The following is a 273,393-nucleotide window of genomic DNA, read 5'->3' as shown; positions in this document are numbered from 1 at the left end:
TTGATTTTTTTGTTTCTCCAAAGATATTTTTCATGTTCTAAAATCGTTTTTGTGGTGAAAAGAAAGAAACTGAGTATCAGCTGTAAATGCTTGCAATCCCCAAATCCTATGTTCGGCATACATTTTACAACTCTAGTGAAATTCACAGTTAGATAAATAAAAACTCGTTCCAAAACAAAGAAGCATAGAGACTACGAAATATAATTAAACTACCAAAACAAAGGAGTCAAAAGCACTTAAAGTTATTAACATTATAGGTGGTTAAGAAAAAGGAGAGATTAGGAGAAAAAAGAAATGAGAGGGAACAGGGAGAGAAAAAAAGAACAGAAATTTGTGACACAAGGAAAGAGACAGTGATGCAGAGATGGGTGTGCCCTGAAAAGATGCCTAAAAAGAGAAATAACCATGACAGACTTCCAAAGCACATTTTCAGCATTACAATTCTTTAGGTCACAGTGAGGAAAAATTGTAAAAGTGGTGCCGTTTTCTTTTTCAACTCTAAGTACGAATATGGATATTATCTGTCAGAAAGTTGCCTAGGAAATGAAATTAAGTCAAAGCAGTTGTTTGCTGTTACCGGGTAAAAGGAAGCCAAATATTTACCTCATGGTTGTATGAGTGTCATCCACAATAATGAACTACAGTTAGATTAAAATTTTAAATGCAAAAATACTATAATAATGCTAAAAGGAGGCCGGGGGTGGTGGATCACAGCTATAATCCCTGCACTCTGGGAGGTCGAGGCGGACCTCCTCACCTGAGGTCAGGAGTTCAAGACCAGCCTGGCCAGCATGGTGAAACCCCATCTCTACTAAAAATACAAAAATTAGCCAGGTGTGGTGATGCGCGCCTGTAATCCCAGCTACTCAGGAAGCTGAGGCAGGCAAATTGCTTGAACCTGGGAAGCGGAGGTTGCAGTGAGCCAGGATTGTGCCACTGCACTCCAGCCTGGGCAGCAGAGTGAGACTCTGTCTCAAAATAAGTAAATAAATAAATAATTAAAATAATAATAATGCTAAAAGACAATATAGAAAGATATTCTTATAGCTTGAGTATGGAAGGCCTAGCTACATATAACATATAATCCAAAGTAAGAAAGAAAAGATGAACACAATTGATGATATAAAGAAGTAAGATTTATGTGCAGATGAAGAAATAAGGAACAAAATGAAAAGGCATGACAAAATATTTGCAATGTATATAAAATTATTAATATTCAAAACATAGAAATAATTCTTATCAATCAATACAAAATAGTTTTTAAAATGGGCAAATGATATAAATGATCAGCTTGCAGAAGAAATATTTCACAGAAGAAATATCAAACCTACAAGAGGAGTCTAATGTCACCAAAAATATATGTATATATCTTAGCTATAAAATACCATTTTTCACCATCAGATTGGCCAAATTAGAAAAGATGATAATTTACATTATTAACATGAGTGTGTGGAGAAATGAACCCTCATACAACATCAGAGGGAATGTAAATCAATACCTTTTGGGGAAAGGAATTTATCATTTCCACCAAACTTTAAAATTTGTGTCTTTTTCTCATTTGAGAAATCTATCCCACACAAATGATTGCACAGATGTTTTAAAATTCTGTTCAAGGGTCTTTGCTGTAGCATTTTTTTAAATAAAAAATTGCAAACAACTAAAATTATGGTATATTCATATTATGAAATATTGTATAACCATCAAAATAGTATAACATAGGCCTAAAAGTAAGACATGGAAAGATGCTTTTGGTAAATCACATGAAAAGAGCAAATTGCAAAACAATATCTATAGGATTAGTCCTTTTTATATATGATACTATGTTTATACTATGCTATGGGTATACCAGTATACCATATCATACTATGTTGTTATTAAGGTATGTGTTGGAAAAAAGCCTGAAAGGGTTGATGCTGAATTTTTTTACAGTGCTTGTCTTTCAGGTATTAGATTGTGAGACAACTGAAATGAAATTTTCACTTCTTACCTTTGTAAACCAAAAAGTATTTGAGACAGGTCTCAATCAATTTAGAAGTTTATTTGGTCAACGTTAAGGACAAAAAGGAACACAGAACCACAGGAAAAATCTGTGGTTTGTGCCTTTTTCTCAAGATGATTTCAAAGACTTCAGTTAAGGGGAAAAGCTGGCCAGAGGGGAAGGAGGGAGGATACAGTCACATTACTGAATCCATACGTTGCAAGAGAAAAGAAGTAGGTAGGGGAATGGTCAATTGTGTATTCTTCTCATGCTCAGTAAATTGGCACTTTCATAAGATAAGGTGAACATGGAGTAGCTACCCGTGGAGACAGCAGCTTTTTATCTGTAGCTGTCTGCTGAGGAACTCAAGGAAAGGCAGTTTCTTGCGTGACTCAACTTTCAGCTTAATTTTTCCTTTTGGCATAATGAATTGGAGTCCGGGGATTTTATTTTTCTTTCACATTTTATTTATTTCTGTGAAGTTTAAAATTTTGGAAATAAGCACCTTTTTTGGTAATAAAAAATGTCTTTTTAAGAAAGGATGCTTAGGGCACACGTATTTTTTCAAAAGCATCTGCCAACCCAGAGGAGCAGCATGGAGCTTCTTGTTTGTGAGTGGCTGACCCACCAGCGGCCATCCAACTCCAGTGTGTCAAGGCCTGGTGGAGAGAAGGTGGCGCCAGCCATCCTCTGACCCGTCTCAGCTTTTGAGGGCGCTTGCCCTCTCTACCTCTCACTTTCCTCATGGAGCATGTGAAGAGCAGATTTCTGTTCCTCTATTTGAAACATTAATTTTGCTCCTTTAAAACTAATTCAATTCTGAGTGATGAGCATGGCTTCCAGGGCAGAAACCATGAAAAAGAAAGAGATCGGTAGATCTGACTCTGTAAAATGTGAAAACATTCTATGTAAAAAGCCATAAAAAAATTAAAGACAATGTACTAAAAGGAGCAAATTACTTGCAAGATACATGACAAAGGCATAACAATTTTTTTTTTTAAATTTTAGAGACAGGGTCTCACTCTGTTGCTCAGGATGGAGTGCAGTGGCATGACCACAGCACCACAGCATACTGCAATCTTGACCTCCTGAGCTCAAGTGATCCTCCTGCTTCAGCCTCCTGAGTAGCTGGGAATACAGACATGTGGCACCATGCCTGGCTAATTTTTTTATTTTTTGTAGAGACGGGGGTGTCACTATGTTGTCCAGGCTGACCTTGAACTCCTGGGCTCAAGTGATCCTCCCACCTTGGTCTCCCAAAGTGTTGGGATGAGAGGTGTGGGCCACCGTGCCTGGCCAACATTAAACTTTTAATATTAAATTTTTCTTGTAAACATAGAAAAGATAGACACCTTAATATTAAAATGGGTCAAAGTCATAAAAGGAGCAATCCACAAAAGAAGAATTTTATTTCTATTTATTAATAAAGAAATGTCAGTTTTAACATAGATGCATTTTTCATCTTCATTTGAAAAATGAAAACATAGTGTTAATGATGGTGAAAATGGGCATTCTTGTATATGGCCAGGAGAATTGCAAATAGGTATAGTTTCTAGTGGGCAATTTGTCAGTGTGAATTAGAGTATCAAACATTTGTGGATTTCTAACAAATCCACAAGGATGATTTTATCATAAGGAAATAATGAAGGCTATGTACTAGACTTGGCTATAAATTTATACACTGCAGTATTTTAAAGCCAAAATTGGAAACAATTTAAATGTCTAAGAGAAGGAAATTGGTTAAGTAAATCATGATATAGACAAGCTGTGGAATATGACAAAAACAGGTCCCAATTGTAGGAAAGGAGAAAAGTAATCTTTTTCCTCTGCTCGTCTTAGGTTCTCTGGCTGGAGCCCTGTAAAACAGACTGGGAAAAGACAGGTTAACAAGGGAAAGGCACACTGAAGTTGATTAAGATGTGTATCCCTCATAAACATGGGAGCACCCAGTGGTGAGTAACCCAAAGGGATGTTAGAACTTGGACTTAAAGAGTATCTTAAGCTAAACAAACAAAAAGGGATCTGGGGCTTCTAGGTTGGGGAGGCAAGTTACCCAATGACCAGGAAAAGTGTGGCAAACAACAAGAGTTATTTAGTAAGGTTTGTTGTGCAGATTGAAGCCAATGCCATCTCCATTGATAAGGTTGTTAAGAGTCCTCCTCTTCCTGATACAAGAGAGGCAGATACCTTTTACAAATGGGTATTTTCTTCAGAAATTGTAAATTTTCTTTACAAAAGAAAAATATTGTGCCATGTTTTTAAAGCTTTTACTGCCTCTTCTGGTTCATGATGGCCTTTTGCTCAAAAAAAAACCATATGCTAAAAAGGCATGTTTTAGGGTGGCACTGAAGTAGGAGGCGGAACTTGACTCTGGAGGTGGGGCTTGGACACTGGACCAAATTGAGGACTAGCTAAAACAGATGAGTGGAAGCAGCTTTCCATAAGACATGCCTACCAGTGTGCCATGTCAGTTTACTGTTGCCATGGCAATAACCAACCTTTACCACCTTTTTCCATGGCAATGACCTGGTGACCCAGAAGTTACCACCCTTTTCCTAGAAATGTCTGCATAATCTGCCCTTTAATTTGCATATGATTAAAATGGGTATAAATAGGACTGCAGAACTGCCTTTAAGCTGATACTCTGGGCACACTGCCTGCGGTGTATCCCTGCTCTGCAAGGAGCAGTACCTCTGCTGCTGCTTCAATAAAAGTTGCTGTCGAACACCACCAGCTCGCCCTTGATTCTTTCCTGAGTGAAGCCAAGAAAACTCCCAGGCTAAGCCCCAATGGAGCTTACCTGTCCTACATCAGCATCTCCTGGTACCCTTCACAATCAACAATATAGTCCCATTTCATTTCTCAAAAAGTGTGTGTTGGGTGCGTCTCTTGCAGAATGTCCCCAGGGTATTGGTCCCTGTGTGGTGGGATAATAGCTACTATTCTGCCCTCCTTGCTTGCTATTCTAATATATCTAAATTGAACACATATTGTCCTTCAATTGAATTATGTTTAATTATAAGTGGACCTATCACTTCAGTAAATGTTCTGAGTGCTGAGGTAGGTGCAGTCCCTGTCTCCGAGTGTTTGCATTTCAGGGGACCATCTACTCGGTGACTCATTCCAGCTCCTCCCTTGCCACTCTTGCTGCAATGTACAGGTTGGCTCTTGCTCTATCTTCATTGATTCTTTTTCTTACCTAAACTCATACTCCCAGGGAAGTAGGCTACAGGGAAGAGAATAAGAATCAGAGAAGGAAGAAAACATTCTTGGAGGTCTTACTTTAGGTTGACCTCTTATTCCCTGATTAGTAAAATATTGATGGTTTTGACTTCTACCTCCCTTTCCCTTTGTCAAAGGAGAGCCTTAACAAGGCTCAGGTCAAGTCAGGCCGGTTAGAAATAAGTGCTCAGTGCCACAGGGAAAAACCAGCACTTAGACAGAAAATGTCTCAGCAAGGCACATTTACTTCTGCAGATGGGTGCTGCCTGTGTCCCTCTGATTGTAAGTGCACACCGAGCGGGGTAGCACAGGGGTTTTTATCCCCAATGCAGTTCCTGTTTCTGTGTCCTTTCCGCACTAGCTGGAGTCAGACCCCACAGTCTAAGCTGACCCAATTGGCTAGCATTTGAAATTGAATCAGGCCAATTAGGCAGGAAGGGAGAGGCTGTCCATTACTAACCAGGTGAAAAGGGTTGTTTACAGAGCAAGAGGTTTGCCAGTTACAGATTAAGCAGAGAAACAAGTGCTCGTTACAGATTAAGCAGAGTACTAAGTGCTCATTACAGATTAAGAAAGACCAAGGAAGCTTAGAAGAGGAACTTATTATTTTTGGCAAATTTCCCCCTCTTGACTTAATAGTTCTCCCTCTTCACATTTCCTTAACATATCCTGGCTTTGTTGCTCCTCTTGGTCATTTAGGAGTAGGAACTTACCTGAGTAGGGCAGGGGAGAATCAAGGGGTTTTCATGAGGGCTTTTTCTATAAGCCTTTGCACTAATCGACAAATACAAGGTATGATGCAGCAACCTACAAGAGTGAGTACACCTATAACAATTGCAAGGAGGGTAAAGATTGAGGTTATGAGTCTCTTCCATTTTCCAAACCGTTTTTCCATGAGACCAGAGAAAGGGTCATCTATTCCAGAATTCAGCTAATTCATTTGCTAGGGTGGTAAGGCCCTGTAAGGCTTTCGTATTGTTCCATCAGGGGCTGTGTTGTTAGGGATAAAAGTATAGCATTGGAACCCAATCATGAAACAGACCCCACCTTTCTCAGTTAATATCATGTCCAGGGCTATTCTATTTTCCCAGACCATTTGGCTGGTAGGGCCTAATTGTTCAGCTATTCCTTTAATGGTATCCCTAGCATAATTCACAAACTGCTGTTGATTATAGTAAATGTAATTTATCCAGTCTACATTTTTGTTTACATTTACCCATGAGAACAATATAGATTCAAATCCTGCAGCTATTTGATTTCGAATTTTAAATTCATTTGGCACTCCTTGTGGAACTCTGATGGCATCTATATAAATGTGAGAGTCAAAGGAACCGGTGGAGGGGCGGTGGTACTTCTTTTTTGCAGTTGTCTTTTTTGCTTTATTGATGAAATGCCAGGATAAAAGGGATGACCAATTGAATTAGGGTGCAAGTGACGATCCAGTCACTTGGCAGAGTACCTAGTAGTGGTCCACTGCAGTACTACCATACATCTCCTCAGGGATGAACAAGGGCAGACTGATTGGTTAGCTCCTGAAAAGGCTTAGGCTTACTGCATTCCGCTAAACTCGGCATGCCTTATTGCCCCAGGCTGTGGGGTTTTGGAAGAGAGCTACCATGCAGCTCATACCCTGTTGGTCGGAGGATCATCCAAGTGGAAAGGGGACAATTTGGGTCTCTGGCCTGCCCATTGCACAAGCGTAACAATTGCTTTTGTTTAGTGTGTGAATGGAATATTTAATCAGTTCTAGCCAGGCATTTGCATCTTGGTACCCCGTTTCAATAGCTAGGATTTGTTTTAAATCTTTAACTTCTACAATAGCTACTTTGGTGTTGTTATTGGGTAGGGAGGGACTAGTAGTTTGATTAGAAGGTTTAGAAGGAGAGAGAGGAGGGGATGAGGGGGTGACAAAAAGCATTTCAAAAAATCCTATAGAGTCTGCCCCTGCGACCTCTGCTCCTATACCATAGAAATGACCTAATGAAGGGGAGGAATTTGGGGAAGCTGTGATAGTAATGGAAATTTGTACTGGATTACATTGGTTTTGCTGGCAATTGGTGGGGGCTTCCTTTGGTGAAAGGAATGTATGGCTTTTGGACACACAGAGACTTGTTGGGGAGGTCCAACCCTGATTTTTGGTAGTCCATAGAATTTTGGACCAGCTACGGTAGAGAAACTCTGTTTTCAGAGGACAAGATTCCCAGTTAACAGAGTTTTCTTTATAATATCCCAAGTCTAAGGGAACTGCCCAGTTAATTGAATCTGCCCAATCTGATAATTTCCAAGAAGGGCAAAGATACTTTTCTGAAGTAGAGAGCTGCCTTTGACTTTGCAAGTCTCCACAAGGTATAACAAGACAAGCATCAAAAGTAATGATTTGGGGTGACTTTGACCTGGTTACATTAATAATGAGATGTGGGGTAGCTAAAGGAAAGAGAAGAGGAAAAAGGGACAGTCAGATTAGGCTTTTTTCTTTAACATTACTCTGGTGGGTGTTGGTCCTGGGGTGACAGTCCATGACTTTTGTTTCTTCTAAGATTTTTGCTTTAAATCCTTCTCCTTTCACTCCTGAGATCAGGAGTTCTTCTTGTGAACAAAGTACACCAGATGGAGGATAACAAACAGAGGAGCGAGCTGCCCCTGAGTCAATCAAAAAGGTAATGAGCTCGGATTTGGGTCCCACTTCTAAATTTATCAAGGGCTCTTGGTGGAACTCGAGATAAAAGAAGCAGAGCCCCTGACTTCCCTATTCTTCCTCGAAGGCCATAAGTGGGATGAGTTCCTTTTCTTTTTCCCATTCAGGACATTCCATTTCAAAGTGACCTATTCTTCCACATTTGAGACATTTGTTCTGCTCTCTTTCTCTCTTTATTTTTAAGTTCCCTTGCTTTGCTTTTTCATACACTTTATATGGCCTAGTGAGTGGGGGCTTAAGTTCTTTACAGGTTTTGGCCCCTTGGGTACTTTGTTGTAGAGTGGAGAGCTGATTTTTGCCTTTTGTTTTTGCTTTTCTTCATCCCTTCTTACATACGCTTTTTGGGCCTCCCTCAAAAGTTCCTCTATAGGCCGATCTTTCCAGTTCTCTATTTTTTTTGTAATTTCTTTGTGATATCTGGCCAACTATTAGTCACAAAATGGAGCTTTAACTTCCCCTGTCCAAGGGGATCCTCTATGTCTAAGCCTGCATATTTTCTCATCTGTTCCTTTAGTCTGTTTAAAAACTCCATGGGCCCTTCATCTTTCCCCTGCTGTATCTTAAATGCTAGTGAAATATTTGGGGTTTGAGGCACTGATTCCCAAATCCCTTTAACTATCATTTCCCTAAGGTCTTCCATGTTTTCTCGGTGGGCTGCATTATCATTATCCCATTGGGGGTCTTGGGCTGGAAATTTTTGTTCTACTGCAGGGATATTTTGACGGGGAGGATGTGCATGCTCCCAGAGTATCATAGTAGCCCTGTGGATCATGGTTATTCCCGCCCCCCACGAAAAGAGAATACTTAAGATGGACATTAGCCCAAGTGTATACTTGTGGTCCTAAAAATTGGTCAATTTGATCCACGACCCCAAAAGGATCATCTAATAGTGGTTTAAGTTCCCTCTTCAGGTTTCTGACCTCTGAACTCGTTAAGGGGGCATTTTCAAAGCCAATTCCCCTCCTCCAAGTGGTACTTCTCTTAAGGGAAAAAGGGTTGGGGCAGACTTCTTTGAGGAAGAGGGGAAAGGGAAGTTTTGAATATCCTTTTTACATTGTTCTATTTCACGTTGAAGCTTTCCTGGGGCAGGGCATTCAGACTGGGAATGGCCCCAAGAGTCAGGATTATAAGGGGAGGGAACAACGTGAGCAGGGGAAGGGTTTGGGGTGGCTACATCTGCTTGAGGGGGAGACGAAGTTGGTGGTGTTTAGCAGGGGAAGGTGGTCTAAAGGATCCCATGTGTTAATGGACTGTTTGGAGTAGGGGTCTCAACTTCTTTAGGGGAGGTAGACTCTGGTTTATTTCCTGTAGCTTTTAGCAGGTAGAGGAGGACAGGCCTCTGCCCCCAGCACAGGGCATAGTCTCTTTCCTCTTGGGAGACAGGACTTTTATCACTGACATATTCTATTAAAAGTTGACAAATCCAATCCTCATTTGACCCAAACCTTGGCGAGAAAACTGAAGATTTGAGAATAGGTTTTTTGATCTAAATAAAGCAACAATATTTGGTCCAAATAAAGCAACAATATTTATCATTTTTTGCTTCTTCTTATGTTTGGTCCTTTCATTATCCCTCCAATATTTTAACATGAGACCTAGAGGGCTATCAGAGGGAATTTTATTGTCTGTCTTGTCCTTTATATTCCCTGTCTTGCTTAGGGTATTTCCCATCCTGGAAGTTTTAGGCATTTCCCTGAGTTTCCTGACTGTGTGTGGCTCAATCTCTCTCACTAGAGATTTCTTGCACCCTTTCTCTGGAAACTTCCCCCGCAACCACTGGAAGTTTCTTGCACTCCTTTGCTTTCCCTTTGTCCTTCTTTGGCTGCTTCTGTCTTGGGAATTTAGGTCCTTCTTAGCATTGATGGGTCCGTATAAACCCCTGACAGGAAAGCCATCTTAAGCTGTATGAGGTGACCACAGAAAAGCAATTCCAGACTCCACACTTGCTTTGCACTTAATTGTGCATCTCATTCACACACTTTCAACCTCCAGGACATCCCAACTACCAAGGAAGTACTTCACCACCCCTGCGGCTTTTCTTACCTTGGTCTATGCACAGAATTACCTGGTCACTGCAGTATCTGTAGGCCTTTTCCTCCCACATTGCTGAGAGTCTGGATTTATTTGTCACGCCAAGTGGGTCTCGATCCCTCACTCCTGAGTCAGCTGCAATGAGGCAGCGGGACACGTCTCCTCACAAGAGATGATGGGAGACCCTTCCCCTGAGGAGAATGGGATCCCGGATGAGCCCCCAAATTGTTAGAAACAAGTGCTCGGTGCCACAAGGAAAACCAGCACTTAGATAGAAAATTTCTCAGCAAGGCACATTTACTTTGCAGAAGGGTGCTGCCTGTGTCCTTCCAATCACAAGAGCACACCAAGCCGGGTAGGGCAGGGATTTTTATCCCTAAAACAGTTCCTGTTTCTGTGTCCTTTCCCCATTGGCTGGAGTCAGGCCCAGTCTAAGCTGACCTGATTGGCTAGTGTTTGAAATTGAATAAGGTCAATTAGGCAGGAAAGGAGAGGCTGTCCATTACCAACTAGGTGGGAAGGGTTGTTTACAGAGTAAGAGGTTTGCTCTTTACAGATTAAGCAGAGAAACAAGTGCTCTTTACTGATGAAGAAAGACCAAGGAAGCTTTGAAGAGGAACTTATTATTTCTGGCAGGTCTATGGTCAAAATTGCCATTTCTGTACTTCATACCCAACTGAATTTTATGAGCTGTGAGATTTTGGAAGAGAAAGAAATTCCAAATAGGATTAGATCCCCTCACATTTCAGTGGAGGACTCTAAGCCCTGGGAGGTTCTGGGTTGTGCCTGTCCCCTTCCTCCACACTTTCATCATCTAATCCCTAGCCCCTTGGACCTGTGCTCCAAACTTGGAAACACTGCTTGCTTCTTCCTGAGACCCTACTGTCACTTTTTGCCTCACACACCTCACTTGTCCTTAGTTGCAGCAATCCCTGCATCCCACCTCACCTTCCTGCCTAACTTCCATCTCCCCTCTTTGGTGCCTCCACTCACACCCTCATTACACCTTCCCACAGACTCAGGGTAGAAACACAAAAAAGGAGCAAAGTGTCTAGCATTTTTTTTTTTTTTTTGAGATGGAGTCTTGCTCTTTCGCACAGGCTGGAGTGCAGTGGCGCAATCTCAGCTCACTGCAACCTCCCTCTCCTGGGTTCAAGCGATTCTCCTGCCTCAGCCTCCTGAGTGGCTGGGACTACAGGTGCGCACCACCACACCCAGCTAATTGTTGTATTTTTAGTGGAGATGGGGTTTCACCATATTGGTCAGGCTGGTCTCGAACTACTGACCTCATGATCCACCAGCCTCAGCCTTCCAAAGTGCTGGGATTACAGGCATGAGCCACCATGCCCGGCTGCATTTTTACTAAAAACCGGCATTTGAGTGCCTCCCATCCTGTCCTGGCCCCAGGTACCTGCTCAGACCCTGATGAGCTTTGGTGGCTCCAAGGCACTGCTGGGCACTGAACGGCGGCAGCAGCCTCCATTACACACTGGCCCTAAAAGACAGTACAAGCGGAAGGTGCTCGGCTGCTGGATCCTCCAGGGGGTTACACTCGTGGACGTGGATGTCCATGAGCTCCGTGTCTGCCTCACCCAGCCACTTCAGGGGCACCTGCCGCCTCGAGCACTGACTGGCTGGACACGCTGAGCAATGGGATGGGAGGGCTGAGTGGTGGCGGCAGCCACAGCACACACTGAGAAGGAGCGCTGTAGGTGCTGAAGGACTGCTTCACAGGCTACAGCGGCAAGGTGCGGCAACGGGACGTGCACAACTGCAGCCTGGAGGGTGAAGTGGTGGTGCTGCGATAGCAGCAGGCAAGCTGCACCACTGCGGGCGAGCTGTATGAACTCGAGGTCTGTGGGATGCGCCCCATGGTGCTGTGCCTGGGCATGGTGCACGGTCTGCTGCGCCTGGAGCAGGAGCACCTGCTCCAGGACTTCGCACATGTGCACCAGTGCCTCCATGACAAGGCCCAGCAGCGCAAGGAGGTCAAGGCTTGTGCTGTTGTGGCTTCTTGCAGGAGGCCGAGGCGGCAGGCGTGGAACTGCAGAAGAAGGTGCAGGCACTGCAAGAGGAGTGCAGCTACCTGTGGCACCACCATCAGGAGGAGGTGGGTGGGCTCCTCGGCCAGATGAAGGGCTGCGGCGCCTCGCAGGCACAGGCGCAGGTGCAGGCCGCGGAGGGGACTCCCTCAAGTGTGACGTGATGTCGCGGCATCTGCACTGCATGAGATCTGCGGCAGCTTGCAGGCCACGCGGTGCAGAGCACGCTGCAGTTTGAGGAGTGGTTCCAAGTGAGGCTGGACCGACTGTCTGAGGCAGCCAAGGTGAACACAGACTTCATGTGCTGAGTGCAGGAGGAGATAAGTGAGTACCAGCATCAGCTTTTGGCCGAGACCACAGAGCTGGAGGCACTGAAGAGCACCATCGACTCACTGGAGAGGCAGCACTCTGAGCTGGAGGACCATCATCAGGCCGACATTGCCTCCTACCAGGAAGCCACACAGCAGCTGGATGCTGGAACACCAAGTGAGAAATGGCGGCCCAGCTGCGAGAGTACCAGGATCTGCTCAATGTCAAGATGGCTCTGGATATCGAGATAGCCGCTTACAGAAAACTCCTGGAAGCTGAGGAATGTCAGATTGGCTTTGGCTCGATTCCTTTCTCACTTCCAGAAGGACTCCCCCAAATTCCCTCCATGTCCACTCACATAAAGGTCTAAAGCGAAGAGAAGATCAAAGTGATAGAGAAGTCTTAGAAAGAAACTGTGATTGTGGAGGAACAGACGGAGGAGACCCAAGTGACTGAAAAAGTGACTGAAGAAGAGGAGAAAGAGGCCAAAGAGGTCAAGGAGGAAGAAGGGGGTGAAGAAGAGGAGGCAAAAGGGGGAGAAGAAGAAGCAAAGTTTCCCCTAGCAGAAAAGGCCACATCCCCAGAGAAGGAAGCCAAGTCCCCAGTGAAGGAAGAAGCAAAGTCCCCTGAGAAGGCCAAGACTCTTGATGTGAAGTCTCCAGAAGCCAACACTCCAGCAAAGGAGGAAGCAAGGCCCTCTGCAGATAAATCCTGCAAAAAGGCCAAAAGCCCTGTCAAGGAGGAGGTCAAGTTCCCAGAGAAAGGGAAGTCTCCCCTGAAAGCAGATGCCAAGGCCCCCGAGAAGGAGATCCCAAAGAAGGAAGAGGTGAAGTCCCCAGTGAAGGAGGAGGAGAAGCCCCAGGAGGTGAAAGTCAAACAGCCCCCAAAGAAGGCAGAGGAAGAGAAAGCTACCGCCACACTGAAACGGAGAAGAAGGACAGCAAGAAAGAGGAGGCACCCAATAAGGAGGCTCCAAAGCCCAAGGTGGAGGAGAAGAAGGAAGCTGCCATGGAAAAGCCCAAAGAATCCAAAGTTGAAGCCAAGAAGGAAGAGGCTGAAGATAAGAAAAAAGCAGCCACCCTAGAGAAGGAGGCTCCTGCCAAGGTGGAGGTGAAGGAAGACGCTAAACCCAAAGAGAAGACAGAGGTGGCCAAGAAGGAACCAGATGATGCCAAGGCCAAGGAACCCAGAAAACCAGCAGAGAGGAAGGAGGCAGCAGCAGCACTGGAGAAAAAAGATACCAAGGAGGAGAAGCCCACTGAGGTTAAGAAGCCTGAGGAGAAACTCAAGACCCAAAGCCAAAGACAACCCTCGCAAAGGAGCTCAGCAAACCTAAGGCAGAAAAGGCTGAAAAATCCTCCAGCACAGACCAAAAAGACAGCAGGCCTCCAGAGAAGGCCACAGAAGACAAGGCTGCCAAGGGGAAGTAAGGCAGGGAGAAAGGAATGTCTGGAGCAGCCAAAGAAACTCAGAAGGGTCCCGGAGCTCAAGGATCAGAGTAATGCAATTTTTACTTTTTTTCTCTTTATGTAAGAAGAAACTGCTTAGATGACAGGGCCTCCTTCTTCAAACAGGAACTTCCGTTAGCAGTATGTTAGCAAAAGAGGGCAATCCCAGCCCCCTGCCCCCACACCCTCCCGAGGCAATGGACAATTATATTATGATAGCTTATGTAGCCGAATGTGATACATGCCAAATGCCGTATGTAAATACTTGACTATAAAAACTGCCCCCTCCTTTCCAAATAAGTGCATTTATTGCCTCTATGTGCAACTGACAGATGACTGCAATAATAAATGAGCAGTTAGAAACACATGCTTGAGATGTCTTAACCTATTCCCAAATGCCTTCTGTTTTCCAAAGGAGTGGTCAAGCCCTTGCCCAGAGACCTCTATCTGGAAGAGTGGTCCAGGTGGGTCCGGGCACTGGCCACTGAATTATGCCAGGGCGCACTTTCCACCTGTGTCCAGTTTCAATTGCTTCTGTGCAATAAAACCAAGTGCTTATAAAATGAAAAAAAGAAAAAAAAAAACTGGTATTTGCCAGGGCTTCAGTGATGATCAGAAAGGCCACACTGTGTGTCTGTGGCCAGGTCCTATTGATTTTAACTTGGTTGTGTCCAGATGATCACAGCAGAATTTCAGTATCAGTATCAGCAGCAAAATCAGATTCCACAAACATCGTCACTGCCAGGCAAAGAGGTGAGTGTTCTCACAAAAGCAGCCTAATGTAATCGGCCACCAATGCATGCACCATGGCAGCAGATGTGCTCTTTTCCAGCCAAAAAGCCTGTCTCTGAGAGCTTGTTCCTTTGTCAGGTGGTATCTCCTCCAAGGCAAAAACTGAGTTTTCTTTTCCTCTTGGGCCTCCCACCCACAAAGCAGACAGGACAGAATCGACCCACGGTGCCAGTTCCTGTGTGAAGCCTGGGTTCCGGATATGAAAGTCACTGACCTTGGAATTCCCCCAAGCGTTAAACACCTCTGAGAGAAGGGGTACATGCTTGTTGCTCGCTGTGTAATCATGTGCTTTTAGGGAAAAGAGCTTTGAGCCACCACATACTAGATACACGAATTTAGGCATGTCATTTCATGTCTTTGCATCTCAGTTTCCACATTTGTAAAAGAAGACAAGTGCTTTGTTCTCAAACCTATTGTGAGGTCAAATGAAGTGATGTGTGTCTAGGGTCTAGCATGATGCCTGGCCCCTGGGAGATGCTCAACAAATGTCAGCTTTCTTCCCAGATTGCCTCTATGTTCCTGATAATGAGGCCAACTTAAGAGAATAAAAGAAGAGACAAAATAGAGAAGTTTCACCTTTGGAAATAAGCCAGGAGAGCTCAAGCTCAGGGCTTGAAGAATTCGTAGCAAAGAAGTCGTGAACTGTAGACTGAGAAGAACTAGGAAACTTTATATGATTCCTTAGGTATGCGTTACTTTTCTCTGCTTTTTACTTTTGTTTTTGTTACCCTCCTCTTCCTAGTTATTTCTCAGGATTGCCTAAGTATAAAGCCAGCAGAGCCTGTGAGATTGTGATCTAAGAAGCTGTGATGTAGGGAGCAGGGGGAGACAGGGCCCCTTCTCAGCTGTTGGGCTTGGGATATGAGCCCCAGAACACGAAGGAGGTGGCGCCTGCTGCCCAGAGTAGAGGAAGATAGACTGAGGCCCTAGCTCTGAGCAGAAAGGGTGGGAGACATCGGCTCGCCTAGGCCAGGAGAGCAGCCACCATGGCTAAGTAGTAGGAAGTCTATGCAGCTCTCCAGCAAACTGCAAGAGCCCAAAAAGTGCTGCTTGTATGCATAACTGAACAAGCAGGTGAAAGAAGTGATGACGTAATGGAATTCAAGCTAAAAAAAAAACCCAGGCTTAAAATGCAAATTCTAACTTTTTCCTATTTAGTATCTGTGTGATCTTCAAAGTAACCTCTTTGGGCCTCAGTTTTGTCATGTCTGAAATGGTGAGGTGCAGCCGGGTGCCGTGGCTCACGCCTGTAATCCCAACACTTTGGGAAGTCAAGGCGGGTGGATCGCTTGAGGCCAGAGTTCAAGACCAGCCTGGGCAACATAGTGAGACCCTGTCTTTAAAAAAATGAAAATTAAAAAAAGAAATGATGATCTGTGGGAAGGAGTTATAATCTGGCCTGCTCACTTATACTCAAAAGTTTGTGGTGAAGACTAGATGAGGTCACCAAGAAAAAACCTACACCGAATACCGGAAATTTCAGGACAGCATCGTGATGGGGAGGGTGGCCGTAAAAAACATCTGGGGAAAATCACTCAAAGGAAGACTTCTGGGGTTTGGTTCAGCCCTGGCCAGATCCCACTCCAGGAGAGAGGGCAATCTCTTCACAGTCAGATGAGCTGATCATCTCAGGGCAACCCAAAGAATGTATCCCTTTCTGGCAGCTTCCAGGGTTGCTTTTTTCAAAGGACCGTGGGCCAAAGTCCCTGCCTGCTGCTGCCACCCTCTGGCAGCAACCTGAGCCGCACTCTTGTCAATTTCACTGGTTAGAACCTCTAACTTTTACACATTCATTTACATTTGCATAGTGTTTTTCAGTTTACACTTCTTCACCCCTCAAGAATGATATTCTTTCATCCAAACAATATCCTTGTGGCATAAACATTTTTGTAGTTGAAGAAAACAAGGCTTGGGAAAGGTAAATGGTTTGTCTAAGGAGACTTAGCAAGGAGATGAGACCAGGCTCTCTGATTCCAAGGCCTGTGTTCTTTTCACTGCCATAGGGGCATGTCAGTTAGTTCTACTGCTGTTGTTGCACTTCTCAGACTCTGACAGAATCGGATATGAACATGGAGTTCTCCAGACCTCCTCTCTCACCCCATCCTTCCAACACATCCCCAAATTCTCCAGACCCCATCTGTACCTGCAGCTGCCTATGAGTGAAGGGAGGTAAGGACTACAAATATGAACAAGGCAGAGCAGCACCTGCTCTTCTCTGGGATTCAGACAGATGAAGGAAATGAGACAGATACCCAGGGACCTCAGGACCTGGGAGAAGTGCACATGGAATTCACCAGAGGTCAGAGGGACTCCAGCTAGGTGGTACCTGAGCTGGTCCTGAAGAGACAAACAGGATGTAAGTTCACAAAGAGGTAGATGCAGGACCTTCCGGGCAGAGGCAATGGCAGAAGCCAGGCTTCAGTGCACTGAACCGGGGGATACCTGCTCCAGTTGGGCAGAGGAGGGAGGCAGGTGGTGAAGCTGGAGAGGGAAGTTGGAGGAGATCTCGGCAGGATGGAATTCATACTGTTTTCTAAAGGCAACAATAAACCAGCCATCCTGCATGTCTCCCATTTATTCACTTAACAAATATTTATTGTGATAGGCATATACTCTGTTTGTTTCTCGAGATAAAAGCAAAAGCATAACTTTGTTACAGAGTATTCATTTATTTCTGCAAAAGATATTGACTGCCTACTTTCCTTGTGCCAGGTTTTCTTCTAGGCCCTGGGGGATGTACTTCTGTGCATACTGAACATACACGCTACTGGGAAAGGCATAATAAACAACAAAAATGAGTAAAATAGAAGTATTTAGATAGTGACAAGTACTCAAGAGAAAAATAAAGTAGAAAAAGAGTCATGCAAATTGGAGACATGGGTGGGAATTTGCCCTTTTGGAGAGCATGGCCACAAAGGGCTGACGGAGGAGGTGGCTCTGAGTAAAGGCCTAAAGCAGCGGTTTCCAACCTTCTTGGCACTAGGGGCCAGTTTCGTGGAAGACAATTTTTCCATGGACCGGGTCGCTGGGGGAGGATGGCTTCAGAATGAAACCGTTCCACCTCCCATCATCAGGCATTAGACTCTCATAAGGAGCACAACCTAGATTCCTCAAACGCACAATTTACAATAGGGCTCACACTCCTAGGAGAATCTAATGCTGTGGCCCAGTTCCCAACAGGCCATGGACCGGTACCAGTCTGTGGCCGGGGCTTGGGGACCCCTGGCCTAAAGGAATTGAGGGAGACAGCCAGGCAAATATACAAAGAGGGACAGTCCAGGCAGGGGGAACTGCAGGAACAAAGGCCCTGAAGTGGGACCGTATCTGGTGTGTGTGGGGCCAAAGGAGGAGACCAGCATTTCTGGGGAGTGAGTGAGGGAAGGTAGAAGGAGAGGAGGCCAGAGAGGCCCAGGAGGGACAGGAAGTTCGAGTAGGAGGTCACAGCAGGCCTTGTTCAGAGTGGGAGCCAGTCAGTGCTGGCTGCTGTAGAGTCTGGTTCTTTCTGCAGGGTTTTAACAATGGACAAGGAGTTTTTTCTTCAGTCTGGCCCTATAGATTTGATGAGGTATGGGCGGTACAGCCAGGGGGCCTGGAAGGTCTGGTTCTTGGAATGTACCCAGGGCCCTTTTAACGCTCAGCATTCACCTGGCTGTGTGCTGTGCTTCCTCCTGCTGCAACCATCCCACACACACTCAGGGGCATGAAACGGCTGTCTTGTTACATTCACAGAACCTGTGGGCCCAGTTCTTCACTGCTCTACTGCGTCTGGAGCGATGCAGGGAAGACTTTAATGGCCAGGGTGATGCAAATGGCTGAGTGCTGGGTGGGCTGTGGCTGGGAGTGGTGCCTCCGAGAGAGTGGCCTCACTTGCATGCCTGGGGCCTGTGCCTGGAGCCTGGAGGACAGTCAACCAGAGCACCCCAAAAGGCCTCTCCAAGAGACCGGGCTCCTTGCAATATGGAAGCTTCCTGCTTAGGAGTATCCAGAAAAGGGGCCACAGCGAGCATCCCAAAATCCGCAGGTGGAGTGGGCCTGGCCCCTTCTGACCCAGCCTTGGGAGGCCATAGCGTCCTCCCACAGCACTCACTTGGTCGGAGAGGTCACAGAGCCCAGATTTTAGCAGAGGAGACATTGACCCCACCTCTTTTTTTTTTTTTGAGACGGAGTCTCCCTCTGTCGCCCAGGCTGGAGTGCAGTGGCTCAATCTTGGCTCACTGCAAGCTCTGCCTCCTGGGTTCAGGCCATTCTCCTGCCTCAGCCTCCCGAGTAGCTGGGACTATAGGCGCCCACCACCACGCCTGGCTATTTTTTGTGTTTTTAGTAGAGACGAGGTTTCACTATGTTAGCCAGGATGGTCTCGATCTCCTGACCTCGTGATCTGCCCGTCTTGGCCTCCCAGTGTGCTGGGATTACAGGCGTGAGCCACTGCGCCCGGACAACCCCACCTCTTGATGGGAGTGTGTAAAGGAATTGGTAGCCTCTTAAAAACACCACTACAAGCCGAGTTCACACCTGTAATCCTAACCCTTTGGGAGGCCAAGATGCAAGGATCACTTGAGCCCAGGAGTTTGAAACCAGCTGGGGCAATAAAGCAAGATCCCATCTCTACAAAAATAAACAATAAATAAATAAATAAATAAATATAAATAAAGTAGGAAGAAGACTTAAGCAACCTCTAATGCTGTGCCCACCTGAAGAGGTGTACTACCTGGGTGTCTCTGGGCCTCAGATAAAAAAACAAGCTCTGCAGGAGGTTCCTGGAAAGGGGGCTATATCCTCGCCCCCCTTCCACCTTATGCTATGTCTGTAAACATGTAACTAATCCCCCATGGGGGACAGGGCAGCGTTGTGTGCCACACTTGTGCCAAATATGTATTAATAAACTCTGGACCATATTGGCAGCTTTGTGGTTTTCCATAGTCTTTTGCAGCCTGCAAAACATTTTCCGATTAGAAGCCCCCGCTGTTTTATCTATTACATGTGACACTGAATAAGCCTCTGCATATCCACTGGGGGTTGGTAAGTAACATCAGAGCGTGCAGCGAGGGGAAAGGAATTAAAAACGTAGCTAATGTCATCCGTGGGGAATAGCTGAGGTAGGAAAAAACCACCCTGGAAGAGAGGGGTTGCAGAAGAATTTTTTGCAATGTATTATGACCACTCAAGGCAGGCACACACGTGTGTCTGTTGTCCCAGCCCCAACATGTAAAATGAAACTCCAAAGAATGTGATACCATGGGGTAGCTGGGAGGGTGGGGGTAAGGAGGGAGATTTTTATCTCACAAAGCAGATTTTATTTTCTGAGAGCCATATGCTTGCTTTTCTTTTTCCCAAAAAGCTCACAGTCTCATGTGGAAAAAATTTAGAATTTTATTGGCTTTCAGGGAAGAGGGAATTGGAAACGTTAGATAAGTAGATATCACATGGAACAGGATTTCATAGCACTCCCCCAGGCCTGTGGGTGAATGCCACGCTATGAAGCTGCAGAACTACGGACAGAAATGCAAAACTGAGATGTGGGCTTGGGACAAGATGTGGGCTCCAGTCCCTGCTTTGCTGCTTAACTCCACCAAACCGCTTCACTTTTCCTGAAATACGGGGGGAAGGCAATATGTGCCCTGTTAATGTTGTAAAACCAATGTAAGTATCTAAGAGGGCCCTGAATGTGGTGTCTTCGCATTCAAAAGGGACAGTCACATGTCAGGTATTGTTATCTGTGAGGATGTAACCTACAACCCAACCGAAGCTAAGGTATTCATTGATCCACTTTTTAAGCAAACATATTAATTAAATGTTGTATGAGAATACTTTGTAAGTGGCAGAAACTCAACTGAAAATACCTCACGCAAAAATAGGAAAATTATTAGCTCATGTGTTAATTCATCCAATCAGTAAGTTGACAGCACTCTGCTGAGTACCTGCCACTTGCCAGCTGCTGTTCTAGGAACTGGATATATAGCAGCAAATTAAGTAGCCCAAGGTTCTCATAGGGTGCATGTTCTAAAGGGGAGATACAGATAATAATAACCACACAGACACTGAGAAATAAAAATGGAATCCCGAGTCCCCCAATCAACTGAATGGACCCCCGCCTGGCCAAAGAGTCCTCAGAGAAACCTTAAAAACTGACTTCCCAGCCATGACATAGTGGGAAGTTGGACACATCTCCTTACACCCCCTTCTGCTAACTACTATTTGGGTTTTTTTCCCTAAGGGTTAAACAGAAACCAGCCCTGTTTCAATACAACAACTGATCAGTGTTCCTTCCTCATTAGACACCACTGACCATTGGGTGGTTTTGGCCAGTCTACAGAGGCTGCACCCAGAGGGCCTTTGTGTCCCCTGCTTCACCTTTTGACATATAGAGCCTAACTGTAATACATTTAAATGTTGAGTTTCCACCCTAGAGCAAACACGGGATGCATGTTGTACACATTAGCCTGCTATGCATGCCCACGCCTCCCCTTTGCTACTATTCACAGCTCTTCCTATAACCTGTTGATTATGTATATTTGACCACCCTCTTCAGCATAAATCCCTGTCTTATTCTTCCCACCCTTAAGTCCTTGCTTCTGGCTTCTGGCCAGAGGCTACACTTCCAGCCTGTCAGAATGGTCACCTGCAGAGAAATACAGCTCTGCTTTCCAAATTTATGAATCTTGTCATTCTTCAGTTGACAATATATAATTTTTTTCAGGTGGTTGTAAGTGCTACAAATAAGATAAAGCAAGGCAAGGGGATACAGAGTTATAAGGAAGTGCTATTTTAGGAAGGAGGGGTCAAGGATGGCTTAACTGAAAAGGTAACAATTGAGCAGCACCCTGAAAGAAAGAGAGAACAAACCATGCAGCTATCTGATGGAAGAGCATTCCAGGGAGATAGATCAGCAAGTGCAAAGGCCCTGAAGTGGGAGCTAAAATGCTAGTGAGGATGCAGTGGGCTGAGTGAGGGCTAGAGTGGTAAGAGAGGAGGATGGGGGGAGCAGCCAGGCCATGCAGGGCCTGAGAGTCATGGTGAGGATCTTGGAGTTGGATGGGGAGCTGTTAGAGGGTTCTGAGCAGAGCAGTAGTGTGATCCAACTTACGGTTTTAAAAGGATCTCCTGGGCCACTTGTGGAAGCAGTGAGACCAGTGTGAGGGCTACTGCAGTAGTCTGAGCAAAAGGACTAAGAAGGTAGCAGCAGACATAGAAGGAATTGGATTCTGAATATTCTTAAAGGCAGTGCTGGTGGGATCTGCTTATGGATTGGATGTAGAACGTGGGTGCATAACAAAGGTGTAGGAGTGGTTCAGGCACAGCTGGATCCATGCACTTGAATAATAAAATTGGGACTCTTCATCTTTCCGTATCTCTTGTCTCTGCTTTCTTCTGCATTGGCTTCATTTTCAGGTAGCCTCTTCCCATACAGTGGGAAGGATGGCTTCCAGCACCTGGCTCAACTCTGAGAGTGCTCTCAGAAGAGCAAGGAAGTTTTTCGTTCCCAAAGACTTCAATAAATGTCCTCTCTTGGCTTGAACTGGGTCATGTGCTCAGCCTGAACCAATGAGAATAACAGGGAGGTGGGGGAGTGGGGTGGAATTACACTGACTGGGTTAGGCCTAAGCCACAGCCTTCATTCCTAGAGTTCTGGGTAGTTGGCATCCCTTAAGTAAATGAGGAGATGTGGTGATGGAAAGAAAGCCAAAGGTGGTTATTGAGAAAAGGGGGCTGGGTGTAAGTTGGCCACCACAATGTCCAATGCATCCAGAGAAAGTTTAATGAAGGGCATCTAGTGTGAATGAAAAGGAGGGTACTCATAAAAATGCAATTTGGTGACCTATTACATGTGAAGGCTGAGGGAGAAAGGAGGCTGTAGATGGTTCCAGAATAATCTAGGCAATCATGTTAATAGAAATGGAGACTATAGGATCCAAAGTATGCATGGGTTGCAAAGGAGTGAGATGAGTTAAATTTTATGACGTAAGAGAGACAGACACAGAAATGATGAACCACAAGTCAGGGCAGAGCAAAATAGGCATTAAATGAGAAGAATAAGCAAAATGCTCAGGGGAAACTATAGCTGTGGTGCCTGCATGCCATAGATAGAGGGACGGACATTGGCATCTGGCTCTCAACAAATCAAAAGTGAAGTTTGAAGGTCTTGGACTAGGAGCACTTAATTATCCATGGCCCTCAACCCCTTGAGGTCCCTAGTATCTTTGCTGTTGTTTGCTTCACCTCCAGTCTGTGTACCAGAGCTGCTAACAGGAAGCCCATCTCACTGCATGGTTTCCCTTCTTCCTTCTTGCCCCAGGCACAGTCTTCTGTTCAAGCAGTGAAACAGCAAGGGAAAGAGTTACCCACCGCTGAGGGGCAAAGAGCACTTTGTCTGGCTACAGATGGAAGACTGGACAACCTGGGTGATTTGGTTTCAGGGGAGGAGCCTGTGGAAAGGAGGGGAAGCCCAGCTGAGGACATTTTTTTCTTTTTTTTTTTTTTGAGACAGAGTCTCACTCTTGCCCAGGCTGGAGTGCAGTGGAGTGATTGCAGTGCACTGCAGCCTCCACCTCTTGGGTTCAAGTGATTCTCCTGTCTCAGCCTCCCAAGTTGCTAGGACTACAGGTGTGCACCACCATGCCTGGCTAATTTTTGTATTTTTAGTACAAAATTTTGTATTTTTTGTATTTTCAGTTTCACCATGTTGGCCAGGGCTGGTCTCAAACTCTTGACCTCAAGTGATCCACCCACCTCAGCCTCCCAAAGTGCCGGGATTACAAGCGTGAGCCAGTGCGCCCAGCCCCAGCCCAGGACTCCTAAAGGAGAGGCAAAATCTAATCAGCACAACTTCTCCCAAAGACTGGTAGGAAATCTATGGAGAAAGAAATACTCTCCTGTCTGCTGAGAAAAAGGGAAAGAATTAAACAAGGATATGCTGCATCAGTTAAAGCTTCTCAGGAAAAGATAAGGGTGGCGAAAAATCAGAATTAGACCACGCCAGCCAAAGCAATTAAGGAGAATAAGATGTGCTTTTACAAATATCAGGGGGAAAGAAGATTATGGAGAGGAAATAAGACTTAATAAATGCAGAGGACCATGAAATTAATGATGACCACAAATGGCTAAAATATCCAATTCATTTTTTGTTAGCCTTTAACTAGGAAAACAAACGAAAGAAATTGAGCAATTAAGGAGTAAGGACCAAAAAAAAAGTAAGAACAACTTGAGAGAAGAGTTAAGTAGATGCTGGCAGGGAGGAGGTCTCTGGACCCTGTGGTCCTCAAACTCTGCAGGCACTTTCCTGAGACGTAACCACCATGGGCCCAGGGAACAGCCCAGCCCCGCACTGGCACTGGGCTGGTGGGCAGGATGCCTGAAATTCTGAGCGCAACCAATTGACAGAACTTCCCCACTTTCTGGGGAAAGAGAGTGAGCGAGGAGGGGAGAATGGGAAGGAGAGCCAGGCCAGGGTCTTCAGAGAATGGTGACCTTGGAGCCATCATGACTGCTCCAGGATAAACAGAGAGGCAGGTTCCACTGGGCTTCCGCATCACCCCTCCCTTCCCATTCCTTCTTTCTGCTTCTGCCTCCAGGGCTCACCACCCTGTGTTCAGTGCACATCTGTTGAGTTCTTCCCTATGAAAAGCACACCGACAAGATTGTCATCTTCATGAGAAATGGAAGGAAATGCAGAGCATGCTGAGGGAACAAAAATGGCTTGTCCTTTTTTTGCTTGAGGGGAGATCACGTTGATTTCTGTAACTTGCAACCAAAAGTCCTTACTCATACAGCCCTGTTCTATAACAGGCACTGGGGATACAAAGATGTGAGACACGGCTGGGCGCGGTGGCTCAAGCCTGTAATCCCAGCACTTTGGGAGGCCGAGGCGGGCAGATCACGAGGTCAGGAGATCGAGACCATCCTGGCTAACACGGTGAAACCCCGTCTCTACTAAAAATACAAAAAATTAGCCGGGCGTGTTGGCGGGTGCCTGTAGTCCCAGCTACTCGGGAGGCTGAGGCAGGAGAATGGCGTGAACCCGGGAGGCAGAGCTTGCAGTGAGCCGAGATCGCGCCACTGCACTCCAGCCTGGGCGACAGAGTGAGACTCCGTCTCAAAAAAGAAAAAAACAAAGATGTGAGACACAGTGTTGCTCTTAATGAACTCACAGCCCAGGAAGGAGACACACACACACACACACACACACACACACACACACCTTTGCAATATGATGCAGTGCACACAATAATGGTGGATGTATGGACAAGGTGCATTGCCAGCTCAGAGGAGTGAGCAATGCTGCTCCGGTAGGCCAGTGAAGAAGGCTTCTAAGAGTTTCTTGTGCTTGCTCCTGAAAGATGACGAGAATTTTGACAACTGGCAAAGGTGCACTCTTTAGACAGCAGGAAGCCCGTGTGCAGAGGCCAAGAGGCACCTATAGCCTATAGTATCCAGCATATAAATCATTCCTTTTTCTTTCTAAATCTTCCCAGCTAAACCCTCTGGCTGCCTAATATTCCCTCATAATTCAGATACTTCTTGCTAGAGAGAGTTGTAGGAATAGGTTCAACTTTTAGCTAACGTCAAGGATTAGGCCATTCTCACCTCCCCTAATTGCATTACAAAAGAAAACTGAAATGTGAGGACAATGCTTACCCAAAGCAATAGGTAACTGCTTGTGGCCTGACAGTGACTGGCTACAGGGGGGAGCTAGGGAAGTACACAGGCTCAGGGAAGGCAGGGCCATGGAGGCCAAGTCCTATTCTCTATCTCAGCAGCAATGGGAAGCTGCAGAGAGGTCTAAGTAGCAGGTGACAGGGTAGGTTCGAATTTTTTAAAAATCACTCAGGTTTTGATGTGTATATAAATTGAAGTGGGCCATATGATGTGAATACAGGTCCAGGTGACAGATGAGCCTGGGGCTTGGGTTAGTGCAGAGGCAGTGAAGATGGAAAAAAAAAATGGGCAGGATGTAGTGATGAGCTGAATATGATGGTGTGGAGTCAGGGTATGGAGAGGAAGGTATCAAAAGGGACACCGTGGGGTTTGGGATCATGTATCTGGATGGGGATGCACTAACCAGGATGGAAAGCCCTAGAAGAGGACCCATGGTGAGCCTTACTCAACCCTCAGCTCACCTTGTTCTTGCATGTAGACCTGCCCAAGGGCCATTGGAGGTACCAGTGCTGCCACCATCACCCTGATTGACCCAGAAACTGCTACTTTGATAATCAACAGGCCATGTCATGTCCAGCTCCCCCAATGGAGGGACATGACACTGTCAGACAATGTGGCCTTGGTGTTTTAACTTTTGTCATTCTGTATTGTGTTTGCTAACTTTTGGGGATGGGGGTGGGGAGGAGGAGAGGCTAATAATTAAGATAAAAGAACTGAAAGGAGCTTCGACTTGGCGAAAACATATTGAAGAGTTACATGATCAATCAATCATAAAGTGTTGAAATTGGAAGGAAACTTAGTAAAAAAAAATCTTTTCCAGAGCAGTTTTGACAGTAGTTCAAATACCCTCTGCTTTAGTGTTTCCAATCCTAGGAGCAAACTGTCTCTAAAAGCAGCCGATTCCATTGTCAGAGGACTCTGATAGAAGGAGATAGGGTTTTCTTGTATTGAGTTGAAATTTGTCTCTGAGCAACTTCCACTCATTTGTCTTGGCTCCATTCTCTGGAGGGAGAGTAGGTCAACGTCCCTTTTAAAATGTGGTGCCCAGAAAGCAACACAAGACTCCAAATGTGGTCTGATTTAGTTAAAGCCCTGTAGGGAATTTACAGGGGGAAGAAAAATAAAGCCACTGAGTTAACCAGCTTTAAAAAATGACAGTCATAGAAAGCTCCCATAAGTGGAACCTTAGAATCATAAACTAAAGGGAGGCTTTGAAAATACCCAGCTGGTTCGTTTCCTTGCAGAGGAAAATCACACCTAAACCTGTCTAACCCAGAGATACTGACCTATTTTTTAAGATCTCTAAAAGCAAGGGTTCCACTGATGTTTATTGCAGAGAGATTTCTTACAAATCAATCATTATAAAATATCTTCAAATCAGTGTTTTCTAGTAGACTAATTTGTTTTTACATTTTCCTCTTTCTCTTGCTATTATCTTTCCTACCACATAAATTGTCTTCCTAATGAAGCCGCTTATTGTATCATATTCTGGGAGTGCATGTTCATCTGCTCCTGTAGTGTTTCAGTTCCTACTGCATTAATTAACTGCGCTTCCTCTATTATTTTCCTCTTTTTTGCATGCGATCCATGGCATTTATCCTTATATTGTTGCATAATGCTTTGTGCGATGGATGTGTTCTCAAAATTGTGTGCAAATCTAATCTTTGTAAATTGAGTCTCTTCAATTAGAAGTGACTTCCAAATGCATTTCAAATGTTCATTATTTAAAGTCACTCTGTGGGAGGTGGCTTGGTAGAACAGGAAACACAGGACCTTTGGGTCTTCCTCTTACAAGCTGTGTGACCTTTACTGGTGACTTTATCTACCTGAGCCCTAGTTTCTAATCCATGAAATGGGGATAAAAATGCCTCCTCTCAATATGTTGTTGTGGACAATAAATAAGCTAAGAAAAAATGACTGCAACTTAAAAAATAGATGTCTTCTTGTCTTTAAAGCAAAGAGTCCTTTTTATAGACAATAATACTCTCAAAAATCTATTTTGCAAGTTCAGATGTTTTTGCATCACATGTTCTTAAAGGAGAACACAAGCGTATTTTGACTTTACTGTCTGGCTGTGGCAGCTTTCTACCAAACTTCTTGGATTCATGCCTCTAGAACCCCGTTTTGTCTGGGCTGACTTTCTCATCTGCAGAGGTGAACGTGTGCAGTGTTCATGGCCATCTTGCTGTGTTCCTGCTTTTACCACTATGCTTGAGTTCTTGAAGCTTAAATTACATCCCTTCTGTTTACGTTATCATTTAAATGTCTCTTTCTGAATATCCTAACCTGCTCATTTCCATGTTATTTGGATCCTTTTTGTTTCCCCAAGAATCACCCATCTCTTCTACCTGACTCTGAGTTCCACAGGCCAGGAGTAGTGCATGAATGAATGGCTAATGACCCTCATTGAGAAGTTCTTTCTACAGCCTGACACATGGAGCAATTCACTTCAACTCTCTGAGATTCCATTTTCTCATCTGTAATATTAGGATATACAATGATATCAGTGGTTTCCAGGAGGCTGGGGTACCTTCTCCTTGGGAGTCTACAATGATAGAAATGGAGCAATGTTTTTAAAAGCTCAAAAGAAAGTGCATGTGTTGCCAGTTAAGGCTATGTTGGCTAATATGAACACTGTCTCTTGCTCTGGTTGAATGATGTCAACTCTGCAGGTATCATAGATAAAATCATGTTGCTTAGCATGTGCGTCCATCAAGATTCTTGGCTGCATGCAATAGAAACCAAGTCTAGTTGACTTAAGCAGAAAATAATTGCTTTGGGAAAATGTCTTCCAGCTCCAGAGCAAATGAAAAGGCAGGAGGACCAGACTCTGGACACGGGCAGTAGCCAGGAAAAGCTGAGCAATGAGGAGCTCAGCCAAGGTCACACCACAGAAGCGGCATGGTTGGGATGCCACTGGACACCAGACACTGACCCACTGGAACCACCAGGACATGGGATGCCACTGCCCGGCAGACTGCATTCCAAACCATGGTTGCTGCTTTGTGTTACTTGCTCCAGATGCAAAGTCCCAGGTGAGACCATCCAGTTGGCAATTTTTTTTGTTGTTGTTTTTTGAGACAGAGTTTTGCTCTTGTTGTGCAGGCTGGAGTGCAATGGCACGATCTCGGCTCACCGCAACCTCTGCCTCCCGGTTTTGAGTGATTCTCCTGCCTCAGCCTCCAGAGTAGCTGGGATTACAGGCATGCACCACCATGCCCGGCTAATTTTTTGTATTTTTAGTAGAGACAGGGTTTCACTATGTTGGCCAGGCTGGTCTCAAATGCCTGACCTCATGATCCACCCACCTCGGCCTCCCAAAGGGCTGGTATTACAGGCGTGAGCCATCATGCCCGGCAGAGTTGGTAAATCTTAAGCCTTGTGTGCCCGTGTCCAGCTGCTGAAGGACAGGGACAGCAAGTATTAGGCCATCAGAGGCTCTATTTTATTAGGAGAATTCCCCAAATATAAGAAGGAGATCAGCTGCTGGACAGCCCACAAAATGAAACAAAGCAAAATCCACTATGGTTGCTAAATGTTTATTTTTTATTGATTGATTGATTGATTTTTTTGAGACAGGGTCTTACTCTATTGCTTAGGCTGGGGTGCAATGGTGCAATCATAGCTCACTGTAATCAAACTCCTGGGTCAAGCAATCCTCCTGACTCAGCCTCCCAAGTAGCTAGGATTAGGACTACAGGCATGCATCACCACACCCAGGTTATTAAATGTTTTTTATGACCAAAAAAACCAACAAAACTTAACTGACTGTAGAAACACATATTTTGGAACACGAGATCAATGGAAAAAAAAATAATGAACAGGTTTAACGATAAAAAAAAAAAAAAAAGACTGACTGGAACGGGTGATTTCTAATGTTGTTCACAGACTTAGACGCCCCCTGCAGGCAGGATGAAGGAATAAAGACAGCACTGATTTTCTCAAGCCCTTTCTTTCATTGAATATATGCCGTAATAACCTGGACTTGTAGAATTAATCACTCCTTAGAAATAACTAGCTCAAAGCTGCTACACATAAGAGAAAACAAAAGTAACCAATATGGTATGGAGGTACTATGGTTTGAATGTGTCCCACAAAGTTCATGTATTAGAAACTTAATCCCCAAACCAACATTATTGGGAGGTGGGACCTTTAAGAGGCTCTGCCTTCATGAATAGATTAATGCTTTTCTCGCAGGAGCGTGTTCCTGGATAAAAAGATAAGTTTGGACTGCTTCCTGGTCTCTCTCATGTCCATGCTTTCTTGCCCTTCCACCTTCCACTATGGGATGTCACAGCAAGAAGCCTTTCATCATATGAAGGGCCCTGTACCCTGTACTTCCCAGGCTTTAGAACTGTAAGAAATAAATCTCTGTTCTTTATAAATTACCCAGTATCAGGTATTCTGTTATAGCAGTACAAAACGGACCAAAACAAGTGGTTTCTTTTACAAAGAAGAAATCTGAAGGTGGGCAGGCCCAGGCTGGTACCGTGAGTTCATGGTGTCCATGAACCCAGGCCTCTTTTATTTTTGTTCTGCCGTCATTAGTAGTACAGGGCTCCCATCCTCAAAGACACTTCCTTAAGGCTGCTGGAGCTCCAGCCATCATGTCTGCATTCCAGATAGGATGTAGGAGGAAAGGTGAAGGGACAAAAGACAAGAGAGAACATATAAACTATCTGACCCCTCTTAAGACTTCCTGAAAGTCCTGAAATCTACATTTAGATTTAACAATGTCTGCTTGCATCTTATTGACCACCCTCAACTGTAAGATAGCCCGGGAGTTAAAGTCTTTTATTAGGGCACATGGTCACTCAAATATTGAGTGAGCAACTAGCAGTCTTCACCTCCCCAGGGAAGTCTCAGAGGTAGTGAGAAGTTTGGTTTAGAGGCCTTTGACTCTCCCTCTGCTCCAACTTTGTCCCTCCCCTGAGTCAACTTTATGTGATATCACTTAGGACAAGGCAAGCTTCCAGGGAAGACACCACCACTGCGGTCTTAGGACCACCTCTCTGCAATGTCTAGAGAGTGGTATGAGCCCTTTGAGGAGCTTCCTAGGAAATAACCAAACACTGAACATTTATTGAGCATTAACCTTCTGCCAGGCATTGTGTGAAGTGCTTTATCTCCACTGTTACCTCATCCTCAAAACTGCTCCTTGAGGCAGGCACAATTGTGCCCATCCTGAAAATGAGGGAGCCAAGGATAAGGGGCCATAACTTGCCTGATCACAGTTAGTGAGTAGGGACCAGGATGGAAACGTGTGTTTATCTGACTTCTAAGCCCAGGATCTTAACCAACACGCTGTAGCTGTGCTGTCCCATACAGTGTCACTGGTCACAAGTAGCTATTTACACTTAGATTTAAATTAATTAAAGCAAAATCAAATTTAAAATTCAGCTCTTCCACCATGCTGCCCACTTTTCAAGTGCTCAGTAGCCGTGTGGGGCTAGTGGTTACCATCTTGGGCAGCAAAGCTATAGAACATTTTCAACATCACAGAAAGTTCTATTGGACAATGCTGTGCCAGAGGAATTGATCATTATTGACTTTCATTCGTCATCACAAATGGGATGATGAGAAACTTTTTTCTTGCCCTAGCCTCTTTTCCTGTTTTCCAGTTACCTTGTCTTGATATATTATACAGCCCAGCCATACAAAGAGACAGAAGAAATTCTGAAAAAGCAAATACCAACCGAAGTTGAAAGTGGCCGCTTGTGATATTTCTACTGCGATGATACTTTCCACTCTGGGGCAGGGGACCATTGTGGAGGGCAGGGCAGGCTTGGAGGGGAGGACGTTCCCTGGTGTCTGCAGTCAGCTCAGCTCACAGGGTGAGCACTAGACGGCATGAATTCCTGAACACAAAACCCTCTTATTTTTAAATTCTGTTCTTTAGCTTTTCTCTCCTTTCCCTATTTTGGCACATGCCAAATGTGTTTCAGTTTAAAACTGCACTTTTAAAAGGTTGCAAAGCTCCCGCTGCTGCAAAGTCAGGTTTTTCAGAACACATTTGCATCTTTTCTCAGTTGCTGCCTTAATTACACATAATAAAGGTATTTAGTTATAGACAAATAGCTGATGAGCCTGAACTATAATGAAAAGGTCTTGCCAAAAGCCATTTCCCTTGTCAAGAGAGAACTTGCTCAAAGACAGTGGGAAGCTGTGATTCATTCTTATGCTACAAGTGTTACTACAAGAAATTCAGTTCACTGGGAGTGGCTGGCACACAAACTTCAAGCAGTGACAAAGTCCAGAGTTCTCAGCTGTTTTCTGCAGCCACCACTGATGCCTTGACTAGAAATGGGTGATGAGAGAAGACCAACACCATTTGTGATTGGTTTAACAGGAATCAGAAAACTTTGCAGCTGACCACCTGTTTTTGTTAATAAAGTTTTATTGGAACACAGTCATGCTCATTCATTTACACAGTCATGCTCATGATTTATGGCTGCTTTCATGAGACAACAGTAGAGGTGAGTAGTTGCAACAGATGCCATATGGCCTGCCAAGCCTAAAGTACTTAATAGATGACCCTTTCCAGACAAAGTTTATTGGCCCCTGGCTTAGAAGGTTGGAGTTGGACTAAATTAGAGTTCTCAGCCCTATTTCTGTAGGATGGCTGGCACTGACCTTTCCCCTCTCACCTGGCCCAGATGACCATCTCTTCCCTGCATGACAGCCCTACCTTCTTTCTGCCTACCTGTCTACCTCCTGGCCTCCTGCATTCTATTCTCCTCAGCACAGCTAGAGCGCGCCCCTTTGAAACATAAGCCATTTCATGTCACTCCCTTACCCAAAGCCCTTCAAGTGCTTCCCATTTCACAGAGAGTAAAATCCAAAGGCCTTCAAGTGGCCTGCAGGGCCCTATATCAGCTTCCCCGGCCATCCTAGCCTTCTCATTGAGCCTCAAACTGGCAGGCACTGTCTTCACTCAGAGGCAGAGGTGGCTCACTTGCCACCAAAAATGCCCATCATAGTGTGCCCTTGCTGCTGGAGGCAGCTGCCTAGCAAGATGCCTCAGCATTCAGGTGGGGCTGAGGAGTGGTTCTCCCCAGCAGAACATGATGGGAAGTGGTGCTAGTCACTTCTACTGGGGGTATGGGGAGGGGGTGTCTTAGGAACCATCTGTGCCTTCTCTACTCCCCATCTGCCCACTTACTGGGGAGGAGTTTGGGACCCTTGGAAATGCGAAAGCCACAAGATGGAAGTTGTTTGGATGTCTGGACCCAAATGAAGACTGCTGTCCATCAACCAGCAACATCATGTTGAACTGGAGCATGAGCAAGAAATAAACATTTACTGTGCTGTGCTCTTATTGTGAAGTTTGGGGGTGTGTTTGTCATGACAGTCAGTAGTATTGTAACTCACATAAGGCCTTTGTTCCTGCGGTTCCCTTTGCCTGAAATGCTCTTCTGCAAACACCCGCATGACTTTTCACTTCCTTCAGGTCTCTGTTCTGATGGCATCTTATCCGAGCAATTTCCGCAGATTACCCCAGATAAAATAGAAGCTCACCCACCCCAGCATTCCTCTCTGCCTGACCCTCTTTTCCTTTTCCTTTTAGCACACATCGCTTGGCATAGACTTTACCAGCTCGTGGCTCGGTGCCTGAGTTGTTAGCTGCCTTTCTCCCTCCACTAGAATGTAAGTTCTATGAAGGCTGCCAACTGGTCAGGGTATTTCCACATGCCCCCACCACTTAGTATGGTGGCTGTCACAGTGTGGGGGTGCCATAAATGTTTGATGGACACATAAAGAAATGAGTGAACAGACCAGCAATCTGGCTGTCTTCCTGATTATGTACACAAGGGTGAATGGGGAAAATAGCAAGGTTTGGGGTAGGCGGTAGGGAGGAGAGAAGAAAGCAGAATGACACAAGTGGGGTGAGTTTTTTTTGCAGTTTTTAATATTAGGTATTATTTGATGCCAGAGACAATACATGCACCAGCCATGGGGGGCCCCAACTGTCAAGGTGCTGCAAGTCCATGAAGGTGTGAGACTGGGAAACAGGTGGCAAACACTGGGAGCATGGCTATGGGTTCTGCAGGGATCTCTGAGGCTCAGGGATCAGCATCATGATTAGCCTGTGGGTCAGGGAAAGCTAGGCAACTCCTAGGAGGAGTCGGCGAGAAGGAGAATCCAGAAGAGGCACCCCTGGCATCAGGAAGAGCAGGTGAAGTTCCACAGCCTGGTGGGTTGGAGGAGCCCTGAGCAGTTTGATACAGCATGAACCTAGAGGAAGGTGGCGGGGAAGGGCGGGGAAGCAGACAGGCCTGTGGGGCCCAGATCATGAACAGACTTGTTTATTATACTAGGAAGTTTGAACTGTATGCTGAAAGCAATGGGAACCAAGCAAGAGAGGTTCAAGCAGGCCGATGGCATAATCAGATGTGCATTTTATGAGGCTCTTTCTGGCAGCAGCCTGTAAAAAAGATTGGCATGGAGGTGAGATTAGAGGCCAAGTGAGGCAAATACATCAAAATGTCCTAGGGGTGGTCCAGGAACCCAGCACCAAATTGCTTTGAGACAATGCAAACCACGCGGCCTAGCTTTAGCCATGGGAGCCTGGGAAGCTGTTTTCACTTTCTTTCTCCCTGTGCCAGGTGAGGGGGTGGGTGACATCTAGATCTAGTTTCATAAAACCTTGGGCTCCAGGAGAAGGCAAAGGTTTCATGCAATGACATCTTGAAACCCTGATTGGGCTTCATGTTCTGCCTTTTTTCACCATCCGGAGGGGTCCCTATAGGGATGGTGGAGCCCTGATGAACTGTTACCACAAGCCAGTGCTGAGGCATAGGCCAAGGGCCTTGAGGTCCAACTGAAAGGGAGGATATTTGGGAGGTCCAGGTACCAGGTCGATCATGTTTTAAACAAAGTGTCTAGGGCCTTAGCATCTGAGGGGTGGCCAGAGAGGGGACATTCAGGGTGTGTAGACAAGGCAGCTGCATTTCAGCTGACTGGGGTTGGCATTCTCCAGGAGAATCAGCTGAAATGCAGCTGATTGGGGTACATCCTTCCCAGGAGAGGCCAAGGCAGACAGGGGAGATGTCAGGAATGGGTATCTGTAGCTACCCAAATGTCAACAGGAGACCTTCCGAGACTCTTGGTTTGCTCCCCGATGTTTGGTAGCTTCCATGTGGCAGTGTCTTCACAGCAGCAGAACTCTTGATAATTTTCCCTGAGCTCACCCACCCATGCAGCATTTGTTGAGAATTCCAAGAACGGGAGAAAGGAGGGAGTGGGGTCTCTCAGGATATGTAAAAAATACTTGGAACTGAGCAGTGGGTGAACTCTAGGGGTCTGGCTTCCAACAATGAGTCATAAAAACTGGGAGAAGGTCAAGATTCAAGATAGCCCTTGTTTCTCATATGGTTTGTGCAAAGCTCCTGTGCTGTGAGAGAACATTCCGCATTCAAGGAGTTTACAGACGTTTAGGGTGGCTGGAGTGAGAAGTACAAGGAGGTGGGTGTATGAATGAGGTTGAGAACAGAGGCCAAGTCAAACAGAGCTTTGTAAACCATGTCAAATATTTGAACAAATGTCTGAAACAGGTGCCCATAACTGGCTTTTACAGGTTCCCTGTGGCTCTCATTATACATGAGTGGCATGGAGATTTCAGTTAGAAGCTTAGAAGGGCTGGGGTTCAATGTGATGCTTTGATATATGTATATATTGTGGAATGACTATATTAAGCTAACTAAAATATCTGTCACCTCACATACTTATCGTCTTTCATAATGAGAACATTTAAAGTCTGCTCTTTCAGCAATTTTGAAGTTTATAATATATTATTACTAACTATGGTCACCATGCTGTGCCATGCTGAGACCATCTCAAAAACATCTTCCTCTTGTATAACTGAAACTTTGTACCCTTTGATCAACACTACTTGTTCCCCACCCCACTGCACTCCTCAGCCTTTTGTAGCCACCATTCTACTCTACTTCTAGAAATTCAACTTTTTTAGATTCCACATATAAATGAAATCATGCTGTATGTGCTTTTCTGTGCCTGTTTTATTTCATTTAGCATTATATTACCCAGGTTCACCCATGTTGTAACAAATGACAGAATTTCCTTCTTTTCAAAGGCTGAATAGTATTCTATTGCGTATATTGTGTATGCATACCACATATTCTTTATCCATTCACTGGTTGATAGACACTTAGATTGATTCCATGTCTTGGTTATTGTGAATGATACTGCAATGAGAAGGAGAGTACAGCTACCTCTTCAGCAGACTGATTTCAATTTCTTTAGATATATACCCGGAAGTTGGATTACTGGGTCATCTGTTCATTCTAATTTCTGTTTCTTGAGAAAGCTCCATACTGTTTTCCATAATGGCTGTACTAATTTACATTTCCGTGGTCAGTGTACAAGGATTCCTTTTTTTCCACATCCTCACCAACATTTCTCTTTTGTCTTTCTTATAATAGCCTGTTAGAAACAGGTGTGAAGTGATAGCTCACTGTGGTTTTAATTTGCATTTCCCTGCTGTTGGCCATTTTTACGTCTTCTGTTGAGAAATTTCTATTCAGGTCCTTTTCCCACTTAAAATATTGGATTGTTTTCTTGTTATTGCGTTGTTTGAGTTCCTTATATGTTTTGGATATTAACTCCTCAACAGATGAATTGTTTGCAGATATTTTCTCCCTGTTTATGGGTTGCCTCTTTATTCTGTTAGCTGGTTCCTTTGCTGTGTAGAAACTATTTAGCTCGTATTTCTGGTGCTACAGAAATACAGAGGATCATAAGAAATGACTATGAACAATTATTTGCCAAAAAATTGGATTTTTATGAAATCCAGTCTAGATGAAATGGATAAATTTCTAGACACATACAACCTACCAAAACTGAATCATGAAGAAATAGAAAATCTGAATAGATCAATAATTAGTAAGGAGATTGAATCAGTAATAAAAAGCTCTCCATCAAAGAACAGCCTAAGACTGGATGGCTTCATAGCTGAATTCTACCTAATATTTAAAGAAGAAAAATATCAGTTCTTCTCAAACTCTTCCAAAAAATTGAAGCAGAGGGAATACTTTCAAATTCATTTCTCAAGCCTGCCTTTACACTGGTATTAAAGCCAGACAAGGACACTACAAGAAAAGAAAATTACAGGCCAATATCCCTGATGAACATAGACGAAATAATTGTCAACAAAATACTAGCAAATTGGATTCAACAGCACATAAAATGATCATGCACCGTGATCAAGTGAGATTTACCCCTAGGATGCAAAGATGGTTCAGCATACACAAATCAATAAATGTGATACACCATATTAACAGAATGAAGGGCAAAAACCATCATCTCAATACAGAAAAAAAAAATTTGATAAAATTCAACATCCTTTCATGATTAAAATTCTCAACAGAATTAATGTACCTCAGCACAATAAAGGCCATATATGACAAGGCTACAGCTAACATCATACTCAATGGTGAAAAGCTGAGAGTTTTTCTTCTAAGCTCAGAAATAAGGCAAGGATGTCACTCCTGACACTTCTGTTCAACATAGGGCTAGAAGTTCTAACCAGAGCAATTACGCAAGGAAAAGATACAAAGGCATCTAAATAGGAAAGGAAGATGTGAAAATCCTAAAGACTCTGCCAAAGATTGTTAGAATTGATAAACAAATTTTTCAAAGTTTCAAAATACAAAATCAACATACAAAAATCAGTAGTGTTTCTATACACTAACAACAAATTTTCTAAAAAAGCAATCAAGAGGGCCAGGAGCGGTGGCTAACACCTGTAATCCCAGCACTTTGAGAGGTCAAGGTGGGCAGATCACAAGGTTAAGAGTTCGAGACCAACCTGGGCAACATGGTGAAACCCCTTCTCTACTAAAAATACAAAAATTAGCCTGGCATGGTGGTGGTGCGTGCTTGTAATCCTAGCTACTCGGGAGGCTGAGGCAGGAGAATTGCTTGAACCCAGGAGGCGGGGATTGCAGTGAGCCAAGATCGTCCCACTGCTCTCCAGCCTGGGCGACAGAGCAAGACTCCGCCTCGGTGGGGGGCAGTGGGGGAGGGAAGCAATTAAGAAAATCCCGGCTCTCTGCTCCTCCCATTCAACAGACAGCTGCATCTTCTCATGCAGCGCCAGCTGCATCCTTGAGACACCATGGTGAAGGTGAAGCCTGGAGTCAACGGGCTTGGCAGTATTGGGTGCGTGGTCACCAGGGCTGCTTTTAACTCTGGTAAAGTGGATGTTGTCACCATCAATGACCACTTCAATGACCTCAACTACATGGTCTACGTGTTCCAGTATGATTCCACCCATGGCGAATTCCATGGCAACGTCAAAGCTGAGAACAGGAAGCTTGTCATCAATAGAAATCCCATCACCATCTTTTAGGAGCTAGATTCCACCAAAATCAAATGGGGTGATGCTGGCGCTGAATATGTTGTGAAGTGCACTGACATCTTCACCATCATGGAGAAGGCTGGGGCTCATTTGCCGGGAGGAGCCAAAGGGGTCATCATCTCTGCCCCCTCTGCTGATGCCCCCATGTTCGTGATGGGCTTGAACCATGAGAAGTAGGACAACAGCCCCAAGATAGTCAGCAGTGCTTCCTGTGCCATCAACTGCTTAGCACCCCAGGCCAAGATCATCCATGACAACTTTGGTACCATGGAGGCACTCATGACCACAGTCCACACCATCACTGCCACCCAGAAAACTGGATGGCCCCTCCGGGAAACTGTGTCGTGACAGTCGCAGGGCTCTCCAGAACATCATCCCTGCCTCTACTGGCACTGCCAAGCCTGTGGGCAAGGTCATCCCTGAGCTGAATGGGAAGCTCACTGGCATGGCCTTCCGAGTCCCCACTGACAATGTGTTGGTCATGAACCTGACCTGCTGTCTGGAAAAACCTGCCACATATGATGACATCAAGAAGGTGATGAAGCAGCATCAGAGGGCCCCCTCAAGGGCATCCTGGGCTACACTGAGGACCAGGCTGTCTCCTCCGACTTCAACAGTGACACCCACTCCTCCACCTTTGATACTGGGGCTGGCATTGCCCTCAACGACCACTTTGTCAAGCTTATTTCCTGGTATGACAATGAATTTGGCTACAGCAACAGGGTGGTGGACCTCATGGCCCACATGGCCTCCAAGGAATAAGACTCCCAGACCACCAGCCCCAGTGACAGCATGAGAGGAAGAGAGGCCCTCACTGGTGGGGAGTTTCTACCGCACTCAGTCCCCCATTACACTGAGAATCTCCCTTCCTCACACAGTTTCCATGCAGATCCCCTGAAGAGGGAGGGGCCTAGGAAGCCCCACGTTGTCATGTACCATCAATAAAGTCCCCTGTGCTCAGAAAAAAAAAAAAAAAATCCCATTTACAATAGCATTGAAAAAAAAAAAAAGTTCATTTCTGCTCATGTTGTCAGCAGCTGTGGCTCTGCTCTGCATGTCTTCTTGTTCCAGGATCCGGCTGTAAAGCAGACCCATTCTGAACACACTGTTTTGCGGCCGAGGGAGAAGAGGGCCCACAAACCCACATGGTGCTTCTTCAAGCCACTGCTCACCAGGCAGCACAGGTCACTTGTGCTTACACCCTGTTAGCCAAAGCAAGCCACCTGTCCAGGCCTGAGGGAGTGGGGAGAGGACCTACGCCTCTCCCATAGGCCACAAAGGGAGGGTAAGGGATAACTGGGGACAAGAATAGGATTGGCCACACTCCCTGTTTTTAAATGTTAGCAGCTGAATTAAAAGTATCATAAATGCTGGGCAGAGCCAAATAAAACACAAGAAACCATGAGCCATGGATGTACAACCTCTAATTTAAAAAGTCAGAAATGGAGTGAAAGCCTTGTTCTCTTCCTTGAAACGCACACACTACCTCAGAGTCTCCTGAGTTTAAGAGACCTCTCAAAAAGGAAAAGTGGTTACTTTGCCTTTAACGTTATGGGTGAATCTACACTAGCTCCTAGTGTAACCCAGCACCCCTGTTTTTCTGGAGGTGGTTTAATTGCTTTTTTTCTTCTCTCTCTCTTCTTTTCTCATCTCCCTGGCCCCCTTAGCCCTTCAGAAATGCAAATATAACCGTTCTCCTCCCCCTCACCCAGTTTCCCTACAGGGCAAGTTTTTCTAACTGTGTGCTCCAAGACAGATCTCTCCTTGAGAGCTGGCAGTCAATTTGCAGACCAAAGCACACCCACCAAGGAACTTTCACTTCCAGAGGTTGCCTCGGAACTTCCATCTTCCCAGGGTTGCCTCAGGACTTTCTTCCACCAGGAGGTAAAATCGAAAGCACACCCGCTTGGCCACTTTTTCAACTTACTTCTGCCCAGGAAGCGCCAACTCAACACCAAGCTAGGAGGCGGACCCCCTGCCCTTGCTCATTTCCTCCCTTACCTTATAAAAATCCCTGCTTTCTGCTCCCAAAGTGAAGCAGCACATTTTAAGGCAGGAGCCTTTGTGCCCCTTCCCCAAGCTAACTTTGGAATCAATTCGCTTTTTTTTGTATCATACCTTGCTCCTGTTAACTGGACTCCATATGCAGCAAGCAACTAACCTGCATTTTAGTTACACTGGTAATCACTACTTCCTTTTGTAGGTGCTCATAAATTCTCTTTAAACAATTTATTCATAAATATGACCAGAATCTCGGTCATTGGCCGTTCTGTAATCTCCAGAACTCAACTTCTATTTCTTGCACTTAGGACGTTTGCCTGGGTCCAGTGCTATGGCACCAGTTTTGCTCACTACAGTCCCACAAAGATTATTGATAGAACTGAGCAATACATTTGCAAGATCTCTTAGCACCCAAGGGTAAAATGTTTTTGGGCCAAGAAACTTGACACCACTTCCAATTGCATGAAGCTCTTTTACATTCCCTTAACTACTTTTTTATCCTGAACCCTATCATTGTCTTTAAGAACCATATGGGTAGAATCTGGAAGAAACTGCCATTCAAACCAGCATTACTTTTTGTTCAGAAAGAAGATGGTGAATTACTCAGGATTCTCCAGAGGGACAGAACCAATAGGATACATATACATATGTGTGTGTATATATATACACACATATATATACATGCATCCTATACATGTATATAGGATACATATACATTTGTATATATACACATATACGTATACATGTATCTTATTGGTTCTGTCCCTCTGGAGAACTCTGAGTAATTGTATATGTCTGTGTATATATATATGTGAGTTTATTAGGGAGAATTGGCTCACACAATTGCAAAGGCAAAGTCCCACAATAGGGCTTGCAAGCTGGAGAATGAGAAAAACCAGTAGCTTGTCTCAGTCCAAGCCCTAAGCCTCAAAACCAGGAAAGCTGACAGTACAGCTCCCAGTCTGAGACTGAAGGGCTGAGAGCACCCCAGAGGTCACTGGTACAAGTCCCAGAGTCCAAAAGCTGAAGAACCTGGAGTCAGATGCCCAAAGGCAGAAGGAGAAAAGGCAGCCTGCTCTAGAAGGGAGAGAGAAAGAGAAAGCCCCAGCAAGCTGCATATGCCCCTTCTGCCTGCTTTCTTCTGCCTGCTTTGTTCTGCCGTGCTGGCAGCTGACCAGACAGTGCCCATCCACAGTGAGGGCGGGTCTTCCTCTCCCAGTCCACTGACTCACATGGCAGTCTTTTCTAGAAACACCCTCACAGACACACCCAGAAAAAGTGCTTCACCAGCCATCTAGGCATCCCTCAATCCCATCAAGTTGACACCTAATATTAACCATCACAGAATTCATCTGAACAGTCAGCCCTTGGGTCACGCTTCATGGGTATTTTTGTTACACACATATGCCTGGAACAAGTGCCCAGTGTGCTGTTTGGAACAATTATAAAGTCATCATTATTCTGGATGATGATTTTAGGTTTGGATGATAAATGTTTTGTTTTGGTCGTGTATGTTTTTGAATATGGTCAAGCCTGAGCTAAGTCTCTATAATTTTCTTGCTTTCCAGGAAGGAGTGAAATATTTCTTAACTTGGTAGGAATGTAGTGAATTACAGTGTTTGCTTATCCTTGCAGACTGGAGAGTGTTTCTTGCCAGAGCGATTGTTTGCAAGAGCAGCCAGCCCAGAGGCCTACAAAAGGACATTCAGGCAGAATATTCACCTCTCCCTAGAAGAGAGCCTATAAAAGAGAACTAAGTGTGTTCAATGGACAGTTTCTGCCCTTCAAGTGGCATTATTGAAGTATAATGACCCCAGAGCCCTTGAGACTATTGTGTTCTGATGGGGCTGTTGTACTGGGTGCCACAGGATGAGATCATAGGCCTGGAGTGAGGGCTGGGTTTCCTGGGGGAATAGATGTCCCATCATTGGTCACCAGGGAGGAGCAGATGTTGGGCAGGAAATAAGTGCAGGGAGGCAGCTTGAGAATCCCTCCCCCTTTCTGGGTCTTGGGAGGGGTGGGGCTGGGATTCTAGGCAGAGCAGACCTGATTTGAGGGCACTTGCACTGTGTGCAGTTGTACTGGCTCATGCCACATGACAGGATAGGAGCCCTGTAGGAAGACAGTGCAGCTTTGTCCAACAGAGTGTGGCCAAGCTGTGCACCCAAGGGCTGCCCTTGCTGGGAGAAAGGCATGCCTTTTTCTTGACACAAAGGTATCACCTACTAACCAAACCCTTACTTGACAAGGACCTGCCCACCAAGTGGGATCTCCATCTTCTAATGTATCTGCCTGCCTTGCGGGTGGGGAGAGGGGACACATTTTTGTTTTTTTTTCAGCCTGGTGAAGCTTTTTCTGCCCACAAAGACATCTTGTGCATGCCAAGCCATCAGTCTGCTTAAGGTGGGTACATTTTCATCACTGGGCATTTCTAAATCTGAGTCTGAGGATCCTGAAATTCACAACATCTTTTAATTGTTGTTAGTTATTATCTGCCTTGTTCTTTCTTTCTTTAGCTTTTTAAAAGTTAAAATAGAGACAGCATCTCGCTATGTTGCCCAGGCTGGTCTCGAACTCCCAGGCTCGAGCAATCCAGTCACCCTGGTCTCCCAAGTGTTGGGATTACAGGCATGAGCCACCTTGCCCAGCCCTTTCTTTCACTTTTGAATGTTTATTATATACTTGTTCAGAGTCAGAGATTTACTGAGCTCCTACTGCCTACCAAAAACTGTTCCAGACCTTGGGGTTACATAAATGGGGGTGTGGGTGGGGTGCAAAAATTCCTGCGCTTGTGCAGCTTGTGTATTAGAGAGAGGATTGTGCTCTGGGGACTCAGGGAATGCTGTGTCCTGTGCTTAGAATGGAAGGCAAAGGGAAGCCCAGCATCCCTCATCCCAGGTGCTGGCAGCAGCAGAGCTGGCTAGCTATGCCCTGCAGAGGGTCCGTATCCTGAGTGTCATTAGCATCAGGGGATGATTTCGGGTGGTGAACAAGCATTTGCAGCCTGGCACCCAGGGAGAATCTCAGAAATATCTGAGGAACCCTTTGTGAGGGCTAAATTCTGCTGGGGTATTTAATGGGTGTGTGAAGTCTGCTCAGAGCAATTATATGTGGCTTTGGTTCCCTCTAACCAGCACCAATTCTGCCCTTTCCAGTCTGAAGATGGGTCTTCTTGACTGAGAATAGGGATGTAAAGTACAATTTGAGGAGTTCTGCCTGTTTTGTTTTGTTTTGTGTTTTGAGACAGAGTCTCGCTCTGTTGCCCAGGCTGGAGTGCAGTGGCACGATCTCGGCTCACTGCAACCTCCTCCTCCTGAGTTTAAGCGATTCTCCTGCCTCAGCCTCCTGAGTAGCTGGGACTACAGGCATGCATCAGCACGCCTGGCTAATTTTTTTGTATTTTTAGTAGAGACAGGATTTCTCTGTGTTGACCAGGCTGTTCTTGAACTCCTGACCTCAGGTGATCCACCTGCCTCAGCCTCCCAACATTCTGGGATTATAGGCATGAGCCACCGCACACAGCCTGAATTCTGCCTTCTTGCTATCATCTGTTAACAAAATACAGTTAGCCCCAATTAGCCTCCCTTTTCTCTTGAGCTGTCTTCTCATTGAAAGTCTCTTTTCTGAACACTTCTGAACTCTGCTTTCCGAATGGGTTCTGCCTGAGCCCCGGATACCACCAACTTTGCAAAAGCTGGCTCCTCTCAGGGTCCCTATCACTTCCACTTCTGCAGAGCACTTAGGTACAGGGTACCAGTCCCTCTCATTTCTTTCTTTAAACTATGAAAGATGAAATTGTCAGCATGAGGAGAATTTATCAGACACCCAGGGTCTAGAAGAAGATTCCCAGCTATCCCCACTCGATCTTGCCTCCGTGCCAGCGTTGTCGAATGTGTCATCAGAGGGCCTGCTCATGCCTTTGAGCCCCGAGGGCAGAGCCACCCATTTGTGGACAAGCAGGAAGAAAAGCCACAGCTCAGCAGCAGACAGCCATCTGGTGAAATTCCATGTGCAACTTTGTGTCTGCTGGCTCCTGCCCCTCCGTCCATCCACCCCAGCAGACCCCTTCTGGTTTCTAGCCTCTGTTCCTAGATCCTCCTCTACCTGTGTCTGCCCACTTTTACAACTCTCTTTCTAGATTTGACTCACCTGTGTCACTTGGTTTCTGCTCTGATTGACCTTGAACCCATATTTGTCTACTCTTGAGTCAATCCATTTTGCTTCCAGTCCCTGCGCCCAGATGTGCCCACTCCTGGAACTGCCTACCAGGGTCAGCCAGTTGCTGCTGCCTGGCTCTTGGCTTTCTATGCCTCCAGGCCCTGATTCTCCCTGCCAGTGGGCTGCATGCGGCTCTCTGCCCCAACCCAGCATGTGGACTGTGATTCGCAGGAGCGTGGCTTCCAGGCCTTACATCTGGCTGCACAACCTCATGTGCAGGCCACAGTCCCCCCTCCCTCTCTCTCCTTACCTTCTCCGTTACTCTCTCTACTCATGGTTTGTGGGTTTTCATGCAGGAGCTCTCATCATGGTCTCCTCCACTCCACTCCACTCCCTCCTAGCTCTGTCTTTTGAGAAAGGAATGCTCTTCCATTGCTGCCATCCCACCTGCCTGGGCTCAGAGAACCGGTGCAGTCACAAGGGCTTTCCTGAGCTATGATCTCATGGTCACTTGGATCAGTACCTATACTCTGTCGCCTGGGGTGCAGACATCCAAGACTGCAAAGTTTTATTCTCCCTGGTTATTTTATTTCCTGTGAATTACTGGAGATTTCCTCCATTCTTCTTGTGGTTTCTATTTCTTTTCTTTTATCAGGCTCTATAATTTTGCTGCTGTAGCCAATGCATTGTTTCATACATTCTTGGTTTTAAAAAAATGAAAGAAATTCAATTCCAATAAGCGCCAATGATAGAGAGGATTTGTGGGCTCCTGTAACCAAAACAAGAAGGGCAGAAACAGGGTTGGACATCAGTGGCCACTAGAACCAGGAGCTGGAGGCTCTCGGGACACACTCTCCTCACGCTTTTTTCCCGCTTGCTGCAGTCAGCTCTATGCTCTCTGGCTGGCTTTCCTCTCAGGCTGGAGGCATGGACGCCAGCAATTCCCATCTCACATGTTCCCAGCTTTGCGACCAACAAGGCAGGACTTGCTTCTTGGTTCAAAACACCTTTGAAAGCACCTGGTTAGGCCACGCGCGGTGGCTCACACCTGCAATCCCAGCACTTTGGGAGGGCAAGGCGGGTGGATCACCTGAGGTGGGGAGTTCAAGACCAGCCTGACCAACATGGAGAAACCCTGTCTCTACTAAAAATACAAAATTAGCCAGACTTGATGACACATGCCTGTAATCCCAGCTACTCGGGAGGCCGAGGCAGGAGAATTGCTTGAACCTGGGAGGCAGAGGTTGCAGTGAGCTGAGATTGCACCATTGCACTCCAGCCTGGGCAACAAGAGCAAAACTCCATTTCAAAAAAGAAAAAAAAAAAAAAAAAGCACTTGGTTAATATCTTGGAATATTAGGTCATCTTACAGTCCGAGGGAAAATGAGAGAAGCCCTTACAGAGCCTCATCATTGAGGGGATGTTCCTAAGTGAAAGGATGTCAGTGCCAGAAAGAAGGGGTCTTGGCAGATGATAAATGTCCACTGCAGATCAAGATTAAATACATCCTGGCTCTGACCATCTCTCCTCTCTTTCCCTCTAAGTGCTCTTACCCAACTTAGGAGAAGTCTTCTTTTCCAGAAGTCTTTCTGTTTGACAACTTGGTTATGAGAATGTGACCCCAGTACACAAAGTTTTCTGTGGGTAAAATGTGGAAGGAATATATATTGACAACAATGATGGTGAAAAGAGAGAGGGAGAGGAGGATCAGATTACACTGTAGTTTTCACATGCCGCTCAGCAAATCTAGACCAAGTCTCTAGCAACATTTTCATTGACATAAGCTAACTCAAGCCCATCTTTGGGCTTTCATTATAACTGTGAGTGGATACCTGTTATAGAGACAGGTGGTTAGCGCTAGAGCAATGGTTTTCAGAATTTCAGATGCAGCAGAACACTCTTTATTTATCACAAAGAAAATAGCATGAACTTGAATATGTAGAACAGATCAGACCAGTTATATTGTAATTGAAGTTTCCCTTCTGCTACCCTCCTCAGGAACCTGAGCTCCACAGGACTCAATGAAAAAGCAACTGTAACAGAAGAGATAGGTAAGTTATATTCTCTGTTTACTTTGTTTATGTCTGAATTTACTTTGAAACGCTTCAGCACTGGCAGTGTGATTTGCTTGTATATGTTATTTAGATGTAATCTGCACCCAAGGGTTGATAACTTGCTGTAATTGGGAATGCATACTCCAGGGATGGTCAGCTAATATTTACCAAAGCAGCAGACAACAGAGAAAATGAGAGCCAAGTGAAAGGAGAAACCCCTTATAAAATCATCAGATCTTGTGAGACTTATTTACCACCATGAGAACAGTATGGGGGAAATCACCCCCATGATTCAATTATCTCCCCCCAGGTCCCTCCTACAACATGTGGGAATTATGGGAGCTGCAATTCAAGGTGAGATTTGGGTGGGGACACAGCCAAAATGTATCACCCGATAACAAGGTTAAGAAGGGGAAGAGCCAATATCCTCACCTGCTCAAGGTTGGATCCAACTTTGGTGGGGCCTGAGACTTACATACCTTCAGGGTCTTCTTTGAAAAAGAAGTATTAAAAATTATAAATACAAAATTATCTATGAAAATGAATGTTTAGACAGAATGAGAAAAAATGACTTCAAAAAAATTTTTTTTGGGGACGGAGTCTCTCTCTGTTGCCCAGGCTGTAGTGCAGTGGCGTTATCTCAGCTCGCTGCAACCTCCACCTCCAGGGTTCAAGAGATTCTCCTGCCTCAGCCTCCCGAGTAGCTGGGATTACAGGCATGCACCACCATGCCTGGGTAATTTTTGTATTTTTAGTAGAGATGGGGTTTCACCATGTTGGCAGCTGGTCTTGAACTCCTGACCTCAGGTGATCCACCCACCTCGCCCTCCCAAAATGCTGGGATTACAGGCATGAGCCACTGTGCCTGGCTGATGACTTCAAATTTTAAAAAGTTTACAAATACCACAAAAAATCCCCCAAATAACACAGTATTTCTATTAATTAATGGTTGATATGGCTGTGTAATATATTTTCTTATGTTTGTTGCTGCTTCCTCTTTCATGGCCTCTTCATGTCACCAGCATGTTGTAATACTTTCTATAGAGAGAATAAAATAATTTGGTGCTTCCTCTAACTTGGTTGATCAAAATTTTTTCCATGTTAATTTTTAAGATTCATAAAACATGGAACTTCAATAGACAAGTTCACTCTTTGTAGTTCTTCCACAAGGTTGTGCACTATAAACAGACAAATTCTGATGAATTTAGTTTTGCATAATATCTTCACAAAAGAAAACATCATGGAGTGTTTATAATTGTATACAGTGCATATACAGCACACTCTTGACAGAATGTCCTTTATTAGAAATTGATGAGAACAGAATCCTCCACTTAGAATTGTTTATGTCTTGATAGAAAGACACTTCCAGAGATTAGTTTCTGGCTTTGCACAATTAAAACCTTGTTTCTTCCCCGCTTCCTGTGAGGATCCAGTGCTGGGTGCCATAGCATAGGTTCATGTTCATAGGTGCTCTGGTTCTGTATCTTCCTGTTACATCACTTGGTAAGTTTGCCCCGTTGATGGTAAGAATATTCCTGCGCAGGACAGCTAGGAATAAGTTAACTACACATGGAAATGTCTGCAAACCACATAAATACCTCCCACTAAACTTCAGCTAAATGTATCACCAACTCAACTTTCCTTAACTAAATCCCCAAAATGCTTACAATCACTCCCCACCACCTGAAAGGGGAGACTGGCTGAAAGAAATTCATAATGGAAAGAGAGAGTGCCTTATTCCATTGTGGTTCAAATCTGTTCTTTGCAAAATTTATAAAACTGTCTACCATGTAAACAGATGGCTGGGGACCCTCCCAGGGCCTTGGAAGTGGTCCATCACATGAGAGCTCTGATATTTAGCTTCATTTGTTTCATAATACAATGCCTCTCCACCAAACTATAGAGGGTCACCAATATTTACCTTGGGAACAGCCAGTTGAATTAGGTGGGTTTGCAACAAAGGGAATAAATGGAAGACAGGCTTTTTCTATTTATAAGCTTCTGCTTATAATCATCAGCAAAACAGTCACACATAAAATAACTGCCAAAAACTTAACAAAACTACATGGCCAAAAGTGCAATTTAATGTAGTAGAAACGAAGTACAAATTACAACAAAGGGAGGGTGAATAAAGAGGGTGGATGGTTTAATCACAGGAGGTTTTGTGGAAAAGGTGAGTTTGAAATAGCTTTTGAAAGGAGTGAGGCACAGAAAGAAAGGGGAAAATGCATTTGAGGAAGGCCTGAAAGGTCTAAATACACTGAAGAACATCAAATTATATATAGGGATCAGCTGAAAATTGACTGGAAAGGCGTGTTCATGAAACACAGCATAAAATTAAATTTTAATAAGACTGTTTATGGTCAGAACGAAGTAACTAGTGCACATCTAGTCCACCAAGTGTCAGCAACTAGAAAACTACACAAAAATATTAATATCTGAAATAGTTATTTTCAGTTATTGAACAATAGGCATTTCAGGTGTGAGATCTCAGAGAGATAAGTAACAAGTGAGGTGAGCCCTGCCATAGCCATAGCCTTTTATTTCAATGCATTTTCTGGACCAGTTGCAGGAAAGGGGAATTCAATCAGAGTATGGCAGTCTCATTGACTCAAAAAGTCAGAGACTGGAGTTCAGGAAGGCTGAGGCAGCTGGATGGAACTTGTGAGACAGTAGCAGAGTGAAAGAGCAACATAGAATAAGTTCCAGAAATCTGCAGAGGATCCTCTTGAATCTTTGGCTAAATAATAAGGTGTATATGTTTAAAGTGAAACTCCATAAACCCTGGGAAATAATAAATGATTAAGGAAAGATAAATTATGGGGAACTATAAACTGAGCAACTACCAGAACTTCCACAGGATTGGGAGATATTTAAGTTCAGGCCAGCCAGAATGGAAAGACCTCATTGGGTACTTGATGCATTCAGGTGAAATCCCAGAAAGAGTATGTCTTACTAGTAGGGCTAAACTAGTCCTAGAGCAAAGGATACTCTAGACTCTTTCTAAAAAAGCCTCAAAGGGATAAAGCTGATCTGAAATTAATTTATTGCAAGAACAAAAATCAATAATTTTTTTTTTTTTTTTTTTTGAAATGGTGTCTTGCTGCTGCCCAGGCTGGAGTGCAGTGGCACAATCTCAGCTCACTGCAGGCTCCGCCCCCCGAGGTTCACGCCATTCTCCTGCCTCAGCCTCCCGAGTAGCTGGGACTACAGGCGCCCGCCACCTCGCCCGGCTAATTTTTTGTATTTTTAGTAGAGACGGGGTTTCACCGTGTTAACCAGGATGGTCTCGATCTCCTGACCTCGTGATCCACCCGCCTCGGCCTCCCAAAGTGCTGGGATTACAGGTGTGAGCCACCGCACCCGGCCAAAAATCAATAATTTTTAAAGAAACACAAGAAAATTTAGGCCAACAATGGAATATTCACAATTGCCAGTATCCAGTCAAAATTATTAGACATGCCACGAACAAGAAGTGTAACCCATAATGAAAGGGAAAATCAGACAATAGAAGCAGATCTAGAAATGACAAAGATGCAATTAGCAAACAAGGACTTTAAAACGATTATAAATTTGTTCAAGCAATTAAGGGAAAACAGGAACATAATAAATAAGTAAATGGAAATCATTAAAAGAAACAGGCCAGGCATGGTGGCTCACGCCTGTAATCCCAGAACTTTGGACAGCCGAGGCAGGTGGATCACCTGCGATCAGGTGTTCAAGACCAGCCTGGCCAACATGGTAAAACCTGTCTCTACTAAAAATAGAAAAAATTAGCTGGGTGTGGTGGCAGGCCCCTGTAATCCCAGCTACTTGGGAGGCTGAGGCAGGAGAATTGCTTGAACATGGGAGGCAGAGGTTGCAATGAGCTGAGAGCGCACCATTGCACTTCAGCCTGAGGAACAAGAGTGAAACTCCATCTCAAAAAAAAAAAAAAAAGAAAAAGAAAACGAAACAAATCAGCCATCTAAAGCTAAAAAATACCCCAATATCTAAAAAAGCCCACTAGGCAGATTTAAAAGCAGATTCTATATTATAGAAGAAAAAAATTAATAAAAGACACATTATATAAACCCTAGAGCAAACTATTAAAAAAGTTATAGCTAATAAGACAATAGTGATAATAAAATGAAAAAATAAATTTTTTAATTCAAAAGAAGGGAGAGAGAAAGGAAAACAAAACAAAGAAAAAATGAAACCAATAAATCAATAGTTAACTGATTTAACACAGCCATATCAATAATTGTAGTAGGTAAAACTGGACCAAAATCATCTATTAAGAGGTACTATTATACTTGGTAGAAAAGTATAGTAGGATCAAAATCATCTATTAAGAGATACTATTATACTTGGTAGAAAAGCAACATCCAACTATATGTTTTCTACAAGGCTTAGTTTTTTAATACAAAGATACATACAGGTAAAAGTTAAAGAACAGAAGATATACCAGGCAAATATTAATTATAAAGCTAGAGTGGCCACTTTGAAATCAGAAAAAGTAGACTGCATGATAAGAAATATTTCCAGGCTGGGCACGGTGGCTCACGCCTGTAATCCCAGCACTTTAGGAGGCCAAGGCAGGCGGATCAGGAGGTCAGGAGATGGAGACCATCCTGGCTAACACGGTGAAACCCCATCTCTACTAAAAATACAAAAAATTAGCCAGGCGTGGTGGCGGGTGCCTGTAGTCCCAGCTACTCAGGAGGCTGAGGCAGGAGAATGGCGTGAACCCAGGAGGCAGAGCTTGCAGTGAGCCGAGATCGTGCCACTGCACTGCAGTCTGGGCGACAAAGCGAGACTCCATCTCAAAAAAAAAAAAAAGAAGAAAAAGAGAAATATTTGCAGATTAAAGGGAAATATTTCATCATAAAAAAGGGTCAATTGCTCAAGAATACTTACAATATTCAATGTATGAGCACCTAATAACAAAGTTTGAACATACACAAAGAAAAAACTGACAGAGCTGAAAGAAAAAACACACAAATACAAAAGTATAGTTTGAGATTTTTAATAACCCTCTCTCAGTAGTTGATAGAACAAAATTTAAAACAAGAAAGTAAAAACTATCTTCTGCTTTTTGTAGTCCCTCCCCAACCAAACTCCCAACACTATGTCAGTCATCAATTCCAAGCAAATGTTTGATGAATGAAAAAAATCCTCAAAATAAGCTTTGTTTTCCATTAAAGAGAAAACAACCCCTAAAAATAAAAAATGGATACTAGCAAGACAGATAAAGAAAGAAAAAGCAAAAACACAAAAATAAATATTAATAATAAAAGAAGGGACAGCATTATAAGTCTTCTAGACATTAAAAAATAAAAAGGGGATATTATGAACCACTTATGCCAACCAATTAAAAAGTTTAGTTGAAATGGATAATTCCTTTGAAAACATGAATAACTCAAATTGACACTAGAAGAAATAGAAAATTTCAACAATTCTATGTTAAGCCTAAATAAATTGGATTTATAACTTAAAATCTTCTGACAAAGTGGACTCCGGGCCTAGATAGATTAAATAATGAATTCTATCAAACATTTAAAAAGAAAATAATACCAATCTTAAGCAAAATCTTTCAGAAAATAGAGGGGGAAGAAATACTTCCCAACTCATTTTATGAAGTCACCATTATTCTAATAACAAAACCAGACAAAGACATTAAAAGAAAGTTATAGTCTAATTCCTTATGAACATAGCATAGATAAAAAATTCTTAACAAACTATTAGCAACTAGAATCCAGAAATACAATTAAAATGATAATACATCATGACTGAATGGAGTTTATTCCAGGCCTGCAAGGTTTATTTAACATTTGAAAATCAATCATTGTCATTCATCACATTAATAGAATAAAAAAGAAAAATCCTATGATCATTTACAACAATGCAGAAAAATCATCTGATGAAATTCAGTGCCTTGTTATGATTTTTAAAACTCAGTAAACTAGGAATAAAAGACAATCATCTTAACCTAATAAAGGAATCAATGAGAAACCTAAGCAAATACTGTAAATTAATATTGAAAGACTCAACATTTTCCCATTAATATTGAGATCCAGGGGAGAATGTTTTTTCTCTTCTATTCAACATTATATTGGTGTCCCACCAGTAAAATAAGACCAAAAAAAAAAAAATCTTACAGATTAGAAAAACAGAAGTTAAACTTTTTTTATTCACATAGTACACAATTTTCTTTTCTTTTCTTTTTTCTTTTCTTCTTTTAGTTAATAGAGATGAGGTCTTGCTGTGTTGCCCAGGTTGGTCTCAAACTCGTGGCCTCAAGCAATCCTCCCACCTCAGCCTCCCAAAGTGCTAAGATTATAGGCATGAGCCACCATGCCCAGCCATGTACATAATTTTCTATCTAGAAAATACTAACAAGTCTACCCTGAATGGCTACTACATTAATAAGTGAATTTAGTAAGGTTGTAGAATACAAAGTCAAACATAAAAAATCAATTGTATTTCTGTATACAAGCAACAAATAAGTGAGACATTAAAATGTAAAACATCATTTACAATAGCATCAGAAATAGATAATATTTTGGAATTAATTTAACTAAGCATGTATAGGACCTATGCTAAAAACTACAAAAAAAACTACTGAAAGAAATTAAAGACATTTTAAAAATGGAGACACATACCTGTTTGTGAATTGGAAAACTCAATATTGTTATGCTGTCCATTCTCACACATTGATATATAGATTATATGCAACCCCAATCAAAATCCCAGCAGGCATTTTTTCTTTAAGCAATTGTTATACTGAACCTAAAATTTGTAAGAAATGAAAATAGCCTATGTTAGCCACAACAATTTTGAAAAAGAAGTTCAAAACTGAAGGATTTAATTTGATTTCAAGACTTACTTTAAAGCTACAGTAATCAAGAAGTATTGACTCTGGCTGCTTCCTCATTATGATGGTAGAGTTGAGTAGTTGTAACAGGAACCATACGGCCCAGAAGGCCTAAAATCCTATCTGGCCTTTCACAGAAAGAGTTTGCTGACCTCTGTGATACACGATGCTTATATGTAAGACACTCCTATCTATAATTCCCGGTCTGCCAGGTATTTCACCAATTTCTTTGTTACTCATTATAGCATATTAAAGTGCAGATAAGAGAAAATAATTTTAGAAATAATATTTAATCCCTTCTAATTTATTTAAAACCAAAATTGTTCATAGATTTTGGCACTTTATGGTTAATGATATGTTATTTGCAATATCCCTTACAACTGTGTACAAAGCCATAGTGGAAAACCAGTCCTACCAGGATGAAGATAATTACACATTAAATTTGTATTGTATGTAAATATGTATATGAGACATTACAAGCATTATTTGACCCATTTTTTAAATGAGGAGGCTGACTGGCAAATGCATCTATCAGAGCCTGCAGAAAGTGAGGAAGGCATGGTTAGGAAAAACAGACCAATTGGACAGTGGAATTAATAGGTTCAAATTGGTGATAGATTGGACATAGGTAATGAAGACAAGAAAGTATTGGAAAATTTTGAGAGTTGTTGTGAATCTGGGTTTTTAGACAGGGTTGCCATTGACCTGGTAGGAAAATTGTGAAAAAACATTTATTTCGCCATTGAGAGCAGATTGATTATGAGTTCCATTTCTAATTGCTTAAAGTGGTGCTTTCCAAACTAATGGATTTACAAAGTACCTGGTCATCTTGTTAGAATGCAGATTCTGATTCAGCAGTTTTGGGACAAGGCCCAAGATTCTGCATTTCCAATCAGCTTCCAGGTGATTCTGATGTGACTGGTTCAGGAACCACACCTTTTTAGAAAAGCATTAAATGTGACTAAAGGAAATCCAAGTGTAGATTTCTTCTGGAAGGTAAGAGGAGGGTCCTGACAGGGAATACTGTTTATGCAGTTGGAAAGAAGCTATTTGTCTTCTCTAGAGGAAAGATACATAACTAAGGGCCTGTAATCTTGAGGAGATTCTCAGTGCAGAGAAGAGAAGGATCCAGAACAATCAAGGAGACAGAATAAGAGCTATCAGAAAAATAGAAGAACCAGGAGCATTTAGCGTCATTAAGGAATCCTACGGAATACTGAATTTCAAGGAGTCAATCAATGAATTCCAACATGCAACTCATTCATCACACCATCTTTCCTGGCCCCCTTTCTTTGCCTTCTTTGGTCTTTTTTCCAGCACTCTCTAGAATGTAGTAGATGCTTACTGGACTGTCTTTCCAAAGCTTCCCCACTCCTTTTTTTTTTTTCAGGAAAGCCTCCCATCATCAATACGACTACCATAAGAGCTGCCATGTTTTTATGTGACTCTCTGTCCTCTTCCTACAGTTGATTGATTCAGGCATGGACACCTGATCCCAGCTCAACCAATCGTAAATTTCTTCTCTGGGATTATTCAAACTAGGATTCTACAGAGACAAAAGTTGTCAGGTGCAAAACAGTCTTTACAATAGGAAAAGTCGTTAGGCACAAAATCTACTAGTCCTAATATGCAGCCATGTTAGGAGCCAGTAGAGAGAAAAAGTAAAGACAGGTGATGGAAGACAGTCCTAGCAGTGTTCCAGTTTTTGTTCCAACTGTTCCCAAGCCCAATTACTTTCGTTCCTTTCCCATGATTTGGTTATTCAATGTTCCCTTCAGTGACCCAGAAAATTCCCCCTGTTGCCTAAGTGAGTTTGAGTCACTTGCAACAGAATCCTGACTAATACATGGCAAGCCTTATCTCCACTCATTTTGTCTTATACACCATCTTCCTTTGGGCCCATGCGCCCTGTTGACTGCAGCTTTCCCAGGTTTTTCCTTAGAATGACACCAGGCCAAAACCAGCTGCTGGGCAAGGACCATAAACCCCAGTGTTGGTCTTGATGGATGTTAATGTGTCACTGAACACCAATGTACCAAATCGATGTGTTCATGGCAACAGCCGAAAAGAGCCCACAAAAGTCTAATCTTTGGCACACTGGGGGCTACACTGGCAGATTGTTAAGACCCTGGGGGCAAAACTTAATTTGCATAAGTATTTGCAATGCACAATTTCCTTTTTATTCATTTACACTAAATTAAATTCATTTTGGAATCCCCAAAGTTATTGCTGTTGACTTCTCTCCCCTTACTTCATGTTCTAGGTATATTTCCCCAAAACTGAAAGCCATTTTCATCTCTAGTTTTCTGGATGCCTCAGATCCCAGGTGAGGTTTAATCCCTCCACAGTTCTTTAAGATTAGCAAAATAAATTAACTCCTTAACTACTGGGAAATTTAAAAAACAAAAAAACTGCTGTTTTGCAAAAATGCAAATATTATTAGAACGCCCTACTCTCTTCCCTACCCCCAACACACACACACACACACACACACACACACACACACACACACACTGGCACGCACACAGGCCTGGCTGCACTCGAGAAGCCCACTCCCACCACCCCTTCTGCAGACAGAAATGCTGGCATTCGTAAGCTGTCACACTGAGGAAGACAGCAGCTGTGTTATTCCATGATTTATAGAACAGATTTGCATTTCCTTGCCTTTGAAGCTTGCCTATAATCTGCCACATAAATATTTGAAAGACAGGATGGTGGAAACAGACCTAAGCAGCTTAATCGAACACTTGGCAGGTAGAGGACTTGGGCTGGTGTTCATTTCAAACACCCCCATTGCCCTGAGGCCTCTTGGTGTGTGTGTACAAAATTGAAATTCAGTGTTCAAACCCAAACCTACAGTCGCAATTCCACTTGAAGGAAAAGTCAGAAGAATGCCCCTCTGAAAGCAGGTTTTGTTTTGTCTGGTCTCCTGAGGCAAAAGCCCAGTAGTCTTTCTTAAATTCTGCTCCAGGAAGCAGGAAGCAGGGAGCATAAGTGTCTCAGCCACTCCAGAAGCCCCAAGTGTGCTCATGCAGGGACAGGAGCTCTGCCCTGCCTCACAGAGGCCCTGAGGCCACAGAGAGGCACTTTCACCAGTGAGCAGGCACATTCCTGTCCTGGAGACCAGTCATAGCTCTGGCTGCCCCAGAGAACCAGGATTCCCTGGTAGGGGATCAGGCAAGCCTTCGATTTTCCATGCATCCACCTTCATGCAGCTTTTCCCAAAATATGGTATGGAGAACACTTTCTGAAGTTCATGTTAAATGGCCACAGTCACAGTGCTTTTTTTTTTTTTTTGAGACAGAGTCTTGCTCTGTCGCCCAGGCTGGAGTGCAGTGGCGCGATCTCAGCTCACTGCAAGCTCCACCTCCCGGGTTCATGCCATTCTCCTGCCTCAGCCTCCTGAGTAGGTGGGACTACAGGCGCTTGCTACCACGCCCGGCTAATTTTTTATATTTTTTTTAGTAGAGACGGGGTTTCACCGTGTTAGCCAGGATGGTTTCGATCTCCTGACCTGGTGATCCGCCCACCTCAGCCTCCCAAAATGGTGGGATTACAGGCGTGAGCCACCACATCCGGCCAACAGTCACAGTGCTTTTTAACCCATTATAAGCTGTAAGTCCTGCAGGAAAAACAACAGTCTAAGTTGATTTAATCTAATTATTTAAGTGGAAAATATGCACTTTTATTTTCACAGTAGTTCTATTAGTATACTATTGGAGAATTAAAAAAACGAAAATTGGCCCGGCACGGTGGCTCACACCTGTAATCCCAGCACTTTGGGAGGCCAAGGTGGGCAGATCACCTGAGGTTGGAAGTTTGAGACCAGCCTGACCAACATGGAGAAACCCATCTCTACTAAAAATACAAAATTAGCTGGGCATGGTGGCAGGCACCTGTAATCCCAGCTACTCGGGAGGCTGAGGCAGTAGAATCGGTTGAACCCAGGAGGCAGAGGTTGTGGTGAGCTGAGATTGCACCATCGCACTCCAGCCTGGGCAAAAGTAGCAAAACTCCATCTCACACACAAACAAAGGAAAATTACGCCCTAGTCTGATTCAATAAATATGTGTTGATCCCCCATATATGCTCAAGGAGGCTAGCCACAAAGGTGTCTTCACACTCAAGACAGCCCAAGAATGCCACTTACGGCCTAGGCGTCTTATCAGAAGTTCTACAAGGTAGAGGGTGGGCAGGCGAACAGAAAGAGGAGGCTCTTGAATGTAAAGGACCTTTTATAAAATTCAAAAGGGACAAGGGCAGAAGGCACAGTGAATGGAGACCCAGACTGAAAGTCAGGAGACATGGTCAGTCTAGCTCGGACAGGGAGTTGGGGATGTGGGGTGGTTAGGGACAAAACCCAAATATGGACTCCTTAAGAGAAATTTCAACCTTAAGAAGAAAGGAATCTGTCCCAGGCAGCAGCACAGTTGCAAGTCAGAGGAAGCTGCGGTTCCGGGTCTAGGGTGGTGGACTCTACTGTAATCAGCCACCCTGAAGTCGAGCAGACATCTGGGGTGTCTCACCAATCTCCCAGCCCCTAGAATGCCAAACAACCCTGCTCTGAGGCCCTATAATATTATCACACGGGGGTCAGGGAGCTACTCTCCTTCAATACTTCCAAGCAAACTGCCTAGAGCCAAACGTCCAGGAAGACTAAGCACTTTGCAGATTTGAGTGAGAAATCCGCAGGGACTTCCATAGAAACTGGGAGTCTCAGAAACACCTACCAGGTTGGTTTCCTGAGGCAGTGAGCCAGGGAAGGAGGACTGATGGTGATGTTGCCTCATTTGGATGCTCCATGAGCCTACGCAACTTTCACAAAAGCTTCAAAGGAAAACAAGATATCAAATGAATCCAGTAACAACATTCTGGGGAAAAGGCTACCTGGAAGACGGACAGAAAGGGACCAGTTTCCAGAGGAAGCCTAGGGAGGATGCCTGATGTCACTGCTGACAGAGGAAGCAGGAGGACTCAGCGATCTCTGGACTGACCAGGCTGTGATGGGTGTGGCAGGCCAGAACTGGGCAGGATCATTAAAACCCTCGGAGAGGTTTTCACTGCAAGAAAGAAGAGCTACCGGGCCTGGAGGGGAATAAGATTGGGGACCCAGGCTGCCAGTGAACTTATGCCCACCCAGAAACTCAGCTGCAGAAAAGTGGTAGGGATTATTACACCAAACTGAGAATTACAGTCTCTGCCTCCTCAGCCCCTGGCAGAGCTGCCACATGTGGCAGCAGCACTGTCCTGCCTCCAGGTGAAATAGGAGCCACTGGGATCACCCACGACGCTGCGGGAGCTATGAGGTGTACAGGAGCGTGGGGAAGGGATATCAACACACATAAAGAAAGTAGTTCCATCCTTGCCTTATATCTGTCTTTTTATACCTCCGTAGATGTGGCCAACAAAATTGCTACATAAATTGGACACTGCCCAAAGAAGTCTTTAACGCCATTCCTGGGTTCTTTGTCAAAACCATGGTGGCTTTTCCTGTCTTCACAGAGCTAAGCCCATTGTTCTGTGGTCCCTGAAGCTGTGCCTCTGACCTGGGTGGAGCTGCATGTCTAGGCAGGAGAGGCTTGGGAAGCTAGAGTTGTTGCTGGTGATCTGTTTTCAGCTTGGGGCAGGAGCCAGGCTGGGTGCCAGAAGCAACTTTTGATCAGTCATTAGGCACAGACTTTGCTCCAGCCACATAGCCACCTTGTTCCTGCCTTGGGGCCTTTGCACTTGCTGTTGGCTCTGCTTGGAGTCCTCTCTCTTGATCTGCACTGGACTTGTTGCTCCCTACTTCATCAAACGTTACCTTCTCAGAAGGACCTTCCATGTCCACCTCCAGTGCAGGCCCTGTTCACACTCCGTCCACTGCTCTGCTGATTTCCTTACGATAGTTACGGCACTCTACAAGGATCTTGTTTATTTGTTTACATGGCCACCGTCTCTTTCCCTACGGGAACGTCTGGAACATTAGCTCCACCAGGGTCATCTGAAGGCTCCCAGGGTGACCCACACAGCCCAGACCCCAGCCTGCACCCCAGGAGGCTCCTGCTCCCCACATACACAGAGCTCACCTTGGCCTTACCTCGTAGATGAGGAAGACTTTGGCGCCCACATAAATGCCCATGTGTGTCACGGTCCAGACAGCAGTGTTCATGTCTGTGAGAGGTTAGGGCAAGCCTGTCAGTCCCATGCTGAGATGCGAGGCCCTGGATGCCTACCCACCTCAGAGGGTGAAGCGGGGAGGTCTGGACACCCTCTCCATCTCAAAGGGCAGGGGGTTAGGGGAAGGCCTGGCAGGGGAGGGATCTTGTCTCTCTTGTTCACTACTGTCCACAACCTTCAGCACAATGCTGGGTATATGATAGATAGTATCCGTTGAATGAATAAATGAATAAATGCACACAGCAGCAAGCTGTGTGGCTGCTTATCCAACGTAACTGTATCCCTGCACTTCTCCCTTCCTAACATAACTTCAATCTGCTTGGCAACATGTCCTATTCATGACCACGTGTTTGCCCTAAGCTGTTCATAGTATTCTCTTTCCCTGTGCTAATAACTGGTTTTTTAAAAGGACCCATGACTTAGTTCTGACGAAAACTATGAGCAGAAGTCTACTATGTAGGTCCGGGGGTTCTGAAAGAGGTTTTCCCCTTTATAAAAAGAGAAGCAGGCACTGTCATATTATCTGGATTAGATCTGCTTAGTACAGCTGTGCCTCACTTCTCACTCTGAGGAGAGTTACTGTGAGGAAAAGTGCAACCCGACGAAGATAGCTAGGGTGCGAGCTGGAAGAAACTGGGTCTTCTATGACATTACTGAAGAACTAAATTAACCAACTCTGGAGCTTGCATACCTCTGGATTTCTTGTTATGGAGCATAATAAATTTTCTTCTTATTAAGCCATTGTGAGTTGCATCTTTTGTTACTTTACAGCCAAATGCATTTGAACGATAGAAACTATGGCATACACTGTCCCTTAGTCCTGGTGGCTGTCACCGGCCTGTAGAATAGAGCCATGGCTTTTATCCACCAGGTATACTGTAGGTAAACATGAATTAATGAATTAGTTTTTTCTTTACTTCATTCATACACCCAGCAAACTTCATTGAAAACTTATGTGTGCGGGCACTGCACTAGGAAGAGAGATCAGAAAGGCAAGCTGCCAACCCCGAAGAAGCTCAGAGTCCAGTGGGAGGAAGACTTATCAACAGAATGACAATCTAGCATGGACCCATTACAACAGAGGCATGCAGAGGTGCCACAGCAGCGGCAAAGAGCAGCAGGGACATGGCTTGAAAGAGGACAGGCAGGAGGGTAGCTAAGCTGGTTTCACAAGAGGTTGTGTCTGAGCTGAGTCTTGAATGAAAAGCAGGAGATGCCCAGGAGGACCAGCTGGCCAAGAGTCTCTCAGGCAGCAGGAACAACAATATCCCACATCGCAGAGTAGGCAAGACCACTTTTTACAACGGGCCAGGCACTGTGCTAAGTGATTACACAGACACTGCACCCTCAGATCCTTAACAATATGCACACAAGGTAAATATGGTTATCCCATTTTATAATATGGAAACGGAGGCTTCAAAGGGTCAAGGAACTTGTCCAAGTTCACACAGCCAGAAAGTGGCAGAGCCAGGCTTTGAACCTAGATCATCCAGAGCCCACATTCTGTTTACCACCCTAGCACTCCTCCTACACTAGTGGACCCTGTTAGGGAAGCACAGTCTGTACAGCAACCCAGTGTCCTGCCCATAAAAGAAAGCACATCTCCGTGGGCAGGGGAGAGAAGAGACTGAGCACACAGGTAGGAAAATGTGTACTCTGAGAGGGCTAGTGTTTAGGTGGGTGGGCAATGGAGAGAGCAGGCAGAAAAGAGAGAATGTGGGTGGCCTGAAAACACCCGTTTCTCTTCTATTCTGTTTATTTGAACTTGAATGGCTTTACTCAGGGTCACCATCTTCTAACCTTTCCCCTTCAAATCACTCTTACAGTTAAATTAGCCTGAAAATTTACCAGCCCACAAATTTTTGTTAACCAGCCTGCCACAAATATTATACAGATGGCAGAATAAATAAAATTCATCGGTAGTTGCAACTAGCCTCCCTGAAATGGTAACTGGCCCCGGGCCCACAGGAACTCAGCTTTGAGAAGACTGCCTTAAATAATGAACAGGCAGATGAAACAAACAGTCTCTGGGCACTGCATGGCACTGCAAGTTGGCACCCCAGGTCCTGCAGACACCCTCGGTTTGCAGGCTGTCTTTTTCATGAAACAAGGGGGGTATCGCAGACACCCATCATCACCATAAAATAATGGCACCAGCTAATTTCCTGAGGCTTCAAGCTCAGCAGGGAAGGATATAATATTGCAAGCCAGCAGAAGCCAAGCAAGTGGTGATACAGTAGTTCTGTTTTACATTACATTAAATGTTACTATTTCTGAAGGGAATATCTGTGGAGCACTGGTGTAACCCATAGCAACCAGCTAATAAATTGTAACTTACACTGGCTCAGCTTATTGTAGGGGTGGAGAACAGCAAGAAAAAAACGACTAAAAAAAAGGCAAATGCTGGCAAAAATGCCACATTTTTTTTCCTCTTACTACCTCCTCTACACACACACACACACATGCACACACATACACACACACACACCACAAATACAGGCTGCATCAGCATTATCTAGCAAAATTACTTAAGGTGAAGTGGGACAATCAGCGGTCAGGATTTTAGAATTCTTGCCCTTCTTGTTGATCTATGTATACAATGCCTCTTTTAAAGCTCAGAAGTTGTACTTTAAATGTTGCCGACACTGGGCCCTGCCCTCTACCAGCATGACCCTTGGCATCATTTTGCAGCCTGTATTGAGGATGACAGTCCTCTGCATCCAGCCTGCACATGGAACCAAGCCTAAGCCATTTAGTTCACCGTTTTTCCTTCTGTCTACAAATAGCTCATGCCTAATTGCCCCCCTACTTCAAATTCACAGCAGGCTGGTGAGCCTGGATCTCTGCTACATTGAGCCTACTCTTTGACCTCGACCACGATAGATTCCTTCCATCCGTTAGTTCTTGTTCCCTGAGCCATTCAGTCTTTTACACATTCAATCAGTCTCTCTGAAGTGTGGGCACTGGATGTGTATTTACAGGGAATTATTCATGGGGCACTTTGTGGCCTTCAGACAGTATGTTCATCTATTTGGGTTGGTTGAACATGCACACCCACTATCTGTCCATGTGAATAGTGCTAAACTTAATGAAAGTGCTCTGTATCCTGAAATGCCCACCACTTAGCCACCAACGGGGAAGTGACCAGCATTCAGAGCACCTGAATAAGTGTTACTGGGCATCTTCCTTCTGTCTAGCCATCTCTGAACTGTGTACAGAAGAGGAGAGCCGGGGAGTCCATCAAGACTCAGACAACAGGGGCTCTTCCTGACTCTTCCCCTAGGACACAAGTGAGGGACTTAGAATCAAGCACCCATGATCAAGAACCATCTTGGGCATTTGCTAGCTGAGTGTCATTTGGCAAAATCATTTTAATTCTGGGGCCTTCATTTCCTCACCTGCGATGTGAGAACATTGAGAGTATCAGTTAGGATGCACTTGGCTGCAGGAAACAGAAAACCCAACTCACAGTGCTTCAAAAAGGAGAGAAATAGAGTTTCTTATCTGACAGTGGATAGGGCAGGCTGGAGCCTCAGTTCCTACTTCTCTGTGCTTCTCTTTTCAGCTGGTTGCTTTCATCCCCATGTTCTCTACCCCAGAGCTTGTCTTACCATTGCGGTGACACTGTTTGGGAAGAGACTGCCTGTTGGTCTCCCCACCTAGATCTGATCCCTTCATTCATTTATGAAAGCCCTGGCTTCTGGACCAGTGGCTGGCATGTGGTCTGGATGAATGGATGGGTGAATGAACGAGTGAATGATTCTAAGCAGTCTTACTTCTTGGACAATGAAAAGGAAATTTGGGGAAAATCAAAAGCTGCAACATGTGCAAAAATGCTCTATAAACTGTAAAATGCTACTAGACATTAGGAAATGTTATGGTTATTAACGATGACAATCATGAATCTTCGTGCTGTAAGAGCAGCCTCTTGGATGCTCGTGTCAGCCATAAGCACACCATACTGGCAGTGGGGTTTTTGATGAGACAATGGAAGAAAGATGGTTTTTCCAGGAAAAGTAGATGACTTTTGCCCCCCAAAACAGTTTAAACATCCACAGTGTGACTATTAATTACAAAGGTCAAAAGGTATCTTTACAATGGAGAGATCTGATGGATATCTCCTTAACCAAATAACTGAGCATCATAAACATGAAGGGCCTCCTGATATGTGCAGCAGGAAGCACACAGTAACATCTGCAGAGTGTTCTTGCCTCAAGCATTTAGCCTAAATATCATCATGAGGAAACAATCAGCAAAATCTAGATTGTGGGATGTTCAACAAGACAACCAGTGAACTCTAATAATGCTAGTGTTGGTCAGGCGTGGTGGCTCACTCCTGTAATCCTAGCACTTTGGGAGGCTGAGGCAGGAGGATTGCTTGAGCTCAGGAGTTCAAGACCAGCCTGGGCAACATAATGAGACCCTGTCTCTAGAGAAAACAAAGAAATTAGCTGGGCATGGTGGTGTGGGCCTGCGGTCCCAGCTATTCGGGAGGCTGAGGTGGGAGAACTGCTTGAGTCCAGGAGGTCAAGGCTGCAGTGCACTCCAGCCTGAGCAACAGGGTCTCAAAATAAAAAATAAATTAAATTAAAGTACATGCCAGTATCCTTAACACAAAATAAATAGTAAATAGAGGCAGAAGATTCTTTTAGGTTGAGGGAAACTAAGAAGACATAACAATCAATTTTCAATGAGTAAAGTTGAGTGGATCCTGGATTATTAAAACACTATAAAACAGATATTTTTAGATAGCTGGACTATATATCAAAGAATGCTATTGCATCAATGCTAAATTATTTTAGTGTGATAATATTTTAGAAGTGTGTAATTTTTATTTATTTATTTATTTTGAGACAGAGTCTCAATATGTCACCCAGGCTGGAGTGCAGTGGCGTGATCTCAGCTCACTTCAACCTCCGCCTCCCAGGCTCAAGAGATTCTCCTGCCTTAGCCTCCCAAGTAGCTGGGATTACAGGCATGCGCCACCACGCCCAGCTAATTTTTGTATTTTTAGTAGAGATGGGGTTTCACCATGTTGCCCAGGCGGGTCTCGAACTCTTGACCTCAAATGATCCACCTGCCACAGCCTCCCAAAGTGCTGGGATTACAGGCGCGAGCCACCGAGACTGGCCTTGTTTTGCTTTTTGAGACAGAGTCTTGCTCTGTCTCCCAGGCTGGAGTGCAGTGGCGTGATCTTGGCTCACTGCAACCTCCACCTCCTGGGTTCAAGCAATTCTCCTGCCTCAGCCTCCTGAGTAGCTGGGATTACAGGTGCCCATTACAATGACCAGCTAGTAATTTTTGTATTTTTAGTAGACACAGGGTTCTACCATGTTGGCCAGGCTGGTCTTGAACTCCTGACCTCAAGTGATCCATCTGCCTCAGCCTCCCAAAGTCCTGGGATTACAGGTGTGAGCCACCGTGCCCAGCCTGTATTTGTTTTTTGACTTCTACCTAGGCCAAACTGGGGAGCCTAGGATAACATATCAGAGTACACATATTTGTCAGGATTGCATCATTCTTTCAAAAACATTAACTGGTCCCCTGCTGTGTGTTCCTACTGTGTCTCCTCCCTCACTCCCTTTCCTTCTCCCTCTCAGTCTTCTTTTCTCTCTTCACTATCTTCCTACCAGTGATCTCAAAGGCCCCTGCATTTAAATGACCATTGTCCCTGCTCTCCAGCCCTGCATATCCTAGATAAGAGATCCTTTGAGCAGAAAGAAGGAGAAGAAATGCCGGTTATTTCTTCCCTATCATGTGAACATCACACACACACACACACACACACACACCCCTGAGGCTTGGACAAAAAAGGACAGATTAAAGTTAAGCCTTAGTGAATCAAGTCCACATTAGAGGCAGTATTTGGGACAGGGTCCCAAGGGGCTCTGAATTATGAAAGGCTGGTTCTGGCCCTGGCTGATAAAATGCAGAGCAGACCAAGCCTGGGATGCTAGGCCATCTGGCAGAGTTTCCAGACAGGGCAGGTCCTTGCTGCTTCCTGTCCCTGGGGCTTCATGTGGCCAGCAGGGCCTACCAGCCATTGGCAAGTGGCCCTTCACCCCCTGTAGTGTCCAGTCCTGACTGTGCTCATCTCCAGATGCGCACACCTCTGTGGTATTTGGCCATCTTGTGAATTTATTCCTCAAGTATGTATTCCTCTAATATGATCCTTGCTCCCCAAGCAGGGCCAGACTTCTCCACAGGCAGAACGGGGAGGGGATTATGGTGATAAGGAAGACTTTTGGGACCCCACCCTACTGCATGCCGCCTAAAGTTTAGAACGGGCATATCTTAGGCACACAACACTTTTAGGGGTCCAGAAAAAGGTTTTACTTTGTTTTAATGTCAGAAGAAAAATAATAAACTTTTGGAGGTCAAAGATTATAGTCTTCCTTATACCAATGCAGTCATAAAATATAATCTTTGGTATTTTTTTATGGTGAAAGTCCTGCTCACTCCTCCTACTCCCCAGGACACAGTGCCTAGGGCCGAGGAAGATCATGTGACCCTAGGGACAGGTTGTTGGCTCTGCTTCTCCAAACCCAGAGTGGCTAGAACCTCAGCCTCAGGGGAAAAATGAAGACCAGATGCCTCAGGACTTCTGCCCATGTCCCTTTACTCTGCCCGTGGCACCTTCTCCAGCTTCTCTCCCTGAAACAAGACAAATAAGGACAATGTAATGTGTTCTTCACAAAACTAAATTCATACCGATTGAAGGACACTTCATTTTTGCCTGATGTTATGCCCATTTTATTTCTTTTTCTTTTTTTCTTTTTGGTTTGAAAATGTCCTTTCTTCTATAAAATTATAATAATGGTGGATGATATTCTCAATAAACATTATTTCACAAATGTAAAAGTTGATAACCTTCTCTTAGTCCTGACAACCCCGACCTCCAATTCCACAGACAATTTGCTGCTCTACGAAACCCCACACTCTTAGAAGCACTGGCTTAGATACTTTGAGTCTATCTTCCAGGCTTACCTCTAACAGGTGTGTAAAGCTAGCATGTTGGGAGGCTGACCCAGGAGGATCGCTTGAGCCCAGGAGTTTTGAGGTTACAGTGAGCTATGATCGCACTACCGCACTCTAGCCTGAGTAACAGAGTGAGACACTGCCTCTCAGAAAAAAAACTTACCTCTTATGACATCCTCTCTGAAGCCCTCTCTAACCCCAGGGCTCTGGAGGGCCCTGCATCACTTCCACCTTAATACCGACTTTCCGTTTGCTCGTTAGCATTTCTTGGCTGTCTCCCCTCCTAGACATCTCTGGAAGACAGGACTGTACCTTACTTCGTGTCTCCTCTCCTTAGCATGGTGCCTGCCACACAGTAGCTGCTCAATCAATCGTTTTTGAATGAATAAATATACTAATTCCCAGAAAAATTAAGTTAATGGATAGAGTGTCTTCAGCTTTTAGTTTTCTCTCTCTACATTTTTATTAAATCTTTGGCACCTGTTATTCCTTGTCCATTGGCCAGTGCTAGCAGATGACAGAAAGAATTAGCAAGTAACAAATGAATATTAATGGACCCAGACATCACCGACAGTGCTTAGTTTGACAGCTTTTTTCTATGGACAGGTGTTTGGGCTTACGGTTGTGGTTTTATATTATGTGTTAGTGTCTGTAAGTTTAATTAAATTTAACTTTTTTTTTTCCCCGACACGGAGTCTTGCTCTGTTGCCCAGGCTGGAGTGCAGTGGCGCAATCTCGGCTCACTGCAACCTCTGCCTCCTGGGTCCAAGCAATTCTCCTGCCTCAGCCTCCCAACTGGCTGGGATTATAGGCACGTGCCACTACGCCTGGCTAGTTTTTGCATTCTTAGTAGAGACAGGGTTTTACCATGTTGGCCAGGCTGGTCTCAAATTCTTGACCTCATGATCTGCCAGCCTCAGCCTCCCAGAGTGCTGGGATTACAGGTGTGAGCCACCGCGCCCGGCCCGAATTTAACATTTGTAGGCAACTTAAGCACAAAGTAGCTAAATATGTAATTTTGTGCTAATTCATAGGCAGTATTTTGGATTTAAATATATCAATATTTCATGGTGTTCTGCAAAGGGTACCATCACTGATTGGAGGAGTCCCACTGTATGAAAATGTTGAAGGTCTGGGTGTGGTGGTTCAGGCCTGTAATCTCAGCACTTTGGGAGGCCCAGGTGGGAGGATTGCTGGAGCCCGGGAGTTCGAGACCAGCCTGGGCAATATGGCAAGACCTTGTCTCGACCAAAAAAATAAATTAAAAGAAAATTAGCCAAGTATGGTGGAATGCATCTGTAATCCCAGATACTCGTGAGGCTGAGGTGGGAGGATCGCCTGAGCTGAGATTGAGGCTGCAGTGAGCTATGATTTGTGCCACTGCACTCCAGCATGGGCAGCAGAGCAAGACCCTGTCTCCAAAAAAAAAAAAAAAAAAAAAAACCTGTTGGAGACCAGAGAAATAGAACTACTGCCCTCGTGCAAATTTGGACTCTGGGGGAAGATTTAAATTGGAATGAGGGCTCTCTGAAGTTCCAGGGAGCCTAAATGAAGTGGGTGGGACACAGAGAAAACGGCTGAAGAGGCTTGCCTGAGGCCAAGGCAGATTCTCTGTCTTGATGCTGCCTCTCACTCCTTGGGTCTAAGAATGTAGTTCTCTCTTGTTTATTCTTGCTGAGGCTTCAGATGTGTTCATATTAAACATCTGCATATACTGAGGGTGTGGTAAATGACTCAAACAATTAGTTATTATTGGATAAAAAAGAAAATGCCTTCAGCCCCCCTGCTAAAGGTGACTCTTCCCAGACTCAGCTCTGACCATGTAACTTTCCGATTTAAAAAAAAAAAAAAAAATCTCTAGGGGCTGCCATTTCCAACCTAAGCAAACCCACATTTCTTGGCCTACCATTTAAAGCCTCTCAAATCCTGACCCAATATAACTTTCCAACATTATTTTCATTACCCCCTCCACACTCTGTAAGTCAGCCAAACCAATCTTACCACGAAGTTTTTCAGACCAGTCCATTTTCTTGCCTGTATGTTTATTATTGCTGTTCCTTCTTTTCTTTTCTTTCTTTCCTTCTTTCTTTCTTTTTTTTTTTGGAGACAGAGTCTCATTCTGTCACCTAGGCTGGAGTGCAGTGGCACGATCTCAGCTCACTGCAACCTCCACCTCCCAGATTCAAGTGACTCTCGACCTCAGCCTCCTTAATAGCTGTGATTACAGGTGTGCACCACCACATCTGGCTAATTTTTGTATTCTTAGTAGAGATGGGGTTTCACCATGTTGTCCAGGCTGGTCTCGAACTCCTGGCCTCAAGTGATTCGCCTGCCTCAGTCTCCCAAAATGCTAGGATTACAGGCACGAGCCACCTTGCCAGGCCTACTGTTCCCTATTTTCTAGTCCTTACTTCCTTGATTGACACTAACCCAGTTTCTCCAAATGGATGTTGTCACTATCTTCTTTGACTTCCTATATCTCTTTCAAGGCACTAAACATATTCTGCTTTCTAGAATAGTAATTTTGCTATTTTTATTATCCCCAGTTTACAATGCACACACATATATATTTGTCATAAGATATTCACGGTGAGGAAGTTTTATTCTTCTGTGTGTAATACTGTGCCTGGTACATTGTTCTCATTGTATCTATATTGCACTGAATTGAATTTGTGTTCTCAATGGTCCCAAGCTGAATTCTGCATCTATTTTGCTGATGATCTATGCATCACAATTCTTCCCACTCTAAATCATAGATGAACCAACAAAAAAAGGCATAATCAATAAGGAAAATATATAACAATTTTTTTTTTTTTTTTTGAGATAGAGTCTTGCTCTGCCGCCCAGGCTGGAGTGCAGTGGCACAATCTCGGCTCACTGCAAGCTCCGCCTCCCGGGTTCATGCCATTCTCCTGCCTCAGCCTCTCCGAGTAGCTGGGACTACAGGTGCCCGCCACCACGCCCGGCTAATTTTTTGTATTCTTAGTAGAGACGGGGTTTCACCATGGTCTCGATCTCCTGACCTTGTGATCCGCCCGCCTCGGCCTCCCAAAGTGCTGGGATTACAACCATGAGCCACCGCGACCGGCCTACAATATTTCACATATTAAGAAGTCTGCAGGCAGGCAGGCTCCAGGATTGAATTCAGTGGTTCAGGGACTCATTACAGAACTGCCTTCTTCAGCCTGTGGGCCACCCTTAGTCCTGTAAAACATGGCTGCTGCAGATCAGGTTTCAACACACAGAGCAAATAAAAGAAACAGAAGAAATATTCCTTCCATGATTCTCTTGTTATCAGAAAGGAAAATCTTTTCTAAGAGACTACCAGCAGATGTCCTTTCAAATATTATTGGTCAGAATTGTAACACATGTTTGTATCTAAAAGAATTGCTGGCCAAGAAAATAAAACTATCTTGATTGGCTCACACTAACCAAGATTAACAGCCTTGGTCAGGGAAAAGACTCAGATTCCCCTAAGCACATGACTACCACATGAACAAAAGAGAAAGTAAGAAATGGCTTTGTTTAGGCATAATAGTGCCAGCCAAGTTCTCTCGACATTACAGGCTAGTATCAAGCCTGGGCCCATCAGAGCAGGCGTCTTGAGCTCTTGGATGTAATGAATAAGTTGGGAGCCCTTGCCTCCTACAGGAAGATAATAACAATGGATACTGTTCATTTCCAGATGAGAATTTCTTATCTTCTTTCTCCTCAATGTTCCAACAACCCTCCCCCATCCTCAAGCTCAGCCAATGACCTTGCTGAGAAAACATAAGCAAAAAAATTTTATATTATTCTACCTACATGTGCCCACCAACTTATGTCAGTGCCCACATATTCTGCCTTTCCTCTCACATTATATAAGATTCATCCGTGCTCCCAGCTAAAGCCAATGCCTTCAACGGGTCCTATTCCCACTCATCTATTCAAGGATATCATCCAGCAAATCTTTTTTCTGTATTCTTCATCATTTGATTTTCCTCTTTCTACTAGATCTTTCATATCTATAAATAATATGCTCTTAATCTTAAAACCTGTCTCTTAACTGCAGATCCTTTTACCACTATGGAACCCATTTCCCCATTTTTCTTTATATGAGAATTCCTTAAAAGTGTTACCTATAGCCCTGGCTTTAATTCTTCTCCTCTCATTCTTTAACTCCTCCTAAGCAGGCTTCCACACTTCGGACTGTAGTAAAATTGTTTCTCTCAATGTAACCAAAGACATGCCTTGACTAAATCCAATGATTAATTCTCAGTCCTCATCTTAGTTGATTAGGTAGCAGTATCCAACACAATTGCTTCCTCGTTTCTCCCAGAAACACATTCTGTACTTGGTTTCCAGGACACCAAACATGCCTGGTTTTCCTTCTGTTGCACTGGCTCGTCCTTTTTCACTTTTAGGGATTCCTCTTCCTTTCTAAATGTTATGGTTCCCCAGGGCTCAGTCCTTAAACTTCTCTACCTTTACTCACTTCCTTGCTGTTTTTATCAGTCTCATGACTTTATCATCTATGTGCTCATAATTCCTGAACTGTGTTATCAGCCTGGACATCTTCCCTAGATTCTAGACTCAGGCATCCAACAGCCTACTTGACATCCTAATTTGAATGTGCACAAGGCATCTCAAATTTAACATGATTGTACCAGTTATATATTGGTACATAATTAAACTCTGAAGTTTAGTGGCAATTTTGGCTGAGCTCAGTGAGGTGGCTCTTCTGTTCTTGCCTTGGGTCATTCACGTAACTGAAGTCTTTTGGAGCTTTACTGGATGGTTTAAGATGTCCTTGCTTATGTGTCTGGATATTAGTTGAGGCTACCGACCAAGGCATTTTGGCCGTCCTCCATATGGTTCTTCAGTATGATTCCTTTTAAGGCCAAGGCAGGATTCTAAGAGGGCAAGCCCCAGTATATAAGGCCCAGTACATGACTCACTGGGGGCTATTAAGGTAATTATCTCTCACAATGTCCAACACATAATTCATAATCTACCACCCACTCCATCTCATCCCCACCCCCAAATTTGCTCCACTTACAGTTTTCCTCATCTTAGCAAATAGCCATTTCATCCTTTCCATTGCTCAGGCCAAAAACCTCAGAGACATTTTTGAACTCCCCTCTAGTTTTCACACTTCCTGTTGAATCTATCATCAAACTCTGACAGCTCTTCCTTAAAAATTATATCCTGAATCCAACCCCTTATCACCACCTCCTTCTCCACTACCCAGTCCAAGCCACCACCATCTTTCACCTGGCTTATTGCACTGATGTTTAACTGGTTTCCCTACTGACACTCTTGATCCCCATAGCCTATTTGCAGCACAGCAGCCAGAGCAATCCTCTTAAAACATGAATCAGATTCTATCATTCCTCTCCTTAAAACTCCCTGGAGTTTTCAATGGCTAACAAGTTCCTACATGATTGCACTCTCTGCTGCACTTCCCCTCCTGTGCACACGCACCACTGCCTTTCCTGCCCCACTTCCTACTGCTCTCCCTCCCTCACTGAGCTCCAGCGCACCAACCTCCTAGATATTTCTCAATCGTGCTGGGTGTACTCCTGGCTCAGGGCCTTGGAACTTGCAGTTCCCTCTGCCCAGAATGCTCCTTCCCTTCAACATTTGCATGCTTGGCTCCTTCACCTCCTTTGGGTATTTTTTTTTTTTTTTTTTTTGAGACGGAGTCTTGCTCTGTCACCCAGGCTGGAGTGCAGTGGCGCGATCCCGGCTCACCACAAGCTCCGCCTCCCGGGTTCACACCATTCTCCTGCCTCAGCCTCCCGAGTAGCTGGGACTACAGCCGCCCGCCAACACGCCTGGCTAATTTTTTGTATTTTTAGTAGAGATGGGGTTTCATTGTGTTAGCCAGGATGGCCTCGATCTGCTGACCTCGTGATCCGCCCGCCTCGGCCTCCCAAAGTGCTGGGATTACAGGCTTGAGCCACCGCGCCCGGCCTCCTTTAGGTCTTTAATCAAAAAATCACATTTGCCGGGAGTCTGTGCTGCTCTGTTTAAAACTGCAACCCCTTTTCTCCTAGCACTCGTTTATCCCCTTTCTGGCTTTATTTTTCTCCTTTCACTTTTCATCATCTGATGTGCTGTATATTTATTTACTTGTTTATTGTCTGTCTCCCCCTACTAGAATGTTAACTCCATGAGGGCAAGATTTTCTTCTTGTCTCTTTTGTTCACTCAGCACCTGGAATAGAGCCTGGCATGTAGTAGGTGTATAATTAACTGAGCATTTACTATGTGCTATGTATTTCACCTAGTGCATTATTCCTGTATTCCTCACACTAACCCCAATATCTACAATATGGGGAAAAAGCACTACAATATCTCCTTATATAAAGCAGGTGCTATTATCTTCATTTTGCCAATGAGGAAACCAAGGCTGGCGATGTCACCCAGGCTGGAGTGCAGTGGCACGATCATAGCTCACTGAAGCCTTGACTTCCTGGGCTCAAGCCATCTGAATAGCTAGGATGATAGGCACATGCCACTAATTTTAAATTTTGGGGAGGGATGAGTTCTCACTATGTTGCCGAGACAGGTCTTGAACTCTTGAGCTCAAGGGATTCTCTTGCCTCGGCCTCCCAAAGTGCTAGAATTACAGTCATGAGGCACCACGCCCTGCCTGAGCTCTAAACTGGTAAGCTGAACTATCATTTGTCTTTTTTATGTTATCTTTTGCCCCAGAGGCAGGGCTGGCAGCTCTGTGACCTTCTGATCAGCATCTTTGTGTGGTGTGACTTCTGACCGCCTTTCTGTGGTTCCATTGCTGACTCGAGTCAACAGTTAAGAAAGAAAAGGAGGAGAAGGAGGAGGAAAAAGAAGGGGAAGAGACAGAGAAGAAAGAACTGGAAGAGAAAGGTGGAAGAGCTGGTGGGGTGATGGGGTCAGGAACCATCAGCTGCCTCTCGTTCTATGGTACAGTACTGGACTGCACGGCCAGTACCCAGGGAAGGGGGACTCTGTGTGCCCCTCACCTTGTCCCCAGCTCACAGTGCTCCTTTCAAATCCCACAGTTATGTCTGTCCTTTTATTCTCTCTCATGCTAAAGACTGGATTCCCAGGCGGAAAACAAGCTTTTTAATAAGCAGCAGTTGCTGAACTTTTGGAAGAAATCTAACTCCATCCCAGCTCCACTCCCAGGTGACTTTGTTCCTTCCCTTCCCCCACAGCTGTCCTCAGGCAAGATTAGGCCCCACTCAGATCTGGGGTGGGGCTCAGAAAGGTCTGCAAACCCCCACCCCTACACAGGCTGAAATGGCTCTGCGGTGGGTGAGGATGAAAGGGAACCACTGACTGTCTGACATCTGGTGGCCAGAAGCAGGCTGGGGGAACCACTGCTGAATCTCACAAGTCGGCCATTGTTGCAACGGAGGCTACTTTGGTTCTGTGGCTGAAGCATACGCACACACATGTTTAAAGAAAAAAACATGTTTTTAAACAGTCTAGGACCAAGACAGATGGCTGTGGCTGATAGTTTCTGGAGAAAAATAGCAACTCCTGTGTTTGGGTTATCATATGATAGGTCACAAAGAAAAGGGGCTTTGTTCTATGATTGGTTTCTCTAGTCAATTAAATGTTTAATATTGGCCATGAGGTTCCTGCTGTTTAAGTAGAGATACTTCAGATAAATTTCACAGACGTGTGTGGATGCTTAAAGTTCTCTCTTTGTTCTTTCTTTCTCTCTTTACTTCTGTTCCTTCCTTTTTTCTACTCCCTTTATTTTTCTCTCTTCCCCTTATTCTCCTTTATTTTTTTCTTTCTCTTTTCTCTCTCTCTCCCTTGTTCTCTCTTCTCTCCTCTTTCTCTCTTCCTTCTTTCTTTTTTCCTTTCTTTCCCTTCTGGTCCTCCCTTTATTCCTTCCTTTCCCCAGTTTTTCTTCTCTGGTTCATCCTCTCTCTTCCTAGCTGTCTCATTTTTATGTTCCTCTATATTCCTTCTTCTATAAGTAGCATATTATAAGTGAGGGGAAAAGGGGGAAGATGCAGGGGTCATGGACCATAGTAGAAATGACACATGACTATGAAAGATAAGTGTTAACATTCACATGTGATAATTTGTGCTGTGAACTTAAGGTACATCTGTGGGCCCCTAAATACTGTCAGCATCACCCAAGCTAGGAGGAAATGCTGCTTCAGGGTAAGTCCCAAGGGCTGGGAATGGGATTTGTGGGTGGCACAAAAGAGGGTAATCAGTAACTAAGGCTCTTGGGTACAAGTATCTACAAAAATTTTGAACTCTTACTTTTTGTGTGAACCATCCATCTAAAGCAGCTAGAGAGAGAGGCAGATGCCATGGCCAGAGTCACCCAAATGAAAGCTCATGAAATGCCCCCAATGCTGGTTGCTATAGCTTTCCTCTAGGGGCTGGAGGTCTGCTCTGTGAGATTAAGTGTATACTCTGGTGTATTTGTTCATTTAACGACTCCTTCATCCATTCCATAAAGCTTTAGTTGAGGCTAGGTGCAATGGCTCATGCTTATAATCCCAACTCTTTGGGAGGCCTAGGTGAGAGGATTGCCTGAGCCCAGGAGTTCAAGACCATCCCTAGCAACATAGTGAGACACTATCTCTACAAAAAAATTTAAAACTTAACTGGGTTTTGTGGTGCATGCCTATAGTTGCAGCTACTTGGGAGTCTGAGGTAGGAGGATCACTTGAGCCCAGGAGGTTGAGGCTGCAGTGAGCCGAGATAGTACCCCATGTCCAATCCAATCCACTGCACTCCACTCCTGGGTAACAGAGCGAGACCCTGTCTCCAAAAAAAAAAAAAAAAAGCTTTAGTTGAGTGCCTGCTATGTGCCAGGCATAGTGTAGGGAGCAGAAGACATAGTCATATCAGGCAGCCTCTGACCTCAAGAAACTCAGTAGGTAAAACATACATTAAAAAAAAACTAAGTAAAAAATAACCTAAGCGGAAAAGTGCTACCCTAGAGGGAGGTCTATACTAAACACAGAGCTTTCATAGATGATTAACTCAATTCTGGAAGGACAGGAGGAGGGATACTTCTTAGAGAAACTTATGCTTCAGTTGTTCCTACAAGAAGGGTGGGAGTTTGCCAAGTTGATGGGCAGCAGAAGGAGGAAGGGCATACTGGCAAACTACCCAGCACATGCAAAGGCACGTCCAGGAAGCCATAGTTAACCGGTAAGAGCATGATATAGTAGGATCAAAAGCATAGGGAAAATGGAGAAAGATCAAGGGGGGTTGGAAGGCCCTTGTAACCCATTTTAAGGAGTTTGAAACTTCTTTAAGCAATTGGCAGCCCCAGAAGTGTCACCTCTACACTTTAGAAAGATGCATACTTTAGAATAACAGATGGGCAGGGACTGAGATCATCACCTGGGAGACAGGTGGGAGACTATGACGATAGTCTAGAGAGAGGTGATGAAGATTTGATCTCGGGCAGAAGCCATGAAAATAGAAACAGACAGCTTCCAAAGAAGTTAAGGAGGTAGAATTGCCAGTCCCTAGTTACCAATTGAATGTGGAAGTGAGAAGTCTAAAATTGATCCAAAGGCTTTGGCTTATATGATTGAGTGAAAAGTGGTGTCATCAACTAAGACAGGAAATTGAGGAGGAAAAAAATAGTTTAGAGGGGAAAATAATAAGCTGAGTTTGGGGCATGTTCAGTATAAGGTCTGATGACATTGAGGTGGAACATTTCAGAAGGCAGCTGGCTCTATAGATGTAAAACACAGAAAAAAGGCCTGGGCTGAAAATGCCAACTAAAGAGCTGTCTACTGATAGAGAGAAGGAAAAACCATGTGGGTTGGGGGAGAATGGGGTCATACAGAAAGTACATGGAGATGAAGAGCTGTGCCGAGCTTTTTCTCACACCCCATGTCTAGTTCAATTCACTGTATATTCCGGATTCATTTCCCACCACCTCCATCATCACTACCTTACTCTAAGCCTCCATCATCTCTCACTTGGACCATTCAATAACCTATTAATTGGTTTCCTTGCTTCTATTTTTGCTTCCTTACAGCCTATTTTCTATACAAAAGCCAAACTGACTTTTATAAAATTAAGTAAATTAAGTCATACCACTTCACTGCTCCAAGGCATCAAATGGCTTCCCTTGACACACAGACTAAAACCTAAAATCCCTTGAGACCCACATGATCTGACCTACACCTTACCTTCCTCTCGGAACTCACCTCCCACCTCTTACTCTTGCTCCCTCTGCTCCTGCCAGAGAATTTCTATCTTTTTAGCATCCCAAGCTTATTCCTGCCCCAGGGCCTTTGTACTTGCTCTCTTCTTGGCCTGGAATGTTCTTGCCCCAGATCTTAATATGATTTTGAGTTTCTGTGCAAATTTTCAAGTCTAAATTTTATTTCTTTGAAGAGGCAGTCTCTGACCTCAAGAAACAAGAAAGCCTAGTTGTTTTATTGGCTGTGTTGGATAATGTCAGTATCTCAGGGTTTTGTGGGCCTTCTTGGTTATACCTGACTACATGCTGGAAATTCCATTTAGAAATAATTTGCAGCTCAGAGTGATAGGGTTTTCCTCTTGATTCTGCCAGGTACCTGGCACTGCTTCTTGTCTAGAACCAGTTTAACCCAAGTTCTAGGCTCAAGGTCACTTGTACTATCCAGGTGACTTGAATCAAGTTACAAGTCTGAGTAAGAGCTGGTTTATTTCTGCTTCAGATTTACCCAGAAGATGCAGCTCCTAAGGGGACCCAGCTTCAAGTACAGAGTCCCCATCTTCTTCCTGGGCTTTGAGGTTTGTTCCCCTTGACTTATGACGTCAAAAGACAGCTTGGTTTTGCAGATATTTATTCCAATCCATAGATGTCCTCATGGCAACGGTGGCTTTAAGTGATGGTCCTCCCCTTCTCCTAGCTTTTGCACCACTTTAATAACTATTTTTTCACATTATTTAAATTTTGTCCAGGTATTTTAGTTGATCTCAGAGGGAACATTGGTACAAATGTCCTGGTCTGATATTAAAAGCAGGAGTCGGCCGGGTGCAGTGGCTCACGCCTGTAATCCCAGCACTTTGGGAGGCCAAGGTGGGTGGATCACAAAGTCAGGCATTTGAGAACAGCCTGGCCAACATAGTGAAACCTGTCTCTACTAAAAATACAAAAAATTAGCTGGGCATGGTGGCGGGCACCTGTAATCCTAGCTACTGGGGAGGCTGAGGCAGGAGAATCACTTGAACCTGGGAGGCAGAGGTTGCAGTGAGCCAAGATCACACCACTACACTCCAGCCTGGGCGACAGTGTGAGACTCCGTCTCAAAAAAAAAAAAAAAAAAAAAAAGCAAGACTCCTTCTTCCCTCTTCTCTCAGATCTTCCATGATTCTTTCTTCAATTCAGATCTCTGTGCAAGTATTATTTCTTCAGAGATGCCATTCTGACCACCCCATCAAAAACAGCCACCTCCAAAATTAGCCGGGTGTGGTGGTGTGAGCATAGCACAGTTACTTGGGAAGCTAAGGCAGGAGGATCACTTGAGTCCAGGAGTTCCAGGCTGCAGTGAACTATGATTGTACCACTGCATTCCAGCCTGGGCGGCAAAGCAAGACCCTAGCTTTAAAAAAACAAAAACAAAAACAAAAAACCCCAGCCACCTCCATTCCTATGATCTCTGCTTCATTTTTATTCATAGCATTTATCACATCTGCAAATGATTGCATATTTATCTGCTTACTTGTTTATTGTCTTTCCAACTAGAACTTATTCATTCAACAAATATTTGTTGATCACATCCTATGTGCTAGGAATTATTCTAGGCATTGGACCAACACCAGAGAACAAGACAGACCAGATTCCAGCCCACAGACAGCTTACATACCCAGGGGAAGATGACCATAAACAGAGAAACTAATAAAGGAATGTAAACTCATGAGGATAGGAAACTCACCTGCTTTCTTTACCACCCCCAGGGCATAGAACAGTGCTATATGTTAATGAATTTATTAAGCTTTTGTCCTGACGTTATTTTTCAGTATTATTGAATCCCTGGTATTTTGACTGTATTGTTGGTATACTGCTTTTTCCCTCTGAAGTATGTAGCATTTCAAGCATGTTAAGGGTTAAATACACTTGCATGTCAGCCTGGAAATATAATCACCATTTATTATATTACTGTTATGGGAAAATACGTTCTGAGTTCCAAATAATTAACTTCCAAGTGAACTTTTGGAAACTGACAGCCAAATTCATATATATTTGGGTGAGATTTGCCAATGTCTTTGCACTCTTTTACAGGGAGAGGCAACATGCCAGCCAGATCAGGCCAGACAGCCCTGGCGACTAGTGGGGTAACAGATGTCTCAGAAAAAAACACCCCATCTAGAAGGCTACATTCTGCTGTAATCTCATGGTTGTTTGGATTCTTAGAATCTCAGATATATGGTGACACACTTTTCCCTGTGCAAGGACAGACGCTCTGTGATCAAACTAACATCTTTTCACTGGAGAGGCCAAGCCAAATTCTTACGAGTCCTCCACCTGGACCACAGCATGGTTGAAAGTGGCAGCCAGCCCAGGCAGACAGCCCAGCTGCCCTGGGACGTTGAGAGAGAGAGATTGGGGGTCAGCCAATCTAATTCAGAAAAGCTACTCCAACGTGACAAGCGTCATGGCTTTCAGCCTACCCACAGGTTTGGGTTCTTTAAATTCTTTAGCAAAGGGAGGGAGGCCATACAGGGAAGAGCACGGGCCAAGAGCCAGAGCTGGATGTAAGGAGATGCAGATCCAAGGCTATTGAGTTAAGAAAAAAATCGGAATTTGCTGAGATTTTGGAAAAGACGAGTGGAGAGTCATTAAATGCTCAAGGTTTGGGGCTGGGAAAGATCGGGAGCCTGTTGACCACGGTGAGGACTAAGTTCAGAATGGAATACTAGTAGAAGAGATGAGCTCCTCTGATTCTTTCGATCTGGGGTCAAGCTATGTAGTTGAAGGAATTCTCAATCCCAATCAAAAATGGACTTGGACAGAGGGGATGGGTTCATGAATCTCTGAAAATCCATCATAAAATTTTGACCTGAAAGACCCCTTTTAAAAGTCTTCTTAGACTAGTCTCAGGCATATATTCAGAAATAGGATCTTCTAAATGGGGCCTGGGAATTTGCACTTTAAATGCTTTGGGAGTAACTCATGCACAGGCAGTTTGGGACTTTCTCACTAGTCCAATCAACCTCTTTTTTTTTTTTTTTGAGACAGAGTTTCGCTCTTGTCACCCAGCTGGAGTACAATGGCGCAATCTTGGCTCACTGCAACCTCCACCTCCTGTGTTCAAGTGATTTTCCTGCCTCAGCCTCCCAAGTAGCTGGGATTGCAGGTGCATGCCACCATGCTCAGCTAATTTTTTGTATTTTTAGTAGAGACACGGTTTCACCATGTTGGCCAGGCTGGTCTTGAACTCCTGACCTCAGGTGATCCACCTGTCTCAGCCTCCCAAAGTGCTGGGATTACCGGCGTGAGCCACCGTGCCTGGTCATCATCCTCATTTTACAGAAGAAACTTAGTCCAGAGAGGTCAAAACAGAGCATAAGCAGCAACCGGAAGCTAGAATTTCTGACTCCCGGTTTCCTCTCCTTAGATCATGTAAAGTACATGATTAGTGAAGAGAATGGCTAATGAACACTGATAACTAAATACCAGGCATTTTGCTAGGTTCTTGCCATATGGCAACTCATTTAATCCTTCCAGCCGCCCTTCGAGTGCAGGTGGTATTTGTTATCCCCTTTTACAAATGAGGAACCCAGAGTAAGAGAGGTTAAGTAACTTGACTAGGGAGTTAGGTGTCAATAAGTGCAGATCTGGGACACAAGCCCAGGCATTCTTCTTCAGATTCGCTCTTCACCGTCAGCCAAGAAAATAAGCTAACACAGCACAGGAGTTTTGTGAGGAAAGAAGAACTTTACATGAATACAATCTTATTTCCCCCTCTGGGATAAAGTCCTCTTCGAAGCTCCATCGGGGGCAGGGGCACAAATCCAGACCCTTCTCTAACGCTAGATGGCACGTCTCAGGTTCTGAACACCCACCTGTGGATAAAGCCTTTGGGGACTACCCACTGGCTACCCTGATCTCAAGATATCATAGTCACTTCTCTCTCTCTGTTTATTTTTTTTAAAGACAGATGGTGGGGACTGGGTGCTGTGGCTCACACCTGTAATCCCAGCACTTTGGGAGGCTGAGGTGGGTGGATCACCTGAGGTCAGGAGTTCGAGACCAGCCTGACCAACACTATGAAATCCCGTCTGTACTAAAAATACAAAAAATATTAGCCAGGCATGGTGGCGCACGCCTGTAATCCCAGCTATTCAAGAGGCTGAGGCAGGAGAATCACTTGAACCCGGGAGGTGGAGATTGCAGCAAGCCAAGATTGCGCCACTGGACTCCAGTCTGGGCGACAGAGTGGGACTCCATCTCAAAAAAAAAAAAAAAACAGATGGTGTCCTGTGTAAATTATTCCTAGTCTTCGTCGGCTCTGGGGATCCTTGCCTGTGTAGGAGGGCAATCACCCAGAAGAAAGCTAGCTCTCAGGAGAATTGTTGAGTGGGACACTTTTAGCTCCAACTTGGCTGTTTTGTGAGGTAGGGAGGCTTTGCTCTTTTCATTTGGCATTTTGAAGTACATTAAGAACAATTAACATTAGTTGCTTGTGAGTACACAGTATCAGGCTATCCTTAGACAAAATGCCTTGGCTTCAATCTTCTTTCAAGTGATGAAGGAGAACTTGGCTAACACCTTTCATTTTTTTCCCCTTAAAACATGTAACTCTATGCCATTTGTGGTTTTATATTAGCCTTTTGGTTATAGCTATTGGTAGGTCTAGAAACCTCAAACTGATATAACCACTTGGCCATATCTTATCCACGAAAAAATTTTGTGTTGGCCCCCCCACAGTGTTTAATTAGTTAATTAATTAGTTAATTTGTTTGCCCTCTCAACCCAGCTTTTCCTCACTCTAGGAAGAACTAGAAAGAGAGGGATTAATTTATTTTTGAAACACTAGTTTCCAATGAGCAAAATTAAGAATAATTTTTTTTAATGTGGATTTCCTGATTCTCTTAAAAAGTAGGAAAATCAGGCAACACCACACCTTCCTTCCCAGCAGCAACACTTTGCTGAAGCTGTGCGTGCTCTTTCAGGCTGTGCTCTGGGTGCACGGGCCCCAGTACTCCCTGGCACTGTGCTTCAGCTCAGCTTCTGCAGGCTTCTGCATTTAACTCCCTGATGGACAAGATCAAGGAGTCTTCCAAAATGTCCAAAATAAACAACTGATTCCAGGCCAGTGCAGCAGAGGTTTCAAAATTCAAATGCAGAATGTTTTGAAGCAAGCTGGAATGTTCAGTCCGAGCACCAGACATTGCTGACTGGGGACTTCGGTGCACTCCTCTCCTTTGACATCTCTCCTTCCCTTAGGATTCTTTCTTTTTTTTTTTTTTTTTTTTTTTTTTTTTTCTTTCTTTCTTTCTTTCTTTCTTTCTTTCTTTCTTTCTTTCTTTCTTTCTTTCTTTCTTTCCTTTCTTTCTTCCTTCCTTCCTTCCCTCCCTCCCTCCCTTCCTTCCTTCCTTTCTTCCTCCCTCCCTCCCTCCCTTCCTTTCTTTCTTCCTTTCTTCCTTTCTTTCTCTCTTTCTCTCTTTCTCTCTGACAGAGTTTCGCTCTTGTTGCCCAGGCTGGAGCTTGTTGCCCAGGCTGGAGTGCAATGGCACGATCTTGGCTCACTGCAACCTCTTCCTCCCGGGTTCAAGAGACTCTCCTGCCTCAGCCTCCTGAGTAGCTGGGATTACAGGCATGCACCACCGTGGCTGGCTAATTTTTTGTATTTTTAGCAGAGACAGGGTTTCTCCATGTTGGTCAGGCTGGTCTTGAACTCCCAACCTCAGGTGATCTGCCCACCTCAGCTACCCAAAGTGCTGGGATTATAGGGGTGAGCTACCTTGCCCAGCCTCCAATTCACTTCTCTGCCTGCTGATGAGCTCCTGAAGGGGCCACCATCACATCACTGTTCAGGACTTATTTCATTTAATTGTTTCTATGTCTAGAGGGCAGAGGCATTCTTTTAAATTATACTTTTGTCTCCCCGTCCAACACTTTGCACAGTTCTTTGCATATCATAGATGTGGAAATTAGGAAGAATGCCATGTTGGGAATCAGCCATAACACATCTGGGTGGTGATGGAAGTCAAGGGTTGAAAGATCATCCAGAAGGATGCAAGGGGCCAAGTAGTATGAAGAGGGGAAGGTTGAGATTGAAAGAACGAGTAATAGAGAAGGGATAATTGAGTATAGGGTTCAAGGATGAAGGCCTAGGCAGAGGCCTCAGAAAGTGCAGTCTTGGGAAGAGTTAGAGCACCTCGGTGGGGGTCAGAGAGTTCCAAAGCAGGCTGAGATGGTCCTTCTGAAAGATTCCTTGACTCTTCTCTTTCTCTCCCCCTCCATATTCAGTTCTTCAGAGAATTTCATTGACTCTGCTTTCTAAATGCTTTCAGACTCCACCCACTTCCACAACCTGCATCAGCACCACCCTAGTTTAAGCCGTGATCATCTCTCACCTGTGCAATGGAAAGAACCTCCCATTTAGTGTCCCTTGTCCATCCCTACCATCTGATGCTCTTACTCAGCAGCCAGAGTGACCCAAGCTCCTCAGGTTAGAAGGTCCTACTAGATTTGGCCTCTTTGACCTCTCTGATCACATTCTTCCTTCTCCTTCTGTTTTATGGCATTTCAGACACACTAACACACCTTTAATTTTCTGAACATGTTATGGGGCTTTGCACTTGCTGTTCCCTGCACTTGGAATGTTCTTATTCCAGAAATCTCCAGCGCTCACACACTCCCTGTAATCAGGTCTCTGCTCAGATGTCACTTCCTCTGAGGGGTCTTTTCTGACCACCTCACCTAGCAAAGAGTCCTTCTTCCCACTGGAACCCCCAAACATACACACTATTTCTTTTCTTTTCTGTTTTTTATTTGTTTGTTTGTTTGTTTTGGAGATACTCTTGCTCTGTTGCCCAGGCTGGACTGCAGTGGTGTGATCTCAGCTCGTTGCAACCTCTGCCTGCCAGGTTCAAGCGATTCTCATGCCTCGGCCTCCCAAGTAGCTGGGACCACAAGTGTGCACCACCATGGCTGGCTAATTTTTGTATTTTTTTGTAGAGACAGGGTTTTGCCATGTTGGCCAGGCCGGTCTCGAACTCCTGACCTCAAGTGATCCACCTGCCTTGGCCTCCCAAGGTGCTGGGATTACAGGCATGAGCCACTGTGCCCGCCCACACATTTCTTTACTCCACTTTTCTTCAGAACTTGTTACATTATATTATGTACTTGTTTCATTGTCTGTGTTTTCCACTAGAATGTAAGCTTCATGAGGGCAGAGACTTTTCTTGACACCTAGTAGATGCTCAATAAATAAATGAAGGATGGGTGCAGGAAATCAACATGGCACACGGATACATATGTAACAAACCTGCACATTGTGCACATGTACCCTAAAACCTAAAGTATAATAATAAAAAATAAATAAATAAATGAAGGAGTCTAGCAGATGGGAACTGAGAGCTGCCAGAGTCACAGGTGTCTCTGGGAAAGAGGTAATAATTAACACACAAGGAAAGATTCCTGGCTGGGCACAGTGGCTCATGCCTGTAATCTCCGCACTTTGGGAGGCTGAGGCGGGCAGATCACCAGGTCAGGAGTTCAACACCAGGCTGGCCAACATGGTGAAACACTGTCTCTACTAAAAGTACAAAAATTAGCCGGGTGTGGTGGTGCACGCCTGTAGTCCCAGTGACTCAGGAGGCTGAGGCGGGAGAATCACTTGAACCCCGGAGGCGGAGGTTGCAGTGAGCCAAGATTGCACCACTGCATTCCAGCCTGGGTCACAGAGTGAGAACCTGTCTCTTAAAAAAAATGAAAAATAAAACGTATATCTGATAACCATAGTCCCTTACTCAACACCTTCAGTGGCTTCCCTGTGGTCCCAACCTCTTAACACACCATACAATGCCCTCTAGGTTCTGGCACTCGATTTCTTCTCAGCTCATTTCTTGTCACTTCTCTCCTACAGTCAAGTTTGGGCCCAGCAGACCGTCCTGGTCCTCTAACTGGGCTCCTTTCTGGGCCTGCAGAGGTGCTGTTTCTTCAGTCTGCGATTCCTTACCTCCCCTCTGTCTCCTCCTCTGCTGCTGCCTTCGGGTCTTTGGCATTCAACCGAGTTTTCCTTTCCTCTGAGAAGCCTGGAACCTACCCCGACCAAAGCTCCCTCCTCCTCGCCCCTCCCCCAATAACACAGGGTTGGGGTCTCTGCATTTGCTTCCTCAACACTGTACTTTTCTTGTCATGTCTATTTTACGGTCTGTGTCCCCACTAGACTGCAAGTTGCATGAGGGGAGGGTGGTCTATTCTGCTTTGGTCGCCTCGTGACAGAGTCTACCCAGCAGGTTGTGTGTGTTGGGTAAGTAGTGAGAAAACGAAAAAGCACTTGCTTTACAGGGCGGTTGGTCATAAAATAATAATAGCTTATATTTACTGACCACTTATGATGTATCAGGCACCATTCTAAATGCTTTACAAGTATGTCACGGATTTCTCCCATAACCCTCTTAAGTAAGGGTTATTTCCTCCACATAGCAGATGGGGAAATTGAGGCACAGAGAGGTTAAGTAACTTGGCCAAGGGCCACAGCTAGGAAGTGGAGGAACCGGCGTTAGAACCCAGGCTGTTTCCAGAGTCCAAATTCTATCCAAGAGTGAAGTGCAATATGGGGTTCCACTTCATGAACAGATTCAAGTCTCCAGCAAAGGGCTTTGTTTTTGTTTCCAAGAGGAAGGACGAGCTTCTGTGCCGCCGGCTTCCCAGGTTATGGGTCGCCGGCTGGGCTTTGGGAAGGGCCTGTACATCTCGCCGGCGGCCCCGGAGTCTGGGTGTGAAACCCTGATTAACTTTCCGGGCTGCTCGGCCCACACGCCAGCACTGCTCAAGTCCTCCGGTGCCCACGTCCACCCGCATGGCCCCGCCAGGCCAGGGGCCGGGACTCGCGTCTCCAGGGGCGGGGCCGGGGGCGGGGCCGGGCCGCTCTCCGAGGCCGCCGCCCTGGCCCCACGCTCGCCTCGCCGAGTGCAGCGGGCCGGGCTGGAGCTGGAGGGGCGGGGACTCGGGAGGGGCCGCAGCGCGGCTGCTGGTGCCGTTGCGGGAGAAGAGGAAGCGGCGCGTCCCCTGAGGCGTGCGCCTGGATGGACTGACGAACTGACCGACTGACCGACGCGCGCGGAGGGAGAGGGCCAGGGGCGAGGTCAGCCTCGGCGGGGGTGCGGGCGGCGCTGGGAGGGGGCCCCGGGGAGGGAGGCGGGGAGCGGGGAGAGGGGAGCGGGCCCGCGCCGGCTCCGCTCGGGGTCGGGCCCGAGACCCCTCCCCTGGCTGGGCGGGCGCGTGGCGAGCGCGCTCCGGCAGCTGAAAGCGGAGCTGCGGACTCCCTTCTTCCCGTCTCTTTTCTCTCCAATCAGCGAGAAATAAACACCCTGGAAGGTAAAACAATAGCAGGGCCACCTGGGACGCGTCGCGCGCAGAGCTCCCACGGTTGGGGCGGGGGCCGGGACTCGCGGCCCCACCGCGGAGCCTCTTCCCGATTTGCCCTGGCGGAGGGTGGGGCTACCTGCGGCGCCCGGGCTGGGTAGGAGGTGACGGGAATTCCCAGGAGTGAAGCATTTGGTGAAAGTATTTCAGGGCTTCCCACTGTTGCCCTGCTCTGGGCAGGGAAACTGAGGCGGAGGGAAGGACAGCGACGTGCCCAAGGTCAGAATGCAGAGGTTGACTGTCCTGGTCCAGGAACCGGACCCAGGTGTCCGGACCAGCTCAGCGCTCAGCCCCAGTGAGTTTTGCAGCTTTGCCTTTGATAAAAATCTCTGTTGTGTTTGTTTTAGAAATCTGCTCGCGCTGGGGGACCGCTTCAGGGCTGCCGAACGCCAACTTGCTTCGTGTGCCCTAGGCAGGCGTGGGGCAGGTGGCGCCTCCGTGACCTACCACCATAGATGGAAACGGACTTTTTGGTGAAGAAACCCAAACGGTTGATGCCAGGCAGGGTGATTTGGCCGTCAAAGGTTTTGAGGAAACCTGCCCTGTTCTCTCTGGGGAAGCCGAATGAGGGAGATCACAGACACCTTCACTGGGAAGCGAAGGACATTTCTGTATAATCAGTGGATGAAAGGATTTTCTCAGACTCTTTTTTCCCTGCTCCTGGAGGATTAATCCACTACAGTCTGCAATTTCAGTGGAAACTGCAAGGCACACGATGTGGCAGGAGCCGGGAGCGCCTTCGGAATTGTTGTGGACCCTTCCTGTAGCATAGGGGAGTTTTCACACTTGCCTCCACTCCTCCCCTTCCCCCCCAACTCCCTCCTTCTGATTTCTTCTTTTTTATCTGTTCCCATTTTCCGAGTTAAGTTCTATTTCCAAAACTGTTCTCTGGAGCTATAAGTGGATTGCCAGAAATGAGAGATTAGGAGCTGGGAGAAGAGGAAGCGCCTTGTGTTGTGTCTCCTGGAGGCTGCCGACATGAAGTGCTTTTTCCCGGTGCTGAGCTGTCTGGCTGTGCTGGGTAAGTGGCTCTGCTTATCAGTGCAATCGATGTGAAAGTTTAACCTGCTCTTGGTTCCTGTAATTTCTTGTGGTTCTTTTTCATCAACACTAGGGTTTGGGGGACACCAGGAGGCGGTCGGTGTGTGTCACAGGTTGGAGTAGAGTACGAAGAGGCCCGTTTCTGACCCAAGAGCAACGGTGGAATATCTTTTGTTGTCTATGAGAAGGAACATTTGCTGTTCTTAAAGTGTCTGTCTTGGGCCCTGGGATGAGGTCCTGCATCTGCACATCTGTGGTTTAGGGACTTCACATGGCTGGTGGGCTGCTGTCTTGTAGCATGACAAACATGGATGCTCTGGTGTTTTCACTTCTTTGTTGGGCTGCATTGATTCCTAACTGGGAGTGGGAACATAATTCCCCTCTGTCTTGAAAGTTGGTTTGGGTGATAATGATGGTGCCTTTTTTGAGGTGGAAATGGAAGTAAGTGGGATGGGGGTTGAAGGGATGCTTTGCCTATCCGAGCGGTCTGAAGGCTAAAAATGTGAGGGCACTAGTCCTGTGTCTCCTCACCAAGGAAGCTTAGATCATAGTTCTGGGAGAAAGAGAGCCTGAAGAAAAGGAAGCTGCCTGGTAGGGGAGGTTTTAGGATTGGCTTTTGTGCTCCCACAAATCAGAATGCCTAGAGTGGGAAGAAGAAACTATGGCCCTGAGAGGTGAACCTTTGAAACCCCTCTTAAGGATCCCCACCCCAGTGAAGAGGCCCCTCTGCTCAACAATTGCCTATTCTTTTTATGCCATTGAGCACTGTCTTCAGCGTGCTATCTTAGAACACATCTCAGGTCTAGGATAAACTTCATCTCCAGGATTTGGTGCCATTCTCTTTCCCCATCTCAGACCTCATACATGAGCATACCCCCTGCCCTCTCTGTAAGGCTGGATCCTCTGCATTCAGAAGGGATTATGATTGTTGCCTACAGGGTTCACATCTCCAAATCTAGGTGTCTTGCACGTAGGGAAACTTAGGGTGATCTGTTGGCAGTGGAGATTGCTTCCATGCATTGTCTACATCCTTGCAGTAGTTAACAGGTGTGTGGGAATGGACTTTAGAATTAGAGGACCTGAGTTCCTATCCCAGCTTCACCATGACTGACATCTGAATGTCAATAAAACAGAAACAATAAAACAAGGGAAGGTGTGACAACTAAAGGATATAAGGTATCCTAAATGCCTTGACTGCCTTAAATAATGTCTGAAACTCATAATAGATTTGTTCAGTCAGTGGTTCTCAAACTCTTTCGTGTGCATGTTGGAATCACTGGGGAAGCTTTTAAAAATTCTGATTTCAGGCAACAACCCCAGATCAGTGAAACCAAACTTGTTTGGGGGGTGGGACCCAGGTCTCAGCCTTTGAGCTATCTCAGGTAATTCCATGCGTGGTTCAGTAGAGAACCAGTGGGTGCGTTCACTAGCGCCAGTGCCCTACCACCCAACGCATGCAGACACCCTGCTGGCAGTGAGTTTAGTTAGTCTTCTGTTCAGCTGTGGGCTGGGATACAGGCAGTGTCTCCATGTCACCTGTATGCTCAGGCAGAGTCAAGAAGGCAGGGAGCCCTTCATTTGCCAGTCTCTTTGTATTGGATCTGTATTTGTTGTACTGCATGTGTCATTCGCTTAGTGTCTGGGTTTAAATCAGCAATTAGTGATTCATGTGGATTCAACAGGACACAAACAAGGAAAGCCCTCGGGGAGGTTTGGATATGGGGTGGGGTGTGTGGCTAAGGCGGGAAAGAGGGCTGAGTGGCAGGGTGGGGCCCAGGGCAGGAGAAGTAACCATCAGTGGGAAAACAAGGCAATGTGACATTTGTGCCTTTTGTTTCTTCTGGCTGCTCAAGTAATGTAAGGCTGCATGCTGGTCCCCCTGCTGTTCACTCTCTGGGCCACTCTGTGGAGTAGAGCTCAGGTCCTGGCACCTGGCAGGTGCTGTCATTTTCCCTCCACCCTCATCTTCTTATGTAAACAGGTGCCATGGAGGAAAGTGAGCATCAAGGTGGCTTTACAGGGGCACAGTGGCAGACACCCAGATGCAGGCTGAAGTGGGAAGGTTTGGAACTGTAGGCATGCATGTGGATCTCTGCCTGATTTGGAGCCCCACTGGTGGAACCTCATCTTTCTCTTCACCTGATGGCTCTCAGTATGGCAAGAAGGAGGCCTGGCTACTACTTTCCTAATCTGGGAGAGGTAGAAGGCATTTGGGGAGGGAGCAAAACCCATGTTGGGGTCTTATTTCCTGCTTGTCTTCTGATGTGGTCTGGTTCATGTGTCAGCATTCTTGCTGCGTAATGTGAATTAATGTGTAGTATGAATTTAAAACAGCGAAGAATCCCAAGGTTTTAAGCCCATGTAGGTCACATGCCTGGAATAAAATTTTGTTTATAAAAGTTGGATAAGGCTAAGTGCTCTGCAAGTGAGACCGATGCAGGTACCAGCCTCTAGAAATGGCAATTTTAGTTAGAAAACCCTGGACAGTATGTGAGGGGTACACAGGGTAAATCTTGGAGACACTTTCATCTCCCTCAACATCACAGACCTGTGCTTTTCTGCACCTGTCCTTTGCCAGTGTCTGGGATTGGAATCAGATTCCTCTTTTTCTGTCTGTTGGGATGCTGATTCCTGCTTATGTCTTTGTCCTACGCTTTGTCTTTGTACCTGCCCCTTTGACCTCTATGCGTTGTTTCCTTCTGTCCTAACCCTAGGTGCCTCACCCAATAAGGGTGCATGGCTCTGCCACCACAACCCTTGGTTCCAATTACAAAGCCACTTAAGCCTGGCCCTGGTTGAGCCATGAGGGTAGTAAAGTCTCTACTTGAGGATAGATGTAGCCAGAGGGGCAGAAGATTAGAGAGAGAATAGAGGCTGGTACAGTGGTAGGAAGGGAAGGGTGACTGGAAATGTGCCTCTGTCTGGGAGCAGCCTGCATGAGTGGCAATGACATGGGAAGATGACAGCAATGTGGGAAAGAGAGCATAGGATTTGTGTCTGTAAGAACAGGAAGGGAATTCTCAGGAAAGATGAATATAAGCTTTAGACACATACAGCACATTTTGATTTTGCATAGCCGGGAAGAGTTATATACCTCCCAGACCAGTGCTGATGTTGCAAACAAGATTAAATAGCTTTAAAGGTGTTAGCAATGAAAAATGTAGGAGATTGGGACATCTGAGAACCTGTAGATGGCAAATGATCATCTGTGTTCTGCTCCAGAGGGAGAGAAGTTCATTTGTAGAGTTTGGGAAGTCTCTTTGAATACGTTAAGGCTGAGGAAGCCATCTCTTACTTCCCAGTTAGTTAGAAAAGGCTTCTGAAAGGGATTGAAAGAAACTTTGAAGTACTGATGGGTGTGACCTCAGAGGCAGGGTTGGAGTGTTCAAAGGCAGAAGAGAAAGAGGAGGCAGAGAAAAGTGAGATGGTTTGGAGCAATCAGGAGAAGGGTTCTGAAAGAAGGGGATGAAGACTGTGATTTATGGATGAACAAACACCACTGTCCTAATAGTTGTCCCAGAGGTAGTGCACTTCCTTTTCCTGGGGACCATTTGACAAGGGTGCAGGAGAAGGAAATTCTTGTCAGGAGGACTTGGACTACTAGGATGCCTTTCAGCTGTGAGAATCATTGAGCTACCTCCAGGTACCCAGGGCTGTGTTAAGATGTTGCCATCTTCTACAGTTTTCATGGCAGCAAGACTGCTGGTACTTCCATAATGGCAGTAATACCAGCTCTCCTAACTCTAGCCCTTACTGTGACCCAACTATATCATTCAGTCCAGCCTGGGCGACAGAGCAAGACTCCGTCTCAAAAAAAAAAAAAAAACAACCCTGTAAGATAGATACCTTGCATTATCACATTTTTATAGATGGGGAGATTGAAGCTTAGGGAGGTTAAGTAACTTGCCTAAGCTGGGCATGGTGGCTCATGCTTGTAATCCCAGCACTTTGGGAGGCTGAGGCGGGTGGATCACCTGAGGTCAGGAGTTTGAGACCAGCCTGGCCAACATGGTGAAACCCCGTCTCTACTAAAAATACAAAAATTAGCCGGGCATGGTGGCGTATTCCTGTAATCCCAGCTACTCGGGAGGCTGAGGCGGGAGAATCGTTTGAACCCAGGAGGCAGAGGTTGCAGTGAGCCGAGATCGCACCGTTGCACTCCAGCCTGGGCAACAAGAGCAAAACTCTGTCTCAAAAAAAAAAAAAAAAGTCACTTGCCTAAGATAGATTGCTGACAGTGTTAGGGCTCCAAGCTCCTGCTGTCTTGCTCCATGTGCATGCTCTGTATTCCCAAGATGATTTCATGGTCCAAGATGACTCTTCTAGCCCCAGCCATCAGGAAGGAAGAAAAGGCTAGTGAAGGGTAGGACCTCTTAATGTAAGGATACTTCCTGGAAGTTATATACATCACTTCCACTAACATTCTCATTGGCTAGAACCTGGTCATGTGACCATACTTAGCTGCAAAGGCGGCTGGAAAATACGCTTATCCTGAGGGTCCATGTGTCCTGAGAAAAACTTGGGATTCTGTGACTGTAGGGAAAGGAGAGAACAGATTTTGGGGGACAGCTGCCCATCTCTGCCACAGTCACAAAGCTAAAAAGTGGCAGAGTAGGGTTTTGAAGCCAGGACCATTTGGTTCCAAATCCTGTGTTCTTTCATCTAATAAGCTATTCCCTTTGACTCTGAAGCCAAGCCTCTGGCCTCTAAGAAGGCTTGTTAGGAAGGCATGAGTTAGATGAACCAACGTTTGTTTCGTAGGAAGCAACCTAAATCAGCATATAATTAAACACTACATGTTGTGGTTTTATCAGTGAGTATTGAAGTGTTTATAGAGTGGTTATGTGCCAGTCACTGTGCTGAACACTTTACATAGCATGACCTTCTGTATAAAGTTCTTAAAGACCATCTCTGTCATGTTTGTTACTGTAGTCCCAGAACTCAGCCTTGTGCCTTGCAAAGTAAACAGGTGTTCAGATATTTTATTTTTTATTTTTTTGAGATGGAGTCTCACACTGTTGCCCAGGCTGGAGTGCAGTGGCACGATCTTGGCTCATAGTAACCTCCACCTCCTGGATTCACACGATTCTCCTGCCTCAGCCTCCCGAGTAGCTGGGGTTACAGGCACACACCACCACACCTGGCTAATTTTTTGTATTTTTAGTACAGATGGGGCTTCACTATGTTGGCCAGACTGGTCTCAAACTCCTGACCTCGTGATCCGCCTGCCTTGGCCTCCCAAAATGCTGGGATTACAGGCGTGAGCCACCACACCTGGCCCAGTTAATTTTCTGGTGAGTGAATGGTTTCACAACGTAGGTGTTGTTTCTGTGTTGGCTTCCTTGGTCAAGATAAGGAAATTCATGACACTTTTCCCTTGAACACAATTATGTTCAAAGGAAAAGAGCTGGAATTTGGCAGAATCTGAATTTGAATTCACATTTGTCTGATTGTAGAGCTTCTTAACCCTTTTTTTGTCATGGATCCTTTTGGCAGTCTGGTGAAGCCTATAGACCCCTTCTGAGCATAACATTTTAAAATGCATACATGGCCAGGTGTGGTGGCTTATGCCTGTAATCCCAGCACTTTGGGAGGCCAAGGTGGGTGGATCACCTGAGGTCAGGAGTTTGAGACCAGCCTGGCCAATTAGCTGGGCATGGTGGTGCGTGCCTGTAATCCCAGCTCCTCGGAAGGCTGAGGCAGGAAAATCTCTTGAACCTGGAGGTTGCCATGAGCTGAGATTGCGCCACTTTACTGCAGACTGGGCCACAGAGCAAGACTCTGTCTCAAAAAAAAAAAAAAAAAAAAAAAAAGCATACATAGGCCAGGTGTGGTGGCTCACTCCTGTAATCCTAGCACTTTGGGAGGCAGAAGCAGGGAGATCACTTGAGCTCAGGAGTTCAAGACCAGCTAGGCAGCATAGTGAGACCCCCCCCCATCTCTATCTACAGTCTTCTACAGAGATCAAAGTAAAGTTCAGTGTAGGTGGTTGTTGTTGGGGAAGACACTCAGGAAGAGGACATGGGCTGAGTGTTCAGAAATGGTCAGGATTTGGATGGGGAGGGCATTCTACTCCCAATTAAGTCCTGATAATGCAAAGGCCTCAGCAGGCCTTTTACAGATTGGAGAAATGACTGTCAGTGGTTTTAAGGACCAGTTTAGGTGGGATGATGCTGGACACAGAAAATCGGTTTAAATTATAATGAGTTTGGGATTTAGGCTTAAAGTAAGTCCCCAGAGCCCAGGCCACTGCTGCTGAGCCCAGGCCTGGGAACTGGAGGAAGCAGTCCCAGTTGCTGACCTCTCGTGGTCCCTGGCTTCAGGTGTGCAGTGCAGCCTTAGTTATGACTCCTTGATTAATATTTTTAGCTTCTGGTCGGGCATGGTGGCTCATGCCAATAATCCTAGCACTTTGGGAGGCTGAGGCAGGAGGATCACTTGAGCTCAGGAGTTTGAGACCAGCCTGGGCAATATAACAAGACCTCATCTTACTAAAAGTCAAAAACATTAGCCGGGCATGGTGGTACACACCTGGAGTCTCAGCTGCTTCAGAAGTTGAGGTGGGAAGAATTGGTTGAGCCCAGAAGGTTAAGGCTGCAGTGAACTGTAATTGCACTACTGCACTCTAGCCTGGGTGGCCCCCATCTCACACACACAAAAAAAGAGCGAGACCCTGTCTCAAAAAAAAAAAAAAGGGGAGTTCCCCATTTGCCATGAGTGGACACCTGCTTCTTTGCTGCTTCAAAGTGAACACAGCTATTCCTTGTAAAGGGTTGGTTTTTACTTTTAAGGAAATTTAGAACACCTGTGTGTGAATGCCCCCCTGATTTTCAAAGAAATGATTGGTTGCATCAAAATCAAGCTTATATTTGTGGAAAATCACATGTTGCCAAATTCTCTCATCAAGAACCCTTTATTAACTGACTAATTGTGGGCCATGGTGGCAGGCACTTAACAAAGACCATGGCAGCAGACCTCCCTTAACTGGAACCCTCAGTTAAGTGGGCTTTTGTTTTTATTTTTGAACTCCACCTTCAGAAGGGCAAAAATCACAAGATGTGGTAGCAAGGGTTTGTTCTAGAAATTAGCTTCCAAGCAGTCGTCAGCCCAGTCTGTATGTCTTCCTCATCTATAATTACAGTAGCAGAAGAGAATGGTGAGCCTGGGGCACTGCAAGATCCTAAATCAAAGATTAAGTCATATTAACTCTACCCTGGCTGGAAAGTGGTCAGATGTATTTTAAAAAGCTTTATAATAGGCTTTCTAATAACGAGAGTTGAAGCAAAGTTTCCACCTAACCCTGTAATTAAATTCACCAGAAGACCCCCTTTCCCATTATCCAGACGACCAAGGCTTTGCCGAACACCACCCGTCCCTGCCCTCTACGAGAGGTCATCCAAGGCCAGCAATGAAACAGTCAATCAATTTGCAAATAGACAGGAGGACACTGACAGGATGTGTTCACTGAGGGTAGGTGTCTACTCGGGGAGAGAGAGGCCAGGCAAGTCTGTTCTTGTTTTCAGTTTAGCAGGAGGAGTGAAGGGGAGGCCAGAGTAACTCCTGAGTGGTCAATCTGGAAAGGCCTTTTGGAAGGGCTGGAATTTTAGGCCTTTTTCTTAAGAGGAGAGTGACGTCCTGTTGGAATCGTGGGGTAGAGGATATTCTGGGCACTTCTAAAGGGGTGGAGAAACCTGAATGTCCTTGGATGGGAACCCTAAGGGTGTAGATTTGTAAAAATTGGTGCAGTCAGTTGCCATGAGGACTGGGTATTTGGGCTAGAGACAGGTGGGCGACATCAGAAAGCTGTGAGTGGATATCCTGGAAGACCACTGAGAGGAGGAGCCAGGAATGGCACCGGACATTTCTGAAGGTGGAGGGCCCAGAGGTCGAAGTGAAGGGGGGGCCTGTTTCTGTACCAAAGCAAGAGCTTCTGTGTATCCATCAAAACATAATCAGGCCAGGCGTGGTGGCTCACGCCTGTAATTCCAGCACTTTGGGAGGCTGAGGCGGGTGGATCGCTTGAGGTCAAGAGTTCAAGACCAGCCTGACCGACATGGTGAAACCCCATCTCTACTAAAAACACAAAAAATTAGCCAGACGTGGTAGTGGGTGCCTGTAATCCTAGCTACTTGGGAGGCTGAGGCAGGAGAATCTCTTGAACCTGGGAGGCAGAGTTTGTGGTGAGCCGAGATTGCACCATTGCACTCCAGCCAGGGCAACAAAAGCAAACAAAACAAAAACTCCATCTCAAAAAAAAAAAAAAAAAAAAAACATAATCAGAGCAAAGACATTCTAACAAAACTGTGAACTCAGAGAAATTAGTGATGCCTGCTTCCTGTCAGCTTTCAGATGTCCAGGCCTTCTCTTTATTAAAACAGAAAAAAAAAATCTGATACCAGTTGTGTGTTCTTTCTTTGATGTAGTGCAGTTTGCCCAGGCTTGCCTTAAGTTGGTGCTATTTTTGTGTATTTAATTCTGTTTTTGCATGTGACCCATTGTCTGATGCTTCAGAATGCAGTCTGCTGCCTCATTTTTGATAGCAACTCTGAGAACACCGTCTCTGCTCTCGGCAGGGCACTGGGTACACCTGTGGCATCGCTGGTGCCATGGCATGAGTCAGGCTTCCAACTTCACTTCTCAAGGACCCATTTTATTAACTCTCCTTCCCCCAGGAGCTCCGTATTTTGAAATCTTTTGTTTCCCAGACAATTAGGGAGTAATTAAACCTTTTTTCCCACATGATAACCAGTATGATCATTCACACTTGATATAGTCCAGTTCTAAAGCAAAATTAGTCTAGTGGTCTGGGTTGCGGATGACCAAAGCACACATATGTTTGACCCATTAGGTCGCTTAGCCCTGTGGTTAGGGAAAGTGGGGTTATTGTTAGGTGATTTTGAAATCTCTAAGGTCATCAGCTTCCCAACCCCATGTGCTGCTTTGGGCCTTAGGAACCTTGGATAATCTGGGTGGTGTTTGCCCACTACTTCTTTGCATTGGTGACCTCGATTGACCTTGCTAGGTGGCACTTTTCAGCAGGGAGAGGAAAGGAGATGCAGAATTGAGCAGCCATCATTTGCTGCAGGTCAGATCACACCTACCCTATCCCAGCCAGATACAATCTATTCCTTTTTAAAAAGACTTTCAGAGAATGAAATTTTACAGTCTTTTTTGTATAATGCCCCCAAAAGGAAATCTTGATTTTCACTTAAGATTTGATTTGAAGTAAGTCATGATTTAGAACAGCAGATAAAATGCATTAGGGTAAAGTATTATGTAAATGTAAGGTGAAGAGATACTGGTTTCTACTTCAGGAGGTAGCTTATATTTGTTTGCTTTAATTAATTAATTATTTATTTATTTTTGAGATGGAGTCTCCCTCTGTTACCCAGGCTGGAGTGCAGTGGCACAATCTTGGCTCACTGCAACCTCTGCCTCCCGGGTTTAAGTGATTCTCCTGCCTTAGCCTCCCGAGTAGCTGGGATTACAGGCGCCCTCCACCACGCCCGGCTAATTTTTGCATTTTTAGTAGAGATGGGGTTTCACCATTTTGGCCAGTCAGGCTGCTCTCAAACTCCTGACCTCAGGTGAGCTGCTGCTCCAGACTCCCAAAGTGCTGGGATTACAGGCGTGAGCCACTGTGCCTGGCCTAATTTTTGAATTTTAATTTTTTGATGGAGGTAACAGTGACTATAATTCTGTTACAAGAATGTAGAAAGTCACGCGTGTGATCCCAACACTTTGGGAGGCTGAGGCGGGCAGATCACAAAGTCAGGAGATCGAGACCATCCCGGCTAACACAGTGAAACCCCAAATACAAAAAAATTAGCTGGGCGTGGTGGCGGGTGCCTGTAGTCCCAGCTACTCCAGAGGCTGAGGCAGGAGCATGGTGTGAACCCGGGAGGTGGAGCTTGCAGTAAGCCGCGATCACGCCACTGCACTCCAGCCTGGGCCACAGAGCGAGACTCTGTCTCCAAAAAAAAACAAAAAACAGAAAGAAAGAAAGAATGTAGAAAGTAAAATGTGAAAGTTCCCCTCCTTGTCTATGCCCCTTATTGACTTTGCTATAGATTCTTTATAGTTTGGTATATATTCTTCCAGACCCTTTTCTATGTATATACTCACACAAATATATTTTTTCTGACATAAATGGAATCATGCAGAACATATTGTTCAACAACTTGATTTTAAAGGGATGATTTACTTCACTATTTTTTCAGGCTTAATTTTATGGCTATATCAGAACTGATTTGGTTATTTTATAGCTGGTTGAAGCTGTAATTTGTGAAATCATTGGGGAGTAGTGAGCCTCCTTCAGTAACTATATAACAATAAATTTTGCTATATCAGGAGAGCAAGTCATAATAAAAATATTACCCTTAAATTTTAATGTATTTAGTGAGAATAATTGACTTGTTTATTCTGCATATTTTCTTCAAAAAACACATAAATTCATCAAATTTGAAACCTGTTAAGATGACAACCATAAATACTTAGTTTTGTGTCTAATTCAGTTAAGTGTTCTTGTTTGTTCATGGACCAGAAAAAAAGTTTTCTTGTGTTTTCAATTCCCAAGTGACTCCTCCAGATAGAATGAACTGGACCCGAGTAGCCTTTAAGGTTGCTGGCTACGGGCTCAGCATTTAAGACTTTAACCCAAAGGAAGAGAACTTTTTTTTCTCAAGCCCTGCAGCAACAGTTATTGCTGTAAAAAGATTATCATTTCAAAGTGTTGGGTTACTTCTCACGTTCACGGGAATGACTTTCTTTAAAACCTCTGGGAGCAAGAACAGTTTCTTGGATGGCTCACCTTTAGACCTGATTTTTAAAATAGTTGTTCTTTTGGAGAGATGGCTGTGGGATTCATGTGTCATAGTCATCCCTTCTTAAACATCAGTGTTTGACTTTCTACCCCTTGTCCTGAGACCTCTGGGGGTAGCCCCTGTTCTAGTAGAATCTACTTCTAATACTTTCCTAAGAAGGCTTTCCCAAGAAGTTCATTCAACTAATAACTGAGTGCCTGCTACAAGCACTCATTGTTCTGTTATCTCTGGTGCCACAGAATTCAAAGTTAAAATCATGACTAACATTTTAAGTAGTCACCTGATATGTATTTTTAATCTTTAATAAATAGAAGGATTAATTAAATACACTGTGACATTGGGGAACTCTTTTTTATTCCTAAGGTACATCTTTTTTCTTGCCATTACTTAACCTCTTTTCTTCCTGTTTTGTTCTCAGCTCTCCTTTACAGCCATGAGTTACCAATGCCCTGTGCCACCATGGAGGGGGGTATCTTTAGGAGTAAGGTGATGAATAGCAGTGATGAGGGGAGAGTGAGGAGAAGGGAGGGGGCTTTGAGGAGGCTAAAGGGCAAACTTTTTTTCTTGAAAATACACAAATATCCCAAGTCCTGGGTGTGTGGAACATCCTTATTACTGCTGGGGATGTTGCCTGTCTGTGGGAATTGGGAATTTCACACCTAGCTCTGAATTTCTAGGAAGCCCGAACAAAAGAGAAATAGAAATAGAGAAATCACATACTTCCCACCAGAGAGGAGACACCATATGGGGGGTGGTGAGGATAAGGCCGATCCATCTTCCCCATCTCATACTCTGCCTCCAGCAGTGTGGCCTCCCTGAGGGCGCCCTGGCAAGGGAGGGTGTGGGGCCCTCATAAGTATGGCTCTTACAAATTCCCAGAAGTTGCTGTAGCAGCTCAATGAGGGGCAGGCTCTTCCAGATCTGTTCCTTGCCAGATGCCCTCTCCCAACCTGGGGTTAACCCTAAGCAGGCATTGATCTGCACTTTTCTCAGAGTCACTGGTGACCTCCCGGGTAGCAAGAGCTTCCGCCTTCTCCGTGAGCCCTCTGAGACTGCAGGTCCCAGACGGTTGTAAATTCTGCCTGGTGGAAATTGCCAAGGCTCCAAAGCAGGAGCCTGCTGCCCTCAGGAGCCTCTGTGCAGGGCCATTCTTCTCCCTACAAGCAGCATTTCTCGGAGACCTTTCTGGTTTTCCTCTTCAGCTTTGTTTGGCGGTGTTTTGGTGTTGGTTTGGAGATGGTGGTGTGTTGGGAATTCTGTTTCACATACATGGACACGTTTGTTAGCGTGAGGAATGATGGTGCAGATATTCATTCTGGGCTTACCCCAAACTAGGTAACCCTTTATGACATTGTTTAGAGATGATTTGCTGAACAATTTCATAATGCCTTCTGATGTTTCAGTACAAAAAATAGCTTGCTGAACAATGTTACAATCTGTCTTCTGATATTTCATTACAAAGAAGCAAGAACACATTCTGAGCGCCCTGCCCAGTGCTTTCGCCTTCTCTCTGTTGGAGCAGGTGATTGGCTCCAGCTCTGCATTTCGGCACCTCTGTGGCTGGGCGTCCCTCTGAACTGTGCATTTCTAGAAGGGAGCAACAAGATAGAGAACTAATATGTCTCTAGGCCTGAGTTCATTTTGGAAGAATCTTTGTAGATTTCATGCCCAATCCTCTTATTTTAAAGGTGAATTGTCCTAGAGGGAAGAAAAAGACCATGGTGACCTGGGTGGGTAGAGGGTGGAAGGAGTACTGGAAAACGCCCCTAACAGGAGATGAGAAAGACTCTGGAGCACGTCATCTTTGTTTTAATTAAAATATTATGCAATACAAACATTCGCCTTCCCACTCTTCCCCCTACCACAGAGGAGCTGTAATTTCCCATATTTGGAATTTGGGGAGAGCTGGGCCTCATTTGAAGATAGGGCCAGATTCAGTCTCTGATTTGGGGGGAAGTAAGTAACTGAGAGAGCCTTGAGGACTGTGGTATTTATGGTGAATATATCAGAACTATATGTGCCTCCTTGTCATCATTTATTCAACACCCCGATGTCCTAGAGCTGGTGTTATGCCCATCAGTAATCTGACTCTTGTTTTCTTCTGCATATTTTCCCTTTTGCAAATGTATAGGCATTCAGCTTTAATCAAGTAGGCTTTTTACTCTGTGATCTGTAACGGGGATGACTGAAGTCATGTGGAGGATTTTAAGTAACTAATCTCTTAAGACATTCAGAGCATAATCTTCCCTAGCCCGTGATCATCCTGCCTGCATCCGAGAGATTTGTGAGGCTCTGCAAAGGAGGCTGGATGGGGACTTTGGCATCCTTTGGAGAGACCGGGTGTCTTCCTTGCTGGTAACAGGTTTTTGTTTGCTTTTGGCATGGGGACAGGGCCTGCTGTTCATTTACCACGTCAAGAGAGTTCAAGATGCCCCATGAATGTGACCAGAGTGTTACTAAATCTCCATACTGGTACAGAGAACAATGGCAGGCCATACACACATGAAGACACTGTCTAGGCTCATTGATGTTTGTGCAGTTTATGTCCAGGGCTGGTTCTCAAGGAGAAAAATAGATAAGATCTGCAAAATAGATAAGAGAGGACTGCTGGTCAGTGGTGTTCTTTGACGTTTTTCCCTGAATGATACCAGGTTAATCAAAAGATAAGGATCTAAAATTTTTTTGTGCTCTGCTTATAATTTTAATGTGACTTCATATTTGTGTCATCTGTTGGACTAAATTGGATTGCAGTTGCTCTTCAAATTGTCATTCCCTTATTTTCTATTTCTACCTACCTCCTGATGTTAGCTCAGGTTCCTGCTACGAAGGTGTCTTGCAAAAGAATTTGGTGACTATTACTCTAAGTGAAGCCTTTGATACTTTCTCTTAATATGATGGTTAAACCTCTAACAATGTAGACTAATGAGGAAGATTAGTTTGAATTAGTAAAATGTCTGAATTACCAAATATTTTTCAAGAACTTCACTGTTATTACTTTTAAGTAAATACCGTAACTCAAACTAGGCTAATAGAATGCCTAATAAAGATCCTTAGGGGATCCTGCTTTAGGAGAGAAATAAGAATGATTTGCAATTAGCGTACCAATTGTTTATGTAAATGGAATTTCTGAAATACTAGACTGAGCTTGAAAACCGTTTGTTCTCTTAAGTATTTTAAATAGTCCCTATGAAACCCCTGTGCATGCTGGTAGTTGTTTATATGCTGTATAGAGACCTGTTTCATGAAGACCTAACTCAACCTTATCATCAGTATCAGAAATTCCAAGTTAGTGACGTCCAGGATCCTCACTTTCCAAGATTAGATTAGATCTCTCTGCCAAATGCTTCCATAGCACATGCAATTGTCTGTTGTAACACTAATCAATACATTTAACAAATATATGATGTATTCTGCTGTATGCTTGGCCAGTGTGTGAAATGGAGGAGACATCACCCTCATCTTTGTGTAGTTTATAGGCTAGCAAAGAAGTCAGGCAGTAAACAAATAAATGCATTTATAATTAATTACAATCCTGAAGTTAGATTGTACTTTTGTGAGTAATGGTTTAATAAACTGGATATTAAGTTCCATTAAGATAGGCGTTACTTCTGTGTTGTTTGTCATGGTGTCCCAAATCCTTCCTTAGCCTACTGCTTGGCATAGAGTAAATATTAAGTTGAGCTTTATTGCCATTTTGATAGGTCAGAAGCAGTCGAATGTCAATAACGTCATATAGTTCAACCTAATAGTTGCTCAGTCAATATGTATTGAATGTTGAATGCATGTTGTAATCAATGGTCCTATGGTAGGCTGCATTTAACACAGTTTTCTCTAGCCAAAGAAATGCTAGCTATGGTATTTGAAAAGGAATTCTAAAACTTCAAACAGCTAAAACTGGTTATCTGTGATGTAGACTGTGGGACTGGATATCTGTGAGACTGGAGTGCCTTTTGTCCAGTATATTTTCTATGCAGTTCTTGGTACATTTCCCAGCCTCAGATGGGAGCATGTGTATTTGGGTCTGGAGTGCTTGTCAGTAGCCCAAAGAACCTGGGAAGAGTATGCTGGAAAGCTAAGATGGAAGGCAGGGATAGGAGCTGTTTGGCCTGAAGAAGAAAGAGGCAGGAAAGAGATATTGGCATAGCCAAAGAAGCCTTCCCTTTAAGCCCTAGTGTAGGGAGACTTTTCCAGACCAGAGCTCATGAGATCATATACTCATTCCACAGATTTGTGTGAGTCTGTGATGTGCTCAGTTATGGCTAGGCATGGGCATTCCTTATTGTGAGCTTCCTTTTTGTGCCTGGAACTTCTGTCTGAAGGGTTGTGGGCTGGACTGTAGACCACTGGTCCTCAGAGGCAAGGGTTGAACTAAGGAGAAGGCACCAGCTGGATCCTGCTGGGAGAAGCCCAGCACTCTGGCCTGAGGCCTGCTCCCTATCTGTGGAACTGGGAGTAGGGCCCAGGCTAGGGCTTAGATCAGAGCTTCCCAAACCTTCTGTGTTAAGAACGTTTTTGCATCTGTTTGGATTTCATGGCTCTTTTTCCATTTTCTGTGCACACATGTCCAATTGTACCACCCTATTATAATGCACACTCTTTTCTCACACCCACAGGATAATTTGTAGTTCCACAGCTATTTGTTGAGCATCCTTATCTGCCAGCATAGGATGGGGGTGGCAAGTGAGGGGAAACACAGATATGTGGTATTGGTCCCTGCCTGTGGTAGACGTGATTGGTTACCTACAGCGGCTCTTCTTTTCTCTTCCTCCTGGCAGGACCCAGTTGGGTTGGATGCCACACCTCTCCCACATGCCACTCAAGGAAAGGTGACCCTGCCTCCAGCTCTAGGGTACGTGCTGATTGAGCTGAGCCCATCCTGGAGGCCTGTAGTTTAGACATAGGCGTGTGACATGGTTTTGGCCACTGAGGTATGAGAAGTCTGCTGGGAGATTCTGGGAAAGATGTTTTTCATTGTAAAAGGAAATGCAGAAGGGACAGCTTCTTTCACTAGATTCCTGGACATGAAGCAGCCGTCTTGTTGCAGTGAGGAAAGCAGGTTTGTTGAGGCCAGCAGACGGGAGGAGATGGGAAAAACCCTGAGGGCCAAGCCCCTGAAGACTGAACAGTCCAACCACCATATATTTTGTCCTCACTGTTGAAGCCAGTTGAGTTGGAATTTTCTACTACTTATAGTTGAAGGCAACCTATATTAGACACTCCCTCAAAGGAGCATGAAATAGGATTTCTTCTTGTACCATTCAGATTATCATCAAAAAGCACATTATTCAGAGGCAGAGCTTAGCCTTGTGGTAAGGCAGAAAGGAGAGAAGAAAGCAAGTTGGTAGGAAAGAGTTGAGTGAGGAGATAGTATTTTAAGTGGATCCTGAGGTAGGATTAGGATTTGTGTGGGAGGAGCAGAAGGGCATTCTGGGGAAAGGAATGGCGGCATGAGCAAACCTGTGAAGACAGGAATGCATGTGGCACTGCCAAAAAACAGGGAGATTATGTCCGACTAATTCCACAGACAGATTCTAGAGCACCTCACATTGTGAGTTTATATGGTGACACGTGACTTATGCAGTGGGAAAAGTATTGCAGGCTCATGAACAGGGGAGAAAGGAATGAAAGTGGGCCTTGGGAAGAAGGATAAGGATTAAGTAGCTGGGTACCAGGTTCATTGGAAGGGGAAGAAATAAAAGGCCAGTGACGAGTTCAAGCTACTGGAATAACTCACATTTGAGTTGATAGCAGTGTGGGGAGGGAGTGAAGCTGTCAAAGGAAGACTGTAAATGAATAAATTAACTGGCGAAGAAGGATAAGATGGATATCTAGGAGAGGAAGATGGAAGAGGAAGATTTTAGGAAGATGCTGTTTGCTTTTTGCCACTGTGGCTTTGAGGTAATGAGGAAAGATCTAAGTGATGAGGCATTGAATTCATTTGAAAATAGGGCTAGACTTTGCGAATGAGAGGCCGAGGGTTAAGAGGATGAGGTAGAGGCAACTCACTAGACATGCACATACTCCAAATTTTCCAGCCTCCTTCACAGTTCAGTTGGGGCCACATGACTAGTGTTAGTCAATGAAGTGGGAGAAGAAGGAACCAGGGAAGAGCCATATATTCCTCCATTGATTCCTCCCATGCCACAGCAGCCTTGGGCTAGGGCCAGAAAGTGTGGCTGCCAAGACGGGGAGGGCTGTCTTTCCAGGACCAGACTTTGACAGTTCTTGCTCAGCTGAGAAATCCTGGTAGAAGCGAGATCTGAAGCTGTAACGGGTGGCAGTGCTGACAGCTATTTGTGTTTGGTCTGGGTGGTATGTGGTCTTCAGGGTACAGTTGTCCACCTTCTCCTGACTTGATTTGCTCAGGGGTCTGCAGTGAATGGGCTGGAGCTTGCTGGCCGACTCATTCTACCTTTAGGACTCTCAATGTCTGTGGGGGCAGGTTTACATCTTGGCTGTCCAGGGAAGGGGATCCTTGTTCATGAGCTGTGCTAGTGAGATGGCTGCTCTCTCTACAGGCACCAGAATGCCAAGTGCCTTGTGGAGGAGAATGTTTGGGTGGCTGGTGTCCAGTGGTGGCCAGGTGGAGTGTCTCAATTATCTGGCTAAACATGGAGCTTCAGGAAGAAGTTCCACATCTCCAGACCTGAATAGGAATAAGGTGCAAATCCCATCTTTCAAATCTTTCCCACTCAGAAGAGTCAAAATGTGCCTTTTCTGCAAGGCTTAGCAGTCTGGAGCTAGGCACTTTGCACACGCTTTGGTACCGTGTTGTATCAATCTCGCCTGGCTGAATCATGGTGTTTTCCTAAGGGCAAAGGGCCCCATGAGTGCTGGGAGGCCTTTGGCATCTGGTTTTCGTCAGGTAGCAGGTAAAAGCGCAGATGGCGGGTCTGATCGTGCTTTTAACAAAGCAGAGTTAGACACGTGGGAAAGGCATTTGAGAAGCACCTCTTGCTCTGTGTGTGATCTCTCGTGCATCCTGTTTCTCCTCTAGCTGAACACCTCAACTCCTAATACCCAGAGGAAAACACTTCAGACTTGGGAGACAGCCGGCATTGCTGGCACTGGCCTCTCTGGAGCTTTTCTTGATGAGTTTGAAAATTTAAAGATAGTAGTGGCACTGTTTCTCTGTTGAATGGGGAGTTGACATTTTCATTTTTCCTTCCTCTTCTGCAAAACTGGGGTATCATCAGTGTTTGCTGCTGCTGTTGGATTCTTGGGTAGCCACTCTTTTTTTTTTTTTTTTTTTGAGAAGGAGTCTTGCTCTGTCGCCCAGGCTGGAGTGCAGTGGCCCGATCTCAGCTCATCGCAACCTCTGTCTCCCAGGTTCAAGCGATTCTCCTGCCTCAGCCTCCCAAGTAACTAGGATTACAGGCATGTGCCATCACACCCGGCTAATTTTTGTATTTGTAGTAGAGACGGAGTTTCATCATGTTGGCCAGGCTGGTCTTGAACTCCTGACCTCAGGTGATCCGCCCACCTTGGCCTCCCAAAGTGCTTGGATTACAGGCGTGAGCCACCATGCCCAGTCAGCTGCTCTTATTTTACACACTGCTTCTGGCTGATAGGCCTACAAAGTCTAAGCTTAATCCCAGGAAAAGTGCTACCCAAGTGGTCTGTCAGTCGGCCTTTCGTTTGTTTGTCTCATTCTGGTCATCCTTGCCTCTGTCCACCCAGACAACATTCAATCAACATTTGTTATGGAGCCAGGAGTATGATTTTGCAAGTTACTTTTGTAAGCTCTCATTTCCTCATCTGTAAAATAATAGGAAATACTCATTAGAGTGAGTCTAAGAGTTAAATGGAAACATCTAAGGAAAGCACTTAGCATTGGTCTGGCACATAGTAAGTGTTCAGTAAATGGTGGTTGTCATTATTGTTGAGCAGAGCCAGGGGTTGCCACCCCAGTCAGCTGATTGGCTGTAGACATGGTGTGACCATTTGGAGCTGGGATTCCGGCCACACTCAGCACATAGTTGCGAGCCATAAAAGCACGACCTTTGGACCCCATTGTCACCTCCCTTGGAACATCTTGGTGTTCTTGTTTCAGTCTGATAAGGCCATTGTAGCTGGATTCTAGGAATCTCTGAGCATGGAGCACTCACGCCAGCTTCAGGCATCGCTGTCAAGGGCATCGGCAGCAGTGAGGTGATTCCTCAGCCAGTCGTTTGGGCATTGCTGCCTGGGTCTCTCGTGACTTTCACCCTCATCTTTTTTGTCACCTGCCATACCTTTGCCTCTAAGTGTCCCCCAGCATTTAAACATTTTTATTGCTGCCCTCTCCATCCGTGCCAGTGCCTCTCTCTGCCAGTTCCACCGTTCTCTCGCCTGCTCTTTAGGATTTCCTTTGTTTTGCCTCCTTGCCTGGTGCTTGCAGAGAGCAGCGCTGACGTCATCTCAGGAACCGTGCTGCGTCTGAGAGAAGAACCTGCATTAGCCGTTTAAGTGTGAGGCGCTGGGAGAGTACCTCCCTGGAGGTGTCCTGGGGAAAGTGAGTGATTGCTCACCACGTGGTGAGCCAGGGGCAGGGTTTGGGGAGACATCTGCATTGGCAAATTAGCATCACTTGAAACATGGGCATCTAACAGGCAAGGACGTGCTCTTCAGCTACCAGGCTGTCCTGGCTGGAGCCGGTGGCCACAGACCTGAGGGACCCTGGCTTTGTTCCCTTAGCTGGCTTTGTTGTCTCACTGTAGCTCTCTCTACCTTCCTCTGTATTTCACCACTGACAACTCACTCGATTCTCCCTCTGGCAATCTTAGTTACCTGTGAATACTCTTTAACGCCATCTTCTGCCTTCTCAATGAATTAAGGAGATTCTCTCCTTGACTATTTGTGAGCCAAAACCTAACCTTCTCTTGGCTGATAAGTATTAATATATTGTGCTGAGATGAACTTTTGGAGTAAAATTAGACATCAAAAAGAACTGGCACAATTAGTTTCCAAGCCTTTTAAGGTTCCTGGAAGTCTTCTAAATCCATCCTCTTTTTGTGGACCCACCCCCAATTCTCCATCTTCCTCCTAAAAATAACGATAATGGCATTTCAACAGAAGCTGGACAAAAGAATGCTCTGTGTGTTTCGCCTGTGGGAAGTGACAGGAACTGCTGAAACTTGTGTTCTGTGTCACAGAGCCAAGGGTTCACACAGTGCAGAAACAAATCACAGTGTGTCACGGAGACTTTTTCTGTCTCCGGCCCCACTCTGTATTTGAGCCCAAATGTGGAGGGAGACCCTGCAGTTGTAGGAAGGCACTTCTATGACCCCTCGTTAAGGTAGAGGAAGTGAGAGGCCTGAGGCCACAGCCAGGCTGGCCTTTTGCAAAATGGTCAAATCAGCAGCAATTTGGCCCTGGCTCCCACTTTGTGCCCCACCCACCAACTCCTGCTACCTCCCATCCCCACTCCCAGCGCAGTCGCGTCCATGGCTTCCAGGGCCCCACCAGGCTGACCTCCCAGTCTGGCTGTGCTCTGCCGCTGTCCTGGTTCTCCCCAGCATTTCAGTACTTTCCTGAGTCCTGCTGGTCCTTGACTTGGCTGGTTGGAAGGTTTGTGGATCATTAGAGCCACTTACTCACACTGAGGAAAGAAAACAGAAGTGGATATTTGGGGAAGCCCCACGTGTTGCTTGCTCTGTGTGTTCACTCACATTTTCTGATTTCATCCCTACAGTTCCCCTGCCCGGGGAGTGTTATGCAGCCACCTGTACAAATGAAGCAGTTGAGACCCAGCAAGCTTATGTGATTTCTCCAAGTCATAGCCAGCATGGGCCACTACTTTGAGCTCTAGATAAGGAAAAGGAACCTAGTGTTTTAAAGATTTCCTTCATTGTGGTATAATTTGCTTGCATACAACGGAATTCACCAATTTAAAATATGTAATTCTTTGTTGACAAACATGAGCAGCCACATAACCACCACCACTATCAAATATGGACCACTCCTCTGTCCCCAAAAAGTTCTCTTGTGCCTCCTTGCTACCAGCCCCTCCCCTGCCTCCAGGCCCCAGCCTCAGGGGACCTGAATCCTGCCACTACAGTTTTGCACTGTCCAGAATGTGATGCACATGGCATCTTATAGTGTGTAGCCCTTTGAATCTGGCTTCTCTCGCTCAGCACAGTGCTTTTGAGATCCCTCCATGTTCTTGTGTGTATCTAGTTCATGCCTTTTTATTGCTGAGTAGTGTTCCGTTTTATGGATATACCACATTTTGTCCATCTCTTCACCAACTGATGGGCATTTGGGTTGTTTCCAGTGTAGGGCTACTATGAATACAGCTATTAGGATGTGTACAAGTCTTCGTGTGGACACAGGTTTTATTTCTTTTGGGTAAATACTTAGGAGTGGGATTGCTGGGTCATTTGGTAACTTTGAAAGAAACTACCAGACTGTTTTCCAAAGAGGCTGCACCATCCTACCTCCCGACCAGCCATGTATGAAGGGGACCAGGTACTTTTGATGCCTAATCTAGGTTGTTTTCCCTATACTGTAGTGTCACTGGCTGCTGAGGTGCGAATTGCTGACTATCACATTCACATGCCCTGAGCCTGTCCTTTTCACAGGAATTTCTTGGAAAGTCTGACCATTGGAGCCAGTTGCTGGTGGAGAGGTTTCCTGAGGAGGTCCTTTCATCACACAGGGCTGCCTCCTCTGATGGCTGATCGCCACACACACCCTCCTTTGCTGCCCATCCTCTCTGCCGTCACCTTGGTTCATAATTAAGATTCACCTGTGGGTGACGCGGGACCCACTTGCAGCCCGTGGACACTGGAACAGTCCATTCTGTGCAGTTCACTTCCTGGCTTTCATGGCACCTACTATGCTGGCTCCTGGCCAGAGATGGAGTTAGAGGTGTCCTGTCCCAAATGAACCTGCATGCAGAAGCCACCAGGGCAATGGGGACACTGCCTCAGCATCATCACGGCTGCCAGAGGCTGAATTGCTGCTGTGCAGGGCTGTGTGGAGCTGCTGCTGTTACATGGCGCATCTCCGGTCTGGAGCTTGCTGCTCAGGGCTCTCCTTAACAGGCGGCCACATGACTGCAGTTTTCTGCATTGCTTTCCTGTGAGGTCCCTGATGTTTTGCAAGAGCCAAAACCAGAAAGGGATGCTATCAGGTTGCAATTCCGCTCTGCTGTGGTGTTTCTGTGAAATGGAGAGGAGGATTTTGAGGAATGTGTAGTTGGGTTTACTTTTGTCTTTATTTGTGGGCATGTTTCCTGAGTGGGGACCACTGATAATTAGGTGTTCTTTGGTGTAGGGGCCCAGATGGACAGTGTAGGACCCCTTTCTAAGGGATTGTTGTCACAGTGAGACAGCTGAGCACTGAAGTTTATCTTGCAGCATGTGTGCTGGGAGCAGCCCCTCCAAATTGGTGCACGTGTTTGGGGAGGGCAGAGACCAGGGCACAGACTGGCTGGCAAACTCACCTGCTGGGCTGAAGAGTCCTGACCTTGCAACTGGAAGCTCTGCTTTCCTGCCCTTTCCCTGATTCCTGCTAATTTTATGACCTTTCATCAGTCACCTGACCTTTCTGGACTTCAGCGTCCTCATTGTAGAATAGAAACAGAGATCCCTCTTTCACAGGGATTGGAGGATCTGCCACATGTCAAAGCCCTTTCTACACCTGTGACAACATGAGACGTGCCGTAGACACCTTTCTGAGCATGGGTGTGGCAGAAGGCCAAGCTCACACCCAGGAAGCCACCTGCCCTTCTGCTCCTTATGCTTGTCAGTCGCTGTACCTGCATCCCCAGGAGGACCTCACAGGACTGGGAGGGCCTGGGACAGGCTGGCCGCAGGCTGGCCTCAGATCACCAGGCACTGAGACCTCCCGCTAGCCTCAGGCTGACAGTAATAAATGTACAAAAGAGGACAGAGCTGCTGAGGAGCAGCTGGGAGTCCAGACACAAAGGACTGTCGGAGGAGTGTCAGGGCCCCTGAAGGTCACTTGAGAAGTGTCCGCCCTGAATCACTGACCTGCGGCATGAATGGAGAAGTAGCTGGGATACCAGCCCTGGGGCAGTTCCTTTGGGTGGATCTTTAGAAGAGAGAGGTGGCGTGGGAGGGGTAAGAGCACTGATTTGGGAATCAGAGACCTGAGTTCTTTAAGTCACTTTGTCCAGGACTAGCTGTGTGGCCTTGGACAGGTTGACGGCAGTTTCCTTTCTGTGAAATGATCAACTCCAGAACTATTGATACCTGTCACATTGTGTTTGGGGAATGAGGCTCAACAGCCGAGCCTGCACCATGACCCTGGTGCCTCTCCCCGATCCCCTGCACCTTTCAGATCAAGAAGTGTAGGCACAGATAGAGCTTTGCAGCCTCTTGTTCCTGGATGGTGGATCTCTGTGGTTAATGAATAATTGCTTTGGGGCAGAGGTGAGGGGAGTGAGTATTGCAAGTGAAGATGGGTGGGACAGGGAGGTTCCAGGTGGTGAAATATTTTCAGGCAACAATATGCAGAGAAACCTGACCATGACTCAGCTAAGCAGTGGGCTCACTGGCAGGTGGCCCTGGTGGCCCTCTGCTGACATCTGCTACTACTGTGTGCTCCCAAGGCCCAGCGAGCAGCAACGGTGATTGATGATACTACAGCACATCCGAGGAGCTTGTATCCCAGGGCAGCGCTGCACCTGCTGGCAGCCAAGCCCTTTGGGGCAGGACACCAGCCCACAGCCTCAGAGCGCCCAGTTCCAACCATCGATTTTAATTCTTGTGAGGCTTTTCTTTTTCACATTTGGTTACCCTGTTGAACCAATCTGCTTCTTCCCACCAGTATGACAGTTTTTAGCTCCGTTCCAGGCCAAATTTTGCTCTGGCCCGAGTCCCACTGTTTGTTTCTTTCATGTGTATCTTTTACATTCTGGGAGCCCTGACCAACTCCCAGTGCCTGAGCCCCTTCCCCTAAGCATGGGGACTCCCGCCTCAGGTCTGCCCTGTTCCAGCTGCGGGAAGGCATCCAGAATTCTAATGTTATTCATCATAGTTGCAGTTTCACTACAAAGCATATGGTTTGACCCCTTATCCTTACTAAGTCATTTCAGACTTAGGGAAAAAATACCCGCTTAAGGATAATTCTTTTACCAAAAAATTTTGTGTTTTTTTTTCTAATAAGAGGTAATTCATGCACATGTTAAAAATCAAAAATCAGATGTGAGGTGTGTGGGGAAAAAATGAAATGTTCTATATTTCAGAGTAAAACTTTGGGTGACAAAAACTTCAGTGATTTTTAATGGTGATTATAATATCAATAGTACTTTTGAAATCTGATGTTGGGCTGGGGCACAGCGGCTCATGCTTGTAATCCTAGCACTTTGGGAGGCTGAGGTGGGAGGATCACTTGAGCCCAGGAGTTCGAGACACTGTCTTTCCAAACAAACAAACAAACAAACAAAAAAAAAAACTCAGGAGTTTGAAGCTTCAGTGAGCTATTATTATACCCCTGCACTCCAGCCTGGGCTACAGAATCAGACCCTGTCTCAAAAAAAAAAAAAAAAAAAGAAAAAGAAATCTAATAACACTTTATTAGGTGGGGCAGTGTTGTAAAGGACCATCAGACACACGAATTTGATAATTAAATAATGTTCCTAAGTCTTCTGATTGAAATAATAACACAATGCAAAATCTCTTTTCCTGGCTTCCCTTCTTGGTCTTCCTTTTGTCCTCTCTTCCTGCCAGCTCTGCTCTCTGCCCGTTCTGAACGGCTGTCTGCTGCAGTGATCAGTGCTCTTCTTTGGATGTTCTTTGCTCCAGATGCTTTATGGCATGTCCTTCTTTTAATTTTCTTTTTTCTTTTCTTTTCTTTTCTTTTCTTTTCTTTTTTCTTCTTCTTTTTTTTTTTTTTTTTGAGACAGAGTCTTGCCCTGTTGCCCAGGCTAGAGTGCAGTGGCACGATCTTGGCTCACTGCAACCTCTGCCTCCTGGGTCCACGCGATTCTCGTGCCTCATCCTCTTCAGTAGCTGGGATTACAGGTACACGCCACCATACCTGGCTAATTTTTGTATTTTTAGTAGAGGTGGGGTTTCCTCATGTTGACCAGCTGGGCTTTAATTCCTGACCTCAAGTGATCCTCTGCCATGGCCTTCCAAAGTGCTGGAATTACAGGCGTGAGCCACCACGCCCCGTTCTTCTTTTAATTTTTTATTGTGAAAAATTTCAAATATGTACCAAAGTGGAGAGAGCAGGATAATTAACCCCCATACACTCACCACCTAGTTCCAACAATTATCAGCTCATGTCCAATCTTATCTGTACTGTCACTCCCCTACCCTCCCTGTAGAATTTTCAAGAAAATCCAAGGAACACCTGGTGTATTCCCATGTGTTAATGAAAACTCTTGTTGATTAAGCTGCACTTATTAGTAATTTATTTTCCCATTTAAAATTAATTTTCAGAATACCAAGAAGGCACCATTTCATCCTTATATCTGATTGGTGAAAAGTGTAATAGTCAAATAGTACCAAGGTTGACAAAGACATCAAAGGATAGGAACACTTCAACACTGATCTTAGCAATGTAAATTGGTGCACTGATGTTGCAGAGCAATTTGGGCAATGCCTGGTTGGTTGAAGATACCCTTGGATGAAGATTTACAAGAATATTTATTGCAATGAAAAGTTGGAAACCACTTAAAAATTTATCAGTAGGAAAATGAATACATTGTGCTATAGATAATGATTATTCAGACAGTGGACCATGGTATAAAGCAGTTGAAATGAATGCCCTGGAGTGACATATGTCAACAAGGATTACCCTCAAAAATGTCTTGTCAATAAAAAAAGATGCAAAAGGGTGCATACAGTGCGATGCCATTTTAAACAGTTTTAAAGCATCCAAAAACTCTGTATATTGTTTGTGGCTACATACATAGGTAGTAAAAGCATAAAAATGTGCAAGAGTGATAAATACCAAATTCGGGATGTTGTCATTTCTGGGATGGGTGGAATAGTGGGGCTTGAAAGGGGGTGAAATAGGGATTGAAGCACAGCCTGTAATGCTTTCTTTCTTGAAAGGAAAATAAAAAAACTAAACCAGGTGTGGCAAAATGTTAAGATTTGACAAGTCCTGGATGTGCACAGGCATTTGTTACACATGTGTCTGTGTAAATGGTTCCTTATTCAGAAATGAAAAATCTAATTGTCCATCTTCTGATAAACTTGCAATGGCTGCTGTTGTCACATGATGTCATTTTCTTGACTGGAGCTAAGAAACTTGGCATTTTTTGTTATTTAATCCTGAGAAAATGCATATTTTCTTCTTTCTTTCTTTCTTTCTTTCTTTCTTTCTTTCTTTCTTTTTTTTAGATGGAGTCACGCTGTTGCTCAGGCTGGAGTGCAGTGCTGCCATCTTGGCTCATTGCAACCTCTTGTCTCCTAGGTAATGGTTCAAGTGATTCTCCTGCCTCAGCCTCCTGAGTAGCTGGGATTACAGGTGCCTGCCACCAAGCCCAGCTAATTTTTGTGTTTTCAGTAGAGACGGGGTTTCACCATGTTGGCCAGATTGGTCTTGAACTCCTGACCTCAAGTGATTCACCCAACTTGGCCTCCCAAAGAAAATGCATATTTTTTTTGTCATCTTATGATAGTAAATCATGGAGCTCCTTAAATTTAATGGATTCCTAGAGGCCAGTGACTCCTGGTATTTTCCAGACTCTTATAGCTAGAAAAAGCCAAGTAATGAAGCTCTAATGCTTTGACTTGCTTCGACTGAACAAGCTTAGGGAAGAAGCAATGACATTGTATTTTCTTTCTTTTTGAGAGAAGGTAAGAACAGCATGAAAGGAGAAGGCAGAGGAGGAGGATCCCTTCTTGCCTCTGTGTAGACCGATCCTAGATGCAGCTTCCTTCTGTCATCTGCAGGTGGTTGGGACATGTCTCCACACCTGTGGTTTGCTCAGGAGTAGGGAGGACAGGCCTGAGAGGAAAAAAGGACTTGAGCTGGGCTTTGCAAAGGCACAGTAGAATTTAGGTAGATAATGAGGAGTGGTTGAACAGATGTGTCACGGAATTAAGGGTCCAACTTTAGCAAGATACAAACCCTTTAAGACCTGGTCCTGCCTGTCCATCTTCACTTCTTAGTACCCATCTCTGTCCACCCTCCCCTTCCAGCCAGACCCAGTATTGGCCCTATTGGTGAGCTCACCTTTGTCCTCTGGCCTTGGCTTTGCACGTGCCCTGACTTCTCACATGGAAGGGAATGAGTGCCTGTGCCTCACCTGTCCCTGGGCTGCCTGCCAGGCTCCTGCATACTCCCAGACTCTGATTGCAGCAGTCTCCCGAGGAATGCCCTCCTGATTTTCCAGGCTGACCACCCTTCCGTAGCACCTGGTACAGTTAGCTGCTTTGTTCTTAATTCTATGCTTGTCTTCCTACCTGTGACTTTTTTCCTGGGCAGTGGCGCAGCTGGAATGGTTCAGCATGCATGCAGACTTTGCATGTGACCCTGGGCAGATACGTAACCTTGGGGTGCCACACTCATCTGCAGGTGGGGATGGAATGGTACCCACCTCCTGTTGTAGTTACATTGTAACACATATAAAGCAATTAGGGGAGGGCCTGGCAAGACTCTGCTGTAGGACTTAGCTGATCCTATTGCTGTTTTCCCCATTTCTTCCCTTTCTCTTTTTCTCTCTTCCTCTTCTTTTTTCTTTTCCATCTTGTTTTTAGCTCACCAACACAAGAGATAGAAAACAGTGTAAGCAAAGCCTTTAGGTGTGAATGACTCCTGGTCGACTTGGGGGAAATGGCAAAATCCAGTAAGACGTACCGGGGATGTTTGGAGGGAATGGTGGGTGTCAGAGTGAGTAGGTGGAGTGGGGCCAGACTTTAGAAGCCTTGGATACCAAGACATGGAGTTTGGACTTGATGTGATTGGCAAAGTGGAATCTCTGGCCATTGTTTATCTGGTGAGAAACTGCTGTGGGAGACCTGTATGGCAGTAGTTTACTGAGAGGACTGGCAAGAGTAGGGAAAAGAGTGGCAGTAGGAGACGAACTTTAAAATACGCTGAAGACTTTTAATATTGAAGAGCAGCGTGGCTGGATTAGGCAGGTGACAAGTGGCAGTGACACAGGAGAGACTAGAGAGAGAGGAGCAGGACTCCCTGGCTTGATGAAAGAATAAAAGAGAGGGAGCTACAATCTTTGGCTTTGAGATTTGTAGCTAGACTGCAGGAAACCACAAAAAGAGTGAGGGTAGCTGGAATAACACATTTTTGTTTTATTTTTAAGATGTGTGGGATGGCATAGGATTTGGCATCAAAGTTGGTGTGTTTATTGAGTATAGTTACTGTGGATGCCAGCAAGGAGAGCGATCCGATATACTTACAGGCAGGACAAGAGCAGCCCACGTCCGTAAGCAGGAAAACAGTGTGGCCAAGTATTGTTTTCAGACTTCTTTGGATGCATTAGCATGCTGGAGGGTTCTGTCCTTGACCTTTCTGAATTGACTATTGTGTTTGGTGAAAGTAGAGGTCACACTCATCTGAATCATCTAAAGTCGTCTGTATGACTTTAAGGCAAGAAGGAACAGCAAGTGTGTAGGTTGGCAAGTAAGATAAAAAACAGTCTGGATGAGACAGGCTGATGGTCTGGCCCTGTTGATGGAACAAGGATGAATGCAAGGTTTTGAATCCAGCTGCAAAGTGTAGGAGGGGGAGGCCATGGGAAGGATGGAGGGTTTTAATTGGCAGGTGTCTGCCATGTGATGTGGCCTCTAAACAGTCATCTTGTCTGCACTGAAATAAGGTGGTCTGCTTGCTTCATCCTTGTCCACAAGCTGGTCAGGCCACTCGTGGAGAATAGCATGCAGTTCTAGGCAGTACACTCTGAAGGACAGAAACAAACTGGAACCTGTTTGTAAGACACAGGGAAAGGAAATGAACCCATAGAACATGAGCTCCTTCGGGGTAAAGATTGTTCATCTGCATCTCTCTGAAGCTTTAGTGCCTACCTACGTCAGTGTCCAGGCCTAGTATGTGCTCACCTGTTGTCCACTGAATAAATAAGAGATTGGGGTTGTCCTGTATCCAGGACCCCTGAGCCCAATTTCAGTTCAAAGTAAAGAAGAACTTTCGAATTGTGCTTTCCCCTGGCTGCCATTAGTGGGAATGTGCATCTGCACGCAGGATGTCCACAGGCACAGGGGAGTCAAGCTTAGGTGGGTGGTTAGACAAGTGGGCCTCAAGATTCCATCACTCTCTGCATGCGCTGGACTCTTTGATGGGAGAGAGTAAGGGAGCGTGAGTAAAAGTCTGTGTTCAGTGAGGGTGGCCAGGAGCAAGTCGATTTGTAAATGAATCTGCTGGCAAAATTCCTTACAAATGCACTCCCTCAACAATTTTTTATAATTTCTAGATAAAATGCCCTGATTTGAAAGAACATCAAGTAGAATTTGAGTTAATAGTGTGAATTGCAGTCCCATCTGCTCAGCTCCATGGCCCGGTAGATCGGTGGAGCCATTTGTCACAATTTGTTTTAAAGCCAGGAAGAAAAACACTCCTGGACACTGCCCAACACTTCTCGCGGAGATGCTGTCTTTGGAGTGTGGAAGGGGTGGGGTGGGTGGTGAGAAAGCTGGGTGGGACAGAAGGAGGGCCCTGTGCTTCGAGGCAAAAGACAGGGTTCCAGCCCCTCTTCACTGGCTTGCTCGTGACCTTGGGTGAGTCATGCAGCTTTTCAGGCCTCGCTCCTGGTGTAGAAGGGCTAGGCAGATCACAGCTTCTCCAAGTCTGGGCCAGATGACTGTTTGTTCTTTCCTCCATTCAACTAATATTTTTGAGCTCTGTTTAGGTGCCACGCACCATTCTAGGAGCTGGGGATCCAGCAGTGCCAATACTTTTTCTAGTTTTAAGACTGGATGCTAAGAACATCATTGTCTGCTTCATGCTATTGGAGAGCAGCAGTTCTTCCAGGCATAAGAACCTGGAAGAACCAGTTTGCATGAAAACTGTCTTGAGCTCGGGAAAGGTTGTCACCAGCCTTCCTCTTGACGTGCTTGAGGCCGAAAAGGGGAGATAGGGCCAACTCAGAGTGCATGAAAACCAAGCCGTGAAGGGTGGATAGCTGAACAGATGCCTGTGAAAGCAACTTTGATCAGGGAAGGAATGGTAGACTCGGTATGGGGAATTCTTCTCGGGAAGGTGATTGTGGAGCGGCTCTCAGGAGACAGGAAGCTTTGATGACTGGCAAAGGCCTTTTGAGAGGGTGTGGTTGGGGTGATGGTTGGCACCTGTGAGGAAGACAGTTGTTCTGGCGAGTGGAGGTGTACTGGGAAAGGGTGTTCCAGGAGAATAACCAGTTGATTCATCCCACAAACATTTATTGGGCACCTACTGTCTGAAATGCAAGGGGACACACAAAGATGAGTTAAGGATTTGACTTAAGGCACCCACACAACACAAGGCAGGAATGGTTGCCTGCATAAGGCACTGAGGAAGGTTCCCTAGCAGAGATGACGGATGAGCTGGGCCTTAAAGTATGAGTGGGCATTGGCTGGGCGTGGGGTGGAGAAAAGGCCTTTCCAGATGAAGGGCTTTGAAATGCTTTATGAGTTTGCCTTGGTAGAGACCAGAGACCCCATAACCAGATGATGTTCATTTGATTCTTGGAATCATGGGAATACTTCAGCGTCCCAAAAAGAAGATGCCATTACAATGTTTGAAGATGACATTCTTTGTGCTTAAGCTGCCTTAAGCCTTTTCTTAAACAGCCTGGATATGCAGCAACAAATAGTCCTTTCTGCCCCGGTTGTAGGGCATTGGAAAGGATGATGTACTGGGAGGTGGCTGATACAGCCTCCAGTGCTGAGGCCTGGAAAAGTGGACGATCTGTGGCTGCAGGAGGGAGAGGTTAGGGTGGGTGAAGAAGTATTACGAATGAGCAGAATCTAGGGACACTCCATGGGTGAGGGTAATATTAAGAAATGAGAGAAGGGCACAGACTACTCTATGCCAGGAAGAGAACTGGGGAAGGCCAACTATAACAGGGATTGTTTTGGAGGAATAGACAGTGTGGACAGACACAGTGGATTTGTTTAAACAAATATCTGGAATTGGTGACTCAAGGGCTTGGTCAAGCTCAGTGGCAAAAAATCAGTGAGAATAGGAACATGAAGTAAGTTAGAGATGGGGCCTAGACATTTGGGATTCTACTGTTTAGAAGCAGGTGTTGCAGTTACCCAGTGCTGCATAACAAGTCATCCCAAATCATAGTGGCTTAAAGCAAAAATTAATTTATTCTCTTTCATGAAGTCTGTATGTCAACATCAGGAAGGGCTGGGCTCGTGGTTCTGGCTCAGTCTTTCAGGGGGTTGCAGTCAGATGGTGGCTGGGGCTGGGACACTAGGGAGCTGGAGCAGTGGAGACTGGCATCTCATTCTCTTTTCCTCATCTCTCCTGTGGGCTAGCTTGGGCTTCCTTATAGTGTGGCGGGCTCAGAGCAGGCAGATGGCTTACACGGCAGCTCGGGCTCCAAGTGTGTGTCCCAGGAGAGCCAGCAGAAGCTGCATTCCCTTTTTGTGACCTAGCCTTAAGGTCACAGAGTGTCACTTCTACCAGAGCTGTAGCCCCCCTAGATTCAGGAGAGGAAACACAGGTTCTCCCCTCTCGATGGAAGGAGTGTCAAAGTCATGGGTAAGCAGAGCAGGCATGGGAGATGTCATTGCAAGCCAACTTTGGGAAATACATTTTGTCTCAGGTGGGGAAATTGCATGAACAAATGAACTCCCTCATAGCAGGGAATGGAGAGTACCACCTGAGATTTGATGGGCAAACTGAGAACTGGGAGAGAAGCAAAAGAGGAGGCAGCGAGTGACTGAGGAGATGTGGGCAGGGAGAGAGGAGGAAAGCCAGGCGATGTTCTGGGCACGAAGCCAGGCTTGCTGTGGGTGCTCCAAGGCAGATGTGAACGAGTGAGGATGGGAAAGAAGTGGGGTTGGCCAGGACCATGTGAACAAGTGGCTCTTGTTTTTTAGTTGTTCTCTCCACTAGCTGGAGACTACCCTTTTTTCCTCTTAGATTTTTAAACAGCGTTTTATTAGGAGAAATTTAAAATTATCCTTGTCTTTTTTATATTGTCTCCTTATTTTGCTTTGTCATGGCATGCGTTTTTGCTCATTTATTTTTGAATAGGTAACGCATTCACATGTGTTCAATTAAAAAGGATACCGAAGGATGTACACAGTGCAAATTAAGTCTGCTTCTGACCTAATTCTTCCAGAGACCATCGCTGTTACTGGTTTCATGTGTACTTTCAGAAAATATTCTCTACCGTTGTTGCCTCTTTGATGCCGACTGTACACACTAGCAAGGCTGATTTTCTCCTGCTTTGGTTTTAGTCTCGATGGCATACAGGCCCTTCCATAGCATGAACAGCCCTCTCCAGACCCATCTACTCACATTTGTGAGAGGGCAGAGCCTGCAGACTCAGGGCTGACCTCAGCCCTGGATTCTGTTCAAGCTTTTTCTGAACCTGTAATTTTAAGTGCTGCTTCTAATTCAAGTCAGACTTTTTCTATGTTGGCTTTTCATTTTTGCTTTCTATGGTTTCTCAGTGTTCCTTCACCCCTAAGGTCATGATTTTGAATTTTTATTTTTTATTTTTGTTTTTTGGTTCTAAGGTGCGGAGAGTTTAGTAGACAAGAAGGAAGGGAGAAGACAGAGGGAAGAAGCTGCCCTGTACAGAGACAGAGGGAAGGGGGCTCCAAAGCCGAGAGAAGAGGTCACCATGATTGTGAAATTTTTTGTTCTCTCACTTACATGCACCTCTCCCTGGCATAGGGAAATATATAGTTAGAGAAATGCAGGGGCTTTCAATACTGGTATCACAGAATTACACAGTCTTGGAGCTGAAAGGGGATTTTAAGGATTGTCTAGGTGTTTTTCTTCTTTAAAAAAAATTTTAAAATTTTGCTTATAGGGAATTCAGCCTTAGAGAAAAAGTTAAAAGATTATGTAAGGTCTCTTCTTCCACCCAACTCAAAAAACACCCCCAAACCAAAACCACCTCTGCTGGACTTCCTGGGATGGTTGATGACCTACTGAGATCTGATTTCCCAGAGCAGGAGGTGGGAAGTGCTTGATCCAGCAATGGGTGGGAATGCTTGAACCCAGGATATCCCAAATGGCTGGAATGTGGGACAGTGGTACCATGCCCAGGCTGGGACCAACTTCTTAGCTGGCCTTCAAAGGGACAGATGGCAGCTGAACTCTGCGTAATGCCCAAATACAGCTCACAGAACTGAAAGACTGTGTCTCTGCAGCATGCAGCATTGATCTATAGCGTTTGAAGCTGTTTTTTCTCTGTAAGTGTCCACAAAATTCGTCACTTGACAATGAGCCTGGCAGGATAGCTGCAGTGAAGAAACTCTCCACACAGGTCCCAGTGTCTCTTCTGGAATTTTGCCTGAGCAAGTAAATCAAATGCTTGGTAAACACACTGATGTCACTGTCCCTAGCCATGGGGATTTAGAACTTTTTCAAAACCCCTTTCTCTCTGTGGCCCCACTTGTTTCTTGCTGCAGCCTTTTATTTTTCTGGAGTTGGCTGTGGTTCTCCCTCCATGCTGCAGGCCAGGCTCTGTGGGCTAGACAGGTATGGCGAGTTAATCCTGCCAGACGAGGTCAGCTCTGAGTTAATGAGTACAGCCTCTCTCCCCTCCAGAGCATGGATTTCCTTTAATGTCTTTCTGAAGTTTGAGGAGGCAAAAATACATGCCTGAAAAAGGATTACTGGGAGGAATTAAACACGAGTCCTTCAGCATGCACGTGTGCATTTGTTGCCTTCCAGGTTTGCTTTCTTCTCCGCCTGCGAGGCTCCTCATTCAGTATGCTGTGTTGTGTGGTTAGCTGTTCCATAGTTATATTGAAAGTGGCTTCTCAGATGCTGCTTGAGTCCTGGGGAATGTCGCCATCCGATGACAGTCTAGCTGAGAGATGCTAGCACGCCCACCCCTTCTTCCCCCCACAGATCCATATCTCATCTAGCTGTACACAAAAGGCAACTGATAACTCCTGTTACCAGTACTAGGTGGGGTGGGAGGTTTTGGGGGATAGTCAGCATTTTCTGGTTTCGATTACCATGTAAGTATTTTAAATCTGCAGCTCTGGCAAACTGATAACCTCCACAACTATATCATTAGAGACCTCATTAATGGAATCCTTTTCTAATTTGAACATCTTGTTTGTCCTTCCTCTCATTTCTTAGTGAACTTGTCAATCTTCCCCAGCCCTTCACTGGTTGAGTTGTGGAAGTTTGGAGTCTTTTGCTTTTCAGGAATAGGCTCTGCTTTCAGTGACCTTTTCTGTGCCTTGACCTTTGTGGCGAGTGGAGCTCATTTGGGAGTTATAGGGTCTGCAGTTGATGGAGACATTGAGGAGGATTGAATGCCAGGTATTTTAAAGTGGCCTTGAATTAACTGTTTTCTGGCATCTTTCTAAAATCGATCCATGGGTTATCATGGCCTGTGGAGGCACCTCCCATCTGAATGCTTGCCATCCATCAGCTGAGTGACTGTTGACCTTTGCTCCCTATGTCCTCCTGTGGGCTGGCTAGGGAAGATCACTTCTTAGAGGCACGTGGCAGGATGGTCTAGAGAGTTGGTTGGGCCCAGGGAATAGATTCTCTGTCCAGTGATGACCTCATCAACTTCTCCCCAGCAGCTGCCGGAGACCTGGGAATTGTGGACAGCTACCTGGATATCCCCACATTCTCTTGCCTGTTAACTACATCTCTTTACTATCTCTCTGGCCAGACCACCCCCTTTCACTCCCAGTGGAGGTCCAGTGATCTGATTTGGTTGGGGTCCTCAGCAGCTCTCACCTGGATCACTGCAGGACCATGAAGGAATCTTCTGCCAGGGCCCCTTTCCCATCACTCCTGCCAGAATAATCTTCCCAAGGCAGGATCTGGAATATCTGTTTCCTTATTTACACCCCCAGTGGCTCTCCACTGCTCATAGTTCAAAGCCCATGCTCTTTAGTAGAGCACCCTATCCCTGCCCTGGCCTGGCCCCTGTCTGCTGCTTCCTCTTGGTCTTCCTCTACTTTCATGGACCCTACCACCCATCAGTGTCAAACTGCTGCAGTACTCTGGACCTCCGGCTCCTCATGCAGCTCTGCATAGATTCGAGCTGCTCTCTGCTGAGGTCCTATGTCATGTCCTCCCCACCCCACCACGATCTAGCAGAAATACCTACTCATCCTAATTAAAACTGGGCACAAGCAACCTCTCTTGTGTGAAGCCTTTCCTGACACCCGTGGAACACCTTGCTCTGTGTCCTCAGTGCATCTTTCACAGTGCCACGCTTTTCCCCCTCTGTTTACTTATCTATCTCTGCCTACTAGACTGTAAAGATTGGGTCTTGTAGCTCATCAGCCCAGTACAGTGTCCAGCAAAGAGGAGACACCGTATATATTTGTGGAATGAATGAAACAGAAGCTTAGAGTCAGAGATTGTGGGTTTGGATGCCAACTCTGTATCCCACTGACAATTTCTCCGAGCCTCAGTTTGCCCATCTCATCAGTAAAATGGGGAATGTACACTTCCCTCACAGGGTGGCTGTGAGATTAAAGTAAGAAGATACCTGTAGAAATACTAGCTTGCTGCAGATTTGGCTAGTGCCTGGAATTGAGCAGGTACTCAGTCCTTATTTCCTGTTTCAGGTGATAACCAGAGAGAAAGCCTCTACTTCAGGAGACTACATCTCATTGTGCCTTTTGTCTTCTTCCAAAGAGGCTTCTCTGATCTTGCCCCTAATTAGGAGGGCGTGCCTGGAGAGCCCCTCAACAGCATCTGGGTAGGGCTTGCCACCAGGGGGCAGAGGCTTTTGAACCATCACTGCTTTGTCAGAGCCTGTAGCGAATGTTCAAAGCCCAAATCTTGTTCCAAATCCCATTCCCTCCAGGACCCTTGCCCTCAGTGGGGATTTAGAAATGGCCCCGTGCTGTATGTCACGTCCTTGGCTCTGTGTAAGTCAGCGAAAGCCTGCATGTTAATGCCTAAACTTCTGCTTTTTAAAGATTCCTCAAACCATCTGTCATTCAGGTGCCTTCCTTGTACCCTGAAAGGATGATTTTCATCAGGGCTCACAGTATCTGTTAATGCCTCATGAAGGCATCCAATTGGAAGAAGCAAGAGAAGAGATGCATTAGAGGGCTCGGAAGGGATCAACATGGAATGGAAAGTTTAATAACTTAGAAAATAGGAGTTTTTAGGAAAGTGGCTAAACAGCTTTAAGAAAAAGTAAATGAGGTCAAACCTGTTCAACCAGGCCCTTGTGCATTAAGTAGTTCAAATAGAGGGCAACTGATTAACCATTTGACACTTCACACACCTGCAAAGTTGACCTGACCAGGCTGGCTCCAGCCAATTTTGCAATCATTTCTCTCTCCACCCATTCCCTATTTCACATCAGCCCCCTCCCCCACTTCAGGCTCCTTGGCCACCCCCCTCCTCTCCACTTACACAACCTGAATTCATCTGTACCAAAATATTCTGTACCAAAATATTCACCCCTCTCTGACTTCTTTTTTTTTGGGTTTTATGAGAAATTGCTTATGACTGTTGGTCCTAATTATGAAGCTAATTCATTCAGACTATAGAATACTTAGAAAACACAAAGTGCAAGGAAAAAACAGTCCCTTATTACCCCACCTCCCTTTAGCGTTTTTTAAATATACTAGCCCAGTCCTTTTTCCACACATATATAGAGGTGTGTGGGTGTGTGTGGTGTTTATCTTTACGAAAATACTTTCGAATCCTTTTATAGCCTTTCTCCCCTTTTACTTAGTAGTGTGCTTTCAGCATTTTTAGGTGTTCATAAATATTGTTCTCTGCAGTTTTTAAATGGTTGCATACTATTTCACCACATGGGGAGAGTGCTGTAGTTGACCGATGGATTCTTTGTTTGGGGACCTTTTCCTGCTTTTGTGACCCACCCCCCTATGGTATAGTGCTCATTCTTGTACCTTCTTTTGGAAGTCCCTGAACTCTCCAGCGTGGTCTTATGCATCTGCAAGGGCCCTATTTCCCAGTTCTCTGGGCTGCTGAAGAATTAGTCTCTACCTCCACGGTTCTGTTTTTTGCATCTGTGATGCTGGCTTGTCTGTGCCTCCCTAGAAAGAATGAGCAGGGCCCACTGCCTACTGCCTGGTCATAGTTATGCTCAAGAGCATGGTCCTTGAATTGAATAGGGAAAATGTCCAATTGAGGGCTACCCATCGATGAGAGCCAAGCACAGGAGCCTGAGCCACCAGCAATGAAAGTCAAAGCTGAGGGAGAAGGAGTGGCCATCCATTGTTATCATACGTAACAGGTGCTTGGGAAAACCCCCAGAAGCAGTGTCAGTGCTCTCACTGTTTATTTTTAGTTGTCTGTAGATGTTCATGCTTTATGAGTATGCTAGACATATTTCAGGGTGCCTGCCATCCACACTCTTGGTGGGGACAGTTTGGGGGCCCTTCACAGTCCCTGTTGCCCAAAGTGGTTATATGCTGGGTAATGGAATACAGATGCCCATCTGGTCAAGTCCACCTAGATCTGAGTGTGTTGGGGAAATGCATATTGTAAATGACCTCAAAATCTACAACTTTGGGGGCCTGGTTAAAAAAAAAAAGTCTCCCAGCCAGTCAGATTGCTTTCTGGGCAATTTGCGCTGAGAACCACAGTGGTGAGAGCAGCAGCAACAGGCATGTGTAAGCTGAGTATTTGGAGCAGAGAAACTATGGCTGAGTAAAGGAACTTTGTCCCTGAAGAGTGGCGGGAGCTGTCCTGAGGAGGGTGGTCTAAGTCACAAAGGTTTTCCAGTTCTGGTCCTTGCAAGGCATAACCGTGCTGTGATCCTCACTCATGGGTTGCCCTGAAATCCCACGGTGTCTTTTTGTATCCTTTCTCCATCCTCCCCACTTCTCCCCACATACTGGAGCTAGTTGTTGGGGCTCTGCTTATTGCGATTATCCAGCTAACATCCTCTTGGATGGCACATTGGCTAGTGCTTCCACTGCTGAGAGGGTCACAGCCTTGGGCAGAGTCAGGAGAAGAGGAATATTCCTGTTTTGTACCGGAGTGCTTTCCAGGGTGAAGAGCTGGAGGAGCTGCTCTGAGTAGGACACGGCTCTGAGGTTCCTTTGGAGACCCCGATTCACAGCCTGGGCATTCCTAGCGAGGCAGCCCCATTTTCTAGTTTTGTGTCTCCATGGCCTAGAGTTGGGAGACAGAAGGTGGGGACACTGTGTTGAAGGACACAGCAGACTGACTTATCATGGGCTTCCTGAAGCCAGGGCCACCCCTTTGTATCCAGGTCTATTTCTGATGCCACTTGAAAAAGCCCCTCCAAGTGCTTTTGCTGTTGGCGCCCCGCATCCCTCTGCTGCCTGGTAGCTGACATCCTGATGCTGCCTGCAGATGCGCTCCCGGCATGTTGTCAGCAGGGCCCTGGGCTTAGCAGTCCTCTTCCTGAAGCTGTGAGAGCATTGAGGGGTGCACAGCTGGGGCCCTGCCAGCTCCAGGAGGAGGTGCAGGCAGTGCTGAGTGTGGCAGGAGCTGTGGAAGAGTTACTCCAGTCCTCTTTAGGAGAGGGTGGTGGTGGCGGCCAGTAAGAGGGACTGTTTGAAATCCAGCAGACACCTTTCTCCCAGACTGAAAATCTGGGGACCAGACTGAGAGTCCGGATAAACTGGGGTATCCTAGGTCCAGAAGTGAAGCGTAAAATAATAGCAACAGTAATTGCTGTGAAATGTATGCTGTGAGAAGGATTGAGGCACTTACTGGTTTGAGTGATAGTCCTTTTACTGGAACTCACTCTAAGCTGCGGTTCACTGAGCCTCTGGACTTCTCAGAGGGAGTGTTGCCACGAAGCTGCCCTCTTTAAAAAAAAAAAAAAAAGCCCAACACTCAGCCTATTTCCGTTATCTCCAAAACCGGACGGAAAGAAAGAGCGGTCAGAGTAATTACAGGGAGAACATTTACAGGCAAGTAATCTGATCTTGCCTTTTAATTTTTTTTCCCTCTAGAAAATAGAAGGCAAATACTAGCACTTATATTTACTTATAAGCATTGCTATTAGATGCTGTCTTGAATCTAGATGGGGCTGAAAAAAGCGTCTATTCCTGTGGCTGTGGGCATGGCTGGCCTAGGGCAGGCTGCAGGCCTCCCTCGCTGCCTTTCTTTTTGGATGCTGCTTCTGTGCTGTCCTTCACATGAGAGTGAGGGGGAATGCAGGTGAGAGGGTGGCAGGACTCAGGTGCTATCCCTATCTTTTCTGGGAGGAGTGGAGAATGGAGGCAAAGAAATGAGCGATAGGAGAGGAGGAGCAGAATAGAAGGGCAGGAAGTGGGGTCTTTAGGGCTTTCCTGGTTTGTAAGCATGGCATGGGGTGAAAGAGCCATGGACATCCTGAAAGTGATAAGGTCTTCCCTGGGGTTTCAATGGTCATGGATAAGAGAAGCTGGGGATTGTACAAATTCAGGTGGGGAAAGGATAAGCAGTAGAAGGCATGGGCTTGTTGGTTATAGAAAAAAAAGTATAACCGAAATATTCGCTAATATTGGAATAAATAAAATGTGATGTAATCCTATGATGGAATACTGTGCAGCTATATAAAGAGAAAAATGGGAACTATATTTGATCTCAAAAACTTTGAGGAGGAAAACTGAGGAACATAACTCAATGAAAGGGATGATAATGTTTATGTAAAAAATGCTGAAAAATAATGTATATTTTTTAGTGGTTACATATATCTGGATATAAAAGCATTTTTTTTAAGTCTGGAGAGCTCTATCCTTAAATCATAGTAGTGCTAATCTCTGGAAAAATGAGGGGAAGCAGGGTTAGAGGTAGTAGTCAGAAGAGGTAAAAGACTTAAAATACTGTAATTTTTAAAACATTTAAGTAAATATTCTAATCTAAGTAAATAGTAGCATGTTTAAAATATTTTTGAGTTATGGTTTAGCAGTCCTCTAAGGAAGCAGCTTCAACATTTAGTAATGAGGGAATTAGGCAGCAGCTTAGAAGCATCCACCCATCCCTGGGGCTCAGTAGCGAAATGCCTCAACCTAGGACAATCAGGCAGTCTAGTGACACAGCAGCGCAGACATCAGAGAGATCAGTCAGGTTGGGATGAAATGAATTAGTGGGTTTGCAGTCCTTTTGGCTGGTTCTGTAGCTGGCAGTTACATCTTCTTAGAAGTAGTATCAATAATTTAACACTCATTAATCATCATCTTTAGACCAGCTCTATTTTAGGTACCACTGGGGATTCAGATAAGAGAAAGAATGAAAGAGTGAATGAATGATATTTTTGTCCTTGGATTTAAAACCAGGCCAGGCCCTCCTCATCTTGTCGCATTTGACTGTGAATTTGGTCTGTCTGCTTCGAGTCCTGCCCTCTGCTCTGTTCTCCACCTGCCACCAGAGTGATAATTCGAAAGCGTAAATCTGATCCGTCTTACTTACCTCTGTTAGGCTCTTTCTCAACTTCCCCTGTCCCAGAGGAGGTGTTTGACTTTATTAATGTGCCTTTCGATGCCCTTTTCTGCCTGGCACTGATGTGCCCTCCAGTCATGTGACAAAACGACCTCCGCAAACTTCTTGCTAATCTTGGAACGCACTGCAGTGTTTTCATGTGGTATATATTTCCCTTGCGCTTTGGGACCCAATTCAGATGTCACTACTTTTTTGAAAGCTTTTTGAATGCTTTCACTTTCTGAAAGGGCTTAACCTTGCACTTTGCACCTCACTGCTATCATATACCATTAAAATGATTAGTTATGTGTATTTATTTTAGGATCGTCAGCTTAGGACAACTTGTCAACTACGTCTTACTAATCTTTCCCTCACAGTTTCTGTCCTAGTATCCGTCATAATAGGTACTGAAAAAAATGTTGATTGAAGCTATAGCATATGTTCTTGTTACCTTTCTCTGTAACAAATGTTTCCAAACCTCAGTGGCTTAAAACAACAATTTTGTTATGCTCACACAATCTGTGGGTCGAGAATTTTGGAGGGTAGAGGCACAGCAGGCATGGCTGGAAGTTCCAAGGCTGGGGTCAGCTCACAGTGGAGGCTTGTTCACTCACATGGTGGCAGGTGGAGCTGGGTGGTGATTGGCTCATTCACTCACGTGGCGGCAGGTGGACCTGGCTGGAGCCAGCTCTGGACTGGAGCACCTGCCCAGGGCCTCTCCATGTGCCTTGGGCCCCCTCACAGCATGGCCTCAGGACCGTTGGCTTTCTTATGTGGTGGTTCAGGGCACCCTGAGTGAAATGGAAGCTACATCACTTTTCATGACCTAGGATTGGAAGTCACACAGTGACTTCCTGCCCAGATCCAAAGAGAAGGGAATTATTCCAAACTCCACCTCTTGATGGGAGTGTGTGGTGTGGTCACATTGCAAAAGAGCATGTGGGAAGGAGATATTGTTACTGCTGTGTCTGGAGAATACAGCCTGTCACGGTGTGTGGGAGAAATTAGTTCCACAGCTAGAGTTAATATCACTACTATTGCTATTACTGCAACTAGTGGCTAAACAGTTATTGAGCACTTATTGTGTGCCAGGAATTGTTTTAAATGTAGCAACTCATTTAATCTTTCCATAACACTGTGACGATTATACCACTTTACAGATGAGGAAACTGAGGTGCAGAGAGGTTAAGTAACCAGCCCAAGGTCTCACAGCTACCGCCCGTGCTGTGGGAAGTCAGTGAAGGCAAAGACTTAGGAATTCACTCCAAACTTTAGGTTTGCTGCTGGATTGTGGCAGTGCATTTATCACATGGGAGTTGATGGCTGTTTCAAGAGCCATTTTTTTTTTTTTTTGAGACAGGATCTCGCTCTGTCACCCAGGCTGGAGTGCAGTGGCACAATTGTTGTTCACGGCAGCCTCAGCCTCCCATGGCTCAAGGGATCCTCAAGGGACTTTTTTTTTTTTTTTTTAGATGGAGTCTCGCTCTGTTGCCCAGGCCACAGTGCAATGACATGATTTTGGCTCACTGCAACCTCCACCTGTTGGGTTCAAGCGATTCTCCTGCCTCAGCCTCTGGAGCAGCTGGGATTACAGGTGCACATCACCATGCTGGGCTAAATTTTTGTATTTTCAGTAGGGACAGGGTTTCACCATATTGGCCAGGCTGGTCTTGAACTCCTGACCTCAGGTGATCCACCTGCCTCCGCCTCCCAGAGTGCTGGGATTATAGGCATGAGCCACTGTGCCTGGCCTCAAGGGACATTTTTGATGAAAGTATGGATCCAGATAAGGTCCTTGCGCCTGTGGTCTTGGGAAGCTGAACCTCGAGCTGTCCTGGTTTTATGGCTCCACTTGTGCCATCTGGACCTTGGTTAGACTGTCCCTTGATGGCAGTGACATTGACCGAGTGGGCTGGAGTGCAGTGGTGCGATCTCGGCTTGCTGCAACCTCCATCTCCCAGGTTCAAGCAATTCTCCTGCCTCAGCCTCCTGAGTAGCTGGGATTACAGGCGTGTGCCATCACACCTGGCTAATTTTTGTATTTTTAGTAGAGCTGGGGATTCACCATGTTGGCCAGGCTGGTCTTGAACCCCTAAACTCAAGTGATCCATCTGCCTTGGCCTCCCAAAGTGCTGGGATTACAGGCGTGAGCCACCGTGCCTGGTCAGTGCAAGTGTCTTTAGCCAGCTTCATTTACTCCCTAACTCCTTGCCTAAGGTTCTGCATCCGTAAAGTGAGGTCACTAGGAGTATTTACCTCAGAGGGCTGTTGCAAGGTTAAAGCTGGTTATACAAGCAGAGTACTTGGAACAGTGTCAGTTACCTGGCTGGGGCTCAGTAAGTGCTGGCTGTCCTTATTGGAAAGGTTCAAGTGTTGTGTTTTCCTGTCATCTGATCTGGAAAGAAGTCAAACAAAGGATCTTTTAGTCCATGCCACTTCCTGTCCTTCCTTGGCTGAAGGCTGACAGGTAAGAATCCCCAGAAGTTGTCACCGATGTGCCTGTGGAAGTGGCCTTCCTGATTGCTCTCTCTCTGGAGCCTTTAAGTTCCATGAAGCACTTAGTTGGCCTGGACTCCACCTATTCAGTATGCTGTGGCAGCTCAATTCACTTCCCATTGTTAACTTGGGACTGCATAAGTTCCCCATCATTTCTTTTAGGACCAGGTGGGCAAGAAGATCCAGTCTGTGCTTTATTACTTCTCACTGATATTCACAGAGCACATTCAGTGTGAGCCATGGAATAAGAAAACTCTTAGTCACATTCTGTGTCATGAGAAGTTGACTTAACCTTGAAAACCATTTCCTTGTCTGGTAAATGTGGCTATAATGAAATCGACCCCATTCACTGTTGTGAGGATTAAATGAGATGATGTATGCAGAGCAACATTTATCTTCAGTTTAGAAACAATATATACTTGCTTATTTAAAAAAGGAGATAATAGAGAAAAGGTATTGAGAAAAATAGGAGAGGAGAAAATCACTCATATTCTCACCATTCAGTGATTCAGCCCAGTATCATCAATGTTTTGTTTGGTTGTTTTTGTAGGTGTAGGATTTTTTTTTTTTTTTAAACGTAATTTTACGTATATGCAGTTTTGCATTTTTAACTCAAACTTAATGTTCTTTTTAATGTTCTTGGACTTACAAAGATTTATCCTGTTTTTAGATTGATATCTCGCCTTGGCAGAAATGAGATAAAATTTTAAAATATTCATTTGGTGGCTTTCACAGTATTATTTGATCTCTAGGGTCTCCTGTGAGTTTGCTACATGGTGCCTTGTATTACTTTCATCTTACAGATGAAGAAAGATACTAGTGTGGCTGAGTCACATGCAGAATTTGGAGGAGCATGGTGCTGAATGAGCTTTGATGTTTGTAGGGGCCACAACTGGAAGAGTAGATGTAAAATGGTGAGGTCGATCCCTCTGACACTTTCACATGCTCAGTCACACATCTTGAACATATAAGTTGGATCCTGTGCCTAGAGAGGTAGGTATCTGAGCCAAGGCATTTTCCAAAAATTGTATGAGAAGCTGGCTTTCCCAGGCATAGTGTGACCCCTCCCTGCTCACTAACTCCTGAATCATACCTCCTGCCCCAGCCAGGTTTATCTAGGACTTGGGCACAAAGAAAAAGTGGGAGCATCTTTGAACAAGAAATATCTTGAAAAACTAGTTAAGCGGTATCCCGTATTTGTGGGATAGGTGATTTCAAAACCCAATCTAAAAGGACAGGACCTTGCTCATTGACAATTTATTGAATGCAATGCTTCTTAATCTTTTTGGGTCTTGAATTCTTTTGAGAATCTTTTGAAGTTTATGGACTCTTTTCCCAGAAGAACACACTCGTGTATGTAACACAATTTTGCATTCAGTCTTAGGGACTGCAGGTGTCTACATTAGTTATATATTGGTGTAAAAAAGAAAATCCCCAAACTTAAGGCTTAAAGGAACAATAGATGTTTATTATCTCAGTTTCTGTGGTTCACAAAGTCAGTAACATCTTAACTGGATACTTCTGACTCGGAGTCTCCCAGGAGGTCGCAGTCAAGATGTTGTTGAGGGGAAAGGGGCGGGTTCAGTGGCTCTTGCCTGTAATTCCTGCACTCTGGGAAGCAAAGCTAGGAGGATTACTTGAGCCCAGGAGTTTGAGACCAGCCTGGGCAACACAATGAGACCCTATGTATTAGTCAGTTTTCACATTGCTATAAATACATGAGACTGGAGAATTTATAAAGAAAAGAGGTTTAATTGTCTCACAGTTCCACAGGTTGTTCAGGGAGCATAATGCTGGCATCTGCTCGGCTTCTGGGGCAACCACAGGAAACTTTCAATCATGGTGGAAGGTGAAGGGGAAGCAGGCATGCCTTACATGGCCAAAGCAGGAGCAAGAGAGAGAGGGGGAAGGTGCCACTCACTTTTAAACAATTAGAAACTGTGAGAACTCTAACGAGCACAGCACCAAAAGGGTGATGCTAAATCATTCATGAAAGATCCATTCCTGTGATCCAGTCACCTCCCACCAGGCCCCACCTCTAACATTGGGGATTATAATTGAATGTGAGATTTGGGTGGGTACACAGACCCCAACCATATCATCCCGTTTCTATAAGAAATAAAAAAGTTAGCCAGGCATGGTGGTGAGTGCTGGTGGTCCCATGGTGGAGGCTGATGTGGGAGGATCACTTGAGCCTCGGAGGTCAAGGCTGCAGTGAGCTATGATTGCACCACTGCACTCCAGCCTGGGTGACAGAGTGAGACCCTGTCTCAACAACAACAAAAAGATGCCTGGGGTTGACATTATCTGAAGGCTTGACTGAGTTGACTGAGGCTGGAAAATCTACTTCCAGTCACATGCTAGCAAGTTAGTGCTAGCTGTTGGCAGGAGGCCTCATGTGGTCCTCCCCATATGGCTGCTTTGATGTCCTCATAACATCGTGCTTGTCTTTTTATGACCTAGCCCTGGAAGTCACATTCCACCATTTGTGCATTTCCTATTGGTCACATAGGTCAGTCCTATTTAGTGCATAGGGCAAGATCTGAGAGGGGAGTAGTGCTGACTGCCCATGTCCTCTCCTGGTGCACACTGCTCCCAGCACCCAGAAGCTCTCCTAACTCCATTATTTAGGGTTTTCATATGGGATTTCATTACATGGGTATGATTGATCAAATCACTGACCAATGCTGATTGGATCAATCTGCAGTCCCCCTCTTGTCCTTGGAGGTCTAAGGGTGGGGCTGAAAACTCCAACTCTAAGCGTGGCCAGCTCCTTCCTTGAAACTGCCTCCGTGCTCACCTTCAGTCACCTCGTTAGCATAAACTCTGGGATGGCCAAAAGGGGCTTCTTATAAATAACAAAAGGTACTCCCATTGCTTTGGAAGTTCCAAGGGGTGTAGGAGCTCAGTGCCAGGAACTGGGGACAAAGACCAAATATGTATGTGTATATAAATACTATAGTAGTGAATTTTATATAGCAAACATGCATTATTTTTATTTTTGGCTAAAATTTTTTCTAGTTATAAAACTGGTACATACTCATTGCAGAGGACTGGGGGAAGGAGTAAAATACTAAGAAAAAAATAAAAATCACTTGCCATCCTGTCACCTAGTATTTTCTTTCTAGTTCTTTTCATGCAGTTATATATAACATTTTGATCTTTTTTTTATGTTACAGAAGTCATATTTGCTTATTGCAGAGTAATGCAAAGAGTACAGAATGTCTAAAGTTAAAAAAGTTATTTAAAAAAAATGATCCTTGCCTGGGAGGAACCTTCTATTGTAGGTTGAGAGGGGAGATAGAGGGGCTGTGGGTCAGAGGATGCCCTGGTCAGGGTTGGGCGCCTGTGTCTCTTTGGAGGCAGCAGAAGTCTGCACAGCAGGGTATTACCATTAGAGGGAAATGGGGGGGGGGGTGGGATGTGTGGAAGGGGAATTAAACTGCCAAGAAGAAACAATTATTTTTGTTTTTATGTTGAGAAGCATTATTTTCAGGGGTCAGAAGCCCTTTGTGGGGCAGAGGGAAATTAAGGAGGTATTTAATAAACAGGTGCAGCTGAATGTGTGTGGTTAAAGTGCAATCCAGTAGTTATTTATTTGTCCAGATTGTTTATAACCTGCTTCCATTCTAGACAAGTTGATTTGACCCTGCTGTCCTGGCTCATTCAGGCCACTTAACACTGTTTACCTTTGAGTGGGGAGGACGTGCATGATCCGCTGGCCGAGTGCCTTTGTGAGGCCTGTAAATAGGATGCATTCTGGTTAAACTCATTATTGCATCACAAAAGCCAGTATCTGATGGGTCTCAGCTGTTTTCTTTTGCACTGGGGAAGACTGGAGGAGAATGAAACTTTCTTGAACCAGTGATTGGGTCTCTACCAAAGAGAGAAACTTAAAGCTAGTGAGAGCCTTAAGATATTTCATTTGAGCACTTGGCTGGCACCATGTAGGTAGAGACACTTTAAAGTATCAGTGCTTTGCTACACCTGATTTGAATCATCTGTGGAGCTTCAAAAACAATCCTAATTAATCCTAAGACCAGTTATGTCAGGTGGGGTCCAGGCACTGTTATTTTCTTTTTTTAAAGCTCCCCAGGTGATTCCAGTGTAGGTCCAGGATTGAGAAGCAGTCCTTGAAGATGCTGGTGTACCCTGACCTGCCTCCAGCCTTCTTTGCAGGAGACGGATGGGGGTTGGTTGTAGTTGCTCTGTCATAGAACACTGCAATTCAAAGGATACCTAATGTTATGAATGTAGTTAAGTTGTTTGCAAAATGTTCTGTGTTTCAGGAATACTGCAATCATTTGATTCAAATGTCACCGTGTGTGTGTGTGTATACAGTCATGGGTCACTTAATGACGGGGATATGTTTTAAGAAATGCGTCATTAGGCAATTTCATCCTTGTGTGAACATCATAGGGTGTATTTCAACAAACCTAGATGGGATATATATTTTCATTTATATATTTTCATATGGAAAATGAAATGTCCCAGCACTGTTACTGAATATCAGTCATTTCCCCTACTTGATCTGCCATGCCAACATTAAGTGCCATATATTAGATCTCTATATATGCTCCATTATAATCTTACAGGATCACTGTTGTACATGTGTTTCCTCATTGACTGAAATGTTATTCAGTGTATGACTGTACATATAGTAAAAATGTTATACACCATATTTTAACATACTGATATTACTAATGAGTTGTCCTCATGGTGACTTTAAATATCATAATTAATGCCATCAACCAGAATATATCAAATAAATTCACATACCACTTGTTCCATTTATTTCCTTCCCCTGCCAATTTTTTATTTTTCCTGATTCTGCTGAAGCCAAGATGGGGTTCTGTGTAAGATTTTGTTTGTGCGGAAAGGTTCTGCATGAATTAAAGTTTTGCAAACCATGGGCATTTCATTGTATGGGCCATTTTGAGATCTGTCATCTTGCAAATTAGATTAGCTTACACTGAGGCATAGTCCCCCGCTGGGCTGGGCAGAGAGCTGCACTCCACTAGTATTTGAGCTGTCCCGGGTGTTCACCAGCTGGATCCACTTCAGATAGGCATAGCCCGGGCAGCCGCCATTCCCATTTGTGGGGGAAATGGGAAGCTATCACAAGAATGGGCTGCAGCTGTGGGAGGAGGTGGGCAGCCCAGTGATGGTGTCATTGTCAAGGGGCCATTGAAATGTCCTTAAGCAGTCATTGGCCAAATCCTGTCCTCTATGGATCCAGAGCCACAGAATGTTCCAGCCGAAATATGTCTTAGCCAGCAGCTCTTTATTGAGGACTGATTGTGGGCTAGGCTCTGTGCTAGGGTCTTTACAGATGTTATTAAATCTTCTCAATAACCCTATGAGACAGGCATTATTATCCCCATCTTACAGATGAGAAAACTGAGGCTTAGAGAGGTTAAGCAGCTTATCCAAGATCACAGTTAATAAGTTAATAATCCAGCATCGGAACCCATGCTAGTCCTCTCCAAAGCCTTCTTAGAAATCATTTGATAGATGAGGAGATGAAGGTCTGGAGAAGAAAAGCAAGTTGTCTGAGATGACACAACCAGCTCTAACTGGTGGCAAAGCTGTGCCTATAACTCACCTGCGCTTTTCACAACCTGCAGTACGTGACCACTGCCGAAACGAAGAGGCAGGGGTGTGCCCCCTCCCACCTTCTGAGTGGCTCAGGCACAATCAATGTTGAGTTGGCATGAAATGAGAAATTAAACTCACCATGCTACTTTAAGAAGAATATGGAGAAGGCAGGCAGAAGTGACCTTGGAGACCAGTATCTGAGCCAGAAGGCAGGAGGTCAGCGGGGGAGTCTGAGAGGGAAACTCAAGGGTAGCCTGACTGTCCTTGTCACAGGTTTAGCTGGGCACTGTTAGTTCCCCCCTTTGTCAGTTTGTGGGAATCTGGGCATCAGCGATCTATTTCAGCCCTTCACATTTGTATTTGGGTGTGCTCAGCTTAAAACGATAGCAGCCTGCAGGAGCTCAGCTCTGCCTCCATTTATGGAGGGAAGAGAAACTAAGGAATGCTCCTTGGGGTGGTGTTGGGGAGCAGCTACATGGGAAAATGAAGGGTGCAGCACCAGTAAAAAGGTGCTCCCAGGACTCACTCCCACCAGTGCTCGGAGCAAGGAAGAAGCATTTAATTTCAGCCAGATTTCTAGATGGTTGCTTTTATTTGTTTTCATCTGAGTTTGTGCCAAGGATTCAACTTTTCTTGCTCATTTTATTAAAAACTTTATACACAGCATTAATAAATAGATATAAAACTGCCATATAAATGACAAACAGAGGGGCTAAATGAAATTCCCAAGGGTCAGCTGTTGAATAAGTAACAAAAGCACATCTTGGCATGATCAAATTCCCATATATGCAAATTAGGGACAGTGCTTTACCACAGAGTGTTTTAATTAATATTTATGAATCACAGAGCGCCTTTGAAAGGGCCAGTAAGCTATTTATATTATTATCATGTCACACAAATAACAAACCGTTTGGAGATTGCTGCCTACTTTGCATTTTGGTCTGAGAAGTAAGTGAGCATGTTGTGTGTGTTTCTCTCCCTCGTAGGTGTGGTGTCAGCACAGCGGCAGGTCACCGTTCAGGAAGGGCCCTTGTACCGCACAGAGGGCTCCCACATCACTATCTGGTGCAATGTGAGTGGCTACCAGGGACCTTCTGAGCAGAATTTCCAGTGGTCCATTTACCTGCCTTCGTCGCCAGAGCGAGAGGTGCAGATCGTCAGCACCATGGACTCTTCCTTCCCCTATGCCATCTACACCCAGCGCGTCCGTGGAGGGAAGATCTTCATAGAAAGAGTCGAGGGGAACTCAACCCTATTGCACATCACAGATCTTCAGGCCCGGGATGCCGGGGAGTATGAATGCCACACACCCAGCACCGATAAGCAATACTTTGGGAGTTACAGTGCAAAGATGAACCTAGTGGGTAAGGAGAAGCTGTCTTCACGTTGCCAGCGTCTGGCCTGACTCAGTTCTTTAGTAGTGTAATTTTGCTTTATGCCATGCATTTGACTTTAAAAAAAATCCCAAAACTCTCCACATATTTTAGGGGTCAACAGATGGCACAAGGAAACTAAATTTCTGTGTTCACTTCTAAATAATAGGTGGTTGAGGGTGAAACTTTAAAAAGGTCTAATGCAGATGTTAAGAATTTCATAAGTTAACTAACCCTGTAACTGGTGAAAAGGGATATGAAAATATAAGGCAAGGACGTTTGTGGTTGATGATCTGAATGACAAGGAAGATGAGACGTATGACATCAGTTGGAAGAGAGGAGAAACCTCTCGGAAGGATAGGCCTTTGGGCAGCTCTGAGACCCACGGGGCACTGCTGAAGCAGAAAGCACATGTGGCTGCGGGTCCTTGCTCAGACCTCATACATTGAAGGTCCTTTGGCTCCATGCATAAGGAACTATGAACTGGCTGTCTCCCTTGTTGCTCCTTAATGCTGAAGGAAACATGAGGAAGAGGGATGCAGGAGCTTCCAGTGTGGGCACCACTGGTCATAGTGTTTGCCAGTGTCAAAGGGTTGACCGTACCAAGGCTGTTCTGTTTTTCTGCCTATCTTAATTTCCAGTTTTTATTATCACAACTAAGCAGTGGGTGTTGCTAGTTCATTTATTAATACACATACTATCATTTGTTTATTTTTCCTTTCTCTAACTAGTCTGTGTCCCAGCAGGAGACCTTTTTTTTTCTTTTGTGTATGTGTGTGTGTGTGTGTGTGTGTGATGAAGTTTCGTTCTTGTTGCCTAGGCTGGAGTGCAATGGTGCGATCTTGGCTCACTGCAACCTCCACCTCCTGGGTCCAAGCAATTCTCCTGCCTCAGCCGCCCGAGTAGCTGGGATTACAGGCATGCACTACCATATGTGGCTAATTTTGTATTTTTAGTGGAGACGAGGTTTCTCCATGTTGGTCAGGCTGGTCTCGAACTCCCGACCTCAGGTGATCCGCCTCCCTCAGCCTCTCAAAATGTTGGGATTATAGGTGTGAGCCACCGCACTTGGCAGTTCCCAGCAGGAGACCTGTAAGACCCAATCCTTGGGTGAGAACAGGGAGAAAACACATACTAGTTGTGACTAGGGTACTCTTATCAGACAGAGAGGTGGTGCTATTTAATCTCCAGAAAGGTGCAAGCAAGGATCAGGGTATGATTCTAACCAAGGGATCACAGAGAAAATCTCTTGTCTTGCCTGAATCTCTCCAGACTGTGACGTCCTTCCAGTGAGGACCCCTTTGATCGATGAATTACGTGAAAATTGAACCTACTAAAAATAGAGTATGATGATTATTTTTTCTACCAAAAATGGTTTTTTAAAGAAATCATCTTCGTAGGGCTGCACTGCTGAAGTAAGTTACAGGATGGGGGTGTGGGAAGGAAAGAAAGGATGTTGTATAGAAATGTAAAACTAAAAGTTCCAGGAGGCATTTCCATTAGAGGATCAGTCAGAAGTGAAGTTAAAGTATCTCAAAGCAGTGCCAGAATCAACAACAAATGTTATTTGACCTATAAGACAATTGTTTAAAGACAGTATTTTCAGGGAGTTCATTTATTATGTAATATGAAATACACCCCATGTTTTATCCAGGTGTTATTAAAATACCAGACAGGTAAATGTAAGCACCAAAATAATGCATTTCCAAATCCAAACAGAAAACTTTCTGTTTATGTGCATTTGGGGCTGTCTGTGGCCTTGAATCAATGGTTCAAGGATGACTGTTAGGGACACAGTGCAGGGACGCCTGCGTGGAATGGGAGCTTAGCCCCAGGAGTCTCAGATTCTGTGGCTTTGTGACTGCACTCTCAGGACATTTCTGTGTTGCAGTGATCCCAGACTCCCTGCAGACCACTGCCATGCCCCAGACTCTGCACAGAGTGGAGCAGGACCCGCTGGAGCTCACTTGTGAGGTGGCTTCGGAGACCGTTCAGCACAGCCACCTGTCTGTGGCCTGGCTCCGGCAGAAAGTTGGCGAGAAGCCCGTGGAGGTCATCTCCCTGAGCCGAGATTTCATGCTTCACTCCGGCAGCGAATATGCCCAGAGGCAGAGCCTGGGAGAGGTGCGGCTGGACAAGCTGGGGAGGACCACCTTCCGCCTCACCATCTTCCACCTGCAGCCTTCTGACCAGGGCGAGTTCTACTGCGAGGCCACCGAGTGGATCCAGGATCCAGATGGGTCGTGGTATGCTATGACCCGAAAGCGTTCCGAGGGAGCCGTGGTCAACGTCCAGCCAACTGGTCAGTCCCTCTGAGCCTCTTGTCCTGCCTGTCCTTTACTTGGTGGTGAAGCTGTCAGATACTGGGAGAATGTGGAGACTCCTTCTTTGGGCACTTCTACCAGGACAGCACGTTTTCATGTGAAGTTAAAGCCGGTCTTGTGTGCGGCCGGAGGGAGCTGAGGGATGTGCGGGACATGGGTATCCTAAGACCTGAGTCATAGGCAGGTGCCACACAGACTGAATCCTGCTTAGAGACATGCTTTCTTTGACCTACGTGGTGTTTACACTTTTTTGAATTAGAAACTCATTTTAAAAATTGGGAGATTTCTGAGAAACCATTTGTATCTTAAAACTCTGGGCTTTCATTCCCATTAGCCACAGTTGCTGCCCCATTTAATGATGTTGCCTTCCTCAGGTACCCATCTGGTTTCATTTGCAGAAGCCATTTGAGATAATGAGACTTCCATCCAAGGTCTAACATTATGAACTAGAGAAATTTTGGCTTAAATTATTATTTTTTATCTAATAATAGTCTTTGGTGATATTTTGTAATTTCCAAAATGCCTTATCACATATTACTTCACCATCCCCCAGACGTTCTGTGAGGTGAGTAGGTGGTAGTACTCCTATTTTGCAGGTGAGGATGCTGAATGCAGATTACTTTATGTTGGGGCTCAAGAGGAGTCATAGGGCATGTTGATGAGGCCAGTCTGAGAGTACCAAGTTCCACTGTAGATATTTTCTTAAGTGAAGGCCTGGAAGGGGTCCTGAGGAGGTTGCGTGATGTCTTTAGAGCTGAGGCAAAATGATGGTGGCACAGCCAGCTGAAACCCTCCCTGGCTTCTCGGTATCTCCTGTGGCCCCAGACTCTACTCCCCAGTCTCCTGAGCCCACCAGGCTCCAGGCCAGAGCTGACAGTTGTTGCTGGCTGCCTCTGCTGGGCTGAGGGCAATTTCTCACATGGGCCTTCAGTTCCCCCAGCTTTGATTGGAGCGTGGTTGTTGTGCCATCACTAAGTTGGCGATGAGTGGCCTGAAAGCATTTCCTTGTGTGGATGCTCACTTCCGGTGAGGACTGTGGTGGTTCTGGTGAGTGAGTGTGGCTTGTGGGAAATGAGCTGGTGAGTTGCAGTACAGGTGGGGTCCTTCTTCAGGACCTGTCTCTTGGGCTCCCTGTCCCATTTGCTGCAGTCAGTTGTCTGGGTCTTTGCATACTTTCTCTGCCATTCTAGAGTAATGCTTCAGACTCAGCTGACAGTACACATTTTGGGGCTTCGTTCCAGAAGTCTTCAATTGGAGGCTCCTGGGATGGGACCTGGGAAGGTGGATTTCCGGCACGCTTCCCAGGTGATTCTTCTGCTATCTACATTTTTTTCAAGCAAAGCTTCTAGGGCAGAAGCAATTCTCTGGACATCACTTTAATAAATCATCTAATGGATGTGAAATCTTTTACCATAGGGGTTGGTAGGGATAGGGAGCACTTTATCTGCTCTGTAGGACATTTAGCAGCTTCTGGATCTTTCAATATTAAAAAATCTATCCAAGGGGCTTTATTTTATATTTATCCTTTCCCTTCCTGGATAGTTTTAAGATCAGCTTCAAAAATTTGGGCCAAATTTTGAGTCTTAATGCTTTTAAATTAGGTTGCATCAGTTAATCTTCTTTATTTTAATCTTACCAATTTGAAATTAGAACTTTTTGAATTTACCCTGAAAATGTATCTAGACTAAGCCAGCAAATGGAAAACTAAGTGGAAAAAAAGTTGATGACTTTACTCTGCATTCCTGTGCTGTTTAGGTTCAGCAGTTGCATCTCCAACTCTACCCTTCTCTTAGTTTATTTCAGTAAACATGTGGCCAGTCTCCACAGCATTGAAGGTGTGATGGTGATAGGCATTAAGGGCTTCAGAGATGACTAGCACTGGTCCCTGCACTTAGGCAGACCTGAGAACCGGTGGACAAGTAGAATGTGCTAAATGCATCGATAGCATTTGTATAGAGTGCTCTGGGAATACTGGAAATAGGAAGTGTTCTTGCAACCATAGTTTTCTCTGAATGGGATGGTTGATAAGACAAATCCAGGAACACCAATAAGTTTCTTGACTTGAACCGAGTCTGGAAACTTGAGGAGTCAGCAGGAGGAGAAGCATAAAAGTGCAAAAGTGTTTGATATGTTTGGCAAGCAGAAAGGAGTCAAGTATGACTAGTTCTGGATGTTGAGTTCCAGATGTGTGTGATGAGAGGAAAGGGAGCCGGAAGCCCCAAATGCTGTGATATAGAGCTGGGGCTTGACTCTGTGGGCCAAGAGTTTTCAAGCTGTCCTTGGAACCCTGGGAGCCCCTCAGAGGTGCCTAGGAGGTTAGACATGGGTGTGTGTTGGTGTTCATGTGCACGTGTGCGCACCCAGGAGTGCAGGGAGAAGGCATGCGAGGGCCTTGGTGGTCCCCCCTTGCTTCAACTATGTTGGGCGGCAAAAGATTTTATATGAATAAAAAGTCCTCTTCCTTTGTCCTCTTCTTAATAAAGTTTGAAAACCTCTGCTGCAGATGGTTGGAGAGGAGGTAGAGATTTTTAAGCAGGGAGTAACGCAATCAGATCAGGGTTTCAGAAAGAAAAACCCATGGAGGCCACCTGGAGGTTGATTAAATCCGTTGAGTCTGAAGTCAAGAGACCAGGTAGAAAAGAGCTAATAAGAGCTAAGGCTAGGTCAGTGGGTGCCAGAGGCGAAAGAATAAAGAGCACAGCGGAAGGAGGGGTCCAGCTGTCTAGAAGCCCAGGGGCTGGGGCTGGGGCTCTGGGGGTTCCTTGAACTGTGGGAGGGAAGGAACAATAATAAGGACATGCGGGACCTTTGCATTTGTGGCAGCATTGGCCGCCTTTTGTTTTTGTAAATTCTAATGAAAGAGCCCATCCATCCGGTAGACTCTGATAGAGATGCTCAGTATGCGAAACACCCAGTGGGTCCTCAGACACAGGGGTCTGGGGCTCAGAGACCGAGCCTGAGAGTGATCAGGGCCATGGAAGAGCCCTGGGGTAAAAATGGGAAAGGGCCTGGGAGAACAGCAGCAGTAAGAGGTGACCAGAGAAGCAGGTGAGAGAGAGTGGAACAGCGTGGGCAGGCCAGCAAGAAGAAGAGCAGGAGGGAAGGGATCATAGAGCAGGCTTGAGGAAAGCCTTTGGTTAGGATGGGGGTAGGGGTAGGGTGGATCATTCGTGACATTTGCTAAGTCAGTGAAGCCTAATTTCAGTGAGATGAAGTGGAAGGGGCATTGGAAAAAGCACAGGTCAGTTTCTAGAGATGTAATTAACTGGGCATAACCAAGGGCAGAAATGGTGGTGTTGTGGGTAAATCTTGTGTCTTCAACCTGGGAACATGAAGGTGTCACCAAGGCATGGGGGGATTCCCCTGAGATGAGAAGAGTCTTTGGCCGCCGAAAGAAGAAAGCCAGAGTTACAGCCAGGCTAACCCGGAGCAATGGAAAGGTCTGAGGTCTAGGGTACCCCTTGCACAGCTCCAGTGGTGTTTATGTGGAAGGAGTGCTTTTCTGTCATTGATGTCAAGTTATAAATGACTAATTGGGTTGACCTAAGAGATAATATCCAGCAGATAACACGGGGACTGTCCCATATGGGTGTGTTCATCCAGGCAGATGGTGGCAGAGTGAAATGTGCTTCCTTCAATCCATGCCTCTTAAGACTGGTCTCTTGGGAGCTGGAAGCTGTGACAGCAGCTACTTCATTGGAGGGGAGGCCCTGGAGTTGATGAGGTGATTTTCCCTGTCAGGAAGTTTGGCTGCTAGAGGAAGTAGTTAGGTCACTGGAAAGAAGGGGTGTTTGCAGCAGGACACTGGCCTATATCAGGGGGAGGGGTTGGAGAGCCTGAGGAGTGGGAGGGGTAAAGCTGAGCTGGGGCTGGAAAAGAGGAATGTGGATACTGCTCATGCGTGATTCTTATGTTTTCTCGGGGAAACAGAATCCTTGTCTGCTTGAAGAGTGCCTAGGACGGGATGAGCGGACAAGATCTTGAAGATAGTGGGAAAGGCTAGACATGCCAGTCTAGGGAAGGCAGGCAAGGTCAGAGCTAATGAATCTACATGGAATTCAAACGTCTCTGCCGTGGGATTTTTTCCCCCTCAGTGTTCTTTTTAGAGGAACAGAGCTAGAACTGGGCAGTGGTCACAGCTCCAGTCTCTAACCCTTAACTCTGTTTTCTTCCCCCTGACTTCTGCCGTTGGTGCCTATGAGATACCACAGCTGTCTAATGAGATTAATAGCCACTGTACACTGGTACACAGGTTGTGGTGATGCTGTTAGTGGTGATGAGCCCCTCTTTGGTCACCCCCTCATGCCTGGTTAAACACCCAACTCAACAAAAACTAGCTGGATATGGTGGCTACTCCGGAGGCTGAGGTGGGAGGATGGCTGGAGCCTGGGAAGCCGAGGCTGCAGTGAGCCATGATCATGCCACTACACTCCAGCCTGGGCAACAGAGCGAGACCCTGTCACAATAAATAAGTAAATAAATAAAAATTTAAAAAACACCTAGCTCTTTGGAGGCTGCTTGGGCTTAGTAATCATTTCAGAGGCTGTCTGGCTTTCAGCAGAAGTAGGTACTTTCCTACTAAAGTACCTACTAAGTTCTTACTCAGTGGGAAAGTACCTACTAAGGTTTAACCAGGCGTGAGTACTTAGTAGGTACTTTCCCACTAAAGTAGGAACTTTCCTACTAAAGTAAGTACTTAGTAGGTACTTCAGTGGGAAAGTACCTACTTCCATTGAAATCTGCCTAAAGATTTGATCTGACAGGTGGTAAACTAGTGAACAGACCATTAGTTTTTATTTTTTCTCTGTAATTCTGTTAGGGTTTGTCATACCTACATCTTATTTCTAGTATTCACATGGTGGGGGGTAGAGAGGGAATTTTAATATAGTCATCTTTGAGCATTTGTTAGGATTGGGCCAGCACCTAGGCTACTCTGTAATTTTTTCCCACGGACCTCAGTGGGGTAAGTCTTACAATATCTGCTGAAAATGTTTATAATGCTCTTGCTTAAATAGAGTTCTGGGTGCATATATCAAGGCTAGATATTTGTAATCTACGATTTGAGTGATATTAGTAGCTTCTCACTGACCTGGGGGTCTCATCTAAGACATCTAAAGCTTCAGACCGTGCCCCATTGGTCTTAACTGGGGTAACAGTTTGCTTAGACCGTCTGGGCTGAAGTAGCTTTGAGTTCTTTCTGTGATATTCAGGGGTTTCTCTGGGCCTCAGATAACCTGGGTCTGAGTTGGGTTTTTCTCTCAAGCTGAGTGGGTGGTCCTCCCCGCAGTTAGTATTGTAAAGAAGAGGAATGATAGTGGGAATGTGCTGAAGTGGTTTAGTTGACTGGGGCCCTCATTCACCCAGCATGTGTCTCTTTTCTTACTTGTTCTCTCAGACAAAGAATTCACTGTTCGGCTGGAAACAGAGAAGCGGCTGCACACGGTGGGCGAGCCGGTGGAGTTCAGATGCATCCTGGAGGCTCAGAATGTTCCCGACCGTTACTTTGCTGTCTCCTGGGCCTTCAACAGCTCGCTCATCGCCACCATGGGCCCTAATGCTGTGCCTGTCCTCAACAGCGAATTTGCTCACCGGGAAGCCAGGGGACAGCTAAAGGTGGCCAAAGAGAGCGACAGTGTCTTTGTGCTGAAGATCTACCACCTCCGCCAGGAAGATAGTGGGAAATACAACTGCCGGGTGACTGAGCGAGAGAAAACCGTGACTGGGGAATTCATTGATAAGGAGAGCAAGCGTCCCAAGAACATCCCCATCATAGTCCTCCCCCTCAGTAAGTAGAGAGATGTGCTGCTTTCTTCTCCTTTGGCTCAGCATCATTTAGGAGAGGTAGGGGGAGAGAGAATAGTGTGGTGAGGGTGAGGGGAGGCAGATGAAACCCTCGAGGTTAATGCAGAGCTGGGGGAAAAACCGTTGAGCCTCTCTTCCCTGTTGTAGCCCACCTGCCTACATTTAGCAGTCTCCCCATAGCAGAGGATCAGGATCAGGGGTGTCCAGGATCAGGGCAGTCTAGGGCTGGGCATAGGCCTATCTGATTGCTAGCAGTCCCGTGCATACACAAGCAGTGCCAGCTTAGCTTGGAGGGAAACCAGGAATCCCAGAAAGCTGTTTGATCTTGTGTGGGAATCAAATCCCAGAAGAAGTGGGTAGATGCCTGCCTTGAAATCTCACTTAAGGAGAGTTGGTGTTTTATGGGAGGATTTTAAATCATAAAGTGCATTATTAAGGATTTGCCATCTGGGTTTTTCAGGTATAAAGGCTGGCATTTCCCTAAATGGCTTTTCCCTATTGAAATTGTGTTTCTAAAAATCGGTGGATGGGACCTCTCACATCTTCCTGGAGCATAGCCTTTTAAGCTTAGCTGATTTCTGAGGCTGCCTCCGTGGGCTCCCAGCCTCCACGTAGACTGGCCTTGTGTGGGTGGGTAGTGGCCATTGCTAGGGATTCCAGAAACTACCAGTGTTTGCTTGTGTTGTGTTTAAACATTCATAGTATCAAGATATTCTTATTAATCTCATTCTCCCATAGTTCTGTTTTTAGTAAAGAGAATAAAAACCTATAATGCTCTGATTTTAAACAAGTGGTAAAGTTTTAAGACTAACCTTTAACCTTTTCTCAGCTGCTCAAACTATTCTTTCTCTGAGCCTTGTAATAATTTCCTTTACTTTTTATTTATATGTTTTAATATTTAAAATATTTCTCTTCAAGTGTGAAGTAAAAAGTAGCCACAGGGGTCCTCTTGTCACTCTTTTCTTCTTTTCTCATCAACTGGATTATTTTCTTTTATTCTTCTTATTATTTTGTTAAAAACCATGCGCACACATACCTAATTATCTTGAAATTCTTTTGTTTCTTAGCCTTTTCCCCCCTGCAATGCCTAGCATGGTGCTTTGCATAGAGTAGGTGCTCGCTGAATACTGTACAACTGAAATTATTGAATTGAATGCCCACTGTCTTTACTATTTTCCTGTCAGTCTGTGCTTGCCTTAACCACGGACTCTCTACTTTAAAATCTGCAACTAATTCCTCATTGTTTTCTAAGGATCAAGTGAAGGGCAGCCACGCTGTTTACTTCCTATATTTTTTGTACTAAGATTTCCCCCAACCCCTTCTGAGAACTTGTTTGATGATCTGTGGCCTGCTATATTGCTTTTCCAGCAGACAACTGGGTAGTTAAAGTCCCCCAGCACCACCAGATCCTGTCCCAAGGCCACTTGGGTAAGTCTGCCGAAGAACAACAACAATCACATCGGTAATGGTGATAATGCCTTGGATTTTAATGGCGCTTTTCCTCCTAAGAGACCAAAGTGCTTCTGCATATATCATCTCCTTCTCCGGTCCCACCTCTCAAATCCTCGTAGAGGCCAATATGATATCCATCTAATGAATGAAGAAATCAGAGCACCACACAGGAAGTGACAGAGCTGATTGTTCAGTTAGTGGTTGAGCTTGCATTGCATTAGGAAATATTTGCTTCTAACTCCACACCCACCGCCCTGCGCTTAGCCTGTGCCACACCATCAACTTCCTGATTTGAAATTTCATTTGTGAATGTGTACTCAGATTTTCATTAGTTCTGTCCTAGTTTTTATTTAATCCAGAGAGTTAAAAATTGTCGGCTGCCTTTTCTCAGGCCTGGAAATTCTTGTAAATAGTGTTAGTGGGCAGTGAGGCACCAGGTCTGTGGTTGCCTTTGCCTCAGCTGCTATAATAAAATAGCATTTCTTCTTGTAGCCCCACATTCTAACTGTGTGGGTTTCCAGGCTTGCTCAAGCAACAGAGCACCACTAAACAGTAGCCCTTTCAATAAATGAGCCAGGACTTGCATAAGCGTCCACTGGGATGACAGTAGGGGATGAGAGTGAGGTCCTGCAAGTCATTCTTCTGCTTAAGACAAGTGAAAGGATTTTCTTCCTTGATGCTGCAGTTGCCCTTTTAATCCCTTATTTTGAATTGATAACAGTGGGGATGAGTCTTTAATCTAAAGAGGAATATTGTTGTTATTAATGATGATGAAAAATAATTACCTCATCTAATCCTCTCAATGTCATGCCCTAAGAAGTAGGCACTATTAGTATCTCCATTTTGCACATGAGAAATTGGAGCTTCGGTAGGTTAAGGAAGAACCACAGGATTACAGAGTTAGGAAGTTTCCAAATCCATCCTCTTAACCATTAGTGCTATAGATGGTGACTGTTCAGGAGCCTGATCATCTCTATGAATCATCCTGGTATGACTCCTGGGGGAGGTTGCCCTCCTGGGAAAATTGCTATTCCCTGCCCCATCCAGACCTTTTATTTTTCACATAAAACAAGCAAATCCAGAATGGGTAGCAGGCATCCTCACTATAATAAGAGCTACATGCTGAGGCTCAGTACTCGTCTTTGTTTCTGCTTGTTGGTGAAATAAAGGAGAGAAAAGATTTGATTCAAATGCATTGTTATGTGTATGTGTGTGTTTTGGTAATTGGGTGTGCCTCTTAAAATCTGAGATTTGATTTAATTAATTGGTTTAAAATTATTGCATGTATTTAATGTTGGTGGTACCCAAAAATTGGAGCCAAATTAGTTACTTTGTGTTCTTTAATACTTATAGGCCTTCTGAACTCAATATAGCTAATTATACAAAATACTACATGCATAATTAAAACATATTAGGCTATCTGTGGTGTTTATAAAAACAAAGAGTTATGTGGAATAGTAAAATTAATCATGATCATGATGACCAGTTTTTGAAAACCTACGATGTGTTAGGTGAATCTATACGCATCATCTTATTTACTTTTTAATATTTAAAGAATTCTACAATTAAAAGTAGCTCTCTACCTGTCTTACAGAAAAGAGGCTGAGGCATGTCGAGTTTAAATGATTTGATTGAGTGAATTCAGATAGTTAAGTGAGCAGCAGAGGCCAGATGAGACAGGGAAGGAAGTGTAATCCTAACCCAAACTTTTGATTGGCCGAATGTTTCTAGAAAGAGAGCAAAGGAGCCCCAGGGCTGACTGGACAGGCGGGAGAGTGGTGGATGACGAGCCGCTGGCTTTGTTTTATTCCTGTGTGTTAATGAAAGAATGAAAGCCTGCTCCTCACGCACTCTGCAAAACTAGACCATCTGTGCTCCCTTATTACCCACACTTAAGCACACGTTATCATCCAAATACTTACTGTCGGTTTTTTTTTTTTTTTCATATTTCCTAAATTGTCCTGAAGGACTGAAATGGCACATTATGGATGTTCAGCTTTTATTTGACTGCTGTAGTACCGAATGGTAGGAAGAATGAAGTGAAGTAGGATTTTGGAGTTACTCTTCTTGCTGAAAATTCAACCTGAAAAACCCTGAACTCCAGCTGAATAGATTACCCAATAAATTGTTTTATGCCCTAAACATCATGCCACTATGTTGTATTTCTTTTTTTTTTTTTTTTTTTTTTTTTTTTTTTTTGAGACGGAGTCTCGCTCTTTCACCCAGGCTGGGCTGGAGTGCAGTGGTGCGATCTCGGCTCACTGCAGGCTCCGCCCCCCGGGGTTCACGCCATTCTCCTGCCTCAGCCTCTCCGAGTAGCTTGGGACTACAGGCGCCCGCCACCTCGCCCGGCTAATTTTTTGTATTTTTAGTAGAGACGGGGTTTCACCGTGTTAGCCAGGATGGTCTCGATCTCCTGACCTCGTGATCCGCCCGCCTCGGCCTCCCAAAGTGCTGGGATTACAGGCGTGAGCCACCGCGCCCGGCCACTATGTTGTATTTCTTAGGTTCTTATTCAGGCTCAGGTCTTAGAACCTCGTTATCACAGTTCTCTGCACACAGCAAAGAACATCCTAGATTATCAGATCTAAAATCACAGGGAGCAATGCCCAGAACCAGCCAGGGCTTGCAGCAGCTAGGGTCAGAGTGTTTTTGACCCTCTGAGGCTCACCGTACCTGAATATGATTCCATTTGCAACCCTCCTCCTGTTTCCTCTGCGGGGAGGGCACTGTGGAGACCATAAAGCCTCCAGTGTGTTTCTCTCTCCCTCTTCCTAGAAAGCAGCATCTCCGTGGAGGTGGCCAGCAATGCCAGCGTCATCCTTGAGGGCGAGGACCTGCGCTTCTCCTGCAGCGTCCGCACGGCAGGCAGGCCACAGGGTCGCTTCTCTGTCATCTGGCAGCTTGTGGACAGGCAGAACCGCCGCAGCAATATCATGTGGCTAGACCGGGATGGCACCGTGCAGCCAGGCTCGTCCTACTGGGAGCGCAGCAGCTTTGGGGGCGTCCAGATGGAGCAGGTGCAGCCCAACTCGTTCAGCCTGGGCATCTTCAACAGCAGGAAGGAGGACGAGGGCCAGTATGAATGCCATGTGACTGAATGGGTGCGGGCGGTGGATGGCGAGTGGCAGATTGTTGGGGAGCGCCGGGCCAGCACTCCCATCTCCATCACAGCCCTTGGTGAGTGAGCGGTGGGACTGGCAGTGGGTCTGGCTTGGAGACAGCTTCAGTGTCAGACACCTTATCCTGACTTTTGTCAGTCAGAGTTCTAGCAGGAAACTATGGCCAGTCTTTCACCTATAGAGTTTGAAGTACTTTCCTTTATATCTATTTTGTTTCTTATAAGGGTTTAATTAATTAAGATGGTGCTAGCAGGGACTAAGGGCCCCACAGTGGATGATGGGGCTCCTGAGGGATAGCAATAGCTGGGAGCTGGGACTACTCCTAGTCTGGCTGGGAGGGAGTGATGTTATCAGAACTCTGTCCAGGTTAGTGAAGCCACCTAGCCATAGTGGTGGCCCCAGGAGCGTGGCCATTGCCAGCCTGGCCTTAAAGAGATCAGAGTGGCTGAGCACTGTGTGGCATGTCTTTCCTGCCCTGCTGCCCAGGGGCCAGCCTTCCTGAAAGTGAGTGGAGAAGGGTATAAAATCACCTGTTGTCATTTATTTAGCATTTACTATGTTCCTGGCTGATCCTTAACACTTAAGCTTGGTTCCCCACCTAGCCAAGTGACAGACACTTTCATTTTATGGAGGAAACTGAGACTGAGACACATTAAATACTTTGCCTAAGGCTATAAGTTTCTACTACCTGATGGGGCCCATACCTAAGAAAGCTATTCCCTCATTAGCATGGAATGAAAAGATAACCTTGAGAATTGCTAAAACCAAGGAAGATTAGATTTGCTTCTCATAGGGTAAAGAGGCTTCTATCAACATTTATCTGCCTGAATATAATCAGTATATTAGATTTTAAACGACCAGTCTGTGACTTTGCTGGGAAAGAAATTTGTTATGTCAGGTCTTCCTGTTTATCAGGAGACATCGGTTGTCCTCAGCAACTTTATGTCCCACTCCCTGGGACTGTATCACCACCTTCCTTGCAGGTCAGGATGGTGGTGCTTTTGGATACTTCCAGTAAAGATGGCAGCCCCGAGTGGTTTTTGTCCTTAACAGAGTCCTCCATTTTCTTACCCCTCTGAGATTAGAATTACATTTATTTTCTAAAGCTTAATCCAAAAGATTGACCTGCTTTTTGCAGTAATTATACAGCTCAGATTTCTGTCTTAGAAACTTCCTCCAGTGATTGCGTTTCCTGATCAGCTCAGTTCCTGTGTCCATACTCAGCACCTGTGTGGACCCAGTGAGATGGACCTTGGGGGACAACTTTTGGATGTCCAGTACTGGTGGTTTTTTTTTTTTTTTTTTTTTTTTTTTACCATCCTGGAAGGTTAGGAATGTCCAATGAGTGATTAGAGTTAGTGAGGATTGTTTCTCTAGAAGTAATTTATGGTATCAGGTTATCCCCTGAGTTTTTTCTTACTCACCATATGTCTGGCTGGTTCTCACAGCCAGGGGCACTGAGGGACTCTGCCGTGGGATCTGGAGGCCAGCACTGTTCACCTGATCTCCACCACTGAGATACGTGTGGCTAGAGCCATAATCAGGTGGCCCAAAGGACTGAACAAGGAAGAATGGGAGGGCACTCTAGACTAATTAAGGTTGTCTTTTCAGTCTAAAGTTAACAATGAAACACATAAATTTTCATATCAGTATAATTAGATGTGGGTCCCAAATGTACAATGGGCCATTATGGCTGTTCAGTTAGAGCAACTTGGGTGCTCTGTGACCATGGCATGTGCCCGTGTCAGGACTAGACGAAGTCATTTGCTTGGGGAAGCTTTCCCCCCTTCAGGTGTGAGGCCAGGAGCACCTGGTGTGGGTCCTGTCCCTGAGGTTCTGTCCTACACCACCCTTATGCAACAGCTACTACACACAGGTGCACAGCGACTGTCACAGGCGCTTCATGTTTAAGGATGGGCCTCTGTGTCATAAACTTTTTTAAAGGGTATATAGAGATAGCTTATGAAATCCATATCAAAGGTCCAGAGTTTTCAGCAAATTGTACCTACCTATTTGCCAACTTAACCTCACCATAGAAAGCCAAAAGATTCATCCTGTGGCCAGTCTTTCACATACAGAGTTTAAAGTACTTTATTTCTATTTTATTTTTTAACAAAATATTTAACAAAATATAGTATATCTCATGTGCCAGGTACTATTTGTAATATTTATAAACACTGATTTATTTAATCTTCACAGGGACTCATTTTACAGATTGGAAAACAGAGGCAGAGAGAAGTTAAGTAACTTGTTTAATGTCACTCAGCTAGGAAGTATCAAAGTCTTGGCTGCTGGCTCCAGAGTCTAGGCCTTTAACCACTGTGTTATGCTTTCCATGGGTAAAGCAACCTAAAAAGGCCCCTGGAATCAGTTACATGTGGTTGGAGACTAACTCTGTCATTGACTTACTAAATGCTTGATATTGGGCAATTTATCTAACCTCTCTCTGCATCAGTTTCTACATCTGCAGGAAGAGATGACAAGCCTGCCTGTTCTACAAGGTTGTTTTGGGGATTCAGTGGAGCACGATGAGAGCAAAGCAGTTGGCACCATGCTTGCACCTAGATAGTGCTCAATAAATACTGGCTACTGTTAGCTTTATGATTGTGATCAATGTATAAATATTAAACAGTATTTCCAGGCTGAAGGAACTCTGAGGTACTCATATTGAGGAGTCAGTATTAGGGCTTAGCAGTGCTGCCCATTCAGTAAGGAATATTGAGAGACCCACAGCTGCTGAGACTGCGGAACCCTGCATTTAGGACAATTGTCCTACCCCACTGGAGGTCCCTACCTGCTCTGTTCTTGGATTTCATGAGGGATGTGAGAAAGGGACTGGAGGCCGACTCCATCTGCTTTCCTTCTCGGCACCAGTGCGCTGGGGGACCAGGAAAAGAGGTGTTGGGGCTGTGTGGTTGTGTTTTCCTCCTGTGCAATGGAGGAAATTGGCTTTGGGGTTTTCTTTTCCTGTTTTCTCATGGAATCTCAAGATTTCTAGGAGCGACCCTGCCTACATGCAATCAGTCCCTGAGAGGACTGTGGTGTCTAATTCCAGGGGAGGAGCAAATGCATGAGGATCTCACTGGGAAGGGTTAGGCTAGTGCTGCTCAGGAGGAATTGTGGTGGGCCTTTCTGTGGAGTCTTGGAAACTCTTGGACTGGGCCTCAGCAGGATACTAAAAGCAACACTAGCCTGAGAGCTCAAAGGGGGCCCCCGAGAGCCTCTGCTCCACACTGCTTGCTTTGCCAGCTGCCCCATTGCTGATGTCATACTGCCCTGAGAAAGCCACATGCCTCCTCTAGTTGAATCTCTCTGCTCTCTCTCCAGAAATGGGCTTCGCAGTCACAGCCATCTCCCGGACACCGGGGGTGACCTACAGCGACTCCTTTGACTTGCAGTGTATCATCAAACCCTACTACCCTGCCCGGGTCCCCGTGTCAGTGACATGGCGGTTCCAGCCGGTGGGCACGGTGGAGTTCCATGACTTGGTGACCTTTACCCGGGACGGAGGGGTCCAGTGGGGGGACAGGTCCTCCAGCTTCCGAACCCGAACTGCCATTGAGAAGGCTGAGTCCAGCAACAACGTCCGCCTAAGCATCAGCCGAGCCAGTGACACGGAAGCAGGCAAGTACCAGTGTGTGGCGGAGCTGTGGCGGAAGAACTACAACAACACCTGGACACGACTGGCGGAGAGGACCTCCAACCTGCTGGAGATCAGGGTGCTGCAGCCAGGTGAGTGCTGCGGACCTGTGGGCTGTGTGCCCATGCTGTCTGAGCAGACGTGAGGGAAAAAAAAAGGTGTGCATGGAGCCCTCAGCATCACTTCCCCCTTTCCCAGCTCTTCATTTAGAGACATTGCAAATCAATAGGAAATTTTAAGAATCATGCAGTGGACACTTGTATTCCCTTTCCTTGATAGCCACTTGTTGTCTGACGGCATTTGTTTTCTTCCTCTGTGTGTATGTTTGTTGTTGTTTTTGAGCCATTGGAGGGAAAGCTGTGGACATTGGGACACTTCCCCCTAAGTACTTCAGCATGTAACTCCTAAGAACCTACGCACCCACTGCACCATTATCACACCCTTGAGGTTTTACGTTAGTGTAGTCCTATCACCTACGTTTCCCCAGTTGTCCCAGTCATGCCCTTTAGAGTTATTTTTCCTTTTCAGATTAGGATCCAATCAGGGATCACATATCACATTTGTTATCCTGTCTCTTTAGACTCCTTTAATCTAGAACAATTCCCTAACCTGTGTGTGTGTGTGTGTGTGTGTGTGTGTCTGTGTGTCTGTCTGTAGACATGGACATTTGTGAAATGCACAGGCCAATTGTTTTAAAGAAAGCCCTTTTCTTTACTTAACCTCGTCTCCTGTAATCCTCATACAATTATGTGGAAGTGGTATCATTGTCTCCTGTTCATAGACAAGGAAATTCTAAGTAAAGAGGGAGGGTAATAGGCACCTATTGAGCATCTCCTTTGCATGAGGCGCTGAAGGTCAGTTACTTTATTAGAATTGCACAACAACCCCAGGAAAGATTTAAGTGACTAGCTTAAGGTCATGTACCTAGTGAATGGTGGAGCCAGGATTTGAACCCCACTTGTCTTTCTCCCACAATGTTGCCTGCACCCAGGCCCTGTCCAGTTGTATGGGCCCTGAATTTGAGCTCCTTTCTCTATGGAGGCTGAGTCTGTCTCAAAGCGGATCATAAGGATGCATTAATTTGGGGAGCATTAGTCAGTGGGGCTTTCTGCAAACACTTTGACCTTCATCAGGCTCTTCCGCTGACATGTGGGGGGAGTTAAGTACATGCAGTTCTTAAGGCGGTTTTCCTCCATCTGTCCTTGTCTCCTGCCAGGTTAGAAGCTGGTAGAGGGTGGAGCCCAGGCGGTAGGCTCCTGTGTTCCTTCCCTCGCCCAGCCCGTGCCTCAGCTAGAACAGACACCTGTGCAGGCAAGGGCAAGGGTTTGACTTTGCAAAGATGGCTGGAACGCCTTGCCAAAAGGATTTTTCTGCCCACTAACAGCCATGGTTAGTGCCTGACCTGGTCTGCCTGACTACTTTAAGTGGCCACAGTGTTGTTTTCAGCAACGTGAGGTTAAATAATGGTAACTTGTGGGTTTCTCCTTCACCTCTTCTAACCCCATAACAGAGTTCTGTTCTGTACCAGATTTGGAACAAGTGAGTTGTATAAATGATGAGACTGTTCCCTTGGCCAATGAGAGCCTAAACTTGGACTGACAAGATGCTCAGGGAAGAGGCTGTTTTGCTTAAGTGGATTTTCAGGTTAATGGAAGGTTAAGCAGAGACCCCATTTTATGTGAACCCTTGTTGTGGAAAATGTCGAGGTACCCACTTGCCTGCATTATTGAGTGGGACATTAGGATTGTAATTGCACCTTTTTTTTTGTCCCCTCTGGCTCTCAAGGTCAGTTTTCTGAGCAGCATTGCCCGTCACATGGTTCTGCAGCTGTAGAAGGTAGAGGAGATGCTGACCCCAAGACCTTGTCTGACATTGCCTTTTTGAATACATCCCTAGTATTTGCCTGTTTCTGGTACTACTTGGAATCTGAGACTGGAGTGCCTAAGGGAAGAATACAGAATTAGTTCATTGAAGGTTCTAATTATTTGGATTAATTTATGGTGTTACTAAAGGCAGATAGGGAAAAATATGTATGAAATACCTCTTGGATGCCAGGTTTGTGCTTAGTACTTTACTCATGTTTTCTTTTTAAATTTATCCAACAACCTAATAATGTAGGTGTTTGTATCCCTATTTTGCTAATGAGGAAACCAAGGGTCAAAGTGGTCGGGAATCTTGATGGAGGCAAGCCAGCTGGTTAAGTGGCAAAACTGAGATTTGAACTGAGGTTGGAGCCCAGGTGTCTCTGACTTCCGTAGAGGAAATGTTTTCGTTTATAGCATAATTGTCTCCTGGGTAAAGTAGCTGGAAGGTTGAGAGACCCCAGATCTGCTCTGAGGTCGTCTTTGTGTCTTGGGTGTCTTGAGTTGGTTTCTGTTGTGTTTTCACTGTAAAGTGAGAATGAACAGTGGTTGGCAGAGGAGACTTATGAGTATCACTGTACTTGGGCTGTTATGAGGCTTCTACTTAAAGGTGCACAGTAATATACTTTTATGGCCCTTTGGAGGCTAGGAAGAGCAAAGGTGGGTGCTTGAGGCCGTGCAGGACTCCCAGAGGGCGGCTGAGGCACCAGGAGAGTGCATTCCCTTAAGTGTTACTGTCTCTCCTCTATTAAATATTTATGGATTTAGCACTTAATATTTTCCAGAGAGCTTCGTATGAGTTTTTACTCTTTCCTATATACTTTGGTGCTGGTGCATTCATTTTGGGGAAATAGAAGTGGAAAAATACATGAGAGCTGACTGTGTGCTGGAGACTGTTGGACACTTGGTGTGTATTATCTCACTTAATCTTCACTGCAACCCTGGGAGGAACATATTGCTTTCTCATTTTATAAATGAAGTAACAGAAGTTCTGAGAGGTTCTCACTTCCTCAAATTAAAGACCTAGTGAGTGGGGAAAGTTGGTATTTGAACCCAGGTGTGCCTTGTTAAAAAGTAATTGCGGTAGGGAGACTTTGACCTTTTTAAAGGCTATGTAATCAGAGATTTTTCTTTCTGCATTCAGTTAATGGTGTCCTTTGCAGAAGAATTTTCTCCTTGTAGATTGATGATGTGGAGGAGTTATGGCACTAGTGTTACTGGTAGTAACAACAGTAGCAGCTAATATTCACTGAGCATTTCTTGTAAACCACTGTGAATGCTTTACACATAATAACTTAGTTCCTTGTTTCTTAATCCATGCAGTGCTGTGAGGGGGACCGTTTTACCCAACTTCACAGATGAGGACACTGACACAGAAGTTACATAAATTGCCCAGTGTGCCATAGTAAGTGGCGGAGCCAGGATTCAAGTCCAGACAGGCAGTTTGGCTCCAGAGTCCACGTTCCTAATTTTATTATTATATGTTCTAGACAAGTGTTTTTCTTCTCAGGAATCCTCTTTGGTGCCGTATACTTGTATTTAATGTTTCCTCTCTCTGGTTAACCACCCCTGATTTCCTAATCCCCTTTAGCAAATCCTTAAATTTGTTTTTTGGAAGTTGGGGTCATAAGACACTGGTAGAGGTTCCTCAAGACACAGTTTGCTGATGGTGTAGAAGTTTTATCTTGTGCCTCTTTTAACTCCTGATTCTTCCAGCTTCTGCCACAAGGTGGCTCTAAGACCTGGGGATACCAGAGCTCAGAACCAGCGCTGTCCTCTCTTCTTTTGCTCTCCCTGCGTACCTTGCCCCTCAAAACATAGATTCTTAGCCCTGCTCTGGTGCCTTCCATAGAAATGTCCCCTGCTACCCCCGTTTTAAAGACTATTATGTTAAATATTCTTATTCCATCAGAATCAAATAGGAACCCAGGGACTGTTGACTCACTCATGCTGGTCCATTTACAATCAGCCTTCCACTGCTGTGATATGATTTATCGCAGCAAGCTTCTTTGTGGTCTGTGCCCCAGACTTGTCTCTGCTGGAGCCACCTGCTGGTCCTGCCGCCATATCAGTATTCATCAGAATCTCTGGTTGGCTGGCGCAGTTGACTTGTTGTGGATCTGTTATTTGACCATTCCCTGTATGTACTTCCTGTTGCATATGCACATCCCCAACAGAATCTTCAAGGAATGCCATCACTGTCATGTTGCCATTGATCTAGCTTAGTCTGATCCCCATTGATCACATAGTGTGACCCCTCAAGGGGTGCTTAGGCAAGACTTTCAGCCAGTTCACATATTTGATTGTTAGCTCTTAATCAGTTCTTTTCTCTTTTAATTGTGAAGCATAATTGCCTTGCTTCCTTCTGATTTTCTTCAGCTCAAAACACCCTCCAATTACACATCCCTAAATACAGAAGCAGTAAGGGAAATGTCAGCACTCATTTTCCAAATGTTTACGACAATATCTTGGTTTGGCTATTAAATATTGTACATTAAAATTGACAAAGCCATAAACAAGCTTCCAGGAGGACAGCCTCCAGTGGTGGAAAGCCGACTTGTCAGAGGGTGTATTCTGCTGGGATTTTACTGATGGGCAGTCAGGATGAATATTTAATGCCCTCTGGATGTTGCCATATCGGTTTTCTTCTATTTCTTATTGCTGACCTGGCAGATTGGGATAGCAGAGGGCTTTTCTTTGACTTCCATGAGTCCAGAGCATGTGAACACTGGCTCTCCTTGTCAGATTCTGAGGGATGGCTTCCCCATCCCTCAGAGGATTGGCCTCTGCCTTCTTTCAGGGGAGTCTGGGGTTCTCCTTCTTCCATCCCAGGTGGCTTCTGCCTGTTGTCTGTGCCAGCATAGAATGGGAGTGAGTGCAAGAGCCCTAAGAGGAGAGCCCAGCCCCTCCCAGATGCCTCAGGCCTGTTGTCATGGTAACACCGGGGCACTTGTTATTGGCATCAATGAGCCAGGGTCACTGCCCTGCCTGCAGACAGGTAAGGCAGGGTAGGGCGCATCTGGGTTACCTTCATTAGCTATTTCCACCTGCAGACTCTTGCTGCTTTCCCCTTGCCCCTCCCTCCCTGTCTCTCTGCATGCATTGAGCACCTACTAAATGCCAGGTTGCCATGCTGGTGAGGCTGCAGAGATGGGTGTGTCACGTTCCTGCCTTGTGGGCTCTGTGGGAGGCAGCAGGCCTAGGGACAGAGGAGAGCAGAAAAGCATTACAGGTGTGGAGGCAGAACCAGCACAGGGCATGGACAGGGGGCAGGGGGCAGGGGGCAGGAGGCGTGAGGAGGGAATGGGGTAGGGGTGAGGGTGGGAGGTTGGGAAGGAGGAGTAGAGCATTTCAGGCTCAGAGAAGAGTGTGAATAAAGACAGTCACGGAGGGTGGGAGCAGCATGCTTATCTTGAGATGACTAAAGCATGGGGTCTGGGAGGGGTTCACCCCCAGGCAAGCTGGCAGGGATCAAGAAGTCCCTTTTGTACATGGGAGCATGGGGTGAGGGTGGGCATATGTAATAGCTAAAGGCAAGGACAGACCAGATGGTCTGGGTTTGAATTCCAGCTCTACCACTAAGCCAGCTGTGTGACCTTGGGCAAGTGTCTTTATAAAATTGGGAATAATATTTATTTCATAGGATTGGTGAGGAACAAATAGTTAATATTTATAAAGTGCTTAGAATAGTGCTGAGCACATAGGACCAGAATGAAAGTTTGCTAAATAAATAAGAATATCGTAAACTCAGAAATTAGGACTTTAGCTCATACCCAGATCATATACTCTATTTTTGTAATAGTTTATAATACTCCCTTTACCCAGAAGTGAAATTCGTATACAATATAACATTTGTAATCATATCTTTAAAATTTGCTTTACTGTCCTAGTTGTGGGATAAAGTTTTTTTAAAAAAAGTAGTTCATAGTAAAATAATGTGTTTCAATGTGTAAATGCTCAGGACAGCTATGCTAGGAGGCACAGTCACAGTCAATGCTGTCTCTGAATGCACACTGACAGTCACTGTATCAGACTTGGCACCATGAGCAGGACTGCCATCCCGACAGGGTTTCTGAAGTCCTGAGTAAATCTTGCTACAATTCTGAACAAAACAAAGGAAAATCCTCTCTTGACTGACCTGGCATATATTAAAACCATGCAAAATAAAAGTATTGTGATTATAGTAAAATGAAAGTAGGTTCTAGGCTCAGAGGCATAATTTTTGCCCATATGAATGTCATTCGAAAGTCACACAGGACACAAGGCAGAGTTTTGTTGCATGGAGTTGTCCCAGATACGATTTTACATCTTTAATGGTTTTATTCCATTGAATATATACCCCTCCCCAAATCAATATGGCCACCAGAGACCTGCTTGCAATTAGCTGCCTTATTGAGAACTGCTGTCACGGGCTGTGGGGTGGGCAGCCGTGGGCAGTAGCATGCCCCACTTGCCATTTAGGGAAATCCCCTGGCTGTGGCTAGGCCAAGAGGGAGGGAGTGTCATATGCAGGCCAATTATAAGAGCCTGAGAAAGAGATCACTGGGGGCCCAAATAGGGAATGGTCATGTGGAGAGAGCAGGGAGCCAAAGGGTGTTAAGGACAGAGGGACTCAGGGGTAGTAACAGTTTGACTGGCAGGCGCCTGTGCCACTGGCTTCCCATGCAGCTCACCCTGCATTCTCTCCTTGTCTCTCATCTGACTTGCTTCTCTCTACTTGAAACATCTCTCCTGCCGCAGCCACTGGCCGCCTCTATCTCTAGCATTACTGTCTGTTGTCTTAAAGAGTGTCTTCCTCCCTCAGTGCCCATCTCTTCGCACCTGCCACTCTGGCTGCTGCTCACACCACTGCACAGAAACCACTTTCTCCAGACTTACTGGCAACCACCTCAACAGCACAGCTGTTGCTTCTCAAACTTGAATGTGTATCAGAATTCATTGGAGAGCTCATGAGACTGCAGGTTGCTGAGCCTCACTCGCAGTTTTTCTGACTTAGCAGGGGCTGGCAAATTCCCAGGTGATGCTGATCTGCAGATCCATGGCGTGCACCCTGAGGGCCACAGGTGGTCAGGATGCGAGCTCCAGGCCCCTTGCAGTGTGGCCGAAGCTTACCTTTCTAACCTCATCCACTACACTTGAGCACTTGCTCCTCCTTGAATAGAGTGCACAGGGTAGTTGTCGTCTTTCTTCACTTGTCCCTTCTCTCTGGCGTGCCCTTTCACCCTCCTTCTCTGCTTGTTTCTCAGGGCCTAGCTCAGAGGCCACATACCTTTTGAAATATTCTCTCTTCTATCAAAATCAGAATTGCCCCTCCTTTTAAAAAGTAACCACATTTATTCAACCATTCATTGACTAGTTTAACAATGATTGGGTCAGAGTCCCTGGCCTGCATATGCTTAGAATTTTGTAAGAAAGAGAAGACTTTAAAAATTACCTTCGTTGTAAGGCAGCAGTAACACAGCTAAAGTGGAGCGTAAGGGAATCCTTTTTTGAAGAAATACATGAGTTTTGAGTGAGAAGAGCACGCACAGAGTGGAATCCGAAGGGAGGGTAGGCTGGCTGAGAAAGCTGCTACTGGTCTCCGCTGTGGAGTTCTTCCCTCTTCCTGATGTGTCACCTTGAAACCACCCTATCCTGGCTTGTAACAAACACAAAGCCTCTCCTATGATACAAAACACAGATCTTCCAAGTTTTAATCACAAGCCTGGGAAGGAAACTCTCCAGTTGCAGAAAGAAAGGGCCATTCCCTCAAGCAGGGCCTGGCCCCTGGGGGCTGCTGTGAAGGCGGCTGCTGGCGTGAGCTGGAGCGGCTCTCGGACCCTCTTCTGTCTCTTGCTGGATTCTTTCTTCCTCCTGCCAATTCACTGTTGGGGGTTAACCAAGCCTCAGTCCTTTCTTTCACGTCTGCATTTATGGCCTCTCAAAGCCCATTCACTCACACGGCCAAGTCCAGGGTTTCTCAGGCTTGAAGCTACTTGTGAATCACCTGGGGATCTTGTTAAAGTGCGGATTCTGACTTACTGGGTCTGGGGTGGGGCCTGAGAGTCTGCATTTCTAACAAGCTCCCAGTGCTGCTGGTCCAAGAACAGCACTTTGAGCAGGAAGATTGCCACTTATGCTTGACAACTCCCAATCTAAGTGTTGAACTTTGATCTTGGGACAAGGCACAGAAACCAAAAAGGAGTGAGAATAGCTAAAATTCACTGGGTGTTTGTTATATACCAGGTTCTGTGCTAAACTCTTTTTATAGACAATTGCTTTTAGTCTGCACAAAACTCCTAATGGAGATAGAGACATTGTTCTTACTTTGCAGATGAAAACACCTGTGGTCTCTAAGTGGGCAGGGCTCTCCTAGCTCTATGGAGGAAGGTGGTGCACGCAAGCTGTACACCACCCAGGGCAGGGCTCTGGCAGGACATGGGAGGGCTCCCTAATTATATGTGGAGATTCCAGTCTTCCCTGTGCCTCAGGAAAGGTCCTACCTGCCCTGGAAATGTGGGAGGAAATCCAGAGCATAGAATAGGAGCTGACCCCTTGCCCACCTGTCAGACATGCACCAAATTTAAAAAATGCCTCTCTTTCAAGCTTCTCAACACTTCACAATATTTTGACATGGGAAGGAAAAAAAATGGAAATGCTTTGAAACATTTCTCTTCCTTGGATTCTTGTTCTCAGACCATGTGACTGAATAGAAGTTTAGTCATAGGATTCCAGTTTAACATATGCAGTTACTATAGCAATTGAGGTTTCCTTAGTAACAGTTGCAAAAATAATCTGGCCCCAATTAATAATACATTTTAAAGCTCTTTCTACTCCATGCTGAACAACCCAGTTTTTTTGGCCAAGAACCAGATAATTCAGGTGGTGTCATTTGCACTGATATAGATATCATTTGCATGCGGTGAATTGGGTTGGAAAGGAATGAAAAGGGAGCCGGTTGTTTCAAGTATTATAGGAATCCAATCTGAAAAGTCGACTGGCAAGTGAATGCAAATCTAGTTTCCAGAGCTTGGGAGCTTAATGGTAAACCCTGTCCTGGATTCCTAGTGTGCCCTAGAGGACTTTCTGTATTTGAAGAAGGGAGAAGGCAGAAGATTGGACTTGCTAACGAAAAAGATGAACCCGGGAGGATGGGGCCGTGGCACACAGGATTTCTCTCTAAGTGATGCCTGGTGTGTTCTTGATGGCGTGAGAAGGTCTGTGGGTTTGTGAATTCAACAAGTCTTCCTGGAGAGAATGTCCGATTCACCGCCGAGAGATGCTCCGCAGTGTTGCTCATCGTGGCATTGGGAATTGGACTTTGCCACACCTTGGCTTGCTAAATCCTTCCGTCCATTCAGAACATTTGTCTGTGTGTTACAGGGAGACCAAGTGGCAGTCTGTGGCTTTCACAGGTTTTGGTTCTGTGATGCATGGGACTCAACCCTCGATGCTGCCAAACCAAGCTTAAGCCAGCTGGCAGGCCAGGGTCATGACCAGTGAGCTGGGTCCTGGGTCTGGATGCAGTTCCTGGGGTTGAGCTGGACGAAAGAGACAAGAGTCTGACCAGCAGAGTGCTGGAGCCTGGTCAGGCATCCCTGCCCTGCCCCTGCCCTCCGCACAAGCTTGGTTGGAGGAGGCCCAGGTTGCTGTCCCTGGGTGGAATCTGCACCTTGCCCCTGCTTTCTTTCTCAGCTGGGAAATGGTTTGGTCCCTGTGGCGGGAAAACTAAGTGTGAAGAGAGTGGTGGAGGTGGAACAATGCTTGTATTATTAGTTCCCTTAGAGGAACTTAGAATTGTTTTTTTTTTGTTTTTCATTTTTAGTAGCGGGAAGAGGGTGGCTAGGGGAACGTAGAGCCGAGGTTGATGATGATGGGGTGGGTGAGATCTCAAATCACCTTCCTAAGATGGATTTCATTAGACCTTGGCTTCTTGCCACTGACAAGGTGAACATCGTCATTAGTTAGCTGCTGGGGAGGCGCTCCACAGGCCGCCCTCTTGTCTGTTTTTGGAGCGGGACAGTGAGGAGAAGGGAGGACTGCAGTTGGCTTTGCCTTGTCCCGTGGTTTACTGTCTTCTCGGCCTTCTCGCTCACTCCCCCAGAGGAAGCCCCCTCTCCCCACCCCGCCAGCATCCTCTAATTACCTGTTGCTGTGTTTCTCCAACGTGCTCTCATTCACTCACCCACTCATTCACCTATTTCAGCAAACACTAATCAAATGCTTTCCTGGCCCAGGTGCTGTGCTAGGCTCTGGGGGTGCATCGATAAGAATGTCCACTAGGCAGTCCGCCCCATGAGGGCTGGGACTCCGGCTTACTCTTCAGGGCATCCCCAGCACTTAGCATCCTGTGGGAAACTGAGTGAGCACTCCGTAAATACTGGCTGGTTGAGTGGAAGGAGCTTGATCCCTGCCCTCGGGGAGCTGACCATCTAGGATATGGGAGAGAGATGTGAGGACACACAGCCCAGAGATATATAGAGGGTGCTGAGGAAGGGTATCGAGCCCAGGGAGATGGGAATGAGGGATAAATGGAGAGAAGGGTCAGGGTGGGAGGTGGCAGAAGGAGACAGGCAGAGAGGACAGCAAGGGCAAAGGCCAGCGCTCAGGGAAACTGCACCAGGGGCATGCGCCCGTGGAGAGTGCCTGAGGGTGAGTTGTGAGAGATGAGTCAGGACACTTGGGTGAAGGCCAGATCCTGAAGGGACTTTGTGCTGTGAAAAGGAATTGTTTCTAGCCCGTAGGTAGTTCGGAGCCATTAAACTTTTCAAGCAGAGGCCTGATATAGCTAAATTTGTATTTCAGCAGGATCACCCTCGGGGCCCTGTGATGGTGGGCTGTGCAAGCAGTGGATAGGGGAGAGATGGTGAAGGCCTAAGCCAGGGGCATGGCAAGGAGGAGACAGGGAAGGATGTTTAGGGGTGGCCTGGGCTCCGTGCTGCCTTCCTCACACTGAAGCCAGTAGGTGTTAAACCCCCCAGGAACTGTGCTGGAGGAAACCTGGCTCAGAGCCTGGAGGTGGATGGGCCACGTTTCTGAGAGTCTGTGGTGATTCCTGTGTTCCCCTTTCCTTTGCAGTGACAAAGCTGCAGGTGAGCAAATCGAAGAGGACCCTCACCCTGGTGGAAAACAAGCCCATTCAGTTGAACTGCTCAGTCAAGTCTCAGACCAGCCAGAACTCCCACTTTGCAGTGCTCTGGTACGTCCACAAGCCCTCGGATGCCGATGGCAAGCTCATCCTGAAGACCACCCACAACTCCGCCTTCGAATACGGTACTTACGCCGAGGAGGAGGGCCTGAGAGCCAGACTCCAGTTTGAGAGGCATGTGTCGGGGGGCCTGTTCAGCCTCACTGTCCAGAGAGCCGAGGTCAGCGACAGCGGCAGCTACTACTGCCACGTGGAGGAGTGGCTGCTGAGCCCCAACTACGCCTGGTACAAGCTGGCAGAGGAGGTTTCTGGGCGCACAGAAGTCACTGTGAAACAGCCAGGTAAGGCCGCAGGGCATGGCGGTCCTGGGCCACTGGGTTGAGTGCAGAGACTGCCTGGGGGTGGGTGGGGCTCTGTGGGGCTGGTGTGGAGAGACTGTCTGCAAGGTGCATGCTGAGTGTGGATGCAGGTACACAGACCATCACCCTAGCACACTACAATCCCATCCATTTGACCTGCAGTGGGTCCTGATGCTGACGGCAGACTCATGGAAGCATCCTTGACTCTGCTTCTGTGGTTACCATCTTCAACAAGGAGCAGGGCAGCTGTGGTTAGCAAAATGTGGCAAGGCAGGGTTCATGGCAGCTCCTGAATCTTCTTCTGGGTTTGCAGTTTGCACCCTGAATCTTTGGCTGACACCAGCTCCACACCCAGAGTTCCTACCTAGAAGGCATTTTCTGGTTTTATGCATCTGCATCCCCCTTCTTCCTTAGCTCCCAACGCAGCCCAGACAAGCCTTTCCTATCTCCAAACTGAATCATTCCTCCTCTGGCCCTTCTTCGACCCCGCGGTGTAGCCCTTATTCCTCTCCCTCACAGATGGCACTCAGCCTCTGCCAGAATGCTTCCAGGGAGAGAGAGCTACTCACTCCACAAGCCTCAGTTCCACTTTTGGGCAGCTCTGATTGTTAAAAAGTTCACTTTCCTGTAATTTCCCTTTTTAGATCTGCCCCTGGAACAACCGAAGAGAACTCTGCATCATTTCCTTTCAAATACATGGAATGTGTATGCCCCTTCTCTGTTAAAGATCTCTAGTTCTTTCAACTTCTCATATAGTGTAGCCTTAAGGGCCTCTCCATCCCTCATTCTCACATCCCTACAATTTGTTGTTGTCGCTGCCTGTCCTTCTTGATGGGCCATGGGGGGTGCTGTGTTGCCACCCAGAGTCTCGTCTCCATACCTTTGCTTGTGCTGCCCTCATTGTCTGGAATGTGTTTTTCCTGCTGCTTCTCCCTTGTTTTCACCCCATCTCTAAGACTTCATTCAGCACCACCTCCAAGAAGCCTACCCTAATTTCTCCCATACCAGTAGGGGTCCCTTCTAAAACACATAGCCTAATAATGGTTTGCATTTCTTCTATACTACACTGTAAGCATGTTGAGGACAGGGCTGTGTCTTATATCTTCAGCCACTGGCATGGTGCTTTTAGTAAATATTGGTTGAATAAGGAATAAATGTTTGCTTTCCTTGAACATTTTCAGTGACCTATGTCCTTTGTACTTACTGTTCTCTCAGCCTGGAACATGTTGGCCATAGATATTCATTTGTCTTGCTCTTCCATGAAGGGGGATTCCTAGCTCATTTTAACTTAAATGTAGCCCCCTCATCACTCTAGATTTCCTTTCCCCGGCCCTTTCACAACACATGTCACCACCTGACATTCTGTTAATTTACTTATTCATATATAAGTAATTATGAAGTATTTACTTATAATTGACTTATCAGTTACTATGTCTTATTATTTTTATACTAGAATATATATATATACATATACATATATATATATACACATACATATATATATGTATACACACACGTTTTCTATCTCTTCTACTAGAATCGAAGCCTCCTGAGTAAGCATAGGGACTTGGTTTTCTTCACTATTGCTTGTCTCCTAAGGAGGCCTGTTCAGTAAGCCAGTGGAACCCAATACCAAACTCCAGATATGGCCTGTCCCCTGCTAAATGCAGTGGGTCTGTTCCCCTCCTTTGCCTGAGGATATTATATTTCCAGAGATTCTCACTGGCCTCACGGTGGCATTTTCTGCTAACCTCTGCTGGTGCATTAAACAGGAAGCTCTGGTCTGAAGTGATTCCCGTTGGCATTTTCAGTGACCTATGTCCTGACTTCAGGCCAGTCCCTGGGGCTTTTGAAAACTGAAGGTTGTCGTTAGGCCCACCAGTGTTCTTTTGGTTACTATTTTTCATCTGTTTTCAGTTCTGATTATTTTCTCTACTGAAGGAACATGATCACCCCCACCACTCTGCATTTCCGCTCTAGTCATCACCATTTTTTCCTTTCCTCATTTGTACTGAAACCAAGAGATTCTTGGAGGATCCTAAATTTATTGAGGGGATTTCCCTCTCTGAGACTACAATCAAGCTAAGTGGGACAGTGCGGAAGGGCTAGAAGGACCCCCCTCAAAACATTTAGTGAAGTCTCTGTTACAGTGAACTTACTGTAAACATGGAACTCAGAGGACACAGAGTAAAACAGCTTTCCTCATTTCTTTCTTTGTGTCGTTTTCTTTCTCCTTTTTTCTCTGCTTCTGGTTCTTTTCTTTTCCCCTCTGAGAAAGCCTATACTTACAGAGCTTTTGGAAAATACATACACACACAAAAAAAAATCCCCCCAAAAAAACAAAACTCAACAAAGAAAATAACCTTTCAACCCTGAGACAACCAGAGTCAGTATCTTCTTTTATGTATGTATTTTTTGGATGGGGAGGGAGAAAGGGAGAATGGTTATTTAAAATATATTTTGTTATTTTATATTTTCTGACTTTTTAATTACAAAAGTAATCGTGAACATTGTAAAACATTCAGGCAGTATTGAAGTGTGTAGAAAGTAACAAGTGAAAGTGCCCAGCCTCCCCGCTTCTGATGTCACTCAGAAGTCTCATTCCTGAGGTGCTATTGTGCATTCATAGTGTCACAGCTTTTAGATACCTCTGGTCCTGATAGACTTATTTGGGCCCTTGTGAAATTACAAGCATGCCATCGGGGCATGCTGTCATTAAAGACATTTTTCTACTGGAGGAGACTCTGCTTGGCTGAGTTTTGAAAGCACCCAGTTCCATCAGTAGCAATCTTTTCTTTTTCTTTTTTTTTTTTCTTTTTTGTTTTTGAGACAGAATCTCACTCTGTTGTGCAGGCTGGAGTGCAGTGGCACGATCTTAGCTCACTGCAACCTTCACCTCCCGAGTAGCTGGGATTACAGGCGCACACCACCACACCCGGCTAATTTTTGTATTTTTAGTAGAGAAGGGGTTTCACCGTGTTGGCCAGGCTGGTCTCAGACTCCTGGCCTCAAGTGATCCGCCCACCTCGGCCTCACAAAGTGCTGGGATTACAGGCATGAGCCACCTTGTCTGGCAGTCTTTTCTTTACTGGTGTCATATCAGTTCCATTCCCAACCCGAGAGGGAACCTGTGTGGGTTTTTGTAAGGATATTGGACTACAATTCTTAGGGTTAACACATGAATAGATTAAACTGGATTTCCCCTGCAGTTCTTTTGTAGTTGGCGGCCCAGCATTTTCTAGCCACCATATGGTCAGTTTTAAAAGTTTACTCTTGCTTTTCAGAGTTTTCTCACTATCCCCTTCCCCGGCCCTTCCCAGCCACCTGCCTCGGCCAGCCACGTGCTTTGTGGTCTGTTGTCATTTGGATGTGCAGTCTCTACAGCTTGTGCTTGTCCTCCTGTGAGCATCAGAACTGATGAGGGCTGTGACTTTGGGACAGCTGTTATTGTAGCATTGAACTTGAAACCCAGGCATTCCGACACATGATCAAGGAACTCAGAATGTTTAGGGAACCACATCTGAGAAACGTTTCTCCTAATGGAGTGTGTGCTGCTGTCCTTCTGTATTTGGAAGGCATCCATTCACCTACCCTGGGAAAGGGTGCGTATGAATTGCTTGTTGTCCTTTTGTTGCTGACGTCTCTTCCTTACTGTTCCAGACAGCCGCCTGAGGCTCAGCCAAGCCCAGGGGAACCTGTCGGTTCTGGAGACCCGGCAGGTACAGCTGGAGTGTGTGGTTCTAAACCGCACCAGCATAACCTCCCAGCTCATGGTGGAATGGTTTGTATGGAAGCCCAACCACCCTGAGCGGGAGACTGTGGCCCGCTTGAGTCGCGACGCCACCTTCCACTATGGAGAGCAGGCAGCCAAGAACAATCTGAAGGGGCGGCTGCATTTGGAGAGTCCTTCCCCCGGCGTGTACCGGCTCTTCATCCAGAACGTGGCTGTGCAGGACAGCGGGACCTACAGCTGCCACGTGGAGGAGTGGCTGCCCAGCCCCAGTGGCATGTGGTATAAGCGGGCAGAGGGCACCGCTGGGCAGACAGCTCTGACAGTCATGCGACCAGGTGAGGGTCCACGTCCCCAAGCTTCCACTCCCTCTGGTGTTTCCCATTTAAGTATACTATTTTATGCACTGGATACAATTAGTTTATTAATAAATTATTCGCAGTTAAATATATGTGTCTACATGTATATGCATTTATATTCAAAATTACCTGAATTTTTTTTTCTTGTGAATGGAAAATTGCACATCTGGCTTTGGCCTAAGGTGATTTGATTTCTTAAATAGAATAAAATCTGGCCATTCATTATTCCAGGTCATAGAATATTTCCTTTTTCCAGATTTGAACAAATGGCAGATATGACAAAAATCTTGAGACAATAACCGTGTTGTTGAGAAAATTCAGCTATGGATTTTCAGTGGAAAGTAATCGATTTACATGCTTTAAATAGAAAACAATGAATTGTATGCAGCCTTCATTCTCTCACTTCCCAATAATTTTTTTTTTTTTTTTTTTTGAAATGGAGTCTCACTCTGTTGCCCAGGCTGGAGTGCAGAGTTCAGTGGCGGAATCTCGGCTCACTGCAACCTCCGCCTCCCAGATTCAAGCAATTCTCCTGCCTCAGTCTCCCAAGTAGCTGGGACTACAGGCTTATGCCACCACACCCGGCTAATTTTTGTATTTTTAGTAGAGACGGGGTTTCACCATGTTGGCCAAGCTGGTCTTGATGTCCTGACCTCGTGACCCCCACCACCACCTCAGCTTTTCAAAGTGGTGGGATTACAGGTGTGAGCTACCGTGCCTGGTCCCAATAATTTTATTAGTATTAATAACTATTCTGTGTGGTCTTTTGTTTTTCTTGTCTTTATTGCTGTTTCTAAATATCTAAATGCATATAATTACTAGGTATAATTGTTGTTGCACATTTAAACACATAAAGCTACGATGTGCAGGATTCCCATGTCCTTTGCAACATCACAGCATCATCCATTCATATTAGAATGAAAAGTCGATGGTTCCTGTAAGGACCTGGAGGAGAAGTGAATTCGTGACCCCATCAGTATCTTGTTTGTTTTCTGAGCATCCTGACATTCCCATTTGTGGCCTTGGGCACTATTGGAAGTTTTCACCATGTCTTCATGTCTGAGTAGAGCAGCTCATTTCGTTGGTGGAACGTTACATCTCCAGGGTGGTGCCAGGTCCCTTATGTCAATGGAACATGCTTCAGGGAGGCGCTGCAGCCTTGGTTACAGGAAACGGGCAGTATCTCACTCGCCTGTGTCTTGCCTAAGCTGCAGGGAAAATCGCCTCCACTTTGAGTTAACTCCTGTTTTTCCATGAGCTTTTACTTATTTATATTTTTTGCTTTTTACCTTGCCTAGAAATGGCTGCATGTCTTTTCCCGAAGGTGAAATGTAGAGAATGGCAGCTGAGTGCCCCCCCCACTCAACTCCCACCCATTCTGCAGGTGAGCACACTGAGGCCCCCAGATGGAGTGGGAGGAGACAGATGTTTATTGAGTACAGCTACATCCCAGCCATAGTTAGGAGACTTATGTTCAGTCTTCACAATAACCCTGAGTGGTAGGTTTTACTCATGAGGGACCAAAGCATGGAGCGAATCACCACCCAGCTAATAGGTGCAGGCGGAGTGACCACCCAGGCTTCCCTCCTGCCACACTGTGTGCTTCCAACATGGACCTGAACCATTAGCCTTGTGTCTGCCTCCTGTTCAACCCTGTGAGCAAGCCTGGATCAGCCTGCCTTCCCGTCCATTTGTCCATCTGTCCCTGATTGCATAGATTGATTGTACTAATTACAAAACATTGGAAAACAGAAAAGTATAATTTTGAAAAGAAAGGTTAGCCATAATCTCACGGCCTACAAATATCTACTATTAATAATTTGGTGTATATTTTTTGGTCTTTGCCTCATGTCTTCATATTTCCTCTATCTGTAAACAAAGTCAGGATCTTACTGTTTTATGTGATCTTTTTTCCTACTCAACTTTCTTTTATGAGCATTTTCCCATGTCTGTGAAAGCATTTCATAGCCACCATTTTTACTGATTTCATAACATTCATTGTGCAGATGTACTTCAAAGATTTTTTTTGGAGGGATACGTTAAACACATGGAAGATTTGAAATAATATAGCTCTGAAAGTATTGTTAGGAAAATAATCACCTTCCACTGCTGAGGGTTGACATTCACTATAATCTGAAATACATGGAATGAAGGGCTCCCACCCTCACTAAGGTTGCAGATGAGTCGATTAGTAGTTGTGTTTGGCTCACACAACTGGGGAAGGGAGAAAACCACAATCATCACACACAGGCCAGGAATCAGCGGTCACAGTGAGAGCCAGGGGAGCTGTTAGCGTCACGCAGACAGCAGGGGCAGAGGTCGGCATCTTTCCATGGCTTATACTTGGAAAAGAAGAGAGTATTAAAGTCCAAACAGGGAAGAGGGTTGGCATATTCTAGAAGGGGGCAGATGCAGGGAACTAAATTGGTACAGAAACATGTTAAGGGGAGAGAGATTGTGGGAAGGTGGAAATTAATTTCTTTCAAAAAACTTGTATTGAGTCATTTATGCAGACAAGGCATTTGGAGGGGCCAAGAAAAATGTTAAGTGGTTAGAAGAGAAGAAAGCAAAGGGAGAGTGAAGAGGGAGGAGGTGTTTCTGAGGAGCTCAATGGCTGATAGTCTCTGGCCATCTTGCCCCTGGCCATGGTAAGTTCCATTGCACATCACCCAGGGCCACCTCCCTTGACACCTTAGCCAGTCACCAGGAGCGTGGGGATACTATGTTAGACTCTGGAGGAGAAAAGCATGGGGCGGGGGGCTCCCCTTGGTCTCTAGTAGGGCTCTCTAATGGCCTTGGAGTTACAACTGAGGAGTTGAGTGAGTTTGAGTTACCTGTGAACTGATTGAATAGTCCCCACCCGGCCATTTTCTGTTCTCAAGCATGTTCTTGTCCCTGAGAAAGCTGGGCCTGCCACCTGTAGCTGGTTACTGGGCCCTCCTGTGCCAGCAGTGCACACTGAGATTCCAGATGGGTGCAGGAGGTGGATGCAGAGGGGCTTGGCAGAGCCCCCACAAGAGCAATGAGAAGCCCAGCTCTGTGTTCACCTGTGAGCGACACTAAGCCAATTCATTGAAAGCCCAGGACAATACTTGGAAAGTGCTCCTGTTTGGTCTTCATCCAAGTAGGATCTGATTTGGTATCTCTACTTCGGTTTATATTACATTGGCACCTTTCATGAACATCTCATAAGCAGAGCCAAAGGGAGGTCTTTTAGGAGTTAGGGAGTGAATTATTTGTTTAGAACATATCACAGTGAGCCAAAAAAAAAAAAAAAAAAAAAAAAAAGACAGCAAAACAGATTCAAGTCTGTTGGCATCTGTGAGATGTGGCTCACCTGCTTGGGGTCCCTCTCTGTGGTTACTCTGTGTCTCCCGCCTAAGCAGGGAGGGCACTTTGCATACATCCTCCTGAGACATCGTGTTCACAGGGAAGGGCCCTTTCAGCCTTGTCGTCTGTTATTTGGCTTTAATCCTTGGAGAGATACTGATCTCCTCGGGTTCACTGTGTTTTAGGCAATAAGCTACATGCACACAGTTTAAATTGAAGTTACTGCATGGGTGTTTTAACTTCCCAGGGCTACCATAACAAATTAGTATAAACTTGATTGTTTAAAACAAAAGAAATTTATTCTCTTACAGTTCTGCAGGCCAGAAGTCCAAAATCAGGATGTCATCATAGCCATGCTCCCCATGAAGGCTCTAGGGCAGAATGCTTCCTGGCCTTTGCCAGTTCCTTGTGGCCCCAGGCATTCCCTGGTTGTGGCTGCTTCACTCCTGTTTGGGCCTCCATCATCATATGTCCACTTTCTCTGTCTTCTCTCCTGTGCTCATAAGGACACTAGTTATCTTAGTCTGCTCAGTTGCCATAACAAAATACTGTAGACTGGTTGGCTTAAACAACAGAAATGTATTTTCCTACAGTCCTAGAGGCTGGAAGTCTGAGGTCAGGGCACCAGCATGGCTAAGTTCTGGTAAGAGCTCTTCTGGCCCGCAGACGGCACCTTCTTGCCGTGTCCTTGAATAGTCTTTCCTCGGTGCATGCACCTGGAGAGAGATCTTCTCTCTTCTTCTTATAAGCCACCAATCTTACTGGATTAGGGTCTCACTCAGCCTTATGACCTCATTTAACTTTAATTACCTCCTAAAAGTCCCACCTCCAGATGTAGTCACATCGTGGGTTACGAATTCAGCATATTAATTTGGAGGGGGACCAATTCAGTTCATAGCACCAGCCACTGGATTTAGGGACCACCCCAATCCAGTAAGACCTCCTCTTTGCTAATTAGATCTGCAAAGTTGCTATTTCCAAATAATCACATTCTGAGGTTCCAGGTGGACATGCATTTTGGAGGAACACTATTCAGCCACTACAAGGGGTTACAGTGAAAATAAACACCCCTTCCCCCCGGGATTCCCGTAAGGAACCACATTACCAGCTTCTTATGAATTCTTACACAGATATTTTATGCAGATATAAATAGATATATATGTCAAAATAAAATATGTTTTCTGCATACAATGACATGGACAGTAACAGTGTTCTGTACTCTAACAATTTTTTTTGGATCAACTTCCACCTGTAGCACTGCCTATGCCTTTTCAATAGGTGCATAATCTGTAGTATGGATGTTACTATCATGAGTTTAGTGGCGGACGTTTAGTTTATTTTGAGCAAATAAATTTAAACAACCCCTTCTCTCTTCTTTGTCCCTTGTCCTTCCCCAGATGCTTCCCTGCAGGTGGACACAGTGGTCCCCAATGCCACGGTCTCTGAGAAGGCAGCTTTCCAGCTGGACTGTAGCATTGTGTCCCGCTCCAGCCAGGACTCCCGCTTCGCTGTGGCCTGGTATTCCCTGAGGACTAAAGCTGGGGGGAAAAGGAGCAGCCCTGGCCTGGAAGGACAGGAAGAGGAAAGGGAGGAGGAGGAGGAGGAGGATGAGGAGGAGGACGACGACGACCCAACAGAGCGGACTGCCCTGCTGAGCGTGGGCCCAGATGCTGTCTTTGGCCCAGAGGGCAGTCCTTGGGAGGGCAGGCTTCGCTTCCAGAGGCTCTCCCCGGTGCTCTACCGGCTCACAGTGCTGCAGGCAAGCCCCCGAGATACAGGCAATTACTCCTGCCATGTGGAGGAGTGGCTGCCCAGCCCTCAGAAGGAATGGTACCGGCTGACGGAGGAGGAGTCGGCCCCCATCGGCATCCGTGTTCTAGATACAAGTGAGTTTCCCAAGTACAGAGGGAGGATGTCACTGTTGGTTCCAACTGTGTCTGGAAGATAAATTTGAGCTTGATTATGGGTTAATAAACAGTTTTCTTAGCTGTTATGGGCATTTATTAGTAGGATATGAGATATGGTAGGATTGGATATACTAGTTCATATAATTGACCCTTGATTACCCATGCAAAAATAGGGATAGAAATTAAAATGATAACATACCATATAATCTTTATAATAAACTCGATGTTCTACTGGATTCAATTTTAGTAATATTTCATTATATTAGTATATTGTTAGGTGTTACTTTGTTATTTTTTAGAATATTGGAACTAGTCTTTAGCGAATTAGCAAGTATATCAGACTCACAAGGGAAAGGGAAAAAAAATGAAGGCTGACTACCTCACTGTCATTATTTCTTTTTGTCCAGTTTCTGGCTCATTGTTATTTTGGAGGGTGCCTTGGAGGTTGAGGTGGATCTTGTATGGTTGGGAGGACAAGCCTAGAAGGGCTGTGATACTAGAGGAGAGCTGAGAGGGGATTTGCAGCTGCCCAGAATGCAGTTTCCATGATCCTGAGGGACTTCCACTATGAACAGAGACTGGGGGAAGTATTGCTGGCCTGAATTATTTGTTGTAACAATGCACTCTTGGTTGGCTTGCCATCAAAACATGGACTACATTAGACTAAAAATGGTGTTATAGTAGAATTAGCCTAGAATGCAGAAAGAAAAAGAATTGCTGGAATTTTCAACTTCTTTTTAGTCAAAACATTTTGCCACATAATCTTGATTTGAGTTTTTAAAGTTTGGGCCACTGTTTTTCTGCCTTGATCACCCCGTGTTCACATTGTATTAGATAGAGCCATATGAAATTGGAGTTTTGCAGGTCAACAGTGGTGGACTATCAGCAGTTTCACACACTTTGGAAATTGAATAAGAGGTAGATTAAATGTTCTTAATAATACTGATGAGCAACAGCTATTCAGTGAAAGGGAAAGCAGGCTGCATCATACACAGACCACCCTGTGATCCACTGAATAACTCACTGCCTCAAAGCGAAAACAAAGCAGTCTAGGCAACATTTTACCTGTCCATTGTGGATGTCCATAATTATTAAGCTTCATCGAGCACAGAGGTCACCCAGCAGCCTTATTTTACAGAGAAATCAGGGGCTCCCAGAGGCTAGGCCCCTGCCAAGGTCTAATGACTTATAGAGCAGCCCTCAACCTGTCTTGGGGCACCTGGTTTATTCTCTTCCATATCCAGCTATAACTAATACTGGGTTCTTTGTGGCCACGGACACACTGTGGACGTTCGTAAGTGGTCCATAATGACATTTAATTGATAACATTAATCAGGTAAGTGTCATTTCTGGTAAAACTGCTCTCAGAAGCTGGCAGGAAGGGATTGTGTCATAATCCCAGAGAAGGAAGTTTGTAGCAGAACCAAGTGCAAAGGGGCATGTAAAATCCAACCATGCAGGAGGCTGCGACTGAACCAGAGCAGCTTCTTCACCATCCTAGATGCAGTTGAGTTCACAGTCAATAAATCATGTTTCATTATGTGGCTTTCCAAGCAGCAATAATGGCTCTCAGTGGAAAATAGAAGCATTGCTTTGTTGGAACGTACAGCCGTAAATTAGGAGAGGTGTTGTGAGAAAAAGAATATAAGGGTCATCTTCCACCATTAGTGGTAGCAGGGGAAAGACAAGGTGGTGTGGGAGTGTCACCAAGGAGCTTCCATTGGGTCAGGTGAGGTATTCAAAAGGAAATGTGAGCAGTCCAGGTTCTCAGCCCTCATTGTCTTGTCTCTCTCATGATCCTTTTCAGGTCCCACCCTCCAGTCCATCATCTGCTCCAACGACGCACTCTTCTACTTCGTCTTCTTCTACCCTTTCCCCATCTTTGGCATTCTTATCATCACCATCCTGCTGGTGCGTTTCAAGAGCCGGAACTCCAGCAAGAACTCTGATGGGAAGAACGGGGTGCCTCTGCTGTGGATCAAAGAGCCACACCTCAACTACTCCCCTACTTGCCTGGAGCCCCCTGTTCTCAGTATCCATCCAGGGGCCATAGACTAAGCGGGTGATGCCCCAGCGGATGTTGGCCACGGAGGAGCTGAGGCTCTCCCTTTCTCTGTGATTGGACAGTTGACAGCACCCAAACTCTGGGGTGCATGTGTGGAAAGTTGTCAGACTTGAAAAGTGTTCCAAGTTCCCAGTCAGTCACAGAGACAGACTGCCTCTCGGTGGCAGTCTTGGTTGGTTAGCTATTTGCGCGCAAATGTTGTGATCCTGCCATTATAGGTTTCTTGTTTCTGTTTTTAGTAACGTAGTGAGTAGCTCCAGGTGCCACATCTACTCACGGATTTATCTAGTATTCTCAGATAGATGTTACAGGGCTTCTTGTTCTTTGTAATGTACTCTTTTTAAATCCCTTTGGTTTACCCTTTTTGGATTCCTTAATGTGGACGAATTTCTCTTACGTACAACTGACAGCAAAAGGAAGGACGAACTTTCTAGTGACAAGGAATCTCTTCCAAGACTTTTTGTTTTTGCACATTTGAAAATGCCACCCATGGATCAAAATATACCCAAACATTTTTTACTTTCTTAACAAGACTTAAGAATTGTATGTAGTGTGGGCAAAATTTGTATGTTGTCTTTTCCCTCAGCTGGAGTTATTGGAACCACTTTGTAGTCAAGACGAAAGCACTGAATTTTGCTTCAAAGAACTGTGTATGTACAAGAGAAATCCTCCATAACCCCGTTAGGAGTAGATGGTGCCCCGCCTATCTGTCAGGGAGGCAAAAAAGCCTCCATCCCATCCTTGCCAAAAAATAAAGAAAACTGTCTTGGAGAATGGGTCAGAAGCCCCAAACGGCACACACTTTCCAAATTAAAGTGGGCAGGGGCTGCTTTCAGCAGCTGCTGACCTGCAGATTTGTCAAAGCCAGTGACTAGAGAAGGAAGGGAGAAAGGCTGGCTGTTGGCTTGCTCTGAGCTGCAAGGATGGTCTGTAACTGATAACTGTCAGCAGGTGGGCCTTTGTCTTCAGTTGCTTTGCCAAACTCTTAAAGGAAAGTGTCCAGTGAACTTGGAAGGGGGTCCCTGAGCTGTACACAGGGCCGAAGCAGCCATGGCAGACACCTGACGGAGGGCACGGGGCTGGCCGACACTGAGTTTGGTGGGACAGTGAGGGGTGGGAGCGGGGCTTCCAGGGCCTGGTGTTGGAGAGTGCAGAGAAATATCTACCTCCCTGGAGGTGTGAAGACTGGGTTTTTCTTCTTCCTTCCAATTAGATTTTCCTTAATGATAGTGATGTCTTCCTTATTCATTCTTCTCTACCTGCCTCTCACCGCCATAAGAATATCAGCCTAGGGGCAGTCCAGACGCAGCCCTTTGTCATCCTTTCTGTTTGCCTAGTCCCAGCAGACTGTGATCACAAGGCATTGTCTGTGGGGTTTTTCCCTTCCCTTTCTTGATCTCTCTTGTGGTTCTAGGTTGTTTGGTTGTTCACTGTTATGGTGGCTTTTTATTTTAACGCCCCTTGAGCCCCATGATGGCTGGTGTCACCCTGTTCTTTTACACTGTTGGGCCAGATGCTTGTCCCTCTTAAGGGCATCATCAGTTGCAGATATTTCCTTTTGCTCACTTGATGAAGATGTTCTTATACCCTTGCTTTCCCATATTTTTCTGGCCAAGCATGCCGTCTCCCTTACTCTGGGAACTTGCATCCTGAATCCCAAGAGGGGGTCACAATTTGGAAAAAGACATCAGGGATTCTGGAACTAAGTCTGATAAGAGATTCCAGTGAAGCCCTGTTCTGAGAATGAGCAGACTGCAGGGGAGGCCATGGGATTCCCCAGGCCAATGTCTGTGCCGATCCTTCAAGGGTCTGCAGGTGTGCAGGTGGCCCGGGCTGCTCGGCAGATACTTTGCTGATTCCCAGCTGAGGGGAGCACAGCGGCGATTGCTCAGCCATTTTCTGACAGACACACAGACCTGCCTTTTCTCCCCCAAATATACCAGTACCCTCCTGTGAGACAGTGTGCAGGCACCACCACCTTAATCCTGCTGTTGCCTGACGTGCTGATTCTCATTTATTATGCTGCATCAACACATTAGAGGTACAGGAATGGCTCAGTCATGAAGAAAGAAGGTCTTTTGCCCCATTTCTTTATTTCAGGGATGTGGGCTTTCAGTGGGAATTTGCTGACTCCTACTTTATAGGCTGAGTCAATGAGGGAAGATGACTGGCGTTTCCTCTGTCTAAATGGGAGGATGCCAGAGGGCTGGCTGGGACTAGGATGTGTAGCTAAGATTTCAGTTTGAATCTGTTCACAGCGATAGAGAAGTAGGTGCTGCATGCAATTAAATATGTAAAGCAATTGCAGGAAATTTGAAAGGAAAAAAAGAAACCGAAGCCAGTATTTTAATAATTGCTTTTTCTGTGTATTTTGTATTGGGCTGGGGGATAGCATCAAAGGTTGAACTTTTCGAGCTTTCTATGAAAAACCCCAGGACCTTCTTCCTTTGGCCATTTCTATGGAAATGCGATGTCAGATGGATGGTAATGGTGCCCTCCAGTGGCTTTGAGACCTCATTGCGCATTGTCTACTGGAGCTTTAGTCTTCTGAGACGGAGGAAAACTGCGGAATACTCTGGATTCATCTATGTCTACAATGTTGCATTTATGAAAAACTACACTGTGCTAGGCGCATTCTAGGACATGAATATGACCACACCCTCTTTCACCGGGTGTTTCTGTAGCAAGTTTTCATGTTCTTTTCAAACAATGGTTTCTCTGCGTTAATTATTGAAGAAAAAAAAAGATGGGGTAAGAAGACTACCCATGCATGATGTAGAGAGCTGTTGATTTGTTTCTGTTTTTTAAAGGAAAACTATTTGTAAGATGTTGCACTAAAACATTTTATATACACTTCAGAGACCTGTAGTAAATTATGTTGAAAATACGGCTGTTTACATTTACTGCAGTCTTCTATCCTTCTTTCCCCTTACTAACCAGCCCCCTTCCTCTGTGGAACTGTGCTGTGGGGCCTACAGTTCTGCCCTTGGCATTGGCCTGCTAGGCTCAAGGTCTGTGAATTGCAGTCTTTATTATTACACCCCATAACCTTCAAATGATAAAAACACCTCTTCCTCAAGACACTTCACTGCCATCTGCTGTAACATATCATAGTAAATAGACACCTCCACCCCGATGATCAAGGCTATGCTACCCCTAGAGCTGTGCAACACACAACACACCTAGCCCCTGAAAGGCAGGTTCAGAATGTAGAGCTTATAACCTGTAGCATTTTTGTTGGGGGGTGGGGCGGGGGTAGAAGCCGGATGAGAAGGAGAGCAGGAACACAGGATGGCCTTCTCTAGGGCCTCTGCAGCAAGTCCACACCATCCTTTTCCAACTATGAAGTGCTGCCCTGGCCATGAAATGCAGCGGGGATTTCCCAGAATGGTAATAAGAGCAGGAGCTGTGCATTCTCGATAAGTGAGACTGCACAGTGCACTGGTCTCTGTTTCCTTTCAGTGTTGGGAGGGGTTTACATCTGCAAATTGAGAAGAATGTTAGAATGATTAAAGCCATAGCAGTGATACGTGATTAGTCAGAACCCATCTATAATTCTTTAAAATTCATAGAATATGCAAAAGGGAACTAGATAGTAAGAAGCAGAGGGAGACACTTCTTTTTTTCTTCTTCTAAGTCCAAGACTTTCAAAAGCTTTCCTGTGTGCTTTCCTCTGCTCCCCAGAACCATCGGCTGCATCCTTATCAACTCCTTGCAGCTGCTGGCTTGGCCAGGAGTTGAAAATGTGACTGCCTCTCCCTTAGGTACCCATAATGGTTCCATGTTAAGTCTTATGTATAATTTTTCCTAATTTTTTTCAAATGTTCTTTTTCTGCCAGGGAATGTTTTAAAAAGGGAAATAGAGCATTATAGAATAAGATTACCCTTCTATGCCCTTTGTGCAAATCTACCCAGTATTTACATAAATGAAGTGAATGTACGTTCCCTCATGAGGCATGCAATGAAAATGACAATTGGCATTTATGCAGGATTGGGGCAGTGTTTTGCTCACTACATTCTGGGATTCCTAAGCTTTGTGGGAGTAGTTCCAAGGGTTTGGCAGAAACGAGAGTCAAGACACCAGAGAGTGGCGTGCTAGGAAGAACAGCCCTGGCCTTTTCAGCAGCCCTCCTTTCTTACTTTCTCATCCATGATGATCTACAGTGACAAGAAGATAAAACTGGACCTTGCAATACTGATCACAGCATGAAAAATACATCGACCCCTCCTTTTGATAGCAGCTTCTCAGTATGGGAACCTTTTTGGCTGCCTGCCTAACGCATTGCAGGTCCAGCATTCCTGAGCTGCTTTTGATTCATAAAATTAATCAGGCATTTGAGGGCTTCTAAAAGTGTTTGATGGACAGCATTTCTCTCAATGAAAGAGCAGGCACTGCTCCTTGGTCAAAGGAGAGTCCAACCAAGGAAGCCTAATGAGTTATTCCTCACCGAATACCTGGAGACCATGACCTGGGGGCGAGGGGCTTCCCCAGCCCCATGTGACTGGGCTGTTCTTTCCTCAGCCCTGCTCTTAAGGGGGTTAACAGCTCTTGCTGGCAGTCCAAATGGCTGCATAGCTGTCAGTCCAAAAGTCCCATTATCATATCCCGCTCCTGTATGAAGGGGTAAGAGTAGAAGCATTGGACATGGCCTCAGTTGGACTCCAAGTTCTGCCCTTTACTGTGTGCCCTGAGTAATTTACCTTCTCCAGGCGTCAGTTTCCTCATTTGCAAAAACAACAGCAGCAGTAAGATTAAGTTAATCCAAGTAATGCACTTCACATAGGGCCTGCTCAATAGATGTTTGCTGTCATGTCACTTCCCAGCTCAAAAACTTTCTGTGGCTCCCCAGTGTCTGAAGGTCTAACCCCATCCTGCCTTTCTAAGTGGGCCTGAGTTCCTACCAGCCCAGGGCAGAGAACACTTGATTTTCCTCACACTGTCCCTGCCTTGTGTTCCCAGTATCTACAGATGGTAGGGAATATCTCGAGATAGCAGGTTTGTGGTAGAGGGCATTGGTCCCAGAAGTTTCACTGATAGAGATACCTTTTAAGATTTTGTGGCTAACATAAGAAATAATTCATGTCTCTTTGCAATATGGTTCAAGTGTCTTGAGTGACTTTGAGTCCTCACCTGGGGACAATGGAGGTGAAGCAGCAAGAAGGCACATTCCCACTCAGTTTCACAACTTGCACCATGTGTTGGTGGTTATTTGGGCAGCGGGGAGTCCTGTTCATGGAAATGGATTCCTGCTCACATAATAACTAAGAGTTCTGTGAACTCCCTCAGCTGGGCAGGGGCAACTCTGGTGCTTCTGTCTGCAAGGGGACAGACAGGGAGGCTGATGTGAGGAGCTGGTTCTGGGAATAGAGTCATTTGTTCTGGGATATAGGGATGTGAGGGGAGGGCCAGCTCAATCCAGGCTGATGAAGAGCGGGGAGAGTGATGAGTGCCTGCCGCAGCTTGGGCTGGATGGATGTGGGGAGGCTGGGCAGTGAGGGAGATGTGGATCTGACAGCTCAGCCTGAGAGAAAGTCCCGGTTGAGATGGGGGAAGAGAGAAAAAGAGGAATCTGAGAAGGGAGAAACCAAAGGCTGGAAATCCCAGCTCCGGGGATAAGGGAGTGTGGGGACGGGGGAAGCCTGCCTCAGGTAACCCTACGTCTACTAACAGTTGTCTAAAATGCTCCCTTTCCTTGTCACGTTTGAGGAAAAGTGGTTCAAAGAGGCCGTCTGATGCGGGATCGCACAGCGCTGAAGGGATGAGGGGCCCCGGGCGCTCCCGCCCGTCCCCCTGCCTCCTCCGGTGGCTCTCTGGGAGCGACAGCCCCGTCCAGCCACGGAAGGGCCTTCAGCACGCCCCAAACGCTAAGGGGAAGCGCGGGAGGTGAGGGAGGAAGGCAAAGAAACCTAGTTTTTAAAACGCAAGCCACTTTCAAGGAAAGAATTTCTTACTTAAAAATAGCGTATGAAATGGCGGCGGAATGACGGGAGGGACCGAGCTGGGGGACTGGACGGCGCCCCGGGGACACAGGAAGGAGGCGCGCAGAGCCGAGCCCAAGAGCGCGCCGGGGGAGTGGAAGCGCGAAGACAAACGCGGCGTCGCGGAGGGTGGGGGAGGAAGGGCCTGGGCGGCCGGGGCGGAGTCCTACTTCAGGCCTCCCGCGTAGGCGGTGCTTGAACTTAGAGCTCCTTGTGGCTGGGCACTTGCGCAGAGGCCGGCCCGACGAGCCATGGTTGCGGGGAGCGACGCGGGGCGGGCCCTGGTGGTCCTCGGCGTGGTCTGCCTGCTGCACTGCTTTGGTGAGTGAAGCCTGCCCCAGGGGCCCTGCGCCGGCCGGCGGGTACTGGGCAGCGCCCAGGCTGGGTGGACGCGCCGGGCTCGAGGCGGCTGCCGATCAGAGACGGGTGGGGACGGGTCGCTGTGGGCCGGGAACAATTCAGCCGTGGGAGCCTTTTCAGGAAGAGAAAGTTGTTATTTCATCGCCAGTGTCCCTCATGGAGTCAGCAAGGAACTGTGGCCTTAGGGAAGGACGGGCTCCGGCCCGCTCGCCTCTCCTGTGGGGCCTGCGCCCCCCCGCCGCCCCCCCCCCCCCCCCCGCCCCAGAGCTCCAGTGACCAAGTTCCTTCCTGAGCCTCCCCAGTAACGTCGCTGAGCGCTTCAGCGGACAGCAAAACTTCTTCCCAGCCGTGAACGCGCCCGGGACGGGGTGCGGGCGCGGATGCCACCTGCTCGAGGGCGACGCCCGCTGTCCTCCCCTAGCCGTGCCATCCCCGCCCGCGCCGCGTCCGCCGTATCAGCAGAGAGGACTTTTCAGAATCGCCCCACAGCGAGGAGCGGGGAGGCAACTAGGAAGCCCAGTCGGCAGCGGCCTCACGTTGGGATTCCTAAGTGGTGCGACTCCTGCTCCTTTTTCCTCCCCTCAAATCCTAAAAACTATTATCAGAACTGGTTCCATCCTCTTCGTGTGTTGTCAGCCAAGTCGTCACAACAACCCCAGGAAATAGGTCCCTTTCTCCCCATTTTGCCTCACCATCCTCCTTCACCCTCCACACACTGGCCCCAGTCAGGCCATAGCCAAACCCGGGGAGTACAGCAGTAACCTCCCAGCGAGTTCACCTGTACTTGAGGGTTTCTCATGGCTGCCTCCTGCACCCCACTGCCAGCCTTCCAGCCCGTCCGTCCGTTTGCTCAGCGTCCACTGCCTGCCCGGGAGGTGCGCGCGTGCATCTATGGAAGACAGCCAAGGGGGAGGGGTTGAGATAGACTCAAAAGTACCTGCACGATCAGATAAAGAAGTCAGTGTTGTAAGAGAGGCCTGGGCTGGGCGTGGTGGCTTACACCTGTCATCCTAGCACTTTGGGAGGCTGAGGCAGGTGGATCACTTGAGGCCAGGAATCGGAGTCCAGCAGGGCCAACACGGTGAAAGATCGGCTCTACAAAAAATACAAAAATTAGCTGAGCGTGGTGGCGCGCATACCTATAGTCCCAGCTACTCGGAAGGCTGAGGTGGGAGAATCACCTGAGTCCCGGAGGCAGAGGATGCAGTGAGCTGTGATTGTGCCACTGAAATCCAGCCTGGGTGACAGAATATGATCCTGTCTCAAAAAAAAAAAAAAAAAAAAAAAAAAAAAAAAAGTGAGCTGTGGGGGTACAGAGGGAAGAAGAAGGCAGTCTCTTTTGTGAAATCAAGTGTCTTTTGTGAAGCAGCCTTCATGGGAGGGAGGATATTTGAGCCCAGCCTTCAAGGACTGGTGATATGCGGACATGTGATAATGTGGGAAAAGATTGCTGAGGGACTCCTTAGGGAGTCTGGATTCTCTGAGCTGAGAGAGCTGCTCCTGGGCCTTACAGGATCAGGACCATGCGCCTGGGAAGAAGAATCTGTTAGCAACAAAGAGGAAGGCTGCAGTCAGGAGGAACTGGAGGCAGGGAGGCCAGAGGGCCAGGGTGGACTACCATCACAGGGCCCAAATAGCTCTGGAGAGTTCATGTGCGGCTGGCTGAGGAAAAGAAGAGATACACACAGGGATTAATTAAATGGATGTGGTAACTCTCCTCCAGGCAAGCTGGTCCCTCATTCCCTGGCACCTTGGGTCACTGAAGCCTGTACCTGTGTTCTCCCTTCCACTGCAAACCCAGTTTGCCTAAGCTGTACCTCCAACAGAAGATTATTTGAACTGTCCCTTCCTGGTAGTCTCTCTCACCTAATTAATGCATTCATTCAGAAGTCATTTGATTCGCAAACATGTATGTATAAACTGCTCTCCATAGGCCTTAAACTAAAGACAAGACTGAATGGGTATATCCCCTTTTGGGGACCCAAGCCTGCCTCATTAGGGAAGCTGCAAATGCAGTGATTAACAGCATCAGCTCTGGGGTCAGATGCCTAGCTTTGGATCCTGGCCCCACTCCTCACCTGAGTCATGAACTTGTGTGAGTTACCTAACTTCTGTTTACTTCAGTACCTTCACTTTTGAAGAGAGCACCACTCACATGAAGGAAAGGAGAATAATAAACCCACTTCATAGAATTACTGGGAACATCAGTCATTTAATAAATATTTACTGAGTGTCAATTACATGTTAAGCACTGCACAATGGACGGGGGATAAAGCAAGGTATGCACAGTTCCCTGCCTTTGTGAAGCTCACCTTATAGTGAGGGAGAGAGACAGTAAGTAAATGAGTAAAAACATGGATGCTGGATGGTGATAAAGTAAACATTTACTAGTATAGAGATGAGTAAAGCAAAGAAAGTGGTGATGGAAGTCGTTAATATTTCAATTTAGAGGGTTTTTTTTGAAATTTTAGAACAATTAAAATCTTTAGGACAGTTGCAAAATTAGTACAGTGAACATTTGCATACTTTCTCCTTGAATCACCAGTCAACTGTCACATTAGTTTTCTTTGTACACACACATCTATTATTTTTGCCAAACCATTTGAGACTTTCAGACCTCATGACACCTCACCTGTAATTCTTCAGCATATGTCTCATAAGAACAAGAGCATTCTCCATCAAGTCACAGAATCATCATAATCTGGAAATGTGGCATTGATACAATACTGTTTCCTGGTAGAGAACCCAGAAGCCAGTCCTGCACCACATACTTCATTTGATAATCATGCCTTTTTAACCCCCTTTAACCTAAAACTGTTGCTTTTTTTTTTTTTTTTTTTTTTTTTAGTACTTTAAGACATCATCATTTTTGAAGTGTCTGGGCTGGTTGCTTTACCGAATGCCGAATGTCCTTTTGGATGTGGATTGCCTGCTCGTTTCCTCATGATCAGATTCTGGTTGTAACTCTTTGTAGCAGGAATACTTCATAATTGTGTTGGGTCCTTCTCAGTGTGTCACATCAGGAAGAGGTGGTCTATTTGTCACATTATTGGAGATGTTAACTTTGACATTTGGTTAAAGTGAAGTTTACCAGATTTCTCCATTGTAGAGGCACCATTTTACCTTTGTAAGTAATAAATGATATGTTACGTGATGTTTTGAGGTTGAGTGAATATCCTGTTCTCCAGCCATTGTTCATTCAGTGGTTTTAGTATCCCTATGGTGATTCTTCCCAGAATCCATTATCACTAAAATATTTTATTTTTTGAGACAGGGTCTCACTGTGTCACCCAGGCTGGAGTACAGGGGTGCTATCACAGCTAACTCCAGCCTCGACCTCTGAGGCTCAAGCAATTCTGCCACCTCAGCCTTTGGAGTAGCCAGGACTACAGGTGTATGCCACCATGTGTGGCTAATTTTTTAAAATTTTTTTGTAGAAACAGGGTTTCCCTATGTTGCCCAGACTGGTCTTGAACTCCTGGGCTCAAGGGATCCTCCCTCCTTGGCCTACCAAAGTGTTGGGATTACAGGCGTGAGCCACCACATCCAGCCACTGAAATATTTTCAAATGGTAATTTTCTTCCCCACCCCCCCACCGTCCCTTTCTTCTCCCTCCCTCCCTTCCTTCCATCCTTCCTGTCTCCCCTCCCCTCTCCTCCCTTCCCCCTCCCTTCCCTTCCCTTCCCTTCCCTTCCCTTCCCTTCCCTTCCCTTCCCTTCCCTTCCCTTCCCTTCTTTCCTTCTTTACTTCATTTCCTTTTTTCTTTTGAGACACAGTCTCACTCTGTTGCCTAGGCTAGAGTATAGTGACACAATTACGGCTCACTGCAGCCTTGATCTCCCAGACTCAAGCGGTCCTCCCACCTCAGTTTCCAAGTAGCTGGGACTACAGGGACATGCCTTCATGTCCAGCTAATTTTTTTGTATTTTTTATAGAGATGGGGTTTTGCCACGTTGCCCAGGCTGGTCTTGAACTCCTGGGCTCAAGCGATCCTCCCAAGTCAGTTTCCCAAAGTGTCGGGATTATAGGCATGAGCCACCCAGCAATTATCTATTCTGTTTTTCTATATATATATTTATTAGTTTACATTGTTCAGTAATGAATAGCTTTTGCACACACATCCTCCTTTTTTTTCTTTTGTTTTAGAAGGTTGTGTGGACTCATGGATTCTTTTTTAAATATGGCATTCCTGTCATCCATTTTGATGCTCAGCAACCCCACATTTGACAAGTGGGAACCCCTTCAAGCTTCAGAGTCCTTTTGCTCTGTTCCTGTTTGATTTTAAACACTTCCTTACTTTCTGGCACAGAAAGATGTTCTGGACTTATTTTGTAGTGTTCCTGCCTCAGCCTTCGAATCATTAGGTTCCCTGGTTTCTTTTAGTGAGAGATGGTATTTAAAAATCAAGTTCTGGGTGCTAGTTGTGCCCACAGGTACCAGAGTCATTGCTTCTCAGCCTTGTCAGTTTTCAAAGTTAAGAAATAGAGTTTTTACAAAGTCAGGAGTTCACCCTGATACTTCTAACACTAATAATCTTGCTGCTTAGTTCTTCTGCCTCTTCTGCTCTTCCATATTTGCATCTCCTTACTCCCACAGTGAGAACTCTGTTCTTAGTAGCATCAGTATATTTCCCTAATCCATATTAAACCCCAAATCATTTTACAGTTGCTATACCAATCTACTACCAACTACAAACTTACTAAATACAGTTAAAGATTTCTTTACAGTTCCTTTTATTTTTCATTACAGAGAGTCTCCAACTTAGCAATGGTTCGACTTAAGATTTTTCAGCTCTCCAATGAGTTTTTCAAGATATAACTCCATAATAAGGAATATCTGTATATCCCAGTGAATATGCAATACTATATTCAAAAGTTACTTGGATTCTGGCCGGGTGCAGTGACTCATGACTGTAATCTCAGCACTTTGGGAGGCCAAGGCGGGCGGATCACGAGGTCAGGAGATTGAGACCATCCTGGCTAACGCAGTGAAACCCTGTCTCTACTAAAACAAAAAATTAGCTGGGCATGGTGGCACGTGCCTGTAATTCCAGCTACCTAGGAGGCTGAGGCAGGAGAATGGCCTGAACCAGGAGGCAGAGGCTGCAGTGAGCCGAGATTACAACACTGCACTCCAGCCTGGGCAACAGAGTGAGACTCTGTCTCAAAAAAAAAAAAAAAAAAAAAAAAAGAAAGTTATTTGGATTCTTTTTTTTTTTTTCTAACTACCCTTCTTAAACAAGGTAACACTCTGTATTTTTTTGTATCTCATTTTTGTCACCTAACCATACATCTGGAAAATCATTCCCTGTCACTTCATAGAGATCATCCTCATTCTTTTTCACAGCTGTACAGTCCCCCATAGGGTGGTTATATGGTAGTTAATTCAGCTACCCTCTGCTGGTTAGTATTACATAGTGAGGTCAGGGAGGGTCTCTTTAATAGGGTGACAGTTGATCATACACTTAAGGAAGTGAGAGATAGGCCACAAGGCTATCTGGGGGGGTGATATTCCAGGTCTACTATTCAGGACCCTGAGATAGGCTTCAAGCGTTTAAGAAACTTCAAGGATACCATTGTGGCAGAGAGTGGTAGAAAATGAAGTTATAAAAGTAGTCAGGGTTGGATCCTGTAGATAAAGTTTTTTTTTTTTTGTTTTGTTTTTTGAGACGGAGTCTCGCTCTGTCGCCCAGGCTGGAGTGCAGTGGCGCAATCTCGGCTCACTGCAAGCTCCGCCTTCCGGGTTCACGCCATTCTCCTGCCTCAGCCTTTCCGAGTAGCTGGGACTACAGGCGCCCGCCACCACGCCCGGCTAATTTTTTGTATTTTTTAGTAGAGACGGGGTTTCACCATGGTCTCGATCTCCTGACCTCGTGATCCGCCCGCAGATAAAGTTTTTAGGGCCTTTTAAATATTTTGGCCTTTTTGCTTTCAGTGACTGGAAAGTTTTGAAGGATTTTGAACAGGAGTGAAATTATGATGACTTGGGTGTTTAAAAGAATTATTCTGGCTGCTGGATGAATAGTCTGTAGAGGAGAGAAAAGGAAGAGCAGGGAGTTTGGTTAGGCTGCAGGGGCAATGCAGGAAAGGAATTACTGGGGGTGAGAAATATCTGGATGTGCTTTGAAGGTGGAGCTGGCAGGATTTGGTGTGGGCTTGCATTAGTGGAATGACATGTGGATAGGGCCTGGATAGTGCTGGGCAAGTAGCAAGAACTCAAAAGTATGAACTGGGCTGAGCATGGTGGCTCATGCCTGTAATCCTAGCACTGAGAGGCTGAGGTGGGCAGATCTCTTGAGCCCAGGAGTTCGAGACCATCCTAAGCAACATGCTGAAACCCCATGATATGGTTTGGCTCTGTGTTCCCACCCAAATCTCACCTTGAATTGTAATAATCCCCATGTGTCAAGGGCAGGGCTAGGTGGAGATAATTGAATCATGAGGGCAGTTTCCCCCATACTGTTCTCAGATAGTGAATAAGTCTCACAATATTTGATGGTTTTATAAATGGGGATTCCCCTGCACAAGCTCTCTCTTGCCTACTGCCATGTAAGATGTGCCTTGTTTCTCCTTTGCCTTCTGCCATGATTGTGGGGCCTCCCTGGCCATGTGGAACTATGAGTTCATTGAACCTCTTTCCTTTATAAATTACCCAGTCTTGGGTATGTCTTTATTAGCAGCATGAGAATGGACTAATATAGTAAATTGGTACTGGGTAGTGGGGCACAGCTGCAAAGATACCTGAAAATGTGGAAGCAACTTTGGAACTGGGTAACAGGCAGGGATTGGAATAGTTTGGAGGACTCAGAAGAAGACAGGAAGATGTGGGAAAGTTTGGAACTTCCTAGAGACTTGTTGAATGGCTTTGACCAAATGCTGCTCATCTCAGATGGAGATGAGGAACATTGTTGGGAACTGGAATAAAGGTGACTCTTACTATGTTTTAGCAAAGAGACTGGCAGCATTTTGCCTGTGCCCTAAAGATACGTGGAACTTTGAACTTGAGAGAAATGATTTAGGGCATCTGGTGGAAGAAATTTCTAAGCAGCAAAGCATTCAAGATGTGGCTTGGTTGCTGTTAAAAGCATTCAGTTTTATGTGTTCACAAAGATGTGGTTTGGAATTGGAACTTAGTTTAAAATGGAAGCAGGGCATAAAAGTTCAGAAAATTTGCAGCCCGATGATGCAATAGAAAAGAAAAACCCATTTTCTGAGGAAAAATTCAAGCCAGCTGCAGAAATTTGCATTAAGTAATGAGGAGCCAAATGTTAAGCACGAAGACAATGGGGAAAATGTCTCCACGGCATATCAGAAACCTTCATGGCAGCCCCTCCTATCACAGGCCTGGAGGCCTTGGAGGGAAAAATTGTTTCATGGGCTGGACCCAGGGCCCCCCTGCTCTGTACAGCCTCCAAACATGGTGCCCTGCATCCCAGCTGTTTTAGCTCCAGCCATGGCTAAAAGGGGCCAACATACCACTCAGGCTGTTGCTTCAGAGGGTGCAAGCCTCAAGCCTTGGTGGCTTACACGCGGTGTTGGGCCTGTGAATGCACAGAAGTCAAGAATTGAAGTTTGAGAACCTCTGCCTAGATTTCAGAGGATGTATGGAAATGCATGGATGTCCAGGCAGAAGTTTGCTGCAGGAGTGGGGCCCTCATGGAGAACCTCTGCTAGGGCAGTGTGGAAGGGAAATGTGGAGTTGGAGGCCCCACACAGAGTCCCCACTGGGGCACCACCTAGTGGAGCTGTGAGAAGAGGGCCATCATCCACCAGACCCCAGAATGGTAGATCCACCGAGAGCTTGCACCATGTACCTGGAAAAGCCACAGACAGTTAATGCCAGCCCATGAAAGCCGCCAGGAGGATGGCTGTACCCTGCAAAGCCATAGGAGAAGAGCTGCCCAAGGTTGTGGGAGCGCACCTCTTGCATCACCTGGATGTGAGGCATGGAGTCAAAGGAGATCATTTTGGAACTTTAAGGTTTAATGACTGCCCTATTGGATTTAGGACTTGCATGGGGCCTGTAGCCCTTTTGTTTTGGACAATTTCTCCCATTTGGAATGGATATATTTACTCAGCACCTGTACCCCCATTGTATCTAGGAAGTAACTAACTTGCTTTTGATTTTACAGGCTCATAGGTGGAAGGTACTTGCCTTATCTCCGATGAGACTTTGTATTTAGACTTTTGGATTAATGCTGGAATAAGTTAAGATTTTGAGGGACTGTTGGAAGGGCATTATTGTGTTTTGAAATGTGAGGACATGAGATTTGGGAGGGGCCGGGGTGGAATGATATCGTTTGGCTGTGTCCCCACCCAAATCTCACCTTGAATTGTAATAATCACTGTGTGTCAAGGGCAGGGCCAGGTGGAGATAATTGAATCATGAGGGCGGTTTCCTCTATACTGTTCTTGTGATAGTGAATAAGTCTCACAAGATCTGATGGTTTTATAAAGGGGAGTTCCCCTGCACACGCTCTCTCTTGCCTGCCACCATTAAGACATGACTTTGCTTCTCCTTTGCCTTCTGCCATGATTGTGAGGTTTCCCTGGCCATGTGGAACTGTGAGTCCATTGAGCCTCTTTCCTTGATAAATTACCCAGTCTCAGGTATGTCATTATTAGCAGTGCGAAAATGGACTAATACACCCCATCTCTACAAAAAGTTAGCCAGGTGTGGTGGTGCATGCCCATAGTCCCAGCTACTCAGGAGGCTGAGATGAGCCTGGCAATTGCTTGAGTCTGGGAATTTGAGGCTGCAGTGAGCCATGATGACACAACTGCACTCCAGCCTGGGTAACAGAGCAAAAAAATAAAAAATAAAAAAGGTAGGAACTATTTTATTATTAACAGCGTCTGTCTTATTCTGCTGTTGTTGACATTTTACAGATCCTTTATTGCCAACTGTCTGCATAACTAGATTTTAAGTTCCTTGTATGCAGAAGTCAAGTCATGTATTATTTTTTTAAATTTTCCTTACATTGATCTGTTTTTTTTTAATAGTACAGGTTGTTGAATCTGGACATTAGATGACAATGTATTTGTCCAGCATTTCTCCATTTGAAATTATCTCACATTATGATGTGAGACTTGTTCATGTGCTTTGCTGGAGTTGAGACTTAGACAGTCTGTGTTTTTTTATTTAGCAAAGATAATCCAAGTTAAAATAGCGTTGCGTGTTCCTATAGGAAAACTAGGCGCAGTGTTATAACAGAGTGTAAATAATGATAGCCGCTAGGAGGTAAGCACCTGCTGTGTGCCAGGAGTTATGCTTCAGATTTGAGATGTTTTTATTTAATTGTCACACTAATTTTATTACATAGGGAACATTTAATAGGAGAACAAAGCTTAGGTAGGTTCAGTAATGTGTCCAAGTTCACACAGCAAATAAGTGGCAGAGTGAACTTGAACTTTGATTCTCTCTGAATCAAAACCTTTTCCCTTATATGCTCTGTTGTATCCCCAGCCTGAGATCCACTAAGCAACTTTTTGAAGATGAGTACTACTGATTTCTTATATCCAACATGTATACATTGTCCAATGAAATTCTGCTAAAACATATGAAATATAGGTCAGCACAATTACCAGTCATGCAAAATTGTATTTAATATCATAATTTGTAATGGTGAGGGGTGCTTCTTTGGGACATAGAATTTACAATGGCAATTTATTGACATATTATTATTAACATTATTACATTTACATTCTCTAGGTACCCACATTTCACTCCTAGACACTTTTGCATAATCCCAATAACATCATAACATCTATAAAAATTAACACTAATCCTGTAATATCACCTAACTTTTACCTGTATTCAGATTTCCCCAATTGTCACAAGAGTGTCTTTTGTTAAAAAACCCGGATCTAATCAAGTTTCACTCATTGTATTTGTTGCTATGTTTTTGTTTTAATTTTGATGGGCGTCTTTCAAAAGTTTTAAAATAGTCTTAGAACCTCTTTTTAAGAACCAGATTTGAATAATTTATTTTATTGACCTCCTTGTCACTCTAACATTTCTTTAGTAAATACAGGCTTTGAGGGTAGGTATTGGTTTCTCTGTTTAAAAGTAGAAACTTTGCATAAATCAGCCCGTATGTGTGTAAGTTTTCTGCCTTTTGGTTTCTTCTCATGCTGTTTCTGCACAAGTGCCTAAGCTTTTTTGAAGCGTTACTTGAGGGGTGACCAGAAGGTTTTACTTAAGGACACAGACCCTTAAATTCTGCAATGACAAGTCTTTTTTTTTTTTTTTTTTTTTAGTTTTCTCATTTTCTTTTTTTTTATTATTACTATACTTTAAGTTTTAGGGTACATGTGCACAATGTGCAGGTTTGTTACATATGTATCCATGTGCCATGTTGGTGTGCTGCACCCATTAACTCGTCATTTAGCATTAGGTATATCTCCTAATGCTATCCCTCCCCCATCCCCCCATCCCACAACAGTCCCTGGAGTGTGATGTTCCCCTTCCTGTGTCCATGTGTTCTCATTGTTCAATTCCCACCTATGAGTGAGAACATGTGGTGTTTGGTTTTTTGTCCTTGCAATAGTTTACTGAGAATGATGGTTTCCAGTTTCATCCATGTCCCTACCGAGGACATGAACTCATCATTTTTTATGGCTGCATAGTATTCCATGGTGTATATGTGCCACATTTTCTTTTTTTTTTTTGTTTTTTTTGAGACAGAGTCTTGCTCTGTCCCCCAGGCTGGAGTGCAGTGGTGCGATCTCAGCTCACTGCAAGCTCCGCCTCGTGGGTTCACGCCATTCTCCTGCCTCAGCCTCCCGAGTAGCTGGGACTACAGGCGCCCGGCTAATTTTTTTTTTTGTATTTTTAGTAGAGATGGGGTTTCACCGTGTTAGCCAGGATGGTCTTGATCTCCTGACCTCGTGATCTGCCCGCCTCGGCCTCCCAAAGTGCTGGGATTACAGGCTTGAGCCACCGCGCCCGGCCATGTGCCACATTTTCTTAATCCAGTCTATCGTTGTTGGATATTTGGGTTGATTCCAAGTCTTTGCTATTGTGAATAGTGCCGCAATAAACATACGTGTGCATGTGTCTTTATAGCAGCATGATTTATAGTCCTTTGGGTATATACCCAGTAATGGGATGGCTGGGTCAAATGGTACTTCTAGTTCTAGATCCCTGAGGAATCACCACACTGACTTCCACAATGGTTGAACTAGTTTACAGTCCCACCAACAGTGTAAAAGTGTTCCTATTTCTCCACATCCTCTCCAGCACCTGCTGTTTCCTGACTTTTTAATGATGGCCATTCTAACTGGTGTGAGATGGTATCTCATTGTGGTTTTGATTTGCATTTCTCTGATGGCCAGTGATGATGAGCATTTTTTCATGTGTTTTTTGGCTGCATAAATGTCTTCTTTTGAGAAGTGTCTGTTCATGTCCTTCGCCCACTTTTTGATGGGGTTATTTGTTTTTTTCTTGTAAATTTGTTTGAGTTCATTGTAGATTTCTTGTATACCAATAACAGACAAACAGAGAGCCAAATCATGAGTGAACTCCCATTCACAATTGCTTCAAAGAGAATAAAATACCTAGAAATCCGACTTACAAGGGATGTGAAGGACCTCTTCAAGGAGAACTACAAACCACTGCTCAATGAAATAAAAGAGGATACAAACAAATGGAAGAAAATTCCATGCTCATGGGTAGGAAGAATCAATATCGTGAAAATGGCCATACTGACCAAGGTAATTTATAGATTCAATGCCATCCCCATCAAGCTACCGATGACTTTCTTCACAGAATTAGAAAAAACTACTTTAAAGTTCATATGGAACAAAAAAAAGAGCCCGCATCGCCAAGTCAATCCTAAGCCAAAAGAACAAAGCTGGAGGCATCACACTACCTGACTTCAAACTATACTACAAGGCTACAGTAACCAAAACAGCATGGTACTGGTACCAAAACAGAGACACAGATCAGTGGAACAGAACAGAGCCCTCAGAAATAATGCCACATATCTACAACTATCTGATCTTTGACAAACCTGACAAAAACAAGCAATGGGGAAAGGGTTCCTTATTTAATAAGTGGTGCTGGGAAAACTGGCTAGCCATATGTAGAAAGCTGAAACTGGATCCCTTTCTTACACCTTATACAAAAATTCATTCAAGATGGATTAAAGACTTACATGTTAGACCTAAAACCATAAAAACCCTAGAAGAAAACCTAGGCAATACCATTCAGGACATAGGCATGGGCAAGGACTTCATGTCTAAAACATCAAAAGCAATGGCAACAAAAGCCAAAATTGACGAATGGGATCTAATTAAACTAAAGAGCTTCTGCACAGCAAAAGAAACTACCATCAGAGTAAACAGGCAACCTACAAAATGGGAGAAAATTTTCGCAACCTACTCATCTCACAAAGGGCTAATATCCAGAATCTGCAATGACAAATCTTACCTTCCATCTCAGGGTTGTAAGTGAAACCAGGATGCAGCCGTTTCCCTTTTCTCAGATAAGTTCAGGTTTGAATATAAAGTGTGACTATAAGATACAGAGACTGTCCCTAGAAAAGGACGGGAAAACATTTTAGCAGTTCCTCTTTGAAGATAACTTTCAATGCCTGCCCATCAGCCTCCAAGGAAAATGCTTTTTGGTTACTTTATAGGTTCTAGTGAACTTTGCTTACTTTACAACGTTCCCCAAAATGTCTGCTGAGATTAGTGCCTGAATTTCCACTGGGCTGACCAGTCTGTAGTTTCTTGAACATTTTCTTCCTATGCCAGTTAAAAATTAGAAGAAAATTGAAGTTTCACATACACATTCAGAAAAAAATAAAAAATCAGATTAATAAGAAACTAATGAGGCTGTGCCATTGTAAACTACTTGCAATAGAGTTTCCCAGCGATGAACTGAGTATCTAGAAAATAACAAGGATTTTCAAGGAATTTTAGTGAAATGATCAATAGTGTATTGAATTACCTTGAATCAGACTTTGGAGAATAGATTTAAAAAGACTCACAGTCTTAACCGATCTAGTAAGAACCTTATTCCCCAAAGCATACTGTGGATCTCAGCCGTATCCTATCTAAGATGAGAACAGTCAAAGGTAAATGTGGCCTTTGAGAATGGTGGGATGTGAGTGTCTTGAAACAACGGGCTAAAGAAGTGCTCTCAAATAGAAGTATAATATGGAACATGTGAAATTAATTTTAATAATATATTTTAGTTAACCTAATATATCCATAATATTTTCATTTCAACATGTATTAGGTTGATGCAAAAGTTATTGCTGGTTTTTGCTATTTTTAATGGCAAAAACCGGCAATTACTTTTGCACTAACCTAATAGTTACTACAAAAAAAAAATTAATGAGAGATTTTATGTTTCACTTTTTAATACCAGGTCTTCAGATTCTGGTGTGTATTTGATACTCAGAGCACATCTCCATTTGTACTAACCACATTTCAGGTTCTCACTAGCCACTTGTGGCTGATAGCTACTTTGTTGGATTGCACAGGTCTAAAGGGAAACATCTTGAGAAAGGAGAAAGAGGTTAAGTGCAAGAACAAGAATTAGAAAGGAAACTATTTTAGCATAATATTAGAAGGAAAGTGCAGAAAGAAGTTGATTTAGAGAACCAACATCTTAATTCTTGATGAGCTTATCGAGGAGGCAGATTGACAGCTGAGAGCAAGGTCCGGGAAGTTTCTGGCCTCGGGGACCAGGGGGTTTGTAACCGTTGGGAGTTACAGTTTCAGTATGAAGTAGATGGGATCAGGGAAACTGGTGGTGGTGTGGCTGAAATCAGTAAATCTCTGCCTTAAGGAAGTAAGAGAAGTCACTAACTGGGACTGACTAAGGGTGGAATCGACCAGGAAAAAAGAGGAATGGCCCCAACCAAGGCATCTGATGTTCTGGCCTCAGGCTCTGAGGCCTACTGCCTGTGTCTGGACACCAGCTCTGCCCCTTGCTAGCTGAGTGACTGCAGTCAGCTGACCCTCTCAGTCTGTTTCTTCATCTGTAGCCTGGTGCTTCTGACTCTTTGATCTCTATCAACCAAGTGTCCAGCGGAGCAAACCAACTTACTTTGATAGGCGTGTTCTCAAGAAATAACTCATTTCTCACTCTCACCCCAGATGTTCTTAGGCTCACTCCCCTGCTTTTCTGGGCTCTGCTCAGATGCCAACTTATGACTGCCTCCCATGCCATGCAACTCCTTTCCTTACCAGTACTCCTCAGCCCCCACACTCTGCTTTATTTTTCTCTATAGCACTTAACATCATCCAACATAAAAGATATTTACTTTTGCATTTATTATGTTCTTCCCTCCACTGAAAAATAGACCCCAGGAGGGCTGGGATTTTGTCTGTTTTGTTCATTGCTATATCCTGCCTGCTTATTTCAGTGTTTGGCACATAGGCAGGACTCCATGAACATTTGATGAACAGATAAATGAATAATAAGAACTACCTCAGAGTTGAGGATTAAATGAGTTAATACACAAACAGCTCTTGGAACAAGTGCTTGTCACATAGTAAGCCTGCAGTGAATCTTCGTGCTGCTGCTACTGTTAAATATTATTACTGAGGCTGAGCTTGCCTAGGGCTCCTTGGATTGGACTTGCTAAGAGCTAGGCAAGAGACACAACTGTATGAAACTTGCTTGAGTTAAAACAAACAGTGCTACTCCTCTTTATTGTCTCCATGCCTGGTAAGCACATTTCCTACCCCCAAAATTGAGACTGACTAATATAAGAATATTTATGGCCTTAATAGGACAGGTTATTTTATACAATTACTAGCCTAGACATTTTAGGAGATTGGCCGCTCCTCAATACTATAAATGCATGTATGGGTGTGTAGATAGAGATGTTGCTTCCCAGATTGCCACACATCCTGATACTGCAAGTAGGCATCAACTGAAAGTGTGCTGTGATGTGAAGATGAAACTCAGAGAAGTGAGAGGGACAAGGCTCAGTGACCCATATCCAGATAACCCATCTGCTTACTTGGGAACAAAAATGCCCCAAGACCCTGCTATCTCTGGGCTTGCACGAGGCTTTAAATGAATCACCATTATGGTGTCTTATATTCAGAGGGAAATACCAATATTCATATATTCAGGTACTGAAACTTTTAAGGGAATTTTTCTTTTTTCTTTTTTTTTTTTTTGGTCAATGAATTTTTACTTTACCTGCTAAAATCTGCAGGCAATGTGAGCCTTAAAATATTTCAGAGAGAGAGAGAGAGAAGTATCTTAAAATTACATCGTTTGTTTCTAAGAACAAACTCAAGAAAACCCTTTCCTCCAAATCCCAGAAGAGTGATTAGCTTGTCTCTAAGGTATGGCATTGGCTGGGCATGGTGGCCCATGCCTATAATCCCAGCACTTCAGGAGACCCAGGCAGGAGAATCACTTAAGCCCACAAGTTTGAGATCAGCCTGAGCAACATAGTGAGACCTTGTTTCTACAAAAAATGTAAAAATTAGCTGGGCATGGTGGCATGCAACTGTAGTTCCAGCTACTTGGGAGGCTGAGGCAGGAGGATCACTTGAGCCCAGGAGGTTAAAGCTACAGTGAGTCATGATTGCACCACCACACACCAACCTGGGTGACAGAATGAGACCCTATCTCCAAAAAGAAAAAGAAAGGAAGGAAGGAAGGGGAGGGAAGGAGGGAGAGAGAGAGGGAAAGAAAGAGAAAAATAAAAAGAAAGAAAAGAAAGAAATGACATCAATGAACCTCCTCAAACCGTAGAGAGGCTGTTAAGTTTGACTGGGGCTGACATCCATGAGTGGGTACAAGTTTATCTGGTGTGGTGCCCTGGATCCTATAACACTTAGTTGGTAAAATCTACTTAAACTTGAGAGGGAACATCTCAGAAGGGACAGCTGTGGAGTTGGGAAGGGGGAGCCCGCAGGTCCTCCCATTTGCTTTGGTGATGAGGCAGAAAGCGGGGCTGAAAAACTGAGTCTGTTTTGGTTGTACATGAGGGCTCCCGAGCCATTTTATTTTTAAGCTCCAGTTAAACTTCTTTCTCCATCTCTCCTTACAAAGTCCTGCTTCTTCAGCCAGGTTCCACAGCAATTTGGGATTTCACAAAGCCCAGGGTTTGGGGTGACTGTCGAATTTTGCTATTCTGTCAGGAAGCCTCATCTTTTGAACTACATTTAAGTTATATTTTAACCATTTTAGTTAATTCATTCAACAGATATTTATTGAATGTCCATATGCCAGACATATGGGGATACAGCTAAAAACAGGAACAGCTTTGTCCTTGTCCTGATAGGGCTAGCCTGGCTGGGGGTTACCCCTAAGCTCAGATTTGAATTAGTTGCCAACTTTCAAGAACAGGAATTTTCACACAAAATGTGAATATCTGGCTTTTCTTGAAAAATTAGGAGACCTGGCAATGGTGGGCCCCTGTTTCCACATGGCAGGAGCTGAGGCACAGCTCCTGTTTCCACATGGCAGGCCCCCCCTATACAAGTCCTCACCAGCCCCTTCTGAGTCACACTTGGCCTGCTGGTATCTCCTCTCTGGGTGGAATTGCTGGTCTTCGTCTAATGCGTCATTTGCCACAGTTCTGTTTCTTTGTGACTCCTTTGTTTGCTCATTTTCTTTTTATTGTTTCTGGTCTGACTTTTTCTTCCTTGACTGGACTCTTGCTCTCTGAGGCCCTCTTCAGCTCTGGCATTCAATGATTTGGAAACCACAGAGCTTAGTGCCTCACCTGTAGGTTTGGAGGTGTGCTTAACTCAGTTTGACTTTCTCATTTGCAACATCTGCTGTTCCAATGCTGTCTATAGATTGTATCCTGAGAAACCCTGCATCATGTCACTATCTTTAAGAGCCTTATGCCATGTAGCAAGCTAAATAAGAAACAATGGTTAAGAGCACTGATCCTGCAGTCAGATTGTCCAGGTTCAAATCTGGCTTCATTGCTTAACTAGCAAGTCACTTAACATTGTTGTGCCTCAGTTTCCTCACCTGCAAAATAGGGTTAGAAATAAAACCTGCTTAATATGTTTTTAGGATTCAGTGAGTACCGATTTTTTTTTTTTTTCTGAGATAGAGTCTTGCTCTGTCACCCAGGCTGGAGTGCAGTGGCACAGTCTTGGCTCACTGCAACCTCCACCTCCCAGGTCCAAGTGATTCTCCTGCCTCAGCCTCACGTGTAACTAGGATTACAGGCGAGTGCCAGCTAATTTTGTATTTTTAATAGAGACAGGGTTTCACCATGTTGGCCAGGCTGGTCTCGAACTCCTGACCTCAAGTGATCCACCTGCCTTGACCTCCCAAAGTGCTGGGATTACAGGCATGAGCCACTGCTCCCAGTGGTGAGGACCTATTTATAGAGCTCTTGCAACAGTGCCTGGCACAGAGCCAGGGCCATACAAGTGTTAATTTAAGTAAAAAAAAAAAAAAGTACCAGTCAATCTGAATCTCAGGACCTGAGTAATAATTTGCAGAGGAATTTGTGCTGGGGGTTGAGAGTTCCTTTTCATTAATCTATAGTTAACAGTGACCAAATTTTCTAAATAAGAAATCAGGATACTTCATCTGTAAAACTTGGGTTCCAGTTACAACTTCAGGCCATACAAAAAGAACTATTAAAATTGAAGTGTTGATGTTTTGTAGAAACACTGCAACAGAATATTTGAGATCAGACCTGTTTTTAGATATATGATCACTCTATACATGTAGTGCTGATTAGGTGTTAGGTACCCTCATATCTTTATTTAAAAAAAATTCAAAATTCTTCAAAACAAAAAAACCTTAAAAAATTATCTAGCTAGCATAGAAAATCTTTTTAGGTGATCACTGATAAATTTTTTTCCCTCCCTCCATCTCTCTTTGCTTTTAAACAGCAAAAACTCACCCCATGCCCAGTTCTCACCCAGTTAATTCAGACAGTGTGAATACCTTGATGTTGACCTAACTCATTAAAAGAAAAAGAGAGAAAACCTTTGAAAGCCTGTTCCATGTCAACCAGTGTAAAAAGACTCTCAATTTTATTCAAACCTCAAAACAATCTTTTATGGTAGGCATTATGATTTCTACTTTACAGCTGAGGAGACCTAGTGTGGGGAGGCCTTTGGGAGTTCACCCTGGGCCTTGCTGGCTTCAAAATCTGGGTACTCTCTGTTCTGCACCCTGGCATGGTTATTAGCGTCCCTACAGTCCCTTTTCTGACCACTCAGTGGTATCAGCAAAGCAACAAACTCACTGTTGACTCCATTCCTTTGCTCCTATTTGTGTATTCATTCATTCATTCATTCATTCATTCATTCATGGTTTGTGACCTTTGAGAAAAAACTCACTCCCCTTTCTTCTATTGTTCTTTTGTTCATTAGAAATTATCTTAGCAACTTACTTTAGTGTTAGCCTTGGAAGTGCAACAGAAAAGACTTTACTGTAGGAAGGAAATAATAGATATACCCATGCACACAAAGTAGAGGTAGATATTAGCTTTAGAGACGATTCTTAACAACACCTCCTCTTGGTTGAATAATTCTATTTAAAAAAAATTTACATAGTTTTAATATTATAATAGTAATAGGAGATTTGTCTTCAAAAGTAACATATTTTTCAATGTGACCTGTATTAAGTAATAAGTAATAAATTGAAATCTCACCGTCACCACAATTTCTAAAGTTACAGTGGTTACTTTAAAAACAACCACTGTTAATCATTTAGGGTGTCTCTTTCCAGTCTAAAAAAAGAGCAAGTGAGAATGCATGTACACATATATTCATGTCTTTTTATAGTTAAAAAATATATATATTTTTTGGTAGAGATAGAGTCTCACTACATTGCCCAGGCTGGTATCAAACTCCTGGGCTCAAGTGATCCTTCCACTTTGGCCTCCCAAAGTGCTAGAATTGTAGGCATGAGCCACCATATCTGGCCTCTTTATTTTTTTTAAAAAGAGGAATATTCTGCATATATATTTCTATAACTTTTTATTTTTAATATTAAGAAATTTTCCAAATTCCCAATAATAAAAGGAGAATAAATCTATCCTTTTTTGTTTTTTAAAATAGCCACATAGTAAGCCATGGCATAATACTAAATTGTTTAACTATTACACTAGATTATTTTTTACTAGTATAGATAACTTTAAAATGAATATCATTATGCATATCTCTTCATGTAGGTTATACTATTGTTTTATTTGTTACATCCTGAATAAATATCACCCAGATCCCAGTATTCAGTGAAACTACAGGTTCTTTTAGAGCATAAGCAAAAATAAATTGTATGCATGTGTTTTTATATGTGTGTTTAATTCTGCTTACATTTGAATTTTCTTGCATCTTTTTCCTACTGTCTGAGTAATATCACTAGTGCCTTTTATTCAGTCAAGTCTCCACATGTTGACTCTTGTCTTGGAGTTATGATGCCATCCCCCTCCTGGCCTTTCTTCTACTTCCCAGGTCTCTCTCAATCTCCTTAGCCGGTGTGTTCCCCTCTAGCCAAGCTTTAAAACACAGGTCCAAGCTGCCTTTTCCCACTTCATATGCTCTCCCTAGGTGATGGTCCTAATGGCCTCCATTGGAGCCACTAGAAATGTGATGATTCCCAAATCTGTGTCCTTTCCTGTGAGTCCCAGACCTGTGTACTTAACAGCTACTAGGCATCTTTGCTTGGATGTCTCACAGACCCCTCACACTTAACAGTGTCAAACTGAAAGCATGATGTTCTAGGCCAGTCTTAGTCTTCCTGCTGTGTTTCCTTTCTTAGGGAAAGACACCACAACCCACCTAGGAGGAAGTAAGACCTCTGATTCATCCTGGCACTCCTGGCACTTCCTCTCCTCCTCCTTTACCTCATATGCTGTCAATCATCTATTTTCCCAGTTTTACCTCCCTAATGTCTGTTGAACCACTTTCCCTAGCACAATGCTGCCTCTTGACCAGTCTGAAATTGCTGTCTGATGTATCTCTTGCTATCTAGTCTTACCCCTCCCATCAGTCTTCCACACCACAGCCAGAAAAGATAAACACTTTCATTATGTAAAAATTTAGAAACTTTGTATGGAAGATATTCATTTAGTAAATTCAATAGGCAAAGGCTGTATGTGAAAAAAAAAACTGTAGTACAGATAAAAAATTTATAACATATAAGGAGCCTTTAAACTTTGAGAAGAAAAAGACAAGCCATCTAATATAAAAAAAAAAAAAAAAGGATGTGAAAAGACATTTCTCAGAAAAAGAAATCCAAATCAACAAACAGAAGAAATGCTTAAATTTTTAAAGGTCGGGAAAATGCAAATTCAAATATCAATGAAATGTCACTATTCGCCCAAAAGTTAAACATAAAAAAAAAAAATTACCTAATGCTGTCAGGAGTTCAAGGAAAGGGCAACTCAGGCATTACTGATGGAGACGTAAATTGCCAAAGTCTTTTTTGTAAACAATGCAGCAAATTCTATTAAAATAAAAAAAATCTATTTACCTTTTGATGTAGCAACTCCCAGCTCCACTCCACTGCCACATAAATATGAAACTATAAATACATCAGGACATATGTACAGGATAGTTATTGCGGTGTAACTGCAATAGACAAAGCTAGGCACAAAAGGAGTGTTCATCAGTGGTGGACGGCAGATTAATTATGGTTCCCTCATGCTCTGGAATAAAAAGAATAAAGTATAGCTATACCAGTTGATTTCAAGGAGCTTTTATGAGATATTAACAAGAAATGCAGGATGTAGAGAAGTGTGCATAAGACCATTTTTATTAAAGAATGGTAAATCCCTCAGGCACACCTCATTTTATTGCATTTCACTTTGTTACACTTCACAGATAATGTGCTTTTTACAAATTGAAGGTTTGTGACAACCCAGCTTTAAGCAAGTCTATTAGTGCCTAACTTTATGTTTTGTCTCTCTGTTACATTTTAGTAATTCCCACAATATTTGAAGCTTTTTCATTATCATATCTGTTATGGTGATCTGTGATCAGTGATCTTTGATGTTACTGTTGTCATTGTTTTGGGATGCCAAGAACCATGCATATAAGACGGTGAACTTAATTGATAAATGCTATGTGTGTTCTGACTGCTCCACTGACTGGCTGTTCTCCTCATCTTTCTCCTTCTCCTCTGGCCTCCCTTGTCACCTGAGACAATGATACTGAAATTAGGCCAATTTAATAACCCTGCAATGGCTTCTAAGTGCTCAAGTGAAGAGTTGCACTGCCTCTCACTTTAAATTAAAAACTAGAAATGATTAAGCTTAGTGAGGAAGGCATGTGAAAAGCCATGACAGGTGGCCGGGCGTGGTGGCTCACACCTGTAATCCCAGCACTTTGGGAGGCCAAGGTGGGTGAATCACCTGAGGTCAGAAGTTTGAGACCAACCTGGCCAACATGGCGAAACCCCGTCTCTACTAAAAATACAAAAATTAGGTGGGCGTGGTGGTGGGCACCTGTAATCCCAGCTAGTTGGGAGGCTGAGGCAGGAGAATCGCTTGAACCTGAAAAGCGGATGTTGCAGTGAGCCAAGATGGCACTATTGCACTCCAGTCTGGGCTACAAGAATGAAACTCTGTCTCAAAAAAAAAAAAAAAAAAAAAAAAGCCACGATGGGCTGAAAACTAGGCTTTTTATGCCAAAGAGTTAGTGAAGTTGTGAATTCAAAGGAAAAGTTCTTGAAGGAAATTAAAAGTGCTACTCCAGTGAACACATAAATAAGAAAGTGAAACAGCATTATTGCAGACATGGAGAAAGTTCGAGTAGTCTGCATAGAAGATCAAGCAGAATACAACATTCCCTTAATCCAAAGCCTAATCCAGAGCAAGACCCTAACTCTCTTTAGTTCTGTGAAGGCTGAGAGAGGTGAGAAAGCTGCAGGAGAAAAGTTTGAAGCTATCAGAGGTTGGTTCATGAGATCTTAGGAAGGAAGCCGTCTCCATAACATAAAACTGTAAAGTAAAGCAGCAAGTGTTGATGTAGAAGCTGCAACAAATTATCCAGAAGATCTAAGATTACTGGTGCAGGATACATGAAACAACAGATTTTCAATATAGACAAAACAACCTTCTATTGGAAGAAGATGCCATCTAGGACTTCCATAGCTAGACAGGAGAAGCCAACTTCAGGCTTGGAAGGACAGCCGACTCTCTTGTTGTGTGGGCTAATGCAGCTGATGACTTTTAAGTTGAAGCCAGTGCTCATTTACCACTCTGAAAATCCTAGGGCCCTTAAGAATTAGGCTAAATCTGTTCTGCTTGTGTTCTATAAAATGGAAAAACAGGCTGGATGACAGCACATCTGTTTACAGCATGGTTTACCGAATATTGTAAGCCCACTGTTAATACCTACTGCTTAGAAAAAAAAGATTCATTTCAGTATATTATTGCTTATTGACAATGCACCTAATCACCCAAGAGCTCTGATGGAGATGTACAAGGAGATGAGTGTTGTTTTCATGCTTGCTAATACAACATCCGTTCTGCAGCCCATGGATCAAGGAGTAATTTTGTCTTTCAAGTCTTATTATGTAAGAATACATTTGGTAAGGCTATAGCTGCCATAGATAATTATTCTTCTGATGAATCTGGGCAAAGTAAATTGACAACCTTCTGAAAGGATTCACCATTCTAGATGTCATTAAGAACATTTGTGGTTCATGGGAGGAGGTCAAAATATCAACATTAACCGGAGTTTGGAAGAATTTGATTCCAATCCTCAGGTCAAAATATCAATATTAACAAGAGTTTGGAAGAATTTGATTCCGATCCTCATGGATGACTTTGAAGGGTGGAAATAGCAAGAAAAATAGAAGTGGAGCCTGGGTATGTGACTCAGTTGCCTCAATCTCATGATGAAAATTGAGCCAATGAGAAGTTGCTTCTTATGGGTGAGCAAAGAAAGTGGTTTCTTCAGATGGTATCTATACTCCTGGTGAAGATGCTGTGAACATTGTTTAAATGACAACAAGGGATTAAGAGTATTATATAAATTTAGTTGATAAAGCAGCAGCAGGATTTGAGGAGATTTACTCTAATTTTGAAAGAAGTTTTACTGTGAGTAAAATGCTATCAAACAGCATTGGATGCCTCTGAGAAATATTTTGTGAAAGGAAGGGTCCATTGATGCAGCAAACCTCATCATTGTCTTCTTTTAAGAAATTGCCACAGCCATCGCAACCTTTAGCAATCAACACCCTGATCAGTCAGCAGCCATCAACATTGAGGCAAGACCTTTCACCAGCAAAAATATTAGGACTTGCTGAAGGCTCAAATGATTGTTAGCGTGTTTTTTTTTTAGCAATAAAGTATTTTTTAATTAAGATATGTACATTGTGTTTTTAGACATAATGCTATTGAACACTTTAATAGACTACAGTATAGTGTAAACATAACATTTATATGCCCTGGGAAACCAGAAAATTTGTGTGACACACTTTACTCTGATATTTACATGATTGCTGTTGTCTGGAACCAAACCCACAGTATCTTCAAGTTATACCTGTGTGTATCCATTACATGTGATATATGTTTGTATCTATTTGACTATATGAGAGAAAAATATTGAAAGATGTATTCTCATTTGTTAATGTAGATTATAGAACTGGAGATTGTTTGGGGTTAAGAGAGTGGGTAAGGCACCCAGACAAGAGGACTGAAAAAATACTTATACGATCGTTTTTCATTAGTGTAAAGTTGTATGTATGTGTCTATGTATAATTTATGTTTTAAAATACATTTTTTAAAGAAAGAGTTACTCTTGTTTTGTCACCATCCTGTTTGAAACTCTTCTATGGCTTTCTTTACTTCAATACTAGAATTGTGTTTGTCTGATGCCCCGCAAGGGCTGGCTGTGCTTGTGTATGCAGCTCAGCTTATGCTACTTTTCTCATGCCATTGCTCCTGCTTCAAGGTCTTCATAATTGTTCTCTTAATGGGGACCTGGCCTGCCCTCCTGGGCATAGTTAACTGCTGCTTGTGCCTCAGAACTTCTTTTAGGGAAGGGAACTGCCTTCCCTAACCCCTTGTTAGTTCCCTAAGTAAATGTTCTTATTTAAGGACACCTGATGCTTTTACTTAGCAGCAATTATCACAGTTGCAGTTGGGCGTTGTCTAATTATTTGTATAAATTCTGCCTCCCCTAATAGAATGTCAACTCTAAGAAGGAAGGGACGGTGTCTGTCTTGTTCTCAAGGATCTTATATAGAATAGATGCCCAATGAATATTTCCTGAGTGAATGAATAAATGAATCCCATCCTGAATGTGGGACCATGCTGTTCTGAAAGGGCACTGACCAAGGAATCAGACAATGTGTGTTCTGGTCATTGTGCCACCATAAACTTGCTGAGAGACATGGAGCAAGGTGATATGCCTCTTGGAGCCTGCTTTCCTACCTGTAAAATGGGGTTAGTAACACCTACTGCATGTAGACATGGAGAGGGATAAAAAGGGATACAAGATGATGTGAACGTATAACCAGCAGAGAGTAAGCATTCGATAAAATTGCCTTTTATTTTTCTTGGTGTCTTGTCACTTCACCAGTGAAATGGGAGTAATTTGACTAAATAATTTTTAGAGTTTCTTCCAGTTCAAAATTATAGTTGACCCTTGAACAACATGGTAGTTAGGGGCACCAACCCCTTGAGCAGTCAAAAATTAATGTATAACTTTTGACTCCCAAAAACTTAACTGCTAATAGCCTACCAGAAGCCTTACCAATAACATAAACAACACATATTTTCTATGTTATATGTATTATATGTTGTATTCTTACACAAATTAAGCTAGAGAAAAGAACTTATTAAGAAAAGCATAAGGTGTAGAAGAATGAAACTGGATCCTCATCTTTCACCTTATACAAAAATCAACTCAAGGTGGATCAAAAACTTAAATCTAAGACCTGAAGCCATAAAAATCCTAGAAGATAACATCAGAAAAACTCTTCTAGATTTTGGCTTAGGCAAATGTGGGATATATATATATATATATATATATATATATATATATATATATATGAATATGCCATAAAAAGGAACATAATAGGCCAGGTGCGGTGGCTCACGCCTGTAATCCCAGCACTTTGGGAGGCCGAGGCGGGCAGATCACGAGGAGGTCAGGAGATCGAGACCATCCTGGCTAACATGATGAAACCCCGTCTCTACTAAAAATACAAAAAAATTAGCCGGGCGTGGTGGTGGGTGCCTGTAGTCCCAGCTACTCGGGAGGCTGAGGCAGGAGAATGGCATGAGCCCAGGAGGTGGAACTTGCAGTGAGCCGAGATGATGCCACTGCACTCCAGCCTGAGGACAGAGCAAGACTCTGTCTCAAAAAAAAAAAAAAAAAAAAAGGAACAAAATAATGGCATTCACAGCAACCTGGATGGAATTGGAGACCATTATTCTAAGTGAAGTAACTCAGGAATGGAAGGAAAACCAAACATATGTTCTCACTTACAAGTGGGAGCTAAGCTATATAAGAATGATACAATGAACTTTGGGGACTTGTGGAGACGGGTGGGATGGGGATGACGGATAAAAGACTACACATTGGGTACAGTGTACACTGCTTTTAGGTGATGGGTGCACCAGAATCTCAGAAATCACACCCAAAGAACTTATCAAAAAAAAAAAATCTCATCCATGTAACCAAACATCACCTGTTCCCCCAAAACTATTGAGATAATAGCAATAAAAAAAATTTAAAAAAGAAAAAAAAGCATAAGGAAGAAAATATACTTACTAAGTGAAAGTGGATCATCAAAGGTCTTCATCCTCATTATCTTCACGTTAAAGTAGGCTAAGGGGGAGGAGGGGTTGGTCTTGCTATTTCAGGGATGGCACAGGCAGAAGAAAATCCACATGTAAGTGGACCCACACAGCCCAAACCCATGTTGTTCAAGGGTTAACTGTATTTTGATTTCTTTTTTTTTTATTATTATTATACTTTAGGTTTTAGGGTACATGTGCCCAATGTACAGGTTTGTTACATATGTATCCATGTGCCATGTTGTTTTGCTGCACCCATTAACTCGTCATTTAGCATTAGGTATATCTCCTAATGCTGTCCCTCCCCCCTCCCCCCAACCCACAACAGTCCCCGGAGTGTGATGTTCCCCTTCCTGTGTCCATGACTTCTTATTGTTCAATTCCCACCTATGAGTGAGAATATGCGGTGTTTGGTTTTTTGTCCTTGCGATAGTTTACTGAGAATGATGTTTTCCAGTTTCATCCATGTCCCTACAAAGGACATGAACTCATCATTTTTAATGGCTGCATAGTATTCCATGGTGTATATGTGCCACATTTTCTTAATCCAGTCTATCGTTGTTGGACATTTGGGTTGGTTCCAACTCTTTGCTATTGTGAATAGTGCCGCAATGAACATACGTGTGCATGTGTCTTTATAGCAGCATGATTTATAATCCTTTGGGTATATACCCAGTAATGGGATGGCTGGGTCAAATGGTATTTCTAGTTCTAGATCCCTGAGGAATCACTACACTGACTTCCACAATGGTTGAACTAGTTTACAGTCCCACCAACAGTGTAAAAGTGTTCCTATTTCTCCACATCCTCTCCAGCACCTGTTGTTTCCTGACTTTTTAATGATGGCCATTCTAACTGGTGTGAGATGGTATCTCATTGTGGTTTTGATTTGCATTTCTCTGATGGCCAGTGATGATGAGCATTTTTTCATGTGTTTTTGGCTGCGTAAATGTCTTCTTTTGAGAAGTGGCTGTTCATGTCCTTTGCCCACTTTTTGATGGGGTTATTTGTTTTTTTCTTGTAAATTTGTTTGAGTTCATTGTAGATTCTGGATATTAGCCCTTTGTCAGATAAGTAGGTTGCAAAAATTTTCTCCCATTCTGTAGGTTGCCTGTTCACTCTGATGGTAGTGTCTTTTGCTGTGCAGAAGCTCTTTAGTTTAATTAGATCCCATTTGTCAATTTTGGCTTTTGTTGCCATTGCTTTTGGTGTTTTAGACATGAAGTCCTTGCCCACGCCTATGTCCTGAATGGTATTGCCTAGGTTTTCTTGTAGGATTTTAATGGTTTTAGGTCTAACATTTAAGTCTTTAATCCATCTTGAATTAATTTTTGTATAAGGTGTAAGGATTTCTTCTGAGCTGCAGTCTCCCCTTTCTCTACCCTCACTTCCCTCCACTACTAGCTCCATTCCTGACTACTTCTACTGTTCTCAAGCCCAGGATACATCAGCTCTCCCTGGGAAAGACAAAAGACATTTTCATGCTGCCAGGGTATGGCAGTTTATCTCATACCTACTCTTTCACCACCACCCTGCCCTCTCTCACTCATTGATTCATTTACATTTATAAGACATTTTTGAGTTTCCACTATTGTGTGTGGTAGACTCTCACCCCTTGAATTCTGTTCTTTTTCTTGTGCCTTCCCACATACTTTGTTGAGTGGAAGAAATAATGCATAATCAGCAAAGCAATGGAAAGATGCTGGTGTGTTTTTGAGGGCAGTCCCCCTTAATTAAGGGAGATGGGTTCTAAAAAGTCCTTGTAGATAAACAAATGGGTGATATTTGCTTCTTATCTGAAATTACTAACACAGTTGTCTACAACTGGTCATTCAGTCTTCTTGATTTCCCCTGTATTGTTTCAATTACCCTAACTGCTACTAGGCAAAAACTTCAGTCAAGTTTTAATTGCTCTTTAATGTTAACTTAAAATAGCTGCAGTTTTTTGTTTGTTTGTTGAGACAGGTCTCGCTCTGTCACCCAGGCTGGAGTGCAGTGGCACAATCATGGCTGACTGCAATCTCTGCCTCATGGCTTCAAGTAATCCTCTTCAGCCTCCTAAGTAGCTGGGACCACAGGTGTGTGCCATGCCCAGCTAATTTTTTGTACTTTTCGTAAAGATGGGGTTTTGCCATTTTACCCAGGTTGGTCTTGAACTCCTGAACTCAAGCAATCCAACCACCTTGGCCTCCCAAAATGCTGGAATTACAGGCATGAACCACAGTGCCCAGCTGCTGTTCTCTCTTAACAAGAGACAAGTCTTAGAGCAAGATGCATTTAAACCCACTTTGGGGTATCAAAAATATCCCAATCTTGTAGTTCTAATAAATGTTTAACAACTAGATTGGTGTGGAGGTTCTGATGTGAAGCATTAGTCAGTTTCTGTGCTGTTACTAGGTGTCCCCTAATAGGGCTGGGCAGAGATGCTAACAATTGGCTCATGAGGGCAGGTGGACCTGGCTTCAACCCACCACTGTACCCAATCCCTGAGTTCTTAATCTTCATCATACCCTCGACTTGCTTCCCAGCCATTGTTTCTGATCTCAGTTAATGATGCCTCTCAGTCAGCCAAGGAGACCTGACAGTCCCATCCACTTCCCCCACCCTCATCACTGAATCCTGTTGACTTCTCTCTCCAGTGTCTCCTTAGTCTGTCCCCTTGTCCGTCCCCACCACAAACACCCTAGTCTGGTCTGTCCTGTCCATGGACTTCATTGCTACAGCACTGACTTTCATTATAATTTCCCTACCTCTGTGCTGGCCCCTGTCAGCTGCTCTCTACTATAAAGACAGTCAGCCTGCTGACACTTAAATTATGTTAGGCCAGTCTTGTTAAAAACCTTTCTGTGGCTTCTTCTCCATTAGGATCAGTCCAAACCCTTAGCATTCCTTACTTTACCACACATAGGCTGTGGGCTGCCCTTTGTCTGTCTTGTTCCCCACCAGCCACCCCTTGCCCTCCTCATTCTAGCTGTCTTGCCTCCATGTGTGTATCCTCAAGCACACCATGCTCTTTCTCTCTATTCTCTATTCAGGGCCTTCCTATATCTGTATGATCATCTCTCTTCCACTCCCCACCCACTCACCTACCCAGCCCTGCGGCCTAACTGCCTTTTATCCTTCAGTGATTTGCACATGTCAGTTTCAGCATGACTTCCTTGGGGAGGCCCTAGACCAGGCAGCTCCCCTCATGCAGCCCCTGATGTAGAGCCTGCTGCCTGTCTTCTCCACACGTGAGGCTCCTGGAGGGCCTGGAACAACCCCATATTCCCAGCACAGCCCATAGTACCTGGCCGATGGTTGGTGCTCCCTGAATGTTGAGTCCATTTCTTGGATTTATGCAGGTCCCAGTTTTCTATTAAAGAGTAAGCTCTACGTGGTCAAACATGTTCTTACTTCCTGTACTTTGTGTCAGCAGTTTGTCAGCTTAGCACAAAAAGTACCTGATGAATAATTTCTGCCACTAAAGTCATGTTGTTTTTTCTAACCAATTTTTTTTTCTCTCCTAGGTTTCATCAACTGTTTTCCCCAACCAATATATGGCGTTGTGAATGAGAATGTAACTTTCCACGTACCAAGAAATATGCCTTTAAAAGAGGTCCTGTGGAAAAAACAAAAGGATAAAGTTGCAGAACTGGAAAATTCTGAATTCAGAGCTTTCTCATCTTTTAAAAATAGGGTTTATTTAGACACTGTGTCAGGTAACCTCACTATCTACAACTTAACATCATCAGATGAAGATGAGTATGAAGTGGAATCGCCAAATATTACTGATACTGTGAAGTTCTTTCTTTATGTGCTTGGTGAGTATTCCATAAGTTGATTTGTTTAAAATGGCAAATTTCCATTTTTTTAGTCTGTTTTCAGAGACTAACACAAATTAACTGTCTATGAGAAAAGAATTAGATGCTACCTGTTGTCAGGGTTTTCTCCTTTTCTGGTATAGAGGAGCTAGCTACTTTCAATTCCTTTGTCATTCCTCCGGATGAGGAGAGAATCTAACCAAGGTGGGGAGAACAGTATCAGTTGTCATACTAGGAATGTTCTGGAAAGAGATGTAGTGACAGCAGTTAGCTTAGAACTCTTTGGCCTCCATTGATAGATGTTACTCTATAAAGTTCCTGCTTCCCCACACAGCGGGGAGATTGTTTTTCCTCCTGCACCATTTTATTTAATTAATTTATTTATTTTGAGAAGGAGTCTCACTCTGTTACCAAGGCCAGAGTGCAGTGGCACGATCTTGGCTGACTGCAACCTCCGCCTCCCAGGTTCAAGTGATTTTACTGTCTCAGCCTCCCAAGTAGCTAGGACTACAGGCCCGCACCACCATGCCTGGCTAATTTTTGTATTTTAGTAGAGACGGTGTTTCACTGTGTTGGCCAGGCTGGTCTCAAACTCCTGAGCTCAGGTGATCCACCCACCTCAGCCTCCCAAAGTGCTGGGATTACAGGCATGAGCCACCACATCTGGCTCCTGCACCATTTTAAACTGAAACTAGAGAGAGGGGACACATTTCTCCCTGCTTCTCACTGACATTCCTCCCTGGTCTCTAAAGCCCCTCTTGTGTTGCAGTCTTGTATAGGCCCCTGTCTCACACGCCAGTGTTTCTTGGTCATTCTAAGGCCTGCCTCATTTTTATTGTTTCTAACATTTCTGGTGTCTTGGTGGTTGCAATATTTAAATTAAAATTCTTTCAATATTGTCCTTGATCGCCTCTCCTGTAAGGATCTTGTCCTCTACGTTACCCACTACCCATGGATGTAATCGAGAACTCATCATTACCTCAATGTCAGGTGTCTCACTCTGACCACCATGCCCTGTCCTTGATGATGCTGATGCACAGTCCTTCACACACCTGATGTCCCTGCTGCCCTCCCTAATCAGCCTGAGTGCTGTTGTCACTCACTAGACTCAGTCCGTTGCAGACACATTTAGCTTCCTTGCTCCTTTGTTGGCTTGTCATACTCACATGGCCAGATTACAGCTAGATTACGTCTGGTGCTTTGCCTATTCTGTGCTCACACCCACGTGGTTGCAGAAAAATACACCACCCTACAAAGTCCTGCACTTTTAATTTCTAATCACTTACCTCAATTAAGTCTGGTATTTCCTAGCCTGTTCACTTACCCACTCTCCTAGCAGTTACTTTTTCTCTCCTCAAATCTTGAATACCTCCTTCTCTAGACTCACTCTTCAGCTGAAGGCTTTGCTTCTTATTTCACTAAGGAGAATAAGCAATCAGAGGGCAATTTCCACAAGCTCTCACACCTGCCTACCTTCCTACCCGTACCTTTGCCTGTAGGCCCTGCTTTCTCTCCTGATATGAATGGACTTTCTGAGTTCTCACCTGAAGTTAAACTTTCCACGCGTGCCCTGGATCCCACCTCCTCTCGCCATCCTTGGGAATATCACCTTAGTGCTTCTACCCACTCTCTCCTGATGAGAATTTCCCCCATAAGTTGATGGTTCATTTTAAGCGGCATCCATATATACTGTCATTAAAACTTTCTCATGATCCCTGTACCTCTCCAGCAACCACCACCGCTGTCTTCACTTTGTAGAAAATCTCCTTGAAGAAGTCGTCCATATTCACTTATTCTGATCCCTTATATTCACTTTTAACCCACTCCAAATAGGTTTTCATCTGCACTGCTATGCCAAAGCTCCTCTAGACCTCCTTGTTAATAAATCCAGTGGTTCATTTTCAATCCATGTCATTCTTGACTTCTCAGCAGCTTTTGACATAGCTGATCACTCCTTCCTCCAAGTACTGTCTTCACTTGATGCCCAGGATACCACCCTATTCATGTTTCTTTTTTTTTATTATTGAGAGGGGGTTTCGCCCTTGTTGCCCAGGCTGGAGTGCAATGGCGTGATCTCGGCTCACTGCAACCTATGCCTCCCGGGTTCAAGCGATTCTTCTGCCTCAGCCTCCTGAACAGTTGAGATTACAGGCATGCACCACCATGCCTGACTTATTTTGTATTTTTAGTAGAGATGGGGTTTCACCATGTTGGTCAGGCTGGTCTCAAACTCCTGACCTCAGGTGATCCACCTAACTCGGCCTCCCAAAGTGTTGGGATTACAGGTGTGAGCCACTGTGCCTGGCATCACATTTCTTTCTAACACACTGACTATTCGTTTTCAGCTTCTTTTGCTAGTTTCCTTGTTTCCCCAATCTATTAACACTGGAAATATCAAGGCTTAAGCCCTGGGTCTCTTTCCTTTTCTGTCTGCATTCATAGCCAGTGGATGAGCTCATCCCATGTCAGGGCTTTAAATATCGTCTCAATGCTAATAATGCACAGATCTAGAGCTCTAGCCCAGAGTATCCCGCCGAGATCCTTATGTGTATACTTGACTGCCCACTGTACCTCTCCAGTCAGATATCTAATTGGCCTTTCAAATATCACATGTCCAAAAGTAAGCTCATTATCTTCCCCTTAAAACCTGCTCCTCCCCAAATCTTTTCCCTTTTGGTTAATGGCAGCTCCATCCTTTCAGTTGGTCAGTCTGAAACCTGGATGTCATCCTTGATACCTCTCTTTTTCTTGAATACCACATTCACTCCACCAGGAAGTTGTATTGGTTCTACCAGAATGATCTTTTTAAAACAGAAGTCAGATCATGTCACTCATCTGTGTGGAACTTTCTAATGGCCCCATCTAACTCTGTTAAAGCTAAAATGTGTAAAGTGACCTGCAAGGCTATGTGAGGTCTGACCCCTGTGGACTCTATTTAAACAAATACAGCTTGCTAAGATGTCAAAGCATCCTCTTAGAAGATTTCCTTGAAAAAGTAGAATCTTTGAAACATGGACATTGGGGATCTGATAATTTATAGATAGGGCCAACAAACAAGAAGAGAGTCAGAATTTAGATCACACATTTTAAGAGCCCTTTTTATAGAGTTTATAAAACTAAGTTCAAAACATTTGAATAAATTTCTCCTCTTAAACTTGATGAAATGTTTTAAAATAATTTAATTTAAAATATTCTAGGCTGGGCATTGTGGCTTAAGGCTATAATCCCAGCACTTTGTGAGGCTGAGGAGGGAGTGTTGCTTAAGCCCAGTAGTTCAAGACCAGCCTAGGCAACATAGCAAGACTCCATCTCTACAAAAATAAAATAATTAACCAGGCATGGTGGTGCATGCCTGTAGTCCCAGCTACTCAAGAGGCTGAGGTAGGAGGATCCCTTGAGCCCAGGAGGCTGAGGCTGCAGTGAGCCATGATTGCGCCTCTGCACTCCAGTCTGGGTGACAGACCAAGACCCTACCTCAAAATAACTAGCTAAATAAATTAATTAAATAAAATATTCTATGGCACCTCAGCAAATGTATGGTTTTGGTAGTCAGACCAACTGGATAGACCTTAGGAAGCCTGCAGAGGAGTAAAGTACAGGGGAGGTGAGTTTTGATCAGGAGGCAGTGATATTGATAATATTGAGTATGGGACTTAAAGTCCTGGTTTGAGAGTCTGGACATCAGCTTGTAGCAGTGGGGACCCATTGTATCCTATACTGGAGCAAGGAAGTGACTTGATAAAATATGTTTTTGGAAGATTAATGTGATGGTGCATACTTATGATGGATTAAAGAGAAGAGATGTCAAGTTAGAAGCTACTATCATCCAGGTAGATAGAGGGTCCAAGAAAGGGTCTGCAAGATGTAGGTTTTGGTTGTAAAAAGACATAAGATGACTCTAGGTTTCACATCTGCATGATAAAATGATTGGTCATACTATTTTTTTTTTAAAGAAATGAGGAAGTCATACTTCCTTGAGGTAATGTTAACACTTGTTTTAGTAAACTGGTAATCTTCTAGAGACACCAGACCTAATAGGAGACTTCCAGCGAGTATATTTTGGACAGGGGGATTTCCTGGCACTTCCTAAATTCAGGGCATCTACTTTTTTCAGTGTGTACATTGAGATCTGGCTTTCCTCTATACCCAAAAGTCCCCTTAAAATTTCTACTTCTGAGGTTTATTAGTCCTTTCCCATCTTTTTATGGACCTTCATCACATCTCAGATGATGATTTTTATGTAAGTAGAATTAATTGCCCTGTCCTTAACTGGGCTGGATTGATACTTGAAGACCTTTACTAAAATTCATGAAAATATACACATATTTCTATAAAATGTCATCAGATATGTGTAAGAAATTCTCATTTTTTACACAGCAGTGAACTCAATTCATTAATTATAAATTGACTAATTGTCTTAAGGAGGAAGTAGGCACATTTCTTGCCAGTTTAATGCTGCTTAAAGTAGAGGTATAACCAATATTTGTTAGATACAGCTGTGGTAAGTCCCAGGGGCAGCAAGAAAATGTGAAAGATTTATAGAAGGAAAAGATCTGAGGTGTAGAAACTGTGATCTAGGTGCTGCATAAAGGCTTGCACACTTTTAGATGAGTTGGATAGGCACTTCTACATTTGCCATCTGGCAACTGTTGTGCAATGAGATAGTCAGAAAGAGCCTCTATATAGTCAAGGGAGTTCTAGCAACTTAGAAGATAATACTAACTCTTCTTCATGTTTCCCCTCAAGTTACTTTCATATTCTGTTTTTTTTTTTCTTTTCTTTTCTTTTCTTTTTTACAAACTCTGCATGTGGCATTCAGTCATATTCTGTTTGACCTTTACAATGACCTGATACAGCATTCCCTTTCACAGATGAAAATAAGACAGTTTAGGAGTCCGTTTCTCTGTATGTAGAACAAGGGACCCAGATGGATGCTTTCTTAAAACTCTTCCAGCTCCTAAAAGGACTGTGGCCCCAGGTCACACAGCAGGCCAAGGCTAAGGCTTGATCAAACCTCCCAACTCCTACTCAGTGACTCTTCTCTTCATGTCACATACCCTCTGGGGAGCCTTGGCTTCCTGGAGTTGGAAACTCACAGCCAATGGCTGTGTGCTCTGTTACAGCTAGCATTTGTTAAGCACTTATTCTGTGCAGGCACTACATGTTAATTCATATATTGATTATTATCTGTATTAACTCATTTAATCTCATTACAGTCTTGATAGAGGAAGTACTATTTGTGTCCTTATTGTAGAGAGGAGGAAACCTAGACACAAGGTGATTTAAGTAACTTGCTCAATGTCAAATGGTTCTTAGTCATGAAGCTGGGATATGAACTCAGGCAGTTGGGCTTCTGAGTCCATGCTAAACACCATACTGTACCTCTTTGGAGATAGCTGGCAGAAGAATTTACATTTTATTTGAAGACTGTCTCTCTGAATCTATCCTTCTATCCATCTTTCTCCCCATCTGTCCAGTACTGCTTGTGAGGAGCCATCTTTGTGCCTTGCATTATGTCACGTGCTGTGGTTGAAAGGTGAGTCATACCTAGTCTTTGCCCTCCAAAGATGCACAGTCTCTGGGGCTGATGATGCACCTCTGTTCAGTTCAGAAAGTGCTGGATGAAAGACTAGACATTGACAGAGCTCGATCAATACATTAGAATCTGTAACAGAACAAACAGGCCACACACATCAGAAGCACCTGGGATGGTGGGGCTCAGGAATCTGTATTTTTAACAAGCACCCTTGGTTATTCTTAGGCACCTTAAAATTTGAGAAATGATTTAAAGGACCATTTCTCAGGAAGTAGAAAGCTTGGTTTTCTGCACCTGAGAAATGCCCAGCCTAGTTACAGAGGCAGGCATAAGTATATGAAATACTGAGAACAGGCATTTTTGAACTATTTTGGGGATGCATGTTCCTTGGAAGTCCCCTGAGGGCTGCTATGGGGTGGGGTGGGCAAAAGGGACCAGAGGAAGTTAGGGGAGCAGGGTTCTAGGCTTTCAATTTTGAGTCAACTAGAGCAACTTCTTATCCATTGGACTGGATTGCCACTGAAGATTTAATTCGGAGAAATTCCACTGCTTAAAAGATGATTAAAAGTCTTTTTAATTAAAGAAAATCTTAAGGAAGTATGTAAGGACTTGTGTGAGCTAGATTAAACTTAAAAACTAGGAAGCCCCAAGAAGAAAGGGAAGTCAGTGTGTGACTCTGGTTTCTACCAAGGCAGGCTGGGTACATTATTTAACTGAGCGAGAAAGAATTCAGGAGGACAAGATGGGGGAACCATTAAACACTTTTATTTTTCAGATTATAATTGGAGAATAAGCATTAACTTGTCTTAGAAAACATCATTTTAAATGACAACATAGTATTCCATTATCTTGGTGAACCTAAATTTACTTAAATGCTCTTTTTAGTAGACGTTTATAATGTATCAATACCTTATTATCCCAGTGCTACCATGACCATTGTTGTATATTACATATGTTTTTGCATGTTTCCTCAAGCCTCTTACGATTAATTGCTGGAGGGTAGCTGAGATGCAAGAAGGCATATGAATTAACAAATAAATGACTAATAGGACAAAGTAATTAGCCTTGAGTCTTTTAAAGGGCAACAATGGCAAAATGTGACATGTTAGTGTCTTAACTCATCCTTGTAGGTTCACGCAGCCTTAGCCAATAGGAGGCGCTTCCTAGAGGAAGGGTGGGAGCGAGGCCTCTGGACAGGCAGATCTGTGACACATGCTGCACCCTGCACTGCCTATTAACAGGTCCAGCCCAACCAATAGGCAGGGCCCGACAAGGCTCTGTGTAGCTCCACCTTTCACAAAATGCGTTGAGTCAGATGTGTTATGGAATTAAAAATTTTTTTTTTACATTTTGGAAAGGTAATACAAGGTATTTCCTCTGCATATTAAGCACCTCACTTAATTATGGGGAGCACCCTATGGGTCAAGCATAGGAACAAGTATTTACTTCATTCCTATATATTTAGAGACAAGGTCTCAGTCTGATGCAATCATAGCCCACTGTGTGCAGTGAGCTAGAGTGCCCTGGCACAATCATAACTCACTGTAGCTTCAGATTCCTTGGTTCAAGTAGTTCCAAGTAGCTGAGACTATAGGCAGGAGCCATGATGGCTGGCTAATCTTTAAACTTTTTATAAAGACAGGGTCTTGCTATGTTGCTCAGGCTGGTCTTGAACTCCTGGCCTCAAGCCATCCTCCTGCCCCTGCCTCCCAAAGTGCTGGGAGTATAGCCATGAGCCACTGTGTCCTGCCAAGCACAGAAATATTTTTGTGGTGAAACGATAATGAATATTTGAAGTAAGTGAGAAAATAAAGACTCAAATCCTTGTGTTAATTCAGGTCAGGTCAGGATTTGCAGCTAAATGATTTTGCTACCAATTTGTGAAGACTCTTTTGGCTTCAGAGATTTTTTGATTTAAGACTTGAGGATAAGGGATTTGGGGCATGTATTGGTCTTTTTTCACACTGCTATAAAGAACTACCTGAAACTGGGTAATTTATAAAAAAAGAGGTTTAATGACTCACAGTTCCACATGGCTGGGGAGGCCTTGGGAAACTTACAATCATGGCAGAAGGCGAAGGAGAAGCAAGCACTTTTTTCACAAGGCAGCAGGAGAGAGAGAGAGAACTGCCACACACTTTTAAACCAACAGATGTCATGAGAACTTGCTCTCTATCACGAGAATAGCATGGGGAAACCATCCCCCATGGTACAATCACCTCCCACCAGGTCCCTCCCTCGACACATGGGGATTACAATTCAAGATGAGATTTGGGTGGCGACCCAGAGCCAAACCATATCAGGGTCTGAATTTATTCTGTTAAATTTGAACAGGTAGATCTGACCTAGCAAAAAGAAAGACTTCTCACTCTTTGATGCTCAAGGAGTTTGTCTGCTTATCCTTTCAAAGTCGTAAGGAAGTTGCGAGCTCTTCATAAATTTGCAGATGATAAGTCTAAATATTACTATTTTCTGTACTAAATATTACACTTTTTTTTCCAGAGCCTCTTCCATCTCCTACACTAACTTGTGCATTGACTAATGGAAGCATTGAAGTCCAATGCATGATACCGAAGGATTACAACAGCCATCGAGAACTTACAAAGTACTCATGGGATTGTCCTATGGAGCAATGTAAAAGTAACTCAACCAAGATATATTTTAAGATGGAAAATGATCATCCACAAGAAATACAGATACAGTGTACTGCTAGCAATCCATTATTTAAAAGAACATCATCAATCAGTTTGACAACCTGTATCCCATGCAGTGGTGAGTAAATAACTAAATGTGTCATGGAGGCTTTCAAACCACAGATGTGGTGACTAACATAAGGTTCACAATTTTGAAATGTAAAACAAGTTACAATTTTTAACAGAAACCCCATTATAGATACAAAGCTAACATTATTTAGCACTTTCTGTGTTGACCACCATTCTAATACATATGTTAATTAATTCAATCTTCACATCAATCCTCATACAACCTATAAGTTGTGTACTAGTATTTATCCCAGTTTCCTGGTGAGAAACCAACAGAGAGAGAGTTTAAGTTGTTTGCCCAAGGTAACAGCTAGTAAGTGGCAGAACCTGGCTTTGAGTAGAGGCTATCTGGCTCTAGAGCCCATGGTTTTAACTATTCAAAATGCTGCTTTATAATATTGTTAATAATCATTATGTTCTCAAAGGTTACATACCTACTACAGGAACATGCATTTGATATGTTTCCTTAGGCCTAACACTAAGTTAATATCATGACAATCTGTCTTGGCTATGATTTTCTAATGTTGTTTTAGTATTATTTACATTTGCAATTTTTATTATCTGTTTTTTACATTATATCCCCAGTTTAACAAACAAAAAGTTCAGTGACTTGAAAGTGGTTTATTAAAATATAAAAGGAGAGATGAAAATAGTAAATACTATTATTCAGAATAATATAATTGTAAATAGTGAACAGGATTCCAGGGCAAATAGAGAATATGAGTCTCTAGGGCTGGGATAAGGTGAGTCTATGAATGAAATTTTTCTGAACAAGCGGCTGAAACAGATAAGGGAAATTAGCAAATACAAGAAATATAAGAAACTTGGATTTTAACTGGTGAGCCATTCTAAGTCTCCCATTTATTGTCTTTTCTGAACCCTTTCAAACAATAACTTAAAGCCATTAAAGTTATATTATTTTCAGACAAAGCAGAGTAGCTTTTGGGAAAGGAAAGACATTTTTCAAGAAAAAGTAAGCGTCCTCGTCAGGGTGGGCAGCGGCGGGCCTGGGGCTTGGGGCCTGGAGACTCGGCCTGGGGCGCTGGCGGGTGGCCCCTCACAGCACCTGGCGCGCCCCTGCCCGGCCTCCCACTGCCCTGAAGGTCAAGTCGCTTTGTTCTGCGCGGCTTCCTCGGCGGTGGCCCAGCGGAGGAGGCATAGAGGGCGGCGAGTGGGGGCCGGCAGCTCAAATCTCCCGCTAGACCAGCCAGCCCCGCGTACCCCGAGGGCCGCGGCGCACCCGGAGGAGCGTTCAGGCTTCCCGTTTTTAAGGTGGAGACGTCCAGGACCTCTTTATTAGATATTTAGGAATTTGAGTTTTTCCGTAGGGCGATGGTCATCGTGAGCATCTATGGGGTCAGGCTGGGCTAACTGGGGTTTTGGTTGTAAGTTTCTTGTGGACGAGGGCATGTCTGATGGGGAAGAAAGTCCTTGGCATTGCATCTTAGTTGTTGGGAGCTGTGCGGTGCGAGCGAGATGGGCGGCGTGTGCTCGCTCCCCGAGGACTGGCCTGAGTGCCTTAGCCTAGTTACTCACGGGACTTGGTTTACCAGACAAGGGGATAAAAACATTCAGATGGCAGAAAACAGTTTTTCAGATGGGGTTCCTTCAGATTTTGTGGAAGCTGCTAGAAATGCAAGTAAGATGGAAAAGCCCACGGATCAAGTGATGCAGAATCCTGGAGTTTTGGCAGCTTTACAGGAGCGACTTGACAATGCCCCTCACACCCCTTCCAGCTACATCGAAACTTTACCTAAAGCTAAAAAGAAGAATTAATGCATTGAAACAAATTCAGATGAGATGCGCTCATATAGGAGCCAAGTTATTTGGAGAAGTTCATGACTTGGAAAGAAAATATGCAGCATTATACCAGCCTCTCTTTGACAAGAGAAGAGAATTTATCACCGGTGATGTTGAACCAACATCTGATATGGAATCAGAATGGCACAGTGAAAATGAAGAGGAGGAGAAATTGGCTGGAGACATGAAAAATAAAGTAGTCATAACAGAAAAAGCAGCAGCAACAGCTGAATAGCCAAATCCCAAAGGAATTCCAGAGTTCTGGTTTACCATATTTAGAAATGTAGATATGCTAAGTGAATTAGTCCAGGAATATGATGAACCAATCTTGAAACACCTGCAGGATATTAAAGTGAAGTTTTCTGACCCTGGACAGCCTATGTCTTTTATATTAAGAGTTCCACTTTGAACCCAACGACTACTTTGCCAACTCAGTCCTGAGAAAAACCTGCAAGATGAAATCAGATCCAGATAAGGCTGATCCCTTTTTATTTGCAGGTCCTGAGATCATGGACTGCGACGGGTATACTATTGACTGGAAGAAAGGAAAGAATGTTACTGTCAAAACCATCAAGAAAAAGCAGAAGCGTAAGAGTCCAGGCACTGTTAGAACAATTACCAAACAAGTATCCAATGAGTCATTTTTCAACTTCTTCAATCCACTGAAAGCATCTGGGGATAGAGAATCACTGGATAAAGATTCTGAATTCGTATTAGCCTCTGATTTTGAAATTGGACACTTTTTCTGTGAGTGGATAGTCCCGCAGGCTGTGCTGTACTTCGCTGGAGAGGCCTTAGAGGATGACGACACTTTTGATGAAGATGAAGAAGAAGGCGAATTAGAAGGTAACGAGGAGGGAGAAGATGAGGATGAGGTAGAAATTAATCCCAACAAGGAACCCAGCCAGCCGGCGGAATGCAAGCAGCAGCAGGAAGTGGAGGTAGCCGCCTGGCAGACCGGCTGTCGCGACTCCGGGCATGTGGGGGGAGGCCTCAGTCTTTGCCGCATGCGGCACAATACCGTCGACAGCGCTTACTCCGTCTAATTGTTTTCAAGTGCATTATTTTCACTTTCACTTTTCCTTTTTCCTTATTATTTTGCTTAACGTGTACAGTGGCAACTGAAATGCATTTCAGAAATAGGAGGTTTTGTTCAGTACCCTCTGCAGCCTTGGTGCCTGTAGCTCTGGACTTGCCTGGGCCTTTCCCTGTGGGAGGGCCCCATAGACCCCATTGGGGTGGGGTGGGTTGGGGTGGGGATCACTTGGCTAAAAGGGCCGAGGTCTGGTGATGAGGTTCCAGGGATCTAGAACCTCTCCTACCACTCCTGCATTTGGACTGAATTCTTTCCTTTCATTTGAAGAAACCCATTTGCTGTTTTCAGCTGCTTAATCTGCTGAGTGTGCAGCCTGCATCACCTTCTGTATGCTTATCATCTCAGAAGGGCTGTGTAAAGTAGGGCCATGTTCTCCTTAGGATGTTGCTTTTTGATTTTCTTTTTTTAGGGTTGGGTCAGTGTTGTGGCACACCAGCTCAGAGAGCTGCCACGGGTCACCTCATATTTATTTATCCCTTCTTGCCTATGAGGACTGCGGCCTTTTGCTGTCGCTCGTCCTTGCCATTTCTGAACCACCCTGGTGACCTAAGCAGGAAGATGTGCCACTTCCTGGTAGGAGCAAGGGCTGTGCAGAAGAAACACTGCTTCCTGCCACCAGGGCTGAAGACGCGAGCCTGTCCTCGTGACACAGGCACCCCGCTGCTGCCGGAGTCGGGATCCAGCGGTCTTCTCCAGTGAGGGGCTGGGCTGGGAAGTCCTGTATTTCATTTGAGCATATGAGCGTCAAGTCCTGCTTTCTCAGTAGTCCCATTGCTGGGCCCCACCATTCATCCTGTCTGAAGGTCCTGGTTGGTGTGACCGGTTGGTGGCTGGCGAGTGGGGTTTCCAAGTGGGTGACAGCGCTCTCTGGCAGCCGGGGATGGCCGTGTCCGCCCTGATCAGGCCTGTAGAAAGTGCTCAGCCTAACCTTAGAACACATTTATAACTGAATACAGTGTTTTCAATTTGTACATAATAGTTAGAATATTCTATTAAAGTCATGAAACATGGAGAAAAAAAGAAAAAGTGCAAATGAGTCCCAATTTATAACTGATAGATTTGATTTTTGAAGACAGAGAAAAGATCAAACCCACAGAGGTGTCACTCAAAGGAGCACTGTTTGTACAAGTCACACAATTGCAAGAAGTTTTTAAAACAAGCTGCAAAGTTATAATAGTTAAGCTTGGAGCAGACATTCCTTCATTAATTCCACCTTTTGAGTGTTACATAATACCCAAGGCATACGATATGGAAATGCAATTTGTTGTAAAAGCAGATAGTTGCTTTATAACGGGAACAACAAAAAATAAAACCAGTGTGCTTTTGCCTTTTGGTATATGTGTGCTGCATCTAACGGACAAGGAGGAAGAAGATGACCACATATAGACAGAGCAAGCAAGTTGAAATCTTGAAAAGTTTTAAGTGTTCCAAGAGACAAAATACTTGAAGGAAATAATTGCTGAGTAAAATCCCTCTATAGAATTATATGGAATATTTTAGGGGATTTTTAAAGGTTTTGCCCTTGCACCAGTTTTAACTTTATGTTTGCCATTAGAATTTGAAGACTTTTACTGAAAGTAAGATTACTTTCCCTGTAGATAGTCTGGTAAAAGATCATAAGAGGAATAATATTCCTCTTATTGATTTGAAGTACTATTAATTTGAAAAAATTCTTTTAATTATTAAATAATGGTGATTTATCCTTCTTTTACATTTTCTTCCAAATTGATAGTTCACATATATACAATAGATTTTGAAAGTTTGAGGAATGTTGCTTGATAGGTCTTAGGTTTAAATCCTGGAGTAGTGTTGACATCTGAGACATACATCTGGGCTTCTGGCCCTGGTTTCTGTTAACCAAATATTGGAGGACCTTCTCCTTTTAAAATGCAAACCAGGAGCTGAACTTAATGATCTTAATGGTTCTTTTGAACAGTAACAGTCTAGGATCTTTTTTTTTTTTTCCTGAGATGATTTTTGAATGCTTTTGTGTGGAACCACATGCATCATAATAGATACAAATCCATGCAAGTGTAACAGTTAAATACTAGATCTTACTTTTTCAGGTTTTGATTTCTCATCTGAACTTTCCAATGCTTTATCAGTGAAGCAAACTAACTCACATTGACTAGCCTGCTCTCCTTTAGTAAACCCTTCAAATAAATGCCTCATTTGCTCCTCACCACTATTATTTTAGATTGGCCAGACAGTTGTTACTTACCTTTTAAGAATGAGGAGACAGGTAGCCGGGTGCGGTGGCTCACGCCTGTAATCTGAACACTTTGGGAGGCTGAGGCGGTCGGATCACAAGGTCAGGAGATCGAGACCATCCTGGATAACACGGTGAAACCCCATCTCTACTAAAAATACAAAAAATTAGTTGGGCGTGTTGGCGGGCACCTGTAGTCCCAGCTACTCAGGAGGCTGAGGCAGGAGAATGGCGTGAACCTGGGAGGCGGAGCTGGCAGTGAGCCGAGACCGTGCCACTGCACTCCAGCCTGGGTGACAGAGTGAGACTCCGTCTAAAAAAAAAAAAAAAAAAAAAAAAATGAGGAGACAGGGTCAACCAGGTGGGGTGACTTGCCCAAGGTCACTTAAGTATTGGAGATAGAATTAAAATTTAGGTCTTTGAATTCCAGAGTGTTTTTGTATGATACCATCCTGACTTTATATACGTTTCAAAATAAATCAAATTTTAAAGTTTTCTTTGATTTATTCATAGGAATGAGCTAGAGAAACCCATACCATATAGATATACATAGTTGATATTGGTCAAATGTAACTTAATTTTTTGCCTCATTATCTCATGTTTCTTGTAACATTTTGTCTAGTAGGACCTTTTTGTGGTTTATGGTCATTTTAGTCATGACATCTACTGTCATACCATCACTGCAGCCCAGAAATGGGGTGATGGGGTTACTAACTAGTTAAACACAATCTAAAGGAGAATTTCAGAGACAGTTAAGATTGAGGACAGAGTTCTTGTCCACCTCATATTGTATTGGGGGAAGGAACTAATACTTACTGAAGGCCTGCTCCACAACAAACTCCTGTAAATGATTTACATAAATGTGTCACATTTAATCCACACAACAACCCAGTGGTGTGGGTATTTATAAAGGAGGAATCTGAGGCACAGTGGGGTTAAATAACTTGACCAAATATACACATTTATTAAGAGCAAAGCCAGGATTTGACATCCAACTCCATCTGAACTCAAAGTACTGTGTCTTCCCCACTGTATTGGGAAGTGAAAGTAAGAGGATGACTCAGAGATGGAGAATTATAATCTGGAATTTGGAATTTACTTCCATTGGTAAACCATTTGAAAATTGCAGCTCCAAGGCATTGGGAGATGGAAAGAAAGCTAGTGAGCAATTATTTCTTGGCTTTGTGTCATGCTCCTACAGTTTGCTCCTCCTTATCTCCTTATCTGCGGTCAGAGTAGATAGCATGGAGGTTTTATGCCTGTGCTACAGATGTTCAGAGACCTCAAGGTCAGAAAGCTGGTTTATGGCAGCCCGTGAATATAGACAGACTTATGCAGATTAGAAAATTGAGAAGTTGAGGGCAGGAGAAAATTCTGGATAGAAGAGAACATGGGATTCGGAGCGAGAAAATCTGGGTCCTAGACCTGATTTCATTGCTTACTGGCAGTGTGAATGTGGGGGATAATAATACTCACTTTACAAGGGCTAAGGAAGTTAAATAAAATAGCATGTGGGAAAGAGTATTGATGGTTAGTCAGTCACTATAAAACTGCTAGTTGTTATTCAGGATACAGGAAGAGTTTCAAGAGAGGACATTTGGTATAACATTATATACAGCCAATGGTTTAAGGAGGACAATGTAGAAGAGGTTGTGGATTTGGCACTTAGGAGGTCATTGTTGACAGACCTTGTGAATAGATGAGGGTAGGAACCAGATTCCTGGGCTTTAAGTAAGAAGAGGGGTAGTCCAATAGGCCAGTTATATATTTGGCTGTGAAAGAGGAGAATAACATCTGAGTACCATTGAGAGTCAAAGGTTATTTCCAGGTAAAGAAACCCAGTGGACTTCACCATTCTCTTTTAGATAACTGCTGGGAAGAAGTAGGATGATTGTAACACCCTCCACATTGACACAGAACTCTAAATGGGAGCCTAGGGAAAGTGCACATTTTTTTGAAGGGGTGGGCAAGAGGATATTCTTTAGAGTACCAGTTTCCAACTGTTGTCCACATTTATGGACCAAGAACATAAAAGAAACATTGTTCAGCTCCGACCTGAAGTTATGTAGAACAAACATTGTTCTGAGTTCAACTAGATGATCTTTCTTTCATAGCTGGGGTGGACATTATGTTACCTGCAGGGAGTAAGTCACTGAAGGACTCTGAAGGTAGAGCCTCAAAAAAACATCCTTTGATCTTACTCCTAAGAAAAATGGGAGAAATTGGAAAAATTCATCATAGAAACACAAAAATATGTGCAAGTAGGAAAAAGGAGAAGAAGGAAAGAAATGCAACATATGAAATAATATTATATAGACTGAGATGAAGAATGTTAAGAATATTTGAACAAAGTTTGAGCCAGATGAAATGTAACAGGCAGAAACAGAAGTAGGAGAATTTTTGGACTGATTTAAGTTGGTCTCTTGTGACTTTTATAACTTTCCACTGGGAGGAATAGTGATTAAAAATGTGCACTCTGCTTTTAAAAATTGAGAAAGAAGGCTGCGTGCAGTGGCTTATGCCTATAGTCCCAACACTTTGTGAGGCCAAGACAAGAGGATTGCTTGAGGCTGAGAGTTCAAGACCAGCCTGGGCAACATAGGGAGACCCTATCTGTACTAAAAATTAAAAGGTTACTGAGGTGTTGTGGCATGTGTCTGTAGTCCTAGCTACTTGGGAGACTGAGGTGGGAGGATCACTTCAGCCTGGCAGTTTAAATAAATCAAATCAATAATTAATAATCTTCCAAAACAGAAAGCACCAGGTTCAGATGGGTTCATCGGTGAATTCTACCAGGTATTTAAGGAAGAAATACTAATTCTTTACAATCTCTTTTAGAAGATAGAAGCAGAGGGCATACTTTCCAATTCATTTTATGAGGCCAGCATTATTCTTGTGCTAAAACCAAAGAACAATACAAGAAAATTAGGACAAATATTTCTCATGAACACACATGTAGAAACCTTAAACAAAATATTAGCAAATTGGATCCAACAGCATATAGAAAGAATTATACATCATGACTAAGTGGTATTTATCTCAGGTGTGCGAGGCAGGTTCAACATATGAAAATCAATTAATGTAATCCATCACATTGACAGACTATGAAAGAAAAATCACATGATCATACCAATAGGTACAGAAAAAGCATTTCACAAAATCCAACATCAATTTATGATAAAAACTCTCAGTAAACTAGGAATAGAGGGGAAACTTTTTCAACTTCTTAACAAATGCCTACAAAAAACCCTGCAGCTAACATCATCTGTAATGGTGAGAAACTTGAAGCTTTCCCACTAAGACTAGGAACAAGGAAAGAATGTTCTTCTCACCACTCCTTTTCAATATTGTACTATAAGCACTGACTAATGCCATAAGACAAGAAAAGGAAATAAAAGTTATACAGATGAGAAGAAAGAAAGAAAATTGTTTTAGTTCTCAGATGACATGAATATCTATGTATACAATCCAAACGAATTGACCAAAAACCTCCTGGAACTAATAAAAAACTATAGCACAGTTGTAGGATACAAAGTTAATATACAAAAGTCAATCACTTTTCTATAACAGCAATGAACAAGTGGAATCTGAAGTTTAAAACACAACAGCATTTACCTTAGCACCCCAAAAATGCAATACTTAGGTACAATAACAAAATATGTACCAGATTTATATGAGAAAATCAACAAAACTGATGAACAAAATCAAAGAAGAACTACATAAATGGAGAGATATTCTATGTTCGTAGATAGGAAGACTCCTTATTGTGAAGATGTCAGTTATTTCCAATTTGCTCTATAAATTCAGTGCAATCCCAAGCAAAATATCAGAAGTCATTTGTGGATATCAACAAACTGATTTTAAGGTTAAATGGGCAGGCAAAAGACCAGAATAGCCAGCAAAATATTGAAGGAGAACAAAATTGGAGGACTGATACTACTCAACTTCAAGACTTACTATGAAGCTACAGTAGTCAACATAGTGTGGTATTGGTGGAAAAATAAAAGACAAATAGATCAGTGAATCAGAATAGAGAGCCCAGAAATAAACCAACATAAATATGGTCCACTGATCTTTGGCAAAGGAGCAAAGGCAATACAATGGAGCAAAGATGATCTTTTCAACAAATAGTGCTGTAACAACTGGACTTCCACATGCAAAAAAAAATGAATCTAAACACAGACCTTATGCCCTTCACAAAATTTTACTCAAAATGGACCATAGATCTAAATGTGAAATGCAAAACCATAAGACTCCCAAAACATAAGAGAAAACCTAGATAACTTTGGATACGATGACTTTTTAGATACGACACCAAAGACATGATTCATGAAAGAAAGAATTGGTAAGCTGTTCTTCATTAAAATGAAAAACATTGCTCTATGAAAGACAATTTCAAGAGAATGAGAAGCCAAGCCACAGACTGGGAGAAAATATTTGCAAAAGACACATCTGATAAAAGACTATTACACAAAATATACAAAAAACTCTTAAAACTCAACAAGAAAAACACAAACAACCCAATTAAAAAATGAGTCAAAGACCTCATCACACACCTCTCCAAAGAAGATATACAGATGGCAAATAGGGATATAAAAAGATACTCCTGGGCCGGGTGCAGTGGCTCACGTCTGTAATCCCAGCCCTTTGGGAGGCCGAGGCAGGCGGATCACCTGAGGTCAGGAGTTCAAGACCAGCCTGGCCAACATGGGGAAACCCCATTTCTACTATTTTCTATTTTGTAAAAATACAAAAATTAGCTGGGCATGTCCTATGTCAACAGGCAACAGGGAAATGGAAACTAAGACAACAGTGAAATACCACTTCACGCCTATCACACTGGCCAAAATCTAGAACACTGACAGCACCAAATGCCGGTGAGGATGTGGAGCAACTCTCATTCATTGCAGGTGGGAATGCAAAATGGTACAGCCACTTTGGAAGACAGTTTGGCAGTTTCTTACAAAACTGTACATACTCTTACCATTCAACACAATTGTCATGCTTCTTGCTATTTACCCAAAGGCATTAAAAACTTATGTTGACATAAAAACCTTCACATGGATGGTTATAGCATCTTTATTAATAATTGTCAAAACTTGGAAGCAACCAAGATGTCCTTCAGTAAGTGAATGGACAAATAAACTGTGGTACATACAGACAATAGAATATTATTCAGCACTGAAAAGAACTATCAAGCCATGAAAAGACATGGAGGAAACTTAAATGTATATTACTAAGTCAAAGAATCCAATCTGAACAGGCTACATGCTATGTAAATTTTACCTATATGACATTCTGGAAAAGGCAAAACTGTGGAGACTGTAAAAAGATTAGTGGTTGGCAGGGGATATGAAAAGGTGGAACACAGAGGAGTTTGGGGGAAGTGAAAATACTCTGTATGATACTGTAACGATGTTATTATACATTTGTCCAAACCCACAGAATGTACAACTGAATGCTAATGTAAAGTATGGATTTTTTAATGATAATGATGTATCAGAGTGGTTTCATTAATTCTAAAAAATGTACCACTCTGGGGAGGGATATTGATAATGGGGAGGCTATGCGTGTGTAGGGGCAGGATGTATGTGCAAACTTTCTGTAACTTCTGCTCAGTTTTGTTGTGAACCTGAAACTCAAAAATATTTAAAGCCAAGTGAAGCTAATGTACTAAGCCATGAATCAAGTTTGTGGAATAACCCCAAATAGAGGAACCATTCCAAGTGTTTTAAAAACATAGTAATTTGGGTGCATATTTCAAGGGACTGCATTCCAAGGATAAAAAGAACTACAAAGAAAAAAATTGTAATGTTTTAAGTAATTATATAGTTAGCAGTAATGCTGGTATTTGGTTACTGTTGAGTATGTATTGCAGGAAAATGCAAATGAATATTTATATTGTTATTATTGAATATTGGGATGTTTGGCATGAAAGAAAGGAGATTCAGCTGTAAATTGATTAGCTTAAGTAAACACTGTAGCCCTGGATTTATTTAAAGGTATTAATTTGAACCATATGAAATTGCTGTTTCTGTAGTCAAAAACCATTGAATCTTGGCAGCTTAACAGGGTTCAACATAATGCCAGCATGACCCATTAATGTATTTTGTCTCTTAGAAAATTGTGTATTTCCTGGTTGTGTCCATTGAAATGTTCTACAAACAAAAGCCAGTCCTGTAGCAATTTGCATGCTTCTTGGACCCAGATTTGAGTGACCAGTGTTACTTGGCGTGCCCAGACTTCCCAGTTTCAGCACCCAAATTTCACATCCCAGGAAACTCTTCAGTTTCAGGAAAACCGGGATGATTGGCCACCTTCACCCAGATTATGGTACCTACTTATCATTTCTCATGAAAATGAACCAGGGCCTTTGGGACAGTTGGCTGATTCTATACCTTGGGCATGGAATGCATTAAAATAAGCCTTGAATATCTTATTTTACCACATAACAAGAAAGCTATCAAAAAGACTTACCATGATGGTACCAAGAGGACTCAGGAGCCACTCTGAAGAGGTTCCTTCTGGCCAAAAATAAGACAATTGGAGCATCAATAAGAATAACAACTTCAGTAGATTGAAACACATCAATTGTGCTCAGTTCATGAGTTTGTAATGTATTAAAAACAAATTTAAAAACTCATTGGTCATCTCTAGAGAATGCTTGGGAGCTAACTCATTATTTTGAAAAATGATAAAGAAAGAGAAGAATCAAATGCTGCTTTTCCTATATAAATTGAACCTCAGAGTAACCACATTGTTGATGAGGGGCAGTTTATCTTTATGTGAAGATTGTAGTTAGTAAAGAACGAATGATAGACTAAACCACTTTGCAAACCCTTGATGAAATTATGGCTCTAGACAATGATCTTCAATGGCACTGACATCATGAAAAGAAAAGCAACCAGGCATCGTATGCCACCTGAAGGAAGTATACAAACACTACTTGGGGAGTATTATTGCCAAAGAAAATCTGAATTTTGCTACTAAAGAAGGGAAAATGATGTTCAGGGGCACATAGCAGTTTCTGGCCAGGGTCTTCTCAAATCTGACCAATAGGTGACTGCCTATTTGTTCCAACACACCTGTGTTACTCATAAAAGGAAAGTATGATCATATCCTTATTCTCATTTATTCATTCAGTTTCTTTCTCTCTTCCTCCTCTCCCTTCCTTTCCCTCCTTTCCCATATCCATGTCACATTTGTTCTTAGTGACCCCTCCCCAATCCTTTAGCAGTGCATTGTGTACTCTGATTTTGGATTTTCAATAGCTGGATAGAGTTTACCTCATGAACATACCACAGTTTTTTGTGAAAGCAAGGAGCTGCTGTGAAAACAACTTAGGTTGTTTTTGCCTTATGGTATATTAAGTAAGGCTGCAGTAAATACCTTTGTGCCTTTTTGCGGGGAGAAGAAGGGCACATCATTGATAGTTTCCCCAGGATGACATCTTAGAAATGGAATTGCAGAGTCACAAGATATTAATGGAGATACCAATAACATCTACTCAATAGGTTAATGACAGTATATAACAGCTGTTCTTAAATGCAACTACCCTATGAGATAAGTATATTTATTAGTCTCAAGTATAGTTACCCTATGAGAAAATGGAGGCACTGAGAGGTTAAGGCACTTGCCCAACATTGTAATGACTTAGTGAGACTATAGGCACATGACTTAGTGCAATGTCTAGATGCTTCATGATAAATATTTTTAAGGCTTATTATATACAACTGCCAGAATTGCCCTACCAAACACAATGCCAAGTTCTGCTTCCACTGGCAGTATGAGATGGTCAGAAACAAACCTTCTAGTGGAACATTTGCTTCTTTTATTAAATAACACAGGGTCTGGAATGTATCGAGCTTGTGCATATAAGTTTGTTTAGAAATAGTCGAATCTTGCTATTGATAGTAGTTCTACAGAGTCAAGTTAACAGTGAAATAGCAAGTACTGGAGTAATGTTCCTGGGGGAAATACAGGGGTAGGTTCCTGTGAGCCTCTAGTCATAACATTTTTGTTAATGATCGTTTATAACCTTGTTTTATGTGTATTTCTGTTTAAATAAACCTTAATATATAGTGTTGATTTATTGACATTGAACTCATAGCCAACAGCACTGTAACTCATGCCTAAGTGAAGCTTATCTAATACACCTATTTTCTCTGCAAGGCACATTGCAGCCTTCTTGCACTTAGGAACTCTTGTCAGCACTTCAACACTATACTTTGGGACCATTTAAAATAGTGAAATCACCAACAAAAAAGCATAAAAATGCAAAATCATGGCACTAAATAGACTGCAAATAGGACACTTGTTAACAGTGTAAGAACTGAAACAAGAAGGCAGAGCTTTACCTTTTTCCATCTCTGCTGGGAATCTGCTTATTGGGTGACTCAAAGTTTTCATCACTGTTCTACGTCTGAGAATGACTGCTATGGGTATTGATTTGTGGATTACAAATAAATTTCAGTAAATAAGCAAATCGCAAGGTGGAATCTGCAAATAATGAGGATCCATTCTGATCAGTTCAACTAGTTGAATTTCTTTTCTTTTTTTTTATAGGTCATTCAAGACACAGATATGCACTTATACCCGCACCATTAGCGGTAATTATAACATGTGTTATGCTGTATATGAATGGTATGTATGCTTTTTAAAACAAAATAGTTTTCAAACTTGCATTGGTTTTCCAAAGGTCAGAAAATAGTTTAAGGATGAAAATAAAGTTTGAAATTTTAGACATTTGAAAAGAAACAAAAACTTTTTTGCTTTACTTGTGTGGGACTGCTGAGCACGCTAGGTTCCTCCAAAATCCTGCATTATCTCAAGGTAGAATGAATCCTTGGGCCACAGAGAGCTTTATAGGCCTGGGAACACAGCCTGGACCTGTTGCATAGCCTCCTTTTACCTGTGATCTGCTTCAAAATATAGTTAAACTTCTGCTCTCCAAGTCGGAGTTTGCTAAAGACCTCTTTAGGCTGCCACCTTTGTAATTTTCATGTCATATACCATGAATGGGGCTCCCAGGTAGGAAAGGAGTTTTGGTTAAGTGACTTACGTAATACAAGTAATCGTGCTTGTATTACTTCCTGAGCCTTCTGAGTCCCCTAGCAATCTTGAGCAGTCATACAGCTTGGAGAACTGATGACTTGGAGAATTTGTTCCCAGCCTGTTCATTCCTGGTGTGAGTAATCCCTCTCAAATCCCAAAGGACAGGGAGCAGGCTGTAAATCTGAAGAGTAGATATTCTTGATGCCACAGCAGTTTCCATATCAGCCTTCACCAAAAGGAAATATGCCAGATAGGGAATGCCAAAGAGTAAACTTTCTACAAGTGATAGTATCTAGGATCCATTGTGTCCTGAATCAAGTTTATAAACTAGATTTCAGTTTCCTTAGACCTGTACTGTTTAGTATAGTAGCCAATTAGCCACATATGATTATTTAAATATATAATTTAAAATGAAATACCATTAAATTTAAGATTCATTCCTCAGTTACACTAACCACCTTTCAAGTGCTCAATACCTACATCTGGCTAGTGGCTACCATACTGGATAGCCCAGATAAGGAATAATCCTATCATTGCAGAAAGTTTTCTTGGTCAGTGCAGAACTAGACTATTTTGCGATATCAGTGCTAAATATAATTTCCTGGCGATAACATTTTCATATTATAAGTTGTAAATACCATGAAAATCCATCCCTAAGTAATAGATTATCAACCAGTTGACTCTCCACTAAACAGTATTATAACAATCAGCTGAAGAAAGTTTTCAGCTATTGCCCAACGCATAAAATATTTTGGGAGCTCAAAATTTTTTAAAAATCTATTTTAATCCCCAAATAGCAGTATAATAGTTAATCATCTCCTGAACAGGTTGGTTCTCAGAAACTAAAATCATTTTCCACTCAGTGTTGTTGTAGATCTCAATTAAAGAACTAACCCAGGATACCTGAACTAAAGAGAGGTGGCACTGAATTTCCATAGAACTTCAAAACAATTGGTTGATTTAACTTAAAAAAAAAAAAAAGGTCATTCAATATACAGAAAATTACTCCCATGGTCAGTACTGTTAGCCCCAGATAATCTGAAAAAATTTGTTCTTAAAAAAAAAAAAAACAATTTGGAGGCCAGGCATGGTGGCTCATGCCTGTAATCCCAGCACATTGAGAGGTCAAGGTGTGTTCATCACTTGAGCTCAGGAGTTTGAGACCAGCCTGGACAATATGGTGAAACACTATCTCTACAAAAAAATACAAAAATTAGCCATGCATGGTGGTGCATGCCTGTAGTCCCAGCTACTCAGGAGGCTGAGGCGGGAGGGAGGCAGAGGTTGCAGTGAGCTGAGATTGTGCCACTGCACTCCAGCCTGGGTGATGGAGTGAGACCCTGTCTCAACAAACAAACAAAAATACTCAGCAAGCACCTCAACCTTTAAGCAACCTTAAAGTCATTAATTGGGAAATAGTGAGATGTTTGGCATGGAACCTTCAGAAGAGGAAAGAGTTGAATGGAAACAGCTCCAGCTGCCTAGTTGTAGTTGACAGACAACTTTATAAGCTCTAGTCAACCCTATTGACTAGGCTTCTGAACCACTAGCATAGTTCTAGGGTCGGGCAGATGCCTACTGTGGGCAGGAAAGTGATGCATGCATGTGTGGGAGCACTGTCTTAATGTCTGAAATAGTAGCCATGAGCTACATGTGGCCATGGAGCACTTGAAATGTGGGAGTCCAAATTATCATGTGCTGTGAGTGTAAAATAATAAGTTTCTAAGACCATGTGTGAAAGAATGTAAAATATCTCATTAAAAAATGTTTATATTGAGTACATGTTGAAATAATTTTATATTTGTGACACATTGTGTTAAATAAAATATTAAAATTTACATTTTTTTTACTTTGTAATGTGGATACCAAAAATTTTAAATTGCTTACGTGGCTTGCATTATATTTCTATTGGACAGCACTGGTCCAAACCATTCTAGCCTTCCCTGCATCTTCAGCCTTATGCACAAGGTAAAATTAGCCATTTTGTCAACAGTTTTTGCATTTGGTTATCTATCATGTTCTGACCAATTTTTGAACAACTCTTTGGACCAGCTCTGTAGCCAATTTGATTTAAAGCATATAGGATAGCAGCAAATCCCAGGGTGATGGGGCTCTGGCTTAGTTTTCCATGTTTAGGCTTCTAATAGGCAGTCAGTAACTCCACATTTCAGCTTTTCTTTTCAGTTCTTTAAATGAGAAGACAATTTCTTCATTTTTAGGTATTCTGAAATGTGACAGAAAACCAGACAGAACCAAGTAAGTATGCTGCAGGCTGTGCACTCTGTGCCAGAACAACAGCAGCCCTGCTGTAGATGCCCATTACTTGGGAAGCCAGATTGTACTCATCTGTTGGTTGCCTTGTACAGTAATAAGTAGTAACATCAGCAGATATACTAACCATAGTGTATTAAGTACCAACTGTGTGCCATGCACTGCACTAGCCACTCTGTGCATATCGTTTCCTGGAACCCTCTCAATGAGCCTTGCAGGAGGAGTATCATACCTTGCTTAGAGACAGTGCATATGAGATTTGTAGAAGTCAAGTGAGATGTCAAGGTCACATTGCTAGTAAGTGGTGGGCTGGGATTTAAATCTAGGTCTTCGGACTCCAAGAGTTACACTGTTAACCACTACAATACACTCCCTCCACCTCCCATCCCAGGAAAAGTTGGATCAGGGATAGGCTTCACTTCAGGAGCCAGGGTCAGGGCTGGGCCTGTAGTCACGTATAAAAGATAGAACACAAACACAATTAGCAGCAGTGTTGGTTTAATAAACTGCCATAGGATGCTCCAAGAGGCCCCCTCCTGGCAGATCCCACTGGTGGTCAGGAGGCAGAGGCATGAGCTGGGTGTTGAGGGATGAGGGGAAGAGTTAAGGCCCAGGGTGTGAAGGGCAGGACAAGAAGTAGCAAGCCGTCCTCTTTGGAGCAGAGAGTGTTGAGGCATTAGAGAAAGATGGGGCTGGGCTGGCAGGTTGGGCCAGGCTGAGACTTTGAGAGAGGCTTTGGGTCATTCTTTAGGGAAAACTGCAGAGTTTTCTAGCAGAACTATGCTTTAGTAAGATCACTCTGCTGGCAAAGCATGGGACGATTTAATAGGAGATGAGATGAGGACACTGGTTAGTGGAATAATGAAATAATCCAGCCAAGCAGAGAAGAGGGCCTGAGTCAGGGTAATGGTGGCAGAACTGAATATACAGAGCTAGGTTTGAGAGAAACAGCAGAGATCCTGTTAGCAAAACTTTCATCTGGCAGTGTAGGCTCTGATGCCAAACTCCCTCGTTCAAATGCCAGCTCCATTTCTCACAGGCCTTGGACAAGTCACTTAAACTCTCTGTGCTTTGGTAGTCTTCTGTGGAAAATGGGCATAATGATAATATAGAAATGACAATGATAGCATAGATAATCACATAGAAATAACTGTGTCAAAATATATTAATATAAGTAAAATGCTTACAATAGTGGCTGGCTCATAATAGTGTTAAATAAATGTTAGCCATTATGATTATTGTTACTATTATTTTTCAAGAAAAATAAAAGCGACAGGACCAAGTGTTACAGAGGAGTCACACAGGAATCTTGGTTGGGAAGGAAAATTATGAATTTTTGCCTTCACAGGTTGATTTTGGGGTACTGGTGTATTACCTGGGTAGTTATGTCCATGCACAGAATTGGAGATGTGGGCTTCAGGCTAGAGTTATAGATTGGGGCACCTCTTCATCTGGACAGTGATTGATGCCATGAGCACCTGAGGTCACTAAGAAAGAAAAGCCGGATGCCCTAGGGTGAAGGGAAGAGGCAGAGGAGGCAGGACTGGGGGAGCAGAGTCCAGGATCAGAGCCGGGGTAGCCCTGGGTTAGAGACTCGAGGGAGGAGGCTACATGTTAAAGCTGCAAAGACAAGGAGGTAGGCGAGGGGTTAAGACCTTTGGTTTTGTTGAGTCAGTTGCTGTGGTCAGTGCAGGGATGAAGCGAGGGTGGCTAAGCAGCAGCAAGGGCCTAGGTGAGGTGGGATCAATGGATGGGCCACAAGGTGTCCTTTCTCCTCAGCTGCCAGGTGGAACAGTGCAGGAGAAACAAGCTGTGGCAGGAGGCCTGGGGGCAAGAGAGTCCGAGGAACAGCTCAGCCGGCCACAGGCCCAAGCTGGGAGGACCCAAGGCCATGAGGCGTTGATGGGCTGGGAGGCTGGGCAGAGAGAAGCCAAGTAGCTGGAGATGAGGTGAGGTGGGAGAGGTAGGGACCTCCAGGCTTGTGGTCAGAGGAGGGCATTTCAGATCTGAGCAATATGCATGAGCCCCAGGTCAGTGCGAGAGCCAAGTTAGGTCTCTGCTGAGATCTAGGTGGTTACAGTGGAGGGGAACTCTGAGTGGGTGGGGGAGGCATAGCCACCACTACCAATGATGGGGGTAGGGGGGCATCATCCAGGGCCGGGGGAAAGTGGATGGGCATTCCGGAACTCATCCCTTCATCTGTTCCTTTCATCACAACAAACATTATGGAGATTATGCGATACCAGGCACTGTGCTAGCTGATAGGGTGGGGTCAGAGTACCCAGCGAGGCTAGACATTGTGTGGGATTCAGAGAAAGCATATAATAGGGCTCCTCCCACAAGAAGCTTGTGGCCACACCAGGGAGAGAGAATGGATGCACGTGAGCATAAGAAACTCTTAGAAGGGCTTAGGCAGGAAGCACAGGTGATAGGCAGAATGTGTGATACGATGGTAAGGGCTGAGCAACCAATGCAGGGGAATTGGAGAGGCCAGAATAATCAGAAAAGCTTTGGAGGGGGTAGGATGTGACCTACATTTTCAGAACAAGAGTGGAGTAGAAAAGGCATTTCAGGTGGGATAAACAGCAGAGGCAAATACATGAGAGGGAATTAAATCTGTTGTGATTTGTTTGATAGTAAGATTGATCTGCCTGGCATCGAGTTAAAGTAGACGCAAAAGACACTGAATATTTGCAAGGAGGTCCTTGGAATGGAGTGATGTGGAAATAGGCAGCCATTACAGGTTCTTGAGCAGAAACATTTTGAAAAGCACTGCTTTGGAATGATGAGTCTAGAAAGGTAACACCTCTCTAAGGTGACATTCTAGGGAGAGACCTGAGTATTTGGGGCTGAGATTGAGAGAGGAGCTTACTTTTCTTGGTATATTTTTATTTACTATTCAAATTCTGCATCATGTGTGTTTACTGCCTATTTAATAATTATTTTTAAATTTAAAGAACCCATTGTGGCAGCAGGGGGAATTCCCTAAGCTCAGTTACTAAAGGGTTATGAAGCTGGCTATGGTAGCACACACCTGTAGTCTCAGCTACTTGGGAGGCTGAGGTGGGAGGATCGCTTGAGCTTTGGAGTTAGCGGAAGGATTTCTTGAGCCCAGGAGTTGAGAGACCTGCCTGGGCATCAAAAAAATTAAGTTAAATTAAAATGTTAAAAGGTTCTGTATATGGTGGAGATGGAGGAGATCGGGGGAGGAGATGAGAAAGGGGCAAGCATAACCAGGAGCAAATGCGATATTTCCTCAGCTGTGTGAGAGCAGGACCAGGAAGAACTAAGCCCAATTAGGAACAACAGAGGACAGATGAGTAGATAGCAGACATCTGACGGGAAATGGCCACGCCACACTTCTCACCCAGGCAGTTCAACGTAGGCAATTTCCGAGTGCCCTGGTATTTTTTGTGTAAGTTTCTAGAAAACAGATAACAAAGTTAGCCAAATTAAAAAGGAAGCATGGAGTCCTATTTCTCCGAGAAGAAAGATTTACACGTAGCATCTCAGGCAGGAGCCCAGCTGGAGAAGCAGGCTTGATTCCTTGTAGTGGGTGAGGAGACTGCTGGGAGAGGGCAGGGGAGCAGAGACCAGCAAAAAGCTGCCCCAACAAGAATCCTGTGCATGCCAACCTGGTTTACAAACATTTCCCACTTTATCCCCCTGAGAAAGTCACAGCACTCATTTCATGTTCTGTGAGGCTCCCAAGGAGGGAAACTTCTAGTTTACTGTCCTTTACCTCACCCCTGTGACCACAGCACTAATTTCTCATGAATTCTTGTTACCGATGAGATATAAATGTTTGGGGAGCTCTGGCCTGGTCTGATTTTGAGCTCAGTGGAAATACGCAGATCATGGGGGAGGAGGCCAGGAAACGGACTCGGTTTCAGGGCTTGCTCAAGGATGCGGTTTTGTTTTTTGGCTGATTCACTCCAAGACAGCCAGAGATTGTTCTGTCATTGCCACAGAGGTGACTAAACAGGAAGATAAGTTTGAGGTAGGAAGAAAACCATCCCCAGGAGTTTCATATAGCGAAGAAGGAAGTAGCTGTTACAAATGGGTGACAATTTACATATGGGTCTAACAGTCTCAGCTCTGTTGTTCAGTCTTTCAGTTATACTCAGAGAGTCGGCGGGAGGAGTCTTGGGACTGCTATTGAGTGCAGCATCCTGAAGGCTGTTCTTCAGGTGTTACTCAGACTACCGTCCCAAGAGCGCTCAAGGCAGTTCTTCCTTCATCCCTGCTCCCTAGCTCCCTTGGCTTTGATGAGTTTATTACAAAAGGGCTATTCACAGGCCGGGCGCCATGGCTCACGCTTGTAATCCCAGCACTTTGGGAGGCCGAGGCGGGCGGATCACCAGGTCAGGAGATCGAGACCACGGTGAAACCCCGTCTCTACTAAAAATACAAAAAAATTAGCCAGGCGTGGTGGCAGGCGCCTGTAGTCCCAGCTACTCGGAGAGGCTGAGGCAGGAGAATGGCATGAACCCGGGAGGCGGAGCTTGCAGTGAGCCGAGATTGCGCCACTGCACTCCAGCCTGGGCGACAGAGCGAGACTCTGTCTCAAAAAAAAAAAAAAGGGCTATTCACGTTAGAATAGGAGGGTAATTAAGACACCTGGTCTGCAGCCCAGATTTACTGCATTTTACAAGTTAATAATATGATTTTCTTTTTGTAGTTCCAATTGATTGGTAACAGAAGATGAAGACAACAGCATAATAACTAAATTATTTTAAAAACTAAAAAGCCATCTGATTTCTCATTTAAGTACTACAATTTTTGAACAACTGTTGGAAATGTAACTTGAAGCAGCTGCTTTTTTAAGAAGAAATATCCACTAACAAAGAACAAGCATTAGTTTCGACTGTCATCAACTTATTATATGACTAGGTGCTTGCTTTTTTGTCAGTAAATTGTTTTTACTGATGATACAGAAACTTTTGTAAATAAATGTAAATATGTACACAAGTGACTAGGTGGTTTGGCTATTGTTTTCCTAAGATAGAAAAATAAGGGTCACATACCCTTTTAAAATCTATACTCTTTCTCCCTTGCTTTAGGGGAAAAATAATTCATTGTAGGGTCATTCATGGAGTGAGGGAGAAAAGTACTGTCCCTCACTGGGTTCCACTGCTGTAGGTAGGAGGCAAGTGAACACACGGGTCTTTATTTCTATCTGCTTTTGAAAAGACCAGATCACCACCATCCAGTGCAGTTGTATAACACAGATGGGGCAGGGAGACTTCTCTCGCTGCCATTAATTAGCCTACTTAGTTTGTTGCATTGGTTAGCTGTCACACTGGGAGGTCAACAGCAGACAATAGCTGGAAAACCGTAGTCATAACAAATACGGAGTGGCAGCCACTCCTGAGGAGGTGGACGGTGCCAGTTGCCTCCAGCAGCCATGTAAACCCAAGTCAATACATAGACGCTTTAGCTTGTGCCTGCACTGTCCCTGGAATTCCTGTCACGTGAGAGTATCCAGCCTGAAGGAAGAAATCAATATTTCTTGACTCCAAGATGGGCCTGTCAAGGTGGGCGGATCACGAGGTCAGGAGATCGAGACCATCCTGGCTAACATGATGAAACCCTGTCTCTACTAAAAATACAAAAAATTAGCCAAGTGTGATGGCGGGCGCCTGTAGTCCCAGGTACTCTGGAGGCTGAGGCAGGAGAATGGCGTGAACCCAGGAGGTGGAGCTTGCAGTGAGCCGAGATCAGGCCACTGCACTCCAGCCTGGGGGACAGAGCGATACTCCATCTCAAAAAAAAACCCTCGGGCTACATGTGTTCTCTCTAGAACAGCCTGCATCTGAGCTCCCACAGGCCTCAGCAAGAGTGGGAAAGGAGCCCAGAGTGCTTCTGGGAAGACCCGCATCTCCCCAGCTCCCCCATCTCCAGGTAGCATGGCTTCCTATCCTGTCTCAGACTAATCTTGTCAATCCCTTTATCCCAGGCCCTGTAGGAAGCCCATGACTCCCCTGGATACTTCTGTCCCATGCAGCTCTGTATGCCCCACTTTCTGCCCCCATCCATCAGCAGCGACATCCCTGATGCCCTCTACTGTGAATGCCTCCTTTGCTTCGCTGTTCTAATAGAAACCCAGCTCTCCCTGGGGATGCTGCCTCCCACAGCCTCTCAAGGGGTAGCTGTGTTCTTTCCTGCATCCCGTGTATTCAGGGCCTAGGGGAAAGAAGACATCCTCCTTGCTCTTCTCTGCCTGCAGACCAGTGTTCCTTCCTCGGCTTTGATGCTCATGCCAGCTAATCGTCACCACCTGACATCCCGTGTTCTAGTTATCTTTGTTATTCCCTATCCCTTGGAGGTTTTAGCATTATGTCAAAGTCTTCTCTCTGACATCACTTCTTCCAGATTTTGAATGCTTTCAAAACCTACAAATCTAATACCCTCGCATGGTCATTTCTTCTCCCTTTTTCAGCTAGCCACCCCATAGCCATACTGCTGACCTATATCTGCAGCATCCCCACATAGTCTCTGTAACAAGCATCTGACTTCGCTAGTCCTTACTTCACATCTTCCACATCACTCCCTTGAGGGCTCCAGCGCCGAAAATTCAACCCCACTAGAACCTACAAGCCAGTGACCTTGCTACCTGTTCCTTGGCTCTGAACCCCTTCAAGTTCTCACTCTTCCTCTTACCTGGCTTAGATTCCCATTGTTCATCATTACAATTACTCCTTTTTCTTTTCTTTTCTTTCTTTTTTTTGAGACGGAGTTTCACTCTTGTCACCCAGGCTGGAGTGCAGTGGCACGATCTCGGCTCACTGCAACCTCCACATCCCGGGTTCAGCCTTCCAAGTAGCTGGGATTACAGGTGTGCGCCACCATGCCTGGCTAATTTTTTTTTTTTTTTGAGTCAGAGTCTCGCTCTGTCGCCCAGGCTGGAGTGCAGTGGCACGATCTTGGCTCACTGCAAGCTCCACCTCCCGGGTTCATGCCATTCTCCTGCCTCAGCCTCCCAAGTAGCTGGGACTACAGGCGGCCGCCACTATGCCCAGCTAATTTCTTTGTATTTTTTAGTAGAGACGGGGTTTCACCATGTTAGCCAAGATGGTCTCGATCTCCTGACCTCGTGATTCGCCTGCTTCGGCCTCCCAAAGTGCTGGGATTACAGGCGTGAGCCACCACGCCTGGCCTATGCCTGGCTAATTTTTTTTTTTTTTTGTATTTTTAGTAGAGATAGGGTTTCACCATTTTGGCCAGGCTAGTCTTGAACTTCTGACCTCAGGTGATTTGCCCACCTCGGCCTCTCAAAGTCCTGGGATTACAGGCATGAGCCACTGCGCTTGGCCTACAAATACTCCTTTACCATCACTCTTTTCCTCTCTCGCTTTGCCATTCTCATTTTGCCGAGTCCCAACCATGGTTATAGTTACCTCTACCAGTTTCCTCTCTGCACCCAAACCGCTGGACATGCCTGGAGAAAAATCTAACACCAAGCTGATTAGTTTCTCTTTAATTACTTCAAACATTTGGCAGATTTGTAGTGTTTCTCAAATGTCCTCATTACATTGCTTTGTTGCCATCTCCTCGCTTCTCTTCCTAGATCCTGTGTCCTCACTCTCAACTGATCACTTTGCTTCTCAACTCTCTGAAAAAAATAGCATTCAGAAGAGACCTCCCTCACACTTCCATCACACCTACACACCCAGCTCTCTCAGCACCACTGCACTTTGCCTCTCCTCCTATTAATCTAGGATACACTCTCCTTGCTCCTCCTAAAACCAGTCTCTTCATTTGTATTAGTCCGTTTGGATGGTGCTGGCTGTCTTAAACAGATGTTTACTTCTCATAGTTCTAGAGGCTGGAAAGTCCAAGAACAAGGTGCTGGCCAATTCAGTTCCTGGTGAGGGCTCTCTTCTTGGCTTGCAGACAAGCCACCTTATCACCCTGTCCTCAGTTCTTTGTTTTGCAAATGAAGAAATGGACAGAGACTTGCCTCAGGTCAATTATAAGTGGCAGAGCCAGGATTGAACCCCCGGCAGTGTGGCCCCAGAAGCCTCTTAACCACCAAGCTGTAATGTAAGAAGATAAATGTGTGCAGTCAATCTTCCACATATAGTAGGGAGCCCTCCGAAAGTCTTCTCCAAGTTTTGTTTTGTGTTTGCTCCAAGAAAGAGTCTATCTTTAATTTAGGTATTCTCTAAAGAGGTCATTTGCTTTTAACCACTTACGTTGAGCATGTAGCAAATACATCAAATACTAAGCTGAACTCTGCCTTCTAGACTCTTAAAGCTAGATGGGTCCTCAGAGGCCTCATCAGACAAACAAGAAAACTTGGACTGTGATAGGGAAGGTAATTGGACCAAGGTCTTATAGCTAGTTCGTGACAGGAGTCCCAATACCCTGGTCTCCACTCTAGTGCTTTTCCACAACACCAGGGTGCCTCCCAACAACCACTCCTAGTGTGGAGTGGCACCAGCCTGGGGAAGATGGCACTGGCTTCTGGGCTGTGCAGCTGGAGCCTAGCTGCAGCCCAGCACCTGGTGAGGGCTTGTGGTGCTGGGCATTTTGGGAGGCACCTCTGGGTCAGAGCGGGAGTGGTGGATAATGGCAGAAGTAAATTCAATGTGAACAAATGTGTGGATTGCCCAAGCTGCCTGTGTTGACATCTGACACCTAGAAAATGAGATACAGTCCTTCCTGTCTCCCCAAGCCTTTCCTCTTCTTGATCTCAACAATTCTTTTTCTTTTTCAAGATCCTTCCATGCAAAGGAAAAACTAGTCCTCATTGGAGTAGGCCCACATGGCTTGATTTGGGGATGACTGAGAAGCACCCCCAAAGAGGCAGTCTCCCTCAGCAGGCTCCTGAAATCCCACACCTCTCACTGCTATAGATGAAAGCAATTCAGGCTGTGAACATTACAGCGGTCTACTTGGAAGGGATGGCTCATGACACCGCTTCATCAGCATGCATCTGTTGAGAACCATTGCCCCGGCAACCCACACGTAGCCTGGAGCAAAAGAAAAATGTGGGCCTCTGTGGTACAGGTCTTGATGCATTTCCCTTTTTAAATTTTTTCTTTTTTACTTTAAAAAAATATAAAAAAATATAAAAAAAAAAATATATGTTGCCCAGGCTAGCCTTGAATCCTGGACTCAAGAGATACTCCCGCCTTGGCCTCCCAAAGTGCCTTGGATTAGAGGTGTGAGCCATACACCTGGCCTTGATGTATTTCAATCGGTTAATTTTTCCCAGAACATTGAGGTAGCATAAAAAACGTTGGAAAATTGAAAAGTAGGTACATTAAAACTTCATATTAAGTTTAAATTATTTTACTTATACCAAACAAACAAACAAATGAAGCCCAAGAATTTATTAGAATGTTACTTTCCTGGCTTTGATGGAAGAACACTCATTAGTAAAACTTTCAAAGTCTACTTCTTATCTTGTTTTCAATTGAGAACATTGCCATGTTTGAGAATTTTTTCTTGAACAAGTGATGATTTTAAATAATTTTAAATTAACTTTAGCTCACTTGCAACTTCTTTTGGATGTGCCTTTATTTAAAACTTTGATAGTTTGTTCATCACAGATTTTTTGCACTGTGACTAAAAAAATATTGCATTAAAATATTATTGATCTTGATTACTGAGGTTTTTGATGTTGCCCTTACAATTTCTGCCTAAGGTGAGTGTCTCATTCCACGATGAAGTCATCCATCCATCCACCCATTCATTCAACACATAGTTCTTGACTGCCTACTTGGGACTTGCATTCTAGTGGATAGAGATAGACATTAACCAGGGTAAATAAGGAAACCACAGCACTAAGAGCCATAGAGAAGAATAAAACAGGGAAGGGGGTGGGGAGTGTAGGAAGGGACAAGGAAAGACCTCACTGAGGGACCCTCCAGCAGAGCTGTCAGGGGGTTATAGATGGGATCCCAGGATGGGGATTCCCAGCAGAGGCCCTGAAGTGAGAGCAGTCCCTGCACATTCACAGAGCAGTGAAGAAGCCCATGTGCCCAGTCAGCCCACAGGCATGTATTGTTTGGCTCTCACAGTATTAAACTTAAAAAAAAAAAATGATATGACTTTAGATGGGCATCTCTCTCCAGTTCACAGGCTCTACTCCTCACTATTTTCTTGCACTCATTTGTTTCCTGCCTCTGAACTCAAGCTGTGGGGATAATTGTGTGCTTTGAACGTGTCCTGGGAGCAAGAGAGACACAGGACAGGAAGACAGGGCAAAGCACATCTGGACTTAAGCTGTGTAGATTGAAGATCAAGGGCAAATCCCCACCCTGCTTCATAATGTGAAGTCATAGTCCACAGTGCCAGGGCAGCGGGCTCCCCAGGAAGGGGTGGGGTTTAAATTCCTCACCAACCAAGAGAAATGGGAACTTAGAATCAGAAATAAGTTGAGTCACAGAAACTAGAGGGCATTATTTTTTTTTCAGATCTTAGTTTGTGGACTGAGTCATACCTACAAGGATAAAATCTATTCCGCCTCTCCTGTGTTCCAGACACCTTCAGTCCCATAACCTCTATTTAATCCTCACCACAATAGCTCAAGCTAGATGGAATTTTCCTACTATTATTCCTGGGTGACACAACCGAAATTCAGTGAGATTAAGTGACTTGCCCAAGGATGTGTAATGGGCTGCTGGTGAAAGCAGTATCCAGATCTCCTCTGCCTGCCTCCAAAGGGTAGGCTCTTCCCCGGAACCTTGCTGCTTATCATAGAGATGGAGTCCCTCACTCCATCCCGTTGCTACAAGTGTGCACAGGGTGTGTAGGTATGAAAGCAACTCTGATGGCCCTGTCATTGTGGAAAATACTTTAAAAAATGTTTATCTCATTTGAGTCTCAAAACATCTTGGTGAATCAGATAGCATCACCCCATTTTGAAGACAAGAGAACAGATGTACTGAGTTGAGACGACATGCCCACAGTTACCTAGCAGTGACTAGGAGATATGAATCTGGGTCATAGTCCTGTCCCAGCACTGCCTTGCTGCTCCCAAGACAGGATTGTAGTATGCTGTCTGCCCTACCCAAGCCATGCCACTCATCACAAACTTTGCCACATTAGCAAAATGCTACACAATGTATTGGAAAAAGGAGGATGTAATCCTCCATGCCTCCCAGCCCATGCCCACACACAACCCTGGATATTTTAAACATAGAAACATAGAATAACAGTAAAATCAGAGAGCTGGGTATATCCTGACAGGCTAATTACCCACTCATCAACTCATGGCACATGAGGATTTTCAGTGCTGCTACTAGGAACTGACTCAGCAGGTTACATGATCCTGGGCTCACTGAATGCCCAGGCCAGAAGGATGCCCATGCCTTCCAGGATGCCACAGACAATGGTGGCTACCTGCTGACATGAATGTTGCCTACAATGAGATGTGTTTGTTCCCAAGAATCTATTATATTAGCTATACTTTAGCATTGTTACGTAAGCTGGTGAAGTGTGAATGCAAAAGAAAGTTACTCTTTTTATAAGAAACAAGTTGACAGTTTTACAAAGACTTAATAAAGGAGAGATGCTAAAATTAGATTAGTGGATTGGGTACAAGCAAGACAGCTGAAAAGATAGTGGAAAAAGTACCACGTCTATAAGGTTTCTGTACTAAAATTGCTTTGCAAGTATCTAAAGTCTCGCTCCACTCTGCAGAAACTGAAATTAGAAATTGTAGACAATACATTAAGGGCATGATTTTTGTATGAAAGAATAAGGAAGAACTCGAAAAATATACTTAGTTTCAATGAAAAGACTTTGACTATGTCAAAATCTTAGTGAAGGAATGTATATTTCTGTTTTAGGTTAACAAAAATATTTAAGATATATATATAAAATTTAAAATTTTTCTTACATCTACTCACAATAAATATACTTTTACATCAATACATAACACAGAAATGTAAAAGTATGTGTATGAGTAGATGTAAGAAGAAAATATATATTAATATATAATCACTATGTGATTTTTTTATATATAATATATAATTACTATGTAATTAGTAATTATATACAACCATGCCTGGCTATTTTTTTTTTTTTTTGTATTTTTAGTAGAGATGGGGTCTTGCCATATTCCCCAGGCTGGTTTTAAACTCCTGAGCTCAGATGATCCATCTGCCTCAGCCTCTCCAAAGTGCTGGAATTACAGGCACGTTCCGCTGCATCCAGCCTCCAATTTATTTTTTAATGGCTGCAGCATATTTCTTGGCAAGTCTAAATATATTCAACCATTCTTCTTTGAAGAACGTTTGCTTTGCTTCTAGGTTTTGTTTTCTACCATAAACAATAATTTATTATACATCCTCGTTTATATAGCCACACATTTAGGTATTCCTATGGGGTAGATTCCCATGAATAGAAATGCTAAGTCAAAAGGTGTAAGTATTTTTAATTTAATTTTCTTTTTTCAGAGACAGGGTCTCACTATGTTGCCCATAGGTTGGAGTGTGGTGGCTATTCATAAACGCAATCATACCTCACTGGAGCTTTGAACTCCTGTGCTCAATGATCCCCTTGCCTCAGCCTCCCCAGTAGCTGGGACTAAAGGCACATGGCCACCACTTCCAGAAACTTCAATTTTAATAGATTGTGTTAGGCTATTCTTGCTTTGTTATAAAGAAATACCTGAGGCTGGGTAATTTATAAAGAAAAGAGGTGTAATTGGCTCATGGTTCTGCGGGCTGTACAAGCAAGGTGCCGGCATCTGCTTATCCTCAGGGAGCTTTTACTTTTGAGGAGGACTCGGGGAGTTTTACTCATGGCAGAAGGTGAAGCAGTGGCAGACATGTCACCCAGCAAGAGCAGGAGCAAGTCGGGGGAGGGTGCCACACACTTTTAAACAACCAGATTTCGGGAGAACTCTCTCACTATTGTGAAGACAGCACCGAGGGGATGGTGCTAAACCATCTATGAGAAATCCACCCCCACGACCCAATCACCTCCCACAAGGCCCCACCTCTAATGTTAAGGATTACATTTCAACATGAGATTTAGAGAGGACACATATCCAAACTATATAATAGATATTGCCAGATTGCTTTCCAAAAAGGCTATAATACCTGCTATGGTTTAAATGTGTGTCTCCTATGAAACTCATGTTGAAACTTAATCCCCACTGTAATAGTATTAAGAGGTGGAGACTTTAAGAGGTGATTGGGTCATGACAGCCTTGCTCTCATGAATGGATTAATGGGCTAATATGTTATCACAGGAGTGGGTTAGTTATTGCAGGAGTGGCTCTGTTATAAAAGCCTGTTTGGCTCTCTCTTGGGCCCCCTCACTGTGTGATGCTCTGTGCCACCTCAGGACTCTACAGAGTTCCCACCAGCAGGAAAGCCCTCACCAGAAGTGGCCACTTGACCTTGCACTTCCCAGCCTCCAATATATGAGAAATTAATTTTTTTCTTTATAAATTACCCAGTCTCAGGTATTTAGTTATAGCAACAGAAAATGAACTGAGACAATATCCAAGAACAATTATTAAAGTAACCTTTTCCCTGCATTCCCATTAGCAATAGATATTCGTCTTTCTAAATCTTGATCATTCTGATAGAAGTAAAGAAATATCTCATTGCTACTTAAACATTACTCTGATTACTAATCTAAAATCTTTTCATATGTTTTTGATCATATGAACTTGTTCTATGAATTGCCTATTTGCACCTTTTGCCCATTTTTGTGTTTAAAAAAATAATTCATTGCTTTAATTAATTTTTGCAGCTAGGCCGTCAGCTTCTATTCCCTGTCCTGTTGGGTAAGACAGAAAAATGTTACAAATATTGACATTTTGCTATCATAAATCACTTAACAGAGTAAATGAAAGTTTCAAAGTACGATTAAAAATTGTCCAGAAGCCGGGCACGGTGGCTCACACCTGTAATCCCAGCACTTTGGGAGGCCAAGGCGGGCGGATCATGAGGTCAGGAGATGGAGCGCATCCTGGCTAACACTGTGAAACCCCGCCTCTACTAAAAATACAAAAAATTAGCCAGGCGTGGTGGCAGACTCTTGTAGTCCCAGCTACTCGGGAGGCTGATGCAGGAGAATTGCTTGAACCGGGGAGGCAGAGGTTGCAGTGAGCTGAGATCATGCCACTGCACTCCCGCCTGGGCAACAGAGCAAGTCTCTGTCTCAAAAAAAAAAAAAAAAAGTCCAGAAAAAAGAAGCTAGAAAGCCAAAAACAAAAGAAAGGATGAAAAGAAACCAGGATGCTTGAGAAGATAGAAATGATGTGAGCCATGTGGTCTGTAATTGGTATATGGTGGAAAAATACAGCAAAGAAAAGTCAAATGCTCAGGAGGAACACACACACACACACACACACACACACACACACACACACACACAAACAATCATTCATTGAGCAATTTCTTTTTTTCTTTTATGACAGAGTCTCACTATGTTGCTCAGGCTGGTCTTGAACTCCTGGACTCAAGTGATCTGACCGCCTCAGCCTCCCAAAGTGCTGGAATTACCACTGAGCATTTACTATGTTCCAGGCCCTATGCTAAGCACATTGCCTACTGCATCTCACCCTTCAGTAGTAGGTAAGTAGGATTAGTCCCACTATACAGATAGAAAAACAGAAGCTCATAGAAGTGTAGTAGTAACACGGTTAAGGTTACATTGCTAGTCAGTGGTGGAACCAGGATTTCCATCCAGGTCTGCCTGACTCCAGGTACTGGGTTGGTAGATGGCTGGGCCTGAGAACTATCCAGGAGTAAACAGCGTGGACAAAGCTGGCATGCAAAGAGCTCTGGCTGAGATACAAATTCTAAACCGGGCCTCAAAAGGGGTTAAAGGGAAGTAAGGCAATGTCAGTAGAGCTGAAGCTGGGGTTGAGAGTCTTCCTGAGGAACTGGTGTGGTCAGGGGAGCCTTTCAGAAAGTCCCAGCCCTGCTAGACTGTTAGGGCCCTGAGCTGGGGCAGGGGAGGGTGGCGTATGCAACAGAACATCGCCCTGGATGTAAGACCCAGCCAGATAAAGTGACTCATCACCCTGATGTCACCCCACAGCCTCAGCTGTGAAATAAATGTCACTGCAAGTTTAAGGAAGACTATGCACTATTACCACTGAGCATTTACTATGTTCCAGGCCCTGTGCTAAGTGCATTACCTGCTGTGTCTCACCCTTCAGTAGGAGTAGGTAAGTAGGATTAGTCCCACTATACAGATAGAAAAACAGAAGCTCATAGAAGTGTAGTAGTAACATGGTTAAGGTTACACTGCTAGTCAGTGGTGGAACCAGGATTTCCATCCAGGTCTGCCTGTCACTATTACAACTGTCACTATCAGTTGCTGACAGAGAGAGAATGGGTGGCCTTGTTGTCACTGAATTCCCAAGTGCTTTCTCACTGCCACCCCACCCCCTTGTTCTTCATCAGCCTTTGGGTGACACAAACCCACTGAGAGGCCTGCCGGAGCCACACTGTTGAGAGCCAGTGGCTGGTGAAGGGTGTCTTCTGCAGTGGCAGGCGCCATGAGTGCAGGGTCCTGGGCTGCCCACACGGGCCCTGCTGTGGGGCCTCCATCAAGTGAGGGAAGCTCCCTGAGCCTGCTCTGAGCCTGCTCCGAGCCTGCTCCCAACCCCAATATGAGGAAAATAATGCTGTCTCCACTCACCTAACAGGGGTGAGTGAAATCACTGTGAAACACTGAGGCACAAAATAAGCATGAACGCTTTGATGAATTGGAGTGGTCACGATATAAAAGACTTCAGAAACCACAGGAGGAAGTTGAGAGATCCCCTTGCACAGGGAGACAGTGATGCTGGTTCCATTTCAGCTACAATGAAGGGTGAGAAAGCCCTGGCACCAGGGCTGCCTAAGAACATGGGGGTGGATCAAGTCTGATTGCATAAACCAGTAGGGCTTTCTGGAGCAACCCCCAAGCAGAAGCCTCTCCCAGTGGATTCTCCGCCACTGCATCTGCCCCTGATGTGTAGCTTTCAGTCTGTGACAAGAGTATTTGGGGTTGGATTCAGTAGACTGGACTGAGTTTCAAATCTGAGTTCTATTTATGAGCTGAAGACAACCCTGACCTTCAGTTTCCTCATCGGTACAACAGAATAGCAATACCTGGTCCATGTGATTGTTGTGAATATTATATATGAAAGAACTGGACAAATCACATTTGAGCACTTACTGTATATCCTTGAAGAATTTGAACTTGTTTAACTCTTTTCTCCAGTTTGGGTGCTCCCCTCCGCTGTAGGAGGAGAAGAGGTTTGAGGGAAGGAGGACAGATGACATTTGCAGGAATTTGACCAGGCATTGTGCTACGTGTTCTCGGTACAGAGACTCATCTGACCCTTCCACAGCTGCCCTGTGAGCCATGTACTCTTATCCTTACTCTAAACCTGCGCGCCTGGTGCTCAGAGAGGGGAAGCTATCTACCTCAGTGAACCTAGGCCTGACACCAAAAATCTATACCTTTTATAGACACCCACAATCGATTATAACACCCACAATCTATTCAAAACTGTAATTTTTTTCTGGCTGACAATGCAAGAAAATCTCAAGGTGGAAATTCATGCAGATGAGATAAGTTTCAAACACAATCTCCTATTATTCAATTACTCTGTTATCCCCCATTAAACCATCTCTTAGATGACCCCTGGTCACCACTGTCCTTCTTATCTCAGTCTGCCCCCGCACCCAGGCTTATGCTGGAGAAGCACAAAAGTACAAGGGACCTTAGAGATCATCTGATCCAGCTCCTGCTCTAAGAGCAAGGAAACTGAAGCCCAGAATGAGTGCCAAAGCCGCCCAATAGAAGCCTGCTCCTGAGGGTCGTCGCCTGCCCCCTGCCCCACTCTTGCCCTGGGGAACCCGTGCTTCCTCCCCTCTTGCCCCTTTCTCAGAAGCAGGCGGCAGAGACACAACACAAAGGATGGAGAGCATCACTACATTTTCCTTTGAACTGTACAGATGGTTCATTTTACCCACTTTTTTCTTCTAGATCTAAGATATCTGATTTTGAAGAAATGAACGTTTTCATAGAAAGTGGAAATAATAACTCCTTTTGCTAAAAAGAATGCGGAGGGAGGGGATGACCCAAGAATTGACAGTGCATTGCATTTTGTGTAACATTCTAAACAAGAAAGCGAGGTCCTTTCCTGCCCGGGCCTGAGCTTCTTCTGCAACTGCCTCAGTCAGCTGTGGTGCTGTTCTGGCTGCATCCCCTGCTTCCTATGGCTCCAGCCAACCCTTCTTCCTTGGGTCCTGGGCCTTGCTCTCAGGGCCAGCAACCTTCTACTGAACCTCCAGCCATAATCGTTCATTCCAGCTCTCTCTCGTTCTTTCTTCTTCCTGGGTTATTTCTCATGTTCTATATGAGGTAGTTGAGCATTCTGTTCTATTTTGAGGCTGCGCTCCATCACAGAATAAAAAACTGCTCAAAATCGGACACATCTGCATTTCAAAGCCAATTCCTCCATGACTACTGACTAGTTGTGTGACTCTGGGCAACTCAGTCTCCAGACCTCAGTTTCATCATCTGTAAAATGGGGGAAATAGTATCTCTTTAGAACGTCTTACATCAGAATCAACCAAATAGTGTCATTAAAGAGTTCTGCATATGATAAGGGCACAATAGATGGTTGCTTTTCTTCTTCTAGCAGGCTGATTATCCCAAATCTTATACTCCCGCTAAGTCTAGTTGTGGCGCCCCCAGAATCCACCTGGATAGCACCAAGTCGAAGTCATCTTTATGTCACCCAGAGATCTGTTGGGGTATGCCTAGCATCATTCTGCCCTACATGTGGCTAAGTGACACTGCTGCAGCTCCATGATATTGCACCACCTTGTCTGGAGCCAGACCGGGCATGCCTCCAACGTCATAATAATCTTCAGGGTATGATTATCACAGTGCACAGAGGCCTGCCAAGGCCCTAGAAGAAAGTTATGACAGGGTAGAAAAGAAACGTGCCTTGGAAACTTGGGTTCAGTGTCCTGCTGTGTCACTTACTAGCTCTGTGTCCTTGAGAAAGTTCTTCAGATTTTCTCCATTTTAACTGTAGAAGGCAACAGAAATTTCTTCCTCCCTCCTCCTCTACCCTACCCCACTTCCCTTCAACAAATATGAATTAGGCATCTAGTCACTGGGGAAGCAAAAGTGAGTAGAAACAGATAAAATCCCTCCAAGATGACATCATGGAGCTCATTGTCTGATGAGGTAGAGGTATGTTCATCAAGTAAATAAATGCAAGACTGCAGCCCTCAGAACACTTTATCTGATAGGTTCATGGTGCCAGTGCATGTCTCACAGTGCAATCTGAACCTGTCAGTGAGGTCATGGAATACATTTTGATGAAGTTGTGACTTCATAGCAACCTGAAGGACAAAAAAGCAGTTACCAGCTAAGAGGGGTGAAAGAGCTTTCCAGGCCAAGGATGGGGTTAGTGTGAAGTCTTAGTAGATGGAGACAAGGGATGCTGGAGGAACTAGAAGGCTGGGGGAGTGCTGGGCAGAGAGGATGGCTGGAGGGGCCAGCAGACACAGTGTCTCACAAGCCTTTTAGGCCTTATGAAGGATTTTGGTCATTAGTCTCTTAGGAGCAATTGGCAGCCCTTATATGGTTTTAAGAGGAGGGGATAGACATTCAATAAGTAATTTTTAGAAGAATAAATGAGTTTGTTAATGACTTATCTCCCAAATCATTTATCAAATTAAGTAGTTAGTCACTTATCAAGAGCTTGAATGTATGGGACACAGCAAAGGATGTTTTGGTAGAAAAAAGGGACGGGAAAAATCTGGAAGGTGAGGTGCTGTCTTAGAGTTGAGGCCTAGACACCGTGTCACAGTGGGGTCCCTGGGCCCTGCGGGAAGATCTCAGAGTACTGCGCACCTGGCATGGGTGTGCGGTTCAAGACAGATATCCCGAGGAAGAAAGGGGAGGATATTCCAGTGTCTTTAACGTCAAAGACACTTTGCTTACTTCATGACTGAGATCAGGGTTAGCCATTCTTGAATATGTTGCAGGTGGAAAAAGAGGAAAACCTAGTGATTATTTGAGGCCTTTACTGAGCCAGTCACATCCCCTAAACCAGTTAGAGGAGTTCATTATCTGACATGGTAAAATGCAGATGTCCAAATTGAAATTCAGTTCAACCCTTATAAAGACATTTTCTAATCCTGACATTTACTGACTCTGACTTTCTATGTCTGCGAATTGGGAATAATGATACCTATCTCACTGGGTTAAATGAGAACACGCACATACTGTGCTCAGCATAGTGTCTGGGATCTGTGGCAGCAGCTATTTTCACAGCAATTATTCTGTATGTATGATATAACTTTAAAACTTCTCTAGGGACCAACAAGGCAATGCAATCAAACACCAGCACAGCCAATAGGGGGCAATACAGAGTGGTGGGGACTGTGGCAAACTGGAGACTCCTTGCCTGTTCAAAGAGGGCAACAGCTCCTCTTTAGTTTCAGCTATTAGCTACTGAGCAAGAACTCAAAACAAGTGCTTTCTGACTTTTCCAGAAATGCTGGAAATCTTAATGCATAATTTTGTTATCCAATTCAAATAAAAAACTGCAAACAATAACAACCACCAGAATTAATAACACTGTGGAACACACAAAACAGGTTCTGGAGCAAAGCTAGGCTGAAAGCAGCTAAAACAAAGTTTCACAAAGGCCAAGCTGTTCTGGGAAGTCAGATCTGCCCCACAGAAAAGACTCTAAAAGCATGTGAAAGGTCATGATAAAATCAGGTGCAGGCCAGGCGCAGTGGCTCATGCCTGTAATCCCAGCACTTTGGGAGGCTGTGGCGGGCGGATTACCTGAGGTTGGGAGTTTGAGACCAGCCTAAACAACATGGAGAAACCCTGTCTCTAGTAAAAATACAAAATTAGCTGGGCATGGTGGCACATGCCTATAATCCCAGCTACTCAGGAGGCTGAGGCAGGAGAATCGCTTGAACCCGGGAGGCAGAGGTTGCGGTGAGCCAAGATCGCACCATTGCACTCCAGCCTGGGCAACAAGAGCAAAACTCCGTCTCACAAAAAAAAAAAAAAAAAATCAGGTGCAAAGGAAGCGTTCCAAATACATTCTGTGAAATGGCAGCATTGTTAGAACATGCATGCATCAACCTCCCTCGGGAAGGATTTTGAAGAGGACAATGCTCATTAGGTTTTATGTACTGGGGCAATTACTCAAATGCAATAATCTTGAACACACCCAGCTTCTGGAAGCCTTGAAGGTGTTTGCCGAGCTGCTTTTAGGGACAGTGATACCAGCCATATCCACTGGGGGTCTCTCTCATACAAATAATGGCATAGCTGTTCCCAGCAGTTAGAGGAAATGGCAACCCTGGGACCTGGCGGGATCCAAGGCCAGTCCACGTCTCAATGGGAAGATGGCAGCAGCTCAGTGGCTCTTCACAGTGAAGTGACGACCTGTTGTTAAATGTTTAACAGAGGCCAAACTTGGCTTTTAGAGGACAGCTCTCCTGCCAGCCAGCCAGCTTTCCAAAGGAATCTTTCCTGTGCACAGAGAGCACACTGGGCTTGGAAACATTCTCTGCACAGTGGGATTTGGTGAGAATCTTAAGAGTTTCTGTTCAAGGTCAGTTTGTCTCTCTCAGACCGTGGCACCAAGGAACCTGCTGCTACCCTACTTGATGGGGCTGAACAGGAGATACATTCCACGCTTCGCAATTGCCACCTTTCGGGAGCAACTTCACCAGGTGAAGAAGCCCTGGTTAAGAGATGAGATCTGGGTTTGGGTTCTAGTTCTGCCCCTCATTAGCCATGTGACCTTGAACAAGCCTTATCCTTTCTGGTTCTCAGTTTCTTCATCTGTAAAATTAGGAATACTCATCTCTAATACTAGTCTCAAAAATTGTTTTGAGTGTTAAATAGGAACGAATGCATATGAAACTTTAGAGAAGGGCTTGGCAGATGTTTTCTATGAAAGGACAGATAGAAACTATTTTTGGCTTTATTGGCCTTATAGGCTCTGTCTCAACTACAGAATTCCGCGATAGTAGTAGTGTGGAAGCAGCCATAAGCAATTCATCAAGAGATCAGCAGGGCTGTGTCCGCTAGAACTTTATTTTACAAAAACAGGCAGTGGGCTGGGTCTTGCTCATGGGCTGTACTTTGCCTATCCTCACAGCCTGTTTCTGTGAAGCCCGTGATCTCAGGATGGTTTTATGTTTCTAAAGGGTTGTAAGGAAAAAACAAAAAATAGGTGACAGGGCCCTGAGCAAGTATTTACCACCGGCTCTTGGAGAAGCTGGCTGGCTCTGTTCTAGAGCATTGCAGGAAAGTCAGCCCAGGAGGCAGGCAGCTGTGTCCCTGAGTATCAGGGGGCCTGCCTGGTAAGTCACAATGAAACAGACAGGGGCCAGATGACCCCTGGGCCCTGTCCAGCGCCAGGGGCTAGGGTCCACATGACTCTGATGACCGAGCTCTGGGGCTAGAGGAGGGAAGGGAAACGGCCCCCTAGTTCTCTTTTCAGTTGTCTATTTCAGATGGGCCTTATGAAAGAGGATCAGAAAAGCTTCCATCAGAAAATGAACCAATAATCAAGTGAATGGGACTTTCGTTTCCTGAATTGTCTCTAGCCTGTGAGGCTGTGCTTCCATATGGAACTTCTGAGTTCTCTACGAACTCGAACAATGAGTCATGGGCGAGCCCAGGACTCCCACCCACTTGGAATCATGGGGCTCTGACGTGGAGACAAGACCACAGGGTTTCTGTCAGGCCAGAGCCCTGACCCCTCAGCTAAGATGCTTCTTCTTTGTTCTAGATTCTTTGTTCTGGAAGCAGCAGATACTAGGCCTCAGAGTAATAGTCCCTGAAGAAAATAAAGAGAAAGACTGTCTGAGAAAAGCCAGTTGTGCCAGTTAAAGAATGACCTATGGCCACAACGCCTTACTGGAGGGTGCTTGGGAGCCCATGTCCTCATGTCTGTTGTATCGGGTTAGGGAGATCCTGGTGCATTTCAGCGGGCAGGGGGTTGCTGCTGGTCCTGTTTTCACTCCTTGTCTCTCCTTCCCCAGTGACCCCAAGACAAAATGCTGTTAGATAAGTAACATTTTCCATCTGGTGTCCAGAATGATCATTTCAAAACATAAGGCTCATCATGTCCCTCTTCTGTTCAAGACCCTGCTTTTGGCTTTCCATTTCACTCAACAGCAATCCAAGGTCCTCTTCATGGCCGGCAATTCCCACCTATTCTCGCCCTGGCTGCCCCTGCCTCATCTCAGCCACGCTGGCCTCCTTTGTAACCCTGAATGCACCAAGCAGGCTCTTATCCAACACCTGGGCAGGTCTTCTTCCTTCTGCCGGAAGTTCCCCCATCTACCGTTAGGAATCAGTGGTATTGTTATAGTCTACCAGGACCGACCTGGTGCTGCTCAGAACCAGGGGCTCAAGGCAGGGCCTCCCTTCATCTTCTTAAATTATTCTCTAGCAGCTCTGAGTCTCCCAAAGATTGGTTCTAGAGAAAACACTATGTCATTTACTGCTTTTTGTGATTGTAAAAACATGCATATTTACTGCATAAAATTTGAAAAATAGAGAAATGTGTAAAGAAGAAAATGTACAGAATAACTTTAGACTCAAAACCAATCTGATTAATTCAGGAAATGATTATTTATTGAACACCTACTACATGCCAGCCACTGTTCTTGGTGTCGGGGACATAGCAGTGAAAAAAAAAAGTCCTCCCCTTCGTGGAGCCTATATTTCAGTAGGGACCGTCAGTACAGCAGAGGAAGGGGCTGGGCTGATGGAACAGGATGCCTTTTTTGATAGGGTGGTCAGGACAAGAGGAAGCAAGGGATGCAGCTATTTGGGGAAGACTGTTTCCGGCAGAAGGAAGAAGACCTGACCAGGTGTTGGATAAGAGCCTGCTTGGTGCATTCAGGGATACAAAGGAGGCCAGCGTGGCTGAGATGAGGCAGGGGCAGCCGGGGCGAGAATAGGTGGGAATTGCCGGCCATGAAGAGGACCTTGGATTGCTGTTGAGTGAAATGGAAAGCCAAATGCAGGGTCTTGAACAGAAGAGGGACATGATGAGCCTTATGTTTTGAAATGATCATTCTGGACACCAGATGGAAAATAGACAGGGGCTGGGGGTGGGGTTGGCAAGGGCAGAAGCTGGGAAGCCATTTGGTTATTGCGAAAGTCACACAAAGCTGTGAAAGCAGAGCTGGCCTGGTTGAAGGAAGGGTGGAGGTGGAGGGGGGGCTGGCAGTTCCTCCCACTGGGCCTCTGCCCTTTCCTGTCATGCTCTCTGAGGTTCCACCATGGGACCCTAGGGTACCTAGGATTACAATTTGAAAGCTATTGGACTAGAGGTTCTCTAAGGGCCCTTCCAGCTCTGGCTCCTGTGCTCTTGTGTTTCAGGACCATGCTGATTCTGTGGGACCAGGCCCAGGCTCTACCAGCCAGGCCTCTGAACATGTCAACTTGAGAACTGAACAGGTTAAGGGTCTAGGAAGGGGAGATATTTCAAAATTTTAATTAAAAAATATTTTTAACGTTTAAATTTTTGTAGAGACAGGGTCTTCCCATGTTGCCCAGGCTGGTCTCAAACTTCTGGGCTCAGGTGATCCTCCCACTTTGGCCTCCCAAAATATTGGGATTACAGACATGAGCCATGAGATTTGGAAACTTAATTCAGCTCCCACGTACTGAACGTGGCCAGCCCTGTGTGGGGATTATAATGATGAGTAAGAGGAAATGTCTGCTCCAAGAAACTCACTGGCTGGGATGGGAACTAGGGAATCACACAAATGGACCAGCCCAAAGTCTGAGAGGCCCCCGGCCCCTCCCTGCCTGGCCTTTCTTCCGTGTGGCCCCTGAGCCAGTGGTTCCCAAACTGAGCAGGTCATGGGGTCATCGAGGAACTTCAGAATATGCAGATGCCCAGACTGTGCCCTCAAAGATTCAAGTTCAGTTAGTCCAGGGTGGGTGGGGCCTGGGAATCTGTTCAGACAAAGGCCTGGCCTGAAGCATGGGCTGGAGGGTTCAGTCCAGACAGAAGAGCAGAGACTGCATGAGAGGGCTTCTGCCAGCTTCACCAAACCCATGCTGGACAGGATGTGGAAATCAAGCCTGTCTTCCAGTGGGGCATAGGGGTGGGGGGGCTGGAGGAGGGGGTGGCAGCTCCTTTATCAGCTGTCCCCAACAGAGGTCCTTCTCCCAGGAAGGAATGTTTAAAAAACTCCCAGGAAGGAATTGCTGGGTTTGAAGAGCATAAGAATTCCCCATCTCCCCCAATCTCCTCAGCCACCTCAAATCCACCAGCCCGTCTCCCCATGTTTGGGTTAACTCCTTATTGGCTCAGAATGTCTCGTCTGGGTTGAGCTACTGATCTATGAGATCACTTAGTGGCCTGAAATATTTCCAGAATACAAGCAACAAAAATACTCTTGTAAGGCCCCACAAATCTACTGAGGAAGAACCCCTACAGGTGGAGAGGGGTGTGGCGTATGCAGACTGGAAGGTGGGACCCTAAGATTCATTCCAGAACTGGAAGGAAATCAGACATTTCCAAACAGGAGAGAGATGGGAAGCTGGAGGAAGGAGCAGGAGGAGGGAAGAGAATGAATCTTATGTGAATGAATGGCAATTTTCTCTCAGTTACTGGGAAGAAAAAAAAAATAACAAAATCAGACCTTGGTCTGGTCCACTAAAAAGAATTCTCTGAATCAGACTTCTTTCCTGGAAGTTGTGAACTTTATCCTCTGGCAGCCATTAATCTAATATTAAGCCCCTTAACCTTCCTAATTGTTCTCTTTCAGTATCAGCTGGTTTCATATTAACCTTTCAATCTTTCCCATAATGCAGTTACCTCCAACTCCCGCCAGACCCAATTCAGAGCTGCGGTCAGCTCAGACCTTTGCCTGCTCTTGGCAACACGTCCCCCTGTCCTGCTCCTCTGCAACCTGCCCCTCTTTTTCTTCATGTGCTGTGAAGGCATCATGTGGATGAGTGTTCAACTTCTGGACTGGGGATGCACAGAGCCTGAGGGACACACTTTGCAAACCCGCACCTTGCACTTTTGGGTTCTGGCCTGCAAGGTCTCCTTTATTCTTTTGGACCAAGGCTGTCTGTGGGAGAGGGCAGCCGCTGCCGGCCTGTCAGAGCAAATCAGCCTCAGGCGGCTTCTGAGGCTCTGGTATTTGAGCTTTGTTTTCCCTCTCTCCCAGGAAGAACTCATTGAAATAGTTTCTCTGGGAAAGACAAAGCATCTCGCCCATATGCTGAAGGATCACTTGGTAACTGCCTGTCTTGGTTTCCCGTTGTGCCCATGAAGGCGCCATCAGCTCTAAAGCTGACCTGTGGTTCCGTCTCTAAACAGCTATCTCAGATGTCAGCCCCTTGCAGCCAGCCACACAGACTGAGTTGGAGTTCTGGCCTCTCCTAGCAGTGAGTGACCGTGTTGGAGGGGCCTTGGACACCTTGGGTAATTGCTAACTAAATATGAGCAGCTGGGGGAAGGTCTTCTGGTCCACGGGACAGCCAACGGGGCACTTCCCTTCTCTTTCCTAGTCAGGGTAGAAAGCTAGAAAGAATCCTAAAACTCACTATCCAAGTCCCCATTGTGTGGGGACAGAGGCCTGTCCTGAAGCCTAGGCCAGAGGGTTCAGTGGGAAGCAGAAGCGGGGAGACTGCATGAGAGGGTTCCCGCCAGCTTCACCAAGCCCGTGCTGCGCGGGATGAAGAAAATCAAGCCTGTCTTTCAGTGGGGCCCTGAGGTGGGGGGGTGGGGCTGGAGGAGGGGGTGGCAGCTCTTTTATCAGCTGTCCCCAACAGAGGCCCTTCTCCCAGTCACCACGGACCAAAGCTCCTCCTGGGGGCTCCAGCCTGTCTGTTCAATGTTTGCCTTGCGCCTTTTCCTGGTGAGGCCACCCCCGGCACCACCTCAGGCCTCAGAAGGACCACCTCACTGAAACAGCTCTTAGGGTGGGAAAGAAGCAAGCCCTCCACATCCCGTCCAAGTCTCTCATCTGGGCACAAGCACACACAGACGCCCAGGCCCTGTCCCTACGCCAGAACGGCCGCTCGCGTTTCTAGGCACAATGCCCCTTTCCAGGAGTGCACAGAGCCCTGGGCTGAGCTGGGGGCCGAGCTCCACGCTCTCTCAGCAGCTCTGAGCTGCACGCCAAGGAAAGTCTATCAGATGGGCTCTGGGATGTGGAACATGGCGTCCAGCCCTAGTGTCGACCCCACACTCGAGGCACCCTGACTTCCGCCCCCTTCTTACCTGAGTATCAGCTTACTTCCATCTGGGGACTGAATATGGGGCAGATTCCAGAAAAAGGAGGTTGGGGCACCAACACCAACACCAACAACACCAATTCTGCCAACGGAGCCAGCACAGCTATTTGTCTTCAACCACGGACAGCAAGGGAAGTTCCCGGGCTCGACACCCCCAGGCCCCAGATGTAAGGATATTGCCCGTTAGACAAAGGGAAGGCCCCAAGTCCGCAACTCATGTTTATGAGCTTAACCTTGTCCTATAAAGCACTTTGGAAAAGGCCCAGCTTCTCCCACCATGTACAGCTGCCGTTGACCTGGACAGTCCCTCAAGGTCCTTCAGTGGAAACCCGGAATGGAGTCACTGCATGTGCACCCTCGGGGTTCACTGGCTCTGGAGGTCAAAGTTGCTGTGGGTGACAGGCAACCAAGACTAAGGGCAAACTTGAAACATAAGTGAGTTAAAACCCACAAAAATAAGACATTTTAAATAACTAAACTGTTTTCTCATTCTTCCCTTATCATCTGAGGACGTTTTAGGCAAATGAAGCTTTAGAGTTTTTCTCCTTTCATTGGGTTGACAATGTTTTAAATTATATCCAGAGCTGTCTAATTTGCCTATTGCTCTAGGCTTACTGATCCTCAGGAGGTAAGACTGGATGGGTTAAAGTGGACGGGCTCGGGGGCTGAGACTGTCCATCTCTCTGAGAGTCGGGGGCAGCATTTATCAGGGGCCTGTGGTTAGCCAAGCTCGGCTTGGGCTCTGTGTGAAGATAAAACCAACTGGCTCAGATGGGCTCCTGTGGGGCATGGATATTGTTGGGAAGATAAAGCACATGAGCATGAGAAGAAAGAAAAAAAAAAAAAAGCAAAGCCCAGGAGAAGGAATGCAAGTGATTCCAATGCAATTGAATTAAGTGCAAACTCACTAGGAATGGGGGGGGTTTGATTGGAGAAGGGGTTAGTCAGGGGTGGTTAACCACAGAAGATTGAGGAGGTGAACTCTAAGTTGGACTTGGAGGTAGAAGGGAGAAGTTAGGGGAAGCATTTATTTCATATTTGGGTGAGGTGCGTGGGGGTATGGATAAGTGAATTGTCACACACACACACACACACACACACACACACACACACACAGCTTTGAGTAGGAAGAGGGTCAAGAGGACCAGGTTGGCCTAGACAAGTCAGTACTAGCTTAAAAAGTCACACTCAGGATTCCTGCAGCACCTCCCCCATACCCACCCCCACCCCAATGGGCACAGCACTCCCTCTTCTCTCCAACGCAGGCCTGCTGCCTGGGGTGCCGTGATCATTTCCATAGCAACCAATTGCTCTGTGACAGAGACATAATTCTGACTCCAGGTAGGTTATGAACAGAAGAAACATGAAACCACTAAGTGACAGAGATCTAGTTTTCCAGTAAGTGCCCTGCTAATAAAGAAGAGAAAATGCACAAACTAGAAGATAAATGGAACAGGAATGAGCAAATGCTAAATTTTCTATGAGGCATCAGCTGTTTGCTAAAAACAATAGCAACCTAATAGGTTCAACAAGAATGGCGCTGGCAAGGACAGCTCAGAACAGCCTCTGTCAGTCTGCAGAGTAGGGGCGATGGCAGAGCCTGCGGATGCACAGTGTCAGGGTTGTGAGGCAGAAAGGAGATGCCTTAAACGCATCATCTCAATCCTGCACACGTCCCTAATGCCTTTACTGGAAAAGCTGCACTGCTGCTGCTGTGAATCCAGCATGACCTTGCCTTCATTCATTCATTCACTTATACATGCATGCATGCATAATTCAAGAACTCATCAGTGCTAGGTAGGTTACTAATTAGAAATAATTGGGAGAAAAGTCTGAATTACTAGGTATTTTAGAAGCAAAGCTTTCTTACTCTGAAAGCATGGCTGAGATGGTGCCTTCAGCAGGGAATCAGAGAGTCTGATCCAGTCTGAGTCTGCCACTCACACTCTGTATGACCTTGTGCAGGCCACTTACCAGTCTTGGTCCTCATCTTGTAGATGAGGTGATTGGTGATCTATGTGATGCTTCCAGATCTGTCTAGTTCAGAGGCCTGCTTTAAGTGTCTAAACGGTTAATATCAGAGTGAGTTGATATGTTGGGTATTTTCATAGAGCAGAACCAAGACCGTTTACTCATTTACCATTTATTTCCACCTTCTGTTGATACTGATTGACCACTTACTATGTGACAGTCACAGATCTAGGCATCAGAAATAAAGGTAAGACATGATGGTGGCTTCAGGGCCCTCACGGCCAGGTTGGGGGACAGACAGGCCCAGGCTCAGACCCATAGGGCACAAGCTGGTCTCCAAGTGCAGACAGAGCTCATCAGGTGTGGGGAAGGGCACCTCCACCTGCGGTCAAGAGCTCTCTCCACACCCTGGATGGGGCTGGAAGGAAAGGCAGGAGGCAGACTCAGAGAGGAGGAGCTGCATGGAGAGGGGGTGCTGAGGAAGCCCCACATGACCCAGGAAACTTGTGGGGAGTGGGGAGGAGGGCGATGCAGACAGGCCATGCCAGTTCCGGTGCTCTGACATCATGGTCATCCTTCTCAAAGATCTGGAGATTAACAGACCACATAGAAGAAGGGGCAATAAGTTAAGGGGAAAAAAAAAATAAGCAGAATCCCAGGAGGGAAGAGCATAAGGTCTGGGCTTTGTGCAGGCATATTTGCCTCCAGGGTAGATACCAGTTGCTGCCTGGTGTTGTCATCACTAAGGCCTGGGGTGAGGCTAAGAGGTGGACACCTGGGGGGAGCTGGGAGTGAGTGCCCAGACTTGGAAAAGACTAAGGGAACATACTAGGCTGCCAGAAAGCCTGGAGCTTTCTGAACTCACCTGAACCTTCTGAGCTTTGGGCAGGGTGCTTTAGTCTGCCCTAAAACCGGCAGAGGGCTTAACGCGTGGTTTCAGTGCAGAGCAATGTCCGTCTTCTCTAAAACACCCAGAAAGATTTGGTGAGTGAATTGCAGACTGTGGTGCTAAGAGGAGTCTTAGCCAAAGAGACAACTACTTGCCTTTGAGTTTTCCATGCTTGTCTACTTAACAGAATCACGAGGACTCCCATAGCCTCTCCTAAAAATTAACCAGTTAATCATTCAACACGCATTTTACAGCAGCTAGTTGGTATTATTCGTTACGCTACAAATTCTCAGGGCTCAACAGAGGCATTGTTCACGTCCTTGAGGAGTTTATAGTACAGCTGGGAGTTTGCATATGCAAGTGAAAGTTTATATGCACTAAGTTATATCTATTAAGGGCTAAACCAGGAGTGCTAGCAGAGAGGATTACGGAGGTAGAAGAGAGAGAGCACGTGTGGGACTGTACATAGTCTCTTGGGACTGGCTGATCAGGAAGTCTTCGTGGAGAAGGTGGAATTTGTGTGGGTTTTGAGAACAGCTAAATGGAGAGAAAGAGGTCAGAACAAAGATGTGTTTGGGAGGGACAATGCTCTGCAGTAGCATTTAGCAGCTGCTACTTGTCTGAGAGGAAACCTGAGCACTAGCATGGAAAGAGGACATTTTCTGACATTGGAAATACTTCAATGTCAACCTCGACCCAAGTTTGATTCCTGGGTCTGCCACTTAGTAGCAGATAGGCCTGGGCAAACTCCTTAACTTGCCTTATCTAAATTGCCCCATTTATAAATTGAGTGTGGATAATGTTTATCTCAAAAGGCTATTGGGAGGGTAGAATTAATGTGACAACAGGTAAAACACTTCCAGGAATACTTATCCCTTCTCCCTTTCTTGGCCCATCAGGAAAGCTGCATTTAAGACCAAGGGGAATAATTATTCCAGAAGTCCTCTGAGTGCCCTTGTAGAAGTAGATAAACAGATTGATCAGTGACAAAAAAAAATATGTTCTCATCCAGCCTGTGGGGTGAGTTAACCATGCATACTTTTCTCCGGATGTTTGACTTCCTGAATCTTCCCTGAACAATGCCATCTCTGTTCTGGCACCCCTGGCAAGCAGTCCCAAGTGAGACAGGTTCTTGTCACATGTCCTTTTCCTGAAGTGAGTCACTAGAGAGTGGGCTGTAATCATAACCTTCACTAGTTAAGGGAGGTGAATGTGGATTGGAATGAACATAAACACGGTACAATTTGGTGCTTAATGTTCCTTTCCATCAACATTTTGCCCCAGGCCTTAACCTTGCAACTCAAAAAAGTAGGGTCGCATAATGAATGGGATAAACTGAATGACCGCTTGTAATCCACAAACAAAGGGCCTTTCAACAGCCCTTGGTCGGAGGCCTTATCTATTCCAATCAAATCTAGCCAGTTGCAAACTGGAGAAAAAAATGGGTGATCCTAATGAGAATTAGTCCCAGAAGAAAATGGAAAGAGACATTTTGTTACCTCCTCAGGAAAAGTGATAATGAACAGAGAAGGGAAAAATCTAAATAACTGCTGCAAAGACATAGAACTGAAACTGTGAGAATTGGATGCATGTCTTCTCCCTTTAGTTGTATAAGCATGAACTGATTTTATGATGGCCAGCATAAAATTAAGATCAGCAGTGCACAAATCTGTGTGTAACCTTCAAGACCTTTTATTTCCCCAAATTAGATGTGACCTTAAAAACTGTTGGTGTCTTCACCCTGGGCAGCTACAGTGGTGGAACAGAAAATAGTAGACTGGGATTGGGACAGGCTAAGTCCCACCCTTCACCCTGGCTGGGTGACCTTGGGCATACTCACCCTTGCTTTTCTGGGACTGAGGGTCTTCATCTGAGAAATGAATCATTTTTCTTGATAATTTACAGTTTTCTTTCAAATCCCTCCACCCCCCACCCCCACCAAGGTTTTTATTTTTATGGCAACTCAGATCTTGAACCTTAAAAAAAAAATAAGGTAGAGAAGACAGCAATCCTTACCAGTGTCACTCTATCACCCTATACAGCTCCTCAAACACAAGCCCAGAAGGGGCTTCACTTTGGTGGAAGTCCTGGGCCTACATTTGTATATTTAAGTGGAACCCAAATACTTGCTCCCAGAGTGGTGTCAATGGTCACCCCAACTTTCCAAATTCTGGCAGGCACAGCAGGTCATTCTGTGAGCTGTTCTCATTCACATCCAATTTCCAACTGGTTCTGTTCCATGGAGCCCCAGCTGTACTCTGCAATTCAGTTCTACCAACACTCACTGCATGTTGCTGATATGGCAGGCACTAATGTGAGATGCTGTGAGCAAGCAAGCATAGCCCAGCCCTATGGAAGCTCGCACTCTAGTAGGGAACACAGAAATACTTGTAATCTGAGCCGAATGGAAGAATAATGCCCTGTGACAACACTTAGGAGGGTGACGGTCATTCTAGCTTGGGCAAAGCTTCACTGGGGAGGAGGCCTTTGTCCTGAGCTTTGTGAGATGGGTAGGATTTAGGCAGGCTGAGACAAAGGAAGAGCATGCCAAGCAGATGGAAGAGCAGGAGGGAAGGCATGGAGGCAGAAGGGTTCAAGTCATATTTAAGGAGTAGCACTTGCTGGATCTCTAAGTGTCCAAGAGTGATGAGCTTAGAAATCCAGGCAAAGGCCTTGTCATAGAAAGCCTTCAGGATTCTAAGGAATTTAGACTTTAGGGCAGAAAATAGGAAACCATGGACATTCTTGAGCAGGGATGTATCATGGTGGGACTTGTGCCTCAGGAAGAGCAATCCATCAGCAGAAAGGCTTGGAGAGTGAGTAGAGGCAGAAAGAACAATGAGGGCACTATAACAAAAGTCTAGACCAGTGGTCATGGAGGTCTGAAGTTTAGTGATGAGACCAAATTTGGAAAGGAGGGAAACTTTGGACAGGTGCTGTAGCAGCAGCAGAATGGAGACTCTGGGGCTGATGGGGTATGGGGATTAAATTCACACGGAGGCAGGAGAGTGTTGAGAGGGAATCCAGCCATCTTCTCTTCCTGGGCTCACAGAGTGGTTTATCCTGGGGGTTGTTGTACAGAAGTTCTCTGATGTCAAAAATGAGCAGGCTTAGGGAAATTGATCTACTTTGGTAGAGATTGTGAGATATCCACCAATATCTAGCTGCCTTACTTTATTAAAAATAGAACCCTTAATTTTTAGCTAGGCACATGCCTCCTACCCCCAGTTGGAGTAAATACATTTTTCAGTTTTCTTGCATCAGAATGGGTTTGCATGAGTACGCCTGGACAGTGATTTGCCAGACTTTGGGAAAATATAATTTTTTTGTTGGCAAGAAAGCAGGCTGGATGGAGCTCGAGTGACCATCTTAAACCACTAGACAAAAACTCTTGTTGAAGATAATGGAGCTATAAGATAGTGACTGATGATGACTGTAGAGTTGCCATACCTGTCCCAGGCTGCCAACATCTGGATTTCAGTGACATGAGAGAGAAATAAATGTACATTTTATTTATGCTACTGTTTTGTCTGTTTTATGCAACCAAATCTAACCTAATCAGTCCATATAATAAAAGTCAAAGGAGTATAATCCAAACTCATTTATAACTTTTTAAAAGTGGAAATATGTGTATCTCATCTAAGGATACTTCTTCCAAGGATTTTAGCACCCAAGAAGCCAAATTATTCATTCAAAGATGGAGGGATGAGCAGAGTCTTGGATGGGGCAAGTCCATCAGGTCAAATCTTGGGCCTTAGTCCATCAGACTCTATAGAAACTTCGCCAACTGTGTTCACTGCACAACCAAGCCCTCCACTCTCATGAGAGGGGAGCTTATGTCCTCTAAGCCCCATGTCTCTTTCCACTGAAAGAGCACTGCTCTCAGATTCTCGTTTTCCCCAATTCTATACAATTTGTGTCTTGTTAACATAATCTTCCTTTAAATCAGATGCAATACAACTGAGGATGACTCAGGTCTTGGAGTTGGAATCAGATCTGAGTCCTGCCCTTTCTATACTTGACATCTTAACTGGCCGGTGACTTATTTACACAAAATATTTTGGGTTGGTTTGGCAAGTGTTCACCACTTAGATACTTTACATTCAGGATGTACTTTATCATATTAAGAGCATAGGGGATACGTTGTCTTAGGTACTAACTGCAGGGGACAAGTACAAATGAATAGCCAAAACTGAGGCTGATGTTAAAGGTTAGCTGCCGGGGAGGATCGAAGAACCAGTCTCCATTCCCCAACCCTGTAAAGGACATCTAGAGGTGAAACTGGTTTTACCAGGAAGATGTCAAGATCAGTTTAAGCCTGCTGAAGTGGAGGTTCTAATCAATATCTGATAATATCTAAGATGTATTGAGCACTTGCTTTCTGCCTGGCAATGTTCTAAGCACTTAGATTCATCAAATGCATCACCTCGCAACTACATGAGGCAGCTACCCCTAATACCCCCACTTGCAGACAGGGAAACTGGAAGCTGGAGATGAAGCAATTTGACCAGCGTCATTCAGTTAGCAAGTAGAAGAGCTGCTACTTGAATCCATGTGTTTCTCATTGCAGAGCCCTTAACTATTACCTTGGTTGTTCTTAGAGAGCTTAACAAAATTTCCTTCCTCACAATCTCCCTCTTATCAGAACTTATTTCTTCTCTATGACGCCAATTCCATACTTGATGCTTTATCTGAGAAAACCTTTACAAACAGGCTGGTACTTGCCCTTTCCCAGGTGACAATATTTTAAGTTTGATAGAGGTTTTGCAAAGGTATACTGATAAATCCACTGGAGGAAGGGTTGGGGTGGAGAAAACTCTTAATCTGTAGCCTTTGCCAATTTCCATGGTGTAAATACTCCCACCATGACCAGTGCAGCTGGTAAATTTCCTGAATTTTTGATGATTGCCTCCTGCCCAGCAGCTCCAGCACACCACTGGGCCGAGGGTTCTATTATAGCTAAGAGTGCCCACGCTGGCTGGGAATTCTGGGAATCCGTGGCCAGCCTGAGAGAGTTCTGGCATGAGAGAGCCTTGCAGTCCCCTTCAAGGCATACCTGTAAGGGGGTCCCCACCTTCTTTTCCTCAGCTGTCTGGCCCAGGACATGCTGGGAGGTGGTGCTGTGGCCCACAGAGAGGCTGCGGACCTAGGCTGATGGCCCAGTCTCTCTCCTGAGGCTCCAGCTCCCCTTCTGGAAGCAGCGCTGTGACCAGCAGATGGCAGCACTCTCACGTTCAACAGTCTGTGCCTCGGCAAAATGAGGGGCCTTTGTTCTGAGCCAGAGGCTGTGTCACCAAGAGAAAGGCCCTGAGGGGCCAGCTAATCAGCCTGTCCTTAGCTGACCTCCATCAACGTGAGCCAAGTGGACAGTCTCTGGCAGCGTGATATCATGAGAACAACCTTAGCAAACAGCAGAGACAGCACAGTCTCAACCCACACTTGCCCATCCTGAGGGCTTGGCCTGGGGCGGCCTCATAAAAACAGGTGGGGCTCCGTTCAGGAAGGGAGCTAAGTGCCAAGAGTGCTGCTTCCAGTGCTACGGAGGAAACGACTCCTGCTTGCTCCCGCCACCAGCTACGCTGTGGTGCTGCCTACCTTCTCTGCTGACTCCATGGGTTCTCAGTTCCCACCAGGTGACCAGCTGTTCCAGCTTGCCCAGGACTGTCCTGGTTTTAGTACTGAAAGTCCCAGGTCCTGGGAAACTCCCTGTCCCCAGACAGCAGGCCAGCTGGCCATCTGAACTCCCAGTCCCCATCCGTGTGCAATGCGTGCCTGGCACACAGTAAGCACTTTCGAAGGTGTTGCTGCTGCAGAAGGCAAAGCAGAAGTCAGGTGGGACTATAAAAGCTGACTGACCCCAAGAGACAGGTTGGTTATTTAGTTAATTGGTGTTGATCGATTGATTTAATTTATTTAGAGGCAGGGTCTCACTCTGTCACCCAGGCTAGAGTGCAGTGTCACGATCATGGCTCTCTGTAGCCTTGACCTCCTGGGCTCAAGAGATCCTCCCACCTCAGCCTCCAAGTAGCTAGTACCACAGGCACATGCCACTGTGCCGGCCAATTAAAAAAAAATTTTGTAGAGATGGGGTCTCACTATCTTGCCCAGGCTGGTCTTGAACTCCTGAGCTCAAGTGATCCTCTTACCTCGGCCTCCCCGAAGTGCTGGGATTATGGGTGTAAGCCAACACACTCTGGCCTCATTCCATTGGTAAAAGCTGCTCCCTTTGCTTTTGGTCAGAGGCAAGAGCCAGAATGTGTGAGGGTGAATTCTCAAAACAGTCCCTTTCTTCTCCAGCTCACCTCATATCTTTGACGTCCCTCCCTCTTCCTTCCTTCTCATGCTCACCCGCCTGCCTCAACAATCGCACCCTCCCCAGAGTCCAGCGGCAGAGAACTCTGTGTTCCAAGGAAGGGTGGAGCCTCTTAGAGTGGGCAGGTGGCAGGGTTGGTAAAAGAGGACAGGCCAGAGGAGGGGATGAGGCAGGCCAGGAGGTGCTTCAGCCACCTAGACATGGAGCAGCGGGATTTAGGCAGCCCAAAGAATCTGTGCAAGGTTTCCTGGAGCCCGCCTGCACCTGCCCCCACATCCAAGCAGGGACAGGCACATTCCTCTCTCCTCCTCTAGCTCAAGCCCCATTGTGCTGTGGCTTATCTGCTCACGTCACTGTGACCCCTCTGGATGGTTCACTTGGACTCCCAGTGCCTAGCTTGGGGAGTCAGGCACGGCAAATGCCACCCTGCGCTATGGCTTGAAGGAGGCCAGCAAGCTTTGCTTAAGCCAAGGCATGTGTGAGAAACTTGCAAATCCTTCTTCCCTGCTCTGGACATGCGGAGAAAAGGCAGACTTTTCGCTGTGGCCCTGCCGTGGCCCTCAGGTTCTGCACAGACTGGCCGTTGTCAATTCTCCAGGCTTATCTTGTGCTGTGTTTCCCAGCACTCACTGTGGCCATCATCCTGGCCTTCTGCCAGGCCCTACTAATGCCATGCTCTCTCCTGCCTCAGAGTCTTCACTCAGGCTGTTCTCTCTGTCTGGTCAAGAATAGCAGGCAGGGTCTAGTTTAGACATGGTCATCCAAGAAGCCACTGTGAGCAGTGCAAAGTGAAGCTTTGATCTGGAGGATGTCAAGGGTCACGGTGTCCACCTGGGGAGGAGGTCTGCTCTGACAAGCACACTCCCTCTGGCAGCACCAGCTCTCTGTCACCCTGTTAGGAAGGAGTTAATGGGCATTTACAAAGGCTAACTTCTCATGGGCTTTCTGTTTTAAATTTTCTATATAACTGACCACTCCTCATATCAAACTATCATACTCAGCGGGTTTGTATTTTCATTCCACTGGTGACAAATTAATGCAGGCATAGCCCTATTCTGGATAAAAATTGACCATCTCAGTGAAATCCTGCTGACTCCTGTCTCCTAGCCAGCACTTGGATTTGGTGGAGCCTGCATTAACCCCAGGGTCTCAGTAGAGATTCTTAGGTCTTTGAGATTTCTGCTAAACGGCCCCCAATCTTCCATCTTACAGAATATAGGTCAGAAGTTTGGGCTACTTCAGCTGCCAGATCATAGTAAATAAGTATTGAGTTTGTTGAAGAAATACTGAGTTTATGACACAGAGTTTGCCAAATAAGCCAAATCCTATATACAATGCACAACAACTCTGGTTATTAAGATATAGATAGAAACCCAGGCTGGCAACTATAGTCCCAGCTACTCAGGAGGCTGAGGCAGGAAGACTGCTTGAATCCAGGAGTTCAAGACCAGTCTGAGCAACACAGCAAGACCCCATCTCTAAAAAACAAAAAAGTTCAAAGCTTTGAGGAGGTGGTGAAAGCCTTTATTGGTGTCAAATACTCCATCTCAAGAGCTATAGAAAGATCTTAACTCTTCCAGAGAGGCCATAGCCTCTGTGTAAGGCACTCTGTGTAAGCTCCATGAAGGACACCCAGGAGGCATGCATGCCCAGAGAGGAGCGGCACCTGCTCCCCCCTACTCTCGAAAGAGCCAGGCCATGATTCCTGTGGAAAGTGCTGCACCTCACCCAGCTGTGAGCAGCCTCTTCCAGGGTCCTTGAGGGTGGGAGAACCAAATCCCTAGGTTTGAATAGCATTTGGTCTTTTCCAAGAGCCTGTGTCTATGTCTGCTTGCTTTTTGGGTTAGCTCCAGCCAATCCCTGTTATCTTTCACAGAGGAAGAAGTATCCAGCTGTTGGGGAAAGTCCCAGGATCTGGGGCCTTGGGCCAGTTACAGGGATGTTGGATTATGGCTGCTCTTTTCTTTCACCTATTTGTCTAGAAATGCAAACTATTCAGGTTGCCCATAGCAAAGAGGCCAAGGTTGGGAAGCTAAGGCATGAATGTGGTGAAGGAGAGTTGGAGGAAAAGGCTCAAAGAAACTCTGTTGGGTTTTGGGGGATGTGACTTCAATCTTGTTCCTTCATTTCTGCGTGGCCGAAGAGTCCCCTTGATCGACCTCACCTTCACCCAACCCCCACCCAACCTGCTTATTCACCTACAC

General features: G+C 44.7%; 2 protein-coding genes, 3 long non-coding RNA genes and 3 pseudogenes across 9 annotated transcripts; 6 read left to right on the top strand and 2 right to left on the bottom strand.

Annotated features, from left to right (window-relative positions):
• Positions 1–11,351: 11,351 nt before the first annotated feature.
• On the top strand, positions 11,352–13,714 carry LOC129474415 (neurofilament heavy polypeptide-like; annotated as a pseudogene).
• Positions 13,715–37,303: 23,589 nt separating this feature from the next.
• On the top strand, positions 37,304–38,324 carry LOC134733837 (glyceraldehyde-3-phosphate dehydrogenase-like; annotated as a pseudogene).
• Positions 38,325–45,594: 7,270 nt separating this feature from the next.
• LOC134733854 (uncharacterized) lies at positions 45,595–58,091 on the bottom strand. Its single transcript, XR_010117397.1, has 4 exons — positions 58,006–58,091; positions 57,349–57,445; positions 46,195–46,250; positions 45,595–45,741 (listed from the first exon to the last, which is right to left on the bottom strand). It is a non-coding gene; the product is annotated as an uncharacterized lncRNA (long non-coding RNA).
• Positions 58,092–84,820: 26,729 nt separating this feature from the next.
• IGSF3 (immunoglobulin superfamily member 3) lies at positions 84,821–178,066 on the top strand. 3 transcript variants are annotated; one of them, XM_063624656.1, is made up of 12 exons: positions 84,886–85,031; positions 85,660–86,333; positions 135,714–136,091; positions 137,992–138,402; positions 143,820–144,209; positions 145,595–145,654; positions 148,457–148,858; positions 152,128–152,532; positions 163,360–163,770; positions 167,449–167,856; positions 172,605–173,093; positions 174,922–178,066. In XM_063624656.1, exons 2-12 carry the CDS (start codon positions 86,291–86,293, stop codon positions 175,170–175,172), a joined length of 3,648 nt encoding a protein of 1,215 aa, XP_063480726.1. In that variant the 5' UTR covers positions 84,886–85,031; positions 85,660–86,290; the 3' UTR covers positions 175,173–178,066. The 3 variants fall into 3 exon arrangements, with proteins under 3 accessions (XP_063480727.1, XP_063480726.1, XP_063480724.1); XM_063624654.1 differs by lacking the exon at positions 84,886–85,031 and adding an exon at positions 85,441–85,531; XM_063624657.1 differs by lacking the exon at positions 145,595–145,654 and having other exon boundaries at positions 84,821–85,031.
• Positions 178,059–182,741, bottom strand: LOC134733848 (uncharacterized). Its single transcript, XR_010117390.1, has 6 exons — positions 182,700–182,741; positions 182,519–182,613; positions 182,297–182,407; positions 181,329–181,630; positions 180,311–180,495; positions 178,059–178,660 (listed from the first exon to the last, which is right to left on the bottom strand). It is a non-coding gene; the product is annotated as an uncharacterized lncRNA (long non-coding RNA).
• CD58 (CD58 molecule) lies at positions 181,355–240,741 on the top strand. Of its 2 annotated transcripts, XM_063624681.1 has the most exons (6): positions 181,355–181,479; positions 210,745–211,038; positions 219,077–219,346; positions 233,007–233,084; positions 235,715–235,751; positions 240,448–240,741. In XM_063624681.1, the coding sequence occupies exons 1-6, from the start codon at positions 181,410–181,412 to the stop codon at positions 240,455–240,457; spliced, it is 759 nt and encodes a 252-aa protein (XP_063480751.1). In that variant the 5' UTR covers positions 181,355–181,409; the 3' UTR covers positions 240,458–240,741. The 2 variants fall into 2 exon arrangements, with proteins under 2 accessions (XP_063480751.1, XP_063480752.1); XM_063624682.1 differs by lacking the exon at positions 235,715–235,751.
• LOC134733845 (nucleosome assembly protein 1-like 4) lies at positions 219,353–226,712 on the top strand (annotated as a pseudogene).
• A 9,420-nt stretch (positions 240,742–250,161) lies between the features above and the next one.
• LOC134733849 (uncharacterized) lies at positions 250,162–255,326 on the top strand. 2 transcript variants are annotated; one of them, XR_010117392.1, is made up of 3 exons: positions 250,162–250,315; positions 250,864–250,914; positions 251,958–255,326. It is a non-coding gene; the product is annotated as an uncharacterized lncRNA (long non-coding RNA). The 2 variants fall into 2 exon arrangements; XR_010117391.1 differs by having other exon boundaries at positions 251,398–255,326.
• Positions 255,327–273,393: the final 18,067 nt, after the last annotated feature.

The sequence above is a fragment of the Symphalangus syndactylus genome, chromosome 12 (genome assembly GCF_028878055.3).
Source record: "Symphalangus syndactylus isolate Jambi chromosome 12, NHGRI_mSymSyn1-v2.1_pri, whole genome shotgun sequence".
NCBI classification, from domain to species: domain Eukaryota; kingdom Metazoa; phylum Chordata; class Mammalia; order Primates; family Hylobatidae; genus Symphalangus; species Symphalangus syndactylus.
Note: the sequence above shows the minus strand (reverse complement) of the source record. Positions and strands in the feature narration are given on the sequence as shown.

Excerpts from the sequence above, each read along its gene's own strand:
- IGSF3 (XM_063624656.1), top strand. The coding sequence starts at position 86,291 with ATGAAGTGCTTTTTCCCGGTGCTGAGCTGTCTGGCTGTGCTGG. Across the intron at positions 148,859-152,127 it reads CATCTCCATCACAGCCCTTG|AAATGGGCTTCGCAGTCACA; the intron begins GTGAGTGAGCGG and ends CTCTCTCTCCAG. Across the intron at positions 163,771-167,448 it reads AGTCACTGTGAAACAGCCAG|ACAGCCGCCTGAGGCTCAGC; the intron begins GTAAGGCCGCAG and ends TTACTGTTCCAG.
- CD58 (XM_063624681.1), top strand. The coding sequence starts at position 181,410 with ATGGTTGCGGGGAGCGACGCGGGGCGGGCCCTGGTGGTCCTCGGCGTG. Across the intron at positions 181,480-210,744 it reads CTGCCTGCTGCACTGCTTTG|GTTTCATCAACTGTTTTCCC; the intron begins GTGAGTGAAGCC and ends TTTCTCTCCTAG. Across the intron at positions 233,085-235,714 it reads TGTTATGCTGTATATGAATG|GTATTCTGAAATGTGACAGA; the intron begins GTATGTATGCTT and ends CTTCATTTTTAG.